Source organism: Bos grunniens, chromosome 18 (assembly GCF_055505025.1).
Source record: "Bos grunniens cultivar Pamir isolate PY7600 chromosome 18, Bosgru_T2T1.0, whole genome shotgun sequence".
NCBI lineage: Eukaryota > Metazoa > Chordata > Mammalia > Artiodactyla > Bovidae > Bos > Bos grunniens.
In genome coordinates, this window is record NC_141182.1 from 15,088,294 (window position 1) to 15,376,651 (window position 288,358).

Genomic DNA, 288,358 nt, shown 5'->3' on the forward strand with positions numbered 1-288,358 from the left:
AAAATAACATTCTAGACGTCTAGAATAGGCATTAAAAAAGATAATATGCCCCTCAAAAGCCAAAGTCAAAAATGTATATGTGCAATTGCCCTTTTAAAAGAGCAAAAACCCTCCAAAATATTTGTCTTAACAACATTCTCGTGTCATAACTGACTTTGATTTACATATTTAACTCTAAGTTGGATTAGGCCTTTCTCATCCCACAATAATAATACTAATAAGCTATCATATTTGAATACATACTATGTGCCAGGCCACATGCTAAGTCTTCTTTAAAAGTTTTTAAATTTTCATTTTATATACAAAGAGCTAGCATTGTTTCTGCATAAGGCAGATGTCTTGAATGACCCATTTAAGGAAGTTCATTTAGCCCAACTTAATGAAGCTGGTGTCCTTCAAGGACTGCTGTGAACACTGGCTGCACATATCGAGGCTGTATTTCTGGATTAGACCGTGCTAATTTGAGACCCATCAAGAGCGAAAACACTGGCCACGTTTTCTCGCCCGGCTCTAGTAGAGCTGCTGGTGGCCCATGTTCTACTAGGCTTCAACAAGGCAAAAGTGCTAAGTGTTTTTTTAAATTTTTAGTTGTTATTCAATGAACTACAAGCTTTCAAATTTTAAGTGTGGTGCATTTTCAGGCAAGGAAGCAGAGAGGACATGAGGTCTCACAGAGAAATTGGACAGAGGGTTTTGGGCTTTCGAGGGCTATTGGTTACAGGCTATTTTCCAGGGGCAGATGCTGACACACACAGAGGGAGAGCAGGTAGTTTATTTAGGATAGATCTGGTGTTTCTTGGAAAACAGATCCTAAGAATGAAGAGACAGAGAGAAGTCTGTCCCTCTCCACTCATCTGCTCAATATCCTCTCTAAAGTAATCCCAGCTTCTTCCTTGGAAATGAGCTCTGACTGCCTGATTAAGGATGCCAAAGAAAGCAGCATAATATAGTAAAAAAAAGTCAGAGCAAGAAAAGCAGTTAGTGAATTAATGTCCTGATTTCCTTTTGGGGAATGATCTTTCCTCCACTGTGTGGTGTCTTGGTGGGACAGTAAATCAAGGATCCTACCCCTCACTATAGAAAGCAAAGTGACCAAGACTGGCCCAGCTGGGAGAGGTTATGTGGCCTAAGTGTGGCTTGGTCAACAGGTCCAGAAGTCCCTCCAACAAACGTCCTTTTGCTTAATTTAGCCAGAGTTGGTTTTTGTTGTTTGCAGCCAAAGAAACTAAGGTAAGGACCTTAGAGAAATAGAGGAGCACAGCTTAGGAGGACATAAGTCCATGAGAGAAGAGGGTTCAAAGGCAGATTTTAACCATTCGAGGTATGCCAAGGCCCACCCTGGGAATGAAGAAATAGATAGGACCACTAGCTTCTTGATTTAAATTTCTGTCTCCTAAATATTTATAAATAATTCATCTGACAAAAGACTTAAATCCAAAATATACAAGGAACAAACAACTAAATAAAAAGAATACAAAAGAGTCCAATTTTTAAATGGGCAGAAGATTTAAATATACAATTCAAGAAAGAAAATATGGCTATTAAACACTTGACAAAATGCTCAATATCATTAATCCTTCAGTTCAGATCAGTTCAGTCTCTCAGTCGTGTCTGACTCTTTGTGACCCCATGAATCCCAGCATGCCAGGCCTCCCTGTCCATCACCAACTCCCGGAGTCCACCCAAACTCATATCCATCGACATGGTGATGCATCCAGCCATCTCATCCTCTGTCGTCCCCTCCTCCTCCTGCCCCCAATCCCTCCCAGCATCAGGGTCTTTTCCAATGAGTCAACTCTTCGCATGAGATGGCCAAAGTTTGGAGTTTCAGCTTCAGCATCAGTCCTTCCAATGAACACCCAGGACCGATCTCCTTTAGGATGGACTGGTTGGATCTCCTTGCAGTCCAAGGGACTCTCAAGAGTCTTCTCCAACACCACAGTTCAAAAGCATCAATTATTTGGCGCTCAGCTTTCTTCACAGTCCAACTCTCACATCCATACATGACCACTGGAAAAACCATAGCCTTGACTAGACGGACCTTTGTTGGCAAAGTAATGTCTCTGCTTTTGAATATGCTATCTAGGTTGCTCATAACTTTCCTTCCAAGGAGTAAGCATCTCTTAATTTCATGACTGTAGTCACCATCTGCAGTGATTTTGGAGCCCCCAAAAATAAAGTCTGATACCGTTTCCACTGTTTCCCCATGTATTTGCCATGAAGTGATGGGACCAGATGCCATGATCTTAGTTTTCTGAATGTTGAGCTTTAAGCCAACTTTTTCACTCTCCTCTTTCACTTTCTTCAAGAGGCATTTTAGTTCCTCTTCACTTTCTGCCATAAGGGTAGTGTCATCTGCATATCTGAGGTTATTGATATTTCTCCTGGCAATCTTGATTCCAGCTTGTGTTTCTTCCAGCCCAGCATTTCTCATGATGTACTCTTCATAGACGTTAAATAAGCAGGGTGACAATATACAGCCTTGACGTACTTCTTTTCCTATTTGGAACCAGTCTGTTGTTCCATGTCCAGGTCTAACTATTGCTTCCTGACCTGCATACAAATTTCTCAAGAGGCAGGTCAGGTGGTCTGGTATTCCCATCTCTTTCAGAATTTTCCACAGTTTATTGTGATCCACACAGTCAAAGGCTTTGGCATAGTCAATAAAACAGAAATAGATGTTTTTCTGGAACTCTCTTGCTTTTTCCATGATCCAGCAGATGTTGGCAATTTGATCTCTGGTTCCTCTGCCTTTTCTAAAACCAGCTTGAACATCTGGAAGTTCACGGTTCATGTATTGCTGAAGCCTGGCTTGGAGAATTTTGAGCATTACTTTACTAGCATGTGAGATGAGTGCAATTGTGCAGTAGTTTGAGCATTCTTTGGCATTGCCTTTCTTTGGGATTGGAATGAAAACTGACCTTTTCCAGTCCTGTGGCCACTGCTGAGTTTTCTAAATTTGCTGGCATATTGAGTGCAGCACTTTCACAGCATCATCTTTCAGGATTTGAAAGAGCTCAACTGGAATGCCATCACCTCCACTAGCTTTGTTCGTAGTGATGCTTTCTAAGGCCCACTTGACTTCACATTCCAGGATGTCTGGCTCTAGGTCAGTGATCACACCATCATGATTATCTGGGTCGTGAAGATCTTTTTTGTACAGTTCTTCTGTGTATTCTTGCCACCTGTTCTTAATATCTTCTGCTTCTGTTAGGTCCATACCATTTCTGTCCTTTATTGAGCTGATTTTTGCATGAAATGTTCCCTTGGTATCTCTAATTTTCTTGAAGACATCTCTAGTCTTTTCCATTCTGTTGTTTTCCTCTATTTCTTTGCATCGATCCTTAGAGATATGCAAATAAAAACCACAACTATGTACTAATACATACCCAATAGAATGTCTACAATCAAAAAGACAGATATAGTAAGTGCTGGTGAGGATGTGGAGAAAACAGAACCCTCATGCGTTAATGCTTTTGGTGCAGTCACTTTGGGAAACAGTTTGACCTTTTCTTAAAAAGTTAAATCTAAAACTTCCATATAAACCAATAATTCTACTCCTGGGTATCTACCCAAGAGAAGTGAAAACATATGATCACACAAAGATCTGTATCCAAATGTTTACAGAAGCTTTATTTATAATAGTCAAACAAATGAAAATACTCCACACATCGATTCTGGTGAATGCTCAGTGATAAAAAAAGAAGGCAGTTATGATACATACTACAAGTCAATGATCCTCAAAAACATGATGTTAAAAAGAAGACAGACACAAAGACCACATATTGTGTGATTCCATTTACATGAAATACTCAGAAAAAACAAATCTATAGACAAATATCCAGAGAAGGAAACGGCAACCCATGAAATGGCAGTTCACTCCTGAAGAATTTCATGGGCAGAGGAGCCTGGTGGGCTACAGTCCATGGGGTCACAAAGAGTTGGACATGGCTGAGCAACTAACACAGACAAATAGCAGATTAATGATTGCCTTTGGCTAGGGATAGGAATAGGGAATGATTGCCAATGAACATGAAAAATCTTTTGGGGATGACGAAAACATGTTCTAAAAGTGGATTTTACAATTCTGTAAATTTGCTAAAAATCACTGAATTTTATACTTAAAAATGAGTCACTTTTATAATATATAAACTATATATCAAAGGCTATTTTTTAAAACCCCATCTCTCATTTCTGGGAAGAAGGCATAGAGAAGAAGTTGCTTTCTATCCATTGTCAGTTCAGTTCAGTTTAGTCGCTCAGTCATGTCTGACTCTTTGCGACCTCATGGACTGCAGCACGCCAGGCCTCCCTGTCTGTTACCAACTCCCAGTGTCTACCCAAACTCATGTCCTTTGAGTCGGTGATGCCATCCAACCATCTCATCCTCTGTCGTCCCCTTCTCCGCCTGCCCTCAATCTTTCCCAGCATCAGGGTCTTTTCAAATGAGTCAGTTCTTCTCATCAGGTGGCCAAAGTATTGGAGTTTCAGCTTCAACATCAGTCCTTCCAATGAACACCCAGGACTGATCTCCTTTAGGATGGACTGGTTGGATCTAGTCCAAGGGACTCTCAAGAGTCTTCTCCAACATTGTACCCACTGTAGCTTCTACCCATTGTAACTGACATTAAATGTTATGTCTCTGGTGTGAAGAACATGTAAATTCCTAAAACAATGAAACTAGAAGGGCCCTTATAGCAGTTTTAGTTGAATTCTCTTTTTTTTTAAGTGACAAAAATCCAACTTAAAATGGTTTAGTCAAAATAACAAGTGTCAATTATCTTACATAAGTGAAAATTTCAAGGGCATGTTGGTTTCAGACACATCCTCATCCAAGGGCTCAAATGATGTCATCAGTTTTTCTCATCTTCTCTCTTTCTCTCTGTCTCTCAATTCAGATTTCCTCCTATGTCAGCTCTTGGATCCATGAGATGGCCCCAGAAAGTTCTTTCAATACATCAATCCCGAAGAAAAGAGATCCTTTTCCTCAACAGCTTCCACAAAACCCCCAAGTTAACTCTTACTAACCCAACAAACCACACTCTAATTTCTGATTCAATTGGCCAATCTGGTACACTGACGTAGTTTGAGAGAAGGAAAAAGTTGATTCCCAAAAGGAAAATCAAATTATAATAATCAGAAGAGGACTGGATGCTTGGCAGGCAAAAATAAGAGAAGTTCAGTACAGAAAGCATTTGGTTACACCCTGAGGCCAGTAGAAAGGTGGAGGCTTGCCTAAGGCAGCAGGGAAGCTCAGAGGTGTGTGGCCATCACGTGCTTCCCCAAGCCCACAGGACAAGCAAGTTTCGGCGTCTAGTGGGCGATGTGGGTCAGCATCATGGAGAGCACACAAGTCTTCCCTCACATCAGGATATTGCATGGGTTGTTCTCTGTGCCAGGCTACTGTATCAGAGAGAATCCTGGCAGTAAACAAGTGTTACATTCAAAGAGGGTAACTATCTTAGTCCATTCAGGCTGCTATAATTGAATACCGCAAACTGGGGCTTATAGATGACAGAGATTGATTTCTCACAGTTCTAGAGGCTGCACAGTTCAAGATTAAGGTGCTAGCAGATTCCATGTCTGGTGAGAGCCTGATTCATAGAAAGCTGCCTTTTTTGCTGTGACTTCAAATGGTGGAGAGGCAAAGGATCATCTCTCCGGGATCTCTTTCCAATTTTTGGGGGCTCTGCCCTCATGACAAAATCACCTCCCAAAGGCCCCATCTCCAAATATCATTACATTGGAGATCAGATTTTCTTTTCTTTTTAATTTATTTTTTTATTGAAGGATAATTTCTTTAAGAATTTTGTTGTTTTCTGTCAAACCTCAGAATGAATCAGCCGTGGGTATACATATATCTCATCCCTTTTGATCCTCCCTCCCATCTCCCTCCCCATCCCACCTCTCTAGATTGATACAGAGCCCCTGTTTGAGTTTCCTGAGCCATACAGCAAATTCCCGTTGGTTATCTATTTTACATATGGTAGTGTAAGTTTACACGTTACTCTTTCCATACATCTCACCCTCTCCTCCCCTCTCCCCATGTCCATAAGTCTATTCTCTATGTCTGTTGCAGATCAGGTTTTAACACACGAGTTTTGGGGAGATATAGCCAGACATCCTGGAATGTGAAGTCAAGTGGGCCTTAGAAAGCATCACTACGAACAAAGCTAGTGGAGGTGATGGCATTCCAGTTGAGCTCTTTCAAATCCTGAAAGATGATGCTGTGAAAGTGCTGCACTCAATATGCCAGCAAATTTAGAAAACTCAGTAGTGGCCACAGGACTGGAAAAGGTCAGTTTTCATTCTACTCCCTAAGAAAGGCAATGCCAAAGAATGCTCAAACTACTGCACAATTGCACTCATCTCACACGCTAATAAAGTAATGCTCAAAATTCTCCAAGCCAGGCTTCAGCAATATGTGAACCGTGAACTTCCTGATGTTCAAGCTGGTTTTAGAAAAGGCAGAGGAACCAGAGACCAAATTGCCAACATCTGCTGGATCATGGAAAAAGCAAGAGAGTTCCAGAAAAACATCTATTTCTGCTTTATTGACTATGCCAAAGCCTTTGACTGTGTGGATCACAATAAACTGTGGAAAATTCTGAAAGAGATGGGAATACCAGACCACCTGACCTGCCTCTTGAGAAATCAGTATGCGGGTCAGGAAGCAACAGTTAGACCTGGACATGGAACAACAGACTGGTTCCAAATAGGAAAAGGAGTACATCAAGGTTGTATATTGTCACCCTGCTTATTTAACGTCTATGAAGAGTACATCATGAGAAATGCTGGGCTGGAAGAAACACAAGCTGGAATCAAGATTGCCGGGAGAAATATCAATAACTTTAGATATGCAGATGACACCACCCTTATGGCAGAAAGTGAAAAGGAACTAAAAAGCCTCTTGAAGAAAGTGAAAGAGGAGAGTGAAAAAGTTGGCTTAAAGCTCAACATTCAGAAAATGAAGATCCTGGCATCTGGTCCCATCACTTCATAGGAAATATATGGGAAAACAGTGGAAACAGTGTCAGACTTTATATTTTTGGGCTCGAAAATCACTGCAGATGGTGACTGCAGTCATGAAATTAAAAGACACTTACTCCTTGTTAGGAAAGTTATGACCAACGTAGATAGCATATTCAAAAGCAGAGACATTACTTTGCCAACAAAGGTCCGTATAGTCAAGGCTATGGTTTTTCCAGTGGTCATGTATGGATGTGAGAGTTGGACTGTGAAGAAGGCTGAGCACCGAAGAATTGATGCTTTTGAGGTGTGGTGTTGGAGAAGACTCTTGAGAGTCCCTTGGACTGCAAGGAGATCCAACCAGTCCATTCTGAAGGAGATCAGCCCTGGGATTTCTTTGGAAGGAATGATGCTAAAGCTGAAACTCCAGTACTTTGGCTACCTCATGCGAAGAGTTGACTCATTGGAAAAGACTCTGATGCTGGGAGGGATTGGGGGCAGGAGGGGACGACAGAGGATGAAATGGCTGGATGGCATCACTGACTCGATGGACATGAGTGTGAGTGAACTCCAGGAGTTGGTGATGGACAGGGAGGCCTGGCGTGCTGCGATTCATGGGGTCGCAAAGAGTCGGACACAGCTGAGCAACTGAGCTGAACTGAAACATTCAGTCTATAGCAGTAACTTTTCTGAGTTTAATGATGGGACTTCTTGAAAAGTTGCAAACAGGCCTAAGGGAAACACCACCCAGGGAGTAACAACAGCTGAGCTGGAATCACAGCCAGGCCTCAAAGAGGCCAGGAGGGAACAGCTTCTGGGGAAGGGTGAGCTGGCAGTTGAAAATGAAGGGCCTCTCAGCAAAGGCAGGTTCTCCAAGAAACAAATGCCAAGATGAGATTAAACATGCTAGGATCTTATTAGGGAGAATGTTTAAAAGAGAAAATGGGAGGGGACTCAGAAAGTTTGGGAGGAGCATCTGACATGATGATGTAATTCTGACTCCAAGTGAAGAGTAGAGGAAGAAGGATGGATTGGACTAAGACCGTTTTGACAACATTGTCAGGAGCCAAAATTGACAGTTAGAGGAATCCCAGATCTCTCAGGAATGCCTTAGTATCCCTGCTGCACAGGCTGAACATCTGGGAGCAGCCCATGCAAGACACGGCCTTGGAGCAATGCAGGGATGGACTTCAGAGCACAGCAGCCAGTGCCCTCAGTTAATTATGCTCCCTGCAGTCAGAGACGACTTGTGGTTGACACAGGCTGACACAGCTGTGGCCATCTGTAGAGGAATGCCACCTCAGACAAGGAGGGAGCAGAGGAATAAACACCACCATTCACCTGCTCCCTGCACTCACCTCTTGGGGGTGCCTCCCATTGGCCAAACCCACTCGAGAGCCTGGAGAGACAGACCCTGGAGGCCATGCCTCTGGGGCACAGAGATGAAAAATGGAAAGTGAATCCTGAGGGGCAAACATGAGAACTCTTTCTCCCCCACTCTCTTCACCTAATCATCTCCTACAAAACTCTCATATTACAGCTCAAATATCCTTTCTCCAGGAAATCTCACCCGGATCCACAGGAAGTAAGATCAGGGAGCACTTTTAAGCATTTTCGAAGCTTTCTGGGCCTTCTGTTGTTTATAGTTATTTATGTTTATAACTTTAATGGTCATAAAAATAAGTTTGAAAACTGGAAACTGATGCCCACAAAAACCTGGAGTAAGAGGCACTACGGAGAAAAGGAATTGTTGAGGGAACGTTCTGCCTGCTCCTCCAGCACTGGCCTGCCTAAGGCTCTCCACCCCTTATCTCCTCTTTACCCTTCCTCCCTCCCTCTCTCTCCTTCACCTCCTCTGTCCCCCCTTCTTTCTTCCTGTCATTCTCCTTTCTCCTTTTCCTCCTCCTTCTTCTTTCTTCTCTTCTTCTTTCTGTCTCTCCTTCCTCCCTCCCTAGGATTGTCTTTTCCACCAAATAGAAAAGCCAATGGCACCCCACTCCAGTACTCTTGCCTGGAAAATCCCATGGATGGAGGAGCCTGGTAGGCTGCAGTCCGTGGGGTCGCTAGGAGTCAGACACAACTAAGCGACTTCCCTTTCACTTTTCACTTTCAAGCATTGGAGAAGGAAATGGCAACCCACTCCAGTGTTCTTGCCTGGAGAATCCCAGGGACGGGGAAGCCTGGTGGGCTGCCATCTCTGGGTCACACAGAGTCAGACATGACTGAAGTGACTTAGCAGCAGCAGAAAAGCCAAAAGTCTTTCATTTACAAATTAGGATTCACGAACACCACCAACCTGAATCAGTGAATGAAAAGGGGCATTCAGTCCAGTTCCATCTGTATTTCTAAGTATGGCCAAGCTTTATGTCTTCTATCCACCTCCCCAAATGAGGAGTTTGTCTTCAAGCACGCAACACCCTTATCTCTTGGTACAAAAAGAAAAGGAATTGGGTAAAAATCGGTGTTCAGGAAACGAGGCAGAGGTTGGGCTGACAGCCCCTTTCTTCCTGATTCTGAGACTAATTATAGGTCTTAAAGTTACAGGCCAAGGTCATGACAAGGGACATCAGTGAGCCAAGGCCTGACATAAGTCAACAATGAGTGGTGAGGACTATGGATCTTTCCCTCATTTTAGTGGGCATTTGTTATTTAGGTCCCCTCTTCTAATAAGAGTCAAGACAGAAAATCTGTTGGAAAATGGAGAAAAGCTGTTCTTAATGGTATTACTGGAGTCCATGGATCCAGCTCTGCTAGATATTTATGGCTATTTCAGTCATACAAATAGATACCCTCCTTTTCTGTTCCTGCTGTGCAGAAATGTAGGGGCCTGGACTGACAACCCCAGGTCCAGCACACAGTTTCACCCTCATTAATTTCTCTCACCACCAGAATGTCCCTGAAACTTCCCTATGACACCATCCTCATTTTTGGATAAACAGAACAAACTGGGGCTCAGCAACCCCCGAGGATCCAGTGCCTTCATACCAATGTCTGGATTTCTTATTTTTAATTTTTATTGGAATATAGCTGCTTTACAGTGTTATGTTAGTTTCTGCCATGCAACAAAGTGAATCAGTTACATGTATACATATATCCACTTTTTTAAAAGATGTCCCTCTCATTTAGATCACCACAGAGCACTGAATAGAGTTCTCTGAGCTATACTGTAGGTTTTCATTAGTTATCTATTTTATACATACTAGTGTATATATGTCAATTTCCCAATTTATCCCACGCCCCCTTCCCCTACTTGGTAACCATAAGTTTGTTCTTTACATCTGAGATTCTCTCTTTTGCAAATAAACTTGTCTGTACCATTTTTCCATATTCCACATATAAGCAATATTACATGATATTTGTTTTTCTCTTTCTGACTTACTTCACTCTTTATGACAGTCTCTAGGACCATTCATGTCCCTGTAAATGGCACTATTTCATCCCTTTTTATGGCCGAGTAATATTCCATTGTATACACATACACCACACCTTCTTTATCCATTCCTCCACTGATAGACATTTAGGTTGCTTTCATGTTCTGGCTATTGTAAATAGTGAACGTCAAGGCGCATGCATCCTTTCAAATTGTGGTTTTCTCTGGATATATGCCTAGCACTGGGATTGCTGGATCATACGATAGCCCTATTCTTAGTTTTTAAAGAAACCTCCATACTGTTCTCCATAGTGGCTGCACCAATTTACATTCCCAACAGTGTAGGAGGTTCCCTTTTTTCCGTACCCACTCTAGCATTTATTGTTTGTAGGTTTTTCTGAAGATGGCCATTCTGGCTAGTGTGAGGTGATACCTCATTGTAGTTTTGATTTGGACTTCTCTAATAATGAGTGATGTTGAGCATCTTGTCCTGTGTTTGGTGGCCATCGAATATCTTCTTTGGAGAAAGAAGTCTTTAGGTCTTCCACCCATTTTTTGTTCGGGTTGTTCGTTTTTTTAATATTGAGGTGCATGTGCTGCTTGTACATTTCGGAGATTAATCCCGTGTCCGTAGCTTCATTTGCAAATGTTTTCTCCCATTCTGAGGGATGTCTTTAAATTTTGTTTATCATTTCTGTTGCTGTGCAAAAGCTTTTAAATTTAATTAGGTCTCATTTGTTTACTTTTGTTTTTATTTTCATTACTCTGTGTAGTGGGTTGAAATCTTGCTGCAATTTATCAATGTTTTGCATATATTTTCCTCTAAATGTTTTATACTATCTGGCCTTACATTTAATTCTTTAATCCATTTTGAGTTTTTTCTTTTGTGTGTTAAAGAGTGTTCTGTTTTTATTCTTTTACATGTATCTATCCAGTTTTTCCAGCACCACTTATTAAAGAGACTGCTTTTTCTCTGTGGTATATTCTTGCCTCCTTTAGATGGATCGTCTATCCTGTTCCTTTGATGTATATTTCTGTTTTTGTGCTAGTCCTGTTTTTGATCACTGTAGCTTTGTAGTATAGTCTGAGGCTGGGGAGTCTGATTCCTCCAGCTCCATTTTTCTTTCTCAAGATTACTTTTGCTGTTTGGAGTCTTTTGTGTTTCCATACAAAATGTAAAATTTTTTGTTTTAATTCTGTGAAAAATGCCCTTGGTAATTTGACAAAGATTCATTGAATACGTAGATTGCTTTGTATAGTATAGTCATTTTCACAATATTGATTCTTTCAATCCAAGAACATGATATAACTCTCCATTTGTTTGTGTCATCTTTGATTTCTTTCAGAGCCTGAATTTCCAGGACTTCTACCTCCAAGGCCAGTGCTGTGAGTCCTCTTCTCTCCAAGAGAGGATCACTTCTCTTCCAGGGCCCCAAGTACAATCCTTTCATCAAGATAGTTTAAGTAAGTCCAATTTTCTGAAATAGATCACTTTGACCTGATATGCGCACATTGGACAAAGTAACAATTGTGTGTGTACATAAAGGCTAATGCTGATGGGGAAAGTCAGGGGAATGTTTTTTAAAGCCGAAACTATTTGCTACTTACTTTTATTATAATGGGTTTTGGGGAATGAATTTGACAAGAATAAGACACAGGACACAGCACAATACACAAATCAGAAAGCCTTCCAGCAAAGTGGCAGAGAAACACAGCAGAGTTCATAGAGCTAGTTATCCCAAGAATAAACAAGACAGCATTTCCCAAAGTGTACTGTATGAACCATTACTCTCTAGGGATGTTAAGGCAAGGTGGTGAACGGTGTCCAATTCGTGATCTCTGAAGAAGATTTAACTTCGGGACCAGGGACCAGTCTTGATCACTCGAGAGCTTTTGTATCAGTTCAGTTCAGTTGCTCAGTCATGTCCAACCCTTCACGACCCCATGAATCACAGCACACGAGGCCTCCCTGTCCATCACCAACTCCCGGAGTTCACTCAAACTCATGTCCATCGAGTCGGTGATGCCATCCAGCCATCTCATCCTCTGTCGTCCCCTTCTCCTCCTGCCCCCAATCCCTCCCAGCATCAGAGTCTTTTCCAATGAGTCAACTCTTCGCATGAGGTGGCCAAAGTACTAGAGTTTCAGCTTCAGCATCAGTCCTTCCAATGAACACCCAGGACTGATCTCCTTTAGAATGGACTGGTTGGATCTCCTTGCAGTCCAAGGGACTCTCAAGAGTCCTCTCCAACACCACACTTCAAAAGCATCAATTCTTTGGCGCTCAGCTTTCTTCACGGTCCAACTCTCACATCCGTACATGACCACTGGAAAAACCATAGCCTTGACTAGACGAACCTTTGTTGGCAAAGTAATATCTCTGCTTTTTAATATGCTGTCTAGGTTGGTCATAACTTTCCTTTCAAGGAGTAAGCATCTTTTAATTTCATGGCTGCAATCACCATCTGTGGTGATTTTGGAGCCCCCCCAAAAATAAAGTCTGACACTGTTTCCATTGTTTCCCCATGTATTTGCCATGAAGTGATGGGACCAGATGCCATGATCTTCGTTTTCTGAATGTTGAACTTTAAGCAAACTTTTTCACTCTCCACTTTCACTTTTATCAAGAGGCTTTTTAGTTCCTCTTCATTTTCTGCCATAAGGGTGGTGTCATCTGCATATCTGAGGTTATTGATATTTCTCCCGGCAATCTTGATTCCAGCTTGTGCTTCTTCCAGCCCAGCCTTTCTCATGATGTACTCTGCATATAAGTTAAATGTCATGCAAGTGTACATTCCTCGGTTCTTTGTCTTGTTACAACAAAGATTTGGAGCTACGGACATTAAAGCCCTCAGCACATCACAGCTCTCGGGTCTTGGACAAACCGTGTTATAGCTTTTAGGCAAATCAGTTGTTACAGCTCTATTTTCTTTAGAAGATAGCAGGAGAATCCATCCTCGAAGCGTGAGGGCATGCCAATCCAAAGACTCGAAGAGAAGAGAGTGGAGGAGTGTGTGGGGGAGGGGGAGAGAGAGAGTGAGAGATGGAGAGAGAGAGAAAGAGCGTAGGCATGAGGGAGAGAAAGAGAGCAAGAAAGAGCTTTGGCTCCTTTTATGTTTTTTTCCTACACCTGGGCTGCCGTGTGCAAATTGGGCTTAGCCAGGAGTGCTATTTGTTCTACCTGAAATCTTCACTCTGGTCCTTGGACCTTCCTTTGACCTTCCTTTGTTCTATTTTCGCGGGCTTTTCCCTTCCTTGTCTTTTAGCCACCACAATTTTGGACTTCTTTTCCCTATTCTACCTACCTAACATTAAACAAGCAGGGTGACAATATACAGCCTTGACGTACTCCTTTTCCTATTTGGAACCAGTCTGTTGTTCCATGTCCAGTTCTAACTGTTGCTTCCTGACCTGCATATAAGTTTCTCAAGAGGCAGGTCAGGTGGTCTGGTATTCCCATCTCTTTCAGAATTTTCCACAGTTTATTGTGATCCACGTAGTCAAAGGCTTTGGCATAGTCAATAAAGCAGAAATAGATGTTTTTCTGGAACTCTCTTGCTTTTTCGATGATCCAGCAGACGTTGAGGGACAGAGAAAGCTTCTGATATAGACATCGGAAGGGGGGGTGGAAAGTGTCCCCCTTGCTAGTGTTAGCAAGGGAGTTATATTTATTACAATAAATCAAAAGAATGTTTCAAGGTTGTAAAGATCTTACTAGACCCACTCCCATAATTTACATTTTAAGATAACAGGATTAGCCAGAAGGTTTTCAGGAAGGAGAAACTGTCCTCAAGCAGGATACATTGTTGTTTTATAATCCTTAGTAGAGAGTTTAAACTGAGTTGTTTGTTGTGTAATCATCAGTTCTGGGCTTAAAGAAAAAACATTTTATGTGACTAAGACTAAGGAATGTAGAGAAAAAAAAGATGTTTATCCTTTCCTCCTCCTTGAGAATTCCAGACCCCTATCTCCTCCGGGACTCCCGGACTTCTTATCAACCTGCCTAGGAATTGACTCTCTCAATGGGAAGCGGGTATTAATGTCAAATAACAATAGGGCAGCAGCATACACTACCTGTTCTGAAGGATTCACTGACAATCCTGAAATAAATCTGTTTAACATGGGCATTTCAAAACTTATTTTAACAAGGACATCAATGTATAGAGTTATCTGACTACAATAGAGATCAACAAAGGCTAGCATGCAGAAATGGGGGAAATTGTTAGAGGGCTATAGGTTAGCTTGTAGAATTACACACTTTGTAAATATTAATTTGTGTCAGCAAGCTTTCCATGTCATTGTACCAATATGCATATGTTCCCTTCATTCTTTCAAATTGCTCCAAGATATTTCATTGAATGAATGGGTATCAGTATTTATTACTATGAAACAAACTATCCTAAAACTTAGTGACCTAAAGAGGTCAGCTGCACAGTTCTGGTCTGATTCAGTCTGATTCAGTCTGATCGATTGCTGATGAGCTTTCTCATGCATCTGTGGTCAGCAGGCAGGTCAGCTGGAGACAAGATGGTCTAGGATGGCCTAGGATTGTTGTTGTTGTTCAGTCACAAAGTCTTGTTCAGCCACAAAGTCTTGTCCAGTCACTAAATCCTGTCCAGTTGCTAAGTCCTCTTTGCAATCCCATGGATTGCAGCACACCTGTCCTTCATTATCTCCCAGAGACTGTTCATTCATATCCTTTGAGTCAGTAATGCTATCTAACCATCTCATCCTCTGCTGTCCCCTTCTCCTTTTGCCTTCAATCTTTGCCAGAATCAGGGTCTTTTCTAATGAGTCAGCTCTTCGCATCAGGTGACCAAAGTATTGGAGCTTCAGCTTCAGCATCAGTCCTTCCAATGAATATCCAGGGATGATTTCCTTTAGGATGGACTGGTTGGATCTCCTTGCTGTCCAAGGGACCCTCAAGAGTCTTCTCCAGCATCACAGTTGGAAAGTGTCAGTTCTTTGGCAGGAAGTGTCAGTTCTTCCTGGTCTAACTCTGACATCCATACATGAGTACTGGAAAAACCATACTTTGATTATCGGACCTGTGTCGGCAAAGTAATGTCACTGCTTTTTAATATGCTGCCTAGGTTTTTCATAGCTTTTCTTCAAAGAGTAAGCGTCTTTTAATTTCATGGCTGCAGTTACCATGAGCAGTGATTTTGGAGCCCAGGAAAATAAAATGTCACTGCTTCCCCTTTTTTCCCTTCTATTTGCCATGAAGTGATGGGACCAGATGCCATGATCTTGGTTTTTTTGAATGTTGAGTCTTAAGCCAGTTTTTTCACTCTCTTCTCACACCAAGAGGCTCTTATTTCCTCTTCTCTTTCTGCCATTAAAGTAGTACCATCTTCATATTTAAAGTTGTTTTTTTTTTTTTTTAACAGTTTATTTATACATTTTTTTGGCAGCAAAACTTTATTAAACAGAAAATCTGCACTATGAACACACTTCACTGCTTCTGTTGAAGAACCCCAAGCCAAATAAAAAGACCAATATTAAAAGCAGCATAACTGGTTACTGCCTTAAAGATACATCAAATGCTACAGTGTAGGAAGACAATCATCCCCATATCAGAAATCACAACTTCTTCCAAATAAAGAATATGACTGACCCATCTGCCATATTGAATTGACATTTATTTCAGGACATGCCATGTCAAAAGAAAACAAAAGAGTCAACCCTTGCCTTTAACAATAATATTGTATTATAAAAGCACTTTACAACTCCATCCCATCTTTGAGTACAAGTTACTGGGGTATGTGGGCTAATGATTATCTGAAAGCATTTCTCTATTCAGACCCATAATCCAAGTGCTCTCTGAATATTATAAGGTGATATAGTAAGTGGGAAGTGGAGGAGGAAGAGGAAAGAGAGGGGAATAAGGTTCTCCCAGTTAAGGGCTTTGTTGCAATGAGGGGATGAGGAAGTATAAAGATATTTTTGCTGTCTTTTCATCCTTATACTGTGTTAAGTAATGCTTACAACATAAATTCAGCAGGCTTTTCCTGAGCTGTAACTCAGAAATTTACTTCCTGCAAACAATGTATTTACAAATATGTTTATTAACTTACACAGCAATCTCACAATAACTAGTAAAGATTAAAATGGTGCACTCCTAGTATATTTGTTTGCAGTGTTTTAAGGGAAATACATATTGCCATTGTGATGCTCTAAAGACTGAATAAAACATTTAAAAATTCAAAGTAGTTAAAAAAGGCAAAGAAATAAATATCAAAGAAAAAAGATTAATTGTAGCTTAAATATAAAACCAACTCACTAATTAACCAAACTATACAGATCTAATAAAAAGCAAAACCATGTTGAGGGAACCAACATAAAAAAAAAAAAATGCTGAAAAATAAGGCATAAATCTGCATAATGTTAAGTTTTATTTTCACTCTCTCTTTTCCCTCTTCTATGTATGCTTGTTCAGATCTGCCTCTAAGGGCTTATGAGAAAACTTCCCATTTTCAATTTGATCTCAAATGTCCTGGGCTAAGTATTTGCTAATCTGCTGAAGAGTCGATAGTTGGTAAGCTTTAGATATCACTGTTTCCACTTGTTACAGTAGTTTTGATCAAGATGCCAAATTTAAATTCTTGCACTGGTTCTTCTTAAAGGAATTTGATTTCTACAGTGACTTGCCTGCATAGCATTTTTTAAAAAAGAAAGAAAGGAAGAAATAAAGAAACTCAAGAGTAATCTATTGCTTAAAAAAGTCTTCTTTTTCAATCAGAACTCTATTTTGACAATTTTAAAATCTTGGGAGAATTAGCTCTTAGAAGAATTAAATATTTAAAACTTGTTCTGAAGCGCTTTTACTTTTCTCAACAATCAAAGTTGTTGATATTTCTCCCAGCAATCTTGATTCCAGTCTGTGATTCATCCAGCCTGGCATTTCACATAATGTACTCTGCATATAAGTTAAATAAACAGAGTGACAATATATAGACTTGACATACTCCTTTCCCAATCTTGAGCCCGTCAGTTGTTCCATTTAAGGTTTTAACTATTGCTTCTTGACTCATATACAGGTTTCTCTGCAGACAAGTAAGGTGGTCTGGTATTCTCATCTCTTTAAGAATTTTCCACAGTTCATTGTGATCCACACAAAGCTTTGGCATAGTCAATGAAGCAGAAAAAGATGTCTTTCTGGAATTCCCTTGCTTCTCTATGATCCAATGAATGTCGGCAATTTGATCTCTGGTTCCTCTGCTTTTTCTAAATCCAGCTTGTACATCTGAAAGTTCTTGGTTCATGTACTGCTGAAGCCTAACTTGAAGGATTTTGAGCATTAACTTGCTAGCATGTGAAATGAGTGCAACTGTGCAGTAGTTTGAATATTCTTTGGCATTGCCCTTCTTTGATTGGAATGAAAACTGACCTTTTCTAGTCCTGTGGCCACTGCTGTTTTCCAAATCTTCTGACATATTGAGTGCAGCACTTTCACAGCATCATCTTTTAGGATTTTCAATAGTTCAGCTGGAATTCCATTACCTCTACTAGCTTTGCTTGTAGTAATGCTTCCTAAGGCCCATTTGACTTCACACTCCAGGATGTCTGGTTTTAGGTGAGTGATCACACCATCATGGTTATCCAGTTGATTAAGACTTTTTTGTATAGGATGGCATCATCAACTCGATGGACATGAATTTGAGTGAACTCCGGGAGTTGGTGATGGACAGTGAGGCCTGGCGTGCTGTGATTCTTGGGGTTGCAAAGAGTCAGACACAACTGAACAACTGAACTGAACTGAGTATTAATTGCTCAGTCATATCTGACTCTCTGCAACCCCATGGATTGCAGCCTGCTGGGCTCCTCTGCCCATGGAATTCTCCAGGTAAGAATACTGGAGTGAGTAGCATTTCCTTCAGGGATCAAACCCACATCTCCTGAATTGCAGGCAGATTCTTTACCATCTGAGCCACCAAGTAAGTCCCTTTTTTGTATAGTTCTGTGTATTCTTGCTCTTTTTAATCTCTTCTGCTTCTGTTAGGTCCTTGCATTTTCTATCCTTTATTGCGCTCATCTTTGCATGAAATGGTCCCTTGATTTCTCCAATTTTCTTGAGGGGATCGCTTCCCATTTTATTATACTCCTCTATTTCTTTGCATTGTTCACTAAGGCTTTCTTATCTCTCCTTGCTACTCTCTGGAACCCTGCATTCAGTTGGGTAAATCTTTTCCTTTCTCCCTTGCCTTTCAGTTCTCTTCTTTTTCTCAGCTATTTGTAAAGGCTCCTCAGACCACCCCTTTGCCTTCTTACATTTTTCTTTGGGGTTGTTTTGGTCACTGCCTCCTGTAAAATATTACACATCTCTGTTCACAGTTCTTCAGACATTCTGTCTACCAGATCTAATCCCTTGAATCTATTTGCTATCTCCACTGCATAACCATAAGGGATTTGATTTAGGTCTTACCTGAATTGCCTGTGGTTTTCCCTGCTTTCTTCAATTTAAGCCTGAATTTTGCAATAGGGAGCTCATGATCTGAGCCACAGTCAGCTCTAGGCTTTGTTTTTGCTGACTGTATACAGCTTCTCCATTTTCAGCTGAAAGAATATAATCAATCTGATTTCGGTATTGACCATCTGGTGATGTCCATTTGCCTTTTCATTCTATTCATAGGGTTCTTGAGGCAAGAATACTGGAGGGGGTCATGATTTTGTTCTCCAATGGACCACGTTGTCAGAACCCTCCACTATGACCTGTCCATCTTGGGTGGCCCTGTATGGCATGGCTTCACTGAGTTCCGCAAGTCCCTTCACCATGAGAAGGCTGTGATCCATGAAGGAGGATATGGTTCAGAATAGAATGCAAATCTCAAGTCCTATTAAGGTGCCTTTATCTTTCCACCCAGTGTTCTCTCTGTATAGGCTCACCCTGAGTTTCTCCAGGCCTCTGTTCAATTGTCATCCCTCCCCAGAGGCCTTCCTTGCGTCACCCAGGTCATGGAACAGCCCTGGCCCTGTCCAGCCCCTCTTCCCTGCTATACTCGTGCTTAGCACCACTTGACACTGTATTCTGGATGTGTGTGTATGTCTCCTCTTAGAAACCAAGTCCTAAGGGGGCAGAGGCCTGTCTTGTTAGATGTATTCCCAGTGTCTGATCTGGACAGCACTAGATCTATTTTCTGGTTAATGTAAACATAACCTCAGCTGGAGATAAGATTCAAATTCCAGCCCAGTGGAAATGTGATGTGGGTGCCAAGTGGTTTCTCGCCTTCCCTAGTAGGAATTCACGGCTGCCTCCCTCAGGACAGTGCTGGGCGGGAAGGGTCTCTGCTTCTGAATAAGGGATTACCTCTGCGTTTCCAGGGCTGACAGCTGCAGGACAGGGTTTTCTTGGGCAATCACTAGTGACCACTCACAGGAGTACCTTGTATGATGGCTCAGGAGTCAGACCTGGTTCCACTCTTGATTTAGCCACTCATACATTGTGTGAACACAGACCATCACAGCATCTCTGTGAGTCATCAGAAAATTGGGAGGTTGAAAGCCCTATGGACTTTGGCTGTAATAACTACTATGTCACCCTCTCGTAAGATATGTAGAAACTAAGAAATTAATCAGCAGGGTGAGACTATCTTAAATGAGACAGAGGAAAAAAATGGAAGTGAAAAGAGTAACTTTCCTTTGATTCCTTTCATCATGTTTCATCTTTTGTACAAGTAATCTATGTTCAGTTTTGATTAGAAAATAGCAAGGTTTGGCCTCTTCTCAGAAGTAGACTCTGAGGTCCACACAATGTTTTAGTTTCAGCTGCAGTCTGAAACCACTTGGGAAGCTTTTTTTAAAAAAAACAAAAAAGATTTATATTTCATTGGTGTGGAAAGTGGCCTGGGTTTTTTACATCTATTATTATTTTTTTAATGTCTTCAAGTGACTGAAGTGCAGCTAGATAAGATCCACTCCTTTTGTCACTGTTCATCCCTAGTACTGTTTCTTATATTCACAGAGTATTTAACCAAAGTAATTTCCCAAGTACCAGCATGGCCTAAAGTGGCATTTTCTAAATTTCCAGAAGCTCAGAGTATGTATTGCTTGGATCCTCCTTTGGAGATTAAGTTTCCTTTACCCTGAATTAAGGCTTTGTGTACATTGCAAATAGGGTGAAATCACCGAATTACCAGTATTAAACATTCTGCATTGACCATGTGAAGAGTGGGTGTTCTCTTTCGGTGATTTACTCTGAAAGGGTCTACAGAATGGCAGCCCAGCTGAGGGGAAATATCCATCTCCCAAATCTTCAGAGAACCTTTAATTCTCTAGTTATCTCTCACTATCTCAGAACTTTTTCCAAACGTCAAAGATACAAGGGCAGAAAAGATCAGTAAATTTTATTCCACGCTTTGATACAGATATTTTTATACCCAGTAATAATGATAGCCAACAATCGAGGACTTAAAGTCAGACACTGTTCTCAGAACTTTACAGGAGCTTGATGTATTAATACATAGGGTCATGCCACCTCTGTGGTACAAGTGTCCCAGTTTACACATGAAGAAACTGAGGCCACAGAGGTTAAGTTCAGCGCCTAGAACAAAAGCTAGCTAAGTGGTACTGGGTCTTGACTCCAAGCCACCTGACTCCAGACAAAGCCTCTGCTCTTAGCCACTGTGACTCAGTGCCACCTACAGGAACCACAGTGGGGACTGAATTAATAGGTCAAGGGTAAAAATACTGAATGAGCACAGTTACAGTGTGTCCTTAAAAGCCGGAAGAGGAAGTTCAGTGGAGCAGTGCTGTTGCACACATGGATGTTAAGTGACTTATCTGTATGATGTACATATGTCCTGGGAGATGTTCAAGATGTTTGCTTTCATGTATGAAAGAACACCAGTAACGGACCATTAGCTTTCTTCACAGGAGGGTAGCTCTTCACCCATTTCAAGGCGGCTACCTGGAGTGGCATAGTACAGCTGGGGAAGAGGTGACTGATGCAGGAAATGAAACGCACCTGGCACCCACTCACTGGTTAACTTAACAACAATGTACATTAAACTGCAAACGCACTCTGCTAGTTCCTTTTATGAATCAAAATAGCCAATGGGAATTTGCTGTATGTCTCAGGGAACTCAGACAGGGGCTCTGTATCAACCTAGAGGGGAGGGATGGGTAGGGAGGGGACATATGTACACCTATGGCTGATTCATGTCTATGTTTGACAGAAAACAACAAAATTCTGTAAAGCAATTCTCCTTCAGTTAAAAAATAAATAAATTTAAAATAGATAGTGTGAAAGGAAAAAGGTCCAAAATTGTTAATAGCAACTTTATTGTTTCACTGGTGAAAAAAAATCATAACTGTATGATGCATTTCCCCCTAAATTTACAACAATGAAGGTTATACATAAATTATATAGATCACAAATTTTCTATTTTATACTATTTAGAACAAAATTATTTTGATAAATATGTCCAGAAGACAACATAAGTTCTTAATGGATGGCTGAGTCCAAATATGCAAAATATAGCTTCTGGTTTAGACCATGGTGCTTTAAAATCCTCAAACATGCATTAATATTCTCTAATTTTAGGGAAAATATTACACATGGCCTGATCTTGCAATTTGGAAGAAGCCCAAGCTGAATTTCACATACAGTATTCCTTTCCTCTAAATTAATTTCAGAACAAAGATACTTTCAGGTTAGTACTTCCAAGGAATGAAGGAAATTATACACTCAACAGTGAAACAAAACAGAAAAAACGAAAGGGGCGCTTCATTAGTAACAGAGATAAGTGGGGGTTTTTTGGCTTTTTTTTTTGTTTCTTTTAAACAGATCACAGGAATTTTAAATAGCAGATCAATCATGCTACTTAGGATGAGCAGACAGACCTGAACACTTATGAAGTGAATAATTTTATTAAGGTCTTGCAGGTGAGTGTCCGGAGGTGCTGGGTAAAACACACCACAGGTAAGAAACGGGAAACCTACCTCAGCATTTCTGAAAGGCACAATCTATGGAAGGGAAGCCTAGTATAATAAAACCCTTACTGGATGTGCATGGAAAGGAGGATGGGAGCCTGACTCCTTTTTAAAGGATGAGACCCTCATAAATTGGCCCTTCAGATTCTGGTGATTCCCGCCTCAAACGCAAGTGCTCCAGTGTGTTATGAAAATGTTTGTTAATCTGCTCTGTTTCTTCACTGGATTCAAGATTTGGGAGGTCTTCTCGAATCTTTTGGATAAGCTGATTCAAAACCTGAATAGTGACCTATAAAAGAATACATACAATTTCACAATCAAGTATGTAACATAAAAGATAATGTCATTTAATACGGACATCTTGAAGAGCTTTTGTTACTCTTAGAAGTTACCAGAATAATTATGAAAAAAAAAAAAAAAAGAGAGATGTGAGAACATGATCCCTGGCTTCAGGAAAAACTATTGGCTATTCATCTAAAATATCAACAAACAAACAAAAAATACTTAATGGAAAAAAAGAACTTCATAAACCTGTAAAAGAACAAAAGCAACATTTTATTTAACCTATAAATATTGATCAATCCCTTATTTGGGAATTACTCTATACTTGTGATAAATACTATTCAGCATTTGTAAATTCTTTATTTTTTTAAACAGAGAGTGACTGGTTCCAAATCAGGAAAGGAGTAACTCAAGGCTGTAAATTGTCACCCTGCTTATTTAACTTATATGCAGAGTACATCATGAGAAATGCTGGACTGGAAGAAGCACAAGCTGGAATCAAGATTGCCAGGAGAGATATCAATAACCTCAGATATGCAGATGACACCACCCTTATGGAAGAAAGTGAAGAGGAACTAAAGAGCCTCTTGATGAAAGTGAAAGAGGAGAGTGAAAAGTTGGCTTAAAGCCCAACATTCAGAAAACGAAGATCATGGCATCTGGTCCCATCACTTCATGGCAAATACATGGGAAAACAGTGACAGACTTTATTTTGGGGGCTCCAAAATCACTGCAGATAGTGACTGCAGCCATGAAATTAAAAGACACTTGCTCCTTGGAAGAAAAGTTATGACCAACCTAGACAGCATATTAAAAAGCAGAGACATTACTTTGCCAACAAAGGTCTGTCTAGTCAAAGCTATGGTTTTTCCAGTAGTCATGTATGGATGTGATGGACTATAAAGAAAGCTGAGTGCCAAAGAATTGATGCTTTTGAACTGTGGTGATGAGAAGACTCTTGAGAGCCCCTTGGACTGCAAGGAGATCCAACCAGTCCACCCTAAAGGAAACTGGTCCTGAATATTCATTGGAAGGACTGATGCTGAAGCTGAAACTCCAATACTTTGGCCACCTCATGCGAAGAACTGACTCATTAGAAAAGACCCTGATGTTGGGAAAGATTGAAGGTGGGAGGAGAAGGGGACGATAGAGGATGAGATGGCTGGATGGCATCACCAACTCAATGGACATGGGTTCTGAGCAAACTCCAGGAGTTGGAGATGGACAGGGAAGCCTGGTGTGCTGCAGTCCATGGGATCGCAAAGAGTCAAACATGACTGAGTGACTGAACTATTTTTATAAAATATTCATAAGCAAAAGAGATAAGAATTTTCTTGCACATAGGGAGCTCTTTTCTTAGATGCCATCCATATAGACAGAGAACTTTAGAGAATGAAAGAGACCAACTAAGTGGACTCTCCAAACTCTGACCCTTGTAAACAAAAAAAGAAAGTATCAGAATGATAAACTTTTATATGCGTCAAACCTAAGAACAGGAAAAGAAAACATTATTTCACTAACAACAATTTACTATTCACTTACCGCATCATTTTCCTTTTCATAAAAATAGATATATCTGTTCAGGATTTCTATAAAAAGTTGCACTTGTAGAGAGGGGTCCATGCACTGATTTGCTATTTTCAGAGCTTTCTTTAGGCATTCCATTACCCTTTTGCCTCCATGCAGCTAGAAAAAAGGCAGTGACGAGTATTAAAGAATATTAAAGAGACCAATGAATTACAAATGTCCCATTTCACACAAAGAAATAAACACACTACTATGGCTCTTTCATATTTTAAAAGGACACAAATTTAAATCCTCTTCACTTTTTAAAGTACACAGCAATATTTTAAAACAAATATATTGTTTTATATATTTATATATTAAGTGTTTTATATTTATTTTGTGTATTTTTAAAAGGAAGTGGTACAAACTTGTTACATTGCAGAATCCTCAAAGTGGAGGCTTCACCACAGGATGTAACTCTCTATACATTACTGTTCATTTTATTTAACAAAACAGATTTCCTGTCAGGTGTCTAAGCACTCTACCTATTTCACCTCCAAGGCACACCACCACAGCAGTGTTCCCTATCAATGCTCCTCTCTCCTGTAACACTGCTGGGCAGGAACGACCTCCCATCTTACCTCCTCTCCGTTTTTGTCTGTGTTTCTGCCAGACCAGAAGAGATGTGCACAGGTGCTCACAGCTCGGCCCTGATCAGGCTTCTTCAGAAGTTTGGATGCAGCAAGAGCACACTGAGTCCTCAAGGGTTCATGGTTTTCTTCACTGAAGCACTTCATCCTCTCAAAAGTACCAATGATCAAGGTGATGGCAGCCAGTTGTGCTTTGGAATCACTGATTTCATCTTCGTACAGAGAAAACGCCTGGTGCACACAGAGCAGAAATGACCTTTAGAGACTATGTATTAGAGCATTTTCCAGTTATTTCCCATCAAAGCCTCATCCTGTGAGTAGTTCAGATTAGAATATACATGTGCCCTTGGAGAGCCATAAGACAAAGATGCTGACAAGTTGCAACAAAGAAACTTGCTTTAACTTTTAATCTAGAGATTCCAAACTGAATTATCAAAGGGATTTTTTTTTTCCTCATGAAAGTTTTACCATGACACACTTGAAAATCCTCAAGCTCATTGAAAGTATGAAAGGATTAGTTACTCAGTCGTGTCCAACTCTTTGTGGCCCCATAGACTGTAGCCCATCAGTCTCCTCCGTCCATGGGATTCTTCAGGCAAGAATACTGGAGTGGGTTGCCATTTCCTTCTCCAGGGATCAAACTCAGGTCTCCCACACTGCAGGCAGACTCTACCGTGTGAGCCACCAGGGAAGCAGTGTCCAGTAATTCTGATCAATTTTTCTGCTCCAAACCAGTCAATAAAACTACAGTATTAAGAAGCACAGTATAAGATGGTGGGAAAGGGGTGCTTAATTTTAAGAGTAAATCCGTGTGTACCACCACATTAACATAAAACATAACATAACATAACTTAACATCATTAACATAACAAGTGACTGAACAAAGCAAACAGATTCATCCCAGAAAGAGAGCAGATCATCACCTGGGACATAAATTCATATGCTACTGTTTCATGATTTTCAAAACCAATTTCTCCAGCAGCTAGAGCCCCCTGAAGAAAAAGTCTTAAGGGTAATTCTGCCAGCTCTGCTTTGATCAAAGCACTAATAGTCTGGTGAGCAAATGAAAAAATCTTCTGGCATTTCTTTTCCCATTTGTCATCCTAAAAAAAAGAAAAAATAGTTTAAATTACCTTAAATTCAAGATTAACTTGCTTAAGAATATTCATTTTAAATAAAACTTTTATGGAACAAATAGGAAAAGTGGTAAAAGCTGAGTTCACAGTTTTCCTACTATCTTCCGGTCCCTTGTGGAGTCCACAAGTAGATCAAGCAGGATGCCTTCTCAAAACAACCATCTGAGGTCACTGGCTTTGCAATTTTTATATATTTGGTATTTTTTTTCCTATCAGAAAAAGCAACATATTCCCAAATTGGACAAAATTTGGAAAATACATAAAAGAATTTTTTAAAAATTCTTTAAAACCATTCCTAAATCTACCACCCAGCAATAATCACTAATTACATTCTGATGTTAATGTCTTCCTTTCTTTTTCCTATGTAAATATTATGTAACTGGGATCCTCTGGGTATGGTTTTGTTTTCTGCTTTAAAGTACTTACTGAGAAGAGTTAAATTGGGCTCAGTGTTGCATGTAATTTGTATTCAACTTCTTTTCTTTCACTTATTTTACCATGATTTTCCTCATGATATTAAAATTATTTAAAATCATTTGAATCACTAGAAAATATTCCATAAAAAGGATACAGCATAATTTACTTTCTCTTGGAAATAAATGTAATATAACAAATCGTCTATAAACACAAAGCATTATTGAGTCCGTAATTTTTTCCTTAGTATAAATTTTTAGAAGTGGAAATATTGGGTTTATTAAGGCTGTAGTTACATACTGCCAGAGTTTTCTAGAAAGACTGCAGTAATTCACATTCTCACCATTACTAGATGAGAATGAATTCACATCACACCATTGCCATTGCCGAACATTTTTCTTTTTTCTTTACCAGTCTGATTTTTAAATAAGTTCACTATTATAATTACCAGTGAGGTTAAATATTTTATCCATGTTTAACCATACAAATTTCATGTTAAAGCAATTGATTCTTTTCATCTTTAAGAGAGGGTAACTGTCACAGACTTTTACAAGGAATAAATGCAATAATCCCAAGTTTATAGTCCTTGGCACAGTGTATGGCAGATAGTAATGTGCTAGTTGGTTTCTTTATCGTTACATTTACAAACATGTATCCATAAAATACTGGGAAAAAAGGAATTACATGACAGGCCGGTCTTATAAAAACTGGCCAAAGGCATGCTATGTCATGATTATACCTTGTTTCTCTATTAATTATTGTTTCTCCATTATGAGAATGTTTCTCCAATATTAGATCTTACTTGTTATGTACTGTAACCTCTGAACGAGACTACTGCCTCACTTCAGAACTTGTACTTTATAAAGACTCCAAGAAAATAAAATCATTCTTGAAAAAGTAAAGCATTCTCAGTCACTCTGTGAAAAACTTACCAATGTCTCTCTCACAAGTGATCTTTAGACACAGGAAAAGCTTCAGCATCATTTAAACTGTTCGAATCTTTCATTTCTAAGTGTTTTTTTAATGTGATTCCTTCAACTAGTATGTAATCAACATCACTATTAGTAATATTTAACACAGGACTAGTAATGAATTGAGTTATTGAAACTGAGATTTTACTACACCATTTTGTATTTGTACATGTTTGAAATTTTCTAGCATAATAAAGTAAAATACACACACAGAGGAAAAAATTAGTGACATACTTAAAAGTAAACCCACCACTTTAGAATTCTCTTTGTAGCGAAAAGCCAGCTGGTAAGCTGCAAATACCAAAGGTGGCAGTGTGAAGCGAATCCGTTGATTTCCACCAGCTCCAAAATGTTTTCGTGCTGTGTTTAAAATCTGACCAAAACAAAGAGACAAAACCCATTAATCTTTTCTGTAATTACAGAAACTATAATTAATTATTTATAAAATTAAATGAGAGCTCTAATCATGATGATTGCTACTGTTTTTTGAATACAGTTTTATGGTATACTCTTACATTTCTTTTCTTGCCAAGTCATCACCATCGCCCAAGAGACAGATGCTCGCCAGGCTCCTCTGCCCATGGAATCCTCCAGACAAGAATACTGGATGGATAGCCATTCCCTACTCCAGGGATCGAATCCGTGTTTCCTGCATTGTAGGCAGATTCTTTACTGTCTGAGCCACCAGGGAAGCCCATCTTACAAATGGGGGAAAGCTTGAGGTTCAGAGAGGTTGTATAACTTGCCCTAACTTACAGAGCTAGTCAGGGGCAGATACAGATTTAAATATATTTTCACACACACATGTAAAAAGCATGCTGTGTTGATAAAGAGCACAGGCTCTGAAGCTGGACACATTTAAATGTACATTCTAACACTATTTGTGTGACCCTGGGAAAATTACCATTTACCTTCTCTTAACTTTAATTTTCACTCTCAGGGTTGTTGGGAAGACCAAATAACAGATGTAAAGTGTTATCAGTACTAACACATTGCATGTACTCAAAATACTGGCTACTATTATAATATAAAAAATATGCATATTGCTGGTATATCATGCCTCTTACTTCAGGAAAATATTAAGACCATTTAAGTCAAGGAATGGCAACCCACTCCAGTACTCTTGCCTGGAGAATCCCATGGATGGAGGAGCCTGGTGGGCTACAGTCCATGGGGTCACAAAGAATCGGACACGACTGAGCGACTTGCCTTTAAGTCAAGGAAAATGGTAATAAACTTTAAAAGAGCCATTAGGAAACAAACATCTGGTTGTTTCAGAAAACCACAAGAATTCATGAAATACTTTTTACTACGTGGAGACACAGTGTGTGACATATTCAAGTTTGTAAATTTCTTTGATGATGGTAGATGGGTAGGAAGAGAATGCATTCCCCCTTGAGAAAGTCAAAGGTAACGATCCTCACCTTAAAGGTGTTTCTTTACATGGTATAACCAACTGGTCACAGGTGGAAAGCACACTTTCTACTTTGGTTTGTAACGAAAAATGAAAACCCACATAGGCCAGGTATGTACATGACACAGAAACATAAGGGAATCAGTTAAAACATTTGAACAATCAGGCCAGCCACTAGGTCAGATCACACGCAGTGCACAGACTGCTTGACACTAAGCCAAGTCGAAGACTACCGCACTACAGACAGAAATCAGCTTCTTTTTCACAATGGTTATGAAGGAGTACAAGAGTGTCAACTATGACAACGTCAACACAAGAAGTCAGGGCTCATCCTCAAATTAAGGTGTTCTTCATTACAACAGACTCACAGGCCCATGTATCCAACAATGGTTAGACAACTTTGCCCAAACAATAATTAAGCCACTATCTGTGCCACCTTTCATAAATTATCCAGTATTAGTCACCAATATCCTACTCAGGCAACATATTTTTCATTCATTTCACAAAGGTTTATTAAGGACTAATGACAAAGGGAGAATCTCATCTGATTGTTTTTTGCCAGGAAAAGGGGGTTAAGAAAAAGACAATTTTAAAGTCTTCACACATTTTTAATGTGGCCAACAAACACAACCTCTATCTGCAAACCTTGGAAACACAAACACAACTGAATATAAAGGTTGTTGCTCATACTTTAAAAGTTTATTATGAAAAACAACTGAACAATTCTAAAAGCAACAGTTCAGAAAGAAAAGAAACATGGAATGATTATTGGATGGATACCCAACTAAAGGAAGACAGACTTTTCTACAATTTCTAAGAAGTCTTCAGAAGAAATTACAGCAACCAACTTGTTCTTCATAAGCTCCAGAAGTTTACAATTAATGCATTTAACCATAAAGTAAAAGTCCAGTTAATCTCTTACTCAGTTTCAATTCTTTTGAAACCTTTTAATACCACAAGCTGGATTAAACTATTTGAGACACATCTACATATGATTTCACAAGAAGCTGTTGAAGGGGTCTAAGAAGAGTTAATTCATACCAAGTACTGTTGATCAGGGTCCTCAGATCGTAGAAGATGAATGAATCTGCCCACAAGGCTCTGCTCATCAGCAAAGTCCTCTGGGTCAGGTTCTTCTACAGGTTGATCTGGCTGATCCTGAATCAGTGTAGATACCAAATTCATTATGGAATCCACCTGTAGTATGGAAGACATGGAAACCGACTAGGGTGAAACAATCAGCATGTAACGCCACTGACAAAAGTGCTTTTAGTTGTATAAAGTTACAAAACTGTATCAACAACTTAATTCCTTTTTTCTTTAGGAAAGTGCATGCATGTTGGTACACATCTAGATAAAAGTCTAGAAACAGACAGACCAAATGTTAATTAAGAGCAGTATTCTCTTCCTGTGGGATTATAGTTATTTTATATTTTCTTCTTTATACATCTTCCATCTTATTTATATAATGAATAAGCTACTTATAACTATTTTTTAGTAGTAAATGACCTTCCCCTCCCATCTCATGTGTCTGTCTCATTGTCTAAAACCATAACTACATTGTCTCTGTTTTCTAAATATATAGCATTATCAGTATTCTCTTACCTGGTCTTGAGAGACAATTTCTGTATTATAATCTAGAACATTACTAAGCACGTAACAACTCATGCTCTTTCTGGACTCATAGTCAAAATACTCAAAGAGTGGGTGGAAATGTTTTAATTTCAAGACTGTTAAAATATTGTTGTAAGTGTCAACAGGAATCTTCAAAAGTCTGGTGAGCTCCTTTGAAACTGCACTACTGGTAGCAATACTGCCAAAAGAAAAACAGCGGTCCTTTAGTGAGTAAATTAACCTCTGACATACACAAACAGCACTTGATTCATAAAAATTTGAAAATGTTCATTTACATATTAAAGGAGATGGGTGAAGTGAATCACACCATCCCAAAATACCCCAGTGACTTCCAAGAGAGGTCTATCAGATGTCCACCTAAACACACACATTTATTCATCTATTCAAGTCCTATAGATACAGTAGGTTATGCTGGTCTACAATTCATGAACAGGTTGTTCATGGAGTTATAAAGACTGTCTAGAATGTGGTATTTCTAAGGGAAGTATTTTAAGTGGTAGTTAGGTTTCTGCTGCTGCTGCTGCTGCTAAGTCGCTTCAGTTGTGTCCGACTCTGTGCGACCCCATAGACGGCAGCCCACCAGGCCCCACCGTCGCTGGGATTCTCCAGGCAAGAACACTGGCTGCCAAGTCGCTTCAGTTGTGTCTGACTCTGTGCGACCCCATGGACTGCAGCCTACCAGGCTTCTCCGTCCATGAGATTCTCCAGGCAAGAACACTGGAGTGGGTTGCCATTTCCTTCTCCAATGCATGAAAGTAGAAAGTGAAAGTGAAGTCACTCATCGTGTCTGACTCTTAGCGACCCCACGGACTGCAGCCGACCAGGCTCCTCCATCCATGGGATTTTCCGGGCAACAGTACTGGAGTGGGGTGCCATTGCCTTCTCTGAGTTAGGTTTCTAGGGCAGTCAATAAGTACTGTATATTCAGGACGAAAAATCCACACAAAACTAGCAAGTGAAGAACATAATACATAAGACATAAATTATTTCTTCTGCATCAGATGTTGGTGAATAAGGAAAAGCAGGATAAAATTAGGAACATTCCAGGGTGACTGAGGAATATCCAGGCATTTATAAGACCTTTAGAGGTTGGGACTTCGAATTCTTTATTCTGTCTAATTTTACTTTTAAACTCACTTAGTGGGGAAGATAAAGATACAAAATTTATTTAAGATCTGGAGTGTTTTTTTGATTCACACAAAAGATGAGAGTGACAAAAAGAAAAAGAGGTAAAAGAAAAAATAAACCTTCCAGATGCAACTAAACCACTGGAAGAGAGATGGAAAACAAAAAGATTATGTGAGATGAAATGATAATATAGGGCAAGGAGGGGCCTAGCTTGACTCATGTTCAGAAGCAGTGGAGGATGGGACAGTAAAGGGACTACTGGAAAAAGATAATAAAATCACAACTGTGCAAGCGGCCCCTAGAGGATGCAACAGGTCTAGGACAGCATAGTTGAGGAAGATGCAAGTACACAAGAGAATATTCATACCACGCCTGAAATCAAAATCAAAGCTGAAAATAGAAAAAAATTTAAACCAATATAATTTTCACATCTTAAATACATACATGGATCCCTCATTTTTTCATAATTGACTCATCTGTTGGAAACTACTTATGGAAATACTAACTCACCATAAGTAGTTATACAAAGGGGTCTGAATGGAGACACGGGTCTCTAAAGATGCCTATGGTCTGTGAGTGCCACTACCTCATCACTGTACACAACCAAGCAACTGGCTGCCACTTTCTGCCCTGGTTAGTACCAAGCATGTCAATCTAACAGATGCTTAAAAAACAAGATGAACTCTAACATTTAAAAAAATAATTGCAAAAGGAAAACAAATCTGGGACAAAAAAGTTTTACAAAGGTTTTTATAAAAATGTTTGACTTACTGTTCAAGGTTGAGCTTATTAAATATCTCCACTGTTGTTTCTAGAACTTTATCAACATAGTCCACACGATCAGGATAACACTTCATAGCGAGATTAATGAGAGAGACTTGTAAAGATACAACATCCTCCGAAGGCATGTCTTGTCTAGACTGGAATGTTCAGAAAACCATGGAATTTATTTTAAACAATTACTAAAAGACTATCAGCTGAGAATTTTGAAAGTGTTTAGAACTTAGGAAGAAAGTCATACAAACCTGTATTACTGTAGCCACCTGCTGTGAAAATATGTCAAAAAGTTTAATATCTGTTGGGATTCCAGGTCCATCTTCACGGTGAGCAAATAAAGCTAATCTAAAAAAGAAAATACTCTTTATTTGAAAACATACAGGGATTGGGGCAGTGGGATCATGGATGACATTTTACCCTTTCAGCTTTTCTCTCAATTCATTTTTAATGGAACAGTTTTACCGACGATGCCTTTTTCACTGCATTCTTACTTTATACCATATGCACCAGATTTTTAACAGGTCAATTCTGTCAAATTCTTTGAAGTCTAATTAAGTAGTCATGGACAGAACTGTATTAACATGACAAAATGTATTCAACAGCTATGATTATAAAAAGTAATCTCTAAAATGTAAAAAGTACATAGATAATTTTATGACACTGCATTTTTACTACCGTAAAGTTTAAAACACAACTAATTCCAAAAGCAGTCAAGTTAACTTCTATTTACTACATCTTAAACTACTCAAAACAATGCTTGTTCCGTTATCATTACTGTTTATCCTGATTATTTGAAAACTCTTCTTTAAAAAAATGCAGGAACAGAGTGATTACTTGAACATTCTTAATTATCTATATTTATGTCTACTTGATAAAGATTCCAGATCAAATTGTTTCCCTCTGAAAGATAACTTTCATCATTGTAAAACACAAGGTTTGCTCTTTGGTGATAAATGGATTTATAAAATTTAAATGTTGGGACTGTATAATGTCTTTAAACACCAATTAAATGCATAGATTAAAAATATTATCTCCATGCCTTCTGTTCAACTAAGAGCTAAACGTCTCTCATGAGTAAGCCAGACAAGTACTTAGTAGATACTCAGACTTACAGAACTAATGTTAACTAAATCAAAATCATTAATAAAGATGTAAAAAAGAATTCACAAAAATGTTTTAAATTCACTATTCAAAAGTCAGAACATCTACCCTTCAATACGGGAAACTCTTACCTATCAATTAAAGCAATGATTATGTTTTTCACATTTACATTTTGGTGTAACTCAGCACAGGCCCGAAGAAAAGGATTCAAAGTTTGAAGGTGGAATTCATCAGGGAAAACCTGAAAATCAAATGATAATCAATTATTACTAAAATCAACTAGCAAAAATCAATTAGTAAAAGCATTTTCTACTATATTCTGGACTTAATATTTAAAGCTCATATTTATGGGGGAAAAAAAATTCATCTTAACATTATACAAGAACGTGCAAATACACCACTTTCAAGCCTCTCTAAACATAACCCCAGAAAGAAATATTCTGTTAACCAAAGTACATCTACAATTAAATTAAAACTAATGATACCTAGACAACTTGGAGGTTACTCTTTCCTATATTTTGGGAGGAAAAACCCATCAATACAAAGACCATGTTATTATATTAATAGGAGAAAAGGATTCATTCAGGAAAGCTTAATCTCTCTTCAATCAAGATTTTTCCCCCCAAAACAAAGAAAATTAATGAAATACAAAATGAGTTCTTCAAAAACCTGAAATGTTCTCATCTACCTGAATAATGCACTCCATGAGATATTCCTGAGCCAAAGCATCTCTGCAATTCACCACTTGCTCCAATATGCCGGTCAAAACAATCTGAAAGAAAAACAAGATTTTAAGAATTAAAGAATTATTTTCAAAATCTTAAATCACTTCTCCAGTAACATATTTGTACTACTAACTTAAAAATCATATTTTAGGTTTTCCTGATCCATACTTAATTTCTAAACTGTAAAATTTTACAAAAGAATGTTTAAATAAAAACATTCTGGGTTTCTATTTTGTAAAAGTCAAAGTCCATTTCATTAGTATTTTTTCTTTTATGATTTGTACTTTCTGTGTCCTAAGAAAGCTTACCTAATCCAAGGTTATAAAGACTTCCTTTGTGTTTTCTTCTAAAAATTCCAGTTGCAAATTTCACACTTATGACTTTGATAAATTTTTTTGAGTTCCTCTGCATAGTATGAGAATGGGTCGCAATTCAGAGGCTTGGTTTGCATACAGATGTCCAATTATTCCAGAATCACTTGCTGAAAAGGTTGCCTTTGCACCCTTATCAACAATAATTGACTATATACACGTGAGTCTATTCTGGATCATCTCTTCTAGGGGTCAGCAAATCTAGTTTAATGACCATTTTCGTATATTGTTTTCCACATTATCTTCGGCTGCTTTTGCACTACACTGGCAGAATTTAACAGCTGCAAACTATATGGCTTGTAAAACCAAAAAATAAGTACTATTTGGTCCTTTAAAGAAAAAGTTTGCTAATTCCTGATTTATTCTCCACTGATGTATTTATTTATCTCTTTCACCAATATCACATTACTTTATTGTAGCTTTAGAGTAAATCTATAGTAAAATAAATCTCAATGTAAAGAAAACTGGTATCTTGATAATGATAATACTGAGTCTTCCAATCCACAAACACAGACTCAAATATATCTTTTGGTTTATTTAAATCTTCTTTGATCAACAACTGTCAATGCAATATTATTTTTTAAATATTTTAATTAAAAAAATCAGACTTTATATATCTCATGACATAAGAAAAGATGAGAAGTAAAAAGATATAAACCTGTTTGTAACGTTCCACATTTACACCTTCCAACTGACTAAGGCGCACCAAATTTGTTCCCACTAAAATTCTCAGTTCTTGTCTTTCTCGTTCTCTTTTTTCTCTATCTCGGCTATGTCCCTGATGCTGCATTCGAACCCAGAGCTTGTTCATTTCTGCAAAGTTGAGTAGGACAAAATCCATGGAATCACTGATATCACCAGTTGTTTCTTCACTGCAAAGAAACAGTTGGAAAAATCTTTATACACAGTATTTAAATACAGGAACAATTTCCTACTATTCCTCTTCTTTGTGCATTTCCTTTTTACCTCTTTAATACACCAAACGCTTCATGAAAGACATCTTCAACTACACTGTCTTAATCCTCAATTTCAAGAGGAAGAGAGAAAAGAATATCAGGGAGGGGATGCAGTTCAAGTTTAGAGGGACAAAATGCTCCCCCACTCCTTTTGGGGCTTCCCAGGTGACACTAGTGATAAAGAACCCAAAATCTAAGAGATGTGGGTTCAATCCCTGGGTTGGGAGGATCCCCTGGAGGAGGGCACGGCAACCCATTCCAGTATTTTTGCCTGGAGAATCCCATGGACAGAGGATCCTGGCAGGCTACAGTCCGTGGGGTCATGAAAAGTCTGATACAACTGAAGCAACTTAACCACTCCTTTTCCTGGGCCAACTAAACTTGTTCTTAGAATTGTATTCCATTAATTCAAAAAGCCTTAAAAAATGGACACTTGTGTCACTGTTAACTCATTTTATTATTGAGTATTTTATGTTTGCAATTGAACTGTAAACTTTGTAAGTTCTGTAAGGTAAAAGACCAAGTATTTCTTGCTTATTTTTACATTTCCTAAGATGGGGAAATAGTAGTTTTCAAAACTTTTTGCTGATTACTAAATTAATACTCAAAAACTGAATCATATCATAACACAGCAAATAACCTCACCGTCTTCTCTACACTGTTAAATTTTTATCTTTTCTACACCATTTAAATTTTTGTCATATGCATGGTTAAAGTTTTATTATAGCTTTTCATTTAAAAAGGAAATGATGTAGATATACTAAAAACAACTAAAATATACACATAAGAAATAAATGAATATAGAAACTTTTTAAAAAGGGAAATAAGTTCCTCAATCAAGGGAATTTGTCATGTGACTAGTTCACCCAACTGGATACAGACCATCTGCCATCTTTGTGGGATAAAAGCACAACGGACTCGGATGCTAGAATACTGGTTGCATAAGACACAGCTCTCTCTGAATGGCTTCCCCGCCCCATCCCCACCCATTTTGGAGTTAATATATAATTTGTGTGCACAGATAATTAAAATCACTTATACTCTGGGGTAACTAGAAGTTGCTAAATTATAAAAACTGATTAGACATTCAAGAAACAATATGAAAACTGGCTAGCTCATAAAAAAGTTAAACATACTTCGTTATTTTATCACAAATACAATTTTCAAAATGTAGCTCATTTAAAAAGTCTTATTTTCAAAGAGTATCTGATGGAATGGAAAAATGCTCTCAATTATGCTAAATTAAAAAAGCAGGTTTTAATAATCTACACATAATTTTTATAAGAGTACATTTTATATCACATCACATATACTATATCTCAAAGGAAATCTATAAACAAAATGCTACCAGTGGCTGACTCTGGGTAGGAGAATTACTGATATTTATTTTCTTCTATATACTTTTCTATACTTTTTATATGTTTTACAACAACAACAATAAAAATACTACACCTAAATCAAGAAAGAAAACCACTTACTCTGTTGGCTCCCCTTCATCAGGTAAGATGTTTCTGGTACACTGAAGTAGATAATTTCGAAGAAACAGACCTCTCAAGGGATGTTGCACACCACGGCACATTTCTACCAAATCTTTCAAAATATCTTTCCTGGACTGAGGAAACGACTTGACGTATACAACTCCAACTGTGATCAACAGGTAACTAGAGGAATGAGGCAACATTTGATTAGAAATAAAATACTCAAGAATTTGACTATATTCAAACACAATATATACAAACATGAAATAAACAAGACAGGAAGCAGGTTTTCTCCTACACAATAAAGAAAATATCATCTAATTTAAAATGTAACTGTTTACGGACACCCTTCCATTTATTTATAATATCACCTTTAAACACATCAGGACTCACAACTGTCACGATATTAACTTTTCTAGTAGTCCGGAAATTAGAATATGTCCATTTTTTTCTATTTTCAAAGTTCTTCAATAATCTATAATAAATAGTTATTTAGACTTCACAGCCTTAAAAAATCACTATCAAAATGTTAACCTCAATTCGTTAAGAAATTAAATAACCTTAAACCCACTGATTTTAAAGGATGTAACACAAAGTGGGAAATGCAGACATAAAAGCCCACAGAATCTTAATAACTTACAGCCTTGGGATAATGTTTCCGGCATACTGTACAAGTTCATAGAGATCTGCCACTTTTCTTCCTTTAGCAAATTCATCTGTCAGGTAAACTTCCAAGTAGTGCAGTTCATCAGAAATAGCCATATCTTTTAGTTATCATTAAGGATTTAAAGCTAAGTCAACCTAAGAATGTTGACTCTACAACTTGTTGGACTCATTAAATTGGGCAAATTTCTTTTCTTGGTATTGCAGTTTTTTCTTTATTTATTGGGGGCAGGGGGCATGCCCCACAGCTTGTGGGATCTTAACTCCTCAACCAGGGACTGAAACTGGACCATGGCAGTGAAAGCCCAGAAATCTAACCACTCAACCACCAGGGAACTCCTATATTGGGCAAATTTCCTAAATGTTAGTCATGTAAGAAAGCATGTTTACATTAAGACAAGACAGAACTTCTTCTGGGCTTTCCTGACTTTAAGGGTTTTTAAAGATGTCTGGTAAAGCAAAACAATAAAAATAAGATTGCCTGTGAGACTACTTAAGGGTTTTGAAATGGCAAATCATTGATGTCCTTTACATGTCAGAGTCCAGCTTGACAAAATCTTAGCATTAAAAAACCATTTGCTTAATACTTTCAATATCCTTCATGAGTAGTCTGAAAACTGAAATATAACAACAAGCCACATAAAGAAGTGCAAGCACAAAAAAGGTGTTTCTGATACTCTTCTCAGCACATTTGCAGGGAGAAGTACTACTTGATTAAGACAATGAGAAATAATACAACTTCCAAAAAACCTAGGGAACAAGCAAATAAGCCTTATCAAGAAAATAGTATGATCAAAATGTTCTTCAACATTCAAAAGATACAAAGTTCATAGTAGCTCTTTGGTGATAACATAGAAGTCCGCAGTTCACCAAGCATATTAGAAGCATGTTTCAGAGCATCCATAAGCTTGTTTTTGTCCTACAGAAAAACCAAGAGCGTTGGTGAGAATGCTTAAATAAACATTTAACTTGGCTATACAAATTTTAATCAAGGATCTATTCACAGTTTTAAAAGTATACAGCACCTAAATTATTTTAATCACATAAAAATCAAGTTTTAATTTCACCTTGCCTTCACTTTACTGAAAAGAGTAAGATAACGTAATTCCTCACCAGGCTGCAAAGCTTAGCAAATCTCATTTATCTAGGACCACAAGCTTCCTGACAATAACTCAAATCTTTACAGTCTTGGCAACTATTAAACTATAGCTCCATTAATTTATCTTTTACCTGTAAGCAAGAAAATTGGCATACTGATTCTTTTGAAAGAAAGTTACTATTCTGACAATGGCTTGGTCATAGGTTAAACACTCTTCAGAGATGTCTGGAATGACTACTCTTTAAGTATGCTTTTCTCCTCACAATGTCCATATGCCCCACTTAAGACATAAACATAGACAATTCCTTTAGATACAGAAACACTGTTCATACACAGAAAGAGACAGGAGCAAGCAATAGCAAGCTCCATGCCACCCATTTTCTCCACTCCAAGAGTTTTGTTTTTACAAACTGGTTTGCAAGAAAAATAATACAATAGATACAACTGGTTAAAAGAGCATATTATTACTAAGCTTTAGAAACTCTAAGACACTTTACAAAGGCAAGATATTATCATCATCATCAATACAGAAACTTATAATTTAAGTACCAGCCTATTTGGTTCCATTTATTAAATTTTATTCCAGAGAATCTATAGTTTCTACACAGATAATCTACTCTTTCAGAATATGAATAGTTTTTAAGGTAGTTCTTGCAAAAAAATGTATCTGTTCAGGACAGAAATAAAAGCCTTCAAGATAGAGGGGAAAGGCTGAACAATTCAAATTGAAAGCATATTAAACCAATATTTATTAAGCAACTATTATATGTCAAGTACTCCTGAGGTTTGGAGGATGAGGCCAGTAGTTCAGGTCAGATATGGAGATAATACAGTGATGCGTAAATAGAAGGCAGGGTCTCCCATCCTCATGGAGCTTACATTCTGGTAGGGAAGACAGACAATTTCAAACCACAAGTATAAAGGTAAATAAATATTTCAACAGGGCTATCTACCGAAACTGCTCCACATAGCGCCTGAGGGAGCTGAGGCGGAATATTAGATTTACCAGAGCAGTAGTGCCACAGGCTTTAGAAAACACAGCCTAACATTCCCAGGAACACGCAGACTACAACTGTGCCTCTCACACTGTCATCTTACCAGGCATCTCTTCATCTGGAATGACTGGACCTTCACAGCCTGTATGGCTTCATCCAAGAGTTTTTCCTGCTCATCCTGCGGTGACTGCTGTGTTGTAGGCTAAAAAAAATTTTTTTAAATCTCCCATTAATGTGTCATTAGAACTCTCGTCAAGCAAATCTGTTATTTTTATAGGTCCAGCCATAGTTTACATTTACAAAGCTTTTACATAAGGTTCATTCCAGTTCTACATCTCAGACTCATTTCTCAATTTTTGACAACTGAACAGAGAGCCGTGCCGTTACTGAAGTTAATAGCATAAGACTGCTGAAGGAGAAAACTAATAGATACAGAGAATGTCTTCTCAGAAACTGACTCAACATTCCTGTAGCAGATTGTCTTCAAAGAAATAGAAGGTGGTGGTTTATGGCTGCCTATGCTCTGCTGCTGCTGCTAAGTTGCTTCAGCTGTGTCCAACTCTGTGTGACCCCATAGACGGCAGCCCACCAGGCTCCGCTGTCCCTGGGATTCTCCAGGCAAGAACACTGGAGTGGGTTGCCATTTCCTTCAATGCATGAAAGTGAAAAGTGAAAGTGAAGTCACTTAGCGGAGTCCGACTCCTAGCGACTCCATGGGCTGCAGCCTACCAGGCTCCTCCGTCCATGGGATTTTCCAGGCAAGAGTACTGGAGTGGGGTGCCATTGCCTTCTCCTAATACACTCTAAATCCACCTAGAACATAACCAATCTGTGGTGGTGAAGTAGTCTAACCCAAATCTCTAAAAGCTACCTTTCATCTGCATCTTAGTCTATTCTTAGGAAGACCAAGGAACTAGTTTACGAGAACACATATCCTCTTGGGCAATATATAATGAGGGACTAAACAGCTTGGAAATGAAATAGCTAAAACTGTTGACAGTGACTTGTAGTAGAACACCATAGAGAGTACACTCCCTCAAGGATCTACCGTATCATTTCAAATACAGCTACAGTTACAATGGACAAAATATATCCGTACAGTCTTCTTTTTGCCATCAGAAAAATCTGCTTGCAAAATGAATTAGATCTACCTGTGAACAGAATTAACCACTCCATCCTTATGTTGAATAAACACTGTGTTTACACCTCTGCTACGGCAGGCATCACATTATAACTATAAATGATGGCTATTTTCACATCCTTGGAACCCAACACATTGCCAGACACATAATGGATGCTTCATAAATGTTCACTGTCTGAATGAGTAAGCTGGTTTTAGATTATGTTTTTAATAAAAAGCAACTGAAGAATCAACAGATGAATGGATAAACAAATTATGCTATATACATATAAGGAATATTACTCAATCATAAGGACTGAAGTATTGACAGATGCTACGTGAACTACAAAAAGGTTATTTAAGTAAATGAAATCAGACATGGAAGACCACACATTGTAGGACTCCACTGATATGAAATTAAGGCATAGTTCAGAGATAACTGCACGTTCAGTTCCAGACCACAGCAGAAAAGCAATATTGCAATAAACTGAGTCACAGAAATTCTTCAGTTTCATATGTTTACACTGTACTGTAGTCTATTAATTAAGTCTGCAACAGCATTATGTCTAAGTAAATAATATATATACCTTAATTTAAAAATAATTTATTGCTAAAAACTGCTAACCATCATCTGAGCCTTCAGCAAATTTTTGCTGGTGCAGGGTCTCACTTTGATGTTGATGGCTGCTGAGTAATTAGGATGGTGGTTGCTGAAGGTCATGGAGGCTGTGGTAATTTCTTAAAATAAGACAATAATAAAGTCTGCCTCATGGACTGGCTCTCTCTTTCACGAACGATCTCTCTGTAGCATGTGATCGTCTGATACCATTTTACCCATGGTTCAGTTCAGTTCAGTCGCTCAGTCGTGTACAACTCTTTTCGACCCCATGAATCGCAGCACGCCAGGCCTCCCTGTCCATCACCAACTCCCGGAGTTCACCCAAACCCACGTCCATTGAGTTGGTGATGCCATCCAGCCATCTCATCCTCTGTTGTCCCCTTCTCCTCCTGCCCCCAATACCTCCCAGCATCAGACTCTTTTCCAATGAGTCAACTCTTCGCATGAGGTGGCCAAAGTACTGGAGTTTCAGCTTTAGCATCAGTCCTTCCAAAGAGAACTTCCCAAATTGGAGTCAGTTCTCTCAAACCCTGTGTGCTCAGTAGCTCAGTCATGTCCAACTCGTTGGACTGTAGCCTGTTGGGCTCCTCTGTCCATGGGATTCTCCAGGCAAGAATACTGGACTGGGTTGCCATTTCCTCCTCCAGGGGGTCTTCCCGACCCAGGGATCAAACTTGCTTCTCTTGCATCTCCTACACTGGCAGGTGGATTCTTTACCACTGTGCCACCTGGGAAGCCCCTCAAACTGCCCTGCTGTATTCACTAAGTTTACGTAATATTCTGAATCCTGCACTGCCATTTTCAACAGTCTTCACAACATCTTCACTGGGGTGGAGTTCATTTCAAGAAACCACTTTCTTTACTCATTCATACAAAGCAACTCTTCATCTGTTAAATTTAGACCAGGAGATTTGGCAATTTAGTCACATCTTTAGGCTCCACATCTGATTCTAGTTCTCTTGTTATTTCCACCACATTTCAAAGTGGTGGAAGACCACTTTGAAGACTTCATCCACTGAAGTCTTCAACCAAACAAGGTCATCCATGAGGACTGGAATCCACTTCTTCCAAACTCCTGTGTATGTTGATTTTTTTGACCTCTTCCCTTGAATCACAAACGTTCTTAATAGCTTCTAGAATAGTGAATCCTTTCCAGAAGGTTTTCAATTTGCCCAGATCCATCAAAGGAATTATTATCTGCGGCAGCTACAGCCTTCTGAAATCTTTTTATTTGGCTACACTGGGTTTTAGTTGCGGCCTGTGGGATCTTCAATCTCTGCTGCAGCATGCGGGATCTTTAGCTGTGGCAATGTGAACTCTTAGTTGTGGCATGTGAGATTTAAGTGAGATTTAGTTCCCTGACCAGGGATGGAACTGGGCCCCCTCATTGGGACGCCAAGTCTTAGCCACTGGACCACCAGAGAAATCCCTGAGACGTATTTCTTAAATAACAAGACTTGAAATTCAAAATAACTCCTTGATCTGTGGGCTACAGAATGGATGTTGTGTTAGCTAGCAGGAAAACAATATTCATCTCACTGTATGTCTCCATCAGAACTCTTGGGTGTTAGGTACGTAATCAATGATTATTAATATTTCGAAAGCAATCCTTTCTTTTCTGAGCAACAGGTCTCAACAGTGAGCTTAAAACATTCAGTGAACGATGTTGGAAACAGATGTGCTGTCATCTGGGCTTTGTTTTTCCATTTATGGGCACAGGCCCTACTTCATAAGGACCCTAGGATTTCAGGAAGAGTAAATGAATACTGGCTTCAAGTTAAAGTCATCAGCTGCACTAGCCCCTAACAAGTCAGCCTGTTCCTGAAGCCAGACATTGACTTCTCTCCAGCTGTGAAAGTCCTAGATGGTATTGTCTTCCAATAGAAGGCTGTTTTGTCTACAAGGAAAATCCTTGTTTAGTGTAGCCACCGTTATTAATTACCTTATCCAGATCTGCTAGGTAACTTGTTACAGCATCTACATCAGCATTTGCAGCTTCACCTTGCATTCTTATGGTATGAAGATGGCTTCTTTACATATACCTTATGAACCAACTTCTGCTAACTTCAAACTTTTCTTATGCAGCTTTCTTACCTCTCTCAGCCTTCACGGAACTGGAGAGGGCCTTGCTCTGCATTAGGCTTTGGCTAAAGGAAATGTGATGGCTGGTTTGATCATCTATCCAGACCGCTACAACTTTCTCCATATCAACCATAAGGCAGTTTCACCTTCCTCTCATTCATGTGTTCACTGGAGGAGCACTTTTAATTTTCTTCAGTAACTTTTCCTTTACATTTACAACCTGGCTAACTGTTTGGTACAAGAGGCTAAGCTTTGGACATGTCTTCCTCACTGAGCTTAATCATTCCTAGCTTTTGATTTCACTTGAACTCTTTCAACTCTTCCTTTCATTTGAACACTTAAGAGACTATTGTAAGGCAATTAATTGGCTTAATTTCAATACTGTTGAATCTCAGGGAATTGGGAGGCTCAAGAAAAGGGAGAGTAATGGAGAAGGGCTGGTCAGGGGGCAGTGAGAATATACACGCTTATCAATTAAGTTTGCAGACTTATGTAAGTACAGTTTGTGTCACCTCAAAACAATCACAACTGATCACCATAACAAACATGATAATGAAAAAGTATGAAATACTGTGAGAATTACCAAAATATGACACAAAAACACAAAGTGAGCAAATGCTGTTAGAAAAATGGCACCAAAAAGACTTGCTAGATGCAGGATTGCCACAAATTTTCAATTTGGAAAAAAAAATGCAGTAAAGCAAAGCACAATAAAATGAGGTATATTTGCATCCAGAATAGGAAAATCATTCATAGAAACAGAAAGCAGACTGGTGGTTACCAGGAGGGACAGTGGATGAGTAACTGCTTAAAGAGTACAGGGTTTCCGTTTTGGGTGGTAAAAATGTTTTGAAACTGAGTTTCCCTAGGGCATACTTCTTCATAAGCATAAATAAATATCAAAGAAAAAGTTCAATATCTTTTATACTGAACACTAACTCACACAACAAAACTAATAGTGTAAAATGCTGACAAGGAGCATGTGCATTTAAGGATTCTGACTTAATGAAATTCACTATTCATCATGGGCTAGTTCTCTGAGACCAAGCAACGGTTTGGGTTTTTTGGCTCCTTATCTCTGGATGCAATAGATTTAACAATTATTAGAATCAATGGATTTCACTAGGTTCAGAAGGCCAGCTTTGAGATAAGCAGAAATTTTTATTGTGATAAAACATACACATTAGAAACGTGTATGTTAGAAAATTTTTATTGTGGTAAAACATACACAATGTAAAATTTCCGTTTTAACCATTTTTAAGAGTGCAGTTCAGCAGCATTAAGTACATTCACACTGTTGTACAGCCACTGCCACCATCCATTTCCAGAACTTTTTCACCTTTCCAAAGGGAAACTCTGTGAGCAATAAACAGTAACTTCCCACCCCACTCCCGCCCTAGGCAACTACCACTTTCTTTGTCTAAGAGCCTGACTTCTCTAGGACCTCATATAAGGGGAATTTTACAACATCCATTCTTTTGTGTCTGGTTTATTGCACTTGGCATAACATCTTCAAGGTTCATCCATGTTATAGCATATGTCAAAATGTCCTTTTTAAAAACTTTAATTCATTTATTTATGGCTGCACTTGGTCTTCATTGCTTTCAGTGGGCTTTCTCTAGTTGTGGCAAACGGGGGCTACTCTCTGCTTGTGGTGCTTCTCTCTCACTGTGGATACGGGTTCTAGGGCTCTCAGCTTAGCTGCCCAGTGGCATGTGGAAGATGTGGCAATCTTCCCAGACCAGGGATCAAACCTGTGTCCCCTGAATTGGCAGGCAAATTCTTAACCACATTCTTAACCACTAGATCACCAGGGAGATCCAAAATTTCCTTCTTTTTGAGGTTAAATAATATTCCATTGTGTGTATATACCATTTTGTTTATCCATTCATCCGCTGATGGATATCTGAGTATAGTACTACCTTTTGGTAGAAAGTGAAGAGGAACTAAAAAGCCTCTTGATGAAAGTGAAAGTGGAGAGTGAAAAAGTTGGCTTAAAGCTCAACATTCAGAAAACGAAGATCATGGCATCCGGTCCCACCACTTCATGGGAAATAGATGGGGAAACAGTGGAAACAGTGTCAGACTTCATTTTTTGGGGCTCCAAGATCACTGCAGATGGTGACTGCAGCCATGAAATTAAAAAGACGCTTACTCCTTGTCAGGAAAGTTATGTCCAACCTAGATAGCATATTCAAAAGCAGAGACATTACTTTGCCAACAAAGGTCCATCTAGTCAAGGCTATGGTTTTTCCAGTGGTCATGTGTGGATGTGAGAGTTGGACTGTGAAGAAGGCTGAGTGCCGAAGAATTGATGGTTTTAAACTGTGGTGTTGGAGAAGACTCTTGAGAGTCCCTTGGACTGCAAGGAGATCCAACCAGTCCATTCTGAAGGAGATCAGCCCTGGAATTTCTTTGGAAGGAATGATGCTAAAGCTGAAACTCCAGTATTTTGGCCACCTCATGCAAAGAGTTGACTCATTGGAAAAGACCCTGATGCTGGGAGGGATTGTGGGCAGGAGGAGAAGGGGACGACAGAGGATGAGATGGCTGGATGGCATCACTGACTCGATGGACGTGAGTCTGAGTGAACTCCGGGAGTTGGTGATGGACAGGGAGGCCTGGCGTGCTGCGATTCACAGGGTCGCAAAGAGTCGGACACGACTGAGCGACTGAACTGAACTGAACTACCTTTTGGCTACTGTGTATAATTATATGGCAAATAAAAGTGTGGTTATAAAAAGGCTGGGTTCATGCTCAGTCTCTAAATCATGTCCAATTCTTTGCAATCCCATGGACTGTAGTCCCCCTGGCTCCTCTGTCCATGGGATTCTCCAGGCAAGAATACTGGAGTGGGTTGCTATTTCCTTCTCCAGGGGATCTTCCCAACTCAGGGAGTGAACCCAAACACGGGTTCTGCATTGTGTCTCCTGCATTGGCAGGTGGATTCTTTATCCTGAGCCATCTGGGAAGGCCTATAAACAGATTTCAAACGATTCAAAAATATTTGTATAGAACTGACTAGACTCAGTAATCTGTAAGCCAATTAGTAAATTTTTTCTATTTTGTATCAACTGGGTTTAAAATTAATAGAAAAGTATATATACAAAATGTAGAAAATAAAGAGATAAAGCTATAATAAATAAATGTACTTTTACATATTACTTGTAAGACAATGCAGCTGGCTATTCTAAAGGAACACTTAGAAACCCTTCCTGCCAAGTATGGGACTGAACAAGTCAGTTTAACATGAACACGATTTCACTATACACAAATTAGGTAACCAATGACCCCTCACTCATAAAAGTAATTTACAAATGACTCTGTACATAGCAGTTATATATATCAGAGAAAAATGGAAACACTAGAGTCAAGATCAAATTAACATTTGTGATTAGGCCCCTTTTACCCCACACATTCAAGCCAAATAGCCCTCACAAGTCTACAGTTAAAAGGTGCAGAGAAAACAAAGGTCACTATGAACATATCACTTATAAAACTAGTTCCAATTCAAACAATGTGCTTTCATTTCCTCTTGCAGCAAACAAGGATAATAGAAATACTTGTATCATTGTTATGAGTAATAAAGTGAAATGACACCGATAAAGCTTGAAAATTGCTTAGCAGTTAGTAATAAGCAATCCACCTAAGTGTTCCCATCATTATTATATTCCCCATAGATACCAGCAATTATCTACAACCATCCTAGAGACTTGTTGATCTCTCCACTCACATAGATGTTTTCAAGATAGATGTAATCAAACAATGCAATGTTAATCAACTATAAAATGAAAATAACACATCTCACAAAGATACAGAATTTCATTATGTTAATGAAAACACTATTTTTAAGATGACGGAAAGACACAAAATAGCAACTGAAGTAGGGAGAACTAAGCACAATGAAGGGATGGGAACATCCAAACATGTATTTTAACACCAGCATCTCCAATTTCATTTACCAATAAATTTCCCCAGGAATCCTATGATGGCACACACCATGACCGTTTACTTCCCCCAGCTTTATCTACTAGCAATACACATTCTTCTCCACCTAGAAAATTCCTACTCACTGTCCTCAGAATCTCAGTTCACATGTTACTTCCTGTAATCTTTCCCATACTCCCCAGAACCTTCTCTCCTTTCATGGCCCCACAGCACTAAACTGACGGACTGTCCTCAGTACTCAAACTGTACTACATTAAGTTCCGTAAACATGTCTTCTGCTAGACTCTTAAGTTCTTTGAAAGCATGGGCTACGTTTTCAGTGTCCAGCACAGTGCATGACATAAGACACACAAGATGCATGATAAATTGAACTGAATCCTAGATTTTAGAATTGGGAAGGGCCAAAAAAAAGAACATTTATTTTCAGACGCAAAAAGGAGACTCAAAGAAGAATGAGTGACTTGCCCAAGTCACAGAGACGGTGGTTGTGACAAGACTACTACTGCAGTTTTCTTTCCCGGTCAAATTCGTGAGGACAGTACAGGGTGTCTCCCTCACTGTTCCAAACTGGTTCCTCACGCACAGAACGGGGATATACAAGAGATCCTCAAGTAGCTGCTTTTCTATTACAAACACTATAAATGGCAATCCATAAATGTTGAGAAACAAACGTCAGTTTAATTTTTGCACCATTCTTATATCAATTCCCAAATAAGAATTCAGAGAAATAAGCAGAATCACCTTGTACAGCATCATATTATATGCAAGCAATATATGTCAAACATTTTGCTTTTTGGCATTAGTGCATTTAAACCGAAGCCTGTTTCCAGGCTTACAGGTTTTGACAAGCCTGTAAGTTTTGACTACACAAACTGAATAGTGAGATAACTAAAACGGATACTGTACACCAACATGCAAAAACATTATTTATACAGTACAGGCTATGTCAAACGCTAATAAAATGCAAGTGACAACTTGCCTTTGGGGAAACGAGACACAAGGATTCACATTTTGAGGAAGTTCAAGTTCACCAGCCAACAGCTACACCACGATTTGCTGCCAGCATAGAGAGGCGCTAAGGAGAATGCCTACTTCCAGTAAGTAAAAGACCTGGATTTTATCAATGGGGAAGTCAGTAAAAGAGCCAGGGCGCCCAAAGAACAAATGTTAAAGGAAACAAGCAGTCTCTTTTTTGTCTCTCAGAATTAATGGATATCAGATAGTATGAGTCCTTCCAGGAAATTCACCTAAGCCAGTCCCTAGAATTCTCTGACACACACTGCAATCTAAGAGGCCTATGAGGCTAAAAAAGGCCCGGGCACTATTAAGGACCCTCCAGAAGGTATTTCTTGCAGAAGAAAGGGACACGAAAGCACTACCAGGCACAAAGGTGGAACCGTCAGCAAGGGAGCAGCCTTTGGGCGGGTCCCAACGCCACCTCTGAGCCTCAGGCCCTCCGTACGCCCCCGTTCCAGCCAGACGCCCAGACCCAGCACTAGAGATCCCCTCAAGGCGGGGCAGAGGCCAACTCCACTCAGAGGGCTCGCAGGCCCTTACTGACTCTCAGAGCTACGGAGCGAATACACCCCCTCAAAGAGCAACGGCCATGGCCAGGCGCCGCCGCGCCCCCGATCCCGTATCGGCCCGCCTGCGGCCTTCCCCGGCCTGTCCCCCAACCCGTAGGCCAAGCATGGCTGGTATTAGCCCCGACCCAGCTGCTGGGCCCCGACTCCGCCTGCACGGTTCCAAACGGTGGGAGCAAGCAGTGGCTGGGAAAAGGGTCAGCCCGGGGCCCGCCGCCCCTCAGCACTCACCATGGCGACTCCCCTAAGCCTGCAGCCAGAAGCACCCACCCCGCGCGGAGCCTCCCGCGGTCAGGTGACTCTGCGGCCCCTCCAAGCCCCGCCCCCTCTAGCTCCGCCTTCGGACCCAGCAGACGGCTCCTCGATTGGTCCCCCAACTCCCGCGTATTTATTGGTCCCTGTCACTTCACGGTGGACTGACGGACCTAGGCGCCAGCCAATCTCTCCACAGTGTGTGAGAGGGCGGGGCAGTGCGGAGTAGCGGGGAAGCTCTCGGCGGCAGGAAGGGGCACCCGGAGAGAAAGGCAGTGTTACATTCTCTCTAGAAGGGAGAAATGGAATGAGTGGGAACTACCCCCGCACATTCACTTTTTGCCTTGACGTGTGTACTCGCAGTGCGCACGCGCAGAAGGATGGCCAGGATTGGTTTGCGGGGCAGCCGTAACTTCTAGTCCCAACCAATCCAGATGCAGCGGTGGAGGGGGGCAGCCCAGCCGTAACTGGCGAGCACAGCGTCTGTGCGCGGGTTTCGTTTGGTCTCAGCTGTGGGTGTCGTCCTAGTCCGCACCATGGAGTCTGGTCTGATTAGGCGTTTAGCCCCGCGCCTGGGCATCGCCGAGCAGGAGGTGCTGAGGTGAGTCAGGCTGCGCACGCCCCAGTAGCCCTGCGCCCTCCTCAAATGGGGCCCCATGCTTTTCCCGCGCAAGGCAGGATTTAGGCTCTACATCAAGAAAATCCTACCGGCAATAGGCTCTGTGAGCGGGCCGGAGGGGCGAGGGGCCCCTGGGACCAGCTAGCACTGTGAGATGCACGGTGGTGGAAAAGGGAGAGAGGCGGAGAACTTGGGTCGTTTCCCTGAAACTTACTGAGAGTGCGTTTACGGCAGAGGCAGATGGGATACAGACCCCAAGGAGGGCAGTATCTGGTGGCCACGACAGGCGGGAAACGAAATAGGATGGGTGTGCGGAGCCGCCGCGGGTGGGGCGGAGCGCGGCCTGTGCCTGCTTTTAATTTAAACAAACAAAAAAACTTTCCAGAAAGCCTCGGAGGGGTTGCTGTTTGCGCTGACTCGATTGATAGAAGCTGCCAGCCACGGCAAGATGTGGGAAGAGGGCCCAAGCTGGCGCAGCAAACTGTACAAAAGCCCGGAGATGGGAAGGGCCTTTGCAAGATCCAGGGTTAGAAATAAAGTATTTCTACATACTTTAAACTGTGGAGTGCAGGACTTAACTCTGGAAGGCAGGGCTAGGCCGGGTGTCTGGGCTATGGATTAGTTGAGGGAAGGGAAGGAGCACTTCTTAAAAGACAGGAAGTATGGCCTTCTGCACTCTTAATCATTTGGAACAGTGGTTCTCAAAGTGTAGTCCCTGGACCAGCAGCATCAATATTTTCTTGTCACTTGGTAGAAATGCACATTCTTGGGCCCCACTCTAGACCTACCGATCAGAAACTTGGGGCTTGTTTTCACACGCTCCAAGGTGACTGTCATGTACAGTAAAGTTTGAGAACCACTGATTTAAAGGAAGGAGGAACCCTGGTCTCACCTGCCTGCCTCTGTCTTGTCGTAGTTCATGCTTGTTCCAGTAATGGAAGGCTGAAAGAAGGGTTGGCATTTTTTGGAGGATTTCAAGAAGTTAATTCTTCCTGAAAGGATTGGAGCACAGTGATCTTTGGAGTCAGGGGGTTTGTTCTGACTTGTAGAACCCTGTCCTCTCTCAAAGGATGTGAGTTCATTCCCAGCCCCAAATCAACGTGCATAAGAGTTAGGGTCAGAATGAAGTCCACCAGGCTGAATTTATTGCTTACCGAAGTACTGGGCAACCTTCTGAAAAAGAAAGAGTTTTAGTGAATGTGTTGCTCAGGAAAGCGGAGGAGTACTTGCGACTGTCCCGTGTGAAGTGTGTTGGCCTGTCTGCACGAACCACAGAAACCAGCAATGCAGTCATGTGCCTGGACCTTGCAGCTTCCTGCATGAAGTGCCCCTTGGATAGGGTAAGTAGGTCCCACTGAATGTCTGAATTATCTGGTGTGGCACTGAAGTTTAATCATATGTTTTCTTTTCTTTTTTTAATTTTTTTTATTTTTTTAAATTTTATTTTATTTTTAAACTTTAAAATATTGTATTAGTTTTCCCTAATCATATGTTTTCATCTCTGGTTATACTAGCCCCTTTCACAACTCTGTTATAGGATTTTCATCTAGAATATGTTATTCTAGATGAAGTTTAGAACCATTTTGAAAAGTTGGAGAAAAAAACTTTTTTGCAACGATCTCTTTACTATGTACTTTCCCTGAGCACGTCTTTCCTTATACAAACCCATCTATCAAATTGCCACTAGCATCATTCTCCTAAATCACATACTTGAAAACCACTGTATTATTTTTCTTCCAATGTCACAGTGGTTGAGAGCCAAGCTATGACAAGACTCACATGTTGAGACCAGATCTCAGCACCACCAGTTACTAGTTCTATGTCTCTTGTTTCCTCATCTATCAAGTGGGATAAGAGGTATCCATTTCACTGGATAATTGTAAGGAAGAAACACAATGTACTATATGTAGCACTCTTAACACAGTGCCTATCACATAATGCTACACTGATAAAATGGTGGCATTGTAAACACCATTGGCTTCCAGTGGGTTGGCTCCCCATTACCATCAAACTCTCCAGCCTCTCTTGATCCCTGCTAACCTCAAGCTACAGTATTCACTTAACAGACCATGCACCTTAATGACTGACTTCGTAAATGCACTGCTTTTTTTTTTTTTAAACCTGGGATGCTCTTCTAGCAGGCTCCTGTTTGTCTTACAATGACCTCACTTTGCTGTCACATTTCATTAAGCTTTTCTTCCCCAGGCAGAGTCGGTGTCCCTCAGTTGTTGTCCCTCCTGTTTCTCTCCCAGTCTCTGTCTCCTGTCCCTTTTGCACACACACCCTCCCCACGCCATTCCCACTACTTCCCTCCTTCGTTTTTCCGATGGATTACAAATTGGCACCTTTGTTAAAATAAGTAACCATATGTACATCTTCTATGTTTTTTAATTCATGGACTTCCCACATGGCACTAGTGGTAAAGAATCCACCTGCCAATGCAGGGCACACAAGAGACACGGGTTCTCTCCCTGGGTTGGGAAGATTCCCTGGAGTAGAAAATGGTACCCCAGTCTAGTATCCTTGCCTGGAAAATTACATGGGCAGAGGAACCTGGCAGTCCATGGACCTGGTTACAGTCCATGGGACCTCAAAGAGTCAGACACAACTGAGCGTGCACACATGCATGCATGCGCACACACACACTTTTTAGTTCACAGCTCGGCATTGGTAGCGCTATGTTGTATTTTAAATTATCTACACACACGTGTGACATGACTGCCTTTCTATAGGTATGAGCTTATTGCAAGCAGTAGTTAACTTGCCTGACATGCTTACTGATTTTTGAGTAAATGAAGCTAAACCTTTAGGTAGAGTGACTTGCCACAGAAATAGTTAATTTTGAAAAGTTGACTTATTAAACAAGTGTTAAAGGTATTGATATAGAGCACTTATGATTTTTATGATTCATTTCTTTTCCTTTCAAAGGCTTACTTAATTAAACTTTCTGGCTTGAACAAGAAGATGTATCAGAGTTGTCTTAAATCTTTTGAATGTTTATTGGGTCTGAACTCAAATATTGGAATAAGAGACCTAGCAGTACAGTTTAGCTGCACAGAAGCAGTGAACTTGGCTTCAAAGATACTGCAAAGGTATGAGGCATATAATTAAAACTCAGTACTGATGCATAAAGTGAAAGTATCCAATGTCCTGGTAATTTTCAGTTTAAAAAATAATTAACATGCTGAAGTGACAGAATGTATTTCTTTTACATTTAAAGTGACACATTTATGAGCTCGTATTTGCATTTTCAGTCCCTTTGAAACAATATTTTCTAACAAATAACTCTGTGAACACTGCTTTTACTTAGCTATGAGTCCAGTCTTCCACAAACACAGCAAGTGGATCTTGACTTATCTAGGCCGCTCTTCACCACTGCTGCCCTGCTCTCAGCTTGCAAGTAAGTGTTCCTTTTACCATTCAGGAAAGTCTATAATTTATAAGTAAATTTCTCATTCCCAAAGAATACTTCTAATTAGTTGATTTCAACTCAAAGCATATTTTCCTAAATAACAATAGTGGCCAAGGGACCTGAGTCTCAGTTTATCCCACAACAGATCTGACAGCTAGGAATTAGTGTTGCCCGAAGGTTACTTGCCAGTATATATAAGCTGGGTAATCTGATTTCAGAGTCTGCCTTTTATAAATCATGAAATCTGTCATTAAAATAGCATTTAGTTGTGATTTTTCCAGTCACATTTTTGAAGTATTGATTACAACTCTTTTTCAAGTAATTTATAAAACAATTCAGTAATAAATTCTTAATTTGAATTTTGGGGTTATCTATATGTATACTGACTGAAATGTTACCCTGGAAATATTGGTAATTGCTATCTTCATCTAAAGTTGTCTTGTTTTATCTTGCTAGAAAACTCCTCAGAAAACAAAATTAGTTGGCTGGTAGACAATAGGTTTTTTACTTCAGAGAAGGCAATGGCACCCCACTCCAGTACTCCAGTACTCTTGCCTGGAAAATCCCATGGACGGATGGGTTTGGCTCCATTAGCTACAATTAGTGATTAATTGGCCTTAATAGAAAATGCCCTTTAATTCAATAAAACTATATGGAAGGAACATGGCTATTATAGAAAACAGTATGGACAGCCTTACTTTTGAAACCAGGTTTCACTGAGCAAAAAAAGATTCAAATAGGTCTGTTATCTGAAATAAGAAGCTTACTTTGTATTTTTCATTAGTGGTTGTTGTGAATTGTTATTAGGGAGGAAGTTTTTGGAGGTGAGAGTGATTTATATTCTTGTAGTAGCATAAACATAAGCATCTTGTGTTAAAGTGAATTAAATATTTTAACATGCTGTAATTGACACTCAGCAAATTAATATCTGAGATTTACTAGAAAGAGTTCTATGAGGCATGAAGCACTACAGTAGATGTCTTTCATGTGTCCTGTTTGTTACATAACAGATAACGTATATATTTTAATTCTCACAGTACAATGGATAACTAAATAAATAGCTTTAAAAGGTAAGTTTACATGATTTTTAGCTAATGATATGTGTGTGAAGTAAAGGGAAAATTAAACAGTTGGGAGCTCTTCATAAAGCCTGAGTGGAAAGGAAATAAGTTGATAACTGGTTGGCCAAAAAAGATAACAGTACTGATCTTAAGAACAGCAATTTATCAAATTCTTTTGTAGGATTCTAAAGCTAAAGGTGGACAGAAATAAAATGGCAGCCACATCTGGAGTAAAAAAGGCCATATTTGATCGACTCTGTAAACAGTTAGAAAAGATTGGGCAGCAGATCGACAGTGAGTAATTCATTCCATGTTTCAAGAATGTGTCACTTGAAAATGTAAACCTCTGGTAAAAGTTAAATATTTTCAAGCTTGTAAATTAGCTCCTTTCTATTTACTGTAGATGAGATTAATTTTTAGTAAGAAAATTACAGTTTATTTTCAGTAACAAAACTAGTTTGTTTTCAAATAAATAGCTTAATAATTAAAAACAACAATAAATGCTGTAATTCCGTAAATTCATGGTTAGAGAGTAGATTCTCCCTTTTGAAGTCTGACAAGAAAAGCCAAAGAAAAGAGAAGGCAAGATAATTTCCCTTCTCCTTATCCTAGTATTTGGCCATTTGCAATATCTAATTTTTATTTCTGATCCAAAATACACCCCAAAACTGAAATTAAAAATAGGAGAAAAGTGAACTCAGATGATATATATATATATATATATATATATAATACATATATATATATATTTGTTTGTTTGTTTGTTTGTTTCCCCCTAAAGGAGAAGCTGGAGATTCAGTTACTCCACCACAGAAGAAAAAGAAGACAGTGATTGAACCTTCAGCAAAGGGTGAGGCGTGTAAATACTAGATGAAAATTGAAATCTGTACAACAGGATTAGTGTACAATGGATTTAATGCAGTGAATGGCCCTTTGCTGCTGTAGCAGCTTGCCTTAACAAGAGTCAGATTCTAATTTGCAGCAACATGGATGGGCCTAGAAATATCATACTAAACAAAATAAGTCAGAGAAAGACAAATACCAATGATATCCCGTATAGATGGAGTCTAAAATATGACACAAATGAATTTGTTTATGAAACAGACTCACAGACACAGACAACAGACTTGTGGTTGCCAAGGGGAAAGGGGTGCAGGAGAGGGTTGGATTGGGAGTTTGTGACTATCAGATGCAAACTATATATAAAGGATGGATAAACAACAAGGTCCTAATGTATAGCAGGTATAGCAGGGAACTATATTCAGTGTCCTGTGATAAACCATAATGGAAAAGAATGTGGAAAAGTGTATATATATATATGTGTGTGTGTGTGTGTGTGTAACTGAATCACTTCTTTGTACACCAGAAACTGTCACAACATTGTAAATCAACTATACTTCATTTAAAAATAAAGAGTCAGATTTTAGCTAAATCCTGTCAGTTAATCATTGATAATACCAGTTTTCCAAGCAGTAGTTTACACAAGTACTGTGTAATTAAGACTATATCTGATGGCCAATAAACACATGAAAAGATGCTCAATGTCACTAATTATTAGAAGAAAGAAAGTGTTAGTTGCTCAGTTGTGTCTAACTCTGTTTGACCCCATGGCCTGTAGCCTACCAGTCTCCTCTGTCCATGGGATTCTCCAGGCAAGAATACTGGAGTGAGTTGCCATTTCCTCCTCCAGGGGATCTTCTCAACCCAGGGATCGAAGCTAGGTCTCCCACTTTGTAGGCAGATTCTTTACCATCTGAGCCACCAGGGAATCAAAACTTCAATGAGGTATCATCTCCTGCTAGTCAGAATGGCTATCATCGAAAAATCTACAAACAATAAATGGTAGAGTGGGTGTGGAGAAAAGGGAACCCTTCTACACTGTTGGGGATGTAAACTGATACAACCATTATGGAGAATAGTATGGCGATTCCTTAAAAAGCTAGGAATAAATCTCCCACATGACCCAGCAGCCCCACTACTGGGCATATACCCTGAGAAAACCATAATTGAAAAAGGCACATGTACCCTAGTGTTCATAGCAGCGTTGTTTACCATAGCTAGGACAGGGAAGCAACTTAGATGTCCATCGACAGATGAATAAAGATGTGTTGTAAAAAAAAACAAAAAAACAAAAAAGATGTGGTGTGTGTGTGTATATATATATATACACACACACATAAATACATACAATGGAATATTACTCAGCCATAAGAAAGAACACATCTGAGTCACTTGTGAGGTGGATGAACCTAGAGCCTGTTATACAGAGTGAAGTAAGTCAGAGAAAAACAAATATAGTATCAGTTCAGTTCAGTTCAGTTCAGTCAGTTCAGTCAGTCATGTCTGACTCTTCGCGACCCCATGGACTGCAGCACGCCAGGCTTCCCTGCCCATCACCAACTCCTGGAGCTTACTCAAACTCAAGTCCATCGAGTTGGTGATGCCATTTTAAAGCATATATGCGGAATCTAGAAATATGATATTGATGAGCCTTGCAGGGAAGGATTGGAGACCCAGATGTAGAGGACACAGTCAGGGAGGGAGAGAGTAGGATGAATGGAGAAAGTAACATCAACATATATACACTATCAGGTGTAAGACGGGTAGCTGGTAAGAAGTTGTGTAGCACAGGAAGCCCGGTCTGGTGTTCTGTGATGACCTGGAGGGATGGGATGCGGGGAGGGGAGGGAGCCTAGGGAAGGGAGGGAATGTATGTATAATTATGACTGATTTGCATTGTTGTATTGCAGAAATCGACACAACACTGTAGAAAGTTTTTTCTTAATATTTAAATTTAAAAAATAGAAGAAAAAGAATACATCTGAAGACAAACTGTTTAGGTTCAAATCCTGCTTTATCACCTACTGGCTGTGCAGTTTTAGGAAAGTGACAATTTCTGTCAATGTCAATTTCCTAGTCTATAAAATATGATTAATGTTAGCACCTGTTTGATAGAATTGTGGTGAAGACTGAATGAGATAATACAATTGAAGTGCTCGGTTCAAGGCTTGATAAATGTTAACTATCATCAAGAAGTCTTGAAGTGCTTGGAGTATAAGGGAGAGTGAAAAACCGACGTGTTAACGTCTGTTTCCATTTTTCATCTTGGTATCTTATTCTCTGTTACCTTAATTAAGATAGACATTTTAAAGTAAATAAGCTCACTTTTTTCTTACTCATTTATAACATAAGGATTTTGAAACATTAAAAAAAATTTTTTTCTCTCGTAGAAATAGAGAATGTAGTAGAGACCCTACCTAAACCGCAAAAAGATGAAGATCTGACACAAGATTATGAAGAATGGAAAAGGAACATTTTGGAAAATGCTGCCAGAGCACAGAAGGCTGCAACACAGTGATTTTAGGCTTCCAGACTAACTTGTTCTGCAAACCAGCAGTGCTTCTGCCACCTCAAGGGAAATGTGAGGACTTTGGAAATTTGTGTAAACTTTTAAAACAAAGATCCTATTCTTAACGGCAAAGAAGCCAGCCTTGGGGCTGAGCAGGATGGCTCTGATAATGGGCAGCAAATTCATTAGATCCGCCACAGTGCCTGGTTGACTCAGCCTTGGCTCCTCACAGGTCTGCACTCTGCAAAATGTAATTGAAGCCATTTTCCTTTTTTGTTGTGTTTTGTTTTAAGCAAAAGACAGTCTTCTGCCCTATCCATAATATGAAATTCAGGCTGAATGGAGTCTAAAGATTTTACTTAAGTTTTTGTGTAAATCTCTTGGTTTGAATAAATCCATATATGGTACAATCTTAAGTTAATAAATATTATTTTTATATGCATTCAAAGTGTACTTATTATCAGTTTGGGAGAATTCTTGTGATGCCAAAAGCTGTCTTCTCTAATGGGAAAAAAGACCCAGGTTGCTGAACTGAACCATACTGCTCCCCAGAGCACAAACTCTTGAATCAGGCTTTCTGGGTTTAAAACCCTGCTTAGCTCTTATCACCTGGGAAACCTTGAACAAGTTAATTAGCTTCTTTATCCTTCATCCAGTTATCCCTATAGCCCAGATGGTAAAGAATCTGCCTGCAATGCAGGTTCGATCCCTGGGTCAGGAAGATCCCCTGGAGAAGGAAATGGTAATCCACTCCAGTATTCTTGCCTGGAGAATCCCACGGACAGAGGAGCCTGGCGGGAGCATTTAGTGCAGCTCCTGGTAAAAGTATTTAGTAAGTATTAAAATATAGAAATACTTGTAGAGGTCTCACATAATTATATATTAACATCATATTAAAAAATTAAGAAACAAACCAGGGTGTGACAACATGGATGGGCCTAGAGAGTGTTAAACTAAGTAAGTCAGAGAAAGAAAAATACCATATGATCTCACATGTGGAATCTAAAAACAAACAGAAACAGACTTGGATAAAGAGAACAAATCGGTGGTTGCCAGAGGGGAGGAGGGTCGAGAGAATGAGTGAAATAGATGAGGGAGATTGAAAGGTACAAACTATGTGTTATAAATAAGTCATGGGGATGTAACGTACAGCATAAGGAGTACGGTCAATAATGTAATCACTGTATGATGACGAATGGTAACTAGACTGGTGTCATTTCATAATGTATAGACATATCGTCACTATATTGTACACCTGAAACATATATATTGTAAGTCAATTATACTTTAAAAAAGAGAGACCAAGATATATTTTCTTTGCTATCTACATACTGAAAAATATAACCTTACTAAATACTACTTATTTTACAACTACGGAAAAGGACTGGGAAGATAAGTTGCTAGCAGTTCTAAGGCATTATGCCAGATGTGATTTTAACTAAAATTAAGAACACATGATCTAAGTAAATATTTCCATGAAGAATGCAATAAAGTGATTGCATCTCAATTGTTTAAAGCTATTTAGGATGGTATCAGTAATAATGGTTGTTGCTTTCTATTTGCTATAAATAAGGTATAATACCTGCTACATAGAACAGAAGTAGCTAAAGGAGTGATTTTTTCCCCAGCCCCTTTTAATTCTAAACACTTAGCAAGCTGTTGTGGTTGAAGGCCATAATCAAATGATCCCAAAACAGGTATAATGTCCCACAGCCCTGTGGTAGATGGGAATGAATGTGAGCTTTGGGACCATATGCAGTTATGTTTAAATTCTGACTTTGCCACTGAGAGCCTAAGGAAATTTCACAACCTTACTGAACTTCAGTTTCCTTGTTTAAAAAATAAATGTATTATCTACTTTGTGAGAATTGAAGGTAATGTTTGTAAAGTGTGTGATACTTAGAAGGCATTCACTAAATAGTACTTCTGTTATTACTTTGATCTAAAATGGGTGAGTCTTTTCCTCATTTATTTTAAGAAGGTATGTAATCTGGTTTTGGTGCCAAGATTTAAATTCTAGCTTTGCATCCAAATGAAAGCACACTCATTTTAAAAAAATAAATTGTGGTAAAATACATACGTAGTTTACTATCTTAACAGTTAAGTCAATATAGTCAGCAATGCTGTAGTGCTTCCCCGGTGGCTCAGTGGTGAAGGATCTGCCTGCCAATGCAGGTGATACAGTTTCGATTCCCGGGTGTGGAAGATCCCCTGGAGAAGGAAGGCAGCCCCTTCCAGTATTCTTGCCTGGGAAATCCCATGGACAGAGGAGCATGTTGGACTGCAGTCCACGGGTCACACAAGAGTCAGATGCAATTTAGTGACTAAAAAACAGTAGTGTTTAGTACATTCATGTTATGTGATCTCCAGAACTCTTCACCCCATAAAGCTGACTCTACTCATGAAACCCATTAACAACTCCCATTCCTCCCTCCCTCAGCCTCAGACAACCACCATTCTACCTCTGAATTTGACTGATCTAGCTAGATACTTCATCGAAGTGGAATTATACAGTGTTTTTGTGTGTGTTTTTTTCACTGAGCATAATGTCCTTGAGGTTCCTCCATATTGTGGCATATGTCAGAATTTCTTTCCTTTTTGAGGCTGAATAATTTTCCCTTGTGTGGATATACCACACTGTGTTTATCCAATTATCTGTCAATGAACATGTAGGTTGCTTTCATCTCTTGGCTGTTGTGATAGTGCTGCTATAGACGTGTGTGTGTGTGTATATATAGTGTTTCTTGGAGACCCTGCTTTCTATTCTGGGCATTTACCCAGAAGTGACATTGCTAGGTCGTATGATAATTCTATTTAAAAAATTTTGAGGAACCACCATACTGTTTTCCATAGCAACTGCATCATATTACATTCCCACCAACAGTGCGCAAGAGTTCCAATTTCTCCACATGCTTGCCAACACTATTTTCTGCTTTTTTTTCTTTTTTGGTCAGTGGCCATCCTAAATTGGTATGAGGTGGTATCTCACTGTGGTTTTGATTTGCATTCCCCTGATGATTAGTGAGCACTTTTTCATGAGCTTATTGGCCACTTAGGAAAATGTCTGTTGAAATCCTTGTCTATTTTTTACTATGGATTTTTGTTGCTGTTGAGTTGTTCTTTATATAGTGTAAATATTAAGCCTCTATTTAAAAAATGATTGCAAATATTTTCTCCCGTTCCTAAGGTTGCCTTTTCGCTGTTAATTTCATGAGAGTAAATCTTAGTTCTATTTGTGACCTTTCTTATGCCTTAAAAGCAAATAATGGTAATTATTTTGATTATCTGGTAGAATAGGATAATCAAACCAAGAATAAGTTCTTGGTTATTTGTTTTGTTTTCTTTTTTTAATTCATTTTTAATTGAAGGATAATTGCTTTACAACTTTGTGTTGGTTTCTGCCATACATCAAAATGAATCACCTTTCAACTATTAGGTTGGTGCAAAAGTAATTGCGTTTTTTTTATTGTTGAAATTTTGCTGTTTGATATTGGAATACATTCTTAAATGTGGTTATGTACACATTATTTTAATGCACATCTCTTGCTTTTTTTTTTTTGCTAATGACACTACTTGCTGTTTATTTTATGTTTATTTTCAATTATGGAAATGATGTTAGACAAAAAGCAAATTTGAGCAATTTTCTTACCCGAGTTCAAAATGGGTTTTAAAGCAGTGGAGATAACCTGCAACATCAACAACGCATTTGGCCCAGGAACTGCTAAGGAACATACAGTGCAGTGGTGGTTCAAGAAATTTTGCAAAGGAGACGAGAGCCTTGAAGATGAAGAGCATAGTGGCTGGCCATTGGAAGTTGACAATCACCAGTTGACAGCCATCATTGAAGCTGATCCCCTTAGAACTACACAAGAAGTTGCTGAAGAATTCAACACCGACCATTCTATGGTCATTCAGCATTTAAAGCAAATTGGAAAGGTGAAAAAGCTCAATAGGTGGGTGCCTGATGCGCTAACCACAAATAAAAAAAATCATTATTTTGAACTGTCATTTTCTCTTATTCTGTGCAACAATAATGAACCATTTCTCAATTGGATTGTGGCATGCCACAAAAAGTGGATTTTATATGATATCCAGTGACGATCAGCTCAGTGGTTGGACCAAGAAGGAGCTCCAAAGCCAAACTTGCACCAAAAAATGCTCATGGTCACTGATTGGTGGTCTGCTGCCAGTCTGATCCACTACAACTGTTTGAATCCCAGCAAAACCATTACATCTGAGAAGCAGGTCGATGAGATGCACCAAAAACTGCAACACCCGCAGCTGACATTGGTCAACAGAAAGGACCCAATTCTTCTCCACAACAATGGCCCACTGCACATCACATGACCAACACTTCAAAAACTGAACAAGACCGAGAACAAGAGGACAGAGGAGTAGGTGGACATGGAGTACATCTCTCTCCACGGATACGTCAGGAGTACACCTTCATACATAGAAGTGCATGCAGACCACCAGCTGAGAGTGGACAGGAGTACCTGACCAGTGGAAAAGAATATATAGAACCACGCAAAACTCAGTAGGATGAAGGAACTAGGGGGAAAAACAGAAGTGTTAGTAGGACTGGACCTGCCCTCAGCAGGTGGGGGAACTAAAGCAGGGGTCCAATCCCCACATCAGGGCAATTGTCTGAGTCAGAAGAGAAACATTTAAGGCTGAGAGTGAAACAGTTGATCTGTGGCCACCTAAATGGAATGAGAATCAGATAGTCCTTGCCCCAGCCATATATACCCCAGACAGGAACGCTAGTCCCCTGGAAGGTGTAGTGGCTGGGAGCTGGAATTTACGGATTGTGGTACAATCCCAGGCCGAGGGCTGTTGTTGACTGGAGAGAGGGATTGAGGGGATGTGACGGAGGAGATTATGGTGGGAAATGCCGGCGGAGGAAAGCCGGCAGCCATGGAAGCAAGGTGATACTGCTGAGTCATGTGTAGGGGGTGGATCCACCACCATAGCCTCTCTCTCCCCACATTCCAGCATCGGTAGCTGAACAATAGAGAGGCTGGCCCATCAAACGCCTGATGCACTGAACTACAGAGTAGGACCCCAGCCAGGGGGACCCCTCTATGTGCCTGACGTGCTGAACAACAGAGAAGGGCCCCAGGTAAGGGAGCTTTCTGAGTGCCTGAATGGGTAGAGCTATGGAAAAAGACTGGCAAAGAGGCCTTCTGATCGCCAGCTACAAGAGGCTTGAAAAAAGACTCTGATGGCCATAACTCCTATGCTGGAGGCAGTCCACATGCCTGCACACTTTGTGCCACCAGGGTTCCTGCAAGCCGAGCAGGCACACCACCTGCATGCTCAACTCTCACTGGGGCAGAGCTGCCAAAGGCAAAAAAAGTCTTGTGTCTATGTACACAGGGTCGCTTTGGGCATGTCCAACTCTTTGCGACCCTGTAGACTGTGGCCTGCCAGCCTTCCACAAACCACTGAACCAACCTTAGGAGGGCAGAAACCAAAAGGAAGAAAGAAAGACAGGAAGATAGAATTTCCTCAAGGAAAGAATCCAACTTTCCTTGAAGCCTGGGAAAAGGAGACCTCCAACACAGTAAGTTTAAAAAAAAAGAAAGAAAAGGCAGAGAAATACTACACAAATAAAGGAACGAACTATAAACACAGAAGTCCAAATAAATGAAGAGGAAATAGGCAAACTACCTGAAAAAGAATTCAGAATAATAATACTAAATAGTAAAGATGATCAAAAATCTTGAAAACAAAATGGAGAAAATGTAAGAATCAACGAACAAAGACCTGGAAGAATTAAAGAATAAACATACAGGGACAAGCAACACAATTACTGAAATTAAAAATACTCTAGAAGGAATCAATAGCAGAATATCTGAAGCAGAAGAATGAATCATTGAGCTGGAAGATTAAATGGTGGAAATAACTTCTGCAGGGCAGAATAAAGTAAAAAGAATGAAAAAAACTAAGGATAGCCTCAGAGACCTCTGGGACAATATCAAATGCACCAACATTAGAATTATAGGAGTCCCAGAGGAAGAAGAGAAAAAGAAAGGGTATGAGAAAATTTTGAAGAGATTATAGTTGAAAATTTCCCCAACATGGAAAAGAAAATAGTCGATCAAATCCAAGAGGCACAAAGAGTCCCATACAGGATAAACCCATGGAGAAGCACACCAAGACACTTACTGTCAAACAAAGACCAAACACAAAGAAAGAATATTAAAAGCAACAAGAGAGAAGCAAAAAGTAACAGACAAGGAAAATTCTATACGCTTAATAGCTAATCTCTTAGCAGAAAGAGGGAATGCAGGCCAGAAGGGAATGGCAGAATATATTTAAAATACTTAAAGGCAAAAATTTACACCCAAGATTACCGTACCTGGCAAGGATCTCATTCAAAATTGATGGAGAAATAAAAAGCTTTTCAGACAAACAAAAGTTAAGAGAATTCAAACCAAACCAGCTTACAACAAATGTTAAAGGGACTTATATAGTCAGGAAATACAAGAGAAGAAAAAAACATCTACAAAAGTACCCCATACGATTAAGAAAATGGCAACAGGAACATATATATCAATAATTACTTTAAATGTAAATGGATTAAATGTGCTAACCAAAAGACACAGGCTGGCTGAATGGATACAGAAACAAGACCCATTTATATGTGCTGTCTACAAGAAACCCGCTTCAGACCTGAAGACACATACAGACTGAAAGTGAGAGGATGGAAAATATATTCCATGCAAATGGAAAGCAAAAGAAAGCTGGAGGAGCAATCTTCATATCAGACAAAATACACCTTAAAGAAGATTACAAGAGATAAGGAAGGACACTACATAATGATCAAGGGATCAATCCGAGAGGAAGCCATAACAATTGTAAATATCTATGTGCACCCACCATAGGAGCACCTCAAAATATAAGACAAACACTAACAGACATAAAAGGAGAAATTGACAGTAACACAGTAAGAGTAGAAGACTTTAACACCTTACGCACACCAATGGACAGATCATCAAAACAGAAAATTAATAAGGAAACACAACTTAAATGATACATTAGATGAGCTAGATCTCCTTGATATCTTCAGGACATTCCACCCAAATGCAGAAGAGTACACATTCTTCTCAAGTGCACATGGAACATTCTCCATGATAGACCACATCTTGGGTCACAAATCAAACCTCAGTAAATTTAAGAAAATTGAAATTGTATCAGGCATCTTCTCCAACCACAATGCTATGAGACTAGCTATCAATTACAAGAAAAAAACTGTAAGAAACACAAATACCTGGAGATTAAACAACACATTTCTAAATAACCAACAGGTTACTGAAGAAAGCAAAAGGGAAATAAAAAAAATTCTAGAAACAAATGACAATGAAAACACAACTCAAAACCTGTGGGATGCAGCAAAAGCAGTTCTAAGAGGGAAGTTTACAGCAATACAACTCTATTTCAAAAAACAAGAAAAACATTGAATAGACAACCTAACTTCACACCTCAAACAACTGGAAAAAGAACAAAAAAGCCCCAAAATTAGTAGAGGGAAAGAAATCATAAAGATCCAAGCAGAAATAGATGAAAAAGAAATGAAAGACACAATAGTAAAGATTAATAAAACTAAAAGATGGTTCTTTGAGAAGATAAAATTGACAAACTTTTAGCCAGACTCATCAAGAAAAAAAAAAGAGAAGAATCAAATCAACAAAATAAATGAAGAAGAAGAGGTTACATTAGACAATGCAGAAATACAAAGGATTATAGGAGACTATTATGAACAACTATATGGCAATGAAATAGATAACCTGGAAGAAATGAACAGATTCTTAGAAAAGTTCAATCTTCCAAGACTGAACCAGGAAGAAATAGAAATTATGGGCAACACAATTACAAGTACTGAAATTGAAGCTGTGATAAAAAATCTCCCAAAAACCAAAAGCCCAGGACCAGATAACTTCACAGGAGAATTCTACCAAACATTTAGAGAAGATCTAATGTCTATCCTTCTAAAACTCTTTCAAAAAACTGCAGAGGAAGGACACTTCCAAATTCATTCTATGAGGCCATCATCACCCTGATACCAAAACCAGACAAAGACAACACAAAAAAAGAAAACTACAGGCCAATATCACTGATGAACATAGATGTAAAAATCCTCAATGAAATTTTAGCAAACAGAATTCAGCAACACATCAAAGAGCTCATACACCACGATCAAGTTGGGTTTATTCCAGGGATGCAAGGATTCTTCAATATATATAAATCAATCAATGTGATACATCATGTTAACAAATTGAAAGACAAAAATCATATGATAATAGATGCAGAAAAAGCCTTTGACAAAACTCCCAGCACCCATTTATGATTAAAACTCTTCAGAAAAAAAGGGCATAGAAGGAACCTACTTCAACATAGTAAAGGCCATATATGATAAACCTACAGCAAACATTATTCTCAGTGGTGAAAAACTGAAAGCATTCCCCCTAAGATCAGGAACAAGACAAGGATGTCCATGTTCACCACTATTATTCAACCACTTCCACCTCTATAGTTCTGGAAGTCCTAGCTACAGCAATCAGAGAAGAAAAAGAAACAAAAGGACTCCAGATCAGGAAAGAAGTAAAGCTCTCACTGTTTGCAGATGACATGATATTATACATAGAAAGCCCTAAAGATAGTATCAGAAAATTATTAGAGCTAATCAGTGAATTTAGCAAAGTTGCAGGATACAAAATCAATACACAGAAATCACTTGCATTTCTATATACTGACAATGAAAAATCAGAGAAATTAAGGAATCAATCCCATTAATCATTGCAACAAAAAGAATTAAATATCTAGGAATAAACTTATTACCTCAGGAGACAAAAGAACTGTACATAGAAAATTATAAGACACTAATGGAAGAAATCAAAGATGACATAAACAGATGGAGAGATATTCCATATTCCTGAGTAGGAAGAATCAATATTGTGAAAATAACTATACTACCAAATGCAATCTACAGATTCAATGCTATCCCTGTCAAATTACCAATTGCATTTTTCACAGAACTAGAACAAAAATTTTCACGATCCATATGGAAACACAAAAGACCCCAAATAGCCAAAGCAGTCTTGGGAAAGAAGAATGGAGCTGGAGGAATCAATCTTCCTGACTTCAGATTATACTACAAAGCTACAGTCATCAAGACAGTATGGTACTGGCACAAAATCAGAAACATAGACCAATAGAACAAGATAGAAAGCCCAGGAATAAACTCATGCATGTATGGGTACCTTATTTTTGATGAAGGAGGCAAGAATATACAATGGGGCAAAGACAGCCTTTTCATAAATGGTGCTGGGAAAACTGGACAGCTACATGTAAAAGAATAAAATTAGAACACTTCCTAACACCATACACAAAGATAAACTCAAAATGGATTAAAGATCTAAATGTAAGACCAGAAACTATAAGACTCCTAGAGGAAAATATAGGCAGAACACTCGATGACATAAATCAAGGCAAGATCCTCTATGACCCACCTCCTAGAATAATGCAAATAAAAAGAAAAGTAAACAAGTGGGACCTGATTAAACTTAAAAGCTTTTGCACAGCAAAGAAAACTCTAAGCAAGGTGAAATGACAACCCTCAGATTGGAAGAAAATAATAGCAAATGAAACAACTGACAAAGGATTAATTTCCAAAATATACAAGCAGCTCATACAACTCAACGCCAGAAAAACAAACAACCCAATCCAAAAGTGGGAAAAAGACCTAAACAGACATTTCTCCAAAGACATACAGATGGCTAACAAACACATGGAAAGATGCTCAACATTGCTCATTATTAGAGAATGCAAATCAAAACCACAATGAGATATCACCTCACATGGGTAGAATGGCCATCATCAAAATGTCTACAAACATAAATTCTGGAGAAGGTGTAGAGAAAAGGGAACACTCTTTCACTGTTGGTGGGAATGTAAATTGATACAGCCACTATGGAAGATGGTATGGAGATTCCTTAAAAAAACTAGGAATACAATCACCATATAACCTAGCAATCCCACTCCTAGGCATATACCCCAAGGATACCAAGATTGAAAAAGCATGAACCCCATTGTTCATTACAGCACTATTTACAATAGCTAGAACATGGAAGCAACCTAGATGTCCATCAACAGATGAATGGATAAAGAAGTTGTGGTACATATACACAATGGAATATTACTCAGCCATAAAAAGGAATGCATTTGAGTCAGTTCTGATGAGTTGGATGAACCTAGAACCTATTATACAGAGTGAAGTAAATCAGAAAGAGAAAGAGAAATATCGTATTCTAACTCATATTTACGGAATCTAGAAAAATGGTACTGAAGAATTTATTTACAGGGCAATAGTGGAGAAACAGACATAGAGAATAGACTTATGGCCATGGGGAGAGGGGAGGAGAGGGTGAGATGTATGAAAAGACATGGAAACTTACATTACCATATGTAAAATAGATCGCCAATGGGAATTTGCTGTATGGCTCAGGAAACTCAAACAGGGGCTCTGTACCACCCTAGAGGGGTGGGATGGGCAGGGAGATGGGACGGAGGTTCAAAAGGGAGGGAATATATGTATACCTATGGCTGATTCATGTTGAGGTCCGGCAGAAAACTACGAAATTTTGTAAAGTGATTATCCTTCAATAAAAAATAAATTAACTAAAAAAAAATTGAATGAATTGGGCTATGAAGTTTTGCCTCATCTGCCATATTTACCTGGTCTCTCGCCAACTGACTACCACTACATCAAGCATCTCAACAATTTTTTGCAGGGAAAACACTTCCACAACCATCAGGAGGCAGAAGATGCTTTCCCGTTGAATCCTGAAGCATGGACTTCTGTGCTACAGGAATAAACAAACATTTATTTCTTGTTGGCAAAAATGTGTTGCTTGTAATGGTTCCTATTTTGATTAATAAAGATATGTTTGAGTCTAATTAAAATGATTTAAAATTCACGATCTGAGATAGCAATTACGTTTGCACCAACCTAATAGTTGTGGGGTAGGGGAATTGCCTTAACATAGTCTTGTCCAAATGCTCTCCTGGAGCTGGAATCCTTTACAATTTTTCAACACATTCTTTCCCCAGCAATGGAAGCTTTCTACTTAGTGGGTTCATATATTCCAGTGCTGTTGTAAAGATTTTTGGAAGCTCATTTCTTTAACAGCTCCTCTTGGCTTATTTAACTGATTAAAAAATGCTTTATCATGAAAGTTTTCAAATGTATACAACAAATGTATGTCCCTTTACTAGAGGAAAATACACTGATAGCCCATACTGACTACCCAAACCCAACAGTTAAGATTTTGCCACACTTGCTTCACTATATCTCCCTTTTTCTTGAAGTCATTTAATCCACATTATAAACACATTACTGTTATCATACCTCACAATATTAATACAAAAAGAAGTTCTGTCATCAAATATACAATTTAGAATTAAATTTCCCTAAATGTCTCTGAAATACCTTTATTGTTTATTTGCTTAAATCAGGGTCAAGACAGGGTCCACACTTGACAAGAGGTGGCTAATTTTTAATTATAAAAGCAATACATGCTCATTGTTAAAAAAATTAGAATAATTCAGAAATAACGTGAAAAGTAGAATTCCCTCTCTCCCCATCACCCAATTTCCACGTTCCACTGTTAAGTTTCTTGCATAACCTAGAAAATTTTAACACATATATAAACATGTCTTCACAAATAGGATAATACCATATATATGTTCCATAATTTTTTCATAATAAAAATCAGTACATCAAGATCTATCTTTAACAGCTACAAGGCAACCTCCTATACGTATGTGGCAAAATTTAAACTCATACTGATAATCACATGTAGGTTGGTTCATTGGGCCATTTTGCTACAGTAAATGTCATTTTGCATACACCTCTGCCCACTGGTTCAAATATTGCTGAGAGATAAATTTCTAGAAATGGAATTGCTGGGTGAAAGTGTGGGCATGACTTTTATTTGGATTGGATACTTGATATTCATCTTGATATTCATCAAGAGTGAAAAATTCTGTTTTGCTCACACTCCCACTAAATCTGATAGACAAAATGTGGGTCATGACTACTTTTCAGATATCCTCTGCTGGGCAGTTCTCTTTCTTTTTAAAAAATTTTATTTTATATTGGATCTCTCAGCAGTTTTTAAGGACTGTTCGTTCAAATTTAAAAGTCCCATTAGAAATAGTTAATACTAGCAAAGCGTCAGTCTAAAAAAATTTTGAGTTCAGTACATACCAGCAGAGAACTAAAAATATCCAGAAAATTTTTAATAATATATCCAGAAAATTAAAGCTTCATAAAAACTCCCTCACATTTCAAATAAGGGAGGCTAACTTCTGCAGTAACTCTCACTTGTGTGGGTCTGGCCTAAACAAATCCCTCAAAGGGACTTTGGAGAAAAGTTGTTTCTTTAGGTAGAGAATTACAGCATATATGGGAAAATTAAAATTTGATAACTATTAGATTTTCCCTGGATCTGTCCTATCATATAGAAGCCACAAACCATATGTGGCTAAATGTACTTAAAATGTGGTTAATGCAACTGTAAAACTGAATTCCTAATTCCTAATTTTTATTAAATGTAAAAATACTAGAAAATATTTAAGATGCTTTGAATAACTTGAGCATGTGAATATATTTTTCCACAGTAAATTTTATGAAATCTAAATACAAATTATGTCTGATAAAAACCTAGAATCTGAACTGACATGTATTTTAAGTATAAAATACACACCAGATTTTGGAGACTTAGTATGAAAAAAAAGAATATAAAATAGCTTATCAATAATTTTTATAATGATTAGATATTTAAATGTTTGATATATTATGCTAAATAAATTATTGAAATTAATTTTAGCAGATTTTTTTTAAGAGAAGCTATCAGACATTTTAAAATTATGTATTTGACTCATATATTTCTGTTAGGCAGTGGTGTTCTAGATTAGAATAACTAACTGGGGAGACTCCATATTTCTGGGGAGAAGATTCATAGCATTCCCCCCCACTGTGGAGGGGAAGAATAACCATACTATAGATAGAACTATAGATATCCTCTAGCTCTTTCTGAGGCTGCTTTCAAAACACCTTAAAGCATTTTACTAAGCCACTGTTACTGGTCCATGAAAGAGAGATTTCCAGCAGCCATCTCTTCTGATAGTCATCCACTAGCCAGTCAGCTTGCAGCAGGCCGAGCTGTGCCGGTACTGAAAATCTTAGCTTCCCAACAGGTGTTAGTGTTCCCGAGGAACATTATAACCGAAGAAATGCATCAGGAGGATTAATCTCTCCATCTTCTGCCCTTCTCCCCACGCCCACGTCCTCTACTTAAAAAAAAAAAAAAGTATTATGGGACAAAAAAATGTGAAACTGTTGCATGGCTAAGTACAAACTAAAAGTAAAAACTGCTGACCCAAGAAGGTCATGGGGAATACCATGAAAATCAAGTTAGCAGTGAGGAGATTAAAAGGGATATTTACTTTTGAATAATAAAGCATTCCTTGTTACTCATTTCATGAAGTTAGTTAAGTGACGGTTCTATCCCCATAAAGCAGGAGAGCAGTTTTCATTTGACTTCTCACGATCCATCATTTCTGTGTTTCTCTCAGAAAGCTGAACACCACTGCACTCTCTTTTCACATATTACATATCAGTTCCCAGACTTACTAGACCATAGAGTCATAACTGAGAAAGACAGGTTAGGATGGAGACTGCCAGTGTCAGGACAGGGCAGAATCAGGAGAGGCTAGAGGTCTGCATGTTTTGATTCTCGAAAGGGAGTACAAGCTAAAACAAGTTTGAGAATCTCTGCCCTAAATTTACATTGCTTCACACTAGAGCAACAAATGTCGTACAAAATGTCAGCTCACTTTTGAGCAAATCAAAATGCTAGGAATTCTTTGCACTGGAGGAGGTAACACTGACTAACATGCCCTGTGTGATAGTCCACTGGGCTCTTTAATCAAAGTAAGCTGACTTTAAAGTTGACATATGCAAAGTAGGAGCTTTCCTATGCTATGCTAAGTCACTTCAGTCATGTCCGACTCTGTGTGACCCCATAGACAGCAGCCCACCAGGCTCCCTTGTCCCTGGGATTCTCCAGGCAAGAACACTGGAGTGGGTTGCCATTTCCTTCTCCAATGCATGGAAGTGAAAAGTGAAAGTGAAGTCGCTCAGTCGTGTCCGACTCTTAGCGATCCCATGGACTGCAGCCTACCAGGCTTCTCCGTCCATGGGATTTTCCAGGCAAGAGGAATGGAGTGGGGTGTCATTGCCTTCTCCGAGGAGCTTTCCTACCTACTACTTAAAGCATGCCTATACTTATCACCAAAAGTAGGTACACTTGAAAAGTAACCACATCATTTCAACTCAGTGATCTTACAAACCAGAAAAAATTCTTAGGTCACTTTCTTACAGCTACTTTTCATCCACAAGGAAGGCAACAGTCGTAACATTTTTGAAACAAAATAAGTAGAAAGCCACATTATTAAGAATCTTCAGTCATGATTTCACCAGCAGTCCCAGTAATTTCTAGGCCCACAGGAGCAGCAGAGTTGAGGATTAGGGACAAGTTGGAAATTTCCTTAACCTGTTGGCAGCAGTCACCACGTAGAAGTGTTTCTTAAGCGGGGGAGAGAAAAAAAAAGAGGAGGGAAGCATATTTTTAGTCCAATTATTTAAAGAAGAAACAATAAAAGGACTTGCTTAAGTTTAGCCACTTGAGTGTGTTTAAAATTGATAACTAAAGGGGAAAAGAAGATTCTAGGAAAACTATAGTAAAACAGTCACATGACTTTCAGGGGCATATCTGGAGCAAGTTTGAAGTGAGAAAATATGTTCTCCTGCCCTTTTCATGTGAAAAATGGAGCACTCTAGAATGGTATTTTTTAAATTGTAATTCACAACCCACCAGTGAGTCATGAAATCAAATTCATGGAGCATGATTAGAAAATTTTTAATGAAACCAAATATCATAGAGTAGAAAATATCAGAGCTCATCATACTCTGTGGCGCAAAAGTCACAATATTTTTGTTTCACACATGTGTGAGTATACATATACTTGTATGCTGGCTTTATTGAGGATCTAAGCCAACATCAAAATATTGGAAAGTCACTTCTCTGGGGGACAACTTTTTTTAAGATACATTTTACATCCATGGTTCCAAAGAGTTCTCAAAATTATAAAGCTTTTAAAGCCTAATAGGTCTTCCCTGGTGGCTCAAATGGTAAAGAATCTGCCTGCAATGCAGGAGACTCAAGTTCAGTACCTGGGTTGGGAAGATCCCCTGGAGAAGGGAATGGCTACCCACTCCAATATTCTTGCCTGGAGGATTCTCTGGACAGAGGACCCTCGTGGCCTACAGTCCACGAGGTCACAAATTGTCGGACAAAACTGAGTGGCTGACACTTTCACTTCCAGGCTTTCCTAGGCCCTCTTTCTGAAATGTGGAGGAATCAGCCTCAAACTACAGGCAGTTAGTTCTGATCACTTCACTGCAATGGTCATTGAGAACATATGTTCAAACTTCACGCTGTCACTTCAAGTGTTCACGTAAGTATGAATTAAATGCTACTTTTATGCCAGTTGTTTTTGTTCTGAGGCATTTTTTTTAATCAAAGTAATAGGTTTTGACATGAGGCTTTTTTCTCCCTAAATAATCTATTTAGAATCAAAATGTAAATAAAAAACTTAGTACACTTCTTTCACAGGACATTTAAAGAAGACAAATGCTGCTTTTACTAAAAGAAAAACAGATACCTTCCATTTCCTCTGAGCCATGTATTTCTGCAGCAATAGTTGGGATTTAAGATGAACTTTCGATTTTGAAGCTTTAGCAGGCAAATTATTCAGCCACTCATGTTTCAGGCACTGTGTGGCACTCATTCTGCAGCTGTGAAATCAAACAGCAGGTGAGACTTTTAGCTGGGGTTGCCTTTTCTGGCTGTCCAAAATCTGTTCAATTGGTAGGAAGCTGAGTCAGTGGAAGAGATTAATCATTTGGGCAGATTCATGCCACATAATATAAAAAGACACCCTCCTACCTAAAATTCCCATCCTTAAAAGTACAAGAATGTCATCAGCAAAATGTTCCCAGCCCTCTATGGAAGATGTATTTCCCAGTGATTAATTACCACCTCCCACAGTAGAGCTGGGGAATTGAGGCAGGACAGAAGAGGGGTCAGGTGAGCCTGGAATTGCTCTCAAGAAGTAAAAGAACTTCACAGAGAATAATGTCAACTTGTTCTAAATTAGAAATATTTTTCATCACACATAACTTTTCACAGTCAGGAAGAAACAAAACAGTCACGGCCAGGGAACGAGAGCTACCTCAGAGCCCAGATCTTGGGCCTTACCGCTTGTAGTTATCCCTGTATGTCTGAGTACTGGAAAACTCAGTGCTCCAACCCATGACCTTGATAAACCTACTGAAAAGTAAGTAGGTCTTCATCTCCAAGAAATAAGGTTTTATGTCTTTTATTCTGGGGAATAACAACTGCATATCTCAACTTTTTTCAACATTAGCCTATCAAAAGTGATAACGTGGAAATAGGCCTGATTTGTAAATATGGTCCTTTCTAAAACTCTGTCTAGATTTTATGATCCTAGTCACTTGTTTCTTAATTGATTTCCTTTGTCCCTTTCCCTGCTACTTTTTTTCCCAAAGAAGTAGCAGACTAAGAAATCCTGGACAGAACTGGTCTATAGGACAGAAGGACCATTCACTTCAGCAGCCCCGCCCAGTACAGCGTGATTTCCACAGCATCCAGATGGATGGTCACCATCAGAATGGATCACGGATGATAAGCAATAAAGAGTACCTTTTCTCTTTGACCAGCAACCGAGAGACAAAGTCCTTGGCCTCCTCTGACAGCCCTTCAAAGGTATCAGCATCAAAATCCCAGTTACAGTTCACAATGAAATTCATGGTCTCTGCGTCTGTTTCTCCTAGAAATGGGGACAAACCACTGAGTCTACAGAGGAGAGAAAGGACCGTCAGTATGTGGAATCCACACCTGCCAACACACATTGACAAACAGAGAAGACTCTTACAAGGTCAAGCAAAGCTAACCAGAACCAAGAAGTTTCGAAAGAAAAGCACCCGCCGTTGCCTCTCCATAGGAGAAATCCCCAGCACTCAGTAGAGGAAGTGGAAGGACTGGGAAATTGATGGCAGGAAGGGTGTTGGAAAAAGTCCCTTATCATGCTCACTGCATTCCCTCTTGTTTAGTCGCTCAGTTGTGGCCAACTCTTTGCGACTCCATGGACTGTAGCCCACCAGGCTCCTCTATCCATGGGATTTCCCAGGCAAGAATACTGGCATGGGTTTCTATTTTCTTCTCCAACATTCCCTCTTACCCTGAGTAAACTGGGGCCCAACCCAATATGCCCATTTGTCATGTACATTTGACTGAATTTTAAAATAGCTTGGCATGTCTCTGAGACTACCCAGGCCTCAGAGGCCAAAGGAAAGAGGGCAAAGAGACAGGACCACCTCACTGGCTGGCCTTGGGCCTCAATATTCCCCCACCTGGTACAGCATACGCTCAAAGTACAGGAAACAGTTAAACCGTAATAATAAGACTGGGAGCAAAGCTTGATTTTGCTGTGCCCCTGAGGAAATAGCTGAGAGAATTGGAGAGAGAGGAGAATGTTAAGTCTGTGGTTGGCTCTCCTCTCAGCCCGTCCTACCTCTACTTCCTCAGCCCAGAGAAAACGGGGAGCAGAGGGACAAGGTTAGAAGACGCGTGAGCTGAGCCCTGCTCTGTCGGCCCCTCTCCTTCCCACTTGAGTGCACTCCAGCCCCACTTGTGCTGCAGCACCTGTATTTCTTCACCAGAGGGCTCTCTCTCTAGTGGAAGCTGATTTATCAACCCGGAGGTTTCAGGGAATTCATAACTCTGGGACCAGCCCACTAGCAGCAACTGATTAGAGCCAGTGTATAAATACTCCAGCTCCCTCCCCCCTCAGCTGAACTAGCTCTGAGCGGGTCCCACAGTGGGTCCCCTGTTCCCCACAGGATTAGACTCCAGTTACCCACAGCTGCAACTGACTCCACAACACACAGCTTGCTAGTTGCCTTCCTTCCCCATTTCACTTCCCCACTTCTCGGTGTTTCTCTTGGGGACACCTCCCCAATAAACTTCTGGCACTCAGATTTTTGCTGCTTCTAAGGATACCCAAACTAAGACAAATGACCTCCATCCCCAGTGGGAAACCAGGCCCCTGGGCACTCACAGCATGTAGGTGATGACTCCCACACTCCACATGTCCGTCGGGAACGAGACAAACTCATAATTGACGACTTCTGGGGCCAGGAACTCAGGAGTACCAAAGTTCACCTTCAGCTTCTCCCGAGGCTTGTATCTGGGGAGGAGGGGTGCAGAGCACAATGGGAGTGAGCGCCGAGAGAAGCTGGGGATGCCAGGCTAATTCTCGTTGGGAGCTAAATACTCCTCAACCCTTGGTGTCAGCCATGTTTTCTAGACCTCACATGCCGTGTGGTTCACTGGGAAGTCATCACACCCTCAGGCCCTAAATGCAGACTTTCCTAACTCACTGGGGAAAATAAGAAAACCACAGTTTTCCTCCTCCAGGTATTTACAATCTGAAATGGAAGGAAGATTAATATATCTTATTTGGCCTCCGGTCACATGAATGAGGGCTTCCCTTGTGGCTCAGCTGGTAAAGAATCCACCTGCAATGCGGGAGACCTGGGTTTGATCCCCTGGAGAAGGGAAAGGCTACCCACTCCAGGATTCTAGCCTGGAGAATTCCATGGACTACAGTCCATGGGGCCGTGGAGTCAGACATGACTGACTGACTTTCAGCCACTCACTCACTCACATGAGTGAGCAAAAACTGGGTAGAAGCTGTGTGGGGAGCAGTGCTCTGTTGTGCAACATGGTTAAAGGGAAGATGGTATGAGTTATAGAAAGAGGTAAAATGCTCAGCATCACTGATCATCAAATCAAAACCACAGGGAAATACAGATCAGAACCACAATGAAATCATACCCACACCATCAGAAAAAAACAGAACATAGCAACTGCTGGCTAGGATGTGATGAAATTAGAATGCTTAATAGTGGAAATGTAAAATGATGCAGTTACTATGGAAAACAGTGTGGCAGTTCTTCAAAATCTTTTTTAAGAACTACCATATGATCCAGGAACCCTGCTTCTGGGTATATATCCAAAAAAATTAAAAGCAGCGTCTTGAAGTCATATTTATACACCCACATTCATGGCAGCAGTAGTTAAAACTAGCCAAAAGGTGAAGGCAACCCAAGTGTCCATCAACAGATTAATGGATAAACAAAATTTGGTATATACATACAATAGAATATCATTCAGCCTTAAAAAGAAAGAAAATTCTAACACATGCTGTAATTTGGATGAACCTCAAAGACATTACAGTAAGTGAAATAAGCCAGTCACAAAAAGAGAAATACTGTATGATTCCACTTATATGAGGTTCCCAGAGTAGTTAGTTCAGAGACAGAAGGTAGGATGATGGTTTCCAGGTGCTGGAGGCAGGAGGAAAATGAGGGGTATTTGTTTAATGGGCATAGAGTCTCAGTTTTGCAAGGTAAAAAGAGCTCTGGAAATCGGTTGCACAACAATATGAACATAGCTAAAGATGCTTGCTCCTTGGAAGAAAAGCTATGACAAACCTAGACAGCATATTAAGAAGCAGAAGACATCACTTTGTTAACAAAGTTCTGTATAGTCAAGCTATGGTTTTTCCAGTAGTCATGTATGGATGTGAGAGGTGGACCATAAAGAAGAATGAGCACCAAAGAATTGATGTTTTTGAACTGTGGTGTTGGAGACGACTCTTGAGAGTCCCTTGGACAACAAGGAGATCAAACCAGTCGATTCTAAAGGAAATCAACCTTGAATATTCATTGCACGGGCTGATGCTGAAACTGAAACTCCAATACTTTGGCCACCTGATGCAAAGAGCTAACTCACTGGAAAAGGTCCTGAAGCTGGTAAAGATTGAGGGCAGGAGGAGAAGGGGGCAAGAGTGGATGAGATGGTTGGGTTGCATCATTGACATGAGTTTGAGCAAACTCTGGGAGAGAGTGAGGGAAGCCTGGGGTGCTGCAGTCCATGGGGCCACAAAAAGTCAGATATATCTGAGTGACTGAACAACAACTGTAACTATTCTTAATAATTGCTAACATGGTAAATTTTATGTTACATGTGTTTTATAAAATTACAAAAAAAGATTAGAAAAAGTATTCTTGACATGAAGTTTAAGGGAGACTAGGAAGATAATTGATTGCTGCATGGAGAAATTTGATTTTTGCTGAATGACAAAAGTTGATTTTTAGAATCATTCTTGAAAGAGAAGAAAATCCTTAGCTAAAATTTAATGGGCAGCAACAAAAGTGTCCTTCAGTTGGTGAGTGGATAATATAAAGTATGGTACATCCAGACAATGGAATAGTATTCAACACTAAAAAAAAAAAAAAAAAATAGAAAAGAAACAAAGAACCATCAAGCCATGAAAAGACATGTAAGCGTGCTAGGTCACTTTAGTCGTGTTTGACTCTTTGCAACTCTATGGAATGTAGCCCAGCAGGCTCCTCTGTCCATGGAATTCTCCAGGCAAGAATACTGGAGTGGATTGCCATGCCCTTCTACAGGGGATCTTCCCCACCCAGGGATTGAACCCACGTCTCCTGCATTGGCAGGTGAGTTCTTTACCACTAAAGCCACCTGGGAAGCCCTGAAAAGACATGGAAGAACCTTAAAAGCATATTGCCAAACGAAAGAAGCCTGTCTGAAAAGGTTACATACTGTATGATTCCAAATATATGACATTCTGGTAAGGGCAAAACTATGGAGACAATAAAAAGATCACGATTGCCAGGGTTAGGGAGGAGGAACGATAAATAGGTGAAGCACAGAGGATTTTAAGGGCAGTGAAGATACTCTGTTGATGAATATATGCCATCATACATCATTTGTCCAAACCCATTTGTTGTTGTTCAGTTGCTAAGTTGTGTCAGTCTCTTTGTGACCCCATAGACTGCAGCACCCCAGGCTTCTCTATCCTTCACTATCTCCCAGAGTTTGTTCAGACTCATGTTAATCATGTTGATGATGCAACCCAACTATTTCATCCTCTGTTGCCCCCTTCTCCCCCGCCCTCAATCTTTCCCAGCATCAGGGTCTTTTCTAATGAGTCAGCTTTTGCCATCAAGTAGCCAAGTATTGTAGCTTCAGCTTCAGCATCAGTCCTTGCAATGAATATTCAAGGTTGATTTCCTTTAGGATTGACTGGTTTGATCTCCTTGCTGTTCAAGGGACTTTCAAGAGTCTTCTCCAGCACCACAATTTGAAAGCATCAGTTCTTCGGCACTCAGACTTCTTTATGGTCCAACTCTCACATCCATACATGACTACTGGAAAAACCATAGCTTTGACTATATGGACCTTTATTGGCAGAGTGATGTCTCTGTTTTTAAATACACTGTCTAGGTTTGTGATAGCTTTCCTTCCAAAGAGCAAGTGTCTTTTAATTTAATGGCTGCAGTCACCATCTGCAGTGATTTTGGAGTTGCCCAAAATAAAATCTGTCATTGTTTCCACTTTTCCTCTTTCTATTTGCCATGAAGTGACGAGCCCAGATGCCTTGATCTTAGTTTTTTGATGAGTTTTAAGCCAGATTTTTTCACTCTCCGAGTCATTCACCCTCATCAAGAAGCTCTTTAGTTCCTTTTCACTTTCGGCCATTAGAGTGGTATCATCTGCCTATCTGAGGTTGTTGATATTTCTCCTGGCAATCTTTATTCCAGCTTGTGATTCATTCATCCTGTCATTTCACATGATGTACTCTTCATGGTGGTGGTGGTTTAGTCGCTAAGTTATGTCTGACTCTTGTGACCCCATGGACTGTGGCCCACCAGGCGCCGCCCCCGCCCCCAGCCACCCCATCCATGGGATTCTCCATGCAAGAATACTGGAGTGGATTGCCATTTCCTTCTCCAATGCTCTTCGTGAGAACATCACTAATCCAAACCCACAGAATGTACAATGTCAAGAGTGCACCTTAATTTAAACTATGGACTTTGGGTGATTATGATGTGTCAAAGTAGGCTTATCATTGTTGATGATGTGGGAGGCTTTGTATATGTGGGAAAGGGGATAAATGGAAAGAGGATAAAATCCCTGTTCCTTCCCCCAATTTTGATATGCACCTAAAACTCTAAAAATTAAATATTTATTTTAAAAAATCAATGAATACTTTCTATTTGCAGATACCATGCTAAAAGTTTTCTTTATATAAACTTTCATCCCCATAACAGCACCACGAAGTAAGTCTACTGTCCCCATTTTACAGATGGGGAAATTGAGAGAGAAGAATAAAATAAATATTCTGCTGATGTGGCCCAACAGGGATATGAGTTTTCAAAATACAGTCTCCTCTCTTTCAAATTTGCCAAGAGCCGGGCACATGCAAACCTTGAGCCAACACAGCCCACACCTATCCAGCGAAAGTGCACCAAAGGTCACCTTGGTGGCTGAGTTGTGGCAGGAAGCCAGGGAGGGGAAGAAAGTGAAAGCCTTCCTCCGGCAGCCTGTTCCTCCCCTGCACTGGCACCTGCCTGGAGCCTCAGAGCCAAGCAGCCAAACTGAGAGGAGCAGCCTTCCTCTTGGGGACAGAAAGCCCAGGCTCTCAGCCCCTGGACACCACTTTCCTAGGATGCATTCTTATTTCTGTTGCTTCATCTGCCCCACATCCACACCTTGTATCACGTGACTTTGTAGTTCCTTCCACTAGAGATGGCATATTTTACCCCATCCCATTGACGCTGAGCTTGGCCACGTGAGTTGCTTTGGCTAGTGGTATGTGGGTGGAAGTGATAGTGGGCCAATTCCAAGCTAGGCTGTAGGACTGTGCCCTCCTGCTCCTCAGCCATCACCATGGGAAGAGAATGAGAGACACCTGGAAAAGACCTGTCCTCACTGACCTGCATCCAAGCCCAGTTCAACTCAGCCTAGATCAGAAACTCCCTACCAGTGGTGTGTGGGTAAAAGTTTAACAACCAGCCATCTGATTTTTTTTTTTAAAATCCTGATTTTTAGCATCTGCCAATGGTGTAAATATTGATTTCACCATGCCTGATTTTAAAGTTCTATCAGGATGTCACTGAATAGAGTTGAGAAGAGATAGGCCATAGCACACAATAATAACAATAGGCATAAATAACCTCATGAGCATAAATAATAGTGAAATGTAGTAAAATAATTAGAAATTATTAAGGTTTTAGCATGTAATATCTTGGACTTCCCTGGTGGTACAGTGGATAAGAGTCTGCCTACCCATGCAGGGGACCCTGCAGTTTGATCCCTGGTCTGGGAAGATTCCACATGCCACGCAGCAACTAAGCCCATATGCCACAGCTACTCAGCCCATGCTCTGGGTCCCACAAGCTGCAATCCTGAGCCCACGTGCTGCAGTTACTGAAGCTTCTGCACCCTAGAGCTGGTGCTCTGCAACAAAAGAAGCCAACACAGTGAGAAGCCCAAGCGCCACTAGACCGTGGACCCAACTCTCTGCAACTAGAGGAAGGCCACATTCAGCCACGAAGACCCAGAACAACCAAAGATGAAAATAAATATTGTGATGTCTTTGTTTCAATATAATTTCTTTAATTGTACATTTATACAATTTAATTTTTAATAATGGTCATGTTTAACAATTGGCTTACAAGATTCCTTATCATGAGCTAGTGTAAGTTGGGTTCATCAAACTAATTCCCCAGCTGACTCAAAAATGTGCGGAGGAAAATAATTGTTTTAAGTCACTGTGACTTGTTATACAGCAAGGAGTGTATATGGGTGTGACTCATTATACAATACTGTGGCAATAGTTAACCAACCCATCCACCCCAAAGTTGGGTCAAAGTATCTAAGATTCCCTTTCCAAATTCCCAGAGCAAGGCCCTCTGTAATCATAAGGTCACATATGCAGTCACAGTCCATAAGGTTTGGGACAAGCACCTCCTTGCCCTGACAAAGGATCTGATTAAATGTGCTTAGATTCCAATCTGAGCCCAAGACTGGGAGTCAGGAGGCACATCCCTGCACCCAAAATTCTGGAGACCAAGCTTAAACAAGCTATTTCCCATTTGTCTCCATCCTCAACACTTTGATATGTCCTTATTTAGACCCACTGATGACTCTTACCACCCAGCCTGCTGTTAAAATTGGTCCCTCTTGCTGGATGTCAGAGCCTCTGAAGATTTGTACGGCCCCTCTCTACTGAGGGCCATACCTCCACTCACAATCTCAGAGCCTTCTCACAGCTCCACCCAGAAATACAACTGTACTTTCTATAGTTCTTGTTAGGGGGAAACTTTGTCATTTCCTCCCTCTTTACAAACATTTAAACTATTCTGGAGCATAAGGCATACTCTCTCAACACACATAGTCCCCCCCGCCAGAGGTCCCTTCTCTTAAAATCACACTGCCCAGTAAGCAGGCCAATTTGCCAAACAATCCTTTGGCTGAGTGACCAGTTTGCCAGACTGCTGAGGATGTTTTTGATGTTTTCCTTTCATCTCACAGCCAGAACCCATGAACCTGTGGGCCCAGCTCCCCTGAGGGCCATTTCCTGAGCACCGTGTTTTCTGACACCTATGCTTCTCCAGTGCTCTGCATGTGCCCTCAGCACCCACTGGCCCACCTGCAGCTCCTGCCTTCCCCAGGTCAGCCTGCTCACACGCACAGCACATCCTATTCTCAGCCCCCGAGTCACACCAGCCCTCTTGCCTCCCCTCCACGCAGAGTCGTGCTGGAGCCAGTTGTCACAAGTGCGTAAAGGCCAGCTGTGCACATCTCCTCTCAGCTCTGTACTCAGTGATGTCATATTGGCAGCTTGAAATCAGCCAAAGTTAGCAAAGGTTACAGATCAGTCCCATCCCCTCTCCCGCTCCAGCTGCAGCGGGCTGTTAAACGTTTACCAGCACTATCGCCTGCAGGTAACAAAACTTGGTCCATTCCTCTCTCCTGGCTGTTCAGAAAAGCCTTCTCAGACTCCAGGGACCTCAGGTGGTTACTTCTTGCTCTGAATCCACAGTGTGTCACTGTAAATCCTCATTTGGCAATTGGTCATCTGACATTTGGGAGGGTCCTGCATACACGCTAGCGTGTGCAGTCTCAGTGAAGAACATATTGTCCCGCAGTGAGGGAACAGTGGTTCTTGTGGAAAAGTGAAACTGAAATTGTTTGTCGCTCAGTTGTGTCCGACTCTTTGTGACCCCATGGACTATAGCCTGTCAGGCTCCCTTGTCATTTCACCAGGCAAGAGTGGGTTGCCATGCCCTTCTCCAGGGAATTGTCCTGACACAAGGATCGAACCTGGGTCTCCCGCATTGCAAGCAGACTATGCTGTCTGAGCCACGAGGGAACACCGGTTCTGGTGGGGGTGGGGCAAAGAAAGTCTCAGCTATTACAATGGCCTGTGGCTCTCCAAAGGGCCACAGTACATAAACAGATACACAGTACACCTGTGGCATCATGAAGATGGAACCTGGGGATTAGGAAAGAAATAGTTAAAAAGGCTCTTTGTGGAGCAGGCAGAGACATGAAAACTAGGTTGAGAAGCATGCCCCAGTGCATAAGATATGCAAGTGTACAGGATGCATCCCAATTTTATACAACATTACTTGGAAAAATATTAAGCGATTTTTTTTTTTTACATTATGGGTTGAGTGTGATTTTTAAGGTTTTGGGTTGGGGGGCTTGGTATTGTTAATGAAATACAATACACTGTGTAATGAGGATCCTGAAGGTAGAGTGGGATGATAAGAACTTCCCTCTGCTGTTACTCTAACAACCCCACACTTGGCCTCCCATCCATCATGTGGAACACTGAAAATGCACCTTTCACACCTACACAGAGATAACATCGACCACTTCAACCAGTGGAGCGGTGACCTAGGAAGACCACCACTGTGGTCTTGAATGCCACCTCTGGGAGGCAGGTGCTGGACACCAGAGGCTGAACTCAGGCAAGCAGCTCTGCCTCCATGGAGATAAGAGTCTCCTTTCTCCCCTTGTGGAGAGAGTGGAAGATGCTGCAAGGCTCATAAAGTGAGAAAACAACTTCTTTGTGGAAAATGATCATTTGAGAAAATTTCAAGATTTGATTATTCAGCTGTGGTGTGAAGACCCATCTAGAAAGTATGCGATTCTCAGAGACATGTCATTTCCTGGTAGAAACAGAATTCTGGAGGAAGCATGGAGGATGAGCACACATTTATTTCCATCTTTATAGACTGTGGAAAGTCGCTCAGTCATGTCTGACTCTTTGCAACCCCAATGGACTGTAGCTCAGTCATGTCTGACTCTTTGCAACCCCAATGGACTGTAGCCCACCAGGCTCCTCTGTCCATGGGATTCTCCAGGCAAGAATACTGGAGTGGATTGCCATTCTTTTCCCCAAGGGATCTTCCTGATCCAGGGATTGAACCCAGGTTTCCTGCATTGCAGGCAGATATTTGTGTGTGTGTGTGGCGGGGGGCGGGTTTGAACTTTTCTCTTTTGCTTATTTTTAAATTGAAGGATAATTGCTTTACAAAATTTTGTTGTGCAGGCAGATTTTTTACCATCTGAGCCACCAGGGAAGCACTATAGACGGTGGATGTCCTCCCCAATGCCAAGGGTCTGCTACAGCCACCCCATTGGGTATGCATGCCATGGACAAGAGCCGTGCAGAGGCATGGTGTTTATCACACATGACACAGGACAGGATCCAACAGTAAAGCTATCTATACTTCACTAGGCTTGCATTCTAAGGGACTTAAAGTTTTCTTTAATTATATATAATGTTCACTGTATGCACTACAACTTGGGAACCTAACCACCCTCACAGGATGGTTCTGCACTGGCGATGTAGTATCTCATTTAAACTTCATAGCTGCCCAGGTCAACAGTCCCTGCATTATATCACCATTTTACCAAGACTGAGCCCAGTCCTGAGCGCCCAGAACCTCTTATCCATGGCACCATCCTGCACAGTCACACACTTTCCTGTCTAACCTCGCCATTTTCTGGAAGGCAGAGTTGCTAATGAATGTATCACACATCCTGGCCCCAGGAGACCTGGGGAATGAATAGAAATGAGCTGCCCAGCACCCCATTCAGTGACCTCCTTTAACTACCACTCCCCTCTGCTCACACAAGTGGATGGAAGTATAGTTAATTCTTTTCTTAAATTTTATTTTTAGTTGGAGGATAATTACAGTGTTGTGTTGGTTTCTGCCATTAAACAACGTAAATCAGCCGTAAGTATACACATATGTCCTCTCCCTGTTGAATCTCCCTCCCACCACACCATCCCAGCCCTCTGGGTTGTCCCAGAGCACTGGGTTGAGCTCCCTGTGTTCTATAGCAACTTCCCACTAGCTATCTATTTTGTATGTGGTAATATATGTGTTTCGTGCTATTCTCAAATCGTCCCACCTTCTCCTTTCCCTGTTGTGCCCACAAGTCTGTTCTTTATGTCTGTGTCTCTATTACTGCCTTGCAAATCATCACTACCATTTTTCTATATTCCATATATTTGTGTTAATACATTTTTCTCCTTCTGACCTATTTCACTTTGTAGAACAGGCTCGCACACTGCTCAGAATGGCCATCATCAAAAAACAATACATGCTGGAGAGGATGTGAAGAAAAGGGAACCCTCTTGTACTGCTGATGGGAATGTAAATTGATACAGCCACAATGGAGAACACTATGGAAATTCCTTAAAAAAAACTGGGAATAAAACCACCATATGACCCAGCAATCCCACTACTGGGCATATACCCTGAGAAAACCACAATTCAAAAAGATTCATGTACCCCAATGTTCATTGCAGCACTATTTACACTAGCCAGGACATGGAAGTGACCTAGATGTCCATCGACAGATGAATGGATAAGGAAGCTGTGGTATGTATACACAATGGAATATTTTGTTGTTGTTCAGTTGCTAAGTAATGGAACATTACTCAATCATGCTGCTCCTACTGCTGCTAAGTCACTTCAGTCATGTCCAACTCTGTGCGACCCCATAGACGGCAGCCCACCAGGCTCCCCCGTCCCTGGGATTCTCCAGGCAAGAACACTGGAGTGGGTGGCCATTTCCTTCTCCAATGCATGAAAGTGAAAAGTGAAAGTGAAGTCGCTCAGTCGTGTCCGACCATCAGCGACCCCATGGACTGCAGCCTCCCAGGCTCCTCCATCCATGGGATTTTCCAGGCAAGAGTACTATAAAAAGTAACATTTGAGTCAGTTCTAGTGAGGTGGATGAACCTAGAACTCTACAGCCTTTTAAGGAGAAACGGAGCCTGCAGCATAAAGCTGCCCCCTGTGGTAGTAACAAGGCCTGTCTACACAGTTTTTGTGAAGGCCACCAATCTTATAAGACAGCTTGCTCATATTAGTCTTCAAAATTCAAAAACTGGCTGAGTTGTGGGTAACCATATCCAAGAGAGCTATCAAGAGTCCCCAAGCAGTTCTGTTAAAGTACCAAAATACAACTCCCTTACCTTCTGGCCAGCCCAAAGTCAATGATCTTAATTTGGTGTCCTGTCTGATTGACACACAGTATGTTCTCAGGCTGGGAAAGAAAAAGAAGTTTACTTAGCTTAATCAACAACTAGGAAGGTCTGAGCTCCCCCACTTATTTGTCAATAGGCCTCAGTTTCCAAGCCTCCAAGGGAAAGCCCTACAGGGCAGCCCTTCAGGGATGGATGCATAGTGAAAATAAACGATGCGGGCTAGTGTGAGACAATAAGGAGTGCTGTGAACTATGAGACCCGGAGAACTCCTGCCGTGTATAAAAGGGCAGCCACTGCTCAGCTCCAGCCACTGGCCACCACACAGAAATGTAGGTCCAGTCACTAGAGTTCCTCAGTTCTCAAGGGATCCCAGAAATTCAAGTTTAAGTAAAAACTCCATGCTTTTAAATGTTGACAACTGAATCCAATTTAAACACATACTTATCATGTGTGGGAATCAAACACAACATATCTGGGATGTAGACTGGGCCCATGAGCTGCTTGTTTGAGACCATTGGCTTGGGGTGGTGGTTCCAAACCTTGGCTGCATACTAGCATCATCAGGGGAGCCCTCGAAAGTCTTAACACCCAGGCCCCAGTCCTGACCAGTTAAATCAGAATCTCAAGTGTGGGACCAAATCTGCAGTAGTCTGGTCAAGGAGATCAGAGCTGCCAAATGCCATCCTGCCATTTTGCGGTGACAGCTGTGACCCACGAAATGGAGATAATGGACTTGACATGCTTCTCTTAAGTCTTTCATATCAGCTTGGAGGCCCTGAGGAAGACTGGAATAATTCTTGCTGCTTGTGGCAGACAAATTCGAAGGTGGGGAGGGGTTGAGGGCAGATGAAAGGCTTATAGAACAAAGGACCTGGAGACCTGAGGTCAGGGCCTGCAGTCCAGGGGTCCATTACCAGGGTCTGTAGCCCTAGATGAGTACTTTCCCATTCCAGAAATCTCGGTGTCTCCATCTGTAAAATGAGAATAATAACCTCTTCCTGCCTTCCTCCTGGGAAGGTGTAAAGATCAAATGATATAATAATGCATTAAAGATTTTACAGCTTGTGAAGCAAATATATCAGGCACTATTTCTCCCAATAGAAGATTTTATTGCTACTTATGTTACAAAGGGGTTGTGAAACTCCTCAGATAGGTTCAGAAAAATGATGATTAAAAATCTTCAGGCCTTCTTTGTAAGATTTAGAATAACACTGTCCAATAGAAATATAATGTGAGCTACATACATAATTCAAAAAATTCTAATAGCCACATTAAAAAGGTAAAAAGAAATAGGTGAACTTAATTTTCATAAAAGCATTATTGAAATATAAATAATAAAGATATGATCATAAAATTACCATTTTAAAGTATACAATTCAGTGGTTTTTCAGTAGATAGTTTACCACTCTAGTTTTAGAACATTTTCATCACTTCAGGAAAAAAAAACCATACTCATCAGCAGTCATTCTCCATCCTCCTTACTTACAACTCCTATATATTTTCTATCTCTGTAGATTTGCCTGTTCTGGGAATTTCATATAAATGGAATCATAAATACATATGTGACCTTTTGCATCTGACTTCTTTCACTCAGCATAATTTCTTCAGGGTTCATCCATATATGGATACTTGATTCCTTTTCATGGCTGAATAATAATCATTATAAGGACAATATACCTACCACATTTTGTTTACCTGTTCATCAGATAGTAAACATTGGTGTTGTTCCTACTTATTGGCTATTTATGCATAATGCTGCTAAGGACATTTGTGTACAAGTTTTTGTGTTGACTTGTGTTTTCAATTCTTGAGAATATACCTAGAAGTGAAATTGCTGGTCGTATGATAACTCCATGTTTAACATTATAGAAACTACCAAATTGTTTTCTAAAGTGGATGCATAACTTTACAATCCCACCAGCAATGTCTGAGAGTTCCAGTTTCTCTAAATCCTAGCCAACACTTGTCTGCCATTTTTACTTTTTATTTTAGTTAATCCAATGGGTCGGAAATAGTATCTCATTGTAGTTTTGATTTACATTTCTCTCTTGACTAATGATGTTAAAAATCTTTTCATATGCTTACTGGCCATTTAAAAATCCTCATTAGACAAATGTTTATTCGGATTTATCTTTCTCATTGAGTTGTAAGTGTTCTTTATACACCCTAGGTACAAGTCCTTTATCAGATAAATGATTTGAAAATATTTTCTCCCATCTGTGGGCTGTCATTTCATTTTCATGATGGTGTCCTTTGAAGCATAAAGATTTTTTAATTTTGATGAAATCTAAATTTATCAACTTTTCTATCTTGTGCTTTTTGAGTCAGATATAATTTACTCCTACACTATCTTCTAACAATTTTATAGTTTTAGCTCTGACATTTAGGTCTATGACCATTTGAGTTAACTTTTATTTATAGAATGAGGTGGGGCTTCAACTTTTATGTGGATCTCAAGCATGGTGTCCCAGCATCATTTATTGCAAAGACTACTCTTTCCCCACTGAACTGTCATGGCACTGTTCTCAAAAATCTGTTGACCACAAATAAAAGGGTTTAAGTCTAGACTCTTAATTGCATCACATTGATATGTCTGCCCATCCTTACATCATAACACATTTTTTATTTACGTAGCTTAGTAGTAGATTTTTAAGTCAGGAAATGTGTGTCCTCCAACTTTGTTCATCTTCTTCTTTTTTTTTTGTTCCTCTTTTTCAAGATTGTTTTTGCTCTCCTGGGTCCCAAAAATTTCCATCTGAATTTTAGATTATTAATTTCTGCAAAAAAGTCAGCTATGAGTCTGACAAGACTACATTGAACATATAGACCATTTTGGAGAGTATTGTCATCTTAATAACATTAAGTTTTCTGACCTATCAACAATGTTTCATAGTTTTCAGAATATAAAGTTTATACATCTTTGGTTAAATTCATTTCTAAGTACTTTATTCTTTCCAATGTTACTGTAAGTGAAATGATTTTCTTAATTTTATTTATAGAATGTTGATTGCTAATGTATGGAAATACAATTGATTTTTACATCTTAGATCCTGCAACATTGCTGAACTCATTTATTAGTTCTAATAGTTTCTCTTTACCCTCCTTAGGATTTGCTATATACAAAATCAAGTCATCTGTGAATAGAATCTTACTTCTTCCTCTCCAATCTGGATACCTTTTATTTATTTTCTTGCCCAATTGCCCTGGTTAGAACCACAAGTATAATGTTTAATAGAAATGGCAATAATAAACATCCTTGTCTAGTTCCTGATCTTAAAAGGAAAGCATTCAACCTTTTACCATTAAGTTTATTATTACCTGGGGGATTTTCATAGGTGGCCTTTACCAAGCTAAGGAAGTTCTATATTTAATTTGCTTAGTGTTTTCATCATGAAAAGGTGTTCAATTTTGTCACGTGCTTTTTCTGCAGCTACTAAAATGATCAGGTGATATCATCCTTTATTCTTTTAATATGACATATTACATTGATTGATTTTCTTATGTTAAACCAGCTTTGCTTTATTGGAACAAATCCCAGTTTGTGATGTGTATAATCCTTTTTATATGTTGCTATACTCAGTTTAGTAATATTTTATTGAGAATATTTACATCTATATTCATAAGGTATATTGTACTGTAGTTTCATCATAGGAAGTGAGGTCTGCCTGGTTTGGGGATGAGGATAAGTTTGGTCTTCTAAAATGAGTGAGAAAATGTTTCTTTCTCTTCTAATTTTAAACATTTTGTGAAGGATTGGTGTTAACTCTTTAGACATTTGATAGCCATATGGGCCTAGGATTTTTTTATGGGTAGTTTTTATACTAGTTTGACTGTTTTACTTATTATAAGTCTATTCAGATTTTCTGTTCCTTTTTGAGCCAGTTTTCAGATGTTTGTGCCTTTTAGGGAATTTCCATTTTATCTATATTATCTAATCTACTGGCATATAAGTTTTCATAATATTCTCTTATAATCTTTTTTTTAATTTTGGTAAGGCTGGTAGTGATGTCCCCTCTTTCATTCCATTTATTTTATTTTATTTTTTCATTTCATTCATTTTAGTAATTGAGTCTTCTCTCTTTCTCTCTAGTTCAAGATAGCTAAGGATTTGTCAACTGATTCATCTTTTCAAAGAACCAACTTCTTTTCACTGATTTTCTCTACTGTTTCTCTGTTTTCTGTTTCAATTACTTCTGCTCTAATCTTTCGTATTTCCCTCTTTCTACTTGCTTTGAGTTTAACTTGCTTTTCTTTTTCTAGCTTCTTAAGGTGGAACGTTAGATTATTAAATCTTTTGAACACATAAGGGTTTGCAGCTACAAGTTTCATTTCTAGTTTAGATGAACCCCGAAAGTTTTAGCATGTTGTGTTCTCATTTTCATTCATCTCAAAGTATTTTCTAAAACTTAATCTTAATAATAATTTTATTTAGCAAAATATATCAAAATCATTTTAATTAGGTTACCCAAATAAAAATATTTATGAGATATTTCTGATTATTTTTATTATATTGCCTTTGAAGTCCAGTGTGCATTTTACATTTATAGCACATCTCAATTCAGACACTAAAGTTTCATCAGAAGTACTTTAGATATATTTAGATCTCATGAATTGGCAGATTCTTTACCACTGAGCCACCTGGGAAACCTTTTATTTGTATTTAGATTGCATGAAATTGATATTTTTGAAAAGCAAATTAACATGTTGAAGTTGTTCTAAATATCTAAGTAAGTGAAGTCGCTCAGTTGTGTCTGACTCTTTGCGACCCCATGGACTGTAGCCCGCCAGGCTCCTCTGTCCATGGGGTTCTCCAGGCAAGAATACTGGAGTGGGTTGCCATTTCCTTCTCCAGGGGATCTTCCCAACCCAGGAACTGAAGCCGGGTCTCCTGCACTGCAGGCAGATGCTTTAGCCTCTGAGCCACCAGATTCTAAATATACTTTATGGTTTTTAATAATTTAATCATATCAGCTTTTTATTTAATTAAAAACTAAGAAAATTTAAACTTTAGTTCCTCGGTCACACTAGTTATGTTTCAAGTGAAATATTTAAATATTTCATATTTTAATTCAACCAACATTCCTAGGAGGTAGATATTATTAATCTCCACTTTTCAATTGATGAGCTTATGCAAGACCAATCAACAAGATCAAGGAACTTATGTAAGATCTCCTGGTCAGGAAGAGGCTGGACTAACACAAGCTCTGCTCCTGGCTGGGAAACAGACCTTGGCAATGACTGTCTCCTGCTGTAGTGTCACAGGTATTGTCCCAAAGGCTGTTCGTTGATCCTGAATCACAGAACAGAATCAGGTTCTGTTTAACTGGTTCTCTTAACTGCTCAAGCCCAGAAAGCTGGTCCAGAAGCTCTGGAATTAGCTTCAGTGAGCAGGGAAGTTTGAGGCCGATTCCTCACGATCTCTACCATTTTTTACAGTACCACAGTGTTACAGTCTGATGTCAATCCAGAAAGATGGTCAGAAGGAGCAGTGTGCAAACATGTAGGTCCAACCAACCCACTTCCCATCTTCTGTAGAGAGCCGCTGAGATTCCCGACAGAGGTTATAGAGAAAAATTCCTGTTGCCCCAGTGGAGTGAAAAACCACAGAAATGGGCACCATGCAAATCGAAACCACAATGAGATATCATTTTATTCCTGTTAAGATGAATGTCATCCAAAAAACAAGAGCTAACAAGTGTCAGTGAGGGTGTGGAGAAAAGGCAACCTCTGTGTACTGTTGCTGGGAGTGCAAACTGGCGCAGCCACTGTGCAAAACAGTGTAGTGTTGCCTCAAAAAATTAAAAATAGGACTATCATGCGATCTAGCAATTCCACTTCTGGGTATATATCCCAAACCCAAATCACTACCTTGAAGAGATATCTGCACCCCCATATTCACTGCAGCATTATTTACAATAGTCAAGTGTCCATCAACAGATGAATAATTTTTTAATGTGTTATATATACACAACAGAATATTATTCAGCCATAAAAAAGAAAGAAATTCTGCCATTTGCAACAACATGGAATTTGACAATATTATGCAGAGTGAAATAAATCAGACATAGAAAAACACTTACTGTATGATCTCAGTTATAAGTAGAATCTATTAAAAAAATCACCCAGAACTCATACGAACAAATGAGTGGTTTGTTTAGAGAACAAATTAGTGGTTGCCAGAGGTGGGGAGGGGGAGGGTTTGGGGAAACTGGTTAAGGTGGTCCAAGGGTACAAACTTCCAGCTATAAAATAAAAGTCCTGAGGATATAATGTACTGCATGCTGACTGTAGGTAACAATGCAGTATTATGTATATGAAAGCTGTTAAGTGAGGAGATCTTGAAAGTTCTTATCACAAGAAAAGCAACTGTAACTATGTGAGGTGGTATAATTAACAACTTACTGTGGAATCATTTTGCAGTGTGTACATATATCAACAATTATGTTTATACTTTAAACAAAAACAATGTTACCTGTCAATTATATCTTGATAAAACTGGAAACAAACTTTACAGATAAGGTGACTCAGATGGTAAAGAATCTGCATACAGGAGACCCGGGTTTGATCCCTGGGTTGGGGAGATGTCCTGGAGAAGGGAATGGCTACCCACTTCAGTATTCTTGCCTGGAGAGAGTATTCTTGTCCATGGACAGAGTAGCCAGGTGGGCTACAGTCCATGGGATCGCAAAGAGTCAGACACGACTGAGCAACTAACATTTTCATTTTTCACTTCTCAGACTCACCAAAAAAGAGAGAGAGAAAGAGGAATTTATTGCCAACAAACTGGACAACCTAGAGGAAATGAATTAATTCCTAGAATTGTAACAACTAGATAAGACCAAATCATGAAGAAATAGGAAATCTGAACAGACTAATTACTAGTAATCAAAAATATCCCAAAAAACAAAAGTCAAGAACCAAATGGCTTCACTGGTGAATTTTACCAATCACTAAAAAATTGGTATCAATCTTTCTCAAACTCTACCAAAAAATATAAGAGGAGGGAATACTTCTAAACTCATTTTATAAGTCCTACCCTGATACCAAAATCAGACAAGGATATTACAAGAAAAGGAAATTACAGGCCAATATACCTGATAAGAATAGATGTATAAATCCTCAACAAAATATTAGCAAATCAAGTTCAACAATACATAAAAAGATTATACACCACGATCAAATGATATTCATTCTAGGGATGCAAAGATGGTTTAATGTATGCAAACCAATCAGTGTGATACAGCACATTAACAAAATGAAAAATAAAAATCATACTATCATCTCAATAGATACAGTAAAAACACCTAAAAAAATTCAATATCCATTTCACGATAAAAACTCTCAACAAACTAGGTACAGAGGGAACATACCTTAACGTAATAAAGACCATATATGACAAGTCCGTAGATAATATTCTCAATGGTAAAAAGCTGGAAGCTTTTCCTCTAAGATCAGGGACAAGACAAGGATGCTCACTCTCGCTACTTTTATTCAACAGAGTATTGGAAGTCATAGACAGAGTAATGAAGTGATAAAAAGAAATAAAAAGCATCCAACTCAGAAAGAAGTAAAACTGTCACTATTTGCAGATGATATGATATTAAGTCTTCACCAAAATACTGTTAGAACTTAAAAACAAATTCAGTATATTTTCAGAATACAAAAACAATATACAAAAAATCAGTTGCATATCTATACACTAAAAAGAAACTATTAGGAAAGAGAAATTAAGAAAACAGTCTTACCTACAGTTGATCAAAAAAATACTTAGGAATAAATTTAACAAGTTAGTGAAAGATCTATATACTAAAAACTGTAAGACGCTGATGAAAGAAATTAAAGAAGACAAATAAATGGAAAGATATCCTGCGCTCTTCATTGGAAGGATTAATATTAAAATGTCCTTACTATTAAATGTCCTTACTACCCAAAGCAATCTACAAATTTAAGGCAATCCCTATCAAAATTCCAGTGGCAATTTTCACAGAAATATAGGGAACAATCTAAAATCTGTATGGAACTACTGCTGCTAAGTCACTTCAGTCGTGTCCGACTCTGTGTGACCCCATAGACGGCAGCCCACCAGGCTCCCCCGTCCCTGGGACTCTCCAGGCAAGAACACTGGAGTGGGTTGCCATTTCCTTCTCCAATGCATGAAAGTGAAAAGTGAAAGTGAAGTCACTCAGTCGTGTCCGACTCTTAGTGACCCCATGGACTGTAGCCTACCAGGCTTCTCCATCCATGGGATTTTCCAGGCAAGAGGAATGGAGTGGGGTGCCATTGCCTTCTCCGACTACAAAAGACTCCAAATAGCCAAAGCAGTCAGGGAAGAAAAACAAAATTGGAGGCACCACACTTCCTGATTTCAAACTGTTACAAAGCTATACTAATCAAAATAGTGTGATATCAGCATAAAAATAAACAAACAGATCAATGGAACATAACAGACAACTGAGAAATAAACTATGTATCAAAAAGAAAGAAAAGAATGGCCACCACATGCTTACTTTTCATCAAGTAGACAAAAGAAGCTGCAATGCATTCATTCAATGGACTATATGATGGCCCTTAAAAAGAATCAGACACGATGTCCACACTATACTTAAAAAGGCAAGTTTAAAAATGGAATGTACAGTAAGCTCCCCTTTGTGAGTGTTTTTCATGCCAATGTGCTAATACAGAAGACCTCTCAGCACAGAGGCTGGGTGAGAAGAACTTTCACTGTGCATTTTAAATATTTCTATATTGTCTATATTTGTTACTACATGCATGTGTTTCTATTTTAATCTTTTTAAAACTAATTTTTGAGTTTTTTTATAGGAAAAAAAAAAAGTTGTTTCATTTGATCTTTAAAGAACACTTAATGAGGTAGCTATTTTCCACATCTCACAGATGGAGAAACGAGGCTATGAGACTTGGCCTGCCCTAGACTCCAGAACTAGGCCATGGTAGAGCCAGGAAAGGAAGCCAGGACCGTGTGATGACAGAGCTCTCAAAGATGAGAGAGCCGCAGAGGCTCAGGAACACGGGCACCCACCCGCCACATGCCCAGGGCGGAGCCTGACCTTGAGGTCCAAGTGCAGGACGTAATGCTGATGGAGGTAATGCACACCCTCGCAGATCTGCTTGGTGAACAGGACCACATCCAGTTCAGTCAGGTGGTACTTCTCTTCTGTGATCCGGTCAAAGAGCTCACCGCCATCCACGCTGCCAGGGCCAAAGGGGAGGCAGACACTGACTGAGCAAGGCTCTCAGAGGACTGGTCTACTCATCACCAGGTGAGACGAGGGCACCACTCCCATCTGGGGTCTTACGGGGGGGCAGGCGGGGGAACCTTTGCTCTGGTCTATTCCCAGCTCAGAGTGTGGGTGATAAAAAGGAAGTGATTGGCCAAATGGGAGACTGGGGCTTGTCTGCAGTACTGATCACCCAGGCTCACTCTGGATACTCACTGTCAATAGTCCAGACCCAAGTTATAAACTCATTGGCCTACAGGGGCCAATTAGTGCCTACATGGCAAGAATCTAAGTGGACAAACCAGACCAGATGTGAGACAAAAGATTTCTTGGAATACACAGCCTTTAGTCTAACTTTTGTTTTTCCATTTTTTATAGAGGCATGACATGACAAAGGTTGCCCTCTCCTCAGTTGCACCAGAAGGAAAACAGCAACACAAGCACGCTAATAAATGTCCCCTGAGCCCCTGGCCTCAGCACTACGGGTAGTTGAAACTGGTGGGGACTGTAGCAAATGGGAAATGGGTTGCCCTGTCTACAAAGGTCAGTTACCACAAGCTCCATCATACCATTTCCAACTGAGAATGCAGACCCAGCATTACTAGATCTTTTATATTTGCAAGAAAAATCAGGCACCTAGGTTTTAATGTGAACTTTCCCAGTTTCCAACTGTTAGCACTAAATCAAAATTACTAAAAATTGTGTAGGCCAAAATAATATCTGCAGGTCAAGCAAGGCTCACTGGTCACTGGTTTCTGACAAATGGCCTTGTCCTCTGTGTTTTATGTTGGAGGTCAGGTAGAGGAAGCGATGACATTCCCTGGGTGTCACAGAGAGGGCAAAGGGAGAGTTTTGCTGCAACCTTGGCCCCTAGCCCCACCCTGAGCCCTGGCCCTGCCTCCCACTCACTACTCCATGACGAGGGTAAAGCTGTTCTTGCTCTCAAAGGCGTCGTAGAGCTGGATCAGGTTCACATGGCTGAGCTGGTTCATGATGTTAATCTCATTCTTGACATCCTCCTTGTGAAGCCAACAGGGAGAGGAGTTTCCAAGAAATGGGTTAGGAAGAGCAGTCAGTTGCATCTCCCAAGACACACACACACACACACACACACACACACACACCCTGCATCCTCATTTCCTGCAGCATCACCAGGTTTCCTCAACTCACCACCCACACCAGCTTCTTACAACAGAAGGGACCCACCCATTTCCCAGATAGGATCCCTGAGACCCCGAAAAGAACCCTGGAGATCTGGGAGGACCCTGTTCCCCAGGGTGCAAGGTGACTGCTGACTAGAGAGTAGGAGCCAAGGAAAGGTGGCCAGGTTTCCTGCTCAGCGTGGAGGGGCCTGAGGCAGTGCAGGACCCAGAGGGGCCTAGAAGGAAGTGAAGGAGTCCTGAGCTTGGCCCAGGGCACCCGTTGGCCTGGGGCAGACACCTCACCCGGTCCTTGGCGCTCTTCACTTTGATGATCTTGGCCGCCAGTGAGAGGCCTGTGGCCTTCTCCGTGCATCTGTGAACCTGGCCAAACCGGCCCCTGCAGAGAGAGACACGATGACACAGCAGGCTCAGAGCCCCAGAGGCATACCCTGCATGTGAGTGGGGGCCAGCCCTATCTGGGACCCTGGTCTTTCTGGTCCGACCTCAACTCCACATACGCTACAGGGATTACCCTGCCCACCAGAGGTATCATAGTCACCACCCCACACTGCTACCTGAACCTGGAGAAGAGCTTCTTCACCCCATACGTATGGGCCATTCTGCACCCCAGGGGAGCGCCCCACAGCCACACCACCCAGGCCGTCCTGCACCCTAGAGGTCATTCCTCTTAACCCACCTCATGTCGGCTCTCATTTCACCTGCAGGACATGGGCCCCAGGCCCACCTGTACCCTCCACTTAGCCTCACTCACACCACATGGGCCCTCCTGCTCTCTGCAGCTGTCTCCTCACCCACTCTTTATGAGCTCTCGGCTCATGCTCTCACCTCTCGGGACATCCCACTCTTGGCTGTGGCTCCATCAGTCAGTTCCTGAGAACCAGCAGCAGCGCCCGGTTGTCCAGTTGCCCTCCCCACCCCCCTCAAGGCAGAAGGCCCGCTTACCCTCCCAGGACTTCATGCTGGCACACTGTGTAGCCCGCTGAGGTCGAGGTCTCCCTGACACTCACCACCCGGTGCTCGAAAGGGGCTGGCGGGGCTGGACTGTCGTCTGTTCAGGAGACAGCAGCCCGTGAGTCTTCTTCATGCAGCCCCTACCCCTCAGCTCCCCCCACTCCCCACTGCCACCCCGACCCCCAGACCTAGCCCCTCTTGGTTCAAAAAGGCTTCTGCCGGCTTGTTGGGGGTTTATCAAGGGAGCATTCAGAGTGTTCCCGGGAAGGTTCCATGATTTCTGCAACCCTGGACCCAGAGCAGGGGAAAATACTGCTATTTTCCCTTAGTTTGTCTCACAAGCAGCTTTCTGCTCCCCAAAGTAGAAGGTTGAATGTGCTTTGAGAGCGTTTTTGTGTGTGTCTGCCAAGGTGAGCCTGTGCCCTAGACTACAAGGGGGTAACTTTTGTAGGGGGTTGTGTGGCAGAGACTCCACTTTTAGAATTCCAGTCTGAAGTCTCCTTCACTGCAAAGTAACTGCCTTCTGTTCTCAAGGTTTACACACAAGGTTCAAGAAACCAGTGGTCAGATCCTGGCTCTGTCAGCACAGACCCTGTGGCCTTACAAGTGCTTCTCAGCCTCTCTTGTGTCTCATGTGTCCTCACTCCACCCTGTGAGGGTAAACACACCAACAAACGCTTGAGGCTTGGCTCACAGAGTCCTCAGCTAACATTGGCTTGATCACCATCTCAAGTCTCAGAAAAGACTAAAGTCACAGGTTGCTCTCAGCTGTGTTTCTGGAATTAAGGGAGGCCGTGTCCACATCTGGACCAGGTCATACAAGGGGAAAGGAAGCAAGCAGAGACATCAGAGTAACTTCAGAGCCTGGAAGAGCCAAGGGGCACCAGGATGACCTGCACAACACTCAGCCCTTCCTCAGGGCCTCCAGAAATTCTGGGACAGGGAATTGGCAAAGGGTGGCCTTCCTGCAGCCACATGGGATGAGGGCTCCCATGAGGGTGTGGCCCTAAGGGCTGAAAGACTCAACGCCTTTTGGGTCACAGGAACACAAGGACACCTACCACCACCACTGTGACAGAAAGCAGATCAGCAGCCCCTTCCTGATCCTGGATGAGTCAGCCCACTGGCTGCAAATGGCTAATAGTAGGTTATAGACATCAGGTAATGGAGGAAGGAGCCTTCCCTATCTCAATCCAGAATGATGCCAGTTCTATTAGGCAGGCAGGTGGCTTTGAGAAATCCACCCAGTTGAGTCCCCCATGTTTCCTTTTCTCCCATGGCTACAGCCAACCTGATGCATCTCTATGCCCTGGTCCCCAGCTCTGGGATGTGCTGGCAGGCTCTTCTGAGTCCTGGTCTCCCAGACATTATCCCCACATTATCTCTACCTGGAAGCTTCAGGGAGGCCCCCCCCAGAGAAGGTCTTTCAGACTCACTCACCTTGGGGCACACAGCAACGGCCTCACTTACCTAATACTAGGCTGCTCGCCTCAGCTCCTGGGGGTGTCCTGCTTCCTGCTTCGGCACTGCCCACACCCCCAGCTGTGCAGTCCTTCCCAGGGTCAGGGTTCCCTGCTCCTGGGTTCATGTCCTGCTGTGGGCCTGAGGCCCCGGAATCAGCTCCCTTGTCCCTCCTGGCCCTGCTTGGTGCCATGGTCAGCTCGGACCCAGGTCCTTGCTTCTCTTTGGCCTTTGCTCCCTCATCGCAGCTCCGCTTCCGCACACTGGCTCCTCTGAGGATAGGTTTTCCTGACTCAGTCCCAGGGGCCTGGGGGCAGCACCTGGGCCCAGGTGGGTCCTGCTCACCTGGAGGCACAGCTGCTGGAGTCTCTGCAGGGGGTGAGGTTCTGAGGCTGCCCCCTCGTGTCACAAGCAGCTCCCCAGGGGTATCTGTCTCCTGCACATGGATGGAGATCCTGGGACAGAGAGAAATGTGGCAAGAACTCAAATCAGAGCATACCTGGGCTCAACTGCCTGCTGCTGCCACTCACTAACCGTGGTCTCTTAGCCTCAGTGTTCTCATCTGTTAAAAGTGTCCTTTGGGTTGTTATAATAGTAAGAGTTAGCTTGTGGTTGAAACCAGCAACCAACCCCTACCCCTCTCCCCAGACACAACACTGGGGAGAGGCTGGTTTCAGTGACACGCGGTGCCACCAGGATTCCACCGGGTCAGCATCTGGGGGAAACTTGAAGAACCTGTGGTGGATGGCGGGTGAGTGGGCACCGGACATCTCTGTGGCCCCTTGAAAACATGATTCTGCCCCATAAGTGTGGTGGCCTGGAGGCAGGAGACTTGGGCTGTTTCCTCCCTTCTCTGGGCCTCAGTTTCCCTTCTCTTAAGTGAAGAGAAGGGTGAACCAAGTCAAACATCACACTAGAAGCCTCAGGTTAGACATATTTTAGTAAAATCAGGGAATTGTTCATAAGACTCTGGACCTTCTGTTTCTCCTGAAGAAACAGTCCTGGCTGTGCTGGGCCTGCATGCTTACACCCCTGAGGAAATTCTCTGCCTCCCTACAAGTCCCCAGGGCCATTGGGCCCATCTCATCCATACTTGTTCCCCAGACCAAGCAGTACTGTGGTTTGGGACCCCAGCTGGAGGTCGGGAAAGTCCTCTAAGCCCCAACATTCAGAGGAAAGGACCCTGACCCTGGGAGCTTCAGACCCTGCTGCTCTGCCACCAGGTTACTAGAGAGGGCTGGGTCTGGGCAAGTCTAGCCTCAGCAATCGCTTCTGTCAAACAAGGATGATAACACCTCATGGATGTGCTGAGAGACAACTAAGAAAAGAAAACACAGAGGTTCTAATAGTGAAGACTAAAATGGTGCAGCCACTGTGGAAATCAGTATGACAGTTCCTCAGAAATGTGAAAATATATTACCATATGATCCAGCAATCCCAATTCTGGAAATAAACCCAAAATAATTAGAAGCAGAACCTCAAAGAGATATTTGTACAGCCTTGTTCATGGCAGTATTATTCTCAACAGTCAAAAGTGGAAGCAACCGAAGTGTCCATTGACAGATGAAAGAATAAATAAAATGTTGCACATACACATAATGGAATGGTATTCATTCTTATGCTAAGTGAAATAAACCAGTGACAGAAAGGTGGATTCTATATACTTGAATGAATGAGTTATATGAAGGACCCGTGCTGCTGTGCTCAGTCACTTAGTCGTGTCTGATTCTTTGCGATCCCATGGACTGTAGCCTGCCAGGCTTCTCTGTCCATGGGATTTTCCAGGCAAGAATACTGGAGTGGGTTGCCATTCCATTCTTCAGGGGATCTTCCCAACCCAGAGATCAAACCCACATCTCCTGCATTGGCAGGCAGATTCTATACCACTGAGCTACCTAGGAAGCCCATAGGAAGGACCCAGAGTAGTAAAATTCATAGAGACAGACAGTAGAATGGTAGTTACGGTAGCAGTTTCAGATTTACAAAATGAAAAAGCTCTGGAGATCTGTGTCATAACAATATGAATATACTTAACACCACTGAACTATACATTTAAAAATGGTTACAACAATGAACATTATGACACATGTTTTTTAACCAAATTTTTTTTAAATTAGGGCTTCCCCTAGCAGCTGGAGGCCTGGGTCCCTCCTTTGCCTGCTCCTGAATGCACCTGGTTCTGCAGACTGTTCACAGCTAAAGCTTGGGTAGGATGTAGCAAAATTCCCCTGACACCCCTCAAGAACAATTACAGGTTGGTGATGATAGGGCAGGATGGGAAAGGTGGCATCTAAGCCCAGCTCAGGCATTGCCTTGATCAAGGAACATGGGAAACTGCAGGAAGCCAGTGTCTGGAAGAATATACAGGTAGTCTGGTGGCCGCTGTCATTTAGAGACAACATTTTCCTCAAGATATACCCATGTGCTAGATGAGGGAGGGTAGCTAGTTCTCCCCAGTTCCTAAGCCCAGTTTGATGTGTCTGAAATTCAGCTCAAGGTTGAAACTTACATAGAGACCTTTTGCTCTCACCCAGAATCTTTTCAGGGCCCCTAACAAGTTCATGGAAAGTTCATCCCCACCCTAGATTCTACATTTAGAGCCCTGGCAAGGATCCAGGGATGCTTGCCAGGAAGCCCTCCCTCCAGATGGTTAGGTCTCCTGGGGACTCACATTTCCTTGCAGAACAAAGGCAGACAAAGTATCTGGGCTTCCCTGCCAGTCACCACAGCATACACAGACACCAGCTCCCCTCCCTACAGCAGGCCTCGAGGGGCTTGGTTACAGGTCAGGACAACTGAGGACAGGTGTAGAAGGGTACCAGGTCCTTTAGAGAGAAGCCCAGGAAGCAGAGTGCCCTTTAGTGCACTGCCCTTGGAGAACACTGCTGGATAACACAGAGATCTGACAATTATCAGGTTCTAACTCGTTATTCTCTTGCACCATGTTGGCTGAGGGCAGGTCCTGAGGCTGGGTCCTGAGGGTTAGGACACAACCTCATCTCTAGGACTCCAAGCATAATCCTTTTGAAACTCCCTTGGCTTCATTCAGCCTATACCAACCTCCCACCTCTGAAGACCCATTATTCTTTCCCTACCATAGTGTTTAGGACTTAACAAATGCTGACAAGAAACAGGATGGTGCAGTGATTAGGGGCACAGATATTGGAGTCCAGAAACCTATGTCCATCCTCTTAAATTTTTTGAGACTTGTGTTATGGCCTAGCATGTGATCTAGCCTGGAGAACATTCCACGTGCACTTGAAAAGAATGTGTATTCTTATGTTAAGCCTCTCTTCCAGCCACAGTGGTATGAAGTTGGAAACCAATTGCAGAAAGAAAAATGGGAATAGAGCAAACAAGTGGAGACTAAACAGCATGCTACTAGAAAGACCAATGTGTCAATGATGAAATCACAGAGGAAATCAGAAAATACCTTGAGACAATGTTAATGGAAACACAATGCTCCAAAACCTATGGATGCATGCATGCTAAGTTGCTACAGTCATGTCCGACTCTGTGCAACCCTATGGACTATAGCCTGCCAGACTCCTCTGGCCGTGGGATTCTCCAGGCAAGAATACTGGAGTCAAGAATACTTGACATGCCCTCCTCCAGGGTGTCTTCCTGACCCAGGGATCAAACTGTGTCTCTTACATCTTCTGCATTGGCAAGCAAGTTCTTTACCACTAGCACCACCTGGGAAACCCCCAAACCTATGGAGTTCAGTCAAAGCAGTTCTAAGAAGGAACGCGATAGTGATACAGATCTTCCTCGATAAACAAGAAAAATCTCAAGCAACCTAATCTACCACCTAAAGGAATTAGAAGATAAGAATAAGTAAAGCCCAAAGTCAGTAGTAGGAAAGGCAAAATAAAAATTAGAGAGGAAATAAGTAAAATAGAGATCAAAACACAATAGAAAAGATTGATGAAACAAAGACCCGGCTTTTTGAAAAGACAAACAAAATGATAAACCTTTAACCACTCCCATCAAGAAGAAAGGAGAGAGGTTCAAATACACAAGAAATGCAAGAGGACAAGTTTCTAGTGTATTGCACAGAGAACTATATTCACTATCCTATGATAAACTACAATGGAAAAGAACATTTTAAAAAAGAATACATATATACATATATATACTTGACTCATTTTGCTATAGAGCAGAAGATAACACATTGTAAATCAACTATACTTTAATTAAAAACAAACAAAAGAAATGAAAGAGGAGAAATAACACATAGCACAGAACTACAAAAAAATCAGAAGAGAATATATGAACAAATTTGATAACTCAGAACACATCAACAAATTTCCACAAACATACAGCCTGCCAAGACTGAATCAAGAGGAAACAGCCAATCTGAACAAACTGACCCCTAGCAGTAAAATTAAATTTGTAATTTTTTAAAAACCCAGCAAACAAAAGTCCAGGGTTGGACAGCTTCACAGGGTAATTCTCTTTTGTATTCTATAAAAAAAGAGCTAGGGCTTATCCTTCTCAAATTAGTCCAATAACTTGAAGAGGATGGAACACTCCCAAATGTATCCTATGAGGCCACCATTACAATGACATCAAAACCAGAAAAAGATACTCCATAAAAGCAAGTTATAGGGTAGTATCTTTGAATGAACATAGATGTAAACATCCTCAACAAAATACTAGCAAGCTAAATTCAACAATATGTAAAAAGGTTCATACACCATGATCAAGTGGGATTTATTCAAAGGACCCAAGGATGGTTCAATATTTGCCAATCAATGTGATACATCACTATGACAAAGGGAAGGATAAAAATCACATGATCATTTCAATAGATGCCTAAAAAGCATTTGACAAAATTCAACATCCATTCATATATTCATGATAAAAACTATCATCAGAGTGGGTATAGAGAGAACACATCTCAACATAATAAAGGCCACTATGACAGTCTCATAGCTAATATCACACTCAGTGGTGAAAAGCTAAAAGCCTTTCCTCTAAATTCAGGAACAAGACAAGGATCTCACTCTTTCCATTTGTATTTAACATAGTATTGGAACTCCTAAACACAGCTATCAGACAAGAAAAGGAAATAGAAGGCATCCAAAATGAAAGAAAAGAATGTCACTATTCAACAAGAAAACTGTCACTTTTTGCAAATGACGTGATACTTTAAATACAAAACTTTAAAGTTTCTACCCAACACCTATACAAATCAATAAATGAATTCAATACAGTTGCAAGATACAAGATTAATATACAGAAATCTGTTAATTTTCTATATGCTAATGGTGGACTATCAGAAAGAGAAAGTAAAAAAATCAATCCCTTTTAAAATCACATTTTAAAAATACCTAGGAAGAACTTAACCAAGGAGATAAAACACATTTATTCTGAAAACTATAAAACACTGATGAAGGAAACTGAAGATGATATAAAGGAAGGATATCCCACTTTGGGATTGGAAGAATTAATATTGTTAAAATAGGCATACTACCCAAAGCAATCTACAGAATTAATGCAGTCTCTATTGAAATATCCATGACATTTTTTACAGAATGAGAACAAATAATCCTAAAACTCATATGGAGCCACAGAAGACCTTAAGTTACCAAAACAATCTTGCTTAAAAAGAACAAAGCTGGAGGAATAACCCTCCCAGTCTTCAGGCTCTATTACAAAGCTACAATAATCAAAACAGCATAGTACTGGCACAAAAACAGAATCATAGATCAATGGCACAGAATAGAGTCCAGAAATAAACCCATGCACCCGTGGTCAATTAATCTATGACAAAGGAGGGAAGAACATACAATGGGGAAAAGACAGCCTCTGGAATAAACACTGTTGGGACAACTGGACTGCTACATGCAAGAGAATCAGACTGTTCTACTTTTTCACATTGTATACAGAAATGAATTCAAAGTGTATTAAAGATCTAAATATAAGACCCCACACATAAAACTCCTGGGAAAGAATGGTTAGTCAGAATAGTCTGATGTAAATTATAGTAACTTAAAAAAAAATCTGTATCTTAAGTCAAAAGAAATAAAAGCAAAGCAAACAAACAAACAGGGCCCAATTAAAAGCTTTTGTACAGCAAAGGAAACCATTGAAAAAATGAAGACAAATTACCAAATGGGAGGAAATATTTGCAGATGATATGACCAACAAGGGGTTAATATCCAAAATATACAAATAGCTTATTTGTTTATATAGACTTAATATAAAAAAACAAACAACCCAAGGAAAAAAATGGGCAGAGGGCCTTGATAGACAATTCTCCAAATGAGACATACAGATTACCAAAAAGAACATGAAAAGATGCTTAACAATGCTAATTATTAGAGAAATACAAATCAAAACAACAAGCTATCACATCACACAGTCAGATCACCTATCATCAAAAAACTACAAATAACAGTTTACACCACATAACACAGCCCATTCCAATTTTGGATATACATCCAGAAAAAAACAAAACCATCAATTTGAAAAGATACATATGCCCCCAGTGTTCATAGCAGCACTATTTATAATAACCAAGATATGGAAGCACCCAAGTGTCCATCAAGAGATGAATGGATAAAGAAGATGTGGTAGATATGTACAATGGAATACTACTCTGCCATAAAAAAGAATGGAATTCTGCCTTTTGTAGCAATGTATATCAACTAGAGAACATTATGCTTAATAAAGTAAATCAGACAGAGAAAGAGTTATTGTATGATATAACTTATATATGGAATCTAAAAAAATTATGCAAATTAAGATATATAGCAAAACAGACTCAGAGAACAAACTACTGGTTGGTTACCAGTGAGGAGGGGGAGGGGGGAGGTGCTCATTAGTGGTAGAGGGTTAAGAGGTACAAAGTACTATGTATAAACTGGAAAAACACAAGGATATATTGTATAACACAGGGAATTATAACCATTATGTTATAGTAACTTTTAATGGGGTGTAAACTATAAAAAATCTGATCACTATGCTGTACGCATGAGTGTATGCTCAGTCGCTCAGTCATGTCTGACTCTTTGCAACCCTATGAACTGTAGCCCGCTAGGCTCCTCTGTCCATGGGATTCTCCAGGTAAGATTAATGGAGTAAGTTGCCATGCCCTCTTCTAGGGAATCTTCCTGACACAGGGATTGAACCCACATCTCCTGCAGCTCCTGCATTGCAGGAGGGTTCTTTACCACTGAGCCACTGGGGAAGTCCCACATGCTGTATACCTGAAACTAATATAGTATAGTAAATCAACTATACCTCAATAATAAACTAAGAAACACCTGGATTCAGATTCCAACTCTGAACCCCTAGCTGTGTGACCCTGGGCAACCTGACCCTGAATCCTCATCAATAAATTGAGGATACCTCCTGGGGATGTTTTGAGAATAAAATGAGATGATATTTGTGAAATGCTCAGCCAATGACGGTCACCTGGGATGTGTTCTGTGAACCCCATCTTTTAGGTGGCATTATAGCTATTACTGTTGCTGTCAGAACTGGTAATTCTCAGTCTTGTTCCACGTGGGACTCACCTGGGAAGCTTTAAAAACAAACAAACAATGTTTGAACCTCGTTCCAGACTGAATAAATCAGAATCTTTGTTCATTTGTATCTTAAAAATTCCTTCCAGTAACTCTTATGGGTGCCAGGTAAGAGCCAGTGCTCTAAGCTCCCGAAAGCAGGGCCTTGGCCTTCTCTTATCCTCCTCCTTATGAGACTAGCCAGCACTGCGCACAGTGTACATTCTGCAGGAGCAGCTGTCCCCTTGGCCACGCTCTAGCCTAGGGGCTGCAGTTAATTCCCCGCCCTCCTTTCCCAGCTTGGAGGCACATGCCTTACCTTGGAGGTGTTTCTCCACCACCGTGAGCTGCCTTGGCCTGAGCTGGCGGTGCTGGAGTCAGCCTCATGCCCTCCACCGAGGGCCGAGGGTCAGGCCTACTGGGTGATGTTCCTCGTCCTGCACTCAATGCAGCCTCCTGGCCAGTGGGAGCCTCACTGACCCTTTCAGACACCACAGACAGTTCCAGGCCAATCCCGGGGTTCTTGCTGGATGCTCTAGGAGCTTGGACTTCCACCTCTGGGCGCACCTGAGTTGGGCCAGAAATTCCGTCTCTCTGCTCTGGTGGGGCCTCTGTCTGGGTAGGGAGGTCAGATCCTGTCCCCTCTGGCAGGTCCGCCTTCTGGCTCTCTATAGGAAAATAAGCAGAATAACTCTGTCATTTGGAGGAAACTTTCCAAAGAATATGTAGCAGGCCATTCAGTGGACCACGTTTATAACTCTAGGCTGACTGGAAATAACCCGAGTGACCAGCAAGATGGAGCTATTTGACTAAACCAGGGCCACTCAGGCATAAAAAGGAAGAAAGGACTATCTCCATATGCGGCTATGGAGTGATCTCAGGTTATACAGATGGAGAAAACGAAGTGGAGAAGCGTGTGATGTGTTTCTGTTTGTCTAAAGGGAGGCTGTGTGTGTGTAAGCACAGACATACATGTGTATAACCACTTATAATGTGGTCTGAAGAGACTTGACCTCAAAGGAAAGATAAGACAAAAATTGTTTTAAATGGTTACAAATGTGGGGGAGAAAATGAGATGCAGGGAACATGCATAGAAGCTAGACTTAGTATAGCTTGTTTTATCAATTCAGCTTCGGAAGCATGTAAATATTATGCAAAAAGTATAAAAGAAAATTAAACTTTAAAAAATCCTTAAAAATTTAAAGCAAAGTGAAATAAACAGTAATATAGAGTGGGATAAACACGAAAAAAAAACTTCAAAAAAAGAGGAAGAAGACATTTCAGCAGTTTTTCAGTAATCACATTTGTTATGGTGGTGATATTTTTACCCTGAAACTGTTGGGTGTCCATGTGGGATAAAGCAAATGGGGCCCTACTCACCTTCCCACGGGCCCCTGAGCTCAGCTTGTACACCTCTGGTGCTCAGCGTGTGCTTTGGTTTTGCTTCTTTCTCTTCCACTTGCTCTTTGTTCTAAAAGAATGACCATAAAACCTATCACTGTCGTCACTGAGGCCACAAACATTTTGTTGAGTACCTACCTTGGTCTTGAAATAGAAACACTTAGGTTATTTCATGTAGTCTCGCAGTAATACTAGAGGGTACGAATTACTATTGTTATTTTACAGATAAGGACACTGAGGTTTTCCCAAGGTTACCAAGTCCGTTCAAATGGGTTACTGTATTGCAGGTAAGGTGTAGACCTAGTCTCCTATCTAAGTAGACCAGACCTCAAAATACTAGATCAGGCTTGGAAAATAAATTTGAGTCAATTTAGATTAGTCGGTTATGACTATTCCAGTGTTGGCTTGGATTGGATACTGAATCCACGCTTGTAGGGGGAGTGTCACTGTCAATGAATATCTGCCTGGGAGCTAGGTAGGTGGATCCCATGGTTATCTCTTTATAGTAGAGGACCCTTGAGCTAAACTTGATGGATTTAAACCCAGTTTAACCATTTGACAAGATCCTTAACTTCTCTGCCTTTCACTTTTCTCATCTGTGAAATGGGGAGAATAATATCTAATCACAGAGCAGTGGGAGGATTGAGGGAGTTCATTTGTAGAATTTCTTGAGGAGTTCTCCCAACACAAGGTGATTAGCTCTGGTGATTTTATGCTGTCTGAGACAGATAGAGTGGATCGTGTAGGATGCTCAGAGCCCACACACAGAGGCTCTCAGCAGTTCTTCCTTAACTGAATGGTCCACACCAGACCACACCATGCACTGTGCTCCTGAAATCATCCAGACTGCTCAGTATTTCTGAGTGCAAATATCTCTAGGTGCCCTGACCCTTGTTGGGTCCCCCTGGTGCTTCTGAGTCTTTGACTTTATAGAACAGGACGCTTGAGCCAGACTGGTTGGGTTTAAACCCCATCTAGATTATGGCCCCTAAGATTCCTCCTGGCACTTGTCACAGACCCAGGTCTGGTCTAAGCCCAGAGACTGAAGGCCCTTTCTCCTACCTTGGCCAGAGAGGCCTCAACTGGGAGCGCAGAGTCCAAAAAGAACTAGAGTTTTATTTGGCTTGCACAGCATTTTACATCAAAATTCTAAGCTCTCTTTTGGGCTTAGAGAATTGTTCTACATTTTGATTGTGGCGGTGCTTATTAGTGTATATACATTTGTTAAACTGTGTACTTAAGATGTACATATTTAGTTGTATATATACAGTTTATTGTATGGAAATTATACATTAATAAGACTGATTAGAAAAAATTCTAGGTTTCCAGCTTCTCCTGAAAAAAAAAAAAAAAATCTGATGACCTGTCAACTCCAAGCCCAAAAGGCAAAAATCAGCTGAAGCAATTCCCTCTAACTGGGGCACCACAATCCTCACCTCTCTTGCGTGTCTCCCTGACACTAAGGATGAAGGTTAGGTTTGTTACTGAATCAGGTTCAGCTGCTTGTTGCTCAAAAATCAATACTTGAGAGAGGCAAGTGTTGGTAGAAAGTTGCTTTTAATCAGAATGCCAGCAATCTGGGGAGATGGTAGACTCTGTTCCCCCAAAAACCACCTCCAAAGAATCTGCTCAGCCATGCAAGTTTTTAAAAGGGAAGAAGAAAGTAACCTCAGTTGATCTTTGAGGTAAGGAGTCAGAGTCATCCGCATCCCCCACTGTGCGCAGGCTTGTTGTGTAGGCTTGTGGAGGCTACCTTGCTCACAGCTTGTTTACACAGTTAGTTACATTGCCCGATTACTAAAGAAGAAACTAGGGAAGAGATCTGGTCATCTGTTAATTACTTACTCTTCATTTCTAGTTCTTTGATCTACAGAAAGAACCAACATGTTAGGCAAAGGATTGTGTGATTAAAAGATCTGAAAGTGGTGCTTGGGCCAGAGGTGAGTAGAGCATGGAGGTGCCTGGTTTAAGTTTGGTGACAAGATAAAAGGGTGCTCCTACAGGGAGCTCTTTCTTGCCAAATGTTGCTTACAAATCCCCACTTGTCAAAACATCATTCAATTTCTATGGAATTATGGGGGGAAATCCATCTTCTGTAACTCTTTCATGCGGACACAGGGTGCCATATTCCATTCCTATGGGATTAGGGGTCTGTCTGACTTCTGTAAATTCTTCATGCTGACATAGGACACTGTATTTTCAGAGTGAAAATGTTGACATGGATCTGTACCATCTCTTTGCTGACAATTTTAGTTTCCTGCTTACACACATGGGCAGAGCAAGCTACAATTATTCTAATACCCACAAAGTTATAGATTATTATGAACAACAGTGTTAATCCCATTCTCTTGAGGCCAGTTCTTGAAATTGCCCTAGCCATAAATTCAGTACTGCTCAAGATGGAGCAGTTCATGGCATGGCTGCAGTCTGGTCAATATGCAGCTGGCCTTTTCCCTCTGGTGGCAGTTATAGTATCTGTGAAACAACTCAGGAGCGTGCATCAGACACTGGGTCTGTGACTCTAGTGTCCTAATCATTAGCTGCTTGAGTCCGCTCTTTTGTGACTCAGCGAGGCCTGGGAGACTTCAGCTTTTTTACAAACAAAAGGTAGGGAGTGCGGAGGGGCCTTTGTAGTTGGGGTGGGAGCGGAGGGCAGTACACAGGGTTCTGCTTGCTTCCACTGATTTTCCTACCCTGTGACCACTTCTCTCGTCTTGTTTCCTGTTCATGTCTTTGTGATTCCAGGACAGCAAGTTTTGCCCTCTTAATGGTAACAGCATAACACATGGGAACACTTAATAAGGTTGGCTGTTGTCATCATGATTATCACCAGCATCATCGTGACCTGGATCCCCTGCTCTACAGAGATCTCTCCCTGGGTCTCTTTCTACAGACTCTGTCCTGCCAGCCCCGTAGTTGGGGAACTGGAAGCATTATCACGGCTGCCTCCTACTTCACCTACCAGTGGAGAAAGAGTCAAACAGACTGATTCAAACAGATTGTCCTTTGGCAGACCTTGTGGGGTTCAGACTATCTTCTCCCTCCCCCTGTGTTTGGTAGAGGGAGATGCATGCACACACACACACACACACACACACACACACACACACACAGGCAGAGCTGGATTTTGACTTCAAAGCTCAATCTTTTGGTCCTAGCCTTGTTTTGATGTATTCAGAAGAAGGAGGATAAACCCCAAATACCTAGGCACCTTGAGGACTGATGCATTCTGGGCAGTTTGACTGCGATTCTGTACACCCTGGCTGAGCCTGACTCCATCCATGAGACAGCATATGGCTTCCAGTAATAATCTGATCCATTGCTACTACCAAATGAAGTGTCACTGGGCAATCCAGGCCTGAGGAGAAGCTTCATGAAGTCCTGGCAGCCAGCGCTAGGACTGAATTCAATTCCACAAATTGCAATGCCCATACTCTCCTAGGAAATAGAAGAGGATCTCCAGAAAGTCTCCACAATGCACTATTTTCAGCATCCACAGTGTGTTTAAAAGCTGGGGCTCAGTCTCAGCTATTTAATGGCCCCTTTTCTGACACCCTCTGTGAGAAAGCCCTGCCAGCACACAGAAGGAAGCAGAGGTTTCTCACGGGGGTAAGGTAAGGAGCTGACAGCCTAACTGGGAGACTAGATCTAGCCCTGTAGATAGCTACTGACGTGTATATTAAATACAAAGACCAGAAGAGAGATCAGTCATGTTCCAGATCAATCACAGGCAAGAACTGTGGCAAGAAAACAGAAAGTTCCGTGACTTTGCCTTATCCAGAAATGCCTAAATATCTGCAACACGTGTGACAGCTAACTTCACTTATATATGAAGAATTCTTAAAAATCGAGAAAAAGGCAAAAAAAAGAAATGGAAAAGAGGGAAAATGTATGAATTAAAAAAAAAAAGAGTTTGTTTTAAAAAGATATAACCGATTGCCTTATTTGGATTTTAACTCAAATAAACAAATTTTAAAAGTAAACAAATAAAACATTAGCTGATCAGGGACATTTGAACACTGGTTGGTAACATCAAATTACTGTTTACCTTTAGATATGAAGGGTATCAGGATAATGTTTTTTAAAAGACCCCTTATGTTTTAGATATATTAGCTGAGTTGCATATGGAAGAAATGATCCAATGTCTCAGATTTTCCTTAAGATAATCTGGAAAGAGGGAAGTGGGTGGGAAACAGCCTCTAGTTGTGGGCTGATAAGGTTCATTATACTAATCTATTTTTATTCATTTGACATTTTTTATATTAAAAAAATTTTTTTAAAGAAACACATGCATAATAAGATGTTTTCATTTGCCAGACAATGAATGAAAAACTGGAGAATATGCTTTGTTAGCAAAAATAGGAATGCAACAAGCATTCCCATATGTTACTTAATTAGAATAACTTCTTTGAAGGTTGGTTTGGCTTTATTTATTGTATAAATTTACCCTTTGGCTTCGCATTGTCACTTCTAGGAGTGTGTCATATAGATAAACTCACTATTCCATGGATAGTCACTGCATCATTATTTATAAAAGCTAAAAATGAGAAATAATGTACACAATGATATGGGACTGATTAACAAATTAAGACACATTCTCAAAAATAGAACTCTCTGCAACTTAAAAAACAAGAACAAGAACGCTTTCTAGATATAAATATGAAACAATGCCCAAAATAATGCCCAAAAAAGTTTTAAAATAGTCAAGCCCAGTACAATGTGAATAATATTTTAGTTAAAACAAAACAAAGAGGGTGGTGTGTATACCAATGTGCTTAGAGATTAACAGTCTCTGTCAGGAAGGTTTCGCCGGAAATAGGCTCCTATGATTGTTGGGAGAGGAGGGTTGTCCTGGGGACTGGGGGATGAGTAGGAGGGAGAATGATTTTTGCCATGTGCATAAATTAGATTTCTTTTCTTTTTTAAAGCTGAGGTTGGTTATCAGAGTCAGGAGCAGAAGGTCATATCTTCCCTACAGGCTCGACTCTCAGAGGAGGTGCAGAAAGCAGAAAGCTGCGCGGGAGGGGCCTGCTGTGGAGAAGCTGCAGGCCAGGAGGGAAAGGGGTCTGCAAAGTGACTTCTGGCCTGGCTGGGGGCGGGGAGGAAGGCAAAGTCCTGCAGCCTTGCTCCGGAAAGCCTCAGTCACTGACACAGAGTCAAGCTCAGATTCCATGAGGGGGAGAGCTGCAAAGATCTGAAAGGGTAGCTCCAGGCCATCATCTGCGAGTTGCTAGGTGGCTGACCCTTAGCTGCTCCCAAACAGAGTGTTGCCTTTACACACCTCATACATATGCACACACAAACACCCCGCACCCCAGCCAAGCGTCCTTTAGCCAGTGGATCTGATTATGCAACCCTTGGGAACAGCCACTCCCAGAAATGCCACACCACCCCCAGGCTCTGGCCCCGGCCTGTGTCCCCCGTGGGCCACTGTCAACACTCATCTCCCCACAGGCAGCTGCATACTCCGCCCACTCAGGGACACAGCACAAGGTTGGGGACAGGAAGGGGGGTCTGTGTTTCCGAAGGAGGGACTCTGTCAGGGTAAACTGAGTGCTCCCCACCTCTCGCCCACCCCAGGTGTAAGGAGAGAAGTCCCTGGGATGTCAGATAAGTGTAACTGCCCTCCTCTCCCTGGTGGCTCATTTGTCCCCCACTTTTAGGCGCCCTGCACTGCCCAGGGCCCCACGGTCTTTGCCAGGGCACAAGGGAGAAACCCAAACGTCCTGCCCTGTCTGGAAATCCACCTATGGCCTTTAAGCTTCCATCTCTCCTTTTTCCCATCAACAAGTCATGCAGGAGACACTAGAGGAGACAACAGCACTCCCGCTCTCCGAAGACTAGCTTCCTGTCTGGGCAACCCACCAGGGCCCTGAGCCTCCCTTCCAGCCAGAAGGGCACTGGGGCACAGAAGCAGGAACCAACCTCCTCAGGGACGTCGGCCAGGCTTCCCTTCCTCCAGGGGACACTCCCTTGCATGATGAAATCCACCACCTTCGAGTTCTGGAGCACGGCCCCCACCAAAGCTATGGCCTTGTCCACGGCCATCACCATCCGGAAGAGGGCTTCAAGCCTGGCGCCCTGCTGGGCGGCATCCTGCCTCCCGGCCCGCACCAGCTCCAGGACCTCCGGCCACCCAGCCTGAGCATCAGACGGTGGGGAGCGGTCGGCCCCAGCCGGGCCCAGACCGCGGGAGGCCTCCAGCCGGTGCAGGCCTTGCTCCAGGTGGCCCATGCCTCGGTACACACACTGCAGTTTCTCCGTGACGTCTTCTTGGAAATGTAACAGTTTGTCAACCTTCTCATTCAGCATGTTGAGCTTTTTGTCCATGGTGGTTAAGCAGGCCTTGCCCAGCCCCGGTAGCCCCTGAGGCCCCAAACTCTCCTTAGGGGCTCCTGACATCCTGATGAAGACTCTTCAAGAGTGCAGATTCGGAAGAGCCACAGACCTCTGGCTTTTACTTGGGCAGTGGTGTCTGGAAGTTCATTGTTCTTTAGCTAGGGACTGCCTGGGTTGTTCAGGGAGCCCAGAGGACCAGGCTTTCTACAAGCCGTTGCCTTTGCTTATCTCCCACTCTGCTGTGGCCATGAGTGACAGGCTGGGCTTGGCCCAGGCCCTTCTCCTCGGGGCCCCTTTGACATCATGGCAGCATTTAACATTCCTTTCTGAGAGGCTGCTGATGGGCAAATATTTTAAGAATCTGCCCAGGACAGGCAGGCGTTCATGTAGCTGAAACTAAAGGTTAGAAGAAAAGGAATCCTTTAGGTAACGTCCCAAAAGCTGGACTCTATAAGGAACACCAGGGCAGAGTAAGGACTTAAGAGACCCAAAGCACTGAGAAGTACGTGGCTCCCACCCAAACCACATACACACCCAATTCACAATAAGAAGCAAGACCAAAACAGGAAGAAATGTGAGGGCATTCAACAGAGTTCTGATCTTTGCCATGATGAAAAAATTTGATTCTTTTGCAAATTAAAAACAAAATTTTGTTGCCCCTACTTTGCTGATACCGCAAAGGTGTTTAGGCTGCTGTAGAGGTGGGTGTGCATGTCCCTCCCCACATGGGGCCCCCAGACACTAATCACTTGTACCTAAAAATAGAAGTGAGGGGCTAGCGAGGGCCTAAGTTACTCCCCAAGCGTCATCATGCAGGCCATGTTCCTTGCAGAGCCCTCTGGGGACCATTTGCCAGCCACCCCTTCAGTCTGTAAACTGCAAAACTGAAACAGACACAGTAGGGCCTCAGAGAGCAAGGGGACCTGTGTTTCCAGTGGTTTCCAAATGTTTTAGCATCAGAAACCCTTGGTTCAAATGAAACTTTCACAGAAATGTCAATAATACAGTAGACAAAAGGACATGCTCAAGCTGACACTAAGGTGGGGGACAAGGGGGCACCCTAGTGCCTGAGGCTGCCAGGGAGCAGTCCACGGGCACCACTTGCCTCCAGGTCTTCATAGAGAGAAAGCAGGGCCAGAGAGGGACTCTGTCCAAGGTGGCCCCAGGCATACAACCTCCTGAGGACAGCGTATCTCTGGTGAAGGCCAGCAGCAGGGAGGTGAGCATTAGCATCCCCTTAAACCCCCTCCTTCTGAATGAAAGCAATTATGAGAATAAATTCAACCTGGAACTCTGACGTCTAAAAGCACCTTGGGATCATTTAGCTTTCTGAAGCTGCAGATGAGTGGTAAATGCAGTGGGCAGCCTGACCACAAACCCCTTGCCACCCTCCTCTGTCAGGATAACTGCCCTTAGCAGCCCATATAGAAAGCCAGACCCATTTCTGGGAGCACAGACCAGGTGTCATTGGTGGAATGGCCCAGAGCATGCTCCAAAGAGCACTGGTCTGTTACATTTACTGTGATTTAAAACACACAGATAAACTGTCCTTGGAAAAAGAAATTTGAGGCACACTGGGCACACAGCTGGGGACTCACTCTGTACCTCAGCAGCAGTCATCTGCCACAGGAAGAAATCAGCATCCGACCGGGGACTCACTCCTTCCCCGCACTTCCTGCTGAACACTTCCCTGTGGAAGTGGGGTTCCCTGGACCCAACCTTGGGAAATGTCCACCTAGAGAAAGCTCTGGAAGTCTAACACTCAGCACAATGTCCTTCAGTAGGTCCTGATAATCTTTGTGAAAGGAAGTCCCCACAGTCTAAAGAGACAGATGCTGTCTCTGGGAGACCGTTCCTACCACTGCTTGGCACAGGCTGCTTCACTATGACCGCTGCTCTAGAGATCTCAGAGCAGCCTGCTTCCAGGCAAGTCCTGGGTTAATAAAGTCTGGAAAGATATTTTGAAAGTCTAGATGAACACAATGGTCACAAGTTAGTGTCCCAGACATCTATTTATATCAAAAAGCTAATTATTCGAATTGCAAAAGGATTTGCCCCTGGTCTCCCTTAAGCGACAAGTAATTGCAAGTCAGCGGGTTTACTGTGAATGTGTCTGCTGTGTCATCCACTGTTCCAGAACTACTCTGAAGGCCCCTGAGCCCAGAACAGCACCCCTTTGGCTTGCCATGATCCCCAGCACACCAACATGCCTGGGATGTAGGTATTCAAGGCAACTATATAGAAGGAATGAACTAAGGAGGCGCCAATAGGAGCAGGTGGCTGGGCTGATCCCTGGGAGAAAGTGGAAGGAGGAGGCTGCAGCTGGGGTTTCCCAGAACAATCAGATGAGCAGAGGGCAAGAAGCCCTCACAATTCCCAGAAGTAAACTCTAGGAGCCTCTGGGAGAAAGCTCAGAATATGCCGACAGGACAAGTCCTTAGGCCTCCTTGATGAACACCAACTGTGAAGCCCTTTCATTTCTCAGCCTCCAGAAGAAATGAGTTTATGAGCACATCCGTTTTCTGAGGGTGGGTGCATGGCTTCTCTCCAGCTCCCTCAGTTAGAGGGCACAGCAAGAGCCATGGGCAATATTTTTGGGGCAATGGTGCCTGCCCAGAGGACAGGGGAGGCATTCCACCCACCAAGTCAAGAGAACACAGGTCAGAGAAGAGGCAACCAAGCTGGATGGTCACAGAGTAGCAAGTTCAGTGACACCTCATCTTTCCTGGGTGATGACTGGCAGCCACTCCACTCCCAGAAAGGCACAGACCTCTGTTTGCCAGAGGCTGTGTCAGTGTGCACTGAACCCCAAGAGTCTTCCAATGTCTTTATGGTGATAGCCAGCTTTTCCTGAAGAACCTTAGAGAGGCTTGTGGACCCTGAGATCCCAGTTGGAGGAAGAGGGGAGCAGAAACTCAAGGCTGAGGAGTCCATTCAAAGCCGTGACTCTTCTCCTGCCCCCCATTCCCTGCAGATCACAGATCTGTTTCTGAAGAGATGCAGCGGTCCACAGTACAACAGTGCTATGCTCTGAGGATCATCTGATCCTCAACAGAGCCAAGCGGTCAACAAGCCTCAACCCACCAGCCAGGTTTCAGTGCCTTATTCTGAAATATGCACAGAAAAAAGGGATCACCAGGTATTCAGAGAAAGCTCCCAAGATAAAAAGGGGAGCCCCAAACAAATAAACAGAAATATATTGTGGCAGAAACAGGGAACAAAGAAACAAGAAAGTTTCAAAAAAGGCTCTCATTAGTAACCACAGAAAAGTGTGAAAGATTCTTCCATCCACTGAAAAAGAAGAGAGTACTGTGGAAAAAGAACAAGCATAGAATAAAAGGTCTTGGGAATTACAAATATGAATGTTAACATTTAAAAATCCAATACAGGGATAGGAAGATATTATCTTATCTGGAATAAGATAATATTCCAGAAAACAGAACTGAAAGCTGAAGATGTGTACAATAGGAGAAAAAAGAAAGAGAGACAGTGGATTAAGCTGGTCCTACATCTAATTAACTGGAGTTCAGGTGGAGAAAGGAAAGAAAGAGGAAAGGAATTTATCAAAGAAATACTACAGACATTATGAAATATAATAGAGTTAAAGACATGTAAAATGTTACGAGTATGGGGCCTAGGGTCAGATGACCAGGATTTAACTCCTGCCTCTGCCTGTTATTAGGCAGGATCGTGGGCCAGTTTATTTAACCTCTCTCAGTCTGTACTTCCTGGAGTGTAACATAATAGCAATGCACATGCTTCATGGGGTTGTCAGGAGGGTCACTTGAGAATGCTTGCGAGGCGCCTGGAACAAAGCTTGGCACACAGTGAGTGCTCAGATGTCAGCCATCAGTACAATGCCAGCCACGGGGCAAAAGGGGAACAGAAGGAATCAGAGTCTCCAAGAAAATCAGAGTCCAGGAAAGAATGAAATCAAAATACACGATTACAGGGAGACTGGCGTGGAGCTCTGTGATGACCAAGAGGGGTGGGATGGGACCAGGGGAGGGAGGCAAAAGAGGGAAGGGTTATATACATAATGACTGATTTGTGTTGTTGTACAGCAGAAATCAACACAGCATTGTAAAGCAATATCTTCCAACTAAAAAATTAAAAAAAATTTTTTAAGTACATGATTGAATTTTCAATGAATAATATTTATATAGGAGCCTGGATAGCTCAGTTGGTAGAGCATCAGACTTTTGGGTTTCCTTGGTAGCTCAGCTGGTAAAGAATCTTCCTGCAATGCAGGAGACCCTTGTTGGATTTCTGGGTCGGGAAGATCCCCTGGAGAAGAGAATGGCAATTCTCTCCAGTATTCTTGGGTTTCCCTGGTGGCTCAGATAGTAAAGAATCTGCCTGCAATGTGGGAGACCTGGGTTCAACTCCTGGCTTGGGAAGATACCCTGGAGAGAGCATGACAACCCACTGCAGCATTCTTGCCTGGAGAATCCCCATGGACAGAAGAGCCTGGCGGGCTACAGTCCATGGCGTCACAAAGAGTCAGACAGTGGCTAAGCACAGCACACACATTATAATGTTACATTATATATGTATTATATTATGCCATAATAAAGTAAATACTGTATTAAGTTAAAGCAGTGATATATAATATTATGAGAGTTGTAAAGGGAAAATGGAGAGAGCTAAATCTTCATTTCTCTTAAAAGGAAATCCATACATAATGAACAAAATTGATGAGGAGAGAATTGGAAGCAAACACCAGAAAGAACTGCTCAAAGACTTCATTGTGTTTGCTGCTGGGGAGCAGGATGGGAAGTAGGTTTTGCGGAGCTCACAGGTACAACATCTGGGGGAGGCCAACGTGGTAGAATTTGCATGTTTGTGGACTCATAACAAGTGTGGCAGCACAAGGCAGTGAAGGGTCTTGTTCTAACAAAGTCAAATAAGACAATTTTCTGAGAGATGGAGGCCACGTATCTTGAGGCCACATATATACAAGTAGGTAAGTACACCTAAGTGCCCGTAAGGGCCAGCTGGAACTTACTTAACCTCCCTGAACACGGTGTTCTTCATTTGTAAAAGGGGCTCGTAACAGTGCAATAGCCTCAGGGCTATTTGAGTATTCAGATAAGCAAAACACTCAGCACAGCACTTGGCACACAGTAAGTACACGAAAACAGTAGAGATTGGAACTCACCACCCCTCACCATCCCAGCCCAGACGGACAGCCCACCAGCACGGCAGCCTACTCAGTCACCTCATTGTGGGGTAGGGGCAGGGGACAAGGGTGTGTCTTCCCAAACCTAAATCAGCTCCCCCAGCCACCTGACCTCCCCCAGGCCACCACCCCGCATGCACCACTCATGATGTGCAACAAGAAAGGGCAAACACGTCCTCCACGAAGCTGCACTTACTCCCGAAAGGAAACCAGGGATGAAACAGAACCTCAGAAAGTCTCGCAGGGTTCAACGTGGACAACTTTGGGGTTAGCTGCCCCTTGGCCTTGTCTGCCCACCACATCGGGAAAGGCCTGTGCTGACCACCCCCAGGCTGTACTCATCAACCAAAAGTTTCTGCTGATGGAGTTTCTTGGTCCAAGAGGACTCAGATTCACTGAGGCTCCCTTTGTCCTGTGAACCTAATAATTGTTACTTGGGTTCCTACTTCAAAGCAGACCGGCCTGCTTACCGCAAATATCTGGGTGTAATTCGACGCCCGCTGCTGGCCTCTGGCGCTGGGACTGAGAAGTGCCGGAGTGAGGCACAGCGTCCTGTCCTGCTGCTGCGGCCGTGCCAGCCCAGTGTTTACTCTGCTTAGAGATGCCCGACTGCCCGGAGCCCAGGGAACGAGGTGGGCTGGCCAGGATGGCTTCTCTAGAACTCGGGCTGCAGCGATAAGCCTGGCATTTCCGCTTATCTCTGAGCCTGCCCCGGGCCCCAGAGGCATCCAGAGGCTTCACTTGGTTATCTGCTTTGCTAGGCGGTATCTGGCTTCCTGGGGGCCTACTTCCTGCATCACTTAGCTGAGTGTCCAGTGTGAAACAAACGCTGTGTGGTCCAACAACAGAAAAAAGAAGGGATTGAGTCCTCAGACAGAGCTGACCTGAGTTCAAAATCCAGAACCTGGGTGCAGGGGCCAGAAGAAGAGCTAAGACTCCTTGCCTTCCGGCAGCCCTCCAGGACAGAGCAAAGCCCTGGACAGCAATAGAACAGGTTGCTTTCTTCATGGGGGCTGCTCACATCCAGGCTGGGAGGGATCAGTAATTGCCTCTTTAAGTAAAACTACTCAAGAAGCAATGAAGATATCTGGAACCTCAAAGACTGGGACATGCTGCAGTGAAGAGAAGGCCATGAGCGGTGGCTTCTGCTGAATGAGATGCCTGCTCCAACTCAGCTGTTACCCTCAGGGAGGCTCCTTGGACAGATCTACCCAGAGTGCTCTGGGGGAGGCCAAACCCTCCACATGCCCTGGCATGCATCCACAGACAGACAGACATATATGCACACATATCACTCCAGGGCCCAATTCACCTGGCCTGACTGACAGCAATCAGAGTAGGGGGTGCAGGTTTTTGATATTTAGCTTGCTTTCTTGAACCTGACCATGGGCAGATTCTGTACTAAGTACTTTAAATGCAAATGTCTTATTTAGACTTTGCTACAAACCTATAGTGTGGGTTCCCCAGGTGGTTCAGTGGTAAAGAATCTGCCTGCCAATGCAGGAGACTCGGGAGACTTGGGTCCAATCCCTGGACCTGGAAGAGCTCCTGGAGGAGGAAACCCACTCCAGTATTCTTGTCTGGAAAATCCCATGGACAGAGGAGCCTGGTAGACTACAGTCTGCAGGGTTGCAAAGAGTCAGACATGACTGAGGGACTGAGAAGGCATGTACAACCCTATAGGGTAGATTACTATTTATCACCTCATTTTACAGAGGGAGATCAATCTAAAGAACTTAAGGGGCTCCCCCAAGGCCACACAGTCAGAAAACAGTGGAGCCAGAATTCCAACCCAGGTTGATAACTCACACCACTCTGCCACTTTCAGAGACAGGAGGAACTTCAGAGACTGTAAGGGTCAACCCCATCATTTTGTAGATGTACAGTCTGAGATCTGGAGAGGAGAAGGGGCTTTTTAAAGGCCACCGAGTAAGTCAAAGGCAAAGACCGGACCAAACTGTTGCCCTCAGAGTGACCATGGAAATCTCCGCCCTGCTTGCTGGATTTGAGAATGGTGTGTGTGTCATGAAATTGGCCTCTGCCCACAGGCTCATCCTGGACAGTTGTCTGAGGAGATGGGGCGTGGGGGTGGGGGGACTGGGCACAGGGTTGGGGCCCCTAGATATTATAATAGTTACTTATTCTTTTGTAGAAAATCATCTACTGCTTATCTCATCTGCCTACCCAGAAAGATACCAAAAGTCCTGCCAGGATGAATCCAGGAATTGCACTTAGGAATAAAACCAGAGGCAAGTTGGGAGCTCTGAAGAAGCAGAGACGGAAACGACAGCTTCATGACAGGCCTGGGCCTCAGGGACCCTCCTCGCTAGCTCTCAGGTGGCTGGTGGGGTTGCTCCCAGATCTCACTGTCTTCTGTAGGCAGCATTTCTACCCCTGGTTGAAGCTTTTCACTTTGTAAATTCCTTTCTCACATGCCTAGTCAAAATTGTTCCCAGCCGAGCATGGTCAGATGGAATAAGCCTGAAAATATCAGAGAAGAACAAAAAGGACCCTCATAAATCAAATCCGCACTAGCAGCTATTAATTCATTCAACATGTCCAGAGCAACACTTATTTAGGAAATAAAGGACTATTATTTATCAAGCATTTCTATGTGTCAGGCACTGTGCTACATTGTCACATAAATTACTTTTGCCCCCACAACAATTCTAAGACAAAGAAACTATATCCCCATTTCACAGGTGAGTAAACTGAGGTTTGGGATGACAAAGTCACTTTCCAAAGTCTGTGTTCAGTTCAGTTCAGTTCAGTTGCTCAGTCATGTCCCACTCTTTGCGACCCTATGGACTGTAGCATGCCAGGCTTCCAAGTCCATCACCAACTCCTGGAGCTTACTCAAACTCATGTCCATCGAGTCGGTGATGCCATCCAACCATCTCATCCTCTGTTGTCCCCTTCTCCTCCTGCTTTCAATCTTTCTCAGCAACAGGGTCTTTTCAAGTAAGTCAGTTCTTTGCATCACATGGCCAAAGTATTGGAGTTTCAACTTCAGCATCAGTCCTTCCAATGAATATTCAGGACTGATTTCCTTTAGGATGGACTGGTTGGATCTCCTTGCTGTCCAAGGGACTCTCAAGAGTCTTCTCCAACACCACAGTTCAAAAGCATCAATTCTTTGGTGCTCAGCTTTCTTTATAGTCCAACTCTCCCATCCATACACGACTACTGGAAAAACCATATCTTTGACTAGACAGACTTTTATTGTAAGTGTGTCTATTGTAAGTGTGTAAGACCCTGTATATCAATGCAGGCAGCCAAACTCCCAAGCCTGCTTACAGCCGGAGGAGTCTAATTGGAACATCTTGTCTAGAACCCGATTTTCTCTAGGGGGCTGCATTTTCCAACTGCTAATTTAGAAACACAATTTTATTTGCAAGTTGGAACTAGGCCAATAAGCTTCATGCCAACATATTGTACTGCCTGTCGGCTCATACTGGTAAGGTGTCCCCACCTGCCAAGCGCTTTGACGTGTGCTCACACTTACACTCATCTAAGTTGCATGGATTATGATTCTTATTTTCCTCAAGAAGAGACTGAGGGTCCCAGGGAAAGTCAGTGCAGAGCTGGCCATGGCCCCAGGGCCTGTGTTCACTATAGTAGGTAGGGTTTCTGGCCACACACACACACACACACACACTCACTTTGAGACCCCTAACACACCTGGCTTGACAGGAATCAGAGAAAGAGTTGCAGGCTTTTTATATTAGCCCTGAGCCTGACCATGGCAGACACTGTGCTTAGCACTTTAACAGCAATATCTTATTTAAACCCTTTGCTGTGCTGATACCTGTGAGCTCAGATCTCTGCTTGTGCCATGGGAAACTCAGAAAGTCTGGGTGGAAGCAAGGGTAACACACTGGAACAACAGAGAAGATGGGACAGCCACTAACTGCTGGGTGTGAGGGATGTGGGTGGGATAGGGCAAAATCATGTGATGTACCAGTGTTCCCAGGCCTCCCGTATCTGATAAAAAAGCAGCCCACCTTCATCTGCTTGAATTCTCAGTCCTCAATCTGTCCCTACCCTCTGAGGAGAGCTTGGTCTCAGGATTTTTCCTGTCAAATCTAAAGAATGGGTGGAATCTGAGGTCTGCAGGAGAGAATTTGGTGAGCTGGGTAGCAAAGCACCAAGAAGGGGAAGGAAAGAGGGGGCTTCAGACCGGGAGCAGGGTTTGGGGTTGGGGAGCAGCAGACCTGAGGCAGCCCCATGATGCAAGAGAACGGGTGAGAGAAGGAGGGAGGGTTTGGAAAACTGTGCTGCTGACTGTGGAGGGTCACTGGGAATAGTAAGTAGGAACGGCAGAGTGGCCTGCCTTCCATGGGCCCAAGTCTCTGCAGAAACTTGGTTACTTGATGTCAACCAATTCAGAGTGTAAGTGGGAGGTAAAGAAATTGGAAACAAATTTTAGCAAAGTGAAAGGACTTCTTGGTGGAAACCGGACTTGAGCTGAGCCTTGAAGGATGGGTGAGATTCAGGCAGGCCAGGGAAAGGTGAGGGCACGGAGTGAACAGAGCTCCAGATAGTCTGGCAGATGGGAGTGACAGTGCAGATACTAGTCTTGGGCCACGAGGTGTCAATGGAGGCCCAAATGATCCAGCAGGCAGGACTCTTAAGAAAGTGGACCTGGAAAGTCAAGCAGAGACATTTAGACCCAAAGGGGCAAGATAAAGGGACAATAATCCTGTGGAATGTTTTTAGGTGGGAAATAACATAGTAAAATTCGTGTCTAAGACTGAACAGATTGATTACCTAGAGGTAGGAGGGACTGACTCAGAGGGGACACAGAGCCACTTCTGGGATGTTGGAGATGTTTTATATGTGCATACAGGTCTGTAGTATTCAATCCAAAAGGCTATAAGATTTGTGCATTGTGCTGTATGCCTTACCAAGTTCTGTTAGTATGGAAAAAAAGGGAGGAAGGAGGAACCAGTGGATCTGATGGAATGTAAATGGATTGGGAGGGCACAGGATTGTCATCCACACAGAAACTAAAAGCAGCAAGTGTTTACCAGTTCTGGGATGTATGCTGTTGCCAAAACACATTAGCGCTAAGGAAGTGGAATGGCATCTGAGAGAACAAGTCTTTGAAACTCCTTTCATAAATGCTGACTGATGCTCTGAGGCCCTCATTCCACCCCCACTTCCCCACCGCCATGCCTGCAACCAAAGCAGGACCCCTCCTCACTGTACAGGGTCAGACACTCTGAGGATCTATGGTGTTCCTCCCAGATCCAATAGGTGAAGGTTTCACCTCAAAAGCAGGTTGCAAAACAGCCAAGTACAGACATTAGAATCCCATTTTTGTTTAAAATATACATATATGCCAATATGGTTAATTCTGCATCAGAGAATTGCAGATGATCTTTCTTTTCTATATTTCATTTATATAATTATTCTAACTTTTAAGTGTATTATTTGTGTGTGTGTGTTTTTTTTTTTTTCTGTAATAGTCATGATTCATCTGGACCCACAGGAATTATTCTAGACAACAATATGCACAAGTGAGAGGTTAATTGACCAAGAACAGACTCCCCCAGGAACCCAGCTGACAGAAAATGACATTTAGTAACCTTATAGAGAGGTCAGACCTCGATTGCTTAACCTTAAATTAACACGATTGCTTAACCTTAAATGAACACAACAAATGTATATGTAACAGATTCAGGACTCCTCAGAAACAGTAAACCCCCAGGGATAGAGAAAGGATTCCTCTTTGCACTGATTTTTAAATAGATTTTTGCCCCCTTCCGACTTGGAAACAAACATTCCAGACTACACATGCAACTCATTAAACTACAGTAGAATTAATTTGGGAATTTTTTTTAGAGCAAAGTTGGCAAACATCTGCAAACAATCAACTACAGCATTCTCAAATGATTTGAGCCTTAAGTACGACTAATCACAGCTATGTTTGAAAATAAAATAGTTTTGAAGTCTGAATTACACATGTAATTCCCTGATAGCTGCACAAAACCAAAGACAAATCCATGCACTTAAGATTGTTAGTTTTTACTATTGTCTGCTTTTGGTCAGACTCTAAATGTGTTTTCTGGAGGGTCTACATGCCCTTAAGGCACCTGCTGAAAACACACACACACCATCAGTTTACCATCTGCACTTACATACCACCTTCCATCCATGGATCCCGAGCGGTCTATCAGAAATGCTGTTTTCATAAGTCCCCTGTCAGATGCGTATTGTTCCCTCCATCTTACATGCAGATAAACCTAAACATGCAGGCAGTTAAGTGGCTTGTCAACAGTCAGAACCCAAGACAAAATCCATGCAAGCCACTCTCTGGTCTCCCTTCCTCTGCTGACCGTGCCTTTGAGCCTTCTTGTTGGCCCTGGTTTAAATCACGCACACAGACCACTGTTTCCCTGGTGATGGAGGTGGCATTCTATGTCCTGCCCTGAATCTGGCCTGAGGCCCTAGCGGCACCGCATTTAGCCACAAGTGCATCAGCCATGCGTGAGTGGGGACAGCTTGGCTCCTTGGAAACCTAAGTGGCATGTGTCAGCTGGCACCAGCCTGCAGAGAGCCACTCCAGGCCACCCTGCTAACTCCTCCATCACTAGCCCAGAGCAACCCATAATGAAGGCAATGACGTCTCTCTGGGAGCTGGATGAACAAATGGGAACAGCTCAAAGGCAAACTCTCTGGCTCGGCTCCTGTCCAGCCCTCAGAGAGAAATAATCCTTACATGCCTGGGAACCAGGCCCCCAGGCCAGTCCAGCCCTCCCTCTGTTCATTTCTATGGACAAAGTGTCATGGTCACAGATTACATTCCTGATAGGCAACTGAATTTACACTTCCAGTCTCCAGTTGCAGTGTTTATTTTTACGGTCCATTTATTAACGTGTCCTGGAATGACCATTCAGAATCACCTCTAGAAAAATAAGAAAGTCACTGGGGCATCCACCAGGTAATAAGAGTTATCACCTGAAAAGAGTTTCTCTGATGATTGCAGTCACTCTTAGAAATTAGGGGTGGAGATTTTGCGTGTGTGTGTGTGTGTGAACTCTGTCATTTGGCAAAAAAATCAATTAAATCAATTTTAGCTCCTTCATTAACCTTACTGGATGGTCAGGTGCGTTTATGAACCAGAGGCTGGGTTAACCACCCCTCTTTCTTGTGTTCTCCCAAAGCACCACAAATGTCTTCCTATCAGATCCTAAAAGTGGTAACAGTTCTGTCAAGCATTCACCTTGTGCAAGGTAAAAGCCAGCACTGTATATTTTTTAAATTCTAAGTATTACCATTAATATTCTCATTTACATAAGGAAACTGGCCTAGAGAGCTCACAAAGTCACCTGTGATTGCCATAAAAAGTTACCACAAACTTAATGGCTTAAAACAACAGAAACTTATTCTCTCGCAGTTCTGGAGGCCAGAAGTCTGAAACTAATATCACTGGGCCAAACCAAGGTGTCAGCAGGGCTATGCTTTCTCCAGAGGCTCCAGGAGAAAATCATTCCTTCCCTTCCTAGCTTCTGGTAGCAGCTGGCGTTTCTTGGTTTCTGGTCAATCACTGCACTCTGTTTCCACGATCACACTGCCTTCCTAATCCTTCTGTGCATGTGTCAGATCCCCTGCCTCCCTTGCATGATGATATATGTGACCGTATTTAGGTCTCACCTGGATAATCCAAGATAATCTTCCCATCTTGAGGTTCTTAATCACATTTTCAAAGTCCTTTTTCACCATAAAAAGTAACATTCACAGGTTCCAGAGATGAGGATGTGAATACCTTTTGGGGGGGCCATCGTCTACCCTCCCAGTGAGGTTTCTCTTCTCACGCAGTCATGAGGGCTCACTGGCTGAGTGGTGAATCTGTGGCACAGAGGCCAGAGCTCAAACTTTGGTGTTAGGCAGACCCAGGTTTGAAGCTTAGCTCTACCACGTACTGTCTGACTTTAAACAAGTACCTTAACCTCTCTAAATCTAATGTGTGGGACTATTTTGAGGATTAAATGAGATAATAAAAATGAAATGCATATAACAGTGCCTAACATAGCTTAGTGCTCAATGAATTTGTTAAAAGCAGAGTGTAAGCTGGAGTTGTGATCCAACCTTACATAGGTGAGCACAGATTTCTACAGATGAAGAAATGTGAAAGCGGGGAGTGGAGGGAGTGGGGGTGTATAGGGGTATCATTCTGCCACAGAGTCAAGGAAAGTGTGTATTTTTGTCATAGATATTCTTATACACTATTATAAAGAGGATTCATCTGAAAATTAACACTGATTTTTTTTTGAGGTTAAATTGATTCCAGTTTCAAGACCTATAACAAAAAGAATAAGGAGTAAATCAAGAACTTAAAACATGGTGAATAAACCAGAAAAACAGTCAGGGAATAGTAGGAAAAGAACAGTAGGAAAAAAATAAGGATGTTTTAAGCCTGGACATTTGTTATTAGTACATTTGAGAGATGACATTCAAGCTGATTTGCCTTCTTAGCTGTGAGCAAAATAACTGTTATTTGATTTTGTTCCATTCACTACCCGAGGTAGGATAATATGAATTTTAATAAAGAAGTTTTAGTATCGTACCTCTAAATACTATCACATATTATGATCTGTTCAATTTGCTGTATTTCATCCAGCCACTTTTTTTCAGTTTAATTCACTGGGATTCTTTATAGTTATGACAAGGATTTCTCAGTTTGAGTGGAAAGCATGCTAAGGGTCAAAGAAACAGGAAAGTAATAGATTTTGTCTTTTTGGGAAAAAAAGAACAAAACTGCAGACTCCTTAAATGGCAACCAGTGGAGGAAATAATGATAGCTGTACATCTACTCGGAGAAGGCAATGGCACCCCACTCCAGTACTCTTGCCTGGAAAATCCCATGGACGGAGGAGCCTGGTAGGCTGCAGTCCATGGGGTCACTAGGAGTCAGACATGACTGAGCGACTTCACTTTCACTTTCATGTATTAGAGAAGGAAATGGCAACCCACTCCAGTGTTCTTGCCTGGAGAATCCCAGGGACGGCGGAGCCTGGTGGGCTGCCGTCTATGGGGTCGCACAGAGTCGGACTCGACTGACGCGACTTAGCAGCAGGAGCAGCAGCAGTACATCTACTATCCTGAAAAGCTAGCCAAGACATATGGCCAAGTTAAAATTCACAAAACAACATATGAAACTTGATCCTATCTAAATAAAAAGGACAAACAGCCTGAGAACCAGACACATATAGATATACAAATACATTAGCAATAGTCAAGGATACATAGCCAGTAATTAACAGCAGCTACTTCCTGGGGAAAGAGCAGAACTCTGTTGGGGAAAAAAATAAGGGAAAAGCCAAATTCTCTTTATAATCCACATGTTTCTGTATTTGCATTTCTATAAGAAGTATGTTTTTATATGTTACTTGTATACTTTTTTAAATTACAAAAAATTATTTGTTTATTTCAATGGACCATTACATTAATTTACAGTTCTTTTGCTAGAAATATTACTTGCAGGATAACAAATAGTAAATGTGTATTGTTTTTTATTAATGAACCAGACATGCTCTCTCTGCCTTGACTCTTTATACAAAAGGAACAAAAGTACACAAAGGAATAAACTTGTATCTAATGGAGAATGGAGTAAGGAGGTATCACTTGGGGATGAGACAGTTGGCATATATCCGGAAGCCAGAGAGTTGATGGAAGAGGCTTACAGGTAAAGGAAGCCTTAGACGGCCAGCCCAGAACAAGCTATGAGGGTTGCAGAGAATGGCTGTCAGTCAGCCCAGGGAACAGGCAAGCTCCGAAGGTGGATCAACCGTACCCACCTGCTTTTCTCCACCACCCACTTCCATCCTCCAGCCCCTCCCTCACATGTAGTAAGTACAGGCAACTGGCCTTTACCCTCAGGCAAAAGTAAACAAGCCCCAGACAGCTCTTCTCTAAACAAATTAGACAGTTCTCCACACTGGAGATCTAAGGATTTTAGTCATCAACTTTATGTCTCACAGTAAAGTTCTCATTCTGGCCATCAGGTGACCTCAGCCTAAAAATGAACTTCCACTCAACTCTCCCATCTCATGCCCAGAGCACCCAGTCAGAATTACCAGTGGAGAGACGTCACCCTACTTATATGGACCTTCTTTCTTAAATATGAGCAGGTAAGCAAAGATCACCAAGATAATGGCAGATCTAGCAGCTAGAGAGGGAAAGATCAAGATATATAAATGTGAAAAACAAATTCTGGTGGAAACAAAATTATCAGGGAATAGAATAAAAGTTGACTCAAGAGAGTTAAGAAAGATTTTATAAAAACATAAGATTTAAAAAAGAATAATTAGAGAAGCAATTAGAGATTTAAAATGTGATAACAGAAATAAAATGTTCACAAATTATAATATAAAAGGGAGGAAATCTCCTATAGCATAGGATGAAAAGAGAGAAATGTGAAAGAACAGATGAAATCCAAAAGCCCAAGGTTCAGTAAATGGTGTCCCAGGAAAATAGAATAGAGAAAAGGCTGGGAGTAGGGGTGGGGGAGACCAGTGAACTCCAGCCATTTCCCTATCTTGGCATTACTTATTCCCAGGGGAGCGCTAATGGCAGTTGCTTTAAGACTGGAGGATAATATACTCTGGAAGGGGAGTCGAGGGTGGTCAGAAAATGACAAATGACTAACACTTTCTTAATGTGGCCTGAATAGCACCAAGGAAGCCAGGGCCATAGCCTCTGATCGTGTGGGCACTTGCATTCCAGTGAGAGCTCATCTGAATCACTGAAAGCAATGCCAAAATCAGGTCTGGTTGAGCAGAGCCTTCCAGCTCATCACTAATGACCTGCCTGCAGGGTAGCATCAGTGCACCCTCTTTGCATTTGGTTGTTCAAATACTTACGATTGCACCCAATTCCCCAGGATTCAGTTTATGTTTCTCCATCTTGTTTACAAGGACATCATAAAGTTTTCCTATCCCCTGGTCTACAGAGTGTAGAAGGCACCTCTTTGATGAGTACCTGGCTAGTAAACATTTTGTCTTTTCTAGGGATGCCCCTAACAGAGTCTGTATCAGTAGACTCCCAGCAGCCACGTTTGTAGAATGGGATTCTGGTCCCTACCCAACTGGTCATGACTGACTGATCCAAGAGTAGATTTACGATCAATTTGAAAAAACTAGTTTTTACATTCTAAAAAGTTGAAAATTGGTCTAGTAAGAGAGATTCTAGAAATTTCTTTCTTTAGGCTTTTACCTAAAGAAAAGGGCCACAAATTCAAAAAGACAGTGTAGAAAAAAGCCAAAAACAAACAAAAGGAAAACAAAAAAGGTCACAAATGAGGAACTATAAGACAAAAGTCTCAAAAGTATGGATGTCAAGAAGCAAAAACTATAATAGAGACAAAGCTATATTAACTGGAGACTTTCAAATGAGCAAACTGAATCCATTAAAGACAGGTTTAGGGAAAGGCTTTGAGTTGAAAGATGGGGGCATGGTAAGAATTAGGAAAGGAGACATTTGAAGTAGCATTTTGTTCAGAAAGAAGTAGTAAGGCCAATGAGGAGGGAATAATAGACAATACAAAAGCCAATCCAAACATAAGCAAAGTATTTTAATCCAAAATTTGAAAATGAAAAGAAAAACTGCAACACACTTAGAGAAGAAATTGGCTTTCCTCATTTTTATGAAACATTTCCAACACAGTTTAAAGAAAAAGTCTATCTACTTAAATCTCCTATTTTCTAGATGACATCCCTTTTGTCTTCAGCCAGTCACAATAATATTAAACTATTTGAAATGTATTTCTTTGTTTTTCCTCCATCCAGCTGTTGTATTTCTGTTATAGAGTCACAATGACCTGATTTTATATCCAGTCTCTGCCATTTATCAAGTATGTGACCTGAGCACTTTTCTTGAATCTTAGAGCTTCATTTTCCTGATTTGTAATCTTTAAACACAATCATACATGGGAAATATCTGGCATGGTGCCTGGGATGTAGTGAGTACTCCATATATGGTAGTTCTTTTCTATTGTTTCTGCTCTTGTTCCTTTTAATTGAACCCACATGTTAGCACTACCATAAAAGACATAAAGAAATGTACTCAGATGTGTTCAATTGATTTTTTTGTTACAAACATGTTTGACACTTTTAAATGTGCTTTATAGTTCTACAGCCTCAAAATCACACATAAAAGTTTTAACCTTGAGCTTTCTGATAAAGGTCAGAAGTTATTTGCATTTATCAGTATCTCTAGCACCAAATTTATTTAGCTCTTGGGTTGTATCATAGCTTTTAAGTTAGAAGAGCATGTGGCAAACTTGTGTCAGAGCTGCCACTGCTGGAGCAGAAGCAGATTCTCTCAATACTGATACGTGAAATTGAATTTGGATGAATTTCAAATTAGAAAATGAATTTCAATTAGAAAATGAAACTCATTTTCAATCAGAAATGAATTTCTCATTTGCGAGTCAAAGAGTGAAGATGTTTTTGTTTACTGAAATAAAAATTTCAAACTCAAAGAAAAGTGAAGTTTTAACACTGAAGCCTTGGGAGCAACACACAAGTCACTTCAGATCAGTCTGGTCAATAATTCTTTTCTGGAAGTATGCCATACAGAAACAAGAGGAGAACACTGGAAACAGCCCAGGTACACGGGAAGCAACTTGGAATCACTGTCTGCTTCATCTATTACAAAGGAAGATCTGCCACACAAGGGACACCATTGTCATAGAAACACGAAAAAATTTCCTGTGGAGCATTTTCTAGATATGACAGACATAAAATACCAAGTGAACATCAAAACTCCCAGAAGATCTTTGAAGAACAAATAATTTGGGCATATAGCTCTCCCCCTAAACCAACAAACCAATTCAAACATGGGCAAAGGAGGACTTCCCTCGTGGTCCAGTGGCTAAGACTCTGTGCTCCCAATGCAAGGGGCCCAGATTTGAACCCTAGTCAAGGAACTAGATCCCATCTGCCACAACTAAAGATCCCACAAGCTGGAACAGAAAGATCCCCTGTGCCGCAATTAAGATCTAGTGCAGCCAAATAAATCAATTTTAAAAAATAAACAAAATAAACAGATGCACAAAGGATTTGAATAAATATACAACAGACAGTAAGCACATGAAAAAATGTTCAGTATCACTAGTCATTAGGGAAATGAAAATCAAAACCACATTGAGATACAACTTCACCCCCAATAGAATGGGTTCTATTTTTTTCAATGGAAGGAAGAAAGAGAGAAGGAAAAGAAGAAAAACAAGTATTGTGAGGATGTGGAGAAACTGGCACCTTTGTGCATTGTTGGTAGGCGTGTAAAACGGTGCAGCCACTATGTAAAACAGTTCGGTGATCTCTCAAAATTAAACATAAAATTACCATGTGATTCAGCAACTCCACTCCTAGGAACACACCCAAAAGTACTGAAAGTAGATACTTATACACTCATGTTCACAGAATACATAAATATATGAACATATATACTCAGTTCATAGCCAAAAGGTAGAAATAAATGAAGTGTCCATCAACAAATGAATAAACAAAATGTGTTATATACATACAAGGGAATATCATTCAGCCTTTTAAGAAGGAATAAAATTCTAATACACCTACAGTATGGATGAATTGAATATTATTCTAAGTGAAGCAAGCTAGGTACTAAAGGCCAAATGAGGGGCTTCCCATGCAGCACAGTGGTAAACAACCCACCTGCCAATGCCGGAGACGCAAGAGATGTGGGTTAGATCCCTGGGTCTGGAAGATTCCCTAAAGAAGGATATAAGAACCACTCCAGTATCCTTGCCTGGAAACTTCTGTGGACAGAGGAGCTTGACAGGCTATAGTTCATGAGGTTGTAGAGTTGGACGTGACTGAGCAGCTGAGCATACAAAGGACAAATATATTAATATGATTCTACTTACATGAGGTACCAGACGAGGCAAACTCATTAAGAGAGAAAGCAGAATAAAGATTACCAGGAGGTGGGTGGAGGAGAGAATGGGGAGTTATTCTGATGGGTATAGAATTTCTCTGGGGTGATGAAAAAGTTCAGAAATAGTGGTGATTTTTATACATCATTGTGAATGTATTTTATGTCACTGAATTATACACTTAAAAGGGTAAATTTTGTAAATTTCAGTTCAAGATGGCAGAATAGAAGATTGTGCTCATCTCCTCCTGTGATAGCACCAAAATCACAACCATCCACAGGAGGACGCTGGAACCCATCCAAAAAAGGTACGGTGCATCCAAAGACAAAGAAGAAGCCACAGCAAGACAGTCGGAGGGGCACAATCATGATAAAATCAAACCCATACCCGCCAGTAGGGTGACCCATAAACTGGACAACAATAATAAAAAAGAAGTTCTCCCACTGTTGTGAAGGTTCAGAATCCCACATCAGGCTCCCCAGCCTGGGGATCCACAAAGGGACTGGGAACCCCCAGGGAATCTGACCAGGAAGACCAGTAGGATTTGATTACAAGATTTCCACAGGACTGGGGGAAACAGATTCCAGTCTTGGATGGCACAAACAAAACCTTGCATGCACCAAGACTCAGAGGAAAGGAGCAGTGACTCCACAGGAAGCTGAAGCAAAACCACCTGCTAGTGTTGGAGGGTCTCTTGTGGAGGCATGGGTCAGCAGGCGTTCACCACAGGGATGGGGGTACTGGCAGTAGCTGTCTGGGAAGGTCCCCTTTGGCATAAAACCTCTTGGAGTTCTCCATTAACCTGACCATAGAGCCTAAAGACCCCAGGGTTGGGTTGTCTCAGGTCAAAAAACTACCAGGAAGGGAGGGTAACCCCTCCCTTTAATTGGATTTAAGCTTTAATGAGCAAGTGAAGCAGAGCCCACCAGAGCAACATCCAGTTTTTCCCACCACCAGTCCTTCCCATCAGGAAGCTTACATAAGCCTCTTAGCCTCCTCCATCAGAGGGCAGACAGAAGAAGCAAGAAGAACCACAATCACACAACAAATAAAACAAAACTACATTACAAAAAGTTTATCAGCATGAAAAAGCAGAAAGTTAAGTCCCAGATGAAGGTACAGATAAAATCCCAGAAAAACAACTAAATGAAGTGGAAAGAAGCAACCTTCTAGAAAAGGAATTCAGAATAATGACAGTGAATATGATTCAGGATCTTGGAAAAAGAATGGAGGCAAAGATTGAGAAGATGCAAGAAATGTTTACCAAAGACCTACAAGAACTAAAGAACAAACAAACAGAGATGAATAATAGACCAGAAGGAATCCATAGCAGAATAATTGAGGCAGAAGCACAGATAAATGACCTGGAGAACAGAATAGTGGAAATCACTGGGGCAAAACAAAATATAGGAAAAGAAAAGAAAAGAAATGAAGACAGTCTAGGAGACCTGATGTGAAGAGCCTACTCATTGGAAAAGACCTTGATGCTGGGAAAGATTGAAGGCAGGAGGAGGAGGTGATGACAGAGGATAAGACGGTTGGATGGCATCACCGACTTAATGGACATAAGTTTGAGCAAGCTCTGGGAGATGGCCAAGGACAGGGAAGCCTGGCATACTGCAATCCATGGGGTTGCAAAGGGTCAGACACAACTGAGCAACAGTCATGTAGTTATGTCTGAACAACAATAAAGAGACCTCTGAAAGTGAAAGTGTCAGTTGCATGGTCATGTAGGACTCTTTGCAAAACCATGGACTGTATCCTGCCAGGTCCTTCTGTCCATGGAATTCTCCAGGCAAGAATACTGGAGAGGGCTGCCATTTCCTTCTCCAGGAGGGCCTTCCTGCCCAGGGATCAAACCCAGGTCTCCTTCATTGCACACAAATTCTTTGCCTTCTGAGTCACCAGGGAAGTGTTAAAACATGAATATTTGCATTATAGGGGTCCCAGAAGGAGAAGAGAGAAAGGACTTGAAAAATATTTGAAGAGATATTAGCTGAAAACTTCCCTAACGTGGGAAAGGAAATAATCTACCAAGTCCCGGAAGCACAGAGAGTCCCAGGCAGGATGAACCCAAGGAGGAACACACTGAGACACTTGGTAATCAAACTGACAAAAATTAAAGACAAAGATAAAATATTAAAAGCAACAAGGAAAAATGACAATTAACATACAAGGCAACTCCCATCAGGCTATCGGCTGATTTCTCAACAGAAACTCTACAAGACAGAAGGGAATGGGATGATGGTGATAAAAGGGAAGAACCTACAACCAAGAATACTCTGCCCAGCAAGGCTTTCCTTCAGATTTGATGGAGAAATAAAAAGCTTTCCAGACAAGCAAAAGTTAAGATAATTCACCACCACAAAACCAGCTTCATAAGAAATGTTAAAGGAAATTCTCTAGGCAGAAAATAAGAGAAGGAAAAGACCTACTTACAGAAAATAAACCCAAAACAATTAAGAAAATGGTAATAAGATCATACACATCGATAATTACCTTCAATGTAAATGGATTAAAAGCACCAACCAAAAGACACAGACTAGCTGAGCAGATGAAAACATATGCATTATACAGTTCCACTTGCCACAAAACTCTGCTTGACCCCCCAAATTATACGTAATTATTTTATATTGCTAAGTTAATCATGTTCCCATTATGGCTTGAAATTGTAATTATATTTTTTGTCTGGCTATTGATTGTGAAAACTGATAAACATCTTTCACTATAGTGATTATGTGGGGCTTCCCTTGTGGCTCAGCTGGTAAAGAATATGCCTGTAATGTGGGAGAACTGGGTTTGATCCCTGGGTTGGAAAGGTCCCCTGGAGAAGGGAAAGGCTACCCATTTTTTGTCTGGCTATTGATTGCGAAAACTGATAAACAACTTTTACTATTGTGATTATGTAACTAATACTCACTTAATCACTTGGATCACAGCCTTGTCTAACTCAATGAAACTATGAACCATGCTGTGTGGGGCCACCTAAGACGGACAGGTCATGGTGGAGAGTTCTGACAAAACGTGGTCCACTGGAGAAGGGAATGGCAAACCACTTCAGTATTCTTGCCTTGAGCACCCCATGAACAGTATGAAAAGGCAAAAAGATGTAACATTGAAAGATGAACTCCCCAGGTTGGTAGGTCCCAAAATGCTACTGGAGACCAGTGGAGAAAGAGCTCCAGCAAGAATGAAGAGGCTGAGTCAAAGTGAAAACAACTCCCAGTTGTGGATATGACTGGTGACGAAAGGAAAGTCTGATGCTTTTGGACAATATTGTGTAAGAATCTAGAATGTTAGGTCCATGAATCAAGGCAAATTGGAAGTGGTCAAACAGGAGATGGCAAGAGTGAACACTGACATTTTAGGAATCAGTAAACTAAATGGACCAGAATGGGCTAATTTAATTCAGATAATTAATTCATTATATCTACTACCGTGGGCAAGAATGGAGAAGGCAATGGCTACCCACTCCAGTACTCTTGCCTGGAAACTCCCATGGACAGAGGAGCCCGGTAGGCTGCAGTCCATGGGGTCACGAAGAGTCGGACACGGGACACAATTGAGCGACTTCACTTTCACTTTTCACTTTTCACTTTCATGCATTGGAGAAGGAAATGGCAACTCGCTCCAGTATTCTTGCCTGGAGAATCCCAGGGACAGGGGAGCCTGGTGGGCTGCTGTCTGTGGGGTCGCACAGAGTCGGACACGACTGAAGCAACTTAGCAGCAGCAGCAACAGTGGGCAAGAAGCCCTTAGAAGAAATGGAGTAGCTCTCATAGTCAACAAAAGAGTCTGAAATGCAGTACTTGGGTGCAATCTCAAAAGTGACAGATGATCTCTGTTCATTTCCAAGGCAATTCATTCAATATCACAGTAATCCAAGTTTATGCCCAACCACTAATGCCAAAGAAGTTGAAGTTGAACAGTTCTATGAAGACCTACAAGACCTCCTAGAACTAACACAAAAATAGATGTTCTTTTCATCATAGGGGACTGGAATGCAAAAGTAGGAAGTCAAGAGATACCTGGAGTAACAGGCAAGTTTGGCCTTGGAGTACAAAATGAAGCAGGGCAAAGGCTAATAAAGTTTTGCCAATAGAACACACTGGTCATAGAAAACACCCTCTTCCAACAACACAAGAGACGACTCTATACATGGACATCACCAGATGATCAACACCAAAATCAGACTGATTATATTCTTTGCAACCAAAGATGGAGACGCTCTATACAGTTAGCAAGAACAAGACCAAGAGCTGACTGTGGCTCAGGTCATGAACTCCTTATTGCAAAATTCAAATTTAAATTGAAGAAAGTAGGGAAAACCACTAGACCATTCAGATATGACCTAAATCAAACCCCTTACAATTATACAGTAAAGTGACAAATAGATTCAAGGGATTAGATCTGATAGACAGAGAGCCTGAAGAACTATGGACGGATGTTGGTAACATTGTACAGGACGCAGTGATCAAGACCATCCCCAAGGAAAAATGAAAAAGGCAAAATGGTTGTCTGAGGAGGCCTTACAAATAGCTGAGAAAAAAAGAGAAGCAAAAGGCAAAGGAGAAAAGGAAAGCTATGCCCATCTGAATGCAGAGTTCCAAAGAACAGCATAGAGAGATAAAGTGATCAATGCAAAGAAACAGAGGAAAAAAAAATAGAATGGGAAAGACTAGAAATCTCTTCAAGAAAATTAGAGACACCAAGGGGATATTTCAAGCAAACATGGGCACAATAAAGGACAGAAATGGTATGGATTTAATAGAAGCAGAAGATATTAAGAGGAAGTGGCAAGAACACACAGAAGAACTATACAAAAAACATCTGAATAACACAGATAACCCATGATGTGATCATTCACCTAGAGCCAGACATCCTGGAGTGCAAAGTCAAGTGGGCCTTAGGAAACATCACAACGAACAAACTAGTGGAGGTGATGGAATTCCAGTTGAGCTGTTTCAAATCCTAAAAGATGATGCTGTGAAAGTGCTGCACTCAATGTGCCAGCAAATTTGGAAAACTCAGCAATGGACACAGGACTGGAAAAGGTCAGCTTTCATTCCAATCCCAAAGAATGGCAATGCCAAAGAATGTTCCAACTACCCCACAATTACACTCATCTCACATGCTAGCAAAGTAATACTCAAAATTCTTCAAGCTAGGTTTCAACAGTACATGAACTGAGAGCTTCCAGATGTGCAAAGTGGATTTAGAAAAGGCAGAGGAACCAGAAATCAAATTGCCAACATCTGTTGGATCACAGAAAAAGCAAGAGAGTTCCAGAAAAAATCTACTTCTGCTTCATTGACTACGCTAAAGCCTTTGACTGTGTGGATCACAACTAACTGTGGAAAATTCTAAAAGAGATGGGAATACCAGATCACCTTGTCTGCCACCTGAGAAATCTGTATGCAGGTCAAGAAGCAACAGTTAGAACTGGACATAGAACAATGGACTGATTCCATATTGGGAAAAGAATACATCAAAGCTGCATATTGTCACCTTGCTTATTTGACTTATATGCAGAGTACATCATGCAAAATCCTGGGCTGGATTCAACATTGCCAGGAGAAATATCAATAACCTCAGATATGTAGGTATGCAGATGACACCACCCTTATGGCAGAAAGTGAAGAGGAACTAAAGAGCCTCTTGATGAAAGTGAAAGAGGAGAGTAAAAAGTCGGCTTAAAACTCAACATTCAAAAAATGAAGATCATGGCATCCGGTCCCATCACTTCATGGCAAACAGATGGGGAAACAATGGAAACAGTGAGAGACTTTATTTTCCTGGACTCCAAAATCACTGCAGATGGTGACTGCAGCCATGAAATTCAGACGCTTGCTCCTTGGAAGAAAAGCTATGACAAACCTAGACAGCATATGAAAAAGCACAGACATTACTTTACTAACAAAGGTCCATCTAGTCAAAGCTATGGTTTTTCCAGTAGTCATGTATGAATGCGAGTGTTGGACCTTAAAGAAAGCTGAGCTCCAAAGAATTGATGTTTTCAAACTGTGGTGTTGGAGAAGACTCTTGAGAGTCTTTTGGACTGCAAGGAGATCAAACCAGTCAATCCTAAAGGAAATCAACCCTGAATATTCATTGGAAGGACTGATGCTGAAGCTGAAGCTCCAATACTTTGGCCACCTTATGCAAAAAACTGACCCATTGGAAAAGACCCTAATGCTGGGAAAGACTGAAGGCAGGAGGAGAAGGGGATGACAGAGTATGAGACGGTTGGATGGCATCACTGACTTGATGGACATGAGTTCAAGCAAGCTGTGCAAGTTAGTGACGGACAGGGAAGCCTGGTGTGCTGCAGTCTATGGGGTCACAAAGAGTCAGACACGACTGAGTGGCTGAACTGACTGACCATTGTATCATGATCGGTCAACAGAAAAATTATAGAATTCTATATCACCAAAACTAGCATTTAATAGAAAAACCTGTAATCACTTTTTAAAATCCAGAGACATAACAGAATTATCTTGGAGTTTTTGAAAAATACAAATACCCAGGTATTTCTTTTTTTTTGCCAGAATTTCAGGTATGTTTCTAATGAGCAGCCATGTTTAAACACTGGACTATATGAAGATCTTTTATCTAATTTGTTTCGATTTTTCTATTTCATATTCAGTGCTTCCATTTCATTTAGCTTATATTTTCCAATGTCTCCATTTTTTTATACTCTTTTTCAAACCTTTATCAAGTAGTAGAAAAACTTTTATATAAATATACATAAATAATGGGCTTAATATATATATTTTCGCAAACTTATGAATTTTTGCCTAACTAAAAATTTATCACATTTAGATTCCACTTGTTTGACTCAGTATGAATAGAATGCTAGGTTTCTAGTTAAAAAAATAGATATGCAACAAGCAACAAAGTTTTACTATATAGCACAGGGAACTATATTCAATATCCTGTAATAACCTGTAATGGAAAATAATTTCAAAAATAACATATGTGTCTATGTATAACTAAATCACACACACAGAAAAGAATTCTACTTTTTGAAATTTAGTAATATTTATCTTTTTGTCAGATTTTCTAAATGTCCTATGGACATCTAATAACAACATATGAGATACAGAATTTTAAATATATTTGTGTAGGATATATTAATATAAATTAATTAAATATAAACCTATTATATTTAAATTATTAAGGACATCATTCAAGATGTTCCTATTCTTATTTTTTCTGCACTTGATAAAATATTCTCAAATGTTAATATGTCTCATTATGATTATATATTTTTTCTTATATTTCTTCTGATTTTGCTTTATGTATCTTTGTTTTTAAGGTGTCTAATGATTTATGATCTTCTTTGTGAATTGTACCTTTTATCATTAAAAATATTCATTCTTGTTTCATTTAAAGTAAATAATTTTTTTTAATGGTAAACTTTGTTATGTAGACTTCAACCAAAACTTAAAAAAAAAACTCATCTTAACCCACATAAAAAAGTAAAATAAGGCTTCTAAAGCCCTTGGCCCATGTATAATGCCATAAAAATGTTTTATAACTACATCTGGCAAGCAGCTGAGCCCAGGAATGTGATACTGTAATAGTACAATAAATACCAAAAGTCTCTGCAGCAGATTTCTCTTACTCATTTAAAACAACAGGATTTTTTTGAATTAAAAAAAGAAATATTAGAGATTTTTGATGGTTATATTTTTAATAGATTCTGAACAAAGATTAGTTCAGAGACCAAAGAGATGGCATGTGCTTTATCACATATCAGGAAAACACGTACAATCAGACTCTAATGTGTTTTCTACTGATAGCAACTGGTTAAAACCAATAAGAAGCCTTTTTGTCTATATTTAAGCCTGAGAATAATTATGAGCTAAATAACAGAGGCAGGATACTTCTACTTTCAGCCAAGATGGGGTAAAGACTGGATTTACTGTCTGAAACAACTAAAAATCTGGACAAAAAAAATATGAAAGAACAGTTCTCAAGATGTTAGCCATCAGGTAGTAAAGACTGTGATGCGTGACAGATGGGAACAAGACCAGTGAACCCAGTGATTGCTCCAGGTTCAGACAGCTAGAAAAAAAGTAGAATGTATTGAGTAGAGACATGGAAGATTGTAAAAAGTCTCAAAATGAAATTCTAGAGATTAAAACTTCAACATCTAAGATGATAAATACACTGGATGGGATTAAAGGCAGGTTAAATGTTGCAGAAGAAAAGATTAGTGAACTTGAAGACAAAGCAATGGAAACTGTGTAAAAAGAAATACCAAAAAAAAAAACAACCCAAAAAATCACTTTTAAAAAAGAAAAGAAAGAAGAGAGCAATAGTGGGATATGAGACTTCAAGTGGCTTGATATACGTATAAGCAGAGTCTCCAAAGGAGAGGGAAAGATGTAATGGTCAAAAAAATGTCCAAATTTGATGAAAACTATAAATCCACATATACAAGAAGTTCAGGGACCCCCAAAGGATTAAAAATAAAAAATCACTCCTTGTCATTCAGGTCTCAGTTGAAATGTCAGAGAAGCCTTCCCTTACTGTCAAACCTTAAAGTAGCATTATGTAATCATCTTGTCTTAAAAACTGTTTACTTTTTTTTACATATCCCTACTTTTCCCCTCAATGTAAGGGCAGGCCCTTGTCTACATGCTTCACTAGAACATACAGGCACTGTGTTCCCAGGACCTAGCAGAGCACCTGACCCTGAGAACATACCCAATACATATTTCATGGGTGACTGAGTAATTTTATCTATTCCTAACCTGTAGGCTTCCCGGGTGGTTCAGTGGTAAAGAATCTACCTCCCCGTGCAGGAGACACAGATTCGATCCCTGGGTCGGGAAGATTCCTTGGAGGAGAAAATGGCAACCCACTCCAGTGTTCTTGCTTGGAGAATTCCATGGACAGAGGAGCTCGGCAGGCTACAGTCAACAGGGTCACAAAGAGTTGGACACATGTGAGTGACTGAGCATGCAACCTTTAGTAATGAATTCCTATTTCAAAATCCCTCTCAAATGATCAAAACGATTCTTTCTGCATTCTGAACGTTTCCTTTTGCTCCAAGATTAATGTTGCCATTGAACAATATGGCATTTCCTAGTACTGTCATTGTCTAAAAGTGAAGTTACCTAACCATTTCTTGAGGGATGACCTATAAGAAAACGCTTCCAGGCCAGACTGACCCCAGGCAAGACTCTGGCAACACTACTGCCAAGCTTGACATCCAGCTTTCCACAGAACATATTCTCAGCTCTCCAGTAGAACACCATTTTCATCAAAACAGCGGTTTACTGGACAGCAATTGTAGGCAAATATTTTACACTTTATATACGTTTTCTATTTAATCTATGATGAGGTTACAGATAAGGCAACTGAGGCCTAGGAAGGTAATGTAATATACATAGTCACGTGGCTAGTAAGTGACAGAATATATATCTAAGTCTATCTGATTCCAAAATGTTGTTCTTTATACAACCCTGAGATCAAATTAAAGTGTTATGAAATTGTGGCTAAGTATCAAGCAGCAAGGACTTCTCTAGTGGCTCAGATGGTAAAGTGTCTGCTTACAATGCAGGAGACCTGGGTTCAATCCCTGGGTCAGGAAGATCCTCTGGAGAAGGAAATGGAAACCCACTCCAGTACTCTTGCCTGGAAAATCCCATGGATGGAGGAGTGTGGTAAGCTACAATCCATGGGGTCGCAAAGAGTAAGACACAACTGAGCGACTTCACTTTTTCACTTTTATCAAGCACAAACATCTCTTGAGCAAGGATATAACTTAGAGTTTGCTTTCCATTTAATAAAATGAAAAAGATCAAATCCTTAATATGTATGTTCACAGAACCTCTACGATTGAGATGAGAATCAACAACATTTGTCTCAGCCAAGGTATTTTCTCTTAAAACTAGGACGATTTAAATACCTGAAGTCTTCGATAGACCTGGAGAAGGAAATGGCAACCCACTCCAGTATTCTTGCCTGGAGAATCCCATGGACGGGGAGCCTGGCGGGCTTCAGTCCATGGGATTGCAAGAGTCGGACACGACTTAGCGACTAAACCACCACCACCACCAATAGAATACCAAGAAAATAAAGTTTCTACATTCTAGAGGACTGGCTGAAGGGAAACAGAATAGCTTTCACTAACTTTCAGATGTACTTTTTCACTCTTCACATTTTAGTATCTCTGAAATTCATATGCATCTCACAATCAGTAGTGTTTGACCATCACCCAGGCAGCAGTTAGTGATGTGGTGATCAGTCCACATGAGTGAATTCAGCCACAGCCATTCATAGTCATTGATTCTATGTCTAAATAAGTCAAAAATAACTTTTTAAAAAAGTTAAGACATATTTTTCTTTTTTAATGGAGATATAATTGACATATAATACTATACAGTTTAAGTTGTACAATGTGTTGGTTTGACTCATTTATATATTGCCATATAATAAGTACAGTAGTGCTAGCTAACAATGGCACATATTTATAATTTCTTCTTTGTAGTGAGAATACGTAAGATTTAGTCTCTTAGCAATTTTAAAATTTGTAATACAGTATTGTTGACTATAACCCCTATGTTGTGCATCAGATTTCCAGAACTTATTTATCTACTATTTGTATTTGGTACCCTTAAATAGTATGTTCTCAACATCCCCACCCCCAGTCCTTGGTGACCAAATAATCTCTATCAAAATAACTTATTTTTTAAACTTCATGCTGTTTTAACTTTACTTTTTTTATACAAGAACAACATATACTTTGTGAAGAAAAAAACTACTTTAGAATATACAACAAATTGTAAAGAAGGAAACTGAGACAGCACTGTTGATAGTTAACATTTTTCACAATTTTTGCACAGGTGTATATATATGCGTAAAATATATACATATATATATGCATGTGTGTGGACACATAAAACTGGAAAATACATACATTCATCCTATGATATTACATCTATATCATTTAATTAATCTATACTTTTCACAACACGATCCTATCAGATGCAGGTTTGCATTATGCATTTCTAATGTGGCATCAAGTTGTGAACGTTCTCTGCATCAGTAAGCAGGTTTCCCCAGCATGGTATCTAACAAAGATAGATTCACTCAACACGTACTTCATCCCATATAAGCAGTTCCCAGTTGTTGGGCATGTATGGGTTGTTCCATTTCTCTGTCCCTGGCAATGTTGAGATGGGGCATATCTGATGATTGCATGCTGCCAAATTAAGGAAGTGGAGGAGTTGGAATCCTTACCGATCTGGTCTTGTCCTCCAGGTTTGAGGTGGATAGTCATATAGGCTGATTTGCCCTGGTGGATTTACCCTGGTGGGCTTCCCTGGTAGCTCAGCTGGTAAAGAATCCACCTGCAATGTGGGAGACCTGGGTTTGATCCCTAGGTTGGGAAGATCCCCTGGAGAAGGGAATGACTACCCAACTCCAGTATTCTGGCCTGGAGAATTCCATGGACTGCATAGTCTATGGGGCCACCAAGAGTTGGACGTGACTGAGTGACTTTCACAGTAATGTCTGATCAGGGTACGGATGAGGAAAGCACAGGAGCGGATACTACCTACTACTGTCACCATGATGAGAAATACCAGCAAGGATCCTGAGATGGCGAAAACTTTGCCCGGGCACCTGGAGCTGGACTTCCTGATACCTGTATCTGCCCATCTGGTCCCAGGTCAGATTCAGGAGGGTAATTTTTTCTCTGAGGAGTTCAGAAAGGAGCCATTGTGGATCCATTTGGATTCTGATCTGGAATAGGAGCTATACTCCATCTCCACTGGAACCAATCTCAGCAGTCAGTTCGCCATTTAGGTTACTAGGCTTACTCCTGATCAGCACACTGGAGGGCCCATAGGTAATTGTCCGAAAGATGACTTCATTTCTCTCAATACTGTGTGGGAGGATTTCCATCCCACACTGAAGTGGTGTGTTGCAGATGCTGACCCTTTGGACGATGAGCGTCTTGCTGTCTGGGTCATAGTTGGATACCTGTGAGTAACTCACATACCATTTGTCGTCAGTGGCACTGGAGTGGCAGATGGCAGCCACGGAATCCATGTTCTCTGCCGTGGAGCTGGTATTGACTGAGATCCCTGGGATTTCCAACTCTCGAATCTCAGGCCAGCCAGTTGCTCTCTAGGTCCTGTTGATGGCTTCTACCCACACAGTGTAGCTCCTGTGTCACTTAATTAAGACTCCCTGATCAGCAGGTCATCTGTCATGGCACACTTTCCCAGCCCTTGAACATGGGCCCATGCCACAGGACCAGTTTCCCTCAGAGGCTGCACCTGGGCCTGGAAAGGTCCATGAGTTGTACGGGTCCTCCTGGTGGAGGGGTCTCTCCAGGGACCAGGCAGCCTCTTGCGTGCTCTCACAGACCTGCATCAAAATAACTTTTAATCAAGTATAAGATAAAAAATTCTGAAGGTTAATTGGTTTACTTCTTTAGCATTACATAAAATAAGGGTGTGCCTCACACTTGATATCTTAGATTTAAGAAGATCAATATTTCATTTGGGAAGACACTTTTATTGGCCTTTTGGTTATAAACAGTTTGGCATTCCATCCCTTCAGGACCCCACCCCCGAAATGGAAGGCATGGCACAGTAAAAACATAGGAACTTTCCATTCTTCAGCATAACACTCAGGCAGCTAAAGGATTAGGGCTCCTGATAGAGAAAGATGATGACACAGAGAAAGGGCTTAGTCGTCAAAGGCTTAGTGTCAGTGAAGAAATAAGCAAGTGCAAGTTTTAAAGCTGAAACAGTCTACAGCAGTAGCAACAGCATAATCACACTACCTTTAAGCACCTAAAACCAGTCAGGCACCAAGTGCTTTACATAAACTCATTTAATCCTCTAACAATTGTATGGTCAGTTCACTTCAGTCCCTCAGTTGTGTCCGACTCTTTGCGACCCCATGAATCGCTGCACACCAGGCCTCCCTGTCCATCACCAACTCCTGGAGTTCACCCAAACCCATGTCCATTGTGGCGGTGATGCCATCCAACCATCTCATCCTCTGTCATCCCCTTCTCCTCCAGCCCTCAATCTTTCCCAGCATCAGGGTGTTTTCAAATGAGTCAGCTCTCCGCATCAGGTGGCCAAAGTATTGGAGCTTCAGCTTCAACATCAGTCCCTCCAATGAACACCCAGGACTGATTCCTTTAGGATGGACTGGTTGGATCTCCTTGCAGTCCAAGGGACTCTCAAGAGTCTTCTCCAACACCACAGTTCAAAAGCATCAATTCTTCGATGCTCAGCTTTCTTCACAGTCCAACTCTCACATCCATACATGACTACTGGAAAAACCATAGCCTTGACTAGACAGACCTTTGTTGGTAAAGTAATGTCTCTGCTTTTCAATATTCTGTCTCAGTTGGTCATAACTTTCCTTCCAAGGAGCAAGCGTCTTTTAATTTCATGGCTGTAATCATCATCTGCAGTGATTTTGGAGCCCCCAAAAAATAATGTCAGCCACTGTTTTCACTGTTTCCCCATCTATCTGCCATGAAGTCATGGGACCGGATGCCATGATCTTAGTTTTCTGAATGTTGAGCTTTAAGCCAACTTTTTCACTCTCCTCTTTCACTTGCATCAAGAGGCTCTTTAGTTCTTCTTCACTTTCTGTCATAAGGGTGGTGTCATCTGCATATCTGAGGTTATTGATATTTCTCCCGGCAATCTTGATTCCAGCTTGTGCTTCCTCCAGCCCAGCATTTCTCATGATGTACTCTGCATATAAGTTAAATAAGCAGGGTGACAATATACAGCCTTGACGTACTCCTTCTCCTATTTGGAACCAGTCTGTTGTTCCATGTCCAGTTCTAACTGTTGCTTCTGGACCTGCATACAGGTTTCTCAAGGGGCAGGTCAGGTGGTCTGATATTCCCATCTTTTTCAGAATTTTCCAGTTTATTGTGATCCACACAGTCAAAGGCTTTGGCATAGTTAATAAAGCAGAAATAGATATTTTTCTGGAACTCTCTTGCTTTTTCAATGATCCAGCAGATGTTGGCAATTTTATCTCTGGTTCCTCTGCCTTTTCTCAAACCAGCTTGAACATCTGGAAGTTCATGGTTCACGTATTGCTGAAGCCTGGCTTGGAGAATTTTGAGCATTATTTTACTAGCGTGTGAGATGAGTACCATTGTGCAGTAGTTTGAGTATTCTTTGGCATTGCCTTTCTTTGGGATTGGAATAAAAACTGACCTTTTCCAGTCCTGTGTCCATTGCTGAGTTTTCCAAATGTGCTGGCATATTGAGTGTAGCAATTTCACAGCATCATCTTTTAGGATTTGAAATAGCTCAACTGGAATTTCATCACTTCCACCAGCTTTGTTTGTAGTGATGCTTTCTAAGGCCCACCTGACTTCATATTCCAGGATGTCCAGCTCTAGGTGAGTGTGAGTGATCACATCTTCGTGATTATCTTGGTCGTGAAGATCTTTTTTATGAATTAGGTACAATTTTTATGTCCACCTCAGAAGTTCGGAAAGGCTAAGTAACTTGTTCACGTTCACATGACTAATAAGAACAACCTTGGGCAAGTCAGTTGTCTAGTCAGTTCCTTGCAGTAGTGATGTCTAGAAAATTTACAGACCAAGTTATATATGGAGGGCATATTACAGCCAAGTGAAGGGTCTATCAGGTGAACACTCACTGTCAACTACAAAAAATGCGGAGTTGAGTTAGGGACAAACCAAGAGATTATGTCCCCAGGAGAAGATTTAGAGAAGACTCTGAAAAGTGCAGGGGCTTCCCTGGTGGCTCAGCAGTAAAGAATCCACCTGCAATGCAGGAGATGCAGTTTCAATCTCTGGGTCAGGAAGATCCCCTGGAGAAGGAAATGGTGACCCACTTCCAGTATTTTTGCCAGGGAAATCCCATGGCAGAGGAGTTGGTGGGCTACAGCTCATGGGATTCCAAGAGTCAGACACAACTTAGCAACTAAACCACCACCATCACCAGAAACATGTGGATTACATAAAGAGTACAGTCAATTGATAGAGATAATGCCCAAACATAAGTTGCTGATGGACAGGGAGGCCTGGCATGCTGCGGTTCATGGGGTCACAAAGAGCTGGACACGACTGAACTGAAAATGCCCAAACTGGATTATCACTAGGATGGAAGGCTGAATAAAAGTGAAGATATAATCAAGGACATTACCATCCATCTAAGGATATGATCAATTTTTCCCATTGGGATTCAAGTCTGTTCCAATCATCATACTGTTGTCTTAGAGAGATGAGAAAGGAAGAAAAAAGTCAATCCTCAACTACCTCCTATATCCCTGGGGCTTTAATATCAGTGCCTGAAATCTGTAGTCAAAAATTGAGTCCCTCATTTTATGAAGTTCCACCATTCTAAACATTACTGACTTGTCAAAGAAGTCAGCAAGGTACAGTGCCAAAGACCTAATAGAAGATAATCCTAGTTACAACCCAAGCTTTCCTTGACCACCCCAGTAAGGACAGGGGTTGGGATATTTATACATTAGATGTTCTTTTCTCTGCTTAAAAAGGAATATATCAATACCAGATATAATGAAAGCAGAATGGTAAAAAGATCAATTCCATGACTCTAAAAGCCTGTTTTTGCTCCTCTATTCTAACTTCTTTCATGTAATAATTACTAGGGTTAGTTTTGAACACCTTCCAGGTACTATGCTACATCCCTTGCTTCCCCAAATAAATTCCACTTATGGACAGCAATTTTACCCCATGCCTGAGAGTTCCAACCTGCCCTCATGATTGCCTGTCCTGTGGATTTCAGACTTGTCTAGCCAGCCCCCTCAATCATGTAAGCCAATTATTTCCAATAAATCTCTTAATATACATATACTTCTGTTTCTGCTTCTCTAGTTGAACCCAGACTGATATAGATTTTGATACCAGAAGTGATTCTAGAGAAACAGAATCTTAAGGATGAGTTTTTGAAATTGATTCTAGATTTTCTGGAATTCATTCTCTAATCTTATTGATGGCACTAATGAATCTATCTTCAGTAGTAAAAAGGACACTAGTAGTTCATGACATGATGTGGCAAGAGATATGCAAAATATCATCATTCAAATACCTACAGAAAATGAGATTCTATGTGACTGTGTATTTGCTACATAAGAATATTTTACGCGTACTATGGAATGTGATGCATTAATCACAACTCACATTTATATAAAACCCCACGTTAAAGACCTCTTACCCTCCTGGCCCCACGTGATTAGAAAGACTAGCAAAAACACCTGCAAGCTGTGTGGCCCAGTGGTGCTCAGGCCAATAGAAGGGCAGGCAGAGCAGGTCAGTTTGAGTTAAGACAATAAAGAGCTTTACCAGCTTTACCAGAGCTGCTTCTGCCACTGTGCCTGGATAGGGAAACATTCGTAGCCCTGCTCACAGCTGAATACAGTCTCAAACATGCCTGATCTGGGAATCTGAACAGATGGGAAGCTTCATAGCCTATCCAATAGCCCTGCTTACAGTAGCACTTGAACAGAGGCACAGCCTGTAGATTTCTTCATCTGCAGAGCAAAACCAGTGGCGTCATCTGACCAGAGAATTCAGTGCGGCCTCTCACCTAATTCAGGTTCCCAAACAACAAGCCACACAGGCCTGGGTCCCATCCTACAGAGAAGCTAATTCATAGCCCTGTCTACCACTGAGTATAGTACCCAGTCCTGACCATCTAGTAAGCCTGATCAGAGAATCCAGGCAACTACAGAGCCCCTCCCATAGGCTAGCTTTAGGGTAGGGAATCAAGCCAGCACTTTTACCCAACTGTTCTTATCCAGTGGCACATCCCCCCATTCCCAACCTCAGAACTCAAACAGTTATCTCTCAGAAAATGAGATCATAATAATAGGCTCCACTTGCCCAAGGACACTATCAGCAGACATGCCCAGAAACCTAAACTGAGTTGACTGGGGAAAATCTGTCTCTTCGAAAGCAAACTGATAAGACTGTAAGAGAAATCCAAGTACTCAACTGTGCAGACACAAACATAAGGAATCAAGGGTCATGAAAAACTAAATATGACACCATCAGAAGAAACAACGCCAAAAATAACTGATGTAAAGAGAGATCTACAAACTGTCAAAGAATTCAGAATAATCCTCTTAAAATTCAGTAAACTACTAAAAAACACAGGCAAATACCTAAAAGACATTAGGAAAACAATGCATAAATAAAAAAGTTTGACAAAGCAACAAAAACTACCAAAGTGAATAATCACACAGAAATCCCAGAGTAGAAGACTACAATAATAGAATTGAAGAGTTCATTAGAGAGTTTCAAAAGCAGACTCAACCATGCAAGAAAGAGAATCAGTGACCTGGAAGATAGGATCCTGGAAATTATCCAGTCAAAGAAAGACAAAGAATGAAATGGAGTGAAGAAAGTCTATAGACTTATGGTACACAATGAAAAAAAAAAAAGAAAACAAAAAAATTCACATTATGGGAATTCCAGAAGAGAAAGAGAAAAATGATAAGAAAGTATATTTAAAGCAAAACGACTGAAAATTTCTCAAACCTAGGGAGATACATGGATGTCCAGATCCATGAGGCTAAAAGACAGGTTGAACTTGAATAGGGCCACACCAAGACATATTATAATTAAAGTTGTCAAAAGTGAAAGATAAAGAAATAATTTTCAAAACAACAAATGAAAAGAGAGAAAGCATATACAGGGAACCCACATAAGACTAAAGGCAGATTTCTCAACAGAAACATTTCAGGCCAAGAGAGAATGGGACAACACACTCCAAATACTGAAAGAAAAAACTGTTAACCAAGAACACTATACCCAGTGAAGCTGTCCTTCAGAAATAAAGGAGGGATAAAGACTTCCTTGGACAAACAAAAGTGCGAGAGTTACCACTAGACCTACCTTACAAGATATGCTAAAGGGAATTCTACGAGTGGAAGTAAGGGACACTAAATAACATCATTCAAAGGTAGTGTAAAACAAATGGCAAATGTACAAATTTAGGTTCTGTAATTTGGTTATGATGGTTCATAGTTCACTTAAAACTTAAGTTTAGAGGTTAAAAAACTAAATATATTAAAAAGAACCATAACTACAATAATTAGTTATTGGTTACACAACAGAATAATGTGTAAATTAACAGCAATAAACAAGAATGTGAAGGGGAGAAGAAGAAAAAGTGCAAAGTTTAGAAATTATATTGAAGTTATCAGTTTAAAATAGGACGTTATAATTTTAAGATATTTTATGTAAACCTCATGGTAACCACAAGGAGAAAAACCTATAGCAATTATACAAAGGAACATGATAAAGAAGTCAAAATATACTAATACAAAAGACATCAAAACATGAAAAAAGAGGGCAGGATAACAAACAAGAACAATTCATCTTAACAATCAATTAATTAAGCAACCAGAAAACAATTTTTTAAATGTCATTTAAGGAAAGTCAATGAAGTCCTTACTTTTCAATAATTACTTTAAAAATAAATGGATTAAACTCTCCAATCAGAAGATAATATACCTACATATCATTTTTTTCTTAAAAAAAAAAAAAAAAGCAGGGCTAATTACACTTATATCTGAAAAAATAGACTTTAGTTTTAAAAGGAGACAAAAAAGGTCATTACATAATAATGGGGTCATTCCATTAAGAATTTATAACAATTTAAAGTATTTATGCAACCAAAATTGGAGCACCTAAATATATAAAGCAAAACAATAGAGCTATGCAGCAACCAGAGAAAGCCCACATTCAGCAATGAAGACCCACCACAGTCAAAAGAATAAAAATAAATCTTTAAAAAAAAAAAAACTAACAGAGCTAAAAAAAAGAAGTAAAAGTATTACAATAATAGTTGGAGACTTTAATACCCCACCCTCAACAATTCTGAAAATCAGTAAGGAAACAGCAGACTTGAACAACACTATGAACAAATGGACCTAATAGACACATACAGAACATTCTATCCAACAAGAGGAAACACATTCTTCTAAAGTGCACATGGAAATTTCCTAGGAAAGACCATACGTTAGGCTGCAGAATAAGCCTTAGTAAATTCAAGAAGACTGAATTCATACCAAGTATCTTCTTTGATCACAATGGTATTCAACTAGACATCAATAACAATAGGAAAATGGGAAAATTAATAAACACACAGAAATTACACAACACTCTCCTGAACAATCAAGGGATAAAAGAAGAAACTAAAGGTGAAATTCAAAAGTTTCTTGGGACAAATGAAAGTGAAAACTAAACATATCAGCACTTATGGGATGCAGCAAAAGCAATGGTATGAGGGAAATTCATAACAATCAATGTCTATATTAAGACGCAAGAAAGGTCCCAAATAAATCACTTGCCACTTGTGAAAACATGGATGAACCTATGGAGGTCCATCATTATGTTAAGTGAAGTAAGAGAGAAATATTGCATGATTTCACTTATATGTGAAGTCTAAACAACAAAATGAATAAATATAACAACAGAAACAGTGTTATAGCTAGAGAGAACAAATAGATGGTTGCTGAGGGCTAGGGTAGAGTGAGGGGAGAAAAGAAAGAGGTGAAGGAGAGAAGGGGTACAAACTCCCAGCTGCAAAATAAATGAGTCACAAGTATTAAATGTGTACTGTGGAGAAAAGTCAGTAATTATGTAATATCTTTACATCGTGACAAATCACAACCACACTTTTTTGTGGTGACCATTTTGATATATATAGAAATATCAAATCACTATGTTGTGTAACAGGAACTAACACAGTGTCATAGGTCAATAACACTTCAAAAACAAACATATTCATGGAAAAAGAGGTCAGATTTGTGATTACGGGGTGGGGGGGGCACGTGTCGACTGGATGAAGATGGTCAAAAGGTAAAAACTTCCATGTATAATATCATATAAGAAACAAATCGCCAGTCCAGGTTTGATGCAGGATACAGGATGCTTGGGGCTGGTGCACTGGGATGACCCAGAGGGATGGTATGGGGAGGGAGGTGAGAGGGGGGTTCAGGATTGGGAACACGTGTACACCCGTGGTGGATTCATGTTGATGTATGGCAAAACCAATATAATATTGTAAAGTAATTAGCCTCTAATTAAAATAAATTAAAAAAAACATAAATAAGTACTAGGGATGTAATGCATGACACAATAAATACAATTAACATTGCTGTATATTATGTGAAAGTTGTTAAGAGAGTAAATCCTAAGAGTTCTCATCATAAAGAAAAATAATTTCTATTTCTTTAATTTTGTATCTATATGAGATGATGGATGTTTATTAAACTTACTGTGTAATCATTTCATGATGAATGTAAGACAAATCATTATGCTATACACCTTAAACTTATACTGTTGTGTGTCAAATTATATCTCCATAAAACTGGATGAAAAACTAAACTGAGACAAGATCAAAAAAATAAAGCCAATAGATGTCATATTAAAGCTACAAACAAGCAAAAATAAAGAAGAGGAACACTTTCAAACTCATTTTACAAGGCCAGGATTAACCTGATACCAAAAGCCAGAAAGGGACATTGCTAGAAAACTATAAACCAATATCCTGAATATAGTATAGATGTAAAAATTCTCAATAAAGTACTAACAACGAATTCAGCAGCAACTTAAAAGGGTCATTCACCACCATAGTCAAGTGGGATTCATCCCTACGATGCATGGAAGGTTCAATGTGTATAAATCAATCAATGTGATATATTACATTAATTGAAAGAAAAGAGTTATCATCTCCACATCCAGTCATTAAAAAAAAAACTCTCTTAACAATTTAGTCAGAAGAAACGTATTTCAACATAATAAAGGCCATATATCATAATCCCACAGCTAACATTATACTCAGTGGTGAGAAGTTAGAAGCTTTTCTTCTAAAAGCAGGAAGAAGAGAACATGCCCAATCTCACCACTCCATTCAATATAGTACTGGAAGTCCTAGTTAGAAAAATCAGGTGGGAGAAAAAGAAATAAAAGGTATCAGAATTGGACTGGTGGTTTAGGTGGTTTACGCTAAGTTGTGTCCAAGTCTTGCAACCCCATGGACTGTAGCCCACCAGGCTCTTCTGTCCATGGAATTCTACAGGCAAGAATACAGGAGAGGGTTTCCATTTCCATCAGAATTAGAAAGGAAAAAGTAAAACTGTCTTTGCTTGCAGATGACATGATCATACATATGAAAAATCTTAAAAGTGAAGTCCCTCAGTCGTGTCTGACTTTGCGACCCCATGGATTGTAGCCTACCAGGCTCCTCAGTCCATGGAATTTTCCAAGCAAGAGTACTGGAATGGGTTGCCATTTCTTTCTCCAGGGGATCCTCCTGACCCAGGAATTGAACCTGGGTCTCCTGCATTGCAGGCAGACACTTTACCATCTAAACCACCAGGGAAGCAAAAAATCTTAAAGATGAAACTAAAAACCATTAGATCTAATCAATGAATTCAGTAAAGATGCAGGACAGAAAATTAGCATACAAAAGCAATAGCATTTCTATACACTAACAACACATTTTCTGAAAAAGGAAAAAAAGATGTCAATCTCATTTACAGTAGCACCAAAATAATTAAATATATAGGAATAAATTTAACCAAGGAGGTGAAAGAGCTCTACTCTGAAACTATAATACTTTGACGAAAGAAATGGAAGAAAACACAGATAAATGAAAAGGTAGCCAATGTTCATGGATTTGAAGAATACTGTTAAAATGCCATCTATAGATTCAATGCAATTCCTATCAAGATTCCAATGGTATTTTTTAGAAGTTTGCATTAAGTAAAAGCAAACAAAAGCCTCCTAAAACTTACATGGAAATGCAGAAGTCCCTGAATGCCCAAATAAATGCTGAGAAAGAAGAACAAAGGTGGAAGCATCACATTTCATAATTTTTAGGTGTACTTTAAGGCTCTAGTGGGCTTCCCTGGTGGCTCAGAGGTTAAAACATCTGCCTGGAATGCGGGAGACCCGGGTTCGATCCCTGTGTCCGGAAGATCCCCTGGAGAAGGAAATGGCAACCCACTCCAGTACTCTTGCCTGGAGAATCCCATGGAGGGAGGAGCCTGGTAGGCTACAGTCCATGGGGTCGCAAAAAGTCGGACATGACTGAGCGACTTCACTTTCACTTAAGGCTATAGTAATCAAAAAGTATGGTACTAGCATAAAAACAGCATGAAAAATGCCAGTGAGCCTTAGCCCTTGCTATCTGCTCTAGTCCCTTTCACTAAGAGTTTATCTGCAAGTAACCTCTGCCACTATATAGGGACATGCAGTTGGCCCCTGCAGCCAAGCTTGTGCATTTCACTGGCTCCAACTACCACTTCCTGCCCTGCTACCAGTCTTGGAGGTGCCACTTAGCCCAAAAGATCTTGAAGTGAAGCAGAATTTCTGCAAAGCTTGTCAAAAGCCACACAGTTGTCAATACCATGGACCCCAATGTCCTTGTGCCAAAGAGACATCATATATCATTGGACCTAGTGTCAAATGCACCTTTACACATGGTGCTCTGCATCACTAGACCAGGGCAACATTACCAGTATGGGTCCCTATCAGCAGGTAGAAGGCTTCCTGCAAAAAAATCAGTCCATAAAGCCTAGAGGAAGTGACTGCTTTTTCCAATGTGCAGATACTGATACAATACTACAGGGATCACAGAGAGTCAAGAAAAATATGTTTCCACCAAAGAAATACAGTAAACTTCCAGTATCTGGCTCCAAATAAATGAATATCCAGGAAATGCCTGACAAAGAATTCAAAATAATTATTCTGTGAATACTCAGAGAGGTACAAAACACAGATGAAAAGTTTAATGCTATCAGGAACATAATAAAAGAACAAAATAAGAAACTCAAGAAAATATTAAAAAAAGAACCAAACAGAAAATCTGAAGCTGGAGAATACAAAGACTAAAATATAGTATTGACTAGAAAGCTTCAAGGGCAGACTTGAACAAGCAGAAGAGCAAATTCATGGTCTAAAGGACAAATTGAAATTTTACAACAGAAGAGAAAAAAGAATGAAAAAGAATGTACAAAGCCTATAGATGTTATAAACACTATCAAAAGAAATAATGTATGATGGGGAGAAAGGAGTAGAAACCTTAACAAATAATGGCTGAGAAATCCTCAAATGAGGGCAGAAGTTCATGAAGCAAATTGGTCAACTCAAAATCTCAATCCAAAATATTTTTCTCTAAGACACATAGTAATAAAATCGTCTAAAACTAAAGATAAAGAGAATTTCAAAAGAATCAAGAGAGGACTTCCTAGCAGTCTGGTGGCTAAGCCTTCATGCATCCACTACAGGGGGTAAAGGCTCAGTCCTGCTGGGGAACTAAGATACTGCATACCACACAGTGTGATTAAAAAAAGAAGCAGCAGCAAGAAAAAAAAATCTCTCTCATACAAGAAAATTCCCATAAAGCTATCAGCAGATGCCTCAGCACAGACCTTATAGCCCAAGAAAGAATGAGATAATATATCCAAAGTGCTGAAAGAAATAAACTACCAACCAAGAATACTTAGCCCAGAAAAACTGTCCTTCAGAATTAAAGGCAAAATTACAGCTTCCCCTAATAAACAAAAGTAGAGGGAATTCATCACCACTAAATTTGCTTTGGGCTTCCCTGGTGGTCCAGATGATAAAGAATCTGCCAGCAATGCAGGAAACCCAGGTTTGATCCCTGGGTTGGGAAGATCCCCTGGAGAAGGAAATGGCAACCTCCTCCAGTATTCTTGCCTGGAGAATTCCATGGATAGAGGAGCCTAGCAGGCTACACTCCATGGGGTCACAAAGAGTCGGATATGACTGAACGATTAACACTACACTACTACTACTAAAACTGCCTTACAAGAAATGCTAGAAGAGTCCCTTAGGCTGAAACAAAAGGATGCTTATTAGTAACATGAAAACATACAACACACTGGTAAAGGTAAGGAAACAGTCAGATTCAGAATACCCTAATACTGCAATTTGTTGATATGCTAACTACTTAACTCTAGAATAAAGGTTAAAGGACAAAAGCATTACAAATAACTATGTCTGTAACAATTTGCTAATAGATACACAATCAAAACATGTAAATGGTGACATCAGAAACACAAAAGGGGGAGTAATTACACATGATATAAGTTTAACTGTTTTAAGCATAACATAAACTGTTAAGCCTATTACATGTTTTATGGAAACCTCATGGTAACCACAAAGCAAAAATCTACAAAATACACACAAAAGACATAGAAAAGGAAGTGAAAGCATACTACTACTACAGGAAAACATCAACTTAAAAAGAAGTCAGCTAGAGAGGAGGAAAAAAAATGAAACTAAAAAATAGCTAGAAAACAATAAGATAGTATTGCTGCTGCTGCTAAGTCACTTCAGTCGTGTCCGACTCTGTGTGATCCCACAGATGGCAGCCACCAGGCTCCCTCATCCCTGGGATTCTCCAGGCAAGAACACTGGAGTGGGTTACCATTGCCTTCTCCAATGCATGAAAGTGAAAAGTGAAAGGGAAGTCGCTCAGTTGTGTCCAACTCTTAGCGACCCCATGGACTGCAGCCTACCAGGCTCCTCTGTTCATGGGATTTTCCAGGCAAAGTACTGGAGTGGGGTGCCATATTAGCAAGTATCAATTACTCTAAATGTCAGGGGATTGAATTCTCCAATCAAAAGATATACAGAGGCTGGAAAGATTAAGAGGCAAAAGCCAACAATATGCTGCTTATAAAAGATTCATCTCAACTCTACAAATACACATAGATTCAAAGTTAAGGTATGACAAAAGGTATTCTATGCAAATGGAAAGCCAAAAGAAAAAAGGAGTAGCTATACTAATATCAGACAAAATAAGTTTTAGGTCAAAAATGGTTACAAGAGACAAAGGCGGTCATTATACAATGATAATAGGGTCAATTCATCAAGATGATACAACAATTATAAATATATATGCACTCAACATCAGAAATCTTAAATATATGTAAGCAAATACTATCAGATCTAAAGAGAGAAACACACAATACTAGGGGGACTTCAATACCTCACTTTAAATAATGGATACATCTAGACAGAAAAATCAACAAGTAAATGGACTTGATCACAGGTTAGAGCAAATAGATCTAACAAATGTAAAGCCTTCCACCCAGTACAGCAGAATACACATTATTCTCAAGCACAAATTCAACATTCTCCAGAGTAGGTCACATAATAGAACATAAAACTTAAAAATTTAAGATGACTAAAATCGTACTAAGTATCTTTTTTGACAACTGTGTAAAGCTGGAAGTCAATAACAGAGAAAAGCTAAAAATCCACAAATATGTGGAGATTAAACAACATGCTCCCAAACAATCAATGGATCAAAGAAGAAATCAAAAGGAAAATCAAGTAATATGAAAAAAAGGGAAAACCAAAGCATAACAGGGGCTTTCCAGGTGGCTCACTAGTAAAGAATCTGCCAGCCAATGCAGGAGTTGCGGGAGATACAAGTTCAATCCCTGGATCAGGAATATCCCCAGGAGGAGGAAATGGCAACCTGCCCCAGTATTCTTGTCTGGAGAATCCCATGTACAGAGGAGCCTGGCGGGCTACAGTCCACATGGTCACAAAGAGTCAGACATGACTGAGCACACACAAAAGCACAACATATCAAACCTATGAAATGCTACAAAAGCAGTTCTAAAAGGGAAGATTACAGAGATAAAAGCCTATATTAAGACACAGGGAAGATCTCAAATAAACCACCTCACTTTACACTTCAAGGAACTAGAAAAAGAACAAACTAAACACAGTTACATTTCATTTTCTTGGGCTCCAAAATCACTAGCGATGGTGACTGCAGCCACAAATTAAAAAACACTTGCTCCTTTTAATAGCTATGACAAATGTAGATAGTTTATTAAAAAGCAGAGACATCACTTTAATAACAAAGGTCTGTATAGTCAAACCTACGGTTTTTCCAGTAGTCATGTATGGATGTGAAAGCTGGACCATAAAGAAGGCTGACTGCTGAAGAATTGGTGCTTTCTAACTGTGGTGCTGGAAAAGACTCCTGAGAGTCCCTTGGACTGCAAGGAGATCAAACCAGTCAATCCTAAAGGAAATCAACCCTGAATATTCATTGGAAGGACTAGTGCTGAAACTGAAACTCCAATACTTTGGCCACCTGATGTGAAGAGTCAACTCACTGGAAAAGACTCTGATGCTGGGAAAGACTGAAGGCAGGAGGAGAGGGGGGCAACAGATGAGATGGTTGGATGACATCACTGACTCAATGGACATGAGTTTGAGCAAACTCCAGGAGATAAGGAAGGACAGAGAAGATTGGTGTGCTGCAGTCATGGGGTCAACAAAGAGTTGGACCCAACGTAGCAAATGAACAACAACGACAGGCGTATAGATACTACGTATATCTCCAAATGTGAAAACAAGGCATATAACGGTATTAAGGGTGGGGGGGGGGGGAACCCAGCTACACACACAAAGTTTTAATTGTAATGAGATTCATTTATTTAAAAAAATGTTCTAAAGGCTAAAAAGATAGAAAATGCTAGTGAGATTTCAAGAAAATAAGGCATCAAACCAAAACCAGAAGGTACACTAGAAATAGCAATTTTTCTTTTTTTCAGCCATGCTGCATGGCATGTGGGATCTTATTTCCTCAATCAGGTATCAAACTGGAGCCCCCTGAAGTGGAAGCTGCAGTCTTAACCACTGAACTGCCACGGAAGTACCAAAATATTATTAATAATATTAAAGGAATTTCAAAAAATAATAGACAAATCTTTTAGGGAAGAACACATTAAATTTGCAGTGTGAGTGACAATCTGTATCTTGAGCATATTTTGTATGCAGAATCAAACAAATTTGATTAATGCTTTATTATAAAGTATGTAAAGAGCTCAATTTCTTCAAATTTAAAGGACAAAGATGCAACTTGAGAGGAAAGTAAAAGTTAAGTATATTGCTAAGACCTTTCTACATACAGAATTAGAAAAGCAAGTGTAACTACCAAAACTTAGAAAGTTACTTTTCTATTCTAATTCTTATCTCAGGAACATCACTTCTAATAGTACTTTTAGCAAGAAACATAGATGTCAAGAAACACAGAAGAACTATACAAAAAAGATGTGAATGACCCAGATAACTACAATGGTGTGATCATTCACCTAGAGCCAGATATCGTGGAGTCTGGAGTTAAGGGGGCCTTAGGAAGCATCACTACAAACAAAGCTAGTGGAGGTGATGGAATCCCAGCTGAGCAATTTCAGATCCTAAACAATGATGCTGTTAAATTGCTGCACTCAATATGCCAGCAAATTTGGAAAACTCAGCAGTGGTCACAGGACTAGAAAAGGTCAGTTTTCATTCCAATCTCAAAGAAAGGCAATGCCAAAGAATATTCAAACTACTGCACAATTAAACTCATCTCACACACTAGTAAGGTAATGTTCAAAATTCTCCAAGCGAGGCTTCAACAGTACATGAACTAAGAACTTCCAGATGTTCAAGCTGGATTTAGAAAAGGCGGAGGAACCAGAGATCAAATTGCCAACATCTGCTGGATCATAGAAAAATCAAGAGAGTTCCAAAAAAACATTTACTTCTGCTTTATTGAATATGCCAAAACCTTTGACTATGTGGATCACAACAAACTGTGGAAAACTTTAAAGAGATGGGAATACTAGGCCACCTTACCTGCCTCATGAAAAATCTGTATCGCAGGTCAAGAAACAGAACCGGACATTGAACAACGGGCTGGTTCCAAATTGGGGAAGGAATACATCAAAGCTGTATATTGTCACTTTGCTTATTAAACTTACATTCAGAGTACATCCCGAAAAATCCCAGGCTGGATGAAGCACAAGCTGGAATCAGGATTTCCAGGAGAAATATCAATAACCTCAGATACGCTGATGACACCACCCTTATGGCAAAAAGCAAAGAGGAACTAAAGAGCCTCCTGATGAAAGTGAAAGAGGAGAGTGAAAAACCTGACTTAAAACTCAACATTCAAAAACTAAGATCATGGCATCTGGTCCCATAACTTCATGGCAAATAGAGGGGGAAACAATGGAAACAGTGACAGATTTTATTTTCTTGGGCTCCAAAATCAAGGCAGATGGTGACTGCAGCCATGAAATTCAAAGACGTTTGTTCCTTGGAAGAAAAGCTATGAGGAACCTAGACAGCATATTACTTTACCAACAAAGGTCCATATAGTCAAAGCTATGGTTCTTCCAGTAGCCATGTATTGATGTGAGTGTTGGACCTTAGAAAGCTGAGCACCAAAGAACTGATGCTTTCAAACTGTGGTGTTGGAGAAGACTCTTGAGAGTCCCTTGTACAGTAAGGAGATCAAACCAGTCAATCCTAAAGGAAGTTAGTCCTGAATAGTCATTGGAAGGACTGATGCTGAAGCTCCAATACCTTGGCCACCTGATGTGAAGAACTGACCCACTGGAGAAGACCCAGATGCCAGGAAAAGACTGAAGGCAGGAGAAGTGGATGACAGAGGAAGAGATGGTTGGATGGCATCACTGACTCAATGGACATGAGTTTTAGCAAGCTCTGGGAGTTAGTGATGGACAGGGAAGCTTGGCATGCTGTAGTCCATGGGTTCACAAAGAGTCGGACACGACTGAGTGACTGAACTGACCGTTGTATCATTGTATCATAACTGTCAACAAAAAACTTATAGAATTCTATACCACCAAAACTAGCATTTAATAGAAAAACCTGTAATCACTTTTTAAAATCCAGATGCATATAAGAATTATCTTGGAATCTTTTGAAAAATTCCACGACTGAGCGACTGAACTGAACAGATGTAATGGGATACCTACCGTTATTCTTTAAGTATTTCTGAAATTTAAAGACATGTGAATTTACTTTGGCTAAATTTCTAAGTCATGTGTAATTAAAATTTTTATTTCATCATGATATAAATTGTTTCAAGCTGTGTGATCATTTCCACTGATTGCCACAGAAGTCATCTGTAGTATTTTCCTTTTAGATAGTTTAAACTTGCCCATAAACATGTAAGAAATGTTCATACTTAAATAAAAACCACCACTAAGCATACAAAATCTCAAGCATTCACATGCCCCCTGAACCATTTTAGAACAGTATGGGGTTGGCTAGGAAGGTAAAGATACAAGTTTGTATAGGTTTGCCTAGCAACCCTCAAATAGTTTTATTTGATCTTGCTCACATTTAAGAAGGACCATACCTTCAACTCGGAGAAGGCAATGGCACCCCACTCCAGTCCTCTTGCCTGGAAAATCCCATGGACGGAGGAGCCTGGTAGGCTGCAGTCCATGGGGTCGCTAAGAGTCGGACACGACTGAGCAACTTCACTTTCACTTTTCACTTTCATGCATTGGAGAAGGAAATGGCAACCCACTCCAGTGTTCTTGCCTGGAGAATCCCAGGGACGGGAGAGCCTGGTGGGCTGCTGCCTATGGGGTCACACAGAGTCGGACACGACTGAAGTGACTTAGCATAGCATAGCATAGCATACCTTCAACTGACCTAATCATGGAATCATTTTAGGGCATTTTGAATAATCATATCACTTACAAATATTAGAGCAGGACAAATTTTGCATTATATAATTAAAATTACTATAATTATGCTTTTAGGACATCTGCTGGCAAGAAAGCCTTTTTCAACATTAGTGACAAAATACTGTTTTGAGACCATTACAATGTGCCTAGACAAATTCATCTTTATGAGTTATCTTATATACATATTTATCAACAAATATGCCTTTTAGAGAAATTGGTTAAATAGGTTACATCACAAACAAGGGAAGCCTAAGATTTGCCCTTCAAAAGAACTTTTTAAATAAGCCAATGATTTAATATTTGAACATTTGAAACAATTACTTTTCTATGTGGCAAATTCCAGCCTCGTTACCCATCTCCTCCCTTCCTGTTTCCAATGACTAATTTTTGTTTTTAAAGATTTATGTTGGCTATGCAGCACAGCATGTGGGATCTTAGTTCTGCATCCAGGGACTGAACCCGCACCCCCTGGAGTGGAAACAGTGAGTCTTAACCGCTGGACCATCAGGGAAGTCCTTCCAATGAGTACTTTAACATGACTTTCCTCTAAGAGGTCTTCAGCTTTAAACATGTTGGCTCTGACATCAATAATTCTTATAGAGATACGTACTCCATAAGCTTCTTGCTTTTTCTGGGGACCTAAATGAGCACAGGCATACTTCAGTTTACTGAGCTTTGCAGATACTGCCTTTTTTTGAACACAAATCGAAGGCTTGTGGCAATCCTACATCAACCACGTCTATAGGTGCCATTTTCCCATCATTCGCTCACTTTGTGTCAATTTTGGTAATTCTCATCACATTTTGAATTTTCTCATTTTCGTATTTGTTTTGGTGACCTGCCATCAGTGATCTTTGATGTTACTACTGTAATTGTTTTGGGGTGCCATGAACTTTGACAACATAAGATGATGACCTTAATAAATATGTATTCTGATCACTCCACCAGCCGATCATTCTGTCTTCCCGCCTTTCCCCTGGCCTCCAAGACGCAATATTAAGGTTAGGTCAGTTAGTATCTCTAAAAGGATGCTAATGGTTCAAGTGAAAGGAAGTCACAGGTCTCTCATTTTATATCAAAAACTAGACATAATTAAGCCTGGTGAGGAAAACATGTCAAAAGTCAAGATAGGCTGAAAGCTAGGCCTCTTGTACCAGTCAGCAAAGTTGTGAGTGCAAAGGAAAATTTCTTGAAGAAAATGAAAAGTGCTATTCCAGTGAACACATAAATGAAAAAGGAAACTGCCTTATGGCCGACATGAAGATCTTCCATATGGACAGAAGATCAAACCAGCCATTTAGCAAAAACATAATCCAGTGCAAGGGCCTAACTCTTTTCAATTCTGTGAAGGCCAAGAAGTGAGGGAGCTGCAGAAGAAAGCTTCAAGGTAGTAGAGGTTGGTTCATGAGGCTTATGGAAAGAAGCTGTCTCTATAACATAAAAATGCAAGGTGAGGCAGCATATACTGATGTAGAAGCTGTTAAGTTATCCAGAAGACCTAGGTTAAGATAATTAATGAAGGTGGCTACACCAAGACAATAAATTTTCAATGTAGATGAACAGCCTATATTGGAAGATGCCACCTAGGAGTTTCATGGTAAAGAGAAGTCAATGCCTGCTATCAAAGCTTCAAAGGACAGGCTGACTCTCTTATTAGGGGTTACTGCAATAGGTGACTTAAAGTTGAAACCAAAGCTCATTACCATTCTGAAAACCTTTAGGACCCTTTAAAATTATGCTAAATTTACTCTGTCTGTGCTCTACAAATGGAAAAACAAAGCTTGGATGACAGCACATCTGTTTACAACATGATTTATTTACTATTTAAAGCTCACTATTAAGACCTACTCCTCAGAATAGGATTCCTTTCAAAATATTAATGCTCATTGACAATGCACCTTTGTCACCAAAGAGCTCTGATGGTGATGTACAAGCAAGATTAATATTGTTTTCATGTCTGCTAACATAACATCCATTCTGTAGGTCATGGATCAAAGAGTAATTTCAACTTTCAAGCCTTACCATTTAAGAAATATACTTCTTAAGGCTATAGCTGCCACAGACAGTGAGTGCTCTGATAGGTCTGGATAAATTGAAAACCTTCTAGAAAGGATTCACCATCCTAGAAGCCATTAAGAACATCGTGAATCATGGTTAAAAGTCAAAATATCAACATACATTGGAAGGTTGGAAGTTGATTCCAACCCTCATGGATGGTTCAAGACTTCAGTGGAAGGAAGTAACCAAAGGTGTGATGGAAATACCAAGAGAACTAAAACCCTAAGTGGAGCCTAAAGATGTGACTGAATTGCTCCAACCTCATGATCTAATTTTAACAGATGAAGAGCTGCTTTGTATAAGTGAGTAAAGAAAGTGGTTTCTTGACATGAACTCTACCCCTACTGAAGATGCTGTGAAGAATGTTGAAATGGCAGCACAGGATTCAGAATATTACATAAACTTAGTTAACAAAGCAGGGTAATAAAGGTGAGAGGACTGACTCCAATCACATGCTTCACAGAAATTGTTCATGAAAGGAAGAGGCAGTCAATGAGGCAGACTTCATTACTGTCTTATTTTAAGAAATTGCCACAACCACCTTAAGCCTTCACCCAGATCAGTCAACAGTTATCAACATCAAGCTAAGATCCTCCACCAGCAAAGACTATGACTCTCTGAAGGTTCAAATGATGGTTAGCATGTTTTAGCAATTAAGTATTTTTTAAAATTAAGGTGTACATATATATATATTTAAAGACATAATACTATTATACACAATAAATTACAATATCATACAATATATACATAACATTTACATGCACTGAGAAACCAAAAAATTCATGTGACTTGCTTTATCACAGTATTTGCTTTATTGGAGGGGTCTGGATTTGTACCCACAATATCTTGGAGGTATGCCTATATAAGTTCATAAGCATTTTAAGATATTAATCATATAACTTTTCTTCTCAAAATGAAAAGCTTCTTATCATTTTATTTCATAGATAAAAGTCACATTAACATTCCTGGGAATAAACTTTATTACCAGGGTTTTAAAATGCATAAAAGATAAATGTAGTAGTACTTGCAGGTAAATATGGAGATTGAGGGAAAAGGAATTCTTAGGAAAAATCCTATATCCTACCTAGAGTACCTCTTAAGCTCCCTCTGCTGGCTACCATTTAAATAAAGAAAAAAAAAAAAGTAAACCTCTTTTCCTTGGAGCAGTAATGGGAGAAACAGCCTGAAGCTGACAATGCTGTTGTTGAAATTGAAAGGAAAATTCTCCCTAAGCAAGGGCAAGTCTAACTGCTGCTACCTTCCCTAATAAGGCTTTATAATTTCCAAACAGATTTGGGGGGTAGGGGGGAGGTGGGAGAGGCCACAACCAACTTAAAATAAGGAAAGTCATTACCAAGTTTGAATGTGTTAAGCGCAAAATTGATATACAAAAATGCAAAAGCATTAAGTATAAAACAAATCAACTATAAACAATTATCATTAACACTAGGAAATTAATAATTTAAATACAGTTCACAAATTTCACTATAACAAAAAGCTTATAGCATACTATTTAATCTATTCGTTTCAATATTAAGGTTTATTTTCTTTTTCCTCCAGAGTGAGGTTAAGTAACAACTTAAATAATTTTCAGGATGTATAAATGAACATCCATTCAGAACGAACATTACTGCTTAAAAGTGGCTAAGAAATATTTTGCATGTAATAAATATATTCTATGTTTAGGTTAACAGGCACCATCTCGAGAGCAAAAAAGTTTTTTTTAACCAATAAATAAATTACATTCAAGAAAACAAAGTGTTTATATCTGAAGTATGATATATCCTTAAATGTTTTTCTTCATACATAGCACCCAAACTTCCAAACTGTCTAGAAAGTAGCTTCTAAAATATAACCCATACCTTAAGTCATAAAAATAAAAGGCAAAAAAAAAATCAATTTAAGACAAAACTTACAGTTTATATTAATTCCCCATTCAATAAAATATTAATTGCCAATTTATTAAATGAACTGTAAATATGCAATGTTAGTGCTCAAATCTGAAATATATATTTTTAAAAGTCACTCTTTCTCAAAGTATTTAAAATATTGCATCTCTGGTGGCAAACCTGAAAACTATCATTTTATTTCTCTGGTTTTCAAACTTCTACTCCCAACCCTCTCCTTTAATTCTTTAACAGCCAACCAGTTTGTTTACTTTTTTTTCTTTTTTCTTTTTTGGAGTAAATACACTATATCCCAAACACAAACACTGACAATACTCCTTGGTAAACAAGGAAATCCCAAAACAGTCCAAGCCTATAGCTTCACTCCAAAAGTGTGGCACAGGCTAAATGATAAGGAAAAAAACCAATCAATGGCCCTTATTGATGCAATCAGAATGCTCCTGAGAGTCCACAACTGTTTTGAGAATTTGCTGATGTAATCCTGAAGAAAGTTTCAACACATTTTGCAGACAAATATCAGAGAATAAGTCTTTGATTAATAATTTTTCTATTTATTTCTGCCAAGGCGACTGAAAACACGAAAGCCTTTTCATCAGAGAGGTTAGCATAGATGTCAATTTCCTTTTCCTGTTTCTCTGTTAAAAGAAAAAGGGAAAGCTTTTAACATAAAGGCAGTAGATTCAGTAATTTTTTGAAGTTTTCACTATTTCTTTGACAATAAATACTACACATAATACTATGATGCATACTAAATTATATAAAGTATCATGTTATTAAACTGAAATATTAAAATTATACAAAGGCGTTACTAAAATGCATTAACTTAATTCTAAGACTAAATAGAGACTGGATATATATTTCTATATACACAGTCTAATATTTCTGTAAGAATCTCAAATATTTCTTTCTTCTCAGTAGCATGAGGTCCCTTGTCTCAATCAAAATGAATTTCCTCACCATAAATACAGGCCCTTCTGAACATCAATGGTGCCTTTATGAATATAATAAATTCTTCACCTTAGCCCTTCTACAGAATATAAGAATAATCAACACTTATTTCTACTTTGCCCCATCTGATTACAAATGTAATCCAAGCTCATGGTAGAATTTTTTTTTAAATACAGAAAACTAAAATAGAAAAGAAAAACCACCTATTTATCTCAAGCCAGCTAAAATCATGATTAACATCTTTGTGGATTACAAATTACTTTTTCAGGTTCTACTATCACAATAAACTGTGGAAAATTCTGAAAGAGATGGGAATACCAGACCACCTGACCTGCCTCTTGAGAAACCTGTATGCAGGTCAGGAAGCAACAGTTAGAACTGGACATGGAACAACAGACTGGTTCCAAATAGGAAAAGGAGTATGTCAAGGCTATATATTGTCACCCTGCTTATTTAACTTATATGCAGAGTACATCATGAGAAATGCTGGGCTGGAGGAAGCACAAGCTGGAATCAAGATTGCCGGGAGAAATATCAATAACCTCAGATATGCAGATGACACCACTCTTATGGCAGAAGGTGAAGAGAAACTAAAAAGCCTCTTGATGCAAGTGAAAGAGGAGAGTAAAAAAGTTGGCTTAAAGCTCAACATTCAGAAAACGAAGATCATGGCATCTGGTCCCATCACTTCATGGGAAATAGATGGGGAAACAGTGGAAACAGTGCCAGACTTTACTTTTGGGGGCTCCAAAATCACTGCAGGTGGTGACTACAGCCATGAAATTAAAAGACGCTTACTCCTTGGAAGGAAAGTTATGACCAACCTAGATAGCATATTCAAAAGCAGAGACATTACTTTGCCAACAAAGGTCCATCTAGTTAAGGCTATGGTTTTTCCTGTGGTCATGTATGGATGTGAGAGTTGGACTGTGAAGAAAGCTGAGTGCTGAAGAATTGATGCTTTTGAACTGTGGTGTTGGAGAAGACTCTTGAGAGTCCTTTGGACTGCAAGGAGATCCAACCAGTCCATTGTAAAGGAGATCAGTCCCGGGTGTTCATTGGAAGGACTGATGCTAAAGCTGAAACTCCAATACTTTGGCCACCTGATGCGAAGAGTTGACTCACTGGAAAAGACCCTGATGCTGGGAGTCGGACACGACTGAGCAACTGAACTGACTGACTGACTATAATTCCACTTTTGTCTGGATTTTTTATTATGCTTTGATTTTTAATCAGTTAAACATGTATATAGTTTACTTTTGTTGTTCACTCGCTCAGTCGTGTCTGACTCTTTGCGACCCCATGGACTGAAGCATGCCAGGCTTCCCCATCTTTCATCGTCTCCCAGAGCTTGGTCAAACTTAGGTCCATTGATTCGGTGAGGCCATCCAACCATCTCATTCTCTGTTGTCCCTTTCTCCTTCTGCCTTCAATCTTTCCAACCATCAGTCTTTTCTAATTAGTCAGCTCTTCATGTCAGGAAAATATTAAGAATTTCAGCTTCAGCATCAGTCCTTCCAATGAATATTCAGGGTTGATTTCCTTTAGGATTGACTGGTTTGATCTCCTTGCTGGCCAAGGGATTCACAAGAGTCTTTTCCAACAGCATAGTTCGAAAACACCAATTCTTTGGCGTTCAGTCTTCTTTATGGTCCAACTCTCATATCTGAAAATGACTACTGGAAAAACCATAGCTTTGACTATATGGACCTTTGTTGGCAAAGTAATGTCTCTGCTTTTTAATACGCTGCCTAGGTTTGTTCTAAGGAGCTTTTCTTCTAAGGAGCAAGCATCTTTTAATTTCATGGCTGCAGTCACCATCTGCAGTGATTTTGGAGCCCAAGAAAATAAACTCTGTCACTGTTTCCATTGTTTCCCCATCTATTTGCCAAGATCTTAGTTTTTGAATGTTGAGTTTTAAGCCAGATTTTCACTCTCCTCTTTCACCTTCATCAAGAGGCTCTTTAGTTCCTCTTCACTTTCTGCCATAAGGGTGCTGTCATTTGCATACCTTAGGTTATTGATATTTCTCCCGGCAGTCTTGATTCCAGCTTGTGAATCATCCAGCCTGGCATTTCATATGATGTACTCTGCATATGTTAAATAAGCAGGATGACAATATACAGCCTTGACACACTCCTTTCGTAATTTTGAACCAGTCCGTTGTTCCATGTCCAGTTCTAATTGTTGCTTCTTGACCTGCATACAGGAGGCAGGTAAGGTGGTCTGGTATTTCCATCTCTTTCAGAATTTTCCACAGTTCGCTGTGACCTACACAGTCAAAGACTTTAGTGTAGTCAATGAAGCAAAAGTAGATGTTTTTCTGGAATTCCCTTGCTTTTTCTACAAACCAGCATATCTTGGCAATTGGATCTCTGGTCCCTCTACCTTTTCTAAACCCAGCTTGAACATCTGGAAGTTCTCGGTTCACATACTACTGAAGCATAGCTTGGAGGATTTTGAGCATTATCTTGCTAGCATGTGAAATGAGTGCAATTGTGCAGTAGTTTAAACATTCTTTGGCATTGCCTTTCTTTGGGATTGGAATGAAAACTGACCTTTTCCAGTCCTGTGGCCACTGCTGAGTTTTCCAAATTTGCTGGCATATTGAGTGCAGCACTTTAACAGCATTTATCTGATGCAACATCTTGGACTTCTGGTTTCAGGCATTATAAACTGACTTTCCACCGTGAAAAATTAGGATTTATTGTTTTCTGTCTCTTGCCATCATACTCTTATCACATCTTCCCATTACAGTTATATTATCATTTTGATGAGATCAATATTGTGCTTACATTATTCATAACATAAATTATTTCACTTTTCATGTACATTGTTTTCCCTGAAAAGATTCTCTTTCTTCATTTGCTTAGTTTTCATTACTAACTGAACCCAAATTCTCTCCTAGTTGGATAAATCTTTCAGAATGTTTACATATATCAGTTTTATCTTCTTGAAGAAATTCTTCAAGAAAGTCTTCTGCTATACTCCAATCTGACATGGTTGCTTTCTAAGCCTACTGCACAATGATCATGTTGAGATCCCTCGTCAATATCATGCTGGAGATTTCTTATCTCTCTTGAGTTGGACCCTGTGTTCTAAGTTCAGGATACGTTCTTGGTTTACGTCTTCATTTTGATGCCATGTATCTTGCAGTAGCTTCCTGAGAAAGGGAGTATGGGTAGCAAATTTTTTGAGATCCTAAATATTAGAAAGTGTCTTGAGTCTTTCTTCATACTAGTTACTAGTGTGATTAAGTAAAGACCTGAAGATTTCCTCTTAGTATTTAAAGGCAAAATACTATATTCCAAATACTGGTGCCACTGCTAAGAAAATTCTATACCATTTTTTATAGTTATTTTTTAAGTTGTTGCTAATTTACCTAAAATGAAATATATGATCTTAAGTGTACAACTGGATGACCCACACCACAATCAAGATACGAAAATTTCTCATTCTCCTCTCCAGTCAATCCCTCCCCACCCTACCAGAAATATTAGTCCACCACCATAGATTCATTTTGCCTGTTCTTGAACATCATATAAGTGGCATTGTATAATATGTACTGTTTTGTGTCTAGCTTCTTTCATTCAACATGCTTTTGAAATTTGTTGATGTTGCTCATCACAAGTAGTTTGTTCCTTGCTGGATAGTATTTCACTGTACCATTTTGATTATTTCCTTTGAACACTTGAAGGATTTTCCTTTTAACCAAAGAGAGATAATTTATGATGATATAATTTTGCATAATATCTTGTTTTAACCATTCACTTAATTTGGTGGGGTATTTCAATACAGAAATTCAGTGTCCTTCAGGTTTGGGAAAATTACTCGAATTATTTCATTGATGGCTTCCTTCTCTTTCATCTTCTGTGTTCTTTTTCTGCAACATCAATTATTTACATATGTTGACCTCAAACTGGTCCTCTAAATTTCTTATGTTTCCTATTCTATTTTTAATCTCTTTTCCTATTGCTATACATTCTGGTACATTTCTTCAATTTTGTCTATCAGATTTCCGTTAAAGTTTGCCATTTTTGCAAATCATATAGGCATATCTATACACATACACACATATATGATTCTCATTTTAAAGTTACATTTTATATATATATATAAGATTCTCATTTTAAAGTTCATTTTCCAGGTACTTTTTTGACATCTTCAATTTCCTTTTGAGAAAAAGGAAATTCCTTTTTGTTTCATTACTACCACAACTTCTCTTACAAAGAATATTAATGGCAGTTTTCATTTTTTTTTCACCCTGGAAAAACTCATCCAAGTTACTTTTTTTTTCCTTTATGAAAGCCTGACTGGAGAACCCAATATTTACATCTCTAATTTTCACCTAACTTTCCTCATTTTAATTTGATAGCCCTGCCCTCAATGATGCCTGGTATTTCCGAGACCAGAAACTCTTTTGCATTATCTTTTATCAAAGGATAAACAGCCCTAGCAAGATATTAAAAAAAGACTTTCAAATAAAGTTTTTTAGCCTCACCTTCACCTCTACACTTCCAGACATAACTCGTACCAAAAATTGCTGACCTTAAGGAAGATGTAAAACAAAAAAAAGTTTCTTTCTTAGCTTTTCTCAAAGGAGCTTACAATTTAGGTTTCTTGGGTCTACTAAAGAAGCTATTACTTTCCAGAATTTTGCTGTTTCTCCTATTCCCTCTCCTTGTGGAACTTTGCCCTTGAAAAACAAAAAGTCCCTTTCCTACTTTACTAGGGTTTGGGGAGAGCACAGAGCTAGATGTGTTTATTCAATCTACCATCTTTAACTTGAAGTCTACCTTAATTCTCTATGTTCATTAATAAGATATTCAAAATTGGCTAATAAATTTTAATCAGTGAAAATGTCACTCTTACTAATATCCAAAATAATCATAACCCCTAATATAAAATGAAGACTTATTTTAAACCAACCAAAAATTAAGTTTAATGACTGGCTTTTATGATGTTGTTACCTAGATGTCTAAAAAGATTTCCTTTCATTCTTCTATTTTTCTCAAAATATACAAAATAAAGTCAATTAAAAATGTGCTTTTAGACACATTGTAAGGTTTTCCTTTTTAAAATAAAGGTAAAGCTTGCTTCAAATTCTTTAAGTGTCCTATGAGCAGGGAAAAATACTGAATTTAAGTGGCTACTAAACAATAAGAGGAGAAGGCAATGGCAACCCATTCTAGTACTCTTGCCTGGAAAATCCCATAGACGGAGGAGCCTGGTAGGCTGCAGTCCATGGGGTCGCTAGGAGTCAGATACGACTGAGCGACTTCACTTTCACTTTCATGCATTGGAGAAGGAAATGACAACCCACTCCAGTATTCTTGCCTGGAGAATCCCAGGGACGGAGGAGCCTGGTGGGCTGCCGTCTATGGGGTCGCACAGAGTCGGACACGACTGAAGTGACTTAGCAGCAGCAGCAGCAGCAAACAATAAGAAGTATATCAAAGAAGTCTATTCTAAAATATATAGACATTTTAAATGTTCATATTTCCCACCAGTATTATATTTAGAAAACATGGTGTGCCTTCAGGGACCGTAAGTACAGCCCAAGAGCAAAATCTAGTCTGCAACCTGTTTTTATAGTCTTACTGGAACACAGCCATGCCCATTCATTTACATATTTTCTATGGCTGCTTTCCAGACACAATGACAGAGCAGAGTGGCTTTGACAGAGACTTTATAGCCCTAAAATATTATCTGGCTCTTTACATAAAAAGCTTGCTGACTGCCCCTGTTCCTGACCTACATTAAAAGATTCCATTTGATTATACAAAAATTGCTTTGAGGTCTTCCTTGTTTGTAGTAAAAGCATATCTTACTCTAGAAACAACTTTCTTAAACCTTTTCTATAACAAACTAAAAATATCTGAAAAAAATGTATAGCCAAATAAATGCTTCTGTTTTCAAGTTAACACAAAATAAAAGATTCAAACCTGCACAGTGAGTACCAGAACTACAGAGTCTTCATTTCCCCAAAGAAAAGACTGTCGTTATCTATTTTCTCATCTCCTCTGACCCACCACCAGAAGCATTCCTTTTCCATTCTTTGGATTATGTTCTCTTTACTTCAACTGTAAAGAATGTTCTGTTTTCTGGGCCAAGCAGTATTTTCCTTTTCTCTTTTTTCTCTGTTAGACTTTCCTTTACCTAGTTTCCCTATTGAGATAGTCTTTGGCATATACTTTCTGGTCACCCCATTATTAAAGAAGCACATTCAAACTGAGAAGAAAACTCAAACTCTCTGGAAGACCAGCATAATAGAAGAAAAGAGAAGAAGTAGTAAAATTAGCCAAGGAATTAAGGAGTATCTAAGCACAGTCTTCACAGAATATACTTAAAGACATTATTAACCTTAATTCTTTAGCCATATGATATTAAGAAATCTTTAACTTTGATAAAAGCTATAAAGATGAAGTTATTTACACTAACAGTAGTAATTTTATTCAAATAGAAATACACAAAACAGGGAGAAATGGTGAACAGGTAAGAAATTCTCAATGTCTATAATATATTTATGGGTGAATACCTGAATACTTAAGACTGAATGCCTGAAAAGTATAGCGTAGCTCACAAATAACATAAAAAATTATAAACGCATTTAACTGAAGATGAAATTAGTCTAACAGAGGTTTTTTTGATGTCTAATAACATTGTTATTTATTTTTAATTAAAGTGCAGTTGATTTACTTGATAGAGACTTTAAAAGAATTATAGAAAGCAACTATCTTTTTCATTTAATTACTGGCTTGAAATTAGGGGCATATGGGGGTTCATTATACTATTCTTTTTAATTTGTGTAATTTAAAAAATTTTCCACAATAAAAGGTTTTTTAAAAGATAAACAAAAATCAAAGAAAAAGAAGCTGAAGTTTAAGTTGATGGTTAAAAACATCATGGTTGATGGTTATTGGTAGGCATACTAGTTATCCAAAGAAAAGAGAAAATCTATAAGGAGAATATGAATATGTTTTAGACAAAGAAGAATTCACCTTAGCTTTTGGATACTGAAGAACACTGAAAATTCATACTGAAGAACACTTTCAATAGTAAATTTTTAAAACTCACAGTATAATAGTTTGAAACAAATCTTAACAGAATTTGGATTTATCTTTTAAAAAAGTGTAACCATTTTAACAGACTTATTCAGGATGTCATACACAAATTATTGTCTCTGAACTTTACTATCATCAGTTTATAGGAAAGTGAATTTACCTAACTTAAGCCTTTATTTTTCCAGTAAGAATTAAATTTATGGAAAAAAAAAAGAATTAAATTTATGGATTAAAAAAAAAAAAAAAAAACAAGTATCTACCTGAGAGAAAAGGCTTTTACAAACTAAAATATAAGTTGGAATTTTAAATCCAGGAGTTAAATGCCTACCAAATACTTTCTTCACTACTATCTAATTAAGATCTTAGAAAACTTTAATACTTGGGGGAAAAAAAAAACTGCTTGGATTTACTCATACCTCTTTCTTCCTCATGTTTTTTGGCAGATGCACTTTTAGGTCTTCCTCTTCCTCGTCTGATATGATCTGAATGGCTGTTACTTCGAGACCTCTTTCTGTTTTCTAAATCTTTATTTACTGTAGAATTTATCTTCTCTCGCCTAACTCTCTCTGTTCGCCTCCTCTTGGCCTCATGCTTGTTTTCTGTATGGATGAATAAAAGTGATATATTTTAGGGCTTAAGCAAGAACTGTTTGCCCATGTTCACAATGCCTTCTTCTTTTTCTTTCTAAATAGCGCTAGAGTTTGCTGCCTGGTATATTTTATAAAATTACATCCATAACATCTATGCCCTTGAAACCCATGCAGAAAAAAAAGAAACAACAGAATTCAGATCCATATTAACATGTAAGGTAGGAGGAATATTAGAAAACAAGTATCTCTATTTGATATTCAGCCCCTGTAAATTCACACAATTCCAAGGCAACCTTTCTGCCTTTTTCCTTTTCTCTGTTTCTAAGCTAAAAATGGTGAAGTATTAAAAAGGAAAATAAATATTCCATTCCTTTTTTCCCCCTACCCAAATCACAGATTGAAATATATAAAATACACAGAAGTAAAACTGACCTTAGCTATACTATATTAATGTTATGGAAAAAAACAAACAGAAAGTATCTAGGGAAAACATAAAAACACTAGGGAAGTAAGCAGTTTCACTTTAGTTACAGACAAGGTCATTTCTGACATTCTAAGAGCATATTTATCCCAATTAGAATCCAATAGGGGAACTTTACTCAACATGGTGATTTAATTAATGCAAGAAGCCATCCTTCTCACTCCAAACAGATTCAAAGGTTGGGTAAGACAAACAATAAATTTAATACATACCTGACTTTAAAAGAAAGAAAATTCCTCAAATGCCTAAAATAATGGTGGTAAAGGGGCAAAACAAATTAAAAAATTCATATCCCAAACACTAAAGGGAAAAAATTCAAAGGCTATATAAATTAAGTATGCTTAATAGGTACTATAAAGCAAAATAAATTTAAGTAAAATATTAATAGTTATTTCCAAATACCATATCCTTAGAAAATTAGTTAATTCCAGGTCTCAAATGAGACATACACCAGATAATGCAAGAACATTTAATTATTCCAGATTGTAAGAAAGTTCTTAGTTTAACAAATAATTTGCAAGGAATAAAAAAGAAAATAATAGAGTCAAAAGAGATATCACCCATATACAATGTGAGGACCTTATTTGGAATCTGTTTTTAAAAACCATTTATGAGAAACCTGAAAATGTCAACTCCAGTTGGATACTTGGTATTACAGAATTAGTGTTATTTTTTTATTGCATGTAAGTTTTTAAAAATTATTTATTTATTTGGCTGTGCCAGGTCTTAGCTGTAGCATGTGGGATCTAGATCTCTGACCAGGGATTGAACCCAGGCCCCCTCCATTGGGAACATGGAGTCCTAGCCACTGGACCATCAGGGAAGGCCCTGTGCTTCAGCTTTTAAAGGTCAACCTTTCAGAAACATATAACGAAATATTTATAATTGAAATTATATGAGATTTGCTTAAAATGATATACAAAGACAAGAAATGGATGTGGATGTGACAGTGCATGCTTAGAATTTCTCAAAAAAATAAAAAATTGATTTGATACAGTTTCATTTATTATGGCATCTAGTATTACTGCTAAAGGCAGAAAGCTTATTATTTTAGTGATTTAAAAAAAAAAAAACAATTTTAAATGAGGCTTGACACTTCTAATCCAATTCTGAAAATATAAAGAAATATGATGTTGTTTAAAAAAACAAGAAATTTACATGTGATTCCAGTATTATTATCTAAAGTATAGATTTTGTTCAAATTTCACAAAATTTTATACATGTCCACTATTGGTTTTCATACCTAATTCAAGATTTCACATTGTATTTCTTGGATTGACCAGTTTCAGCTACATGCAATGAATTCTGATAACTTCTCTTTTCATCTTTATTCTTTACAAATATTTTCTAATTTCTCTTGTTACGGCTTCTTAGATACACCCATTATTTAAAAGTAGGCATTTAATTTCCATAAATATGGGTTTTTTAAAGTATTTTTTATATTAATTTCTCATTTAAATGCTTTATTCTCCACAATCACCCTGTGTTTTTTCAGTCTTTTACTTTCTTGAGGCTTTCAATGGGTAAGACAAAGATCTCTCTTGGTTAATGTCACACTGCACTTGAAAATATGTGGACTATTTTCAAGTATCTTTTAATATTCATTTCTAACACAATTCCACAGTTATAAGAGAACAATAGACTCTGTTTGATTTCAACACTTTTAGATGATGAAATTTTTGCACCTTGTTTTATGTCCCTGGATATGTTTCAGGGTCTCCTGGTGTATAGTCTATAGGAACGTCAATAGAATTTGTACCCTGCTGTTGTGTGAAAATTGTATAAATTTTAATTATGTTGAATTGGCTCATAAGGCTAGTCTACTATATCCTTCTACTTTTCTGTCTATTCATTCTATTAATTTTTGAGAGATTTTGATGCAGAAACTCCACCTAAAAAATCTTAATTTATCTACTTAAAAAATAATTGTAATATAATGGAACTATATGTAACTTTGATCTGTATTTTCCAAGTCTCCAATAAATGTATTATCATAAAAAATTCAAGAGGACTACTCTTTTCCTTGAAATTAATTTCGTTGATTTTTCAGGTTCTCCAGGCTCCCCATCATACCAGCCATTCCTTTTTTATCTCCTTTGGAGTCTTCTCCTCCCTGTAGATTCTTTTCCATCTCTAATATTAAAGTCCTAGGACTCTGTCCTGAACTCAGATACTCCATGGACCCAAAACATTAAGTGCTGCTGTTATAATGGTTCTAAAATTCATACTTTCAGCTGTGACTTCTTCCCAAAGCTCTAGATTGCCTACCTGACAGCTTCACTTGTATGACTCACAAGCATTTCAAAAGTGCCCCAAAAAAAAACTCTTGATTTTCCCTCCTCCAACCTTCATTATAATAGTAAATAGCACCAACAGTTACAAAAGCCAAATAACCTAGTCATTTGTGACTCAGATTGTTTCTTCCATCATCACAAAAGTCCACAGGTACTCTGTGCAAAATATATCCACAATTTCATTTTTCCCACTTCTGTGGGCAACATCCAAACCAAATATATTCCCTAAACAGCTGTCAAAATTACCTTTAAGAAAAAACCAGACTATATAAGTTCCTTTTCTAAAATCTTTCATTAGGCTTTTCACTTTATTTAAAATAAAGTCAAATTTCCTGACAGAAGACTACAAGTCCCACTATGAGACCTGACATTCACCTCTCACCCATCTCATTTCATACCACTAGCCATTTTGTTCACTACTCTCCAGACATGTCTTCCTCTAAAACAAGTTCCTTCCTCCTCTTGAGGCTCTGCATTTGCTAATCCTTCTGCCTAGAGTTCTCTTCCCAACACTGTTCATGAGACAGGCTATATTTCCTTCAGATGTCAATTTACAGGTCACTCCAAGTCTCCAAGCCCAAGTTACTTGCTTCTTCTACTATTACTATAGTCTGGTTTTTATTTACATATATGCTCAATATGTCTCCCCCATCAAAGTATAAGCTCTACGAAAGTTGGGACACTTGTTTGTCTGTCTCATTCAAAGAAACTAGAACATTATGTACGCATGTTAAGTGGTGCTAAATAAACAAAATTAGACTGAGTACATGCATTTATCTCACTATGTTCTCAAAAATTCTACTGAAATGCAAATAAACATGGGTAAAAGGAAAAAGGAAAATAAATCAGCAGGGTTTGAAACAGGAAATAGTGCTATTAGCAATCTGAAATTACAGAATTCCAGCAAGCTGGCAAACTGACAGATTCTGATTAAGTAACCAGAAAAGAAGAAACTAAAATTCAAAATAAGACTATGAGGTGGCTCCTATAGAAGGGGTAGCTGTTCTTCCCAAAGACACTCCCAGGATAGGACAAAAAGTATAGAAAGGAAGAGTAGGCCACAGAGTGATCATCAGAATAACTCTACAACTACTGTAGAACAGTTGGGCCTATGTATACAAAGCAACTGACAAAGAAATAAAGCTTTTCAGAACCAAGCAATGTTCAAGGGAACTCTGAACTTCCATATCATAGAAATATGAAAGGGGTTCCCAGGTGGCACTAGTGGTAAAGAATACAATTGCAATGCAGGAGACGCTGGAGCCTTCGGTTCAATCCCTGGGTCAGGAAGATCTCCTGGAGGAGGCAATGGCAATCCACTCCAGCATTCTTGACTGGAGAACCCCATGGACAAAGGAGCCTAGGGGGCCACAGTCCACAGTGTCACAAAGAGCTGGACACGATTGAGCAGGCACACACATCAGAAATAAGAAATAAACAAAAAAAAGTAGTTCCTCATAAAAAAGAAACACTATAAAGGATTTCACATTCTGCCTCAGAATGACGCCTTTCTTATTTTGGCAATCATGGATTTCAACAGCATCTCCCAGCTTACCTAATTTACATCTAAAGTCTGTTTCTTCCAATTATACAGAACCTCAAACATTAGCTTCTTCCAAATACACACTAAAAATAAACTCCTTCCAATTATACACTAAAAAGACGATGTCAAATGGACCTTCAAAATAGTGTGAGAAGATTTTCCTGGTGGTCCAGTGGTTAGAAATCCACCTGCCAATGCACCTGCCAATCCCTGGTCCGGGAAGAGCTACATGCTATGTGCAGCAACAAAGATCCAGCGCAGTCAAAAACGAATGAATGAATAAATAAATAAATATTTTTTTAAAGTGTAGGATATGCATGCAAGTTACCTACACTGATAAACCAAGGCCTTCATTTACAAGCATCAACAGAAAATTAAGGATTACCAGCTATTTGAGGAAAATAAAGAGAGCAAGAGAGAAGGAACAAGATAAAACATGAGCAACAGGGAGTTTCCTGGTGGCCTAGTGGTTAGGATTCTGGGCTTTCACCGCTGAGGCCCAGGTTAAATCCCTGGTCAAGGCTAAAAACAGACAACAACAACAACAACAAACCCATAAGGAACAAAGGTATTCTAGGAAACAAAAACATCTTAAAATGTTTCAGATGATACCTTCAGAGGATATTATACCATTAACATTCTTTTGCAGAAACAGAAAACACCATTCCAATCATATGGAATCTCAAAACCCCATATAGAAAGACAATCTTAGAACAGAACAAAGAACCACACTTCTTGATTTCAAAACTTTTCCTAACAAAACTGCAGTAATCAAAAAATACGATACTGTGTTACCAGAGACAAACAGACCAACAGAATAAAATATCCGGAAATAAATCCACGGTCAAATGGTTTTCAGGAACGGTAGCCATGAAAAAACAGAACTTGCAATAAATGGTAATTGGGAAAACTGGATAGCCAGAGGCAAAAAAATGAAAGTGGACCCTTATACCACCTACAAGAATTAACTCAAAATGGATTGAAGACCTAATATAACAGCTAAAACCATAAAAGGCTTGGGGGAAAAAAACAAACAAATAGGAGAAAAGCTTCATGACAGTGGATTTGCCAGTGATTTCTTGGATAGGACACCAAAAATATAGGCAACAAAATAAAAACTAGACAACTTGGATTTCATTTAAAATTGAGAAACTTATGTACATCAAAAGGACACTATCAACAAAACAGAAAGGCAACTCATGAAATCGAAGAAAAAAAATATTTGCAAAAATGTATCAGGTAAGGAATTAACATCCAGAATAAAAAGAACTTCCACAATTCAACAACGAAAAAAAGGTCGAACTTCAACAAACATTTCTCCAAAAATAGACAAATGGCCAATAAACACATGAAAAAATGTTCAACATCACCAATCATAAGGGAAATGCAAATTAAAATCACAACATGACATCACTTCAATCCCACTGGATGGTTAATAGGAAAAGCACATAAAATAACAAGTGTTGCTGAGGATGTGGAGAAATAGGAAACTTTTTGCATTGCTGGTGGTAAAGAAAAACAGTGAAAACACCATGACACTTCCTCAGAAAATTAAACAATTACTATATGATCCAGCGTTTCCCCACACAGGTGTATGTCCAAAAGAAACGAAAGAAGGGCACTGAGCAGTGTGTACACACATGCTCACAGCAGCATTTTGCATAACACCCAGAAGGCGAAAGCAACTCAAGCGCCCATCAGTGCATTAGAGATAAACAAAATGGGGTATGTAATACAATAAAATATTATTCAAGAAGGAAATTCTGACATGTTACAACATGGATAAACTTTGAAGACATTATGCTATGCGACACAAAAGGACAAATATTGTATGATTCCATGTAAGAAGATAACTACAGCAGTCAAATTCAAATTCACAGGCACAGGAAAAACACAGGTGGTCTGGGGCGTGATATGGGGATGGGAGGAAAATGAGGAGTTACTGTTTCAGGTATATGGAATTTCAGTTTGGGAAGATGAAAAGAGTTCTGGAAAAGGATAATGGTGAAGATTAAGCACATGATAATGAATGTATTTAATGCCACTAACCTATACAATTTAAAATTATTAAAATACTAAATTTTATAATAAAAGATATGAAAAAATAAGATTCAACGAAAAAGAAGAAATCAAAAAACAAAATGAACTGCTAATAACCAAGTGCAAAACACAAGTTAAACAGGGACTTCCCTGATGGTTCAGTGGTTAAGAATCCACCTTCCAATGCAGGTTCAATCCCTTGTCAAGGAACTATAATTCCACATGCCACAGGACAACTAAGCCTGCGCATCACAAATAGAGAGCAGCTCACGTGCCACAGCTAAGACCCAATGTAGCCAAAAAGATACATTTTTTTTTAATTCTTAAAAAGACAAAATAATGGACGTGTCTGAACACAGAATTCAGGCATGTCCATTATGAGAAAAGGAAAATACTGAAATTTCCTGGAACAAAATGAAAACAGAATATATGACAACAAGGGAAGAGAAATACAGGAAAGATCTAAGAAATCTAATACTCATCTATAATATAATGTGTAATTATCTACCCAATATTCATTCTCCCCCTCTTCCTTAAGAATAGAATCCTGCTCTGGTCAAGAGGAAAATGTGCCCAGTTAAAATATACACATTCAAAGATTCTCCTACAGGTGAAGAGGCCATGAAATTTAGTTCTGACCAATGACATATAGTGGAACTGGTTAAGGTTTCCAGAAAGTTTTAAATTTTTTTTAAGGAGTATGATCCCTAGGTTGGGAAGATCCCTTGGAGGAAGGCATGGCAACGAACTCCAGTATTCTTGCCTGGAGAATCCCCATGAACAGAGAAGCCTGGTGGGCTACAGTCCATGAGATCGCAAAGAGCTGGACATGACTGAGCGACTAAGCACAGCACATGGCTGCTTTGTCCTGTCTGTGTCTGTCTCTATTCTTTCTGCTTAGAATACTTAAGAGATGCCTGGATGTACAACAATTACTTTGTAACAATGAGCATGAACTGACTGGTTCCAAATTGGCAAAGGAGTACTCAAAGATGTATACTGTCATCCTGCTTTTTAACTTAGATGCAGAGTACATCACCTGAAATGTTGGGCGGGATGAATCATAAATTGGAATCAAGATTGCCAGAAGTAACATCAACAACCTCAGATATGTAGATGATATCACTCTAGTGGCAGAAAATGAAGAGGAAGTAAAGAACTTCTTGATGAGGGTGAAAGAGGAGAGTGAAGTTGGCTTGAAACACAACATCCCAAAAACTAAGATCATGGTTATCCAGTCCCATCACTTCATGGCAAATACAAGGGGAAACAGTGGAAGCAGTGGTATTTTATTATCTTGGGCTCCAAAATCACTGTGGACAGTGACTGCAGACAGGAAATTAAAAGACGCTTGCTCCTTGAAAGGAAAGCTATGACAAATCTGCTGCTGCTGCTACTGCTAAATCGCTTCAGCTGTGTCCGACTCTGCGCGACCCCATAGATGGCAGCCCACTAGGCTCCCTCGTCCCTGGGATTCTCCAGGCAAGAACACTGGAGTGGGTTGCCATTTCCTTCTCCAATGCATTAAAGTGAAAAGTGAAAGTGAAGTCGTTCAGTCGTGTCTGACTCTTCGCAACCCCATGGACTGCAGCCTACCAGGCTCCTCCACCCATGGGATTTTCCAGGCAAGAGTACTGGAGTGGATTGCCACTGCCTTCTCTAGAGAGGGTATTGAAAAGCAGAGACATCACTTTCCCAACAAAGGCCCATATAGTCAAAGTTTTTCCAGTAGTTATGGATGTGAGAGATGGACCATAAAGAAGGTTGAGAGTCAAAGAATTGATGCTTTTAGCTGTGGTGCTTGAAGAGTCCCCTGGACTACAAGCAGATCAAACCAGTTAATCCTAAAGGAAATTAACCCTGAATATTCATTGGAAGGACTGATGCTAAAGCTGAAATTCCAATACTTAGGCCACCTGATGTAAAGAGCTGACTCACTGGAAAAGACCCTGATGCTCAGAAAGACCGAAGAAAAAAAGAGAAGGAGGCAGTAGAGGATGAGATGGTTAGACAGCATCATCAACTTAATAGACACGAATTTGAGCAAACTCTGGGAGGTAGTGAAGGACAGAGGAGTCTGGTGTGCTGTATTCCATGGGATCACAAAGAGTTGGGCACGACTTAGTGACTGAACAACAATGAGCATGAAAGCCACATCTTCTCAAGAAAGGGAAGAGCTTAGGTCCTTGGGGACAACACTGAACAGTCCTGTACAGTGGTCCCTTGGTATCAATAAGGGTTTAAAAACCCCTGACAGATACCAAAATCTGTAGATGTTCAAGTATCTTATATAAATGGTATATTATTTGCACAAAACCTACACACATCTACCTGTATAGTCTGTCATTTCAAGATATAATAACTAATACAATATAAATGCTACATAAATACCAGGGCACAGCAAATTGAAGTTTTGCTTTTTGGAACTTTTCGGAATTTCTTCCCCTGAATATTTTCAAACCATGGTTGAATGAACCTGCAAACATGGAAACCCACAGATGCAGAGGACCAACTGTAATGCCAACTTTATTTTTCTTCACTAAAGGAAAAGTAAACTATTTGTCCAATCCAGTGTCAGCCAGGTTTTCCATGGATGGCGATCATGACAACAATTATCCAATAAGCATGCCAGAAAGAAAAGAGAATGGGGGAAAGAAATAGGTAAAAATTTCCCTAGCTGAAGACTTGAGCCTTCGGATGAAAAGGACTTACTGAGTAACAAGGAAGAATGACAATGACATTTAAGTGTGAGTACAAAGTAAAGGCAATCTGTGAGTACAAATCAGAAGATGATTGCTTCTTGGCAGGAAAGCAATGACAAACCTAGACAATGTGTTGAAAAGCAGAGACATTACTCAGCTGACAAAGGTCCATATAATTAAGGCTATGGTCTGTCCAGTGGTTATGTAAGTTCTCAGAGCTGGACCATAAAGAAGGCAGAATGCCAAAGAACTGATGCCTTCAAACTGTGGTGCTGGAGAAGACTCCTGGAAATCCCTTGGACAGCAAGGAGATCAAACCAGTCAATCTTAAGGAAGATCAACCCTGAATATTCACTGGAAGAAATGATGCTGAAGCTGAAGCTCCAGTATTTTGGCCATCTGACATGAACAGACAACTCATTGGAAAAGTCCCTCAAGGGAAAAATCTTTCCCTCATTGGGAAAGATTGAGGGCAGAAGGAGAAGACTGCGTCAGAGAATGAGTTGGCTGGACAGCATCACTGATGCAATGAACATGAACTTGGGCAAACTCCAGGAGATGGTGAGAGACAGGGAGGCCTGGTGTGCTGTAGTCCACGTGTGGCAAAGAGTAGGACATGACCAGGCTACTGAACAACAACAACAAAGTAAAGGTACTCTCTCCAATGGAAGACAGGAAATGTACCACCACGTATCTTTCATGAAAATTTTTTCAGGTCTAAAACAATTTTTAGAAAATTAGTTCCAGAAATAAAAACACATGGGTTTTTTTTTTAAAGTATGTAAGAAAAATTGAGATTATCCTTGTAGTACAACGGAAAGAAATTTTAGTATGACAGCTCTGCTGTGGATCTAAAATCAGGAATAAAATTGTAAGGAACGATTTTTCTGAAATAACAATACCAAATCTTCACTGTCAAGTAATTCAGAGTTAAGGATAACTTACTACTGAATTAATGTTGACTGACTTTGGATTTCTAAAAGGTATTGGTGATAATAATTTCTTCATTTTTCTTCCTTAACAAAAGTGAGTACGCAATTTGTAGATTTTTGCTTACTTACCAGCCTTTGCCTATGAACTTAGAGAATAATTTAAAAATTGGGTTTAATATTTCTATCCCTTTGTTCCTTCTCCCAGTAAAAACTGGGGAGGTGGTTGCTTAACCTAAAGCTTGTACTCACTGAGAAATTAACAGTTAAATATAAATGAGCTATCCCAATATCTTATTAAGTCTTTTTCTTACCTTTAGAGGAAGTCTTCTATAAACTAGTATCTCATTTAGATTTTTGAGTTTATTTTTTCTTTACAGTTTTTATAACAAAAAAATGTATAAAGGAAAAAGGTATATCCATTGCTATTTAGTGCAAAATAGCATTCTTGATGCACTAAACCATCCAGGAACACCCATGTGGAAAACCAAATTTAAAGATTTGGAACAAAGTGAGTTTATTCTCACCAAAAACTGCCTGTCAATATTATCTTTACAGGTATATATTATCCATTTTCATTTCTCCTATAAATTCTCTGGTAATTAAAACTGAAATGTTCTAGATCCTATTGACAACATTCATTAGAACTTGATAAAACTGGGGAGATTTTTTTAAAAATTATACTCAATTCCCTATACATAATGGACTAGCCAAGGCAATCTTACTTTTAAGAAATTTAATTGTAAAAATTAGTATTTATGTACCTATAACATATCAAGCTTTCTTTATATTCTGTTCAGTTCAGTTGCTCAGTCGTGTCCTACTCTTTGCGACCTGATGGACTGCAGCACATCAGGCCTCCCTGTCTATCACCAACTCCCGGAATTTACCCAAACTCATATCCACTGAGTTGGTGATATCATTCAATCATCTCATCCTCTGTTGTCCCCTTCTCCTCCTGCCTTCAGTCCTTCCCAGCATCACGGTCTTTTCAAATGAGTCAGTTATTTGCATCAGGTGGCCAAGGTATTGGAGCTTCAGCTTCAATATCAGTCCTTCCAAAGAACACTCAGGACTGATTTCCTTTAGGATGCACTGGATGGATTTCCTTGCAGTCCAAGGGACCCTGAGTCTTCTCCAACACTACAGTTCAAAAGCATCAATTCTTCGATACTCAGCTTTCTATACAGTCCAACTCTCACATCCATACATGACTACTGGAAAAACCATAGCTTTAACTAGATAGACCTTTGGTGGCAAAGTAATGTCTCTGCTTTTTAAGGCTGTCTAGGTTGGTCATAACTTTCCTTCAAAGGAGTAAGCGTCTTTTAATTTCATGGCTGCAGTCACCATCTGCAGTGATTTTGGAGCCCAAAAAAGTAAAGTCTGACACTGTTTCCCCATCTATTTGCCATGAAGTGATGGGACGGGATGCCATGATCTTAGTTTTCTGAATGCTGAGCTTTAAGCCAACTTTTTCATTCTCCTTTTTCACTTTCATCAAGAGGCTCTTTAGTTCTTTCCTTCCTGCCATAAGGGTGGTATCATCTGCATATCTAAGGTTATTGATATTTCTCCCGGCAATCTTGATTCCAGCTTGTGCGTCCTCCAGCCCAGCATTTCTCATGATGTACTCTACATATAAGTTAAATAAACAGGGTGACAATATACAGCCTTGATGCACTCCTTTTCCTGTTCGGAACCAGTCTGTTGTTCCATGTCCTGTGTACATGGAACAACTGTTGCTAACAGTTGCTTCCTGACCTGCATACAGATTTCTCAAGAGGCAGGTCAGATAGTCTGGTATTTCCATCTCTTCCAGAATTTTCCACAGTTTATTGTGATCCACACAATCAAAGGCTTTGTCAGAGTCAATAAAGCAGAAATCGATATTTTTCTGGAACTCTCTTGCTTTGTCGATGATACAGCAGATATTGGGAATTTGATCTCTGGTTCCTCTGCCTTTTCTAAATTCAGCTTGAACATCTGGAAGTTCACAGTTCTCATACTGTTGAAGCCTGGCTTGGAGAATCTTGAGCATTACTAACATGTGAGATGAGTGCAATTGTGTGGTAGTTCTTTACATTAGACATTTTCATATGCACTTCATCTACACTTTAGTTCTCGAAGGTTGGTACTATAAATCTATGTATATACAAGTAAACAGCAGCTCCTCATGGAGGTTAATTAATCTGTTACACTTACCAAACTAGAATCTGAATCTGAAGCCAGATCTTCCATGTAACAACATATAGCTCATGTCTGTACTATACCAAACTGATTTCCAGGCTCTGAATATTGTTAGTCCTTAAGGGCTTCCCTGGTGGCTCAGTGATAAAGAATCTGCCTGTTAAATGAAGGAGATGTGGGTTTGATCCCTGGGTTGGAAAAGGTGGGTTTGATCCCTGGAGGAGGAAACGGCAACCTACTCCAAGATTCTTGCCTGTGAAATCCCATAGATAGAGGCGCCTATACAGTCCAAGGGGTCGCAAAGAGTTGGACACAACTTATAGACTAAACAACAGCCCTTCTTAAAACCCTTTCTTCCTCTGGTTCTATAGCACAGCTTGTTGTTCAGTTGCTCAGTTGTGTCCAACTCTTTGCAACCCCAAGGACTGCAGCATATCAGGTTTCCCTGTCCTTCACTATCTCCCAGAGTTTGCTCAAACTCATCTCCACTGAGTCAGTGATGCCATCCAACCATCTCATACTCTGTCCCCCCTTCTCCTCCTGCCTTCAATCTTTTCGAGCATCAGGGTTTCTTCTAATGAGCTGGCTCTGTGCATCAGGTGGTCAAAGTATTGGAGCTTCTGTATGAGTCCTTCAAATGAATATTCAGAGTTCATTTCCTTTAGGATTGACTGATTTGATCTCCTTGCAGTTCAAGGGATTCTCAAGTCTTCTCCAGCACCAAAATTGGAAAGCATCTGCCTTTTCTAAATAAAGCCAGTACATCTGGAAGTCTCAGTTCACGAACTGTTAAAGCCTAGCTTGAAAGATTTTGAGCATTACCTTGCAAAATGAGTGCAACTGTATGGTAGTTTGAACATTCTTTGGCATTGCCCTTCTTTGGAACTAGAATGAAAAGTGACCTTTTCTAGTCCTGTAGCCACTGCTGTTTTCGAAATTTGCTGGCATATTGAGCGCAGCACTTTCACAGCATCATCTTTTAGGGTCTGAAATAGCTCAGCTGGAATTCCATCACTTCCACTAGCTTTGTTTATAGTAATGCTTCCTAAGGCCCACCTGACTTCACTCACACTTCAGGATGTTTGGCTCTCAGTGAGTGATCACACCATCATGGTTGTCCAGGTCATTAAGATCTTTTTTGTACAGTTCTTCTGTGTACTCTTGCCACCTCTTCTTAGTATCTTCTGCTTCTGTTAGGTCTATACCATTTCTGTCCTTTATTGTGTCCTATCTTTGCATGAACTGTTCCCTTGGTATCTCTAATTTTTTTGAAGAGATCTCTAGTCATTCCCATTCTATTGTTTTCCTCTATTTCTTTGCATTGTTCACTTAAGAAAGCGTTCTTATCTCTGCTTGCTGTTCTTTGCAACTCTGCATTTAGATGCAGATATCTTTCCTTTTCTCTTTTGCCTTTCACTTCTCTTCTTTTCTCAGCTATTTGTAAGGTGTCCTCAGACAACCACTTTGCCTTTTCCATTTTTTTCTTGAAGATGGTTTTGATCACCACCTCCTGTACAATGTTACAAAGCTCTGTTCATAGTTCTTCTGGCATTCTATCAGATCTAATCCCTTGAATCTATTTGTTACTTCCACTGTACAATCATAAGGGATTTAAGTCATACCTGAATGGTCTAGTGGTTTTCCCTACTTTTCTTCAATTTAAGTCTGAATTTGGCAATACGGAGTTCATGATCAAGCCACAGTCAGCTCCCAGTCCTGTTTTTGCTGACTATAGACCTTCTCCATCTGCAGCTTCAAAGAATATGATCATTGTGATTGCAGTATTGACCATCTGGTGACATCCATGTGTAGAGTCATCTCTTGTTATTGTTGGAAGAGGGTGTTTGCTATGAGCAGTGTGTTCTCTTGGCAAAACTGTTAGCCTTTGCCCTGCTTAATCTTATGCTCCATGGCCCAACTTGCCTGTTAGATAGCAAAGTCTATCTCTGATATTTCTCTGTCCTTTCTATTCTTTATTTATTTTGCTGGTTCTTCTTCCTCCTCCCTAGGATTCCTAGGCTTCAGTGTTTCATCTGTACTTCAAGGCCACAAGGCTACTCTAATTTATTAAACAACATTTAGGAAATGCCAAATGTAAAATAATAATGAATTGCTTCTCACTTATCACCCTGACATGTAAAAGCCACTGTTGGCTGTTCTCCTACAGCTGACATTTTTCCTCAGTTGACAGGACCTCCCTACCTACTTCTACCCATAAATACTGGAGTCTGCCAGAGTTCTCTTCCTTCCCTATAGACTGTAGAACTAGCCCATCCATTCCCATGATGTCAACAACCATGATTATTTGAAACCTTTATCTCTAGCTAAGGCTACTCCCTGAGCTACTCCCAGATTATATCTCCAACTGGGGAAAAAAATCTACATAAATGGTATTTCACAACTATGTCCAAATCTAGTTTCTTCATCTTTCCCTCAAAACTTGTCTTCCCTTGTATCTTCCCTTTCTAGCCACTAATCCCAGTAAGAAATCTGGGAGTCATTCTAAAGCTTTCCCTCTCCTTCAACTGATTCTAACTTCTTAACACTTGGAGTATCTGACCCTTTCCACTGTCCTCCTTAGGTCTCCACCTTACCTCACTTCTCACCTGAATAACTGGTATACAGAGGATCTCAAAGATATTTGTCCAATAAAAATAAAATAACACTAACAGCATGGACCACGTCTTACTCATTTTGGAGACTCAGAAATGAGTTGACATGCCTCCCCAGAAAATCTACAGAGTGAATCATTCCAGAGTTTCCATTCCTTGAATCAAACTCTTAGGAAGTAAGAACCAGGAATCCATTCTTAACAACTCTCTAGATGATTCCTATATAACCCAATCCAGCAACAGTCTTTAAGAACTAACGAATTAGTAGTAAATGCATTATCATGTTGAAAAGGAGCAAACTCAGAGGCAGAAATGGAATTAAAACAACTTTTTGAAAACAGTATGTTGATTCCTTAAAAAACTAGGAATAAAACTACCATACGACCCAGCAATTACCACTTCTAGGCATACACCCTGAGGAAACCAACACTAAAAAAAACACATGTATTTCAGTGTTCATCGTAGCACTATTTACAACAGCTAGGACACAACAGATGTCCAACAACAGATGAATGAACAAAGCTGTGGGACATATATACAATGGAATACTTCTCAGCCATAAAAAGGAATGCATCTGAGTCAGTTCTAATGAGGTGGATGAACCTATTATACAGAGTGAAGTCAGTAGCAGAAAAACAAATATCGTATATTAATGCATATATATGGAATCCAGAAAGAAACTATTTGCAGGGCAATAATGGATACACAGACATAGAGAACAGACTTATGGACAAGGGCGGGGGAGAGGAAGGACAGGGTGAGATGAATAGAGAGAGTAGCATGGAAGCATATACACTAACATATGTAAAATAAATAGCCAATGGAAATTTGCTGTATGACTCAGGGAACTCAAACTGGGGGGTGGGAAGGAGGTTCAAGAGGGAGGGAACATATATACACCTATGGTTAATTCATCTTGCTGTATGATAGAAATCAAACCAATATTGTAAAGCAATCACTAAATCAATTAAAGATAAATATAATTATTAAAAAAATGAAAGAAGGAAATAATCTTTAAAAAAAAAAACTTTCCACCCATCTCTCCATAGACCTCGGATAAACAGGCCTCCCACAGACATAAATATAAACAATCCTTGAATCACCTCCTACTATAACTATTCTTTGTCTAACCTGGCGCCCTTCACTTCCATCTTGTAACCCCACAAACTATTTTCTAGATAGTAGTCAGAATGATCTTTCTAAAAGGCAAATCAAAGCATGCCACCGTCCCCTAACCTCATCCCACCACCCAGGGATAATTTCTTCTCACACGGTAAGAACAAAAACCAAAATCTTACTCTAGTTTAAAAGACTTAAATAATCTGGCCCTTGCTTATCCCTCTGGCTTCATCACAAACTCTCCTGGTTTTACTGTCTACATTGCAACCATGCAGGCCCTTCTGTTCCTAAAATATATCAAACTTTTAACAACCTTAGAATTTTTGCATTTGCGATTTCTGTCAAGAATGGTCTTCTTCGTGGCTACTACCCCCCTGCCATGTTCCTATTCAGTCTCAACTTAAAATGTCACCTCTCAGAGAAGCCCTATTATTGTCACCCTGCTTATTTAACTTATATGCAGAGTACAACATGCGAAATGCTGGGCTGGATGAAGCACAAGCTGGAACCAAGATTGCCAGGAGAAATATCAATAACCTCAGATATGCAGATGACAACACCCTTACGGCAGAAAGCAAAGAAGAACTAAAGAGCCTCTTGATGAAAATGAAAATGGAGAGTGAAAAAGTTGGCTTAAAACTCAACATGCAGAAAATTAAGATCATGGCATCTGGTCCCATCACTTCCTGGCCAACAGATGGGGAAACAATGGGAACAGTGAGAAACTTTATTTTTGGGGCTCCAAAATCACTGTAGATGGTGACTGCAACCATGAAATTAAAAGATGCTTGCTCCTTGGAAGAAGAGCTATGACCAACCTAGAGAGCATATAAAAAAGCAGAGACATTACTTTACCAACAAAGGTTCATCTAGTCAAAGCTATGGTTTTTCCAGTAGTCATGTATGGATATGAGAGTTGGACTATAAAGAAAGCTGAGAACAGAAGAATTGATGCTTTTGAACTGTGGTGTTGAAAAAGACTCTTGAGAGTCCCTTGGACAGCAAGGAGATCCAACCTGTCAATCCTAAAGGAAATCAGTCCTGAATATTCATTGGAAGGACTGATGCTGAAGCTGAAACTCCAATACTTTGGCTACCTGATGCAAAGAACTGAATCATTGGAAAAGACCCCGATGCTGGGAAAGATTGAGGGCAGGAGGAGAAGGGGACGACAGAGGATGAGATGGTTGGATGGCATCACCGACGCAATGAACGTGAGTTTGAGTGGGCTCCAGGAGCTGGTGATGGACAGGGAAGCCTGGTGTGCTACAGTCCATGGGATCACAAAGAGTCAGACACGACTGAGCAACTGAACTGAACAGACAAGCCCCCAGTCACTAAGGCAAAAGCAGTCTTACAGTCACACACCACAGCACTCTATTTTAATTCCTTACAAGGCATTTATTACAAGTTGATATTCTCCCTATTTGTTCTCTATTTCCTGTCCACAGGAATGTAGTAAGATCTATGACAGCAGTGAACCTGCCTTGAGAGTAGATTGAGTCATTACTTTAGACCCAAGGCTTAGAACAGTGCCTAGCATACGGCAGGTGCTCATGTATACATCTGTAATCAGTCTACTCTTATTTGGGGTTCAAAAACATACAAAGTTCTTTTATTTTATCAAAGATGACAAAATTTAATTTCTAATAAATACATCCACTGAATACACCCAATCTGTCTATATTAATGGGAAGATAAAATTCAAACAAAAAAATTTTTTTAGATATTCTATATCAGAATTAATGTATCTAAAAATTATATTCACATCAAAGTCAGGTTGTATATTTTTCAGCCATCAGTTTAAAAAATATTACTTTAAAGTTGTTACAAATTTTACCAGCATTATGAGGGGAAAAACCAAATGTCTATCAAGCAGCAAACAAGTACACAAATTGTGGCATATCCACACAAAGAATACTATTAAAACTAAGCAATAAAAAGGAATGAATTCTTATTGATATATATAACAACATGGCTGAATCTTAAATTATGCTTAGTGAAAGAAGCCAGGCAAATGAGTACATACTATATGATTTTATTTATATAATACAAAGTTCTAAAACAGTAACAGCAGATCAGTGGTTATCTGAGGGAAGGGGAAATAAGATGGACAGATCACAGAGAGGAACTAGAAAACTTATGGGAATGATGGACATGTTCATTATCTTGATTGTGGTGATTGTTTGATTAGTGTAAACAAAACTTATCAAAGATACACTTCAAATATGTGCAATTTATTGGATATCAATTATACCTTTATTAAACATTAAAAAATTTTTTTTCTTAGATTAGGTCACTCCCTAAGCCCTTCAATGGCTTTTCATCCTCCAAAAACAAAAAATAGAAAATCTGTCACAAGCTTTACCAGATTGGTAAATGAACATTTAAATAAAATGAATGTGGTACATATACACAATGGAGTATTACTCAGCCATTAAAAAGAATACATTTGAATCAGTTCTAATGAGGTGGATGAAACTGGAGCCTATTATACAGAGTGAAGTAAGCCAGAAGGAAAAACATAAATACAGTATACTAACGCATATATATGGAATTTAGAAAGATGGTAACAATAACCCGGTGTACGAGACAGCAAAAGAGACACTGATGTATAGAACAGTCTTATGGACTCTGTGGGAGAGGGAGAGGGTGGGAAGATTTGGGAGAATGGCATTGAAACATGTAAAATATCATGTAAGAAACGAGTTGCCAGTCCAGGTTCGATGCACAATACTGGATGCTTGGGGCTAGTGCACTGGGATGACCCAGAGGGATGGTATGGGGAGGGAGGAGGGAGGAGGGTTCAGGATGGGGAACACATGTATACCTGTGGCGGATTCATTTTGATATTTGGCAAAACTAATACAATTATGTAAAGTTTAAAAATAAAATAAAATTAGAAAAAAATAAATAAATAAAATAAAATAAAATAAAATAAAATGAATGGCATATTAATGTCATAAAGCTGATTTCCAATAGCTAATAAAAACCAAACACATATTTCAATAGATTTTATTTAAATTCAACAAAAATTGAATAGTAAATTCACAAAAACTAATTTTACATTTCTACATCGAAAAGCTAAAAATATGGTAAACTCACAATTACCTGTAGAAGATGGTGCTTTTTCTGGGTGTTTTGCATTTAAAAGTTTTCTGCTAATAAATATGTAACCACAGGGACATGATTTACATGCAACAGGAACCTATAGACAAAAAAAAAAACAACACAATTTATTATTACTACTTTTCTGTTGTTAAACTTCTCAGTGTTTATTTAGTTTCCTGAGCTGAATGATAAATTACTTGAAGTAGGAATCATGGGTTTATTTAAACTCCAACTCCTTATAAATGATGAGATGGGTATTGGGTCCTCTACATCTTCACATTCTACTAACACATTACAACACTAAGACTATAGCAAATACACGATAAAAGTGTGCTGATGTAAGTGAATAACAGAAAACCACAATAGGATCAGAGCCAAGGAAAATATATTGGAAAAAAGGTAGCATTTCCTAAAATATTAGTTTGATAGCAGTTGATAATAGAATAAGTTGGGGGGGCATGGTTGGGAAGTCATTAAAGTAATCCCAGCATAACATCTTGAGGGCCTCACTGGAATAATGAGATTAGAAATAGAGAAAAGGTAGATCTGTAAGACATTTCAGAGGGTAAAGAACTGAAAACAACCCAGGTTCCAACATGAGAGGGTAAGATGCCAATTACTACTGACAGGAAAACAAAATAGTTAACAACAACCAGTTTGAGAGGCCAAAGTACAGTATAAACAACAGAGAATGTAGGACAAAGCAGGAGTTGAGATCTAGGATTTTATAATCTCAGGTCCAGGAAGGAAGTTTGATAAAACACTTAAATTCTCCAGGCTTCTGTTTCAAAATCTATAAAATATTTTTACAAGAGGGTCCTTTCTCCATTTCATACAAATATTTTTTTAAGTCAAATGTTACTGAAAATTACTGAAAAAAGTTTTAGATTTTCCTCTACAATTGTTTCATAATATTAACCTTAATGTTCCTTGGACTGGGGACACATCCACTAAGAACCAGAAATTAATCTCAACAAAAAGTACTCACAAAATAGTAATTACAATTCTGGTTTGTAAGATAAATTCCATTTGTCGTAAAAGTTTAATTATGATTATAAAGCTTTCATCCATTTATGTTCAGAATGCCTCATATTACAGAATATAAACATTTGATCTAAATAAGCTAAATCATAATTTTGGGAGAATTCCTTTTCAGTAAAAAAACTAAAGAACGAACTTGTGTATTCATGAAAAATAACAATGAATCCTATTAAAATAATCAAACTCCAGTATGTCTAACAGGTTCCTTTATCAAGAATATAATGAGATTCTTTAAAAAAACGGCAGAAAATGTTACATTTCTTAATAGTGAAAAATATGCCTAAAATAGGTAAGTTTTGTCATTTTAAAATTTCACATCTTCACAGAAACCAAGCTCAAAGGTACTGACTCATTTCCTTTACACTTAAACACATCATTAAGGGCATAGCAGTAATATAAATTGTTTTAAGTTAAGGCTACCCAAAAAAACAACAGAACATGATGTTCTTATTCAACAGATCCTTTGCTACTCAACAGCCATTTTCTTTCAGCTACTGAAACTCAACAAATTGAAATTTGATTCTGTGTCTCATACACAAAAAATACATCAATCCAATCCAGAATTAACAGGGTGCTACAGTTAGATGAGAAATATAACATTTGGCTTTCAGATGACTAACGCAATCGATAGGCTGATTTACATCCCTTAATGAAAGCATCTTATGTGCAATGAACATTTAGGTGCCTGAGCTAAATCACCCTAAGGGCCTTTTGAAAATGGAAAGTTCCTTTCCCTCACACCAACCCTGGAAAAAAGCCAACTAACCACCATCACAATACAGATCCTGTAAAAAGAATTATTAAGCAGGGTGGCCAACTTCAGTAATATTAGTGTCTTTAAATTATTGTATAATTTAGATTTTTCAAAAAAAATCTAAAACTTCCTTTAAATTTCAGTTGTAATGCCAAAAACAACAGTAATGAAAGTTCTAATGCTATACTTTCAGGATTTTAAAATGGAAGAAAAAAATTTAAAGTTTTGTTTACTGATGGCTTGTGAATCAATTTATTCCTTGAAAAACAGGTATTTGGATTGTTTGCACATGCTTTACAAGTAAGACAGCTTAAAGAAAACTGCAAAAAACAAAATCCTGGCCCTATATTGTTTCACTGATTTAAAAAAGCTAAAAAAATAACCATTTTATGGAGAATACATTTATATTCTTTGTTGCTAAGGGGAAAGTTACCTATAGCAGACATATTTGCTAAAGGTCACATAAAATTTTCTAAAATTTTTTTCCAAAAAGGGGAAAAGCTGATCTAATAAAGGAGAAAACAAAAATGCAAAAACAGATACACCAAAGACACCAGAAAAATAATAAGGATCTTGACTACTACTATACTCAAAATGGCTCAGTAATTTGAATTAGTGGACGTGAAACCTATTAAAAATGAAAAGTATTGTGGTTTAGATGTTTCAAAACTATGTTTTCAATAGAGGCGTGTAAAAGGGGATGTTATAAAGCAACTGAAAATCTAGGTCTTTCTTGTTTACTGATCTCTGTACCCGTTTTTAAACTTACACATACAGAACACATGTAAATCTACTCAGCTGAGGCAACTTCCTCAAACTTTAAAGATTTTTACATTTATGCTTATACACTGTATTTAAATTGTAATTTAATGTTCACCAGGCAACTTAGAATAACAGCAGTATTTTTAGTTTTTTTAAAATGGCTTTCAGGATTATGATTTTTCTCATTTATAAGAAATCTATACTTTCAAATAATTAGAAAGCTAAAATTAATCTATTACTTTCTTCGATTGAGTTACTTTTAGTAAAAGACAAATTGCTTTTAAGAATTACCAAAAGTTTGAATTAGTCATCATTTACGTTATCTTAAGTATTCAGAATAAAGGACAACACAAACTACATTTTAAATTATGTTGTAGCTTGCTATGCAATGAATTGTGTCCCCACCCTGCCAAAAACATCCCAGCAATAAATTCATCTGTTAAAGCCCCAACTCCTCAATGTAATGGTTTTTAAAGATGAGATAATTAGGTTTAGATGAGTTCATGAGGGTGGGGCCCTCATGATGGCATTAGTGTCCTTAGAAGAGCTATCAGAAAGCTCCCTTTTCTGCCAGGATCTTGGGGCTTCCAGCCTCCAGAACTGTGACAAAATAAATTACTGCTGTTTGAGCCACCCAATCTACAGTATTTTCTTATGGGAAAGGGGTTTCTTTCTTTCCCATATTTTCTTATGGGAAAGCTGGAAGAGGGGTTGTGTGTGTGTTAACAACAAAATGAAATACGGTATTTCCAAATAAAATGCTGATCACATTTTGATGAACAGATACAAAGACTCCTACAAGTTTACAATCCTTTCCTCTTTCTTCAACCAGGATATTCAAAACAGGTTAAGGTTACTTCATGCCAAGTACTGCAAGGTCATGATTCACACTAATTGATGCCCTTACAGACACTGGAATGCATAATGCATACCATGTAAACCTTATATTTCTGCACAATTGGAACAAATGGAAATGATTTAAATACTGAAATAATCTTCGACAAGGAGACTTAAATAAAGAAGTCCAATTTTTTCAGAATTTAACAAATTTAGTTCAATGGTAAGAATGGAAATTTAACTTTGGTTTGGAAAACATGGCTAAATTGTTTTTAAAGTGCATACTCAATAAATTCATAAAATCAATAAACCATAATTCTCCTTGCACAGCCTTCCTCTAATCAGTATATCTACCACTGCCCATAAAAGATACTGAATAAAACATGTAACATTTTCTGTTAAAAGATTTGCTCAATCTTTAAGCTTGCTCCTTAAAGAATGCTCTAAAATCAGCTTATTAAAAGAATCTTCAGCCATTTCAAATTATTCCTCATTTTAAAAAGAAAGAAAAAGAAAGGGGGAGGAGAGAGGTAGTCATTTTGAAAAAATTCTCCCAGTGGAAAAGGAAAAAACACACCCAGATCAGCATGCTGGCGAGAAACAAGGGCCCTTACTAATGCTTTTAACTGAGAGTTTTAACTCATTAGATTATAAGGTTTTAGAGGAACGGGTGAAAAATGAGGCATTCTTAAACTAAAAGAGTAAATGAGATTTAAAACATTACAGCTATGACACCATTAATTCTGTGTGGAAAGCAGTCATTTAAAATTCATAAAACCACATACATATTTTTTAGAATATCTGGAAGCAGAAATCCTAAATTTTTAACAGTGGATACCGCGGCGGGTAGGGGAACGTGAGGAGCGCCCAGAAAGGAAGGGCTTCAATGGGGACGTAATTCAATTATATTCCATTTAAAACAATGTACAGAAAAGATTCGTGATTATTTACGGCAAAAATAATACGTTTTAAGAGAAAAAAACTCCATATTTCGCCAAAACTTATAACTATTACACTGTGGGCCTTATTGTCACATTTAAGCATCCGCCCAGGTGGCGGGGGGACAGTTTGGGGGGTCCACCGTACACATTTGAAATGGGAACAAAGCAACCCTGAGTGGCAGGAGGGGGATTTGGGAGCCAGGAGCCCTGACTTGGGAGTTTGCACATCAGGCACTCTCGTCGGGGCAGGAGGGGGCTGAGGGACCGTTCTCGTCCACTTGGGCCGCTGCCCCACTCCTGCCGCTGTCACCGGAGCCGGCCAGGCAACTCGGGGAGGCTCCGGACAGGGCGCCCCGTCTGCTCAGGGTAAACCCACGCCCCCTCTCACGCAGCCCAGCCACAGGGCACGACACTCGCCCGTCTGACCGCCGCCAGGTGGACACCGGCCGGGCCGCGGCTCCGGGCGCTTCCCCGGCAACCCCTAGGCTCGGCCGGGCCGGTTCGGGGCTCCCGCGGTGGCCACAGAGCCCGAGGGCCGGCCCACTCGCTCGGCCGCCAGGACCCCGGCGAGGCGGCCTCTCCACAGCCAACGGCCACAGGCAACGGCCGCCTGCCCGCACGCACCCGCTCCGCTGGCCCGCGTGTTCGGTGCCCGGCCCCCGACGCCCACCTGTTGGTCGCACTCGGGGCATGATTTGGTGGCCATCTTCACTTTCTTAGCTCGAGTTGCAGACATGCTTCTCTCAGGCGGCGGCGGCGGCAGCAGCAGTGGCGGCGGCGGTGGCGGCGGTTCGGACTCCGCCCCTCGTACCTCAGCAGCCCAGCCTCTGCCCGCGCGATCCCCGCTGGCCAGACCGAGGCTCTGACGGGTGCGCGCGCGCGCGCGTCCGCGAACTCGAGGAGAGCCTGCGGGCCGAGGAGGCGGGGTGCGGCGTGCGCCGGCTCCAAGAAACTGCGGAAGACGCTTCCACCCACACCGCTCCGGTCCTCCAGCGGGTCTCGATTCTCACGAGAAGACACACATGGATTTTCCGACGGGACAATGGACACGCCCTCTCTCGGCCGGATGAACGGCGTGGGGGCGTGGCTTAGCCGGATTCGGCAGTAACGGGCGTCGGGCTCCACCAACGAAAGCACAGAAAGGGCGGGTCGTGGTGCTGAGCACGCCCCCTTCCCCGGAGGAAGAAGGTGAGAGTGAAAAAGCAGGTGGGAGGTAAGACTTTTCGTACAGATACCGACATTTGATAGATTTCAATAAATGTTAGCAAGTCTAATCACTGATAAATTATAATATACAGCTGATGAGTCTGCTAGATGCCAGCCTTGAGCTCATCACCGGGAGGTGTGAAATTCGTTGAGTCAAATATGTATTGAGGGCCAAATCTGCCAGACAAATTTGAATACTGGGAGGTGCCTGTCCTCAAACACGTAGTCTAGAGGTGTAGAGGGCCTAACATTCGAATACAGGGGAAATGAGTTGTTGGGAGGAGTAATTCGGTTGACTACAATATCAAAATTTAAAATTCACCTCGCCTTTGATCTTGCAATCCCATCCCTAAGAATTTGAAAAGATATCCTCCCTAAGAATTTGAAATATATTCTCCAGCTGTGCTTAAATGCATTTGTGCAAAGATGTTGCACTTCGCAGCACAGCTTGATCAGAAACAGCCCGGGTGTCCACCAACAAATTGCCTGAGCAAATTTAGGTATGCATACATCAGAATTATCATTGCAGTTTTTCAAAAGAATGATAGTTCTATATGAAGTGATATAATGATCTCCAAAATAGTATTAATTGGAAGAGCAAAGTACTCTACACCTGTTTAAGATTGTGTAAAATAACATGAAAATATATTTATGGTTACATATACATTAAGAGCCGGAGAAGGCAATGGCACCCCACTCAAGTACTCTTGCCTGGAAAATCCCATGGACGGAGGAGCCTGGTAGGCTGCAGTCCATGGGGTCGCTAAGAGTCGGACACGACTGAGCGACTTCACTTTCACTTTTCACTTTCATGCATTGGAGAAGGAAATGGCAACCCACTCCAGTGTTCTTGCCTGGAGAATCCCAGGGACGGCAGAGCCAGGTGGGCTGCCGTCTCTGGGGTCGCACAGAGTCGGACACAACTGAAGTGACTTAGCAGCAGCAGCAGCAGCATACATTAAGATACTAGAAAAGAAAGTGGAGGGCAGGAAGAGGAGGGAGACATACTCCATATAGTATTGTATTAATGTGAATTGTCTACCAGGTTAACCTAATATAACATAGGACAACCCCTCACCCCCCACCCACTCCTCCACCCCCGCAAAAGAGAAAAGGATTTGTACAGTTACTGAAGTCAGCTGACACACTGTCAAGGGAGTTTGTGTTCCTAGGCTTTCTAGTAGAGTTATCTCCAATGCTGAATCCCTAAGAAGATCCAATTGCCAACATCCACTGGATCATCGAAAAAGCAAGAGAGTTTCAGAAAAACATCTATTTCTGCTTTATTGACTATGCCAAAGCCTTTGACTGTGTGGATCACAATAAACTGGAAAATTCTGAAAGAGATAGGAATACCAAACCACCTGACCTGCCTCTTGAGAAACCTGTATGCAGGTCCGGAAGCAACAGTTAGAACTGGACATGGAACAACAGACTGGTTCCAAATAGGAAAAGGCTGTATATTGTCACCCTGCTTATTAAACTTATATGTAGAGTACATCATGAGAAATGCTGGGCTGGAGGAAGCACAAGCTGGAATCAAAATTTCTGGGAGAAATATCAATAACCTCAGATATGCAGATGACACCACCCTTATGGCAGAAAGTGAAGAGGAACTAAAAAGCCTCTTGATGAAAGTGAAAGAGGAGAGTGAAAAAGTTGGCTTAAAGCTCAACATTCAGAAAACTAAGATCATGGCATCTGGTCCCATCACTTCATGGGAAATAGATGGGGAAACAGTGGAAACAGTGTCAGACTTTACTTTTGGGGGCTCCAAAATCACTGCAGATGGTGATTGCAGCCATGGAATTAAAAGACGCTTACTCCTTGGAAGGAAAGTTATGACCAACCTAGATAGCATATTCAAAAGCAGAGATATTACTTTGCCAACAAAGGTCCGTCTAGTCAAGGCTATGGTTTTTCCAGTAGTCATGTATGGATGTGAGAGTTGGACTGTGAAGAAAGCTGAGCGCCGAAGAATTGATGCTTTTGAACTGTGGTGTTGGAGAAGACTCTTGAGAGTCCCTTGGACAGCAAGGAGATCCAACCAGTCCATTGTAAAGGAGATCAGTCCTGGGTGTTCATTGGAAGGACTGATGCTGAAGCTGAAACTCCAGTAGTTTGGCCACCTCATGAGAAGAGTTGACTCCTTGGAAAAGTCCCTGATGCTGGGAGGGATTGGGGGCAGGAGGAGAAGGGGACGACAGAGGATGAGATGGTTGGATGGCATCACCAACTCGATGGACATGAGTTTGGGTAAACTCCAGGAGTTGGTGATGGACAGGGAGGCCTGGCGTGCTGCGGTTCATGGGGTCGCAGAGTTGGCCATGACTGAGCTACTGAACTGAACTGAACTGAACTGAAGGAAGTCAGGTGGAGTTGCCCGATCAGAGGTGAGAAACCACCAGGCAGATGAGACAGAGTAAGCAAAGGCAGAGAAGTCAGTAGCTTGGTGTTGTGAGTGCACCAAGTGCAAGACAGAGTTAAGACTGGCGATGTGGATCATATCCAGCTGGGCAGACAGGGTCTTTGCTACCATGGGAGGGAGTTTGGTCTTCTTCCTGAGTGCAGTGGGGCAGTAGAGGTTTTAGTTTGGGGAGTTAACAGGGTTATATTTGAAGTTGGTAATGATTGGACCAGTAAAATACCTCAGATATTACGACCTGAGGCATGGGGAGAGGATGGACAATAGAGGAGAGGAATTTTAAAAATATGAAGGCCATAGTGTTAGTAAAACTTAAGGAGCTATTTTATTTTGTTGGTGGAGAGCAGCGGCCATGGATATTTCCAGGATGACTCTCAAACTTCTAATACAAAGAAATGGAGGAATAGAAGTAACAGAGGAAGATAGTACCTCAGTTTTCCTTGGAGAATAGTGTAGGCCATGAATTGGGAACCCAGGTCCTGTAATCCTGGCCTTGAGGAGTTTTCTGAAAATTGCATTTGACTAGGTCCTTTTTAGGAAACTCTCCCCAAAAGGGCACTTGGTTGGTGTGGGTAAGGAAGAGGTCTTTATCTCTGTGGGGTTTTTGGCAGAAACTGACAGTTGACTGATGCAAACTCTATCTAGGCCCCCCCTCCCTTCTCTCTAGCCATCTTCTAAGTAGGAATGGGTCATGTGTTATCGCTGGCCAATAAGATATAAACTGAAGTCCACTGAGTGGGATTTTTGGAAAGGCTCTGAGTTCCTGATAAAAATGAAGCAATTCTTGTCCAGAAAAACCTCTTAGTCCTTTGCCTTTCACACTTTTCTTACTCTCTGGAGCATGAACTTGAGGCCCTATAGGTAAAGCAGCCATCTTATGACAATGAGACAATGAGGTATTGGTTATATATTGTTACATAAAAAATTACCCCCAAAATTAGTGGCTTAAAACATACCTGTTTCTGTGAGTCAGGAATACAGATGTAGTTCTGCAATCTCATCTGTGAGTGCTCAACGATGGGGAGATCCACTTCTCAGTCAGTTCAGTCACTCAGTCATGTCCGACTCTACGACCCCATGAACGTAGCATGCCAGGCCTCCCTGTCCATCACCAACTCCTGGCGTTTACCCAAACTCATGTCCATTGAGTCAGTGATGCCATCCAACCATCTCATCCTCTGTCGTCCCCTTCTCCTCATGCTCTCAATCTTTCCCAGCATCAGGGTCTTTTCCAATGAGTCAGCTCTTCACATCAGGTGACGAAAGTATTGGAGTTTCAGCTTCAGCATCAGTCCTTCCAATGAACACCCAGGACTGATCTCCTTTAGGATGGACTGGTTGGATCTCCTTGCAGTCCAAGAGATTCTCAAGAGTCTTCTCCAACACCACAGTTCAAAAGCATCAATTCTTCGGCACTCAGCTTTCTTCATAGTCCAACTCTCACATCCATACATGATCTACTTCTAAGCTTACTCATTTGATTGTTGGCAAGCCCCAGTCCCTCATCACATGGAGATCTGACCTATGGTAGAGTAGAGTAATCAAAGAGGACTTCCTGGAGTAATCAAAGAAGAAATGTGCATAATAAGTAGAGTTAACGAGGTAAAGAGGAATAGCAAATATTCAGCCAGAAAGAGCAGCTTGGGCAAATTAACTGAGGTAAAAGGAAGTGAAAGGAAGCTATTGTTGCTGAAGCACCAAGAGAAAGAGGAAGAGAGAATCTGACATATTGAGGATGGGTGCTGGAGAATCTACTTTCCACTGGCTTTCAATGCTACTTCTAACTTTGTTCAAGATCTTTTATATGTGCTGTTAAAGTGGCTGTAGGTGCTCTAGTCTCATAATAAGCAATTAGACCAGACAGGAACTATAATATTTTAATACAGGGATTATGTACTTGAGAAACCAAAATGGCCATTTAAATGTGGTTGTTTTTTTTTTTTTGGCTGAGCTTACTCAGCTTGTGGGATCTTAGTTTCCTGACTAGGGATCAAATCCAGGGCCTCGGTAATGAAAGTGCAGTCTTAGCCACTGGACCACCAGGGAATTCCCTCAAAGCTGTTCTTTATACCCTTTTGTATACCCAAGCTGCGGGGAGGTGGTGGGGAGGAGGGATGGTGGTAAGAAGAAGTGAGGCGTAACAGCCTCCATCTCCATTCCTTTATTTTGATACTCAAAGTTTCTACCAAGGAGCCCTTTAAAGCTTCTCTTTCTTTTCTGGGAAAGGAGAATGAAAGCACTTGGCTGCCTGGGAGGTCTTGATTTCCTTAAAATTTCTCATTTTTCTTGAAAATCTAATATAGCTCCTAAATTAAAGAGTTAAAAGTTTAAAGCTGTAGTTCCTACTTTTCCAAAGCAATGGAGAGATGATCATCACAATGATGAAAATGTAGTCATTTTGTGTTGATTCTGTTCACAACACTATACTCTGGATTTCCAAAAAGGAACAGTCCATGATTTTAAAAAAAGAAATATCAAATAATAGACAAAGAAGATGCTATCTTTCTCCTAAAAGAGAGCTTTTCTTTTCTCCCCACGAAGCCAATAACACACTGCATCAAGGAGCACTCACTGCAGGAAAGCCACAGGCTCAAAGCAACTCAAGAGGCCAGCCCTCTTTTATAGCTGGGTACCTCTGGCCAGTTCAAGACATGTACCAGGCTTCACTGAGCACTGAACTCAGCCCACTGGCCTGCCCAGGACACAGAGGAGCCTCCAGAGGTGTTCCATGCCTTGCTTTGCCTCCTTTTTCTTTTTCTCTCATAGTATTAAATATTACTTTATTGGGCATCTACTCTGTGCCTATCCTTACATTATGTTCCTCTTCCTCCCCAAATCCTGCAGAGTATACAGTTAAATAAAGGCTCAAGGAGCATTATCAGTCAGGAATTTTTTTTTGTTGTTTTTTGCCAAACAAAAAACCCAAATCAAAATGGCTTAAACAAAAAGGGTTACTGGCTCACGTGACCAAAAAACATGAATAGTAGTACCAGTTTCCAGAGAAGGCAATGGCACCCCACTCCAGTACTCTTGCCTGGAAAATCCCATGGATGGAGGAGCCTGGCAGGCTTCATTCCATGGGGTCGCTAAGAGTCCAACACAACTGAGCGACTTCACTTTCACTTTTCACTTTCATGCATTGGAGAAGGAAATGGCAACCCACTCCAGTGTTCTTGCCTGGAGAATCCCAGGGACGGGGGAGCCAGGTGGGCTGCCGTCAATGGGGTCGCACAGAGTCGGACACTGAAGCGACTTAGCAGCAGCAGCAGTACCAGTTTCAGGCACAACTGGATCCATGTTCCCACACAAACAACAGCATCCATTTTTGTCTTTCGGGTCTACATCCCTTCTTGGAGGTGATAGGAAAGATGGCTCAGGTAGCTCACCATCCTATATTTGCTCCTTTTCCTGTCTCATTACACTTCACTGCTTCTGTTTGGTTTTCCTACCTATACCAGAATCACTCATCTGGGCTGGACAAGGACATCCACTGATTATTTTGGACCAAAATTCAGCATCCAGCTCTGGAAATCTTACAGGGAGTCTGGGAACTGAGGGAAGGATGGGTGGGTCACGGAACAACTACTATCCAGAGTAAGTAACTTTACAACAGCACTTTCTTTCACAATGGCCAAGCCACTGCCTCTCTGCCCTGTTACCATTTAGCCTCACCCTGACCTTGATCCTGGGAAAGACTGAAGGCAGAAGGGGATGGCAGAGGATGAGATGGTTGGACATCACTCATGACTCAATGGACATGAGTTTGAGCAAACTCCGGGAGCTAGTGATGGACAGTGCAGCCTGGCATGCTGCAATCCATGGGGTTGCAAAGAGTCGGACACCACCGAGCGACTGAACTGAACTGTGCTGCCTTTGAAATAAAGTCCTTCCCACACTTTTGGTCTTAGTCCTCTTACCCCATCAGTCTGAACTAAATCAGAAGCTTCACTGTCCTGGATGTAAGCAAGAGTCCACAGAAACTGTAGATTCCTTGATAAACCCATAGATGTAGTAGTACAACGAGCATGTGACTCCCAACCAGGGCATCCAGCAAAGAGAGTAAATTAAGACTAGAAGCAGGCTATGCTCTGCTCACCAAGCCTTGTGTCATGGTGCAGGACTGCAGCTACCCCAAGGAAAGAACACTTTTTTTTTCCTTTTCTGCAACAATACGTCCCATTGTCCTTAATCCTTGGGATCATAGTCAATTTTGCTTTAGGGAATTTCCATGCCCTCTCTTCTTCCATTTCTCTCCTTCCCTCCCTTTCAGTGTCTCTCTCCCTGTCCAGGTTAAGATTCATTCCAGAATGTCCTCTTACCTCTTACCTTTCAAGATTCCTTAACTCTCCTCTCTTTCATGGATTAGACAGAGCAGGTTGTCAGCAGGGAAAGAGGCAGAAAGAGGACCATCCCAGTATCTTTATCACAACTTAATCCCTGGATGCGGAGAAGGCAATGGCACCCCACTCCAGTACTCTTGCCTGGAAAATCCCATGGACGGAGGAGCCTGGTGGGCTGCAGTCCATGGGGTCGCTAAGAGTCCGACACGACTGAGCAACTTCACTTTCACTTTTCACTTTCATGCATTGGAGAAGGAAATGGCAACCCGCTCCAGTGTTCTTGCCTGGAAAATCCCAGGGACGGGGGAGCCTGATGGGCTGCCGTCTATGGGGTCGCACAGAGTCAGACACGACTGAAGCGACTTAGTAGCAGCAGTAGCAGTAATCCCTGGATGCCACAAAGAATAACTGCAATTTAGTTACAAAATCATAAAGAGGCCATTAGCTATGGCCTCTGACAGGCCACTTACATTTAAAAAAATAATAAAATCAGAATGGAAAATATATGAATGAAAGGATTGGCTCTGTGTGACAGAATGAGTATTATCATCCCAAAGCATCACTGAGCCGTGTGTGCATGGCATTTAGTATTAGAAACATGCTTTCATTTCTTTAGTGAAAAAATATTTTCTGAGAGCCTCTGATGAGGCAGCTCATCTCTCTGGAACCCACTTTACTCGGACCTTTGCATGACTGACTCCTAAGCATCTTTCACATACACATACACTCTGGGCTCCACATTCCTCCAGTGAAGCAGCCCAAAACTCAGGGGCAGCTTGTAGTTTTCCAGCACCCTAGGTTCCTTTCCATATTCATGTTCTGCCAGGCTCTGGGAAGGTATCAAGTTGAACCACATGAAATTGCCTTTTTATGGGCTAAATGAAAATGTTAAATATTTTGGAGAAAAAATGCTATACTCAACCAAAATATGCACTGTTAGCATTAACTGCTTTCCCCAACCGGTAAGGTTCCCCCAGTATTAAATGGTATATACTATATTTATAAAATTCAGCATTATTAATATTTATTCAAATCCTCCAATTACTGCTTCTCAGTTGGAGAAAGTTTTGTTTCTTAGAGTTCCAAATGACAGGAAAGGTGGTAATTGGTTGAAAAAAAGTCAGGTAAATGTGATGAATGTGGTAAAATTTCTTAGCTCAATTAAATTAATCAATTTAATTAATAATTAAAAAATTATGGTGGTTTGTGATTTCTGTGGTCAGATGTCATGGAAAAATATAGGTTCATGTCTGCTAACCAATACAGAGTACTTTTAGATAAACTTTTTATATATAATTTAAACTTTTTGGCAATAAGATGCTACCATTAGTTATACCTGGGTTAAAAAGCAGTAATGAAACAGTCTTTGTAGACCACCATACCATTACCAGAACCTTTTTTTTTTTTAATTACAGTGATGGTTTGAACACATGTTCAGGAACTTCATCAACATCTATCCATTGTCCAGATCACCTTCAATGTTATTTTTTGTCAAAGCTTATGATCCTCTCCAAAATATGTCTCTGTTCTCTCAAATCTTAAGAGATGAGAATATCTCTAACCATCTGAGTTTATGATCATCCATTAACTGGTGTGGTACCTACCCATGCATCCATTTTTTTTTAACCTTTCCTATTGCAGCCAGGTGTCGAGAAACTATTGTAGCAGAAACTCCTAAAGTCTGCTGCAAGACTTCGAATTGCTGTTTTGGGGTTAGCTTCTACCATAGCTCTCAACTGATCTTCATTTAAAACAGATTTGGGTTTCCCCAAAGGCTCATTTTTCAGACCCAGAACAAAATTTTTCAAACTAACATCCAGCACTAACAGAGCCTTTCCCAAAGACAGAATTGATATTTCTACTTGCCATGGCTGCACTATGTCCTTAAACAATAAAAACTCAATCATCAAAGAAAACTGAACATATACAAAATTGTATATTTAGATTCTGTTACAAAACTTTTATTTTCTTCAAATTTTCACTCACTGATTTTACTGCCTATCAGTTCATCTTGTCTGCAACAAAAATTACTGTTTAGCTAATGCTGGTTTTCTACTTCCTGTAGTTCTTCCACAGTTATTAAACTGAAGTTCTACTATGAAGGAAGAGCTGTCCCTTTCCCCTCATTTTAAAATTTATATCAGTAGGGCTCACAGATATATACTTTATTAATTCAACGATAACATTATTTCTTTTGCTCAAACTAGTCCAGCTTTGGCCATTAGGAACTCCTTTAGTTTGGCTCCTGTGTTCTTTCAGCAATATTCTCCCATTTCTTTCTTTAAAAAAAAAAACAAAACTTTTTTTTTTAATTATCTGGCACACCTAAAGATTTTCCAGCCAGCTTTATCCCATCTTAGTCCTGTAGTTGACCTCTTCTCTAAAGATCCCTGGTTCCTTTTATTGAAGAATCATACTTAAAGATTGGATGCTAAGTTTCTTCATCACTGCTGAGGTGTCATCACTTCTAGTTCCTCACACTGAACAGTTAGGAAAAATATGTGTGCATACTAACTGACACGTATAGTGATAGCTCAGATTCCAGTCCAACCCAGAAGAGTTCATTTTAGCCTCGTCCTCTCCTTATGAAAAACCCAGTTCTTATCTAAAACATATTTACCGGTTTGTTCAGTTTGAGTACACACATAAAGCACAGAATTGTTCATCTATACCCCTGTGAGAAATACATTTACTGACTAGACTACAGCATTAACCCACGGTTCTTTGATGTCTTTAACATTACTGTATCTACTCAAGATAGTATTTTCCACAATTGCTTGGGTTAGTTCTTTTCTTCCCCATCCTATTCAGTGTCACTCTTTCCTCATTCCACTACCCAATTCCCATCTTTCCATTTCCCTACACCCCTATAGATTGCCAGTCACTTCATTTTGTGGTTTAACTCCACTGGCATTGATTTTGGACAAATGATCAACTACATATATGTATTGTCTTATGTCTCCTTTCTTACATAAAAGGTAGGATACTATAAATACTATTATGCTTCATTTTTTTTTACTTAACTGTATATTCTGGAAAGAACTGCAAAGAACTGACTCATTAGAAAAGACCCTGATGCTGGGAAAGATTGAAGGCAGGAAGAGAAGGAGTTGACAGAGGATGAGATGGTTGGATGGCATCACCAACCCGATGGACGTGAGTTTGAGCAAGCTCTGGGAGTTGGTGAAGGACAGGGAAGCCTGGCATACTGCAGTCAATAAGGTTGCAAAGAGTCAGATGTGACTGAGTGACTGAACTGAACTGGTATTCTGGAAAACACTTCAGATAAATTAATAAAGATTATCCTCATTTCTAAAATATAGCTCTATTATGCTGCTGTACAGATATACCAGTTTAATTACTTTCCTATGTACAGGCATTCAGATTGTGTCCAATATTTTGCAGTTACATACAATGCTGCAGTAAATATCTACATGTGTTTTCATATTGCTGGAGATATATCTTCATGGTAGATTCTCAGAAATGGTCTTGCTGGGTCAAAAGGTAAATAAATACTAAAAAAAGTACTATGTAACTTTTTTTCTTTTTTTTGCTAAGTCGCTTCCATCGTGTCCAACTCTGTGCGACCCCATAGATAGCAGCCCACCAGGCTCCCCCATCCCTGGGATTCTCCAGGCAAGAATACTGGAGTGGGTTGTAGGTATTGCCAAATCTCCCCTCAGAAGAGTTACAGCAATTTGTATTCTCACAAGCAATGTATGACAGTGCCTGTTTCCCCACAGTTTCACCAACAAAGTGTCTAATTACCATTTTTATATCTGGTTGTTAGAATTTTATCTCTCAATTTTTAAGACCTCTTTATAGATTAAAAAATTAATAAGCACTGACTATAAAGTACAGGAAACTCTACCCAATACTACGTAATGACCTATATACAAAAAGAACCTAAAAAATATATAATATACACACTATGTTATATAGCAGAAACAATATTATAAATCAACTATACTCCAATAAATAAAAATTAATTTAATAAAGAATTGTAGAAGTATTCTCATCTAAAAAATTATCATCTTTATGGCATAGATTGTGAATATTTTTCCCCACAAACTTTGTCTATGGGACTTTTGTCATGCAAGAATTGAATTTAGTGAAATTTATAAATCTTTTCTTTTAATGCTTCTGGATTTTAAGTCACAGTAAGCCTTATTTTCTAAACCAAGATTATAGAGGAGCTAGTTTATGTTAGCGGTGGATTGAAGTGAACTTTTAAATAATATTACAAGGACAACAAAAGTAAAAATAGGTAAATTGAACTACATCAAAATTTAAAACTTCAGTGATGAGGACACAATCAACAGAGTGAAAAGGCAACCTATAGCATGGAAGAAATAATTACAAATCAGATATCTAATAAATGGTTAAATATTCAGAATATATAAAGAACTCTTAGAATTCAGCAAAAAAAAATTACCTGATTTTAAAAAATGGGCAAAGGACCTGAATAAATATTTCTCCAACAAACATACACACATGGCCAACAAGCATATGAAAAAATGCTCAACATCACTAATCATTCAGTTCAGTTCAGTTCAGTCACTCAGTTGTGTCCGACTCTTTGCGACCCCATGAATTGCAGCACGCCAGGCCTCCCTGTCCATCACCAACTCCCAGAGTTCACTCAGACTCACGTCCATGGAGTTGGTGATGCCATCCAGCCATCTCATCCTCTGTCGTCCCCTTCTCCGCCTGCCCCCAATCCCTCCCAGCATCAGAGTCTTTTCCAATGAGTCAACTCTTCGCATGAGGTGGCCAAAGTACTGGAGTTTCAGCTTTAGCATCATTCCTTCCAAAGAAATCCCAGGGCTGATCTCCTTCAGAATGGACTGGTTGAATCTCCTTGCAGTCCAAGGGACTCTCAAGAGTCTTCTCCAACACCACAATTCAAAAGCATCAATTCTTTGGCACTCAGCTTTCTTCACAGGCCAACTCTCACATCCATACATGACCACTGGAAAAACCATAGCCTTGACTAGACGCACCTTTGTTGGCAAAGTAATGTCTCTGCTTTTCAATATGCTATCTAGGTTGGTCATAACTTTCCTTCTAAGGAGTAAGCATCTTTTAATTTCATGGCTGCAGTCATCATCTGTAGTGATTTTGGAGCCCATAAAAATAAAGTCTGACACTGTTTCCACTGTCTCTCCATCTATCTGCCATGAAGTGATGGGACTGGATGCCATGATCTTCATTTTCTGAATGTTGAGTTTTAAGCCAACTTTTTCACTCTCCTCTTTTGCTTTCATCAAGAGGCTTTTTAGTTCCTCTTCACTTTCTGCCATAAGGGTGGTGTCATCTGCATATCTGAGGTTATTGATATTTCTCCCGGCACTCTTGATTCCAGCTTGTGCTTCTTCCAGCCCAGTGTTTCTCATGATGTACTCTGCATATAAGTTAAATAAGCAGGGTGACAATATACAGCCTTGACGTACTCCTTTTCCTATTTGGAACCAGTCTGTTGTTTCATGTCCAGTTCTAACTGTTGCTTTCTGACCTGCATACAAATTTCTCAAGAGGCAGGTCAGGTGATATGGTATTCCCATCTCTTTCAGAATTTTCCACAGCTTATTGTGATCCACACAGTCAAAGGCTTTGGCATAGTCAATAAAGCAGAAATAGATGTTTTTCTGGAACTCTCTTGCTTTTTCGATGATCCAGCAGATGTTGGCAATTTGATCTCTGGTTCCTCTGCCTTTTCTAAAACCAGCTTGAACAACTGGAAGTTCATGGTTCACATATTGCTGAAGCCTGGCTTGGAGAATTTTGAGCATTGCTTTCCTAGCGTGTGAGATGAGTGCAATTGTGCGGTAGTTTGAGCATTCTTTGGCATTGCCTTTCTTTGGGATTGGAATAAAAACTGACCTTTTCCAGTCCTGTGGCCACTGCTGAGTTTTCCAAATTTGCTGGCATATTGAGTGCAGCACTTTCACAGCATCATCTTTCAGAATTTGAAATAGCTCAATTGAAATTCCATCACTTCCACTAGCTTTGTTCGTAGTGATACTTTCTAGGGAAATGCAAGTCAAAACGACAATAAGATATCACCTCACACCCATCAGTGAGAGGGTAACAGGCAGGAAGGCCAGGGGTCTCCAAACGGAGGAAATAGCCTGCAAGTGTCAGACATTTTTATCTCTCTTAAGCAGCAGTAGGAAACAAACTAGTGATATTTTTTTCTTCTCTATACAAATTTAAAAGGAGGTTTCTCTTAAAATACTGTGTTGCCATAATGACACCTGGTTTCACTGAAGATAACTATTCTCAAACCTTGAGTTCACCAATGCATTTTTCTTATGGAAATGTTTGTCTTAAGCTATGCTAATGTGCTATGCATTTACCGCAAATTCTGTCTTCAAGTCGGTTCTGCCTAATGGGTCAGAACCTACTTGACAAACCAGTATGTTATACTCAGATATTGTTCCCTTAATCTATGTAAATGAGACTATGTGTATGGTAATCTGCCCTTCTACAAGATTCAAGTTAATCATTTTATGGCCCAGGATGAAACGTCTGGTGCCAAGATTACCCCAAAATACATCTTATGGGTGAGGGGCCTGGTGCTATTCTGAGTTTTAAGACATTCCTTTCTTTCATTAACAGACTGCTAGTGACTATATAACATCCAACTGAAGACTAACGGGGGGTACTCTTTCTGCCCCCTTTTGATGCCTATGTCAAGAGCTTTCTCTATCTCCTTTATACTTTAATAAAACTTTATTACACAAAAGCTCTGAGCAATCAAGCCTCGTCTCTGGCCCCGGATTGAATTCTTCTCCTCTGGAGGCCAAGAATCCCAGCGTCTTTTCATTCAGCAACAACCTTTCATTAGGAAAGCTGCTAACAACAACAACAAAATAATGGAAAATAACAAGAGTTGGCAAAGATACAGAGAAATTGGAACCCTTGGATACTGCTGGTAAGAAAATGGTGCAGCCACTATGGAAAACAGTATATTGGTTCCTTAAACAATTAAAAATAGAATTACCATATGACCCAGTAATTCCACTCTGGGAACTGAAAAGAATTGAAAGCAGTGTCTCAGATATTTGTACACCCAAATTCATGGTGGCGTTATTCACAACAGCCAAAAAGTAAAAGCAACCCAAATGTCATTCAAACAATGAATGGATAAACAAAATATGGTAAATACCCAGTGGAACATTATTCAGCCTAAAAAAGGAAATAAACTAAGTCACATGCTACAAAATGGATGAACCCTGAATACATTATGCTAAGTGAAATAAACCAGTCACAAAAAGACAAATACTGTATGATTCCCCTTATGTGAGGTACATACAGTAATCATATTCACAGAGATAGAAAGTAAAATAGAGGTAGGTTACCAGAGGCTGAGGGGAGGGAAAAATGGGAAGATGTTGTTTAATGGGTATAGAGTTTCAGATTTGGTAGATAAACTAGTTACAGAGATCAGTGGCACAAAGATGTGCCACTTAATACTTCTAAACTATATATTTAAAAATGGTTAAGATGGTAAACTTTATATTTTGTATCTCAGTGAAAGTGGCTCAGTTGTGTCTGACTCTTTGGGATTCCATGGACTGTAGCCCATTAGACTCCTCTGTCCATGGAATTCTCCAGCAAAGAATACTGGAGTGGGTAGCCATTCCCTTCTCCAGTGGATCTTCCCAACCCAGGGATCAAACTCTGGTCTCCTGCATTGCAGGCAGATTCTTTACTTCTGAAGCACCTTACCACAATTAATACAAATTAACAAAAAGTAGATAAATTGGGTTTCATAAAATTTAAAAATTTTGTGTGTCAAAAGACACTATAAAAAAGGGAAAAGGACTTCCCCAGTGGTCTGGTGGTTAAGAATGCACCTTGCAATGCAGGGGACATGGGTTTGATCTCTGGTCTGGGAACCAAGATCCTACAGATCTTAGTTGGAACAACTAAGCCTGCTCAAGCCACAACTAAGAGTCCATGGGCTGTAACAAAAGATCTGCGTGATACAACGAAGATCCCATCTGTTGCAACTAAGACCCGACACAGCCAAATAAATAAAAAAGAAAAGGAAAAGACAACCTACAAAATGGGGGGAAATGTTTGCAAATCATGTATCTGACAAGAGATTAATACTCAGAATATAGGGAATTCCCCAAAACTCAACATTCTAAAAATGAAGATCATGGCATTTGGTCCCATCACTTCACAGCACATAGATGGGGAAAAAATGGAAACAATGACAAACTTTATTTTCTTGGACACCAAAATCACTGTGAATGGTGACTGCAGCCATGAAATTAAAAGATGCTCCTTAGAAGAAAAGCTATAACAAGCCTAGACAGCATATTAAAAAGCAGAGACATTACGTTGCCAATAAAGGTCTGTATAGTCAAAGGTATGGTTTTTCCAGTAGTCACATATCAATGTGAGAGTTGAACCATAAAGAAGGCTGAGCACCAAAGAATTGATGCTTTTAAACTGTGGTGTTGGGGAAGACTCTTGAAAGTTCCTTGGATTGCAAGGAGATCAAACCAGTCAATCTTAAAGGAAATCAACTGTGAATATTCACTGGAAGGACTGATGCTGAAGCTGAAGCTCCAATACTTCAGCCACCTGATGCAAAAAGCCGACTCATTAGAAAAGACCCTGGTGCTGAGAAAGGTCAAAGGCAGGAGAAAGGGACGTCAGAGGATGAGATGATTGGATGGCATCACTGACACAATGGACATGAGTTTGAGTAAGCTCCAGGAGATGGTGAAGAACAGGGAAGCCTGGCATGCTGCAGTCCATGGGGTTGCAAAGAGTTGGACACAACTGAGTGACTGAACAAACAAAGGTATTAAATGCACAGTGTAGGGAATACAGTCAATAATAATGTATATGGCTGTATGGTGCCAGATGGTAACTAGACTTATTGTGGTGATCATTTTGTAATGTACAGAAGTACTGAATCACTATGTTGTATACTAGGAATTAACACTGTGTTATAGACCAATTACATGTCAAAAACAAACTCAAAGACTTAAGAGATCATATTTGTGTTTACCGGAGTCTTATAGAAAAGGGTGGGGGAATTGGATGAAGTACACAAAATGTACACATTTCCAATTACAAGATAAATAAGTACTAGGGATGTAATGTGCATACATTTGCTTCCTTAGTTGCTTCAGTCGTGTTGAGTCATTGATCCTATGGACTGTAGCCCACCAGGCTCCTCTGTCCATGGGATTTTCCAAGCAAAAGTACCAGAGTGGGTTGCCATGCCATGCCATCCTCCAGGAGATCTTTCCAACCCAGGGATCAAATCCTCATCTCTCTTGTCTCTTGCACTGGCAAGCTGGTTCTTTACCACTAGTGCCACCTGTGATGTAATGTACAACATGGTAAATATAATTAACACTGCTGTATGTTACATATGAAAGTTGTTAAGAGAGTAAATCCTAAAAATTCTCATCGGAAGAAAAAATTTTTTCTTTCTTTTACTTAGTATCTATATGAAATGATGGGTATTCACCATGGTAGTCATATCATGATGTATGAGAGTCAAATATTTGTGCTGCATATGTTAAACTTATGCTGTATGTCAATTACATCTCAATAAAAATGGAAGAAACAAACAAGAATAAATCCTAATAGACTCTGCATTAACCTGAGAGGCTCTTTGCTTAGGGCAAAATTTAACAGTTACCTTAAAGAAGACTATTTAATCCTGAAGACAGCCAGCCAGATCACATGGAATTACTGGGAAGCCTTAAGAAAAAATGAATGGAACAAAAATTATAATAAAGTATAATTCAGTGGGTTTTAGTGTATTCTCAGTGCTATGAATCTAATTTTAGGACATTTTTTTGCTCCACCTCCATAAAAAAACTCTGTACCCATTAAAGTTATTCCACATTCTCCCTTTATCCATTTCCCAGTCCTGAACTGTAAATCTATTTTCTGTCTATAAATTTGCCTATGTAGATATTTCCTATAATTGGAATCCTACACTATGTGATCATTTATGACTACTTCTTTCACATGGTATATTTTCAAGTCATTCACATTGTAGCATATACGATTACTTCCTCTCCGTTCATTGTCAAATAATATTTCATTATATGGATATACAACATTTTTGTTGTTGTTCAGTTGCACAGTTGTGTCCGACTCATTGCAGCCCCATGGACTGCAGCATGCCAGGCCTGTTTGACCTTCACCATCTCCTGGAGTTTGCGCAAACTCATGTCCACTGAGGCCATACAAACATCTCGTCCTCTGTCATCTCCTTCTCCTCCTACCTTCAATCTTTCCCAGCATCAGGGTCTTTTCCAGGGAGTCAGCTCTTCTCATAGATGACCAAATATTGGAGCTTTGGCATTAGTCCTTCCAATGAATATTCAGGGTTGCTTTCCTTTAGGATTGACTGGTTTGCTCTCCTTGTTGTCCAAGGGACTCTTAAGAGTCCTCTCCAGCACCACAGTTTGAAAGCATCAATTCTTGAGTGCTCAACCTTCTTTATAGTCCAACTCTCACATCTGTACATGACTACTGGAAAAACCATAACTTTGACTATAAGGACCTTTGTCCTTACTTTGTCCATTACTTTGTTAGCAAAGTAATGTCTTTGCTTTTTCATACACTGTTCATTTAGTCATAGCTTTTCTTCCAAGAAGCAAGCGTCTTTTAATTTCGTGGCTGCAGTCACCGTCCACAGTGATTTTGGAGCCCAAGAAAATAAAAGTCTCTCACTGTTTTCATTGTTTCCCCATCTATTTGCCATAAAGTCACAGGACCAGATGCTATGATCTTAGTTTTCTGAATGTTGAGTTTTAAGCCAGCTTTTCACTCTCTTCTTTCACCTTCATCCAGAGGCTCTTTAGTTCTTCTTCCCTTTCTGCCATAAGGGTGGTTTCATCTGCATATCTGAGGTTATTGCTATTTCTCCCAGCTTTCTGGATTCCAGCTTGAGCTTCATCCAGCCCGGCATTTCACATGATGTACTCTGCATATAAGTTAAAGAAGCAGGCTGACAATATACAGCTTTGATGTACTCCTTTCCCAATTTTGAACACTTCGTTGTTCTCTGTCCATTTCTAACTGTTGCTTCTTGACCTGCATACAGATTTCTTAGGAGGCATATAAGGTGATCTGGTATTCCATATCTTTAAGAATTTTCCAATTTGTTGTGATCCACACAAAGACTTTAGCATAGTCAGTGAAGCAGAGTAGATTTTTTTCTGAAATTCTCTTGCTTTTTCTATGATCCAGTGTATGTTGGCAATTTGATCTCTGGTTCCTCTGCCTTTTCTAAATCCAGCCTATATATACGGAAGTTCTCAGTTCACAAACTGTTGAAATCTAAGTCTAGCTTGAACAATTTTGAGCATTACCTTGCTAGCATGTGAAATGAGTGGAATTGTGCAGTAGTTTGAACATTCTCTGGCATTGCCCTTCTTTGGGATTGGAATGAAAACTGGTGTTTTCCAGTCCTGTGGCCACTGCTGAGATTTCCAAATTTGCTGGCATATTGAGTGCAGTACTTTCACAGCATCATCTTTTAGGGTTTGAAATAGCTCAGCTGGAATTCCATCATCGTTATGCTTTGTTTGTAGTGATGTTTTCTAAGACCCACTTGACTACACACTCCAGGATGTCTGGCTCTAGGTCAGTGATCACACCATTGTTACCAGTTACTCAGGTCATTAAGACCTTTTTTGTATGGTTTTTCTGTGTATTCTTGCCACCTCTTCTCAATATCTTCTGCTTCTGTTAGGTCTGTACCATTTCTGTCCATTATTGTGCCCATATTTGTATGAAATGTTCCCTTGGTATCTCTAATTTTTCTGAAGAGGTCTCTAGTCCTTCCCATTCTATTGTTTTCCTCTATTTCTCTGCATTGCTCACTTAAGGAGGCTTTCTTATCTCTCCTTGCTATTCTTTGGAACTCTGCATTCAGATGGGTGTATCTTTCCCTTTCTCATTTGCCTTTCACTTCTCTTCTTTTCTCAGCTATTTGAAAGGCCTCTTCAGACAACCATTTTACCTTTTTCATTTCTTTTTCTTGGAGGTGGTTTTGATCACCAGCTCCTGTACAACGTTAGGAACCTCCGTTCATATTTCTTCTGGGACTCTGTCTATCAGATCTAATCCCTTGAATCTGTCATTTTCACTTTATAATTGTAATGGATTTGATTTAGGTCATACCTGAATGGCCTAGTGGTTTTCCCTACTTTCTTCCATTTAAGTCTGAATTTGGCAATAAGGAGTTCCTTATCTGAGCCACAGTCAGCTTCAGGTCTTGTTTTTGCTGACTCCATAGAGCTTTTCCGGCTCTATCATCTTTGGCTGCAATGATCATAATCAATCTGATTTCAGTATTGACCATCTGGTTATGTCCATGTGTTGAGTCATCTCTTATTGTTGGAAGAGAGTGTTTGCTATAATTCGTGTGTTCTCTTGGTAAAACTGTTAGCCTTTGCCCTGCTTCATTTTGTACTCCAAGGCCAAACTTGCCTGTTACTCCAGGAATCTCTCAACTTCCTACTTTTGCATTCCGGTCCCCAATGATGAAAAGGACTTCTTTTTTTTGGCATTAGTCCTAGAAGGTGTAGGTCTTCATAGAACTGTTCAATTTCAGCTTCTTCTGCGTTAGTGGTTGGGGCATAGACTTGGATTACTGTGATATTGAATGGCTTGCCTTGGAAAAAAACCAAGATCATTCTGTCATTTTTGAGACTGTACACAAGTACTGCATTATATACTCTTGTTGACTATGAGGGCTACTCCATTTCTTCTAAGGGATTCTTGCCCACAGTAGTAGTCATGTGAATGGTCATCTGAATTAAATTCACCCATTCCCATACATTTTATTTCACTGATTCCTAAAATGTTAATGTTCACTCTTGCCATCTCCTGTTTGACCAACTTCCAATGTACCTTGATTCATGAACCTAACATTCCAGGTTCTTATGCAATATTGTTCTTTACAAAATTGGACTTTACTTTCACCACCAGACACAACTGGGTGTTGCTTCCACTTTGGCTCAGCCTCTTCATTCCTTCTAGAGCTATTTCTCTGCTCTTGTCCAATAGCATATTGGGTACCTACCAACCTGGGGAGTTCAGCTTTCCATGTCAGTGTCATATCTTTTTGCCTTTTCATACTGTTCTTGTGGTTCTCAAGGCAAGAATGCTGAAGTGGTTTGCCATTCCATTCTCCAGTGGGCCACGTTTTGTCAGAACTCTTCACAATGACCTGTCCATCTTGGGTGGCCCTATATGATGGCATGGCTCATAGCCTCATTGAGTTAGACAAGGTTGTGATCCATGTGGTCAGTTTGGTTAGTTTTCTGTGACTGTCATTTTCATTCTGTCTGCCCTCTGATGGATGAGGGTAAGAGGCTGTAGATAAGCTTCCTGAGAGACTGGCTTTTGGGAAAACGGGGTCTTGCTCTGGTGGGCAAGGCCATGTTCAGTAAATCTTTAATCCAATTTTCTGCTGATGGGTGGGGCTGTTTCCTCCCTGTAGTTTGGCCTGAGGCCAAACTGTAGTAGGGCTAATGGAGACCTCCTCCAACAAGCCTTATGCCAGAATGCCGTGCTTCCCAGGACTGCTGCAGTCAGTGTTCCTCACCCCACAGGAGGCTGCTGTAGATGCATGCATCCACCAGAGACTCCCGAACACACCCAGGCAAGTCTGGCTCAGTCTTTTGTGGGATCACTTCTCCTTTCTCCTGGGTCCTGTTAAGCACAAGGGTTTGTTTGTGCCCTCCAAGTGTCTCTGTTTCCCCAGTCTTGTGGAGGTTCTGTAATCAAATCCACTGGCCTTCAAAGTCAAATTCCATGAGGGTTCTGAGTCCCTTTGCTGGATCCCCAGGTTGGGAAATCTGTTGCAGGGCCTAGAACTTTCATAACAGTGCAAGAACTTCTTTGGTATAATTGTTCTCCAGGTTGTGAGTCGCCTGCTTGGTGGCTCTATAGTTGAGCTAATAGCGACCTCCTCAAGGAGGACTCCCTGGTGGCTCAGATGGTAAAGCATCTGCCCGTGATGCGGGAGACCCAGGTTCAATCCCTGGGTTGGGAAGATCCCCTGGAGAAGGAAATGGCAACCCACTTCAGTACTCTTGCCTAGAAAATTCCATGGATGGAGGAGCCTGGTGGGCTACAGTTGCAAAGAGTCGGACATGACTGAGCGACTTTACTCACTCACTCACTCACCCAAGGAGGACTTATGCCACATGCCATGCCTACCAGGACTGCTGCTGCCAGAGCATCTTCTTGTCTTCATTCCTAAACTCATTTGACCCCTCATTCAAAGGAGTGAGCATTCCTACTTTTAAAATACCACTTTCTATTGGTAATAATACCACATTTATTATCAAATAGACATAAGGACTGTTTTCCTTTTTTAGGTATTATGAATAAGGCTGCTAATAACAGCATATTAGTTGCTCAGCCATGTCTGACTCTTTGCAATCCCATCGACTGTAGCCCACCAGGCTCCTCTGTCCATGGAATTTTCCAGGCAAGAATACTGGAGCAGGTTGCCATTTCCTTCTCCAGGGGATCTTCCCCAACCCAGGGACTGAATCCAAGCCTCCCACATTGCAGGCAGATTCTTTACCATCTGAGCACCAGGGAAGCCCCAAAGCAGCATGTACAAGCATAATTCACATACAAGTTTTAGTGCAGACATAGGTTTTCAGTTCTGTTAAGTATATACCTAACAAACTGCTGGAGCACATAGGACTACTCTGTTTAACTCTTTGAGAAACTGGCAGGCTGTTTACAAAGTGGTTGCACCATTTTACATTTCTATTAGCAGTGTACAAGAGTTTCAGTTTTCCAATTTCTACACTAATACCTGTTATTTTCTGTCTTTTTTATTATTGCCATCAGTGTGTAAAATAGTATCTCATGATTTTGATTTGCATTTCTCCAGTGCTGAGTATCTTTTCATGTACTTATTGTCCATCTGAATATCTTCTCACATTTGCAGGTGGATTCTTTACCAGCTAAGCCATGAGGGAAGCCTCACCTGCCTCCTGAGAAATCTGTATAAACAACAGTTAGAATTGGACATGGAACAATAGACTGGTTCCAAATAGGAAAAGGAGTACTTCAAGGCTATATATTGTCACTCTGCTTATTTAACTTATATGCAGAGTACATCATGCAAAATGCCAGTCTGGATGAAGCACAAGCTGGAATCAAGATTTCTGGGAAGATTATCAATAACCTCAGATATGCAGATGACACCACCCTTATGGCAGAAAGTGAAGAGGAACTAAAGAGCCTCTTGATGAAAGTGAAAGAGGAGAGTGAAAAAGTTGATTTAAAACTCAACATTCAGAAAACTAAGATCATGGCATCCAGTCCCATCACTTCATGGCAAATAGAGGGGGAAACAGTGGAAACAGTGACAGGCTTTATTTTTCTGGGCTCCAAAATCACTGCACATGATGATTGCAGCCATGAAATTAAAAGATGTTTGCTCCTTGGAAGAAAAGCTATGACCAACCTAGACAGTATATTCAAAAGCAGAGACATTACTTTGCCAACAAAGGTCTGTCTAGTCAAAGCTATGGTTTTTCCAGTAGTCATGTATGGATGTGAGAGTTGGACTGTGAAGAAAGCTGAGCATCGAAGAACTGATGCTTTTGAACTGTGGTGCTGGAGAAGACTCTTGAGAGTCCCTTGAACTGCAGGGAGATCCAACCAGTCAATCCTAAAGGAAATCAGTCCTGAATATTCATTGGAAGGACTGATGCTGAAGCTGAAACTCCAGTACTTTGGCCACCTGATGTGAAGAGTTGACTCACTGGAAAAGACTCTGATGCTGGGAAAGATTGAAGGTGGGAGGAGAAGGGGAGGACAGAGGATGAGATGGTTCGATGGCATCACCAACTCAATGGATGAGTTTGAGTAAGCTCCAGGAGTTGGTGATGGGCAGGGAAGCCTGGTGTGCTGCAGTCTATGAGGTCACAAAGAGTCGGACACAACTGCATGACAGAACTGAACTGAACTGAATATCTTCTCTCCGTGCATGCTAAATTGCTTCAGTCATGTCTGACTCTGTGTGACTCTACTGATTGAAGCCGACTAGGCTTCTCTGTCCATGGGATTCTCCAGGTAAGAATACTGCAATGGGTTGCCATTCCCTCCTCCATAGGATCTTCCCAACCCAGGGATCAAACACTCGTCTCTTTATGTCTCCTGCACTGGCAGGCGGGTTCTTTACCACTAGTGCCACCGTATCTTCTCTAGACAAATTCTATTCAAATCTTATGCCGATTTTTAAAACTGGGTTGTTTTTTTTTTTTTTTTTTTACCGAGGTTCAAGATCAGTTCAGTTCAGTTCAGTCACTCAGTCGTGTCCGACTCTTTGTGACTCCATGAAATGAAGCACGCCAGGCCTCCCTGTCCATCACCAACTGCCGGAGTCTAACTAAACCCATGTCCATCGAGTCGGTGATGCCATCCAACCATCTCATCCTCTGTCGTCCCCTTCTCCTCCTGCCCTCAATCTTTCCCAGCATCAGGGTCTTTTCAAATGAGTCAGCTCTTCGCATCAGGTAGCCAAAGTATTGGAGTTTCAGCTTCAACATCAGTCCTTCCAATGAACAACCAGGACTGATCTCCTTTAGAATGGACTGGTTGGATCTCCTTGCAGTCCAAGGGACTCTCAAGAGTCTTCTCCAGCACCACAGTTCAAAAGCATCAATTCTTCGGTACTCAGCTTTCTTCACAGTCCAACTCTCACATCCATACATGACTACTGGAAAAACCAAAGCCTTGACTAGATGGACCTTTTTTGACAAAGTAATGTCTCAGCTTTTTACTATGCTGTCTGGCTTGGTCATAACTTTTCTTCCAAGGAGTAAGCATCTTTTAATTTCATGGCTGCAATCTTGGAGCCCAGAAAAATAGTCAGCCACTGTTTCCACTGTTTCCCCATCTATTTGCCATGAAGTGATGGGACCAGATGCCATGATCTTCATCTTCTGAATGTTGAGTTTTAAGCCAACTTTTTCACTCTCCTCTTTCGCTTTCATCAAAAGGCTCTTTAGTTCTTCTTCCCTTTCTGCCATAAGGGTGGTGTCATCTGCATATCTGAGGTTATTGATATTTCTCCCGGCAATCTTGATTCCAGCTTGTGCTTCTTCCAGCCCAACGTTTCTCGTGATGTACTCTGCATAGAAGTTAAATAAGCAGGGTGACAATATAAAGCCTTGACATACTCCTTTTCCTATTTGGAACCAGTCTGTTATTCCATGTCCAGTTCTAACTGTTGCTTCCCGACCTACATACAGATTTCTCAAGAGGCAGGTCAGGTGGTCTGGTATGCCCATCTCTTTCAGAATTTTCCACAGTTTATTGTGATCCACACAGTCAAAGGCTTTGGCATAGTCAATAAAGCAGAAAGAGATGTTTTTCTGGAACTCTCTTGCTTTTTCCATGATCCAGCGGATGTTGGCAATTTGATCTCTGGTTCCTCTGCCTTTTCTAAAACCAGCTTGAATATCTGGAAGTTCACAGTTCACGTATTGCTGAAGCCTGGCTTGGAGAATTTTAAGCATTACTTTACTAGCGTGTGAGATGAGTGCAATTGTGTGGTAGTTTGAGCACTCTTTGGCATTGCCTTTCTTTGGGACTGGAATGAAAACTGACCTTTTCCAGTCCTGTGTCCATTGCTGAGTTTTCCCAATTTGCTGGCATATTGAGTGCAGCACTTTCATAGCATCATCTTTTAGGATTTGAAATAGCTCAACTGGAATTCCGTCACTTCCACTAGCTTTGTTCGTAGTGATGCTTCCTAAGGCCCACTTGACTTCAGATTCCAAGAGTTCTTTGTATATTCTGAATACAAGTCCTTCATCCGATATGTGATTTGCATATAGCTCTTCCAATTCTGTGAATTGTTTTTTCACTTTCTTCATAGCATTTGCAGCAAAAAAAAAAAGTTTTAAATTTATATATAGGCTAATTTATTTTTCATTTTGTCACTTGTGCTTTTGGTGTCATAGTTAAGAAACCATGGCCTAGCCTAATGTCACAAAGACTTACTGCTGTTTTCCTTGAAGGCTTTTATGGTTTGTGTTGAGTCCCACCCCAAAGCCACAGGTGCAAGGCCTTGTACCAGGGCCACAGAAGTGGAGCCCAGAACGAAGGTCACCTCCAAATCTGACTGAACCCCTTTGTAACTATTGCCAAAATCCCCCATGATCATCACCAGCAGGCTTCCTGATTGCAAATTAGGCAAAGATACACACCCCTGTAGTCACCCGATAGCGCCCTAACCAATTACCTAATGCCAACCTTCCAGCCAGAATTTTGTCTTGAGACTATAAAAACTGGCTACTAACCCACAGAAACTGTCGACTCTCCCTGGTCTGTCAGGAGGTCACAGCACCTTTGTTATCTCTGCTCCCCACTCTTAATAAACTCAGTCCCTTCTGAAACGTTCTGTCTGGAAATTCTTTTCCAACCCACACTTGGAATGCCTCAACATTTGGTGGCCTGTACATGAATTTTAGGGGGCTCCCCCCACTCTCACCTTTCTTCTTTCTTTTCGTTTTCCTCAAACCCTCTGTGAACAGGCAAGTGTCTATGGAAGCAATTGAGGAACTCTGGCCAGGGCTACTCTCTGGCATGTTTCAAAGTCTCCACTGCCCACTTTGGGCCAGTAGCTGCCACCCAAGTGGGCAAGGGCTCTCTTTTCCTCTTCCTCCTCCTCCTCCTAAGCTGAGGGCCAGGCCAATTAAAATTATGCAGACACAGCTCAGGTACCTAAAAGCCATTAGGGCACCTGCCGCTTGAAGACTCCTGTGACAGGATAAGGGGGTCATAGACCACACCAGGCCATCAGAAGTGTCTGCCCCCAGCAAAACAACTTCCGTGCACCATGTCAGGCACATACTGGTTCAAGCAAAACACTAAGCCCGTTCTCCAGGCCACCACCTTCCTGGCAGGACTGCAGGGCAGATTCCTCAGCCTGTCTTCCCTGTCTTTCTTGTCCTCCCATGGTGCAGATTAATTTACAAGAGCCTAGGAGCTGCCTCTGAATCATCCCAAAGGGTGCCTTTCACATTTCAGGGAATCGCTAAAGAGTGAGTCATGGTTGGTTCTAGGAAGTTCTTTTCTGTCATTTCCTGCCCTAGCTGCCTGGTGCATTTTCACACAGTTAGTGCCTAGGCTTGTGCCTAGCCACATCACATGCTCAGGGGTTACCTCTCTGTTGGACGTAACTGTCGGGATGGCTGGCCATTTGTACCATTAGCCACACAGTGCCTTGTCGCACACAGAGTGTTCATTGGGACAGTTGGGACGCCTTCTGTGGCTGGTGAGTTCTCAGTACCTCCATTAAGAATGGGCTCAGGTACATCTCGAGAACCTCCCTCAGACTCACCTCTAGGCTGTATTCTCAGGACCTGGAAAAAAATTGATCCTGAAAATCTTAAAAAGAAAGGTTCACATTCTTTCTCAATAAAACTTGGAGCCAGTATGAATTGGGGGACCAAGAAAAATGGCTTCTTAACGATACACTAAATTAAACACAATCCTCCAACTTGGTCTCTTTTATCATTCCTTATGCTCAAACCTTAATGGCACTCACTCAGAATCTGGACCCAAGGGACTCATACTGCTTATGTCTTTCTGTTGCTGCCCTATCCCCTTATCCCCCTCTGTCTCTCCTTCCATCAGATCTCCTAGCCCAAGACTCTCTCCTACAGTCAAAAGTCTGAAAAAAAACAAAAAAAGACTCTCCTAACACGCTAAAGAATCCCCTTCTCCAATCTTTTGGGTGGTGGTGGATAGAGGGCGGGAACCAAGCTTCCACTCACTATTCCTGCTATTTCCCTTACTCCTTCAGATTCTTCTGATCAAACTAAGACTCCACCTCCCCAGAGGAACAACACCTTCTGGAACAACATCTTATCAGTCAGTCTGCCCCTGTCATCTGAGCCAGTTTGAACACTATTTGGTCTATATTTTAGCTATGAAACTATAACTGCAAAAAGGAAAAATGACATTTTTGGACACTGGATGTTATGATATTCTTTAGACTCCAGAGAAAACTGGTTAAAATGAAATCTTTTTGAAATTACAAAACTGTTTCTTTTTGCATGTGCAATTAGAAAAACCTGGCTTATTAAATACTTTTTTTGGAGCTCTGATCCTGCCTCAGAAAACAGCAACATGCTTAGGAAAAAGCGTGAAGTTAACTCTTATGTCCTTGAGATACACAGCCCACTCTGCCTGAGACTTCAGCTTTGGGCATATCAGTAGAACTTCAAGCCAAGAAGAAAAAAAAAAGGTCAAAGAGACATTTTAAACATCAAACAGAAAATTGTGAAATCTCTGTCTGGATATATATATATGTATGTCTCAGTGTGTATCTTTGTCTTTGGATAATATTGCTGAGGTTCATTTGTAAATGAGCTCTAATTTAATTGGTCTAAAGTAAGCACTTACAAACAAACCTAAATATAAGAGAAATTAAATGAGTTTCAGGTTCATGTGAACTGGGAAATATTCAATATTAAATTTAATACCTGATATTAATGTTTATTGATCTAATCAATATAGATATATCTTAAGGTTCATCAACATTACGTGTAATAATTTCATTATGCCTACGTTTAAATAAACTAAACTCTGAATATATATATTGCAGATTTGCCAACAAGAAAAATAACTTGCTATAAAGAAACTTTTAAGAAAAGAAAATGAGATAACAGCTTTGGGTAATTTATGCTTGCCAATCTACAGAATGGCAATATAAAGTACAGTTCATGGTTGCTTAAGGAAAATAGGATGCATGTTTTCAGTAAGAAAGTTATAAGGAATGGAATTACATTTTGTCAAGGGAAAAGGAAGTAAGTCTAAACTTACAGGTGGCTGTTCTTTGAATGGGCAAAGAAAGTGATGAACACAGAAAGTGAAAAAAGAAAAGGTTTGTGGAAAATGGACCCACAGAAGAGAGTTTTGTGCATGGTACAAGTTTCTAAAATATTAAACTGCCTTTGAAATCTTTTATTGTTACTTTGGCTAAGTGAATAACTGTTGTTCCACAGTGAATATAAGCTGGTACCAAACTGGAATTTGGTTTTCTCTCCCTGTTAAAAGAACAAAGTTTTCTTGGAAGGCAGCTTTTGATAACAGACTATGTACATTTCTTCACCTTGAAGTGATTTATATTTGTTTTTAAAACTTACTGTTACAACTTTTGTTGTGATAAATAAGAATTTCAAATGATCTGTGAGGACTATGGCACACAGGCAAAGCTCATTCTGCTTATACAAAAATTAACCCTTCATCTACTCATAAATCAGGGAATTTAAAATGGATAAGTGAAGTGGCTCAGTCGTGTCCGACTCTTTGCAACCCCACGGACTGTAGCGTACCACGCTTCTCCATCCGTGGGATTTTCCAGGCAAGACTACTGGAGTGGGTTGCCATTTCCTCCTCCATGCTGTAAATCAGTCAGTCAGGGCCATAGGAAATCCAAGGTGGCTGCTTGGATTTTGGCTCCCTGACAAACTTCACTTTTATTTGGTGGGATAAAGCCTTTTCTGGCTGCAGGGTTGATGCTCTCACAATGGAGGAAAAAATTATTAAAAGTGTGTCTTCCACTTGGGTATACGTTCTACAATCTCCAGTGATCAAGGCACCCACTTCATCGGACAAATTATATATAAATCTTAACAAAAACTTCACAAACTTCTTAAAACTATCACTGTCACTATCATCCTCAATCATCAGGCAAGGACAACAGAACAATTAATTACATGGGATTAAATAAACTGCTACATAAGATTACAATGTTCATGACCTTTTGTCTGATATATTACTGGCTTCTAATCTTAAGGAGAAGAGCTTCTTCCTCCTCAAGCTACTTATGGTTCAAAACAATTTGGTAATTTATACCTGTGGGTAAAATAAACATTTATCTTTCCTCTCTGCCTTGTCTCTCCAGAAACTGGAGACACTTGGGTTCTGAAGAGCCTTGTCAGGTAAATAAAAAGACTGTCTCCTGATATAAACAGGAATCTCAAAGTATACTGGGGACCTCCAGAAGAAAAAAAATCCACTTAGATAAAATCTGATGACAGGTTTATGACATCTGTAGTCAATGGACCAAACTTATTTAAAAAACAAATCAGTCTTGGCTATGTTTAATAAAAATGGGAATAATTTTAGAAAAAAGAGTTTCACTAAATATTAAATTCTGTATGCTGTACTAAGTCATTTCAGCTGTGTCTGACTCTTCACAAACCTTTGGACTGTAGCCCGCCAGACTCCTCTGTCCATGAGATTCTCCATGCAAGAGTACTGGAAAGGGTTGCCATGCCCTCCTCCTGGGGATCTTCCTGACCCCGGGGATTGAACCCGCATCTCTTATATCTCCTGCAATGGCAGCCAGGTTCCTTACGACTAGTGCCACCTGGAAAGCCCAAATATTAAATTCTAGTTTTGTTAATAAGGTCTATATTTACCAAGACTCACTTCCCAGATAGTCCTTTGCTGTTATACTGTTATAAGATTTAACCGAGTTAATAAAGGGCACTCTAAGTTTGTTTTTGAAACCTAACTTCATAATCAATCTTTAGGTAAAGATCAGATGCACCATGATCAACAACCAGGTTAACACTGGCTATAGTCATTTAACAGATTAAGTCAGCTAACCTAGGTATATACTGGGCTACACCTAATAAAAATTCTTAAATTCTTACTTGTGAAGTTACTATTACTGCTAGCTATATGGCTATCTATAGTGCCTATTTTATAAAATTGTTGTCTCTTATATTACCAAATGTGTGACTGAGTCTCTAATAAAATGATGATATATAGTTCCATATGAGATCAATGATCATAATTATGTAACTCTAAATATGGGAAGAAGCAACAAGATGGAATATTTTCCTGGACTATAAGAGACTACTAGCTTCCTTACTATTCCATCTTGTTGCTTCTTCCCATAATTATGAGTTACATAATTATGATCATTGACCTCATATGGAACTCACTCCAGTACTCTTACCTGGAAAAATCCCATGGATGGAGGAGCCTGGTAGGCTGCAGTCCATGGGGTTACTTAGAGTCAGACACAACTGAGCGACTTCACTTTCATGTATTGGAGAAGGAAATGGCAACGCACTCCAGTGTTCTTGCCTGGAGAATCCCAGGGACGGGGAGCCTGGTGGTCTGCTGTCTATGGGGTCGCACAGAGTCGGACACGACTGAAGTGACCTAGCAGTAGCAATAAGGAAGCTATGGTCCAGAACTTTTACTATTTTCATGACGAAGTCGAGTAACAGCATATTAAGTGATCTATCAGAAAAATCGTCACTAGATCTGGGAATGAGCATTCCTAGCATCATGGGACAAAATGATCATAAAATGCCCCCACACCGATGGTCAAATTTACTGCCATGAAGGAGCCCTGCTAACCTGGAACTGGCACTTGCTGTCTGCCTCTACAAAGATTAAATCAGGAGCCACTGCAGCTACTGACTTTCAACATCTTCTGAAAGGAATTCAGGGTAGAAATCAGAAATAAGGCACTCTGTGTTCTGGGAAATGAGGTATTTTCAAACGAAGATTTTCATAAGCCCCAATTCTTTCATCTTCTCTTACCGAGAGAAACACTAACATCACAAACCAATGTCTATCTGGTCCTGGTTCTCCAGGCTAGCCCCTCTTCCAGGCCCCTTGGTAGCTTTTCTGCTTCTATTGATCTTTGGGCCATGTATATCTAACTTTCTTGTAAAGTTTGTTTCTTCTAGAATATAACTAAATCTCCAGATGATGCTACAACAAGGATAGCAGCCAGTTAGCACACAGACTACACTGGAACAAGCCGTATGATCCTTCCATGGACTCTCATCTTCCTCCTCAAATGCACCCTGACAGAGAGCAGGCTTTGGAACCCAGGACCCCATGATGCTCCTGTCCAGCAGGAAGAAGCCAGAGCAGTCTCCACCCCTTTCCCCAATGACCTGGCTCCCCATGATCTGAGATGAGGATAGGCAGGTAGTTAGACATGAGCAGGGATTAAGGGGCCAAAAATTGGCCCCTTAATAAGAAGAGGGGAGAATGTTGAGTCTTGCCCCAAGGCCACAGGGGCAAGACCTTGTACCAAGGCCACAGAAGTGGAGCCCAGAATCAAGGTCACTCCAAAGCTAAGCCCCTTTGTAACCATTACCAAAAGCCTCTATGATCATCACCAGCAGGCTTCCTGATTCCAAACTAGGCAAAGATGCCCACTGCAGTAGTCACTCTATAGCACCCTAACCAGTCCTCTAGGGCCAACCTTCCAGCAGGAATTTTCTTTGTCTTGAGGTTATAAAAATTGGCCACTAACACACAGAAACTGTCCACTCTCCCTGGTCTGTCAGGAGGTCAGCCCACTTCGCTCACAGTGCCTTCATTATCTCTGCTCCTTGCTCTTAATAAACTCACTCCCTTCTGAAATTCTCTACATCTGGAAATTCTTTTTCAACCTGCACTCAGACTGCCTCAACAGCTTGATTAGCTCTTGCATTTAGGCTTATGATAGAATTTGAATTGGTTTTCGTGAATGCTGTGACATAGTGGCCCAACTGCTTTCTTTCAGATGTAGATATCCAGCAGGGTGTACTAATACTATTTGCTGAAAAACTTTTCTTTCCCATTTAGTTTCCTTGGGACCCTTACTGAAAGTCAATTGACAATTTTCCTGGTTATTTTTTGCATATTTGTTTTTCCATATGAACTTAAAAAAAATCAGTCTAATTCAGTAAAATAACTTCTTAGAATTTTTAGTAAGGTTGCATTGACTTTATAAATTAGAAAGGATTGACATATTCATGTTTTGCTATTTGTTTAAATTTGCTTTAATGTCTTTCAGGGGTGTCTTAAATTTCCTTATATAGGTTTTGCACCTTATTAAATTTATTCATAAGTATTTAATCTTCTAGTTAGCTGTTGTAAATGGGCTTTTCTCTAACATTATGTTTTGCTTACTACAGGCAAACCTCAGAAATATTGCAGGTTTGGTTCCGGACCATGGCAATAATGAATACTGCAATAAAGCAAGTGACACAAATTTTCTGGTTTCCGAGTGCATGTTTATAAAAGTATATTTATATTATACTATAGTTTATTAAGTGTGTAATAGCCTTATGTATAAAAATGTATATACCTTAATTTAAAACTACTTTATTGCTTTAAAAAAACCTAACCATCATCTGAGCCTTCAGTCATTCTCTTTTTGCTGTGGAGTCTTGCCTTGCTGTTGATGGCTGCTAACTGATCAAGGCAGTGGTTGCTGAAAGGCTGGGGTGGCTGTGGCAATTTCGTAAAATAAGACAAAAAGGAAGTTTGCCACATCAATTAACTCATTCTTTTGTTGCAGGAAGGGGGACCCCTTCCAGGGCCCAAGTAGGCTCTTGTCTAACACCTGGAAATGAACTGTCTGAGGAGACACACGTGTTGAGAAAGCCGGAGACTTTATTGGAAGGAGTGCCAGGGCAGAGACCATCAGGGTAGGGGAACCCAGGAGAACTGCTGTGCCCTGTGGCTCGCAGTCTCAGGTTTTATGGTGATGGGGTTAGTTTTCAGATTGTTTCTGGCCAATCATTCTGACACTCAGGGTCCTTCCTAGTGGCGTGCACGTATCGTCCAACCAAAGTGGATTCCAGCGAGAATTCTGGGAGGCCGGTAGAACATATGGACTGGCATCTCCTCCCTCCTTTTGACCTTTCCCAAATTCTTGTTGATGGTAGCTTGTTAGTTCCATATTCCTTACCAAAACCTCCTACTGTAATGTGATTCGTGCAAGTGGCTAGTATCTCACCTAGCCAGGGTGGGTGATTGCAGTCAGTGGTTCCCCTAACACTTTCATAAATGACTTCTCTGTAGCATGCAATGCTGTATGACAGCATTTTACTCATAGGAGCACTTCTTTCAAAATTGGATCCAATCCTTTCAAACCCTGCCTCTGCTTAAATAACTAAGTTTATATAATATTCTAAATTATGTGTTGTCATTTCAATGATCTTCACAGCATTTTTACCAGGAATAAAGTCTATCTCAAGAAATCACTTTCTCTGAAACTCCTTGAGTGTTGTAAAGTTTTTATCATGAGATTGCAGCAATTCAGTCACATCTTCAAACTCCACTTCTAATTTTGCGAAAATTACCAAAATGTGATAGAGACACAAAGTAAGCAAATGCTATTGGAAAAAAGACACATAAAGATTTGTCTGATGCAGTGTTGCCACAAACCTTCAATTTGTAAAAAATGCAGTTATCTGTGAAACTCTATAAAGTGAAGCAAAATATGGTATGCCTGCCTTATGAAAGCCAATTTTTGTTAATTTTAAATCCTGCTCCTTCACTGAATTCTTTCAGTTTGAGTTAGTTTTATTACTGATTCTCTGAGGGTCCAGGTATACTATTGTCAGGCGAGTGTATGCTCCTCAGTTCTGTCTCATCACAACAAAGATTTGGAGTGACGGACATTAAAGCCTTCGGCACGTCACAGCTCTTGGGTCTTGGACAGACAGTGTTATAGCTCTTAGACAAATCAGTGTTACAGCTCTATTTTATTTAGAAGATAGTAGGAGACTCCATCCTGGAAGCGTGAGGGCATGCCAACCCAAGGACGTGAAGACAAGAGAGTGGAGGAGCGTGCCAGCGTGAGGGGGGCGGTGGGGTGGGGAGGAGAGAGGGAAAGAGAGAGAGAGAAAGAGCGCACGCACGCGGCGGGGAGAGAGAGAAAGTGCTTTGGCTCCTCCTCTTATATGTTTTTTCCTCCCCCTGGGCCTGCCCTATGCAAATTGGGCTTAGCCAGAAGTGCTGTTTGTTCTACCTGAGGTCTTAACTCCAGTCCTCGGACCTTCCTTTGACCTTCCTTTGTTCTATTTTTGCAGGCTTTCCCCTTCCTTGTCTTTTGGCCACCACAATTTTGGCTCCTGTTTCCTATTCTAACTACCTAACATTCCCCCCTCAAGAGATGGGAGGCCCAATTCTTTGGGAATAGGGGCGTCGAGGTCTTTCTGGCTGCTTCCTGCTGAACTGGGATGGCGAGTGGTATTGGGCCTCCCCCTCTTGCTAGTCTCAGGCCTCAGAGTCCTCAAAGCGGTGTCCATCTAAGGGTGTGATATTTTCCGTGGTCGGCTGTAGTTTTGTATCTTTGCTGAACTGGCACCTCATGTTTTAGCTTGTTGACCTGAGCAGAGACAAAACAGGTTAGACAATTGATAATACATGGAACAATCATAAGCAGCATCAGTATGGTGTAACAAGGACTAGTAGGGGCATCGCTGCTGCTGCTAAGTCGCTTCAGTCGTCTTCGACTCTGTGCGACCCCATAGACCGCAGCCCACCAGGCTCCTCTGTCCATGGGATTCTCCAGGCAAGAACACTGGAGTGGGTATTAGCTAATTCTAAATTCACATCGCCAGGATGGCTCAAGTCCCGCATTGTTCGGGGATCAGAAGATCTATCTCCTGTCTGTTTTGGAGTACAGTCTCTGTCAAGCTGTGTTGGCTCTTTAGAGTTATCCTGAGAAATCTTATCCCCAGAAACCAGATTTTGGGGGTGTTCATTAGAATGGCAATCATTTGTAGTCCTGAATAGGTATTTGAGATCTCCCAGGGGCTCACAGGTGTATTGAGTGTCCTCTTCTGTTTTCTTCCAAGGCTTGACTCGTGAGTAGTGAATCCAGGAATCATGTCCTGGTACCTTGACTGCTGCAGGGGTAGAAAGAATTACAGGGTAGGGGCCCTTTCATGTGGGCTGGAGTTAAGTCTTTGGGGACCCATCTTTCCAGACTTTAATTAGGATTTGTGTCCCTGGAGCATATAGTGGTGACTCCTTAGAGTCTTTGGGGTCCTGGTTCATACCCCACAAGCATATATCCTGTTGGAATTGCCCAAAGGCCATGGTATAAGACTGGAGGGCCTGAACCTCTGGATCTAGGAAGAGGTTGTTGACATAAACAAAAGGTTTCCCATATAGTATCTCATAAGGACTAAGACCAACCTGTTCCTTAGGGGCAATACAGGTGTGGAGGAGAGCTATTGGTAAAGCCTCCTTCCATCCCAGGGAGGTTTGGGTTATTTTTTTCATTGCTGATTTTAAGAATTGGTTGGCTCTTTCTATTTTTCCTGAAGACTGAGACCTCCAGGTACAATGGAGATAATAAGTAATCCCCAATGCTTTAGAGACCCCTTGGGTGACCTTATGTTAGATAGTTAGAATAGGAAACAGGAGTCCAAAATGGCAGTGGCTAAAAGACAAGGAAGGGAAAAGCCCGCGAAAATAGAAGAAAGGAAGGTCAAAGGAAGGTCCAAGGACCGGAGTTAAGACCTCAGGTAGAACAAACAGCACTCCTGGCTAAGCCCAATTTGCATAGGGCAGAGGAAAAAACATATAAAAGGAGGAGCCAAAGTGTTTTCTCTCTCTCCCCACTGCGTGTGTGCACTCTTTCTCTTTCTTCCTCTCTCTCCCTCTCTCTCCCTCTGTCTCTTCCTCACCACCCCCGCCCCCACCCCCCTTTCTCTCTCCCATGCGCTGGTGCGCTCCTCCACTCTCTTGTCTTTGCGTCTTTGGGTTGGCATGCCCTCACACTTCCAGGATGGATTCTCCTGCTATCTTCTAAATAAAATAGAACTGTAACATTGATTTGTCTAAGAGCTATAACACTGTCTGTCCAAGACCCGAGAGCTGTAATGCGCCGAGGGCTTTAATGTCCGTCACTCCAAATCTTTGTTGTGATGAGACAGAACCGAGGAGCATACACTCGCCTGACACTATGATCTACAAATAGTTACTGGTTTTTACTTCTCTGTTACTCATTCTTATCCCTCTTACTGATTTCTCTCATTTAACTGTCTTGGCTAACTTGCCTCTAATATAATACTGAACAGTAGTGGAGATAGTGGGGATGCTTGCCTTGCTCCCAATATAATGGATACGCCTATAGTGTTTCCTTAGGTTCCCTGGTGGCTCAGAAGTTAAAGTGTCTGCCTGCAATGTGGGAGACCTGGGTTCGATCCCTGGGTCAGGAAGATCCCCTGGAGAAGGAACTGGCAACCCACTTCAGTACTCTTGCCTGGAAAATTCCATGGACGGAGGAGCCTAGTAGGCTACAGTCCATGGGGTTGCAAAGAGTCAGACATGACTGAGCAACTTCACTTTCACTCTCACTTTCATAATATTTTCCCATTTAAGTAAGACACGAACACTAAAATATATACTTTATTAAGGGCTTCCCTTGTTGCTCCGCTGGTAAAGAATCCACCTGCAATGCAGGAGACCCCAGTATGATTCCTTAGTCAGGAAGATACCCTGGAGAAAGGATAGGCTGCCCACTCCAGTATTCTTGGGCTTCCCTGGTGGCTCAGACAATAAAGAATCCACCTGCAATGTGGGAGACCTGGGTTCAATCCCTGGGTTGAGAAGATCCCCTGGAGAAGGGAACAGTTAACCCAGTTACAAAGAATACTACAGTATTCTGGCCTGGAAAATTCCAGGACAGTCCATGGGGTTGCAAAGAGCCGGACATGACTGAGTAACTTTCACACACACAACATATACTTTGTTAAATTTTTCTTCAATTCCTATTTTCTTGAGTGTTTCTATCATGAATGGGCACTGAATATTGCCAAAGACTTTATCAGTGTTGATATGCTATTAATAGATTTCCTTATATTACACTGATGGGGCCAAGTTTGCCACTCTGACTTGTGGATTATTTTGAGCTGAAAACAATCAAAGCACAAATGACTCAGGAAGAACCTTTGAACTTCCCTCTTAACTGCCTAAAGGAATTTAAGATAGGAGCTCTGTCCTAGGAAGAAGCTATCACCATATATAACTGTAGAAAAGTATAAGGTGTGGTAGAGGGAGGAACCTAGCAAAGCCCATTTGATCAAAGTCCTCTTTGTGTCCCATTAGCTTTGGACGGCCCAGCAAACATTTGTCAACCAAACATTATCTCTTTTTCTCTTCCTGTGAATTACTTTATTTTCCCTTGAAGCTTCAGATCCCTACCACCTTCTCCTTAGTCCAGAATATATATTTACAGACCTCTCCTTGCTTTCTGTGAAATTCTCTATACTTATATGGATTACCATGCACATGTAATAAACTTGATTTTCTCCTATTAATCTGCCTTATGTCATTTTAATTGCTAAGCAAAAAGAACAAAGAGGAAATGGAGGGGAAATTTCCTTTCCCCCATAGTACCAACTTTGGACTCCGGAATAAATCCAGCCTTAGAATGTTTACCTTTGTTTTCCCCTTGCCTAAAATTTGACTTCCCTGGTTTTCATGTTTAGCCCCTTTATCTATTCAGATATTAGCTAAAATATTACTTCCTCAAGATATGCATTGCCTGACACACAAGCAAAATTTATCTTCCAGTCATCCTCTAAAACAGTACCCTATTTTAATTTCCTCCCTAGACTTATTACTAGCTGCTATTTTTCCTATATGTTCCATATGTACATTCCTATATATATATATTTTCCATTGTGATAGCACTGAATCTGTCTTGGGAATAGATTTTTTTTGCCAAGAGACAGAATACCTGGCACATGTTAGCCTCAATAAGTGTTTGTAATAAATATACTCCCATTTGGGGTTCACTGTCAGAAATCTGATCTTATCACAGAAAGAAAAGAAAAACAAAAACTCACCTTCTCTGAATGCACTTCTTGAATAAATCTAGGTTTGTCAACTTTAAAGAGAAAGCTATAAACTCAAAATTAAAATAAGCAAATTTTTAGATAATCTAAATCAGCAAACTGGACAAAATAGTACTTTTGAAAATTATATTAATAATAAAACTAAAATTCTCTTTTTTCCAGTTAACACTCTCAAACTAAAATTCTTATTAAAATTGTTACAAAGTTTATCAGTATTGTGAAGGAGTTAACATTTAAATTGGATAAAAACAAATCATCATAAATTGATTTACTGTTTCAGTAAAAGCTAAAAATGTACTTCAATATTATAACTTCATGAGCAAAAAAATTTTTTTAACTCACAAAAACTAGTTTTAAATTTAAATAATAGACACATAAAAGATAGAAAGATGGTAAACTCTCACAACTACCTGTACAAGGTGATAATTTCTCTGAGTGTTTTATTTTTAGAGGTTTCCTATTAATAAAAATGGAAAAGGTCAGTTTTCATTCCAATCCCAAAGAAAGGCAGTGCCAAAGAGTGCTCAAACTACCACACAATTACACTCATCTCACACGCTAGTAAAGTAATGCTCAAAATTCTCCAAGCCAGGCTTCAGCAATATGTGAACCGTGACCTTCCTGATGTTCAAGCTGGTTTTAGAAAAGGCAGAGGAACCAGAGATCAAATTGCCAACATCTGCTGGATCATCGAAAAAGCAAGAGAGTTCCAGAAAAACATCTATTTCTGCTTTATTGACTATGCCAAAGCCTTTGACTGTGTGGATCACAATAAACTGTGGAAAATTCTGAAAGAGATGGGAATACCAGACCACCTGATCTGCCTCTTGAGAAATCTGTATGTAGGTCAGGAAGCAACAGTTAGAACTGGACATGGATCAACAGACTGGTTCCAAATAGGAAAAGGAGTTTGTCAAGGCTGTATATTGTCACCCTGTTTATTTAAATTATATGCAGAGTACATCATGAGAAACGCTGGACTGGAAGAAACACAAGCTGGAATCAAGATTGCTGGGAGAAATATCAATAACCTCAGATATGCAGATGACACCACCCTTATGGCAGAAAGTGAAGAGGAACTAAAAAGCCTCTTGATGAAAGTGAAAGTGGAGAGTGAAAAAATTGCCTTAAAGCTCAACATTCAGAAAACGAAGATCATGGCATCCGGTCCCATCACTTCATGGGAAATAGATGGGGAAACAGTGGAAACAGTGTCAGACTTTATTTTTCTGGGCTCCAAAATCACTACAGATGATGACTGCAGCCATGAAATTAAAAGACGCTTACTCCTTGGAAGGAAAGTTATGACCAACCTAGATAGCATATTCAAAAGCAGAGACATTACTTTGCCAACAAAGGTCCGTCTAGTCAAGGCTATGGTTTTTCCTGTGGTCATGTATGGATGTGAGAGTTGGCCTGTGAAGAAGGCTGAGCGCTGAAGAATTGATGCTTTTGAACTGTGGTGTTGGAGAAGACTCTTGAGAGTCCCTTGGATGCAAGGAGATCCAACCAGTCCATTCTGAAGGAGATCAGCCCTGGGATTTCTTTGGAAGGAATGATGCTAAAGCTGAAACTCCAGTACTTTGGCCACCTCATGCGAAGAGTTGACTCATTGGAAAAGACTCTGATGCTGAGAGGGATTGGGGGCAGGAGGAGAAGGGGACGACAGAGGATGAGATGGCTGGATGGCATCACTGACTCCGTGGATGTGAGTCTGAGTGAACTCCGGGAGTTGGTGATGGACAGGGAGGCCTGGCGTGCTGTGATTCATGGGGTTGCAAAGAGTTGGACACAACTGAGCAATTGATCTGATCTGATCTGATTAATAAAAACATTACCATAGGGACAAGATTTATATGCAATAGGAACATGGGGGGGAAATGAAAAAAAAAATCACTATTTTACTATTTATTAAATTTTTCAAGTATTTATGTGGTACCTTCAACTAAACAATAGTAACTTGAAGGTAAAAATTACATTTATATTTAAATGCCTCCTCATAAGAGTTAAGAATCATGTCCTTCCCATTCTCCAGGTCCTTTAGAATTGCACATATTTAGTAAATGTTTAATATGTGAACAGCCAGGGGAAGAATGTGAAATACAAAAAATGGATTCCCTAAAATGTCAATTTCAGAATAGTTACAACATGGATTAGATGAGAAGAAAGGAATTAGTTAGAAAATTATTACATTAATCCCAGAATGAGAAGTTGTTGGCCTGTTCTGCAGTGCTGATAGAATGTATTAAAAAAAAAAAAAAAAAGATAACATTTGACAGACTTCAAAAGGGAGTAAGGAGTAAGACTTAGACAAATAAATTACTGATAATAAAACAGAACTGAAAATGAATGTAAGAATTCAAACATGAGAGGAGAAGAGGGTTAGTGCCAATTATAGAAAAAGGATCATTCACAACAGCCAATTTGAGGGTAAATAACATGGAAGACTACAAAAAAGGTGTTGAGACATAGGTTTTCCTAGTCTCTGCTTGAGGAAAGACTTTGAACAAATCCTGTAAGCCCTGCAGTTTTCTGTTTCTTTTCTAAATTTCTTTACTACCTGAAGTGGTCCATGATTTTTACACATTTTAAAAAATTATTTTTTATTGAAGGATAATTGCTTTACAGACTTTTGCTGTTTTCTGTCAAACCTCAACATGAATCAGCCACAGGTATACATATATTCCCTCCTTTTGAACCTCCCTCCCAACTCCCTCCCCATCCACTCCACTAGGTTGGTACAGAGTCCCTGTTGAGTTTCCTGAGCCATACAGCAAATTCCCATTGGCTATTTATTTAACATGTGGTAATATGTTTCCATGTTACCCTTTCCATACATTTCACCCTCTGTTCCCCTCTCCCCATGTCCATAAGTCTATTCTCTATGTCTGTTTCTCCATTGTTGCCCTGTAAATAAATTCTTCAGTATCATTTTTCTAGATTCATATATATGTGTTAGAATATGGTATTTATCTTTCTCTTTCTGACTCACTTCACTCTGTATAATAGGTTCTAGGTTCATCCACCTGATTAGAACTGGCTCAAATGCATTCCTTTTTATGGCAGAGTAACTTTATGTACCACAACTTCTTTATCCATTCATCTGTCAGTGGACATCTAGGTTGCTTCCATGTTCTAGCTATTGTAAATACTGCTGTGATGAACAATGGGATACATGTGTCTTTTCAATTATGGTTTCCTCAGGGCATATGCCTAGGAGTGGGATTGCTGGTTCATACAGTGGTTTTATTCGTCGTTTTTTAAGGAATCTCCATAGCACCTTGCATAATGGCTATATCTATTTACATTCCCACCAACAGTGTAAGAGCGTTCCCCTTTCTCCACACCCTCTCCAGCATTTACTGTTTGTAGACTTTTTGATGATGGCCATTCTGACCAGTGTGAGGTGATATCTCATTGTTTTAATTTGCATTTCTCTAATAATGAGTGGTGCTGAGCATCTTTTCATGAGTTTGTTAGCCATCTATATGTCTTCTTTGGAGAAGTGTCTGTTTAGGTCTTTTTCCCACTTTCTGATTGGGTTGTTTGTTTTTCTGGTATTGAGTTGTATGAGCTGCTTGTATATTTTGGAAATTAATCCTTTATCAGTTGTTTCATTTGCTGTTACTTTCTCCCATTCTGAGGGCTGTCATTTCACCTTGCTTAGAATTTCCTTTGCTGTGCAAAAGCTTTTAAGTTTAATCAGGTCCCATTTGTTTACTTTTCTCTTTATTTCCATTACTCTAGGAGGTGGGTCATAGAGGATCTTGCTTTGATTTATGTCGAGTGTTCTGCCTGTGTTTTCCTCTAAGATTATTATAGTTTCTGGTCTTACATTTAGGTCTTTAATCCATTTTGAGTTTTTGTGTATGGTGTTAGGATGTGTTCTAATTTCATTCTTTTACACATAGCTGTCCAGTTTTTCCAGCACCATTTATTGAAGAGGCTGTCTTTGCCCCATTGTATATTCTTGCCTCTTTTGTCAAAAATAAGGTACCTATACATGCTGGCTTTATTCCTGGGATTTATATCTTGTTCTATTGGTTTATATTTCTGTTTTTGTGCCAGTACCATACTGTCTTGATGATTGTAGCTTTGTAGTATAATTTGAAGTCAGGAAGGTTGATTCCTCCAGCTCCGTTCTTCTTTCTCAAGACTGCTTTGGCTATTTGGGGTCTTTTGTGTTTCCATATGAATTGTGAAATTTTTTGTTCTAGTTCTTTGAAAAATGCCATTGGTAATTTGATAGGGATCACATTGAATCTGTAGACTGCATTTGGTAGTATATAGTGATTATCACAATATTGATTCTTCCTACCCAGGAACATGGAATATCTCTCCATCTGTTTATGTCATCTTTGACTTCTTTGATTAGTGTCTTATAATTTTCTGTGTGCAGTTCTTTTGTCTCCTTAGGTAAGTTTATTCCCAGATATTTAATTCTTTTTGTTGCAATAGTGAATGGGATTGATTCCTTTATTTCTCTTTCTGATTTTCCATTGTTAGTATATAGAAATGCAAGTGATTTCTGTGTATTGATTTTGTATCCTGCAAGTTTGCTAAATTCACTGATTAGTTCTAGTAATTTTCTGATACTATCTTTAGGATTTTCTGTGTACAGTATCATGTCATCTGAAAACAATGAGAGCTTTACTTCTTTTCCAATATGGATTCCATTTCTTTTTCTTCTCTGATTGCTATAACTAGAACTTCCAGGACTATGTTGAATAACATGGTGAAAGTGGACACCCTTCTCTTGTTCCTGATCTTAGAGGGAATGGTTTCAATTTTTCACCATTGAGTATAATGTTTGCTGCAGGCTTATCATATATGGCCTTTATGATGTTGATGTACATTCCTTCTATGCCCATTTTTTGAAGAGTTTTAATCATAAATGGGTGCTAAATTTTGTCAAAGGATTTTTCTGCATCTATTGAGATAATGAGATGGTTTTTATCTTTCAATTTGTTAATATGGTGTATCACATTGATTGATTTGCATATATTGCAAATCATGGGATAAATGATTTTATCATGGGATAAATCATGCATGAACCCTTGCATCCATGGGATAAAACCAACTTGATCACAGTGTATGAGCTTTTTGATGTGTTGCTAAATTCTATCTGCTAAAATTTTGTTGAGGATTTTTGCATCTATGTTCATCAGTGATATTGGCCTGTAGTTTTCTTTTTGTGTGTTGTCTTTGGTTTTGGTATCAGGGTAATGGGGGGCCTTATAGAATGAGTTTGGAAGTGTTCCTTCCTCTGCAATTTTTTGAAAGAGTTTTAGAAGGATAGGCATTAGCTCTTCTCTAAACATTTGATAAAATTCTCCTGTGAAGCCATCTGGTCCTAGGCTTTTGTTTTTTGGGAGATTTTGGATACAGCTTCAATTTCAGTGCTTGTAATTGAGTTGTTCATAATTTCTATTTCTTCCTGGTTCAGTCTTGGAAGATTGAACTTTTCTAAGAATCTGTCCACTTCTTCCAGGTTATCCATTTTATTGTCATATAGTTGTTCATAATAGTCTCTTATAATCCTTTGTATTTCTGCATTGTCTGTTGTAACCTCTCCTTTTTCATTTCTAATTTTGTTGATTTGATTCTTCTCTCTTTTTTTCTTGATCAGTCTGGCTAAAGGCTTGTTAATTTTATCTTCTTAATCTTTACTCTTGTGTCTTTCATTTCTTTTTCATTTATTTCTGCTTGGATCTTTATGATTTCTTTCCTTCTACTAATTTTGGGGGGTTTTTGTTCTTTTTCCAGTTGTTTTAGGTGTAAAGTTAGGGTGTCTATTCAATGTTTTTCTTGGTTCTTGAGGTGCTATTGTACTGCTATAAACTTCCCTCTTAGGACTGCCTTTGTTGCATACCATAGGTTTTGAGTTGTCATGTTTTCATTGTCATTTCTTTCTAGAATTTTTTTAATTTCACTTTTGATTTTTTCAGTAACCTGTTGGTTATTTAGAAACATGTTGTTTAATCTCCATGTGTTTGTGGTTCTTGCAGTTTTTCCCTTGTAATTGATATCTAGTCTCATAACATTGTGGTCAGAGAAGATGCTTGATACAATTTCAATTTTCTTAAATTTACTGAAGTTCAATTTGTGACCCAAGATGTGGTCTAGCCTGGAGAATGTTCCATGTGCACTTGAGAAGAAGGTGTATTCTTCTGCATTTGGATGGAATGTCCTGAAGCTATTAATGAGATCCATCTCATCTAATGTATCACTTAAGATGTGTGTTTCCTTATTAATTTCCTCTTTTGATGATCTGTCCATTGGTGTGACTGGGGTGCTAAAGTCTCCTACTATTATTGTGTTACTGTCAATTTCTCCTTTTATGTCTGTTAGTGTTTGTCTTATGTATTGAGGTGCTCCTATGTTGGGTGCATAGATATTTACAATTGTTATGGCTTCCTCTTAAATTGATCCCTTGATCACTATGTACTGTCCTTATCTCTTGTAATCTTCTTTATTTTAAGGTCTATTTTGTCTGATATGAGGATTGCTCCTCCAGCTTTCTTTCGCTTTCCATTTGCATGGAATATATAGTTCCATCCTCTCCCTTTCAGTCTATATGTGTCTTTAGGTCTGAAGTGAATTTCTTGTAGACAGCATATATATGGGTCTTGTTTTTCTATCCATTCAGCCAGTCTATGTCTTTTGGTTGGAGCATTTAATCCATTTACATTTAAAGTAATTACTGATATATGTGTTCCTATTGCCATTTTCTTAATTGTTTGGGTTTGATTTTGTAGATGTTTTTTCTTCTCTTGTATTTCTTGACTATATAAGTCCCTTTAACATTTGTCGTAAAGCTGGTTTGGTGGTACTGAATTCTCTTAACTTCTGCTTGTCTGAAAAGTTTATTTATCCATCAGTTTTGAACAAGATCCTTGCTGGGTACAGTAATCTTGGTTGTAGATTTTTCCCTTTCAGTACTTTAAATATATTCTGCCATTACCTTTTGACCTGCAGAGTTTCTGCTGAAAGATCAACTGTTAAGCATATGGGTTTTCCCTTGTATGTTACTTGTTGCTTCTCCCTTGCTGCTTTTAATGTTCTTTGTGTTTAGTCTTTGTTAGTTTGATCAGTATGTGTCTTGGCGTGTTTCTCCTTGGGTTTATCCTGTATGGGACTCTCTGTGCCTCTTGGACTTGATTGACTTTTCCTTTCCTTGGTTGACTTGTTTCCTTTTCCATGTTGTGGAAATTTTCAACTATAATCTCTTCAAAAATTTTCTCATACCCTTTCTTTTTCTCTTCTTCTTCTGAGACCCCTATAACTCAAATGTTGGTGCATTTGATATGGTCCTAGGGGTCTCTGAGACTGTCCTCAATTCTTTTCATTCTTTTTACTTTATTCTGCTCTTCAGAAGTTATTTCTACCATTTTATCTTCCAGCTCACTGATTCGTTGTTCTGCTTCAGATGTTTTGCTATTGATTCCTTCGAGAGTATTTTTCAGAGAAGGCAATGGCACCCCACTCTAGTACTCTTGCCTGGAAAATCCCATGGGCAGAGGAGCCTGGAAGGCTGTAGTCCATGGGGTCGCTGAGGGTCGGACACGACTGAGCGACTTCACTTTCACTTTTCACTTTCATGCACTGGAGAAGGAAATGGCAACCCACTCCAGTGTTCTTGCCTGGAGAATCCCAGGGATGGGGGAGCCTGGTAGGCTGCCATCTATGGGGTCGCACAGAGTTGGACACGACTGAAGTGACTTAGCAGCAGAGTATTTTTAATTTCAGTAATTGTGTTGTTTGTCTCTGTATGTTTACTCTTTAATTCTTCTAGGTCTTTGTTAATTGATTATTGCATTTTTTCCATTTTGTTTTCAAGGTTTTTCATCATCTTTACTATCATTATTCTGAATTCTTTTTCAGGTAGTTTGTCTATTTCCTCTTCATTTATTTGGACTTCTGTGTTTCTACTTAGTTCCTTTATTTGTGCAGTATTTCTCTGCCTCTACATTATTTTTTTATTTAACTTACTGTGTTTGAGGTCTCCTTTTCCCAGGCTTCAAGGAAAGTGGAATTCTTTTCTTGAAGAAGGTTGAATTCTTTTTTCTTTTTGGTTTCTGCCCTTCTAAGGTTGGTCCAGTGGTTTGTGTGAGCTTCATATGGGGTGAGATTTGTGCTGAGTTTTTGCTTGTTTGTTTTTCCCCTGATGGGCAAGGCTGAGTGGGGTGATAATCCTGTCTGCTGATGACTGGGTTTGTATTTTTGTTTTGTTTGTTGTTTAGATGAGGCATCCTGCACAGGGTTCTACTGGATGATGCCCAGTCTTGTATTCATGTGGTTTCCTTTGTATGAGTTCTCACTATTTGATACTCCCTAGGGTTAGTTCTCTGCTAGTCTAGGGTCTTGGAGTCAGTGCTCCCACTCCAAAGGCTCAGGACTTGATCTCTGGTCAGGAACAAAGATTCCACAAGTGGTTTATTATGGCAGTAAGTCAGATTAAAACAAATGTCCAAAAATGAGAAACCAAAGATGAATCCCAGACAAATGGCAGTTACAAAATCAGGCAAATAATAATCAAAATAATGCACATATACATATACACCCATGAGCAAAGTCAAAACAGTCCAACAAAAATAAAGTGCAGTAGACTTACCCAGTGAACAAAGGAAATCAAAAATTATATTTGCCAGTTAAGAACAAAACCAACTAAAGCACAAAATGCAAAACAAAACTAAAGTAAGGTGCCAAGTGTGGAATAAAGCAATGAAAACAAAACTAACAAATATGTTGAGAGGAAGGGAAAGAAAGAAAAGAAAGAAAGGATATGCAAAGTTAACTAATGGTAGATGAAGAAGACTTATATACATTAAAGAGTAACTGCAAGGGGAAAAATATAGCAGGAAAGGCAAACAAAGGAATAAATGTAGAAAAAATATAATAGGTTTAAAAAATTAAAAATTAAAATCATAAAAAAGAGAAAAGAAAAGAAAAAAAAAGGAAGAAGAGAGAAAGAGAGGTGGGGGAGGAAAACTCCACAGACCTGCAAAAGTCTAATGTAGAGACAGAGGTTTATAACAACAATAGAAAGTGTGACTGAATATACACATATACATATACACCCATAAGCAAAATCAAAACAGTGCAACAAAAATAAAGTACAATAGATTGACCCAGCGAACAAAGGAAACCAAAAATTATATCTACCAGAACAAAACTAACTAAAGCACAAACTGGAAAATAAGACTAAAGCAAGGTGCCAACTGGGGAATAAAGCAATGAAAATAAAACTAACAAATATGTTAAGAGGAAAGGAGAGAAAGGAAAGAAAGAACAGATATGCAAAGTTAAATAGAGGTAGATAAAGGTTGCTGCTATGGCACCCCACTCCAATACTCTTGCCTGGAAAATCCCATGGATGGAGGAGCCTGGTGGGCTGCAGTCCATGGGGTCGCTAAGAGTCGGACACGACTGAAGCGACTTAGCAGCAGCAGCAGCAGCAGATAAAGGCTGCTGCTGCTGTTAAGTCACTTCAGTCGTGTGCGACTGTGTGCGACCCCATCGACGGCAGCCCACCAGGCTCCCCCGTCCCTGGGATTCTCCAGGCAAGAACACTGGAGTGGGTTGCCATTTCCTTCTCCAATGCATGAAAGCGAAGAGTGAAAGTGAAGTCGCTCAGTCGTGCCCGACTCTTAGCAACCCCATGGACTGCAGCCCACCAGGCTCCTCTGTCCATGGGATTTTCCAGGCAAGAGTACTGGAGTTGGGTGCCATCACCTTCTCCGAGATAAAGGTTACTATACATTAAAGGTTAACTGCAAGGAGAAAAGCACAGTAGGAAAAGCAAACAAAGGAATAAATGTAGAAAAAAATTGAAAATTAAAATTAACATAGGGGAAGAAAAAAAGAGGAAAACTCCACAGAACTGCAAAAGCCCAATGGAGAGGCAGAGGATTATGACAACAATAAAAAATGTGACTGAGGGGAAAAAAAAGCTCAAAAGCTTAATTGGATTTCTTAGTGCCAATTAAATCAACAACTACAACAGGGGGGAAAAGGAGGGGAAGAAAAAGAAAAAAAATCCAAAAGTATCTATAGAACAAGTCAATAATAATAATAAATGTTTTTCTTGAGTCACTGATATCAGAGTCCTTTTTCTTTTGTGGGAACCTCTCAATGACCTTTTATATATTCCATAGACACAGAGTCTGCCTAGTTAATCATGTAGATTTAATCTGCAGCTTGTACAGCTGGTGGGAAAGTCTTCTTCTTTAGCCACACTGCCCTTGGGTTTCAATTGTGGTTTTATTTCCACCTCTACATGTGGGTCATCCACTGGAGATTTGCACCTGAGGCTGCCCTGGAGGGCTTGGGTTTGCCCCTGTGAGGGCCAGGTGTGGAGGTGGTGCAGTTGCTTGGGTCACAGGGGTTCTGGCAGCACCAGGCACTCAAGGGGGTTGGCAGCTAAGGCAGCAGGAAATATAGTGCTCTAGAAGGGTATGGCTGGAGAAGGTGATGGCACCCCACTCCAGTACTCTTGTCTGGAAAATCCCATGGACGGAGGAGCCTGGTGGGCTGCAGTCCATGGGGTCACAAAGAGTCGGACACGACTGAGCGACTTCACTTTCACTTTTCACTTTCCTGCATTGGAGAAGGAAATGGCAACCCACTCCAGTGTTCTTGCCTGGAGCATCCCAGGGACGGGGGAGCCTGGTGGGCTGCCGTCTCTGGGGTTGCACAGAGTCTAACACGACTGAAGCAACTTAGCAGCAGCAGTAACCTTTATCTACCTCTATTTAACTTTGCATATCTGTTCTTTCTTTCCTTTTCCTCCTTTCCTCTTAACTGAAGCGACTTAGTGGCAGCAGCAGAAGGGTATGGCAACCAGTATTGGCCAATATGCTCCAGTATTCCTGCCTGGGGAAACCCCTCTCTGACAGAGAAGCCTGGCAGGCCACAGTCTACAGGGTCGCAAAGAGTCAGACACAACTGAAGCGACCCTGTGCACCTAGACGAAAGACTTTTTGCCTGTGGCAGCTCTGCCCCAGTGAGAGTTGAGTGTGAAGGTGGTGCAGCTGCTTGGCTTGTGGGGACCCTGGCAGCACCAAGTGTGCAGGGACACGGACTGCGTCTGCTGCAGGAATTATGGCCCTATCAGAGCCTTTTTTTGAGTCTCTTTTAGCTGGCGACCAGAAAGCCTCTTTGCTGGTCTTTCTCTGTAGCTCTGCCCATTCAGGCACTTAAAGGGCTCCTTTGCCTGGGGTCCTTCTCTGTCGTTCGAGGCATCAGGCACATAGAGGGGGCCCCCCTCTCTAGGGTCCTACTCTGTAGATCGGTGTGTCAGGCACTTAAAGGGGCACCCTGGGTGGGGTCCTACTCTGTAGTTCGGTGTATCAAGTATTTGATGCGCTAGCCTCTCTACTGTTCAGCTACTAATGCTGTCATGCAGGGAGAGAGAGGCTGTGGTGATGGCGCCACCCCCTACAGTGACTCAGCAGTACTGCCTTGCTTCCATGGTTGCCTGGCTTTCCTCCACGGGCAATTCCCACCAGGATCTCTTCCCTCACATCCCCTCAACCTGTCTCTCTACAGTCAACAGCAGCCCTCACCCTGGGATTGCTCCACAATCCCTAAACTCCAGCTCCCAGCTGCTGCGCCTTCCAGGGGACCAGCGTTCCTGTCCGGAGTATCTATGGCTGCAGCAAGGACTGTCTGATTCTCATTCAATTTAGGTTGCCACAGATCAGCTGTGGCACTCTCAGCCTTAAATGTTTCTTCTCTGACTCAGACAGTTGCCCTGATGTGGGGATCGGACCCCTGCTTCAGTTCCCCCACCCTCTGAGGGCAGGTCCAGTCCTACTAACACTCCTGTTTTTCCCCTAGTTCCTTCATCTACTGAGTTTTGAGTGGTTCTTTTCCACTGGTCAGGTACTCCTGTCCTCTCTCAGCTGGTGTTCGGCATGCACTTCTGTGTCTGAAGGTGTATTCCTGATGTATCTGTGGAGAGAGATGTACTCCATGTCCACCTACTCTTCCGCCATCTTGTTCTCTTTGAAGACTTGATCTTCTTCCAGGAAAGAGTTTACAGTTCAAGATAAGAGTGCTGAATGATGATGGAGGCAGTCCTGGGAGTCAGGCGAGCTCCCAGCTGCTCCACAGTCTTCCTGCCAGCCTCGATTTCTACACATTTTTTAAGTGAAAAAAAAAAAACAAAAACAAAAAACCTATCACTTTAACAACTTCACTAAGGTATAACAAACATACAATAAAATACATACATTTAAAATGTACAGTTTAATATGTTTTGACATGTGTATATGCCCATGAAGCCATCACAATCAAGACAATAAATATATCTATCATCCCCAAAAGTTTCCTCATGTCCCTTTGTAACCTCCCCTCTTGCCCTTCCCTTTTTTTAAAGTTTTTAAAATAACATTTCTTAAAAGTAACATGTGCATAATAGGAAATAAAAAAACACGAGAAACAAAAAACAAAGTCATTCATAATCACAAGCAGTTTACCATTTGACGTGTCCTTCCGGGTCTCACTGTGTATTTTCACAACTAAGCATCCATTTTTATGTAATTAAGATCCTATAGTTATGTATCATGCTGTTTCACACATCATGAATATTTATCATTTCAAAGTCCCAAAGCTATGAGTATTTCGATAACCAAGATTACACTACATCAAGTCAACCTGGAAGGAAAAAAATTGTAATCCTGAATTTCCTGCCTTCTGGTGACAAAAATTTCAGAAAAGACAAAAATGACAACAGGCCTCTAGATAAAGATATTGGCAGAATTGTTATTAATATACCGCATTCCCTGAATGTTCAGTTAAAAATGAGACATAAAGCAACAGAGTACATAAAGTAAATGCTTCTAAGATGCTTCATTATCCAATCTAAATTATTCAAGTATTAGCAAACAGGTGTTTCCACCGAATTACTTAAAAGTGCATTCCTACAGTACAGCCAAGAGATGCACACACAACAGTGGTTTTCATTAAAATATAAACATGAACACATCCACATACATCTCTCCCTTTATACTTCCTTCTGCCCCTCTGCTGCCAAACTAAATGGACAAGTCCTGACATACATTTCTCAGACATGGTTTAACAATTCCATGTCCAAGATGCTGTTTTTTCATATCAGTTATAACAAAGATATTTATAAATTGGTTAATTCACTAGCTCTACTTTTTATCATACATTGTCACCTCAGGACATCCCCAGGTAACTACTGACCAGCTTTCTGTCACTACAGATTAGTTTGAATTTTCTAAAGTTATATATAAGTGGAATCATAAGTATATGCTCTTTTTTTTGTTTAGCCTCTTTCACTCAGCATAACTATTTTGAGATTTATCCATAGTGTTCCATGTAATAAGTTCATTGGTAAATACTCTTCCATGTAAGGATATATCATCATTTGTTTATCCATCAACTTGCTGATGTACATATAGACTATTTCCAGTTTTTAGCTATTACAAATAAAGCTGCTATGAATACAGCAAACACATGTCTTTTGTACAGACATACTTTCTTTCCTCTTGAATAAATGTCTAGTGGTTGGATTATATGTGTGCCCAGTCACTCAGTCATGTCCAACTCTTTGCAACGCCAGGGCTGTAGCCTGCCAGGCTCCTCTGTCCATGGAATTTTCCATGCAAGGATACTGGAGCACACCTCCTCCGTCCATGGAATTTTCCAGGCAAGAATACTGGAATGGGTTGCCATTTCCTACTCCTGGATTATATAGTAGGTAAATATTTAACTTTCTAAGAAAACTGCAGAACTACTTTCCAAAGTGTACTACTTTACATCACCACCAGCAGTATATGAGAGTTCCAGTTCCTCAGCATCCTCAGCAACACTTGGTAGGTTCAGTTTTTAATTTCAGCTATTCTAGTGGGGTAGTGGGGTTTCATTATGGTAATATGCATATCCCACACGACTAATTATGTTGAACATTTTTTTCATGTGCTTATTGCCATCTATATGTCTACTTTGGTATAACATCTATTTAAACTTTTGCCCATGTTTTAATTAGATGTTCTTATTATTGAGCTTTGAGAGTCCTTTATTTTGGATACAAGTCCTCTATTGGTGTCTTTCAAAAAGCAGGAGTTTTAATTTTGATGAAGTCAAATTTATCATTTTATCAATTTTTCTTTTATGGATCATGCTTTTGGTGTGTAATTAACAAACGTTTGCCTAACTTATGTTCATAAACATTATTCTAGAAGCTTCATAGTTTAAAATTTAACTTAAAATGTACAGTTATAATTAAAATGGTTAAGATGATAAATTTTATGTCATATGTATCTCACCACAACAAAAACAAGTGGGGAAAAATGTTCTTTTTTTTTTTTTTTAGTTTTTGCATGTTCTATCCACTACACCACCACTTGTTGAAAAAAATCCTCTCTCTAGCACTGTGCTTACCCTACAGAGATGAAAGGACCTATTATCCAAAATTTGGTTCAGATGTTGACCCTGATGATACCGTCCAGTACCTGGAAGGTATGTAAAGGGTTTCATAATGTGTCTTTTTGGGGAGAGCAGGGAAGGCTCCTAAGGAGGTCTAAAATGGTTTGAGAGAGCAAGGCAAAGAAATTGGTCCTGTTTTTACTGTAGTTAGGGAAAGGGACTGGGGTGAGGGTTTCTGTATGTGAGCAGCTGTGGCTTACATGGCTTGAACTTTCTGTTCATTAAAGAAGAAAGCATCTGAGCTTTCTCATCAACTTCCCCAGATATAGGACAGAAATGGATAGAAGTGCTAGGGTTTCAAATGTGTTAGTGATCAAGTATCAAAATCAAAGTCAGGTGTTTTATTACAATTCACTCCTCATACTTAACTGGTGACATTTCACTTAATTGAATGTGAACTTCTTTAATTAAGCTATTTTGGCACTATATGAGGTTGGCAGCTTGAGAGTAATAAAGATGAGAGTTCCACTGAATGCCACGTTCAGCAGCTCAGCATTGTATATTTTGAGAAGTGAAATGAGTGCCTTGGTCACTATGGATAATATCTGGAACTCCAAAAGAGATAAAGAATGTCTTGATGAGGCTTCTGTGGCTTTAGCACATGCACAGAAATATTTGGTTAATACTGGGTGTCTTGTAAGGCAAGAGGTTCCCAGAGTTCTTTTTACCTAAAGGATTAACCTTGGGTAAGTTGTTGTTGCTGTCACTGGCAGGACCAGACAACCAACTATTGGCCATGGCTCAAGAGTCAGAAAAAATGTGAGAGAGAATTGACTGTTGAGTAGAGCATATAGTGCTAAGATAACTGTGTGGAGTTTGGCCAGGAGTGCCAACCCTCAGATCCTGCCCTTGATCAGGAAACATCCTGCTTAAGGAATTAATAGCAACAGCTTTCCCATGGGCTCCATCAACTGTGATGCCATCCAAACTGTACAAACTCCTTTTAACATTCACTCAGTTGATTCTCGGGGCTCCCCAAGTATCTAAAAGGTCCAATAGAAGGGCGACATTCTCCAGCACTATGGCATCTAGCAAAGGACTGAGGACGAGGGAGACCAATCCCTCCTGTAGGTGGAATATGCCAGAGGCTCAGGTTTAACTATACTGTACTGCTTTTGTTTTGGGAAGGAAGCCTTGATGACGTACTGAGTACTTCCATGACCTAAGGTGTTGGGGGCCAGAGTGAGGTACTCCGCCCATGGCAAAGGTCATGAGGAAGGAGGCTCGACATACGCAAAGGCGGGATCGAGCCTCAGGAGTCCCCCTGGAAATCCCCGAGCGTCTACCCCCATAACCAGAGCCTGCCTACTTTACTACTTTGTGCTCTTACCTACACCTCTGACTTTACGGGGGGCTGTCCCCCACCACCTCTTTCGGAGAAGGAGTTAACCTAGAGCTCCAGTTAATAATAATTCCTGGGCGTGATAAGAGTGTTTTAACCTACAAACTCCTCTGAAGGTTCTCTAGCCTGCCTGACAGGCTCTCCGGCCACATGTAATTGCTCACAGCCTCCCAACCGTAAGAGGCACAAGATGCTTTAAACCCTCTAAAAACAGGTTCTTTAGAGAAGTTAGAAAACTATTAGTATAAGTATAATGGGCTGATTAGAAATTGTGTTGGTGAAGGGTTTTTCATTTGTTGAGCCAATGTTTGTTGCTAAGTCTCCACATCCCCTGCCCTTACACACATTAATGAATATATAGAATTAACCTTTGATATTAATCACGTTAGACCTTAGGCTAAGTAAATTCTTTCCCTAACTAAAACCCACTACACCCTCACCCTGTAGGAATGTAACTTTATTTGGGTGGCGTCTGTTTTGAGAATAATCAGCCCTGGAGAAATAAGTGTCCTGATTGACTGACCGCTGTCACAAGGAGAGGGTCGTAAATTGTCAGCAGGCCCCCCTGGCCAGAAGATGATGTAACACCCCTAAGACCTCTGTATACATTTGTGTGAAGCACCTGACTTTAATAAAAGTCAGGACTGCTGTCCCCACGTGACTTTTGTATAACATCTCAGTGTATAAAAACAGACTCTGGAAAATAAAGAATTGGGATCAGTTTCTCAAAATACTGGTCTCCCCATGTCTCTCTCTCCCTCTGGCTGAGTCTCCATCTGGAGCGCGGAACCCACCAAGCTTACTAATTTTGCCTGGGCTTCTAAGATCCGACCGGGGAGGCCTCAGTGTCTCCTCTCCTTCGGGAGAACGGAAGGACGCCTGCGGCCTACGTAAGTGGTGCAAGCTTCTTGTCTTGAAGTTTTATTGGTCCCCCGCGTAAACCAAGCTACTCAGCCTCTTTTCTCCACTGAATTTTCCTACTGAGCTATCCTTATTCTATTACTCTTTATATCTCTAATTAATATCTAATTGAAGCTATCGTATCCTGACCCTCGCCGATGCCGTCCCCGCTTCGAACTCCCTGGATCAGCCGAGGCTGGACCTCGGCACTAAGGCATAATAGGCATCTGAGGAGGAAGGGTCATGGTCTTAGGACCTATCAGATTTTCCAGTAAAATCAGTATGTAGCCAACAATTACTACTAATGGTGTATAGCATAGGATCAAGGAGGGCAACTTCTTGCATCAAAAGTTTCCAGACAATTTATGGCCATAATGGGTAGCCGAGAGACTTTAGGCAGCAAAGGAAGAAGTTGCTAAAGCCTCTGCAGTGAAGAGGTCTTTGGGGGAACTAAGGTGTGGGGAAAGTATTTAGGCAACATGGCATCAGTCAGGCTCTCCTGCCCCACTCCCTCACGCCCTCTTACCTATGTTCTGTAAACAACGTTGCTGACCTTGCATGGTTATGTAGCAGCTGGAGCACTGTGCCTGCACCCCCACTTGACCATGGGCCACTTTTGTTCTTAGTATATCAGTGCTATTTGAGGACTCCTGGCTGCTGTTGCCCAGAGAGAATAAACATGTCTGCAGTCCCCACAGCTCCTCGAGTCTTCTTCCAGCTTCCCCAGTCGCACCTTATCTACCTTGGGTTCAGTGAACCATGCGAGCACCAAGACATAAGGGGACTGCATGTTTTTTTCAACCTGGACAAAATTTCAGAGCATTTTGTTATAAAATCTCCATTCAAGGTATCTGTAAGTAATAGCATAAATAGGCTTAAGTAAAATTTATAAATGAGAAATGTGTTGTCTTCAAAAGCTCAAAAAGCCAAAATGATATTATGCTTATTTGAACACTGCCAAGAGGGTCAATCCCCTTCATGGATTGCAGCCTTATCACGGCAAAGGGACTTGCATAATTCAATGAAGCTATGAGCCATGCTGTGCAGGGGACCCAAAATGGATGGGTCATAGTGAAGAGTTCTGACAAAACATGGTCCACTCAAGAAGGAAATTGCAATCCACTCCAGTATTCTTGCCTGGAGAACCCCAGAGACAGTATGAAAAGGCAAAAAGTATGACACTGGAAGATGAGCCCCACAGGTTGGAAGGTATCCAACAAGCTACTGAGGAAGAGCAGAGGGCAATTACTAACAGCTCAGAAAGAATGAAGTGGCTGGGCAAAAGCAGAAAAGACATTTAGCTATGGATGTGTCTGGTGGTGAAAGTAAAGTCTGATGCTGTAAAGAACAATATTGCATAGGAACCTGAAATGTTAGATCCATGAATCAAGGAAAATTGGATGTGGTCAAGCAGGAGATGGCAAGACTGAACATTAACATCTTAGGACCTATCAGTGAACTAAAATGGACGGGAATGGGTGAATTTAGTTCAGATGACCATTATATCTACTACTGTGGGCAAGAATCCCATATAAGAAATGCAGTAGCCCTCATAAGCAACAAAAAAGAGTCCGGAATGTAGTACTTGGGTGCAGTCTCAAAAACAGCAGAATGATCTGTTTGTTTCCAAGGCAAACGATTCAGCATCACAGTAATTCAAGTCTATGCCCCAACCACTGATGCTGAAGAAGCTGAAGTTGACCAGTTCTGTGAAGACCTACAAGACCTTCTAGAACTAACACCAAAAAAAGATCTACTTTACACTATAGGAGATTGGAATGCAAAAGTAGGAAGTCAAGAGACCTGGAGTAACAGGCAAGTTTGGCCTTGGAGTACAAAATGAAACAGGGAAAAGGCTAACAGAGTTTTGCCAAGAGAACACACTAGTCATAGCAAACACCCTCTTCCAACAACCCGAGAGACAACTTTATACATGGAGCAAGTGTTTTTTACTTTCGTGGCTGCAGTCACCATCCACAGTGATTTTAGACCCCAAGAACATGGTCTCTGTCACTATTTCCACTTTTTCCCCATCTATTTGCCATGAAGTGATAGGACTGGATACCATGATCTTAGTTTTTTGAATGTTGAGTTTTAAGCCAGCTTTTTCACTCTCCTCTTTCACCCTCAAGAGGCTCTTTAGTTCTTCACTTTCTGCCATTAGAGTAGTATCACCTAAATATGAGGCTGTTCATATTTCTCCCAGTAATCGTGATTCCAGCTTGTGATTCATCCAGCTAGCATTTTGCATGGTGTACTCTGCATGTAAGTTAAATAAAGCAGGGTGATAATATACAGCCTCATTGTATTCCTTTCCCAATTTTGAACCAGTCAGTTGTTCCATGTCCAGTTGCTTCTTGACCCACATACAGTTTCTCAGGACACAGGTTAGGTGATCTGGCACTCCCATCTCTAAGAATTTTCCACAGTTTGTTGAGATTCACATGGTCAAAGTTTTTAGCATAGTCATTGAAGCATAAGTAGATGTTTTTTGGAACTCCCTTGCTTTCTCCATGACCCAACAAATGTTGGCAATTTGTTCTCTGATTTCTCTGCCTCTTTGAAGCCCAGCTTGTACATTTGGAAGTTCTCAGTTCATGTACTGCTTAAACCTAACTGGAAGGATTTTGAGCATAACCTTGCTAGCATGTGAAGTGAACACAATTGTACAGTAGTTTGAACATTTTTGGCATTGCCCTTCTTTGGGACTGGAATGAAAACTGATCTCTTCCAGTCCTGTGGCCACTGCTGAGTTTTCCAAATTTGCTGACATACTGAGTGAAGCACTTTAACAGCATCATTATTTAGATTTTAAATAGCTCAGCTGGAATTTTGTCTCACTTTTTTCATAGTAATGTTTCCTAAGACTCCAGTACACATCTATTAGAATAGCCAGAATCGGGAACACTGACAACACCAAAGGCTGACAAGGACATAAAGCAATGGGAACACTTATTCATTGTTGGTGTGAATGCAAAATGCTACAGCCACGTTAGAAGACAGTTCGGCAATTTCTTACACATCTAAACACACTCTTATCTTACAGTCCAGAAATTATGCTTCCTGATATTCAACTGAAACAGTTAAAAATTTATATCCACACAGAAACCTGAACACAATGTTTAAAACAGCTTAATTCATAGTTGCCAAAACTTGCACACAATCAAGATGTCCCTCAGTAGGCAAATGGATAAACTGTGGAACTTCCAGAAAATGGAATATTATTCTCTAAAAAAAAAAAAAAAAAAGAGCTATCCAGCCCTGAAAAGACATGGAGGAAGCTTAAAGAGATATTACTAAGTGAAAGAAGCCAATCTGAAAAGGTTACACCCAGTATGATTCCAACTATCTGACATTCTGGAAAAGGCAGAACTAAGGAGATGGTAAACACATCAGTGGTTCCCAGGGATCACGGGGAAGAAGGGATGAACAGGCAAAACACAGAGGATTTTTAGGACAGTGAAAATATTCAGTGATATTGTAATGGTTTTTCAGTTCAATTCAGTCGCTCAGTCGTGTCCGACTCTTTGCGACCCCATGAATCACAGCATGCCAGGCCTCCCTGTCCATCACCAACTCCTGGAGTCTACCCAAACTCATGTCCATCGAGTCGGTGATGCCATCCAGCCATCTCATCCTCTGTCGTCCCCTTCTCCTCCTGCCCCCAATCCCTCCCAGCATCAGGGTCTTTTCCAATGAGTCAACTCTTCGCATGAGGTGGCCAAAGTATTGGAGTTTCAGCTTTAGCATCATTCCTTCCAATGAACACCCAGGATTGATCTCCTTTAGGATGGACTGGTTGGATCTCCTTGCAGTCCAAGGGACTCTCAAGAGTCTTTTCCAACACCACAGTTCAAAAGCATCAATTCTTCGGCACTCAGCTTTCTTCACAGTCCAACTCTCACGTCCATACATGACCACTGGAAAAACCATAGCCTTGACTAGACGGACCTTTGTTGGCAAAGTAATGTCTCTGCTTTTGAATATACTATCTAGGTTGGCCATAACTCTCCTTCCAAGGAGTAAGCGTCTTAATTTCATGGCTGCAATCACCATCTGCAGTGATTTTGGAGCCCAAAAAAGTAAAGTCTGACACTGTTTCCATTGTTTCCCCATCTATTTCCCATGAAGTGATGGGACCAGATGCCATGATCTTAGTTTTCTGAATGTTGAGCTTTAAGCCAACTTTTTCACTCTCCACTTTCACTTTCTTCAAGAGCCATTTTAGTTCCTCTTCACTTTCTGCCATAAGGGTGGTGTCATCTGCATATCTGAGGTTATTGATATTTCTCCTGGCAATCTTGATTCCAGCTGTGCTTCTTCCAGCCCAGTGTTTCTCATGATGTACTCTGCATATAAGTTAAATAAGCAGGGTAATATACAGCCTTGACGTACTCCTTTCCCAATTTGGAACCAGTCTGTTGTTCCATGTCCAGTTCTGTTGCTTCCTGACCTGCATATAGGTTTCTCAAGAGGCAAGTCAGGTGGTCTGGTATTCCCATCTCTTTCAGAATTTTCCACAGTAATGGTGGTACATGTCATTATATATTTATTATATTTATTATATATGTAATGGTGGTACATGTCATTATATATTTATTCACACACAGAATGTACAACACCAAGAGTGAACCATAATGTAAACTATGGACTTCAGGTGGCAATGATGTGTCAATGTAGAGTCATCAATTTTAACAAATTTACCAGTCTAGTGGAAGATGCAATCATGAAGGAGGCTATGCATGTGGGAGGGCAAAGGATATATAAGAAATCTCTGTATCGTCTTCTCAACTTGGTTGAACCTAAAACTGCTATAAATAAAGTCTTACTGTGTGTTCATTTCAAAATATATACAAATACCAAATCATTATATTATACACCTGAAACTAACCCAGTGCTATTACTAATACAAATAACTAATATAACATTACGTCAATTTTTAAAATATTTATTATAGTTGATTCACAATGTTAATTTCTGCTGTACAGCAAAGTAATTCAGTTATACATATACATTATTTTTCATATTCTTTTCTATTATGGTTTATCACAGGAAATTGAATATAGCTCCCTGTGCTACACAGGAAGACCTTGTTGTTTATCCATTATATATACACCAGTTTGCACCTGCTAATTCCAGACTCCCAATCCTTCTCCCGTACAACCCCTGTTGGCAATTATAAGTCTGTTCTCCACGTCTGTGAATCTGTTTCTGTTTCATAGATATGTTCATCTGTGTTGTATTTCAGATTCCACATACAAGTGATATCATATGGTATTTGTATTTCTCTGACTTACTTCGTTTAGTATGATAATCCCTAGATCCATCCATGTTGCAGGAAATGTCATTATTTCATACTTTTTTAGAATGAGTAATATTCCATGGTATAGATAGACCACATCTTCTTTACCCATTCATCTGTTGATGGATACTTAGGTTGCTTCCATGTTTATAGTGCTACAATAAACATAGGGGTTCAGATATCTTCTCAAATTATAGTTTTATCTGGCTACATGCCCAAGAGTGGGCTTGCTGGATCATATGGTAATTCTGTTTTTAGTTTTTGAGGAACCTCTACACTGTTGTCCACAGTAGCTGTACCACTTTACATTCCAAACCATAGTGTTCCCTTTTCTCCACACCTTCTCTTACGTTTATTACTTGTAGACTTTTTTTTAGGTTAATTTGTGCTTTTATTTGCCAGTATAATTTAACTACAGTGGCCTAGAAATTTTTTGATGTTTAAAAAAAAATCACAATCCAACAAACACATACACACATATAATATGCATATATTTATAAAAGTGAAACAAAAGTTTTGCCAAAAACTTCTATCCTGAATGTTAATTTTTTTGAGACTTTTTAAAAGAAGTTTTAGGTTTACAACAAAACTGACAGGAAGGCAAATTCCCCATATCACCCCTCTCCTCACATGCACAACCAATATCAACAGATTAGTACCTTTAAAAAAAAAACAAACAAGGATGAACTACATTGACACATAGCACCAAAGTCAAAGTCCACAATTCACCTTTAGGTTTCCCTTTAATGAAATGAATAGTGTTCCACATTCTATGGATTTGGACAAAACTTTGATGACATATAACCATCATTATAATGTCATTCAAAGTATTTTCACTGCTCGTAGAAACTTCTGTATCTGTGTATTCATCTCCCCTTCACTCCCCTCAAACTCCTGGCACTGATCTTTTTATTGTCTCCATAGTTTTGTCTTTTCCAGAATAGCATATAGAACCTATTTTTTTTTTCTTTCTTTTCCCTTAAACAGAGAGGTTCAAAGCTTTTATGTCTGTAAGATCGCTCATGGCATACCCATGTATGGACCAAATAGACTCTAGGTGGCAAACTCACCTACTAAATATTGTAGCTTTCCTTCAAATATTGAGCCCTGTCCCACTGGTCCTGCCCAGCAGCCACGTGGAGGTACAGGGGGACATGTGTTGGATACTCATTCATAGAAGGCCAGAAATTTTGTGCCTCTTGTTACAATGAACCCAGATTCCTGTTGGGTGTGTTGTAAACAAAGGAGCCATTTCTTCAGGCCCCCTACTCTGAGCTACAGAGTAGCTAAAAACTAAAAGTCCCCTACCCCAGACTTCTAAATGATGGCCATTCTGACTAAAGTGAGGTGGTACCTCATTGTAGTTTTGATTTGCATCTCTCTAATAATTAGTGATTATAAGCATCTTTTCATGTGCCTATTGGCCATCTGTATGTCTTTCTTGGAAAAATATCTACTTAGGTCTTCTCCCTATTTTTCACTGGGTTGCTTCTTTTTTTGTTCTTGAGTTGGATAAGCTGTTTATATATTCTGGAAATTAAGCCTTTGTCAGTCATATCATTTGCAATTATTTTCTCCAAAATTATATATTAAATTTATAATTATGTTTGTAATATATATGACTTCCTGGTGGCTCAGTGGTAAAGAATCCGCCTGCCAATGCAGGAGACAGGGGTTTGATCCCTGAGTCCAGAAGATCCCCTAGAGAAAGAAATGGCTACCCACTCCAGTCTTTTTGCCTTGGAAATCCCATGAACAGAGGAGCCTGGCAGCCTACAGTCCATAGGGTCACAAAAGAGTTGGACACGACCTAGCAACTAAACAACATGTAATCATAATTATGTATATTATACACTATTACACCTTAATTTCTAAAACTGAATTATAGTTGATGTACAATGTTATATGCTACATGTATATAATAAAATAGTGATACAAAATTTTTAAAGGTTGTACTCCATTTACAGTAGTTATAAAATACTGTCTATATGCCATTATACAATATATCCTTTTAGCTTATTTATACATGACAGCTTGTAGTTCTTAATCTCCTACCCCTATATTGCCCATCCCCCCTTAATTACACCTCAATTTTTAAAAAGTCTTTAAAAATTAATTCTAGACAAAGGAGACAAGAATATACAATGGAGAAAAGACAGTCTCTTCAGCAAGTAGGGTTGGAAAAGCAGGACAGTCACACGTAAATCAATGAAGTTAGAACACTCCCTCACAAACACAAACTCAAAATGGCTTAAAGACTTAAATATAAGACATGACACCATAAAATTCCTAGAAGAAAACATACGCAAAATATTCTCTGACATTTCTTAGATCAGTCTTCCAAGGCAATAGAAATAAAAGCAAACGTAAACAAATGGGACCTAATCAAATATACAAGCTTTTGCACAGAAAACTGTAAACAAAATGAAAAGACAACCTATGGAATGGGAGAAAATATTTGCAAATAATGTGACTGACAAGGGCTTAATTTCCAGAATACATAAACAGCTCCTACAGCTCAATATCAAAAAAACAAACAATTCAATTAATAAATGGGCTGTTGCTGCTAAGTCACTTCAGTCGTGTCCAACTCTGTGCGACCCCATAGATGGCAGCCCACCAGGCTACCCCGTCCCTGGGATTCTCCAGGCAAGAACACTGGAGTGGGTTGCCATTTCCTTCTCCTATGCATGAAAGTGAAAAGTGAAAGTTAAGTCACTCAGTCATGTCTGACTCTTCATGACCCCATGGACTGCAGCCTACCAGGCTCCTCCATCCATGGGATTTTCCAGGTAAGAGTACTGGAGTGGGGTGCCATCACCTTCTCTGAATAAATGGGAAGAAGACCTAAATAGATATTTCTCCAAAGAAGATATACAGATGGCCAATACAGGCACCTGAAAAGATGCTCAGCGTTGCTAAGTGTTAAGAGAAATGCAAATCAAAACTACAGTGAGGTAACACCTCACAGTTAGAATGGCCATCATCAAAAAATTCTACAAACAATAAATGCTTGAGAGGATGTGGAGAAAAGTGAACCCTCTTAACAGTTTCGGTGGGAATGTAAACATAATGGAAAACAGTGTGGAGGGACCTCAAAATCTAGAGTTACCATATGATCCAGCAATCCCATTCCTGGGCATACATACCCAAACAACACTCTAATTCGAAAAGACACATGTACCCCTATGTTTATAGCTGTGCTATGTACAATAGTGAAGACATGGAAGCAACCTAAGTGTCCATTAATTGATGAATGGATAAAGATGTGGTAATACTCCTCCTAAAATAGAATTATCAGCAACATGGATGGACCTAAAAATTATCATATGAAGTAGAGTAAATCAGAGAAAGACAAATACTATATGATGCCACTTATTTGTGGAATCTTAAAAAAATGATACAAAATGAACTTATTTACAAAACAGAAACAAACTCACAGACGTAGAAAATAAACTGAAAGATACCAAAAAGGGAAGGGGGAAAAATTAGAAGTTTGTGATGAACAGATACACATAACTATATATAAAATAAAAAAAAAAAAAACAAGGACCTACTGTATAGCACAAGGACTATATTCAATATTGTGCAATAACCTATAATGGGAAAATCTGAAAAAAGATATATAAATATACACACACATACACCTGAATCACTTTGCTGTATACCTGAAACTAACACAACATTGTAAATCAACTATATTTCAATTTTTTTAAACAGTCTTTAAAAGAATCCTGTGTATCAGTAAGAAAAGAAAAACTAAAGAGTGTAATGCTGGCAATAAGAACAGACATATAGATCAATGGAATAGAATTGAGAGTTCAGAAATAAATGCATTAATCTGTCAACTGACTTTCGACAATGGTGCCAAGACCGCACAATGAGGAAAAACTAGTCTCGACTAAAGATGCTAGAACAGTGAAATATGCACATATAACAATGAAGCTGAGCTCTTACCTCACACCATATACAAAAATCAACTCAGAATGAATCAAGGACATACATATAACAACAAAAGCTGTAAAACTCTTAGATGAGAGAAAGGGTAAATCTTTATAATGTTGGGTCAGACAATAGTTTCTTGGTGCCGGCACCAAAAAGCACAAGCAATGAAAGAAAAAATACACATATTGGACTACATCAAAATGAAAAACTTTTGTGCATCAAAGGGTACCATCAAGAGAGTAAAAAGACAACCCACATAATGGGTATTAGCAAATATTTGCAAATCATGTCTGATAAGTCACTCATCTCACACGCTAGCAAAGTAATGCTCAAAATTCTCCAAGTGAGGCTTCAACAGTACATGAACCGAGAACTTCCAGATGTTCAAGCTGAATTTAGAAAAGGCAGAGGAACCAGAGATCAAATGGATCATAGAAAAAGCAAGAGAATTCAGAAAAACATCTACTTCTACACTAAAGACTTTGACTGTGTGGATCACAACAAACTGTGGAAAATTCTTAAAGAGATGGGAATACCAGATCATCTTACCTGCTTCCTGAGAAATCTGTATGCAGGTCAAGAAGCAACAGTTAGAACCAGACACGGAACAGACTGGTTCCAAATTATGAAAGGAGTACAGTAAGGCTCTATATTGTCACCCTGCTTATTTAGCTTGAAAATCCCATGGACAGAGGAGCCTGGTAGGCTGCAGTCCATAGGGACGCTAAGAGTCGGATACGACTGAGCGACGTTACTTTCACTTTTCACTTTCATGCATTGGAGAAGGAAATGGCAACCTACTCCAGTTGCCTGGAGAATCCCAGGCACGGGGAAGCCTGGTAGGCTGCCGTCTTTGGGGTCGCACAGAGTCAGGCATGACTGAAGTGACTTAGCAGCAGCAGCAGCACCAGAGTACATCATACAAAATGCTGGGCTGGATGAAGCACAGGCTGGAATCAAGATTGCTGGGAGAAATATCAATAAGCTCAGATATGCAGATGACACCACCCTTATGGCAGAAAGCAAAGAGGAACTTAAGACCCTCTTGATGAAAGTGAAAGAGGAGAGTAAAAAAGCTGGCTTAAAACTCAACAATCAAAAAATGAAGATCATGGCATCGGGTCCTATCACTTCATGGCAAATAGATATGGAAACAATGGAAACAGTGATAGACTTTATTTTCTTGGGCTCTAAATTCACAGCAGATGGTGACTGCAACCATGAAATTCAAAGACACTTTTCCTTGAAAGAAAAGCTATGACCAACCTAGACAGCATATTAAAAAGCAGAGACATTACTTTGTCAACAAAGATCCGTCTTGTCAAAGCTATGGTTTTTCTAGTAGTCATGTATGTGGACCATAAAGAAAGCTGAGCACCAAAGAACTGATGCTTTTGAACTGTGGTGTTGGAGAAGACTCTTGAGAGTCCCTTGGGCTGCAAGGAGATCCAACCAGTCCATCCTAAAGGAAATCAGTCCTGAGTGTTATTTGGAAGGACTGATGTTCAAGCTGAAACTCCAATACTTTGGCCACCTGATGCGAAGAACTGACTCTTTGGAAAAGACCCTGATCCTGGGAAAGATAGAAGGCAGGAGGAGAAGGGGACAACAGAGGATGAGATGGTTGGATGGCATCACTGACTCGATAGACATGAGTTTGAGCAAGCTCCAGAAGTTGGTGGTGGACAGGGAAGCCTGGCGTACTACAGTCCATGGGGTTGCAAAGAGTCAGACATGACTGAGCAACTGAACTGAACTGAACTGAAGGATCTAGTATCCAAGATATACAAAACCACTTAGAACTCAAATAAAACAACCCAAATGACAAGTCAATTAAAAATTGGCAATGAGGGCTTTCCTGGTGGCTCAGTGGTAAAGAATCTGCCTGCAAATGCAGGAGACACAAGTTGGATCCCTGATCCAGAAAGATCCCACATGCTGCAGAGCAAGTAAGCCTGTGTGCCACTACTATTGAGCCTGTGCTCCAGAGCCTGGGAATCACGACTACTGAACCCATGTACTACAACTACTGAAGCCCACACACCCTAGAGCCTGTGCCCCACAAGAAGCCACCTCAAGAGAAGCCTGAGCACCACTACTGAAGAGTAGTCCCTGTTTGCTGCAACTAGAAAAAAGCCTGTGCAGCCAAAAATAAATAAAATTAATTTTTAAAAAAATGGGCGATGAACCTGAATAGATATTTCTCCAAAGAACAAATATAAATGACCAAGAAACACATGAAAAGATGTTCAATGTCTTTATTAGGGAAATGCAAACCACAATGACATCCCAGTTCACATGTACTAGGATGACTATTCTAATCCCACCTCCCCAAGCAGAAAGGACTATTTGTCTCTTTTATTCACTGTTTTATTTCCTGAACTGGAACAGTCTCTGACACAAAGCAAGTACGTAATAAATATTTGTTAAATTAATAACAAGCTCTAGGAAATTACATTTCAGAGGAACCTCCAGAACTAGGAAAATATCATAGTATCCATTTTTCTCCATTGTTGGATTTGGTTACGGTTGTAAAGAGCCAACACTGCAGCTTAAAGCTTTTTGAACATGACAATTTTCCTTCTTTTTTTTTGGTGTCAAACTACACTAATTCTTTTAAAAAATGAAAAATAACAAGTATGAGTGAGGATGTGGGAAAATTAGAACTTTCATTTGATGTTGGTGGGAATATAAAATGCAACAACTCCTGTGAATGACAGTTTGGCAGTTCCTCAATAAGTTAAATGCAGAATTACAGTATGATCATGCTGCTTCATTCATGGGAATATAATAAATGAAAACAGATGTTAAAACTTGTGGGAGTTCCCTGGTGGTCTACTGGTTAGGATTCAGCACTTTCACTGCCATGGTCCAGGTTCAATCCCTGGTTGGGGAATTGAGATCCTATAAGCCACACGGCGCAGCCAAAAAACAAAAATTGAGTAGTAATGCCCTAGAAAGATATATTAAACACACACACAATTGGACATGAATATTAACAGCAGCACTATTCACAATAAGCGAAAGGTGGAAACCACCAAAATGTCCATCAACTGCCGAATGGATTAACAAAATGTGAACTATCCATACAATGGAATGTCATTTGGCCATAAAAAAGAACAAAGTACTGATATATAGTACAATATGGATAAACTAAATGAAAGAAGTCAGATATCAAAGGACACATTGCATGACTCCATTTATATGAAATATCAATAATAGGCAAATCTACAGAAACAGAAAGCAAATTCGTAGTTACTAGGGACTAGAAGGAGCATGAATCAGGAAGCGAGTGCTTAATTGAAAACAGGGTCTCATTTTGAAATGATGAAAATATTCTAGAACTAGACAGTGGTGATGGTTATACCATACTGTGAATATATTATGCCACTGAAGTATATATATACTTTAAAATGGTTTATATGGTGAATTTTATATTTTTCAATAAAAAAATAAATTTTATTTCTATATATAATTAATGAACATAGATAAAATGAAAAATTTAAAACAATTCCACTTATAGTAGCATCCAAAAAATTAAATTCACAACGATAAACTTCACAAATATGTACAAAATCTATACTTTGAAAACAATAAAGCACTGCTGAGAGAAAATAGAAGCAGTAAATTTCTCTTGCTCAGAGAGAAAGTAAAAAAAGAAGTAATAATTTTAAAAGAAACATATGTTAAAGTCTGCATTTTGGCATAAAAGATGTCTTACAAATGGTTTTAATTGAGAGAGCTTGAAATGAATTACTTTTTCTAGTTAAGAATAATCAAATTTTATACATATAGGAGTCAGTAAAAAATTTTTTTCCATTAGGTTATGTATAACACATTAGTAAGGGGTAAACAAAACTGCATCATGAGAAAAAATACCTTTGGTTACCTTTCTATCCCTCTAACCCTATCAGCCCAATAAAGATGGAATGGCAGCAGTGTTAATAAGCAATCCTGCTTACAGTAAAACTGACCCTTTTTTGGCATCTGGACTGGAAGGCTCCTGGTGAGAAGCCACAGCTTTGGGCTTCCCTAAATGCAGTATAATCATTCCATTCTTTGGAAAACCTTGGAAGTCAAGGCCTTGCTCATGGGCTAAGAAACATGAAATTACCAAGCCATGACAACTTGCAACCACTGGCATGAGCTTTTTTTCTTCTTCTTTACACCTGGGCTGTCATTTAGGAAAGCAGAGAAAGCCTCAGGAATGCTGCGAGGATCCTTACTGACCACGATTCTAATGCTGTTCTCACCACATGCAGTGTTTACTGTCATAGCTGAGAGCTTTTAAGTTTAAATGTCTATCTGAACCCCAGATCAACAGCAATCATAAAGCCACTGCATGACCTAATGAATTTAGTTTAGAAAGCAGATATTAAAAGTTCAAGAAACCACATAAGGCAAATTCACCTCTTAAAAAGTTAGAAGAATATGCGACATTATAAGAGGAGAGAACTCAGAAAAATAGGACTTTAATGGGGACTTAGTATTTTAAAGCGTCTACTAAAAACTAGACCAAATTAATGACTATTCAGTTCAGTTCAGTTGCTCAGTTGTGTCCGACTCTTTGCGACCCCATGAATCGCAGCACTCCAGGCCTCCCTGTCCATCACCAACCCCCAGAGTTCACTCAGACTCACGTCCATCGAGTCAGTGATGTCATCAGCCATCTCATCCTCTGTCATCCCCTTCTCCTCCTGCCCCCAATCCCTCCCAGCAGCAGAGTCTTTTCCAACGAGTCAACTCTTCGCATGAGGTGGCCAAAGTACTGCAGTTTCAGCTTTAGCATCATCCTTCCAAAGAAATCCCAGGGCTGATCTCCCTCAGAATGGACTGGTTGGATCTCCTTGCATCCAAGGGACTCTCAAGAGTCTTCTCCAACACCACACTTCAAAGACATCAATTCTTCAGCGCTCAGCCTTCCTCACAGTCCAACTCACATCCATCCATGACCACAGGAGAAAACCATAGCCCTGACTGCTGCTGCTGCTGCTAAATGGCTTCAGTCGTGTCCGACTCTATGCTACCCCATAGACGGCAGCCCACCAGACTCCCCGGTTCCTGGGATTCTCCAGGCAAGAACACAGGAGTGGGTTGCCATTTCCTTCTCCAATGCATGAAAGTGAAAGGTGAAAGTGAAGTCGCTCAGTCATGTCCGACTCTTAGCGACCCCATGGACTGCAGCCTACCAGGCTCCTCCATCCATGGGATTTTCCAGGCAAGAGTACCTTTGTTGGCAATGTCTCTGCTTTTGAATATGCTATCTAGGTTGGTCATAACTTTCCTTCCAAGGAATAAGTGTCTTTTAATTTCATGTCTGTAGTCACCATCTGCAGTGATTTTGGAGCCCCGAAAAATAGTCTGACACTGTTTCCACTGTTTCCCCATCTATTTCCCATGAAGTGATGGGACCAGATGCCATGATCTTCGTTTTCTGAATGTTGAGCTTTAAGCCAACTTTTTCACTCTCCACTCTTACTTTCATCAAGAGGCTTTTTAGTTCCTCTTCACTTTCTGCCATAAGGGTGGTGTCATCTGCATATCTGAGGTTATTGATATTTCTCCTGGCAATCTTGATTCCAGCTTGTGCTTCTTCCAGCCCAGCGTTTCTCATGATGTACTCTGCATATAAGTTAAATAAGCAGGGTGACAATATACAGCCTTGACGTACTCCTTTTCCTATTATGCAAATTATTTAAAAGCATATAGATCACCAATTATTTAAGTCTAAGAGGAAAGCATCATTGTACTGCAGGCCTTACTGTCACATTTAAGCATCCGCCCAGGTGGCAGGGGGACAGTTTGGGGGGTCCACCGTACACATCTGAAATGGGAACAAAGCAACCCTGAGTGGTAGGAGGGGGATTTGGGAGCCAGGAGCCCTGACTTGGGAGTTTGCACATCAGGCACTCTCGTCGGGGCAGGAGGGGGCTGAGGGACCGTTCTCGTCCACTTGGGCCGCTGCCCCACTCCTGCCGCTGCACCGGAGCCGGCCAGACGACTCGGGGAGGCTCCGGACAGGGCGCCCCGTCTGCTCAGGGTAAACCCACGCCCCCTCTCACGCAGCCCAGCCACAGGGCACGACACTCGCCCGTCTGACCGCCGCCAGGTGGACACCGGCCGGGCCGCGGCTCCGGGCGCTTCCCCGGCAACCCCTCGGCTCGGCCGGGCCGGTTCGGGGCTCCCGCGGTGGCCACAGAGCCCGAGGGCCGGCCCACTCGCTCGGCCGCCAGGACCCCGGCGAGGCGGCCTCTCCACAGCCAACGGCCACAGGCAACGGCCGCCTGCCCGCGCGCACCCGCTCCGCTGGCCCGCGTGTTCGGTGCCCGGCCCCCGACGCCCACCTGTTGGTCGCACTCGGGGCATGATTTGGTGGCCATCTTCACTTTCTTAGCTCGAGTTGCAGACATGCTTTTCTCTGAAGGCAGCGGCAGCAGCAGCGGCTGCGGCGGCTCGGGCTTCGCCCCTCGTACCTCAGGCGCCCAGCCTCAGCCCGCCAGGTCCAGGCTAGCCGGACCCAGGCTCTGACGAGTAAGAGCGGGAGCGTCCGCAAGCTCTCTCAGAGCCTGCGGGCCGAAGGGGCGAGGCACGACGTGCGCCGGCTCTGAGGGTCTGCGGCACAGCTCCCATTCACAGGGATCGGCTCCTCGCAAGATTACTTGGCCTGGATCTTCTGGCTGAACAATGGGTACGCCCCCTGTAGGCCGGCATGGGGACATGGCTTGGCCGCGACTCCGCAGTGAAGGGCGTCGGGCTCGACCAACGAATGGGTCGTGGTATTGAGCACAGACACGACTGAAGCGACTTAGCAGCAGCAGCAGCAGCAGCAGGATCATGGTGCTGTGCACGCCCCGTCTCTGAGAGGAAGAAGAGAGAGTGAAAAGCAGGTGGAGAGTGAGGTGCTTGGCACAGATCCTGATGTTTGATAAACTTCCGTTTCGCAAGTCTAATCATTGAGGAATTGGAGTAGAGATGTCATTAATGCCCTGGACCCAGGGTTGGGGATTAAAAATTCATTCGTTTAACGAATAATTGCCTAAGGCCCACTATCGGGCAATTTGAATAATACGCAATTTGTCTGCCCTCAAACACCATCTAGCTGTTTAGATCTGTTACTACTTGCTGCTGCTGCTGCTGCTGCTGCTGCTGCTGCTGCTGCTGCTAAGTCGCTTCAGTCGTGTCCGACTCTGTGCGACCCCATAGATAGCAGCCTACCAGGCTCCCCCGTCCCTGGGATTCTCCAGGCAAGAACACTGGAGTGGGTTGCCATTTCCTTCTCCAATGCATGAAAGTGAAAGTGAAGTCGCTCAGTCGTGTCCGACTCCTAGCGACCCCATGGACTGCAGCCTCCCAGGCTCCTCAGTCCATGGGATTTTCCAGTACTACTGGAGTGGGGTGCCATTGCCTTCTCCGGTTACTACTTAAGAGCCCACAATGAAAGACCAGTTTGTTTTAAATTCATCATGTATTTTTAGGAAAAAAAAAATTACTCGTAAAATGAAGTGAAAAAAAAATATACAAAATACAAGTTCATTTTTTAAATGTGGAATTCGACAGCCATAAAACTACACTTAAAAAATTACATTTCAACAATTGGAGCAAACATAACAAAGAAAATAATTTAAGAAAGTAAACTTCATTCTGACAAAATTTGCCAATGAGCATTTATTACAATGGGTATTGCACTGATATCTGTTCTACAATTTTAAGGAAAGCAAAGGCATTAGTGAAATTTCTACTCTACATGTTAATGTCTGTAAGCACACTTTGAATGAAGACAATGTATATAAAAAGACAATGTATAAAAAAAGTTTTCAGTGTGACAAATAAGGTTGTTTCTTGTTTACTCATTCACCTAAATGAGTTTGGATTGATAAAAGCACCACTTGTAGAGAAAAATTTACGTCGAAACTGTCTCTGGGTTCTTGTGGCAGGAAAACTATCTTAAACCATTAAACTATGTTAATGGTGATGGAAGAATAGATTTTAAAGCAATTTTAGTACATTCATGATTCATTCTTACCCTTTCTCCAAAATGAACTGATGATGTAGTTTCATAATTCATATTCAAAGGAGGAGGAGCCCCCTCAGAAAGGAGCACAAGGCTTTAGAGGGGATGAAGGGAGAGAGATTTGGACCCCAAATTTTCTCTCTGTTCTTTGGCTTCTGTGTGGTCCCAGACGATATGCCTCATCCAGCTTCAAGGCTGCTGACAGGCAGCTGGAAATGACACAGGAGCTTCAGAAGAAGCCTGACCCCAGCCAGCCCCTGCTGTTCAGGAAGGTGTTCACCGATCACATGCTGATAGTGGGACGGAACAGGGAGAAGGGCTGGGGTCAGCCCCAAATCCAGCCCTTCCAAAACCTCACTCTGCTCTCGGCCCGCTCGGCTCTCCACTACTCCCTGCAGCTCTTCGAAGAAGACCTGAACGCGTTCAAAGACGGGGGACCAGCGCGTGCGCCTCTTCCGACCTTGGCTCAACGTGGAACTCATGCTGTGTTCAGCTCTGTGCCTCTGCCTGCAGTTTTGACAAAGCTGAGTTGTTGGAGTGCATCCGCCGGCTAATGAAAGAAGACAAGGACTGGGTTCCTGAGGACATAGGCTCCAGCCTCTATGTGCTGCCAGTGGTAATCCAGAAGGAGCCCTCACTACATGTCTGCAATCTTCCCCTGGCTATGCCTTGAGCCCTGGCTCCCTCCTGGAGGATCCATCCTTCATCTGAGCCTGGGTAGGTGGGGTCGGCGACTGCAAGATGAGGGAAAATTAAGCGCCCACTGTGTTCGTGCAGCAGGAAGCACAAAAGAAGGATTGCGAACAGGTCCTCTGGCTATACGGGCCTGACCTCCAATTCATCGAGGTGGGCACCATGAACATCTTTGTCTTCTGAACCTACAACTATGGGGCGCTGGAACTGGTGATCCCACCACTGGACCGTGTCATCTTGCCTTGATTAGTCCGACAGAGTCTGCCGGACCTGGCTCGGACCTGGGGTGAGTTCCAGACTGTGGAGTGTAAGATCACCATGAATATGTTCCTGCAGGCGCTGGAGGAACTGCTTGTCAGGTCTGCCACATGCATCGAATCCTGTACCAAGGCAAGCATTTCCACATTCCCACTAAGGAAAATGGGCTGAGCTTATCCTCCACTTCCATAAGGAGCTGAAGGCGATCCAGTAGGGATCAAAAGCCCACAAAAGGATGTTCCCGGTGCAGTGCTGCAGGCTATGCCGAACCACTCACTCCAGGGACCACCGACCTGCAGCATCCAGCCCAGTTGGACCTTTACCTCCATACCAATGACTCACCTGAAGTGATATGAAATAAAAGATGGAGGAACCTGGGACTCTGGTGCCCCCACATTACACTCCCAAAGTCATAAGGGCCTGACTCAGGCATCTTGGCCTCTAGCCCTGCCACTCAGGCCTTGGGGACCTGTACTGCCCTCTGTTCTGTATTGTGTGGTCAAGGATTGTGGAGTCAAGATGTTTAGGAAACACCTTGACGCCAAATCTGCATCTCTGTTTTCAGGCTGGATCTCCCCAGGGCTGCCATTGAGTTTTTTCCTTTAGCTGCAATTTTGGGAAAAAAAAAAAATGCCAAGGAACAAGAAAAGAAATTCATATTCAATCCTAATGAGTAGCTAGATCTGACAATTTATCCAAGAGAGTAATGGTTAGAATTTAAAATGTCTTTCAGTGAAATAAATTGATTCCAGATCCATGATTTTCCTGTATGGGGATCTTCTTTTGAGGTAAAGTGAATTCAAACTGTTCTATAACATTTGTATAATATTTAATTATAATTTTTCACATATGTGCAATGTCAAGTTCATAGTCTCTTTCACTGATAATTATTGTTAGAATATGAAATAACAATACATGTTCTTCCAACTTTCTAACTTAAATTTTTGTTCTTCAGTCTTAACTGCTGTACTTGCATTCCTCCCTTCCACTGATACATTAAAATCCAAAAAGCTTCCCTGGTGGCTCAGATAGTTAAGAATCTGAGACCTGGGTTTGATCCCTGGGTCAGGTAGATCCCCTGGAGAAGGGAATGACTACCCACTCCAGTACTCATGCCTGGAGGATCCCATGGACAGAGGAGCCTGGTGGGTTACAGTCCATGGGGTCACAAAGAACTGGACACAACTAAGCTACTAACACTTGCACTTCACTCCTTTCATCCTTCACAAAATAGTAGCAAACCAAATTTAGCAACATATTGAAAGGTTTATATGTCATGACCCAAATGAGATTTATTCTCAGAATTCAGGGAAGTTCAACATACAAAAACCATTCAGTAGAATAACCCACAGTGGTAACAGCAACAAAATGGTGGAGTAGGAGTTTTCTACCATCCTCCCTTCAAAGAACACTAGTTTTGACAACATGCACAAGTGAGGGTATCTTTGTGGAAGTCCAGGAGTCCAGTGAAGAAGTTCTAGCACATCCTTGGAGCAAAAAGCAAATCCACTAAAGACCCACTAAAGACCAAAAAAGCAGTTTTACATTATTTGTGCCATTCCTCCCTCAGTGTAGCACGTCTCAGAGGCAAAAGAGACCTCCTAGGGCTGGAATTTCTTTCACAGCAGCAAGTGAGAGCATGTGAGTGAGTGCCCAGCTTCTCCCCCAGCTGTGCAGGACACTCCCAAAGAGGCCCACTTCTTTCTGGCCCCATCCAGAATATGAGGTAAGTTACACAGCTAAGAGTGGGGAGAGGCTGGGAACACAGTAGGCAGTGCTTGAAATGCATCAAAGAGATGTGAATTCTTCTGTTTTGTAGACTCCATTAGAGGATCACCCACAAACCTCTGAAGAAGCCTTACCAGCAGATCCCCCCAGCTGGCCCAAAGGCGTTCCCAACACTCTCCACACCTCACCCACACAGTCTTCTGCCTTGCAACCAGCGTCCTGTGTGTGCCCCTGAGGTGGCAAGTACAAGCATTGGCAGAAAGCTTGTGAGTACATGCATAAAGCTGGCCCAACTCTGCAAGACTGTGAGAAAGCAAACAAACTTCAACATTCCCCGATAGCTCAGTTGGTAAAGAATCCACCTGCAGTGCAGGAGATCTCGGTTCGATTCCTGGGTTGGGAAGATCCCCTGGAGAATGGAAAGGCTACACACTCCAGTATTCTGTCCTAGAGAATTCCATGGACTGTATAATCCATGGGGTCGCAAACAGTCATGAGCAACTGAGTGATTTTCACTTTCTTAAGAAAAGTAAAATTGATTCTGTCAGTTCAGGGTCTAGACTGAATCATGAAGAAATTAAACACTTGAACAAACCAGTAACAAGCACGAAGGTTGAATTAGTAATTTTAAAAACTTCTCAAATAGAAAAGCTTAGGATGAGATGGTTTCATTAGTGAATTCTACCAAACATTTAAAAAGTTAATTCCAGTCATTCTCAAATTCTTGCAAAAAAATTGAAGGCAAAGGAATACTTCTAAACTTATTTTAGAAGGCCAACATTACCCTGACATCAAAACAAGAAAGGAAAACTAGAAAATAACAGTACAATATCCCTGAAATCATAGATGTAAAAATCCTCAGCAAAATATTAGAAATATGAATTCAACAGCATAGTAAAAGGATTATATGGTGATGAGCAAGTGGAATTTAACCCTGAGATTCAACATATACAAATCAATAATGCTGATATACCACCTTAATAGATTCAAGGAGGAAAATCATACGATCATCTCAGATGCAGAAAAGGCATTTGCCAAAATTCATCGTCTGTCATGATAAACTCTCAACAAATTAGGTATAATGATAATAAAGGCCACATATGATAAGCCCATAGCTAATAACTTTGTTGCTGTTATTGTTCAACCACTCAGTTGTGTCTGACTCTTTGTGACCCCATAGACTGCAGCACCCCAGGCTTCCCTGTCCTTCACTAGCTCCCGGAGTTTACTCAAGCTCATGTCCATTGAGTCAATGATGCCATCCAACCATCACATCCTCTGTCATACTCCTCCTGCCTTTGATCTTTCCCAGCATCAGGGTCTTTTCCAGTGAGTCAGCTTTTCGCATCAGATGGCCAAAGTATTGGAGTTTCAGCTATAGCATCAGTCTTTCCAATGAATATTCAGGGTTGATTTCCTTTAAGGATTGACTGGTTTGATCTCCTTGTTGTCCAAGGGACTCTCAAGAGTCTTCTCCAGCACCACAGCTTGAAAGCATCTATTTTTCTGTGCTCAGCCGTCTTTATGGTCCAGCTCTTACATTCATACATGATTACTGGAAAAACTATAGCTTAACTGTATGGACTTTTATCATTCCTCTTTCCCCTGGGTCCTGGTGCACACAAGGTTTTGTGTCCTCCAAAAGTCTCTGTTTTCCCCAATCCTATGGAAGTTCTGTAACTAAATCCCACTGACCTTCAAAATGGGATTCCCAGTCCCTTTGCCCTAGTTTGGGAAGTCTAAGGTGGGGCCTAGAACCTTCACAACCATGCAAGAACTTCTTGGGTATAATTGTTCTCTCAGTGGCTCTATGGTAAAGCTAATGATGACCTCTTCCAAGAGGACTTATGCCACCACTTCATGCATCCCAAGACTACTGCTGCCAGTGCCCATCCCTGCAGCAGGCCACTGCTGACCCATGCCTCTGTGGGAAACCCTCAAACATTCACAGGCAGGTCTGGTTCAGTCTCTTATGGGGGTCACTGATGAGCATACTTGGGTTGACATACTAGGTACTGGTGAGCCTTGACATACTCCTGGGTACTGGTGAGTACCCTGGGTACTGATGAGCACAAGTTTTTATCTGTCCCCTCCGAGAGTCTCTGGCAAGTATGCGGTTTGATTTTAATGTAATTGAAGCCCTCCTACCATCTTGTTGTGGCTTCTCCTTTGTCCTTAGACATGGGGTATCTTTTTTTGGTGGGTTCCAACATAATCCTATACACGGTTGCTCACCAGCTAGTTGTGATTTTGTTGTTTTCACAGGAGAAGATGAGAGCACATTCTTCTAATCTGCCATCTGCATCAAAGCTAGCTAATATCATACTCAACAGTGAAAAGCTAAAAGCTTTTCCCATAAGACCAGGCCAAGACAAGGGTGCCCACTCTCACCACTTCTATTCAACATGGTACTGGAAGTCCTAACCAGAGCAATTAAATGATAAAAAGATATATAGCCTACATAAATAGAAATTATTTTTGGAAAATTCTTAAAGAGATGGGAATAACAGACCACCTAACCTGCCTCCTGAGCAACCTGTAGGCAGGTCAAAAACAGCAGCTGGAACTGGACAAAGAACAACAGACTGGTTCAAAATTGAGAAAGGAATATGTCAAGGCTCTATATTGCACCCTGCTTATTTAACTTATATGAGGAGTTATATAAGTTAACATATATAATATAAACTTAAATAAGTTATGTAACATCATGTGAAATGGCAGGCTGAATGAAGCACAAACGGAAATCATGATTGCCAGGAGAAATGTCAACAACCTCCAATATGCAGATGACACTACCCTAATGGCAGAAAGCAAAGAGGAACTAAAGAGCCTCTTGATGAAGGTGAAAGAGGAGAGTGAAAAGGCTGGTTGAAAATGCAACATTCAAAAAATGAAGATCATGGCATCAGGTCCCATTACTTCATGGCAAATAGATGGGGAAACAATGGAAACAGTGGCAGACTTTATTTTCTTGGGCTCTAAAATCACTTCGAACAGTGACTTCAGCCATGAAATTAAAAGACACTTGTTTCTTGAAAGAAAAGCTATGACAAACCTAGACAGCTCATTAAAAAACAGAGGCATCACTTTGCCAACAAAGGTCCATATAGTCAAAGCTGTGGTTTTTCCAATGGTCATGTAAGGACGTGAGAATTGGACCACAGAGAAAGCTGAGCACCAAAGAATTGATGCTTTTGAACTGTGGTGTTGGAGAAGACTCTTAAGAGTCCCTTGGACTGCAAGGAGATCAGTCTGTCCTAAAGGAAATCAACCCTGAATATTCATTGGGAAGACTGATGCTGAAGCTGAAACTCCAATACTTGGGCTACCTGATGCGAAGAACTGACTCATTGGAAAAGACCCTGATGCTAGGAAAGATTGAAGGCAGGAGGAGAAGGGGATGACAGAGGATAAGATGGTTGGATAGCATCACCAATTCAATGGACATGAGTTTGAGCTAACTCCAGGAGACAGTGAAGGACAGGGAAGTCTGACGTGCTACAGTCCATGGGGTCACAAAGAGTTGGACATGACTGAGAGACTGAACAACAAAAATAAATAGTAAAGGAAGAAGAAAATCTGTCTCTGTTTGCAGATGACATGATCTTTTGTAGCTAAAACTACAATAACAAAAGCCATTAGAATTAGTAAATTAATTCAATGAAGTTGCAGGACAAAAAAATTCAATAAATAAAAAATCAATTGCAGGGGACTTCCCTGGTCATCCAGTGGCTCTGTGCTCCCAATGCAGGGGCCCCAGTTTCTATCTCTAACCAGGAAGCTAAATCCCACATGCTACCACAAATATTGAAGATCCCATGTACTGCAACTAAGACCCTGCATAACCAAATAAATTAATTAAATAAATATTTTTAAAAATCAGTTGTATTTTTAAACACAATGAACTGCAAGAAAGATAAGTTAAGAAAGCAGCCCCATTGATAATAGCATCAAAAGTAATAAAATATTTAGGAATAATTTTACCCAAGGAGGTGAAATATCTCTACATTAAAAATTATAAGTGAAAGTGTTAGTTGCTTAGTTGTGTCTGACTCTTTGTGACACCGCAGACTGTAGCCCACCAGACTCCTCTGTCCATGGAATTCTCCAGGTAAGAATGCTAGGATGGGTATCCATTCTCTTCTCCAGGGGATCTTCCCGACCCAAGGATCAAACCTAGGTCTCCTGTATTGCAAGCAGATATTTTACCACTGGATATAAAAATTATAGGACTTTCCTGGTGGTACAGTGGATAAGAATCTGCTTGCCAAAAATTCACATGCAATCACAAAAGATGTTGAATGGCCAGATGAACCCTGAAAAAGAACAAAGCTGGTGGCACTGGGGAAAGGGGAGAGGCAGATGAAGATGAGAAACGGTATTGGTGGGTGACTCCGTTGGCCCCTTTCCCATGGAGGGAATTCAGGGCCAGGAGATGGTGGTGGTATGTGCACGCCACCATACTAATCCATGCCTGGGTCCTCCACCATCACTGGCACAAGTGTGGGCCAGAGGACCTGGTCAGTCATTGGCCCTTGCTCTCTTCCTTTCCACAGTGCAGGGAAACCAGCAGTCCTGGTGGGCTTGGGCTGAATGTCCCAGCAGACTCGCTAAATGGTTACAAAACAAGACACTTATATATATGCTGTCTATAAGAGACCCACATCAGATCTAGAGACACATACAGTCTGAAATCAAGGTAATGGAAAAGAAGTATTCCATGCATATGGAAATCAAAAGAAAGCTAGAGTAGCAGTACTCATTTAAGACAAAATAGACTTTTTCAAATAAAGACTATTACAAGAGACAAAGAAGGACATTACACAATCAATAATCAAGGGATCAATCCAAGAAGAATATATAACAATTGTAAATACATATGTATTCAACATAGGAGAGCCTCAATATATAAGTCAAATACTAAGAGCTTAAAGGGAGAAATGGACAGTAACACAATAATAGTGTTTTAGCACCCTACTTCATGAATGAACAGATCATCCAGACATAAAACCAATAAGTAAACAAAGGCAAGAAATGACAAATTGAATCAGGTGGGCTTAATGGATATTTATAGAGCATTCCATCCAAAAGCAGCAGAATACATATTCTTCCCAAGTACACATGGAACATTCTCCAGAATTGACCATATCCTGGGCTAAAAAGTGAGTCTCAGTGAACCTAAGAAAACTGAAATCAAATCAAGTATCTTTTCCAACCACAACTCTTATGAGATTAGAAATCAACTATAAGGACTTCCCTGATGATGCATTGGATAAGAGTCTGCCTGCCAATGCAAGGGACATGGGTTCGATCCCTGGTCTGGGAAGATTTCACACGCTGCAGAGCAACTAAGCCTGTGCATCACAACTGTTGAGCCTGAACTCCAGTCTGTGAGTTGCAACTCCTGAGTCTTCCTAAGGCTCACTTGACTTTGCATTCTAAAATATCTGGCTCTAGGCTGGTGATCACACCCTTGTGATTATCTGGGTCATGAAGATCTTCTTTGTATAGTTCTTCTGTGTATCCTTGCCATCTCTTATTAATATCTTCTGCTTCTGTTAGGTCCATAAAATTTCTGTCCTTTATTGTGCCCATATTTGCATTAAATGTTCCCTTGGTATGTCTAATTTTCTTGAAGAGATCTCTAGACTTTCCCATTCTATTGTTTTCCTCTATACACAGAAGAACTATAGAAACTATACAAAAAAGATCTTCATGACCCAGATAATCATGAGGGTGTGATCACTCACCTAGAGCCAGACATTTTAGAATGCAAAGTCAAGTGGGCCTTAGGAAGGATCACTACGAACAAAGCTAGTGGAGGTGATGAAATTTCAATTGAGCTATTTCAAATCCTAAAAGATGATGCTGTGAAAGTGCTGCACTCAATATGCCAGCAAATTTGGAAAACTCAGAAGTGGCCATAGGACTGGAAAAAGTCAGTTTTCATTCCAATCCCAAAGAAAGGCAATGCCAAAGAATGCTACAACTACTGCACAGTAGCACTATCTCACACTCTAGTAAAGTAATGCTCAAAATCCTCCAAGCCAGGCTTCAACCATATGTGAACCATGAACTTCCAGATGTTCAAGCTGGATTTAGAAAAGGCAGAGGAACCAGAGATCAAATTGACAACATCCGCTGGATCACTAAAAAAGCAAGAGAGTTCCAAAAAAACATCTCTTTCTGCTTTACTGACTATGCCAAAGCCTTTGAATGTGTGGACCACAACAAATTCTGGAAAATTTTGAAAGAGATGGGAATACCAGACCACCTGACCTGCCTCTTGAGAAATCTGTATGCAGGTCAGGAAGCAACAGTTAGAACTGGGCATGGAACAACAGACTGGTTCCAAATAGGAAAAGGAGCACGTCAAGGCTGTATATTGTCACCCTGCTTATTTAACTTATATGCAGGGTACATCATGAGAAACACTGGGCTGGATGAAGCACAAGCTGGAACCAAGATTGCCAGGAGAAATATCAATAACCTCAGTTATGCAGATGACAACACGCTTATGGTAGAAAGCAAAGAAGAACCAAAGAGCCTCTTGATGAAGGTGAAAGAGGAGAGTGAAAAAGTTGGCTTAAAGCTCAACATTCAGAAAACTAAGATCATGGCATCCGGTCCCATCACTTCATGTCAAATAGATAGGAAAACAGTGGAAACAGTGACTGACTTTACTTTATTGGGCTCCAAGATCACTACAGATGATGACTGCAGCCATGAAATTAAAAGACGCTTATTCCTTGAAAGGGAAGTTATGACCAACCTAGATAGCATATTCAAAAGCAGAGACATTACTTTGCCAACAAAGGTCTGTCTAGTCAAGGCTATGGTTTTTCCTGTGGTCATGTACGGATGTGAGAGTTGGGCTGTGAAGAAGACTGAGTGCCGAAGAATTGATGCTTTTGAACTGTGGTGTTGGAGAAGACTCTTGAGAGTCCCTTGGACTGCAAGGAGATCCAACCAGTCCATTCTGAAGGAGATCAGCCCTGGGATTTCTTTGGAAGGAATGATGCTAAAGCTGAAACTCCAGTACTTTGGCCACCTCATGCAATGAGCTGACTCATTGGAAAAGACCCTGATGCTGGGAGGGATTGGGGGCAGGAGGAGAAGGCGACGCCAGAGGATGAGATGGCTGGATGGCATCACTGACTCCATGGACTTGAGTCTGAGTGAACTCCGGGAGTTGGTGATGGACAGGGAGGCCTGGCGTGCTGCGATTCATGGGGTCACAAAGAGTCGGACACAACTGAGCAACTTAACTGAACCGAACTGAAGGAGGCAAAAGACCTATACTTGGAAAACTTTGAGATACTGATGAAAGAAATCAAAGATGACATGGACAGATGGAGAGATAGTCTATGTTCTTGAACTGGAAGAATCAATATTGTGAAAATGGCTAAACTACCAAAGGTTATCTATAGATTCAGTACAATTTGAGTTAAATTACCAGTGCCATTTTTCACAGAAGTAGAACAAAAAAAAATTTTTTTTTTAATTTGTATGGAGACATGAAAGACTCCGAATAGCCAAAGCAATCTTGAGAAAGAAAAATAGAGCTGGAGGAATCAGGCTCCTTGACTTCAGACTACACTACAAAGCTACAGTCATCAAAGCAGTATGGTACTACCACAAAAACAGATATATAGATCAAGGTAACAGAATAAAAAAGCCAGAAATAAACCCATGCACCTATGGCCAATTAATCTCTGACAATGGAGGCAAGACTATGAAATGGGGGAAAGGTCTCTTCAATAAATGGATCTGGGGAAACTGGACAGCTACATGTAAAAAAAAATTAAATTAGAACATTCTTTTACACAATACACAAAAACAAACTCAAAGTGGATTAAACACCTAAATGTAAGACCAGATTCTATAAAACTCTTACAGGAAAACAAAGACAGAACATTCTTTGACATAATGTTGACACTATATTTTTGATCTGTCTCTCAGAGAAATGGAAATAAAAACAAAAATAAACAAGTGGGACCTAATTAAATTCAAAAGCTTTTGCACAGCAAAGGAAACCATGAACAAAATGAAAAGACAACCCACAAAATGGGAGAAAACAGTTGCAATCAATGTGACCAATAAAGGATGAGTCTCCAAAATTTACAAACAGCTCATGTAACTCTATATAAAAAAATACATTTTAAAAAAAGTCCAAAAATGGGCAAAAAACCTACAGAGACATTTCTCCAAAGAAGGCATACAGATGGACAAGACACACATAAAATGATGCTCAACTTTTAGAGAGCATTGCTAGTTTTTAGAGAAATGCAAATCAAAACTACAATGAGATATCACCTCACACCAGACAGAATGGCCATCATCAAAAAAGCTGCAAATAGTGAATGCTAGAAAGGATGTGGCAAATAGGGAACCCTCCTACACTGTTGGTGGGAATGTAAATTGGTACAGCTACTATGGAGAACAGTATGGAGATTCCTTAAAAGACTAAAAATAGGTCTACAATATCGTCCTGCAATCTCACTCTTGAGCATATATTTAGAGGAAAAACATGGCTTGAAAGGATACATTTACCCCAATGCTTATTGCAGCACTGGTTACAATGGCCAAGACATGGAAGCAACCTAAATGTCTATCAGCAGCTGAGTGGATAAAGAAGATGTGATGCATATGTATGATGGAATATTACTCAACCATTAGAAAGACTGAAATGATGCCATTTGCAGCAACATGGATGGACCTAGGGAGGGTCATACTGAGTGAAGTAAGTCAGACAGAGAAGGAGAAATATCATATAACATCCTTCATATATGAAATCTAAAAAAAAAAAAGATACAAATGAACTTATTTACAGAACAGAAAGAGACTCACAGACTTAGAAAATGAGCTTATGGTTGCCAGGGGGAAGGGATAGTTAGGGAGCAGGGGATGGATATGTACACACTGCTATATTCAAAATGGAAAACCAACAAGGACCTATTGTACAGTTCATGGAACTCTACACAATGTTAGGTGACATTCTGGATGGAGTGAGGTTTGGAGGAGAATGGATACATGTATATGTATGGCTGAGTCCCTTCACTATTCACCTAAAACTACCACAATATTGTTAATTGGATATACCCCAATAAAAATTTTTTAAAAATTAAAGTTAAAAAAAAAGAATGAAATAGTGCCATTTGCAGAAACATGAATAGACCTGGAGATTATCTTATTAAGGGAAGTAGGTCAGACAAAGAAGTGTCATGTGATATCATTTATATGTGGAATCTTTTTAAAAATGATACAAATGGACTTATCTACAGAACAGAAAGAGACTCACAGACTTAGAGAATGAACTTATAGTTACCAAGGGGAAGGGTGGATAGACTGGAGTTTGAGATTGACATGTGCAATCTGTGATATTTAAAATAAAATGCTTTTCCCATGAAAAAAATTTTAATAAACTGTATTATAAGGATACAGTAATCAAAACAACATGGTTCAGGAGTTCCCTGGTCACCTATGGTTTTCCAAGCTTTCGCTACCATGGCCCAGGTTCAGTTCCTGGTTGGGGAACTGAGATCCTGCAAGCCATGTGCATGAAAAATAAAACAAAACAAACAAACAAAAACAGTATGGTATAGCCATAAAATTAGGCACATAGATCAATGGAACAAAACACAGTGCCCAGGACTTTCCTGGTGGTACAGTGGATAGAAATCTGCCTACCAATGCAGGGGACATGGGTTCAATCCTTGGTCCAAGAAGATTCCACATGTCCATGTCACAGAGCAACGAAGCCACAACTTACACAACAACCACAACTACTGAAACCTGAACACTCGAGGGCCCACGAGCCGCAACTACTGAGCTTATGTGCTGCAGCTGAAACCTCTGCACCAAAGCCCGTTCTGCGTGACAAGAGAGGCCACTGCAGAGAGACGGCTGTGCACCACAACCTGAGAGTAGCCGCCTCTCTCCCCAACTAGAGAAAGGCTGCGCACAGCAATGAAGACCCAGTGCAACCACAAATCAAATAAATAAATTATCTTTTAAAAAATAGAGTGCCCCCAAATAAAGCAACATATATACAGTCATCTGATATTTGACAAGGGCACCGTGCAACACACAACTGAGAAAGGATCATCTCCTCAGTAAATGGTGTTGGGAAACTGGATATTAACATGCAAAAGAATGAAACTAGACCCCCAAACTATGCCAAACATCTTGATTTTAAACTATACTACAAAATTATCTTGAGATGGATTAAACACTTAAGTATAAGACCTGAGACTGTAAAACTCCTAGAAGAAAACATAGAGGGAGTTCTCCTTGACATTGATGTTGGCAGTGATGTTTGGGGCATCACACCAAAAGCAAAGCAACAAAATAAAAAATAAATGAAAATACATCAAATTTTAAAACATCTGCTGCACAACAAAGGAAACAGTCAATAAAACAAAAAGGCAACTGCAAAATGGGAAAAAAAAAATTTGCAAGCTATATATCTGTTCAGTTCAGTTCAGTCGCTCAGTCGTGTCCAGCTCTTTGCGACCCCATGGACTGCAGCACACCAGGCCTCCCTATCCATCACCAACTTCCAGAGCTTGCTCAAACTCATGTCCATCAAGTCAGTGATGCCAGCCAACCACCTCATCCTCTCATCCGGTTCTCCACCTGCCTTCAATCTTTCCCAGCATCAGGGTCTTTTCCAATGAGTCAGTTCTTCACATCAGATGACCAAAGTATTGGAGTTTCAGCTTCAGCATCAGTCCTTCCAATGAATATTCAGGACTGATTTCCTTTAGGATGGACTGGTTGGATCTCCTTGCAGTCCAAGGGACTCTCAAGAGTCTTCTCCAACACCACAGTTCAAAAGCATCAATTCTTTGGTGTTCAGCTTTCTTTATAGTCCAACTCTCACATCCATACATGACTACTGGAAAAACCATAGCTTTGATTAAATGGACTTTTGTTGGTATATCTGTTAAGGGTTTAATATCCAAAATATTTAAAGAATTTACACAACTCAAGAGCAATAAAAAATAATAATCCAGTTTAAAAATGAGCAAAGACACAGATGTGGAAAATAAACTTTATAGTTACCAGAGTGAAAGGGGGAAGGATAAATTGGTATATTGGGAGTGATATGGACACACTACTGTATGTAAAATAGATAACTAAGGACCTACTATATGGCATAAGGAACTCTTCTCGATACTCTATATTGCCCTATATGGGAACAGAATCTAAAAAAGAGTGGATGTTTGTATATGTATACCTAATTCACTTTGTTGTACAGCAGAAACTAACAGAACATTTTAAATCAACTACACTCCAGTAAAAAAAATTTAGAGAAAATATACATATTTCTAGGCTTCTGTATAGAAAATTATGTTCTGAAAATAATGACAATTTTTAAACATCTTTCCTTTTGAACAAATAAAATTTTAAAAATAAAATTAAATTAGTGAGGATCCAAGTGGACATTTTTTCCAAAAAATATATACAAATATCGGACAAGTATAAGAAAATGTGCTCTATATCACTAACTAGTAGGGAAATGCAAATCGAAACCACAGTGAGCTATAACCTCACAGCTGTTGGGATGGATTTTATCAAAAGACAAGCATTAAGAAGTATTGATGAGGATATGGAACAAAGGGAACTCTTGTCACTGGTTGTGTGAATAAAATAATATGCACAATGTACAACCACTCTGGAAATAGTATAGACATTCCTGAAATAATGAAAATTATTATAGCTACCATGCATGCATGCATGTATGGGTGCTAAGTCACTTCAGGTGTGTCTGGCTCTTTGCAACCCTATGGACTGTAGTTCACCAGGCTTCTCTGTCCATGGGATTCTCCAGGCAAGCACTGGAGTGGGCTGCTATGCCCTCCTTCAGGGGATCTTCCCAATCCAGAGATCAAACCCAAGTCTTCTGTGTCTCCTGCATTGTAGGCAGAGTCTTTACCACTGAGCCACTGGGAAAGCCCTGTAACTAACATACCATCCAGCAATTCCATTTCAGGGCATATATAAGAAGGAAATAAACTCACTGGCTCAGAGAGGCAATGGCACCCCACTCCAATACTCTTGTCTGGAAAATCCCATGGACGGAGGAGCCTGGTAGGCTGCAGACCATGGGGTCACGAAGAGTCGGACACGACTGAGCGACTTCACTTTTACTTTTCCCTTTCATGCATTGGAGAAGGACATGGCAACCCACTCCAGTGTTCTTGCCTGGAGAATCTCAGGGACGGGGGAGCCTGGTGGGCCGCCATCTATGGGGAGAGTCGGACACGACTGAAGCGACTTAGCAGCAGCAGCAGCAGCAGAGATTATCTACTCCCATGTTTGTTGAGGGCTTCCTAGGTAGCACAGTGATAATGAATCCACCTGCCAACGTAAGAGACACAGGTTCAATCCCTGGGATTGAAAATCCCCAGAAGAAGGAAATGGCAATCCATTCCTGTATTCTTGCCTGGGAAATCCCATGGAGAGAGGAGTCTGGAAGGCTACAGTCCATGGGGTTGCAAAAGAGTCAAACACACCTTAGTCACTAAACAACAGCAACAATGTTTCACAACAATGTTTCAACAACACTATTCACAGTAGCTAAGATAGGGACACAACCTAAGCATCTGCAAATGGATGAATAGATAAAGAAGATGAATATATATATATATACATAAATGTACATATATATACATATATATTACACATATGCAATACATACATATTATTGTTGTTGTTCAGTTGCTAAGTCATGTCTGATTCTTTGTGACCCATGATCTGCAACACGCCAGGCTTCTCTATCCATCACTATCTCCCTGAGTTTGCTCAAACTCATGTCCATTGAGTCAGTTCTTCTGTCACCCCCTTCCCTTGCCCTCAGTTTTCCCCAGGATCAGGGTCTTTTCCAATAAGAAATCTCTTCACATCAGGTGGCCAAAGTATTGGAGCTTCAGCTTTAGCATCAGTCTTCCCAATGAATATTCAGGGTTGATTTCCTTTAGGATTGACTGGTTTGATCTCCTTGTTGTCCAAAAGACTCTTAAGAGTCTTCTCCAGCACCACGGTTCAAAAGCGTCAATTCTTCAGCACTCAGCCTTTTTTCTGGTCCAGCTCTCACTTCCCTACATGACTACTGGAAAAACCATAGCTTTGACTATATGGATCTTTGTCATCAAAGTGATACCTCTGCTTTATAACACACTGTCTTGGTTTGTCATAGCTTTTCTTCCAAGGAGCAAGTGTTTTAATTTTGTGGCTGCAGTCACCATCCTCATTGATTTTGGGGCCCAAGGAAATGAAATCTCACACGGTTTCCACATTTTCCCATCTATTTGCCATGAAGTGATAGGAATGGATGCCAAAGTCTTAGTATTTTGAATGTAGAATTTTAAGCCAGCTTTTTCACTCTCCTCTTTCACTTTCATCAAGAGGCTGTTTAGTTAGTTCCTCCTCACTTTCTGCCATTAAAGTGGTATCATATGCGTAGCTGAGATTGTTGATATTTCTCCCAGCAATCTTGATTCTAGTTTGTGATTCATCCAGTCTGGCATTTCACATAATGTACTCTGCATATAAGTTAAATGAGCAGGGTGACAATATAGAGACCTGATGTACTCCTTTCCCAATTTGAAACCAGTCCATTGTTCCATGTCCAATTCTGTTGCTTCTTGTCCTGCATACAGGTTTCTCAGGAAGCAGGTAAGGTGGTCTGATATTCGTATCTCTTTAAGAATATTCCACAGTTTGTTGTGATCCACACAGTTAAAGGCTTTAGCATAGTCAATGAAGCAGAAGTAGATGTTTTATGGAATTCCCTTGCTTTTTCTATGATCCAGAGTATTTTGGCAATTTGATCTCTGGTCCCTCTCCTCTGCCTTTTCTAAATCCAACTTGTACGTCTAGAAGTTCTCGGTTCACATACCTAGCTTGGAGGATTTTGAGCATAATCTTGCTGGCATGTGAAATGAGTGTGATTGTACAGTAATTTGAACACTCTTTTTTTTTTTTAATTGCCAAGAATTTTATGTAGTAAGTTTGTTCAGTAACATAATAAAAGAGGAATAGTACATTGGCAGAAGTGGAATTAAAGAACATAAATATTACTCTAAAACAGTAAAACAATGGGATCACTTTCAAGACCCTCATAGAAAGCTTGTAATTTAAAATGCTACTTTTTCATGATTAATGGGATTAACATGTGACTTTTCCATGATAAAAATCAGGGTACCTGAGTATT

At 40.3% G+C, this 288,358-nt stretch overlaps 4 protein-coding genes, 1 long non-coding RNA gene, 1 other non-coding gene and 4 pseudogenes across 23 annotated transcripts; 3 read left to right on the forward strand and 7 right to left on the reverse strand.

Moving 5' to 3' along the window:
* Positions 1–366: 366 nt before the first annotated feature.
* LOC147353135 (small ribosomal subunit protein uS14 pseudogene) lies at positions 367–534 on the reverse strand (annotated as a pseudogene).
* Positions 535–21,602: 21,068 nt separating this feature from the next.
* On the reverse strand, positions 21,603–49,216 carry VPS35 (VPS35 retromer complex component). 2 transcript variants are annotated; one of them, XM_086350500.1, is made up of 17 exons: positions 49,155–49,216; positions 39,675–39,773; positions 38,300–38,396; positions 37,455–37,578; positions 36,815–36,997; positions 35,039–35,252; positions 33,973–34,056; positions 33,416–33,525; positions 32,432–32,528; positions 32,178–32,326; positions 30,249–30,456; positions 29,685–29,840; positions 27,480–27,602; positions 25,632–25,811; positions 24,700–24,939; positions 24,095–24,238; positions 21,603–22,559 (listed from the first exon to the last, which is right to left on the reverse strand). In XM_086350500.1, exons 1-17 carry the CDS (start codon positions 49,155–49,157, stop codon positions 22,380–22,382), a joined length of 2,391 nt encoding a protein of 796 aa, XP_086206626.1. In that variant the 5' UTR covers positions 49,158–49,216; the 3' UTR covers positions 21,603–22,379. The 2 variants fall into 2 exon arrangements, with proteins under 2 accessions (XP_086206626.1, XP_086206627.1); XM_086350501.1 differs by having other exon boundaries at positions 48,320–49,216.
* Positions 49,217–49,677: 461 nt separating this feature from the next.
* ORC6 (origin recognition complex subunit 6) lies at positions 49,678–58,058 on the forward strand. 4 transcript variants are annotated; one of them, XM_086350533.1, is made up of 7 exons: positions 49,678–49,776; positions 50,711–51,134; positions 52,723–52,886; positions 53,105–53,194; positions 54,449–54,561; positions 55,049–55,117; positions 57,498–58,058. In XM_086350533.1, exons 2-7 carry the CDS (start codon positions 51,087–51,089, stop codon positions 57,623–57,625), a joined length of 612 nt encoding a protein of 203 aa, XP_086206659.1. In that variant the 5' UTR covers positions 49,678–49,776; positions 50,711–51,086; the 3' UTR covers positions 57,626–58,058. The 4 variants fall into 4 exon arrangements, with proteins under 4 accessions (XP_086206659.1, XP_086206661.1, XP_086206658.1 ...); XM_086350535.1 differs by having other exon boundaries at positions 50,864–51,134; XM_086350532.1 differs by having other exon boundaries at positions 51,005–51,134.
* Positions 58,059–69,096: 11,038 nt separating this feature from the next.
* On the reverse strand, positions 69,097–125,825 carry MYLK3 (myosin light chain kinase 3). Of its 13 annotated transcripts, XM_086350490.1 has the most exons (15): positions 125,616–125,803; positions 113,873–114,682; positions 107,927–108,017; positions 106,866–107,214; positions 99,042–99,487; positions 97,563–97,668; positions 96,903–96,996; positions 96,367–96,476; positions 95,287–95,428; positions 87,136–87,192; positions 86,210–86,280; positions 75,890–76,018; positions 74,473–74,625; positions 73,412–73,544; positions 69,097–72,272 (listed from the first exon to the last, which is right to left on the reverse strand). In XM_086350490.1, the coding sequence occupies exons 2-15, from the start codon at positions 114,347–114,349 to the stop codon at positions 72,213–72,215; spliced, it is 2,418 nt and encodes an 805-aa protein (XP_086206616.1). In that variant the 5' UTR covers positions 114,350–114,682; positions 125,616–125,803; the 3' UTR covers positions 69,097–72,212. The 13 variants fall into 13 exon arrangements, 9 of the variants coding, with proteins under 9 accessions (XP_086206616.1, XP_086206621.1, XP_086206624.1 ...); XR_015145422.1 differs by lacking the exon at positions 125,616–125,803 and having other exon boundaries at positions 74,473–74,599; positions 113,873–114,539; XM_086350495.1 differs by lacking the exon at positions 113,873–114,682 and having other exon boundaries at positions 125,612–125,800.
* An 18,826-nt stretch (positions 125,826–144,651) lies between these two features.
* On the reverse strand, positions 144,652–149,802 carry LOC147353139 (cell adhesion molecule CEACAM18-like; annotated as a pseudogene).
* A 15,978-nt stretch (positions 149,803–165,780) lies between these two features.
* On the reverse strand, positions 165,781–199,684 carry HDIP1 (HDAC and MIER1 interacting protein 1). The gene is made up of 4 exons (XM_086350544.1): positions 199,527–199,684; positions 194,522–194,618; positions 175,327–175,509; positions 165,781–167,533 (listed from the first exon to the last, which is right to left on the reverse strand). Exons 1-4 carry the CDS (start codon positions 199,590–199,592, stop codon positions 167,415–167,417), a joined length of 465 nt encoding a protein of 154 aa, XP_086206670.1. The 5' UTR covers positions 199,593–199,684; the 3' UTR covers positions 165,781–167,414.
* An 8,571-nt stretch (positions 199,685–208,255) lies between these two features.
* Positions 208,256–270,955, reverse strand: LOC147353141 (uncharacterized; annotated as a pseudogene). Its single transcript, XR_015146695.1, has 4 exons — positions 269,492–270,955; positions 226,031–226,230; positions 224,867–225,003; positions 208,256–208,710 (listed from the first exon to the last, which is right to left on the reverse strand). The product of XR_015146695.1 is annotated as an uncharacterized LOC147353141 (transcript).
* Positions 221,799–227,837, forward strand: LOC147353142 (uncharacterized). Its single transcript, XR_015145428.1, has 2 exons — positions 221,799–222,931; positions 226,674–227,837. It is a non-coding gene; the product is annotated as an uncharacterized LOC147353142 (long non-coding RNA).
* On the reverse strand, positions 260,657–260,783 carry LOC147353143 (small nucleolar RNA SNORA11). Its single transcript, XR_015146769.1, has one exon. It is a non-coding gene; the product is annotated as a small nucleolar RNA SNORA11 (small nucleolar RNA).
* Positions 270,956–271,559: 604 nt separating the features above from the next.
* On the forward strand, positions 271,560–272,787 carry LOC147353144 (branched-chain-amino-acid aminotransferase, mitochondrial pseudogene; annotated as a pseudogene).
* Positions 272,788–288,358: the final 15,571 nt, after the last annotated feature.

Excerpts from the sequence above, each read along its gene's own strand:
- VPS35 (XM_086350500.1), bottom strand. Across the intron at positions 29,841-30,248 it reads AAATTGTCTCTCAAGACCAG|GTGGATTCCATAATGAATTT; the intron begins GTAAGAGAATAC and ends TCCATACTACAG. Across the intron at positions 22,560-24,094 it reads ATGAAAAGGAAAATGATGCG|GTCACTATTCAGGTTTTGAA; the intron begins GTAAGTGAATAG and ends ATTCTTTTATAG.
- ORC6 (XM_086350532.1), top strand. The coding sequence starts at position 49,712 with ATGGAGTCTGGTCTGATTAGGCGTTTAGCCCCGCGCCTGGGCATCGCC. Across the intron at positions 49,777-51,004 it reads GCCGAGCAGGAGGTGCTGAG|GAAAGCGGAGGAGTACTTGC; the intron begins GTGAGTCAGGCT and ends TGTGTTGCTCAG. Across the intron at positions 54,562-55,048 it reads GATTGGGCAGCAGATCGACA|GAGAAGCTGGAGATTCAGTT; the intron begins GTGAGTAATTCA and ends TTCCCCCTAAAG.
- MYLK3 (XM_086350490.1), bottom strand. The coding sequence starts at position 114,349 with ATGTCAGGAGCCCCTAAGGAGAGTTTGGGGCCTCAGGGGCTACCGGGG. Across the intron at positions 99,488-106,865 it reads GGTGGAGAAACACCTCCAAG|GATCTCCATCCATGTGCAGG; the intron begins GTAAGGCATGTG and ends TCTCTGTCCCAG. Across the intron at positions 74,626-75,889 it reads GGAGTCATCACCTACATGCT|ACTCAGTGGTTTGTCCCCAT; the intron begins GTGAGTGCCCAG and ends TCTCCTCTGTAG.
- HDIP1 (XM_086350544.1), bottom strand. The coding sequence starts at position 199,592 with ATGTCTGCAACTCGAGCTAAGAAAGTGAAGATGGCCACCAAATCATGC. Across the intron at positions 194,619-199,526 it reads GCCCCGAGTGCGACCAACAG|GTTCCTGTTGCATGTAAATC; the intron begins GTGGGCGTCGGG and ends TTTTGTCTATAG. Across the intron at positions 175,510-194,521 it reads AAAAGCACCATCTTCTACAG|AAAACAAGCATGAGGCCAAG; the intron begins GTAATTGTGAGT and ends TCATCCATACAG.